The 221,809-nt window shown below is 48.4% G+C and overlaps 21 protein-coding genes across 23 annotated transcripts; 18 read left to right on the top strand and 3 right to left on the bottom strand.

The window, feature by feature from the left end:
* Window positions 1–3,890: 3,890 nt before the first annotated feature.
* Window positions 3,891–10,598, top strand: HAP1 (huntingtin associated protein 1). Its single transcript, XM_066336669.1, has 15 exons — window positions 3,891–4,033; window positions 5,818–5,894; window positions 6,006–6,122; window positions 6,227–6,327; window positions 6,572–6,680; window positions 6,816–6,894; window positions 6,997–7,127; window positions 7,203–7,277; window positions 7,374–7,511; window positions 7,588–7,655; window positions 7,733–7,900; window positions 8,062–8,375; window positions 8,462–8,680; window positions 9,122–9,224; window positions 9,963–10,598. Exons 1-15 carry the CDS (start codon window positions 3,937–3,939, stop codon window positions 10,330–10,332), a joined length of 2,166 nt encoding a protein of 721 aa, XP_066192766.1. The 5' UTR covers window positions 3,891–3,936; the 3' UTR covers window positions 10,333–10,598.
* A 507-nt stretch (window positions 10,599–11,105) lies between these two features.
* LOC136372186 (gastrin/cholecystokinin-like peptide) lies at window positions 11,106–12,644 on the bottom strand. Its single transcript, XM_066336668.1, has 2 exons — window positions 11,394–12,644; window positions 11,106–11,309 (listed from the first exon to the last, which is right to left on the bottom strand). Exons 1-2 carry the CDS (start codon window positions 11,596–11,598, stop codon window positions 11,215–11,217), a joined length of 300 nt encoding a protein of 99 aa, XP_066192765.1. The 5' UTR covers window positions 11,599–12,644; the 3' UTR covers window positions 11,106–11,214.
* Window positions 12,645–15,223: 2,579 nt separating this feature from the next.
* Window positions 15,224–17,102, bottom strand: EIF1 (eukaryotic translation initiation factor 1). 2 transcript variants are annotated; one of them, XM_066336936.1, is made up of 4 exons: window positions 16,785–16,947; window positions 16,303–16,466; window positions 16,114–16,215; window positions 15,762–15,982 (listed from the first exon to the last, which is right to left on the bottom strand). In XM_066336936.1, the coding sequence occupies exons 1-4, from the start codon at window positions 16,813–16,815 to the stop codon at window positions 15,938–15,940; spliced, it is 342 nt and encodes a 113-aa protein (XP_066193033.1). In that variant the 5' UTR covers window positions 16,816–16,947; the 3' UTR covers window positions 15,762–15,937. The 2 variants fall into 2 exon arrangements, with proteins under 2 accessions (XP_066193032.1, XP_066193033.1); XM_066336935.1 differs by lacking the exon at window positions 16,303–16,466 and having other exon boundaries at window positions 15,224–15,982; window positions 16,785–17,102.
* A 17,727-nt stretch (window positions 17,103–34,829) lies between these two features.
* LOC136372240 (keratin, type I cytoskeletal 14-like) lies at window positions 34,830–39,813 on the top strand. Its single transcript, XM_066336760.1, has 8 exons — window positions 34,830–35,551; window positions 36,747–36,829; window positions 37,345–37,501; window positions 38,005–38,166; window positions 38,254–38,379; window positions 38,470–38,690; window positions 39,130–39,161; window positions 39,526–39,813. The coding sequence occupies exons 1-8, from the start codon at window positions 34,889–34,891 to the stop codon at window positions 39,621–39,623; spliced, it is 1,542 nt and encodes a 513-aa protein (XP_066192857.1). The 5' UTR covers window positions 34,830–34,888; the 3' UTR covers window positions 39,624–39,813.
* A 2,990-nt stretch (window positions 39,814–42,803) lies between these two features.
* Window positions 42,804–48,629, top strand: LOC136372239 (keratin, type I cytoskeletal 14-like). Its single transcript, XM_066336759.1, is given in 9 exon segments — window positions 42,804–44,277; window positions 44,280–44,714; window positions 46,323–46,405; window positions 46,674–46,830; window positions 47,082–47,243; window positions 47,330–47,455; window positions 47,547–47,767; window positions 48,119–48,168; window positions 48,357–48,629. Coding segments are annotated over 9 exon segments (1,560 nt in total). The 5' UTR covers window positions 42,804–44,049; the 3' UTR covers window positions 48,455–48,629.
* Window positions 48,630–54,568: 5,939 nt separating this feature from the next.
* Window positions 54,569–57,960, top strand: LOC136372237 (keratin, type I cytoskeletal 19-like). The gene is made up of 7 exons (XM_066336757.1): window positions 54,569–55,099; window positions 55,458–55,540; window positions 55,782–55,938; window positions 56,038–56,199; window positions 56,505–56,630; window positions 56,726–56,952; window positions 57,873–57,960. Exons 1-7 carry the CDS (start codon window positions 54,569–54,571, stop codon window positions 57,958–57,960), a joined length of 1,374 nt encoding a protein of 457 aa, XP_066192854.1.
* A 6,790-nt stretch (window positions 57,961–64,750) lies between these two features.
* On the top strand, window positions 64,751–69,660 carry LOC136372071 (keratin, type I cytoskeletal 19-like). The gene is made up of 8 exons (XM_066336534.1): window positions 64,751–65,308; window positions 66,227–66,309; window positions 66,665–66,821; window positions 67,046–67,207; window positions 67,633–67,758; window positions 67,863–68,089; window positions 68,404–68,549; window positions 69,333–69,660. Exons 1-8 carry the CDS (start codon window positions 64,751–64,753, stop codon window positions 69,356–69,358), a joined length of 1,485 nt encoding a protein of 494 aa, XP_066192631.1. The 3' UTR covers window positions 69,359–69,660.
* Window positions 69,661–74,218: 4,558 nt separating this feature from the next.
* Window positions 74,219–79,313, top strand: LOC136372088 (keratin, type I cytoskeletal 13-like). Its single transcript, XM_066336553.1, has 8 exons — window positions 74,219–74,742; window positions 75,648–75,730; window positions 76,249–76,405; window positions 76,819–76,980; window positions 77,439–77,564; window positions 77,722–77,948; window positions 78,412–78,530; window positions 79,063–79,313. The coding sequence occupies exons 1-8, from the start codon at window positions 74,254–74,256 to the stop codon at window positions 79,086–79,088; spliced, it is 1,389 nt and encodes a 462-aa protein (XP_066192650.1). The 5' UTR covers window positions 74,219–74,253; the 3' UTR covers window positions 79,089–79,313.
* A 7,057-nt stretch (window positions 79,314–86,370) lies between these two features.
* On the top strand, window positions 86,371–91,440 carry LOC136372225 (keratin, type I cytoskeletal 15-like). The gene is made up of 9 exons (XM_066336739.1): window positions 86,371–86,991; window positions 87,081–87,163; window positions 87,794–87,950; window positions 88,249–88,410; window positions 88,681–88,810; window positions 89,006–89,228; window positions 89,516–89,826; window positions 90,279–90,380; window positions 91,238–91,440. Exons 1-9 carry the CDS (start codon window positions 86,371–86,373, stop codon window positions 91,261–91,263), a joined length of 1,815 nt encoding a protein of 604 aa, XP_066192836.1. The 3' UTR covers window positions 91,264–91,440.
* Window positions 91,441–98,282: 6,842 nt separating this feature from the next.
* On the top strand, window positions 98,283–104,042 carry LOC136372205 (keratin, type I cytoskeletal 10-like). The gene is made up of 8 exons (XM_066336705.1): window positions 98,283–99,009; window positions 99,785–99,867; window positions 100,307–100,463; window positions 101,069–101,230; window positions 101,582–101,707; window positions 101,923–102,149; window positions 102,886–103,253; window positions 103,720–104,042. The coding sequence occupies exons 1-8, from the start codon at window positions 98,332–98,334 to the stop codon at window positions 103,743–103,745; spliced, it is 1,827 nt and encodes a 608-aa protein (XP_066192802.1). The 5' UTR covers window positions 98,283–98,331; the 3' UTR covers window positions 103,746–104,042.
* A 2,712-nt stretch (window positions 104,043–106,754) lies between these two features.
* Window positions 106,755–110,579, top strand: LOC136372206 (keratin, type I cytoskeletal 14-like). The gene is made up of 8 exons (XM_066336706.1): window positions 106,755–107,417; window positions 108,254–108,336; window positions 108,520–108,676; window positions 108,869–109,030; window positions 109,193–109,318; window positions 109,411–109,637; window positions 109,799–109,887; window positions 110,307–110,579. The coding sequence occupies exons 1-8, from the start codon at window positions 107,004–107,006 to the stop codon at window positions 110,324–110,326; spliced, it is 1,278 nt and encodes a 425-aa protein (XP_066192803.1). The 5' UTR covers window positions 106,755–107,003; the 3' UTR covers window positions 110,327–110,579.
* A 4,966-nt stretch (window positions 110,580–115,545) lies between these two features.
* Window positions 115,546–118,267, top strand: LOC136372207 (keratin, type I cytoskeletal 15-like). Its single transcript, XM_066336707.1, has 6 exons — window positions 115,546–116,081; window positions 116,909–116,991; window positions 117,145–117,301; window positions 117,501–117,662; window positions 117,819–117,944; window positions 118,037–118,267. The coding sequence occupies exons 1-6, from the start codon at window positions 115,668–115,670 to the stop codon at window positions 118,265–118,267; spliced, it is 1,173 nt and encodes a 390-aa protein (XP_066192804.1). The 5' UTR covers window positions 115,546–115,667.
* Window positions 118,268–127,597: 9,330 nt separating this feature from the next.
* Window positions 127,598–132,601, top strand: LOC136372379 (keratin, type I cytoskeletal 19). Its single transcript, XM_066336976.1, has 8 exons — window positions 127,598–128,157; window positions 129,515–129,597; window positions 129,929–130,085; window positions 130,340–130,501; window positions 130,634–130,759; window positions 130,874–131,094; window positions 131,813–131,841; window positions 132,334–132,601. The coding sequence occupies exons 1-8, from the start codon at window positions 127,717–127,719 to the stop codon at window positions 132,351–132,353; spliced, it is 1,239 nt and encodes a 412-aa protein (XP_066193073.1). The 5' UTR covers window positions 127,598–127,716; the 3' UTR covers window positions 132,354–132,601.
* Window positions 132,602–136,691: 4,090 nt separating this feature from the next.
* LOC136372344 (keratin, type I cytoskeletal 15-like) lies at window positions 136,692–141,506 on the top strand. The gene is made up of 8 exons (XM_066336943.1): window positions 136,692–137,281; window positions 137,777–137,859; window positions 138,675–138,831; window positions 139,086–139,247; window positions 139,385–139,510; window positions 139,648–139,868; window positions 140,681–140,706; window positions 141,195–141,506. The coding sequence occupies exons 1-8, from the start codon at window positions 136,736–136,738 to the stop codon at window positions 141,272–141,274; spliced, it is 1,401 nt and encodes a 466-aa protein (XP_066193040.1). The 5' UTR covers window positions 136,692–136,735; the 3' UTR covers window positions 141,275–141,506.
* A 3,291-nt stretch (window positions 141,507–144,797) lies between these two features.
* On the top strand, window positions 144,798–155,214 carry LOC136372343 (keratin, type I cytoskeletal 23-like). Its single transcript, XM_066336941.1, is given in 8 exon segments — window positions 144,798–145,427; window positions 148,904–148,986; window positions 150,333–150,489; window positions 151,942–152,103; window positions 152,196–152,321; window positions 153,064–153,284; window positions 153,966–153,991; window positions 154,643–155,214. Coding segments are annotated over 8 exon segments (1,509 nt in total). The 3' UTR covers window positions 154,747–155,214.
* Window positions 155,215–164,847: 9,633 nt separating this feature from the next.
* Window positions 164,848–169,389, top strand: LOC136372109 (keratin, type I cytoskeletal 20-like). The gene is made up of 8 exons (XM_066336579.1): window positions 164,848–165,301; window positions 166,067–166,149; window positions 166,355–166,511; window positions 167,023–167,184; window positions 167,266–167,391; window positions 167,536–167,756; window positions 168,341–168,375; window positions 169,019–169,389. The coding sequence occupies exons 1-8, from the start codon at window positions 164,879–164,881 to the stop codon at window positions 169,114–169,116; spliced, it is 1,305 nt and encodes a 434-aa protein (XP_066192676.1). The 5' UTR covers window positions 164,848–164,878; the 3' UTR covers window positions 169,117–169,389.
* A 1,626-nt stretch (window positions 169,390–171,015) lies between these two features.
* LOC136372089 (keratin, type I cytoskeletal 12-like) lies at window positions 171,016–174,732 on the top strand. Its single transcript, XM_066336554.1, has 8 exons — window positions 171,016–171,660; window positions 172,013–172,095; window positions 172,325–172,481; window positions 172,761–172,922; window positions 173,021–173,146; window positions 173,509–173,726; window positions 173,991–174,073; window positions 174,276–174,732. Exons 1-8 carry the CDS (start codon window positions 171,016–171,018, stop codon window positions 174,371–174,373), a joined length of 1,572 nt encoding a protein of 523 aa, XP_066192651.1. The 3' UTR covers window positions 174,374–174,732.
* Window positions 174,733–176,380: 1,648 nt separating this feature from the next.
* On the top strand, window positions 176,381–183,253 carry KRT222 (keratin 222). Its single transcript, XM_066336981.1, has 6 exons — window positions 176,381–176,476; window positions 178,085–178,213; window positions 178,927–179,147; window positions 179,671–179,747; window positions 179,921–180,026; window positions 181,359–183,253. Exons 1-6 carry the CDS (start codon window positions 176,381–176,383, stop codon window positions 181,570–181,572), a joined length of 843 nt encoding a protein of 280 aa, XP_066193078.1. The 3' UTR covers window positions 181,573–183,253.
* Window positions 183,254–186,265: 3,012 nt separating this feature from the next.
* On the bottom strand, window positions 186,266–187,223 carry LOC136372108 (uncharacterized). The gene is made up of 3 exons (XM_066336578.1): window positions 187,203–187,223; window positions 186,893–187,070; window positions 186,266–186,828 (listed from the first exon to the last, which is right to left on the bottom strand). The coding sequence occupies exons 1-3, from the start codon at window positions 187,221–187,223 to the stop codon at window positions 186,266–186,268; spliced, it is 762 nt and encodes a 253-aa protein (XP_066192675.1).
* SMARCE1 (SWI/SNF related, matrix associated, actin dependent regulator of chromatin, subfamily e, member 1) lies at window positions 186,270–202,372 on the top strand. 2 transcript variants are annotated; one of them, XM_066336717.1, is made up of 11 exons: window positions 186,270–186,374; window positions 187,561–187,611; window positions 188,129–188,172; window positions 191,046–191,150; window positions 193,433–193,513; window positions 194,625–194,756; window positions 196,273–196,444; window positions 198,071–198,243; window positions 199,262–199,363; window positions 199,891–200,101; window positions 200,833–202,372. In XM_066336717.1, exons 2-11 carry the CDS (start codon window positions 187,605–187,607, stop codon window positions 201,039–201,041), a joined length of 1,236 nt encoding a protein of 411 aa, XP_066192814.1. In that variant the 5' UTR covers window positions 186,270–186,374; window positions 187,561–187,604; the 3' UTR covers window positions 201,042–202,372. The 2 variants fall into 2 exon arrangements, with proteins under 2 accessions (XP_066192814.1, XP_066192813.1); XM_066336716.1 differs by having other exon boundaries at window positions 186,274–186,374; window positions 200,830–202,372.
* A 7,873-nt stretch (window positions 202,373–210,245) lies between these two features.
* CCR7 (C-C motif chemokine receptor 7) lies at window positions 210,246–219,882 on the top strand. Its single transcript, XM_066336639.1, has 3 exons — window positions 210,246–210,305; window positions 215,190–215,239; window positions 216,553–219,882. Exons 1-3 carry the CDS (start codon window positions 210,296–210,298, stop codon window positions 217,615–217,617), a joined length of 1,125 nt encoding a protein of 374 aa, XP_066192736.1. The 5' UTR covers window positions 210,246–210,295; the 3' UTR covers window positions 217,618–219,882.
* The last annotated feature ends 1,927 nt before the right edge of the window (window positions 219,883–221,809 follow it).

The raw sequence follows: 221,809 nt of genomic DNA, 5'->3' as shown, positions 1-221,809 counted from the left end.
TCTCATGATGTGTTTATGGTTCAGACGGGGCAGCCGCAGATGCTGCCCAGCCCAGCAGAGCCCAGCCCAGCCCTGCCCTGCCCTGCACAGCAGGTCTCTGCTCTGCATCCTGGTGCTCACAGGGTGGAGGCTCACAGATGAACTTTGCTCTTTGAGGTGGAGCTCCTCGGGACTCTCCCTGGCACCGCTGCCATGTCTGCCCACTGCCCGGCAGCTCGACAGCTCCTTCGCTGTTCACTCCACAGGCAGTGACCCAGCAGGGACCCTGTGAGGGGACAGGGTCCTGTCCTGTCCGGTCCTGTCTGGCCCTGGCGCTGCTTTGGTGCTGAGCCCCCCGCGTCACGTAGCAGCCACCGCAGAGCAGGTACGCTGACCCCTTGCCTCTGCCAAACCTGCCCCCCATTCAGGGGTGGAACTGAGCTGGAGTCTGTTCCCACAGCTCTCCTGTACCATCGGCAGGGAGCAGGGACACCTGAGCCCTGGCTATGCCCTCTGGTCATGGGGCTGGCAGGTGCTGCCTCCAGGAAGGTGTTTGTCCTTACGGCAGGATGCTGGGGGGATATGGGGGTTCAGGATGTGTCCTTGGTCCCTAGAACATCACCTGAACAGCTCCTTCTCCCCAGGCAGGGGCCGGAGAAGGGACTCTGCTGCCCACCAGCGCTGCTCCAGGGAGCCAGGGAGGACGGTGCCTCTCCCCATGGCAGCCAGGCCCCCATGTAACGCCAGCCAAACTGGACACTCCGGTCCCACGAGAGACCCTCCCCAGCCAGAGCCCACCCGTCTGCCACCTCCAGCCCAGCCCGGCCTCCCCTGTCCCTGCCAGTCCCCTCACCAACCCAGCGTCCCACTGGTCAGACACGGGCACACACCGCGATGCCGCGACCATCACTGGTGGGTAGAGCTGAGGGTGCCAGTGGGTCCCCTGGGGCAACTGGGGTGAGGAGCTGGGTCTACTTCGGGCTGTTCCTTCATCCTGTCCCCATTCTGTGGCCGGAGATGAATCAATAGCATCCTTCACTGTCCGCCTCATCCCACCCCCGCTGTCCCCAGCGCCGCTCGGCCGGGCAGAGCGTGGCCAGGAGATGGCAGCAGGACCCTGCCCGCAGACAGCGGGGCCATGAGGGGGGAGCACTCCAGAGCCGGGGAGGGGTCCCTGAGTGCCACCCTGCGGGGAACGCCCCAACCCCTACACTAGTGGCTCTGGGGACAGTCCCAGCTGGTGGCACCAGCCCCAGGTCCCTAGGGGACAGAGTCGGCGGAGGGGTGGAGGCGGTACTCACCCGCCACAGCCCCCTGTGCAGCCCCCTAGCCCCATATGCCCCCCACCTTGGGCTGACACCGCGTCTCTCTGTCCCCAGAGCTGTGCACTGAAGATGTCCCCGAGGTGGAGCTCATCAGCCTGCTGGGCGAGCAGCTGCCCCGCTACACGCTGCGGGCTGACACCGTGTTTGGCTATGACCACGGCGACTGGCTGCGAGCCTCCCCCGGCCCCCCGCAGCCCGTAGCCCCCCTCACCCCCCAGCAGATAGAGGAGACCCTGAAGTATTTCCGTGAGTGCCCCTGGGTGGCGGGGCTGGCGGGCACGGGCCCGGTGTCTGCGCGGGGTGGTGACAGCGAGGACAGCCCGAGAGCTAATCACTGCTAATGGGATTGGCGGGCTGGATTTCCTCACCCAGAACATCCCGGGCTAATTCTGAGAGCAGCTTCTGCTCAGCCAAGCCGGATGCTGGGAGAGAGCCCCCATCATTTCCCGGAGCCCCCTGCACATCCCTGCTCCCCTGTGCTGTGCCTGGCTCACAGGGGTGGGACACTGATGGGCTTGGCAGAAGGTGTGCCAGTGAATCCCAGGGCTGCTGCTCCCCCAAACGTGACAGCCTGGAGTGGGCTTCAGGGCCCTGCTGCCAGTGAATCCCCCAGAGCTGTGGGGATCCCAGGGGAAGATCCCTGCAGCCCCCATGGGCAGGCAGGGGCAATGCCCATGGCACTGTGACGTGCCCATTCCTGGCGTGAGGTCAGGGTTCAGCGGGGGGCACAGACGGATTATCTCTGCTTTGTTTCTGCCTCTGGCCTGCGTGTGGCGGGGACAGGATTAGAGCAAGGGGCTGGGGGATGGATGTGGGGCAGTGGGAGACAGATGGGGCTGAGGCTTCCACCCACCTGCTCCCACCAGACTGGGCTGGGGCTAAACCCTCACCATGCCTTGCCTGTGCTTGCAGCCTTCCCCTTCTGGCTGCTCCCCTCTCTGTTCAGCAGGTGGTGGGGTGCACCCCTCACCATCAGCACTGCCCCCTGCAGTGACAGCACAAGGGATTGAGCCCCAAACCCTGCCTCTGTGCCATGGGGTAGGGAGCCTGCAGCACCACCTCACCCCAGCCCTGCTCCATGGGCCAGTGGTTCTCAGTCCCAGACTCTCAGTCCCAGGTCAGATATCCAGGCCTCCAGTGCTGCTGGCACGTGCTGCTGTGGAGGGGGGCCCATGGCGTCATTCCTTTACTCAAACCTTTAAGCTGCCGTCAGAAATAGCCCCCTGTAATCTGCTTGCACAGGCACAGGGAACCTGCCCAGAGGAGCAAATCCTGGGGCAGGGGATTAGGGAGAAGCAGCTCCTGCCTGTCCATGCTGAGACGTGTGTTTGAGTCCTTGGGGTCCCTGGAGGGTGGGTGCCCAGTTGGTGGTGCTGGCTGTGTCCCAGGCCTTACCAAGGGAAAGAGCAGTGCCAGGAGGAGGGAGAGGCTGGGACAGAGGGCACCTACTCCAGTCCTCACTCCAGAGGGAGCTGGTGGTTACAGCAGGATGTACTTGGGGTCAGGATCCCGATGGGCAAGAGTCAAGCAGACAAAAGTGTGCGATGGTGGGGGGCAGCTTCAGCTGCATCCATTCCCTGCTTGTTTGGGTGCTGCCAAGGAAGGGCATTGGGGCAGGTGACGAGGACAGAGCACGTTGGCATTTCTAGCCTCACACCCACGCGGCCTGTGCTACGTGCCTGCCAGCTCCTCCATAATTCAGCACACCATGATTTATTCAGTTTTCCTGCTTCTGTGCTGTTTCTGCACCAGTGTGGTTGTGGGGATGGGAGGGTGCCAGCCAGGGAGTGTGGGACATCCTGGGTGGGGCATGGAGGGGACTAGCCTCATGCCAGGCCATGCTTGGAGCCAGGGGTGGTGAATGAGGAGGTTGGAGTGGGATGGAAAAGCCACTTTCCAGATCAGGGACCTGGCAGGTCCCAGGACTGCAGTGGGCACTGAAGATGCAGAGTTTGTGATGTGGGTGATGATGGGGGATCCAGCCCTGGGGTGGCAGAGCAGGGCTGGCCAGAAAAATGTACCCTAACCCTTCTGGGGACCCCATGCATGGTCATGGCTTTGTGTGTAGGGCCCAAAACCTCTCCCTGTCCGTCCTGAGGGGCAGAAGCTGCTGTCTGTGCATGACCCATAGTGTCAACACTGCCGAGTTGCTGCTCAGGGACCCCCAGTGTCCCCTCAGCCGTCATCACCACCCGTGGGGGCCTGTGTGCCCTGACTCCCCAGGCTATGAATTGGGACAAGAGATGGGACACCTGCACCAGCCCCCAGGGCTGAGCAGGACTGTCCTGGTGAGTTCTCCAGCAAGGAGCCTGGTCCTAGGCTGCCTTATGGGGATAATATCCCCGGGGCGGCCCGATAAAACGGGGGGAATGGGCACTCCCGGGCAGCCTCCGGCACCCCCCGACCCCCGCATCGCCCCCGGTCTGCTCCGGTCCGGCCCCGCCCCCGGCCCGGCCCCGGCCCCGGCCCCGCCGCGGGGGGATGCGCCGGGCAGGTGCGCGGGGAACGGGGCGATCCTATAAATAGGGGCGGGAGCGGCTTTAGCGGCTCCGCTCAGCGCGGCGGGGCTGGGCACGGCAGGGTGGGCACGGCGGGGTGGGCACGGCGGGGTGGGCACGGCGGGCTCGGCACCATGGAGATCTGGAGCAGCCCCACCGCCTACGATGAGCTGAACGGGAACGCGGAGCGCGGCGGCGGCGCCGACCCCATCGCTCGGGAGCTGGAGGAAGGTGAGGGCGGCCCGGGTGGTCCCGGCCCGGGGATGGGGATGCGGCTGCAGCACGGCTGGGCTCCCCGGGGCCGGGGCTGGTCCGGAGCGGTCAGGGCCGGGGTCTTCCCTCGGGAGGTGCCGTCTGCTCCCCACCTGTGCGTTCCCTCAATCCCGGTGTCCCTCACCACCCTCTAGCCCGGGGTTGCCGCCGCGCGGTCCCTTGGGGACCCCCAGGGTCACCCCGACCCTAAGGAGAGCTGTTCCCCAGGCCGGGGGTGCGGGGAGAGGGGTCCTGCAGGTCTGCGTGTGCCCGTGGGGAAGGGCGTCCCTCCTCCCGTGGGAATGGGGTCCTCCCCTCCCGCATCCCGCCGATCGGGCCCGGGGATGGATGTTGACGTGTTTGCCGGCGCTGCAGCCCCCGTCTCCCAGGGCCAGCCGCTCGCTCCAACCGTAACGATGCTCATGCTCTAATTATTTCCAATTAATGGCTCAGAGGCCTGACGAGGTGCAGTTGGGGACCCCCGCGGGGAGCGGGTCCTGTCGGGGTGCAGAGAGGGGGGGTCAGGCTGGGCCTGGGGTTGGCCCTTCTTCCCACGGACGTGTTTGGGGTACGTGCCCTCCGGGGCGTGGGGCAGCGCCCGGGGCAGTGAGGACTGGACGGGACCGGGGTGGCGAGTGGGGGCATTGCCATGACAACACACTCACCATTACACAAGCCCAGCTGGGGAGGCCTAATGGGATTTGTGTGGCTGAGCTTCCCCGTTAACCCACTTCGTCTGCACGGCTGGGGGGTGGCTGTGCCTGGGGACGCGGGTGGGGGCCCTGAGTGCGCCCAGCGCTGCTCTCTCAGGGGAAACTGAGGCACGCACCCTCGGGACAGCGGAGCATCAGAAAAGCCATCGGGAGAGGTGTGTGCTGTGGGCAGGGCGCGGAGTACAGGCAGGTCCCGGGCTGTAAGCGGGGTCTGGGGTGCGGGCAGGGCTCGGGGCTTTGCGCCTGCTCCCGGCTCCCTCCGGCCGCACGGCTCCAGCGCCGCCGCCTGGGAGCGTGCCCGGAGCTGCCCGGCAGCGCCTGCGGCCGCAGTTGGCAGGAGCTGTACCGGGGGGACCGACGTCTCCATGTTTGCACCTCCTCTCCGTGCCAGAGACCCAGAGAGCAGCGGCGGGGGCAGAGCTGTAGCTGGGGCCCGGCTGATGCTGCCCGTTCCCGCAGCGTCCTGTCCGCAGCTGCCTCTGTTGCTGTGGGGGTTGTTGTGTTGTGCAGCTGGAGGGACATCGGGTGGGTGCGGGCTGCAGCATCCCCTCCCCCAGAGAGAAACTAGGGCATGGGGGGATCTGGGGGAGGGGGCTGGGGACAGATTGGAGGGGACGCTGCCTGTGAGCCCGGGTCGGCACGGTGCCACCCACAGCTATTTATACTGGAACTCCAGCCTGCTTTCTGCTGGAGATGTCACCTCCGATCCTGTCTCCACTGCTGCCCTTCCCCGTCCCCCCTCTCTGTCTGTGAGTCCTGCAGTGGGGCTGGCACTATGCCTGTGCTGAGGTCGTGGGGTCACCGAGGGGGCCCAGCATTTTTTTTGCCACCCCAAGGTGCAGGCAGGGTTGGGGGCAGGTGTGAGCCCCCTGTTTCCCATGATGCTGTCACGGCTGTGGGGATCCCTGCCTGGCACTGCATGAGGTGCCACCCAGCAGACAAAAGGTGCTTTTTGGAGACCAGCCTGGGGCAGCCTTGGCGGGACAGTGCTGAGCCTCCGGGTCAGTGCTCCCACAGTGTGGGGGTTCACCTTCTGGCCCTCTCCCCCAGTCCTGTGTGCTGAACGGGTGGTCAGGATCACGAAGACCTACCATGATATTGACGCCGTCACCAACCTGCTGGATGAGGTACGTTGGAGGTCCCACCTGTGGGAGGGCTGGTGGCACCCTGGGGACACAGGTGTAGGTGAGGACTGGGGAAGGGATGAGTCCCAGCTGAGGCAGCCCTGCCCCTTGCAGAAAGAGCGGGACCTGGAGTTAGCAGCACGCATTGGGCAGTCCCTGCTGAAGCAGAACCGGAGCCTGACTGAGCGCAATGAGCTCCTGGAGGAGCAGCTGGAATTGGCCAAAGAGGAGGTAATGGCTCCTGGGCACAGGTCTGGGGCTTGGTCCTCAGCTGTGGGCCCCTGGGGGCAGCTGTGGGCTCCTCAGCCATGTCCTGAAGCTCTTGGTCTCTCCAGATTGCACAGCTGCGCCATGAGGTCTCCATGCGGGATGACCTTCTCCACTTCTACACCACCACAACGGAGGAGAGCGAGCCCACCACCACCACCTCCACACCGTGAGTGGGAGTCCCTGTCCTGCCACTCACCTGGGGCAGAACTGCCCCTGTGGGTTGGGTAGGAGCCATCACCATCCCTAGGGTAGCACTGGCCACATTCTCTTCCATCCCTTGGTGGCTGTGGGTCCGACCCCACAGGGTTTGGTCGCTGCAGATGCCTGGGGGCTGGGGGAGTGGGCAGGGTCCGAGGGGGCAGCCCCATCCTGCCCACACTGTGTGCTCAGGCCATCCCTGCTGTCCCCAGGCTGCGCAGGCACGAGTCCTCGCTGTCCTTGCAGCAGTACTTCCAGTACGACACCTTGCAGCAGAAACTCAAGTGCCTGGAGGAGGAGAACCAGAAGCTCCGTATGGAGGTGAGCAGAGCCAGCTGGAGGATGCCCCTCAGTGCCCACCTATGCCCTGCTGTCTATGGGGGGACCCTAGGTGCCCCCTCAGGGAGAGAGGCGGTCCTGCCTGTCATGCTCAGTCCCTCCAACCCTGTCCCCCAGGCCACCACCATCGCCACTGAGACCTGTCAGTATGAGGACCAGGAGCAGCAGCTGATGTTTGACTGCGTGGAACAGTTTTGTACGTAGCTCTTGGGGATCTGCAGGCACTGCCCGGCTGCGTGGGATGGGGCTGGGGTTGGGGACCGTGCTCCGGCGGTGACGGACCCTGTCCCTCCCGCAGCCGAAGCGAGCCAGCAGGTCGTTCACCTGTCGGAGGAGCTGGCGCACAAGGCGGAGAACGAGGCCCGGCAGCAGGAGGAGATCACGCAGCTCCTGGCGCAGGTCGCGGACCTGCAGCAGAAGTGTCGCACGGTGAGGGTCCCCTGCCCGTGCCGGGGGAAGGGGGGTGCGGGCCCAGCGCCCTGACCCGGCCGCTCCCGCCCGCAGCTCGGCTCCGAGGTGGAGGAGCTCCAGCAGCACCTGACCGCGGCCAAGGACGTGCAGCAGCAGCTCCGGATGGAGGTGAGCCCAGGGGGAAGCCGTGAATTCCCGTCCTGGTGGGGGATCCTGCCCCGCTGCCCCCGGCGCCGTGCTCGAGCTGTGCCCGTGTCCTCGCAGCTGCGGGATCTGCAGGAGAAGTACGCGGAGTGCGGCGGGATGCTGCAGGAGGCTCAGGAGGAGGTGAAGAGCCTGCGGAGCCGCAGCCTGCCCAACAGCACCGTCAGCCGCTACAGCGCGGCCAGTCTCCTGCCCGTGGTGAGCGCGGGGCCCGGGCGGCACGGTGGGGGTCTCTGTTCTTTCCTCTCCTGACACTCAGTGTCCCCGTCCCCAGGACTCGCTGGCCGCCGAGATCAAGGGCATGATGAGGAAGAGGACGGACAGCAACTCCTCAGACTACAAGTGAGCGCTGCCCTCGGTGGCTCGGGCCGTGCCGTGCGGCTCGCTCCGGCTGCCCCTGACCTGCCTCCCGCCCGCAGGAGCTACCAGCGCGTCTTCGAGACCGTGAAGGCCGTGAACCAGGCGGCCAAAGCCAGGTCTTGCTCGGAGTCTCCCCACCATGTTCCAGGCTCCAAGCAGTTGTCTGCTGCCCACTCTGGGGGGCCCAGCACCCCGCACACCGGCTGCTGCGGCTCGGAGGACGCCCGGTGAGTGCCGGGGGAGATGGGGCCGGTGGGACGGCGGCTGCTCGGGTACAGGAGTTGGGCTGCTGGGGACCTGCTGGTGACAGGAACCAGCCTGGGGCAGGGTCCGGAGGGGCGGTGTGGGACTGCAGCTCCGGCCACCCTAACGCTGTGGCCGCCAGCAGGGCCGAGGGCTCCGGCGAGGACTCGCGGGCAGCCCCGGGCCAGCGGGACCTGGAGGCGGCGGTGCAGCGGCTGTCGGTGCGGCAGCAGGGCCACGTCTCCGAGGAGCGCTCCTTCTTCGAGGCCGAACGGGAACGCAAACTCTGGCGGCTGAGGGATGGAGCCAGCTCCAGTGGCTTCCTCACCCCCGAGGGCAGCATCGTCTCCACTGGGACCAGCTACTCGGGGAGCTCGGAGCTCACTGCTGCCTCCAGCTTCTCCCTCGGCTCCCTCACTTACTTGCCCGACAAACTGCAGATTGTGAAGCCACTGGAAGGTGAGGGGCAGAGAGGATGCAGAGCCGCAGGTGCTCTGCGGGTCCAACAGCCCCGGCTGAGCTCCCCCCGTCTGTGTCCCCCCCAGGCTCTGTGACACTCCACCACTGGCAGCAGCTGGCACAGCCCAACCTGGGCGGGATCCTGGTGCCCCGTCCCGGGGTGCTCACCAAAGACTTCAAGCAGCTGGACATAGACTTGGAGGAGGTGTACAGTCTCAATGACCTGGAGGAGGATGATGTGGACACCAGCTCCTTCCAGCTGCTCCCTACCTCAACACCCGCCAAAGCCAAGGAGCGCCCCAGGGGTGAGCGTGGGGTGAGGGGGTGCAGCCCCCGGGATGCCCCTGTCCTGTCTAGGCTGCTCCTGGCCTCCCCCCGTGCTCTCCCCTCTTGCAGCAGCCTGTCCCTGCCACCCACCTGTCCCCACGGGGATGCTCCGCCTGCAGCCGCTCACGGGCCGTTCTGGGCCAGCGCCCTCGGCGGGATGAGCCCTCGCCATCACCCCGGCGAGCCCCTGCTGCCCCCCGGCTGCCTGGAAGGGGCCGGTCTGGGACAGACGGCATCTCCTGGTCCCAGCTGTGCTGGCTGCCCCCTCTGAGCTGGCACCAGACACAGCAGCTGCTGGAGCTGTGCCCCGTGCACGGAGCTTCCAGCCCAGCTTTGGCTGTCCTACCTGCTCTCTGCCGAGCCCTCTACCTGTGTCCTGTCCCCCTCCCCATTGACCCCTTGTCTCCTGTCCCTTCCAGTGTTCCTCTCTGTTAACAACCTCCCCCAGACCCCGTCTACCTTCACCATCACCACCTGCCACATCCTCCACCCCACCACTGCGATCACCACGGTGACTCCCAGGTAAGGCAGGTGACAGCCCGGCCACCTGCGCTGCCTGCACCGGTCCCTGGCCCCGCTGTGCCCCCCGAGCTCTCTCCTCCTCCCCCATGCCTGGCTCCCTGCAGCTCCAGGAAATGGCAGGCTGGGGGCCACCCGCAGTCCCAGGTGCTCTGAGATGCCAGCACTAGAAATATCCCCAAATCTGGCTGCTGGGGTGTCTGTGTGCCCGGGGCTGTCACCCCGCTGGGGGCTGAGACCAGCCTCTCCCTCATCTGCACTGCAGCCCCCCGATGGATGGAGGAGCAACACCCCGGGCAAGGAGCAGCCAGTGCTCCTGGCACTCCGGGAAACGCCACAGCTTTCCTCCCTCCACACTTGGGCAACAGCCAAGAACTTTTCCCAGCTGGGTGCTGGGGTTGTCCCTTCCTTAATGAGCACCAGTAATTAGCCTTAATGAGCCCCCAGAAGGCTCGTTGGGGGTTGGTTCAAGCTGGAGTTTACTGTTAGACAAAACCCTGGTGACTGGGAATTGTTTGTGGAGCAGTGACTGTGTCCCAGTCTCTCCTGGCTGCTGAGGAGCAGCCCCCAGCACTCCTCTGTGAGCAGTTTGCAGCACGGGGGTCTCCTACAGCCCAAGGCTATTTAGGTGAAGGAGGACAGGGTCCTGCTCTGCCCACAGCCCTGCCAGGCCCCTTCAGCAGCATCCCCCAGGACAGGGCTCCCAGCTGATCCCCACTTCTGCTCTCTCTTCCTCTCCAGTCTGTATCATGCCGTCGTGCCTTCTTGTGGGCCCTTTGAGGGGCTGAGCCTCAGCTGCCCCTCACCAGAACAGACTCCCCCCACACTGACACTTGGCCCTGGACCCCCGAGCACTCCCATGGGACTCTTCAGGCTCTCGCTGGGGCGAGATTTCCACTTGGCACCAGGGACTGGATCATGGTGGGCCCCCTCACTCCACTCCCAGGGCCCTCAGCATTCTGGGCCACGGCCCTCCCCTGTGCTCAGGGGTCAGGATGGACCCAGGAGCAGCATCTTCAGCTGGAACCTGGTGGAGAAGTTGCAGCGCCTGGGGCTGGACAAGGTGGTGGCCAGAGGGGAGACGTCCTGGGCCTGGGGCACCCAGAAGTGACACTGCTGCAGAGCCCCTAGGCTCGAGGTGAGACACATCCTCTTCCTCACCCATCCATGGGGAAACGGAGACAGGACAAGGTTCAGCCTCAGCTCCCGGTGCTGCCCCAGGTCCATCAGCACTCCTGGCACCAGCATGAGGGGCTTTGCCCTGGCTGCAAGGACAGAACCCAGCACTGCTCCCCATGTGTGGGGGGTACAGGGGCTGCTGCCTGACCCTGTCCATGTTGGGGAGTATGGACCCTTCACAGGAGCCAGTTCCTGGCACAGAAAACTGTTCCTGCTTCTGCTGAGCCTGTCTGTGGAGCGAGGGGCAGCCTGGCCCATTTGGGGCTGTCCAGATGCTGCAGTGAAGGGTGATGCTCAGTCTGGGCCCGGGTGTGTCCTGGGGCAACCCGCTGGGGCCAGGGGGAGACTCCTGCACCCTGGGCTGGGGCCCTGGCCAGCACCTGGGCTGGACTGGCTTTTAAAGGGAATGGTAGTTTAACTCTTTCCTGCTCACTGAATAGCAATAGTAGCAGCACTCACAGCTTGGGATGTTTCTGGGGGTGTATGTGTTGCTCCCCCCAGCTGTGTCTCTCCCTCCAAGCTGTGCCCCATCCCCTGGCAAATAAATGTGAACTCACAGAGCAGCTCGTGTGTGCTGTGTCTGCTGCCATGTTCTGTTTGCTGCTGTGTGCAGTTCGGTCTCTGCACCATGTCCCCTCTGGGGCTGGGGGCAAATCTCTGCCCGCTCTCCCAGGCTCTCCCTAGCACAGCCAGGACAGCAGAGGCTGTAGTGCCAGAGTTTTATTGTGGGAAAGGACATGCACTGAGCGTGTCAGTGCTCTGCAGGGCCAGTCCAGCCCAGCAGCTTGGCAGCACCAGCCTCATCCTCAGCACTTCAGCGGCCGAAGTCCATCCAGTCGGGGTAGTAGTGGTCATGCAAAGCCTCCATCCCCTCGTCCTCGTGCACAAAGGCCTTGTGCTTGTTCAGCTCTGCCAGGGCAAAGGCAGCAGTCAGAGCTGGCACAGAGGCCAGGCTGTGCCCCCTGAGGGCTGCCCACCCTGAGCTCCCGGTACCTGTGAGGATGTGGGGCAGGAACTGGGCCAAGCGGTTCTGCTGCTCCTGGGACAGGTACTCGGGCCAGTCCCGCCGGACCAGGCTGGGGGGATGCTGGTGGGGGTCCCCCAAGGCACCTGGTGCCTCTGCTGCTGGCTGGGGAAGGCACAGGCAGGCGGGCACTGCCAGGGCGAGGACCAGACCGAGGCACAGCGGCACCTTCATGGCTGTGGAGAGACGGAGCAGGGGTGGGGAAGGGGGGGAGCTGTGCCCCCAAACTGGGACATGTTCAGCCTGTGCTGAGGGTGACCTGGGCACTCAGCCTCAGGCCATGGCCAGTTCAGTCTCCTCTGTACCCTCCTTTGGATCCCCAAGTCCCCTCTATCGGTCCCACCTTTTCCCTAAGTTTTCTCCACCCTTGTCTCCTGGCTGGCCCTCAATTCCCCCAGAATCAGAATCAAGGCAGAGTGATCCACAAGGATCAAGTCCCACTCCTTGCTCCTTGCAAGGATACTGAAAACTAAAGCACATGGCTGAGAGCATCATCCAGCTCCTCCTTGAACTCAAACAGTTGGGGAGTTGGGTTCTCATCCCCAGAGCGAGGCCAGGCCCCGGGTCCCCTCTGTTCCTCCTAGTGGGTCTCTGAGTTGCTTTGTCCCTCCCATCCACTCCTCAGGTTTCTTTCTCTCCCAGCCAGTCCTCGTCACCTGCAGACAGTGCCAGAGCCCTGTGAGACTCACCTGTGGGTTCTGAGGCTCAGCAGGGTGTCCTGGTGGGTCTCAGTGGGTTTCTCTCTCCGAGATTGCCCCAGCTCAGTCCCGCTTTTTAAATGCGCTGCCGGGGCTGCCACACCCCAGGGCGGCTCCACACACATCCACCCACCCCCGGGGGGGCCCTCGGGCACCTGCGTGTGCTCACGGACACACAGTGACACACAGTGACACACAGAGACACACAGAGACACAGAGACATAGACACACACAGACACACAGACACACAACTGTACAGCCATAGCCATAAACACACAACCACAGGCACATGTGTCCATACACATTCCTAGCCACACGTGCACACAGGTATGTGTCATGGCTGGCTGTATATGGACACACGTGAACACAAATCCAGCTGCAGCCACCAGGGCACTGTGCCTTGGCTGCACATTTGTGCAGAGCAGTAGAGCTCTGTGTGCAGCTGAACATGCGCATGCATTATTATGTAACAGCAACCATACAGTATAATACACTGCAATGGTGTGTATATATGTATCAATACATATATATAAATAATGTATAAGAATTTATACAGTATTTATATATATATATATATATATATATATATATAATGTGTACATTTCTAATAGATAACATAGTTTATGCATCTGTGTCATCTATGTTAATGCATCCAGATATCCATATGTACACACAGGCACAGACTAACAGCTACAGGCATGGACACACGTGTGCACACGTGTGTGTGTTTATAGGGACGATGACTACATGAGGTAATTGTATGTCATGGAGTGATGGAGGGTGTGTGCAGTGGGATGCATGCATAAGGAACACCATGACATATCTCTCTATATGTGTATCCACACATATATGCACATATGTGTATACATATGTATGTATAGAAACACAGATATACATATAATATATATGAATGCTGACATAAATATAAATATATATATATATGTTATATGTACATGTCTATATATGTGTGTATATACACATACACGTGTCTTGGGTTTGTAAAGACAGGTATCTGCCAGGGAAAGTACATACATATATATATATATACACGTGTATACACACACGCACATATATACATATTCATATATATGTACTCACACACATGTTGGACTCCATGATTTTTGGAGGTCTTCCCTAGCCTAAATGATTCTGGGATTCTGTATATATATTTGTACACATATATCTCAATACACATTTCTATGTATATGCATATACATCCATCCATATCTCTGTTTATAAATAGCAATACATATGCATATATCTGTATAAATGCACATGCACATGTATATACGTGTATACAGAAGTATGTGTGTGTGTACGTACAGGTTTTCTTACATGTGTCTGTACACACATGGATGTACCCACACCCTGACACCCACGTGTGTGCACACGTTTGTGACGTGTTGTGCCAGGCCTCTCAGGAGCTCTGTGCCCAAGGTGTTGGGGGCTGTGCAGACCTGGAGGACTGTGTTTGTGTGAGTGTGAAGCCACTCACGAGGACACAGACCCCAGAGCAGCTCATTCTGCAGCTCTGGATCTCTCCCTGATCCCCGAGAAGCTTTGGGGTGTTGTGGAAGGAGTGGGCACTCCTTGCAGTCAGAGCCCCCTGAGGATCCTCGTCTGCCCCCGTTGGATATTGATGGTTCCTGCTGCCTGTATTGACCCCCCCCCCCATCAGTGTATTTGTAGAGATCATTTGTCTCCCTCCTTCAATAAACCCCGTGAACGACATCCTGGGCTGGGGCACGTCACTGTCCCGTGTCCCCTCGTGTCCCCAGTGAGCCGTGTCGGGGCTCCTCAAACAGCCCTGAAACAAATGGCCTTTGGATGGCCGGGAGCAGCAGCACCCAGCACCCCGCGGCATCGATCGCTCGCTCCACCGAGCACGTCACACAAGGAACAAACAAATTGTTTTCCAATTTCTGGCTTTTAATGGCTCAATCTGGACCAAATGAGCCGCCAGGGTGATGGGGCCACGGCGGCAGCTCCCTCCAGAGCCACGGGCTGGGCATCACCTTGACGCAGGTTTGTTATCGGGCCTGTGGGCCTTCGGGCTGGACCCTTCTCCAGGCCGAGCTGGAGGATGGACCAAGCACCTCTCTCCCCTGCCTGGCTGGGGCTGGCTGTCCTGGCAGTACCCAAATCTGTGGGCAGCCTGGCAAGTCCTGCAGGGAGAAATCCAGGCTGGACACGCTCTGACACACAAGGGGCACAGGAATCCTTGATGCACCTGCTCCCCAAGATACAGGCAGGGCTGGAGGTCACTCAGAGGGATGGGCAGGGCTGGAGGTCACCTGCCTCCTCTGAGCACTCGCACGCTTTGTGTAATTGCAGCAATTTGGTTTCCAAGAGCAAAGTCTCCAGGAAAGTGCCAGTGAACTCAGTGCTCCTGAGCAGCATGTGGGACATGAGGGTCACTGTGACAGTTGATTAATAACTGGGACCTGCTCTGGGGGGCTGCCTGGAGCACGAGCAGGTGACCAGGGTGAGAGCAACCTCTCAGAACACCCCAGCCCTCCCTGCTGCAGGACAGATGGGCAGGGGGCATTGGGAGGATTCCGTGGGCAGTATTCAGCATTTCAGTGCATTTCACACTGCTCTTGTGCTGGAGGCACCTGCCAGCCCTCAGCACCACCGCTGCCCTCAATCAGTGCACTTTACTGAGATGTCGTTCTTGCTTGTTGAGCCCAAGCCCAGAAAAGAGAGAGAGCACTCAGCCCTGACCTGTGGCACAGGCCGACTGGGCGGCAGCGCCTCTCCCTCCTCCCCTTAGCAGTTTTCGGGAAGCAGAAGTGCTGACCCTGCCCTGGGATTTAGAGGAACACAAGAAGCCGGTTCAAGGGTTATGGAGCCCTGGCACGGAATGACTCAGCACCCACCCACTCCTCGGCTTTCCCTCAGCTCCCGGTAGGAGCAGCAGAGACAGCACAAAGGGAACTTCCTCTTCCTGCGGTGGGCCAGAGTCAGGGCCAACCCCCAGGCAGCCAAGGAGCCCCCAGGGCAAAGAATCCCCCCAGGCCCCTGAGCACTGAGCCTGTACCACAGCTGGCAAGAGAATGTGCTTTGGCCCCTGGGAGTGATGGAACCCACCACGCACAGGCTTTTGAAAACCGGTTTTATTTAAATAACTTTAAATACATGACAACAAAACATTAGAAATAAAACCAAAGCCATGTTACTGCACAGGGTGCGAGGCAGCAGCGCTGTCCCCACGAGGCTCAGCAGCTCCAGCTACAGGGATGCTCCTTACGTTAGTCCAACATCAAGCCCTTGACACAAGTTTAACCCATGGGACATTTCCACGTGCCTGGTGCCTCAGGGCTCACAGGTACTGGCACCTGAACTGCTGCCATCTGGCCTCCGGGTCACTCTTCTGTCACTCCTTCCAAGCCAGGCTTCCCCAAATTCCTCTGCCTCCAGGAGCCAGCACTGCCCAGAGGGACGGTGCCATGTCCTGGGGCCTCACACCAGGCAGGACACGATTCCCCTCTGTCAGGATGGAAGCACAGCTGGACTGAGGAACCACCAGGACAGGCCAAGTCCCTGGGCATAGCTGGGAACAGCTGGAACTTTTGGCTTCAGGCTGGATGGTGCCACCGCCCGCGTTACCTCTGGGAAATGAGGGACAGCCAGACGAGATAGCATGGGCTCGTGTCAGTTTATTACATCACCAATTACAACAGTCCAGACTCAACAGTGGACCCAAGATCGTTACATTACACAAACCGGCTGGTTTTAAACTTATGACAAGGGACAGGTGGGAATTTCATGGTAAGGATATCTTCTTGCATAAAGCTCCAGTGGGCCACAGGCACTTAAAACCCGTGGACTTTCAGCTGGTCGTCTTTAGCCAGTCCAATCTGCAAGACAGAAAATGCATTCACGGCATGGGTTGATGCCTCTGCGCATCCAAACGCTGCTCAAACCCAGGGACCTGTGTGTTCTTAACAAATCATGTATTTTAGCAAGCAGCAAGCTGAAGGTGTCCTACCTCCACAAGGAACTGGCAGATGTTCTTGCGCTGGTCACCCTGCAACTGAATCACTTCTCCATACTCGGGGTGCTCAATTACAGTACCATTGCAGGCAAATTTCTGCAGCAAAGACACAAAAACTTCCTTAGCACCACACAAACATCCCTGCTGGGAGTGGCTGCTGCCCCCCGAGCCCCGAAGCCCCACCTTCTTGAAGGCCTTCACCAGTTTCTTTTTATCGTAGTCATCCGCGATGCCCTGGACTGTGGTGAGGGTCTTCCTGCCGTTGCGCTGCTGGATCCTTATATGGATGTAGTCCTCAGTGCCGGCCGGGAGCAGGTCATCACCCTTACTTGCATCCGCAAAGGGGTCTGTGGGGAGCGCAGTCAGGCCCCGCCGCAACGCCACCCCATTGGCCGCCCCATCCGCCCATCACGCGTAGGACACGCCCCATTGGCCGCCGCGCCCGCCCGTCACACTCCGGACCCGCCCCCATGAGCCTGCCAGTCACGCGCAGATCCCGCCCCTGCCTCCACCCTATTGGTCGTCCTGCCCGCCCGTCAGGCTTGGGCTCCGCCCCCACCCCCCCGTGGCTGACGCAACCGGGCCCGGAATAGCAACTGCGCCACGGGGCGGGGCCAGGGCGGGGCCCGCGCGCTCCCCCGGTCCCACCGCACAAAGGGCCTCACCGAAGGGCTGGAGGTTCTGGATAGCGGACATACGATACGCTTCCCTTCCCTCGGCGGAGGCGGCGGCGGCTGCAACGGGGGCGGCTGTGGCGGCGGGAGCGGCTCTGGGCGGAGGATGCTCTCGCGGCGGCGGCTCGAGGCGCTGTCAGGGGGGCGGGACCGCCGCCGACGGCTTATATACCGCCCCTGTGTGGCGTCATCACGCACGGCGAACGAGCGCGATGATTGGCCGCCGCGCGGGGCGTCAGGACGCATCGGGCGAACGCGGCCGCGCCCCGGCTGCGCGGGGGGAGCGGGGCGCATGCGCGGGAGGGGGGCCCGGCAGCGCGCGGGGTGGCGCGTGCGCAGTGCGGCGCCTGGGCCGCGGCCGAGACCCCCCGGGACCCCCGTTCCCATTCGGGGTCGCCTCCACCGCCCTCGAGATCCCCCTGCACCCCAAAATCCTCCCGGGACCCACAAAATCCCCCTGGGACGCCCACCCTCATCCCCGAGACCTTCAAAATACCCCCATGAACCGCAGAATGTTCCCCGGGACCGCTCAAACACCTCCAGATCCCCTTGGGACTCCCCTCCAAAGAACACGGTGCGCCCCAAAACCCTCACGGAGGCTCCAAGTCTCCTCCAGACCTCGCATATTTTCTTGAGATCCTCCAACCGTCTGCAAAACACTCTTGTTGTCCCCTCCAAAACCTCTCTGGGACTCAGGAGCTTCCCTGGGATTCCCCAAACCTCCCAACCCCTCCTCCACATTCCTGAAATCTCCCTGGGACCCTCTAACCCCTTATCCCCTTGGGACCCTCGAAAGACTGTTCCCCTTCCCTGCTGGCCCCTCACCGGCCCCTCACTAGCCACATCCTGTCCAGCCGTGGTGGCTGCAGGAGCCGGGGGCAGCCAAAACCAGTTTGCCCATTCCCAACCCTGCGTCCGTCACATCCATCCAGCAGGACAGCCCAGGGCTGACCGGAGCCGTCTGGGGCTCCTGTGGGCACTCCAGGTGTTCCTCCAGCCACCCGTGGGTATGGAGAGGCCCCGGCTCCTGCCTGTCCAGTGCTTCATCTCCCGGTGTCAGGAACACGCAGCAATCCTGCTCACCAGCCTGGGGTGACACTGCTGTGCCCGGCCCAGGGTGGCCGTGCCAGTCCCCTCACTGAGCCTGGCACAGTTTGGTCACCACCCTGCAACTGCTCCGGGCATGGAGTGATCTTGGGCCCAGTCCTGCTGGAGCTGCAGCCTGGGAACGCTCGGAGCTCACCTGCGGATGTGGGTTTGGTACCGGGGTTTGTCACTGGTTGTCCCCACAGTGACACCACACCTGCAGCACGCAGGGAGCCGTGTGCTGGCAGAGAGGAGGGTGCTGTTCCCAGGCTGCTGGCAGGGAGATGCTCAGAGGACACACAGTTCTGGGGCTCTGCTGCTGAAGGGGAGCGCTGAAGGTGTCACCAGAATCTGACAGGAAAGGAAGGGTTTTCTCTTTAAACAAGTGAAATGAATCCCTTGGCACTTACTGCACCTCAGCTCAGTCTCGCAGGCCTTGGCAAACCTCAGCTTGTGCAGGGTGAGCTCAGTTCCTTTTGCTGTCTGTCCTGAGTGCTCCTGGGGGGTCCCAAAGGCCTGGCTGGGTCAGCACATCTCAGTAACCCCAGTCATGGTGCTTGGGAAGGGGCAGTTCCTGTCCTTTTGTAATGAGAGACAAAGGTGTTCTTGGGAGTCAGCTCAGGAGGGCAGTGAGCCCAAAGGGGCCCAAACCAGGGGCAGTGGAAATTGATGATCTCAGGTTTAATCCTGTTCCTGAGTCCTAATTTTAGGGCCTGGAGCCTGGCTCACAGTGTTAGGACTGAGCTGCTAAACACAGATATTCCATGGCTTTCCTAGTGCTGCCGTGGATAAACCCCCCAAACTGGTGGGTTTGGGCTGTGGCTCAGCCAGGACGGGGACTGCTGGCACAGGAACATCACATCCTGCTTGGAGACACGGTACAGGTGCTAAAAATACCCTGAGACTCCAGATATGAAGAACAGTAAATCTCTGACAATTAATGGGGTCAAAAGCCACATAGATCTAGACAGAGCATGAGCTCTTCTCTGGGAGCGGGTTAGAGCTGCACATGGAGTGGGAACATGTCCCTGGGGAGGCCTGGGCCTGCTGGGCTGAGGATCCTCAGGAGCTCCTCAGCTCTGTTTGGATCCCCTGCAGCCGCAGCTCCCTGTGTAGGTGTTCCTGCCCTGCTTCGGAGCCATCTCTGAAGCACGACGTGGGTTTGACAGGTTATTGGCAGCTGGGTGTGCTGCCATCTGTGGCTCTGGCAGACGCCTCATGGGTCGGATGTTGCATCATTCTTGGGGGTTTTATTTAAGATAAAGGCAAATGATTTCTCTTGCACCGGGCAGAGGGAATTGTTTGCGTTGCTGTATTTGTGTCTCTCTGGTGTTTCTGAAGCATCTGTCTCTTCTGTGGGACAGATCAGCTGGAGAACTGATTTTCATTAGAATATGAATTTGCTCCACGACCACCGTGAACAAGCAGATGGTTCTTCTCTCTCCTCATTTTCTGATCAGATTTTCCTTCTCTCCCAGAGAAGGAGCTGTCTCTAGCAGCCGCATGGTGGAGTAGCCAGACAAGAGAAGCAATTAGAGGTTTGCACTCCATCTTTCTGCTGGAGGCATTTCCAGGTCCCTCACTGCAGCTGAGGGGCTGCTCTTCATATTCAACACCAAACACTCAAGCAGAGCCATTGGTACCTTCAGTCTAATGTCAGCTCTGGGCTGGCCCCGCTGCTGAGCCAGGATACCCCAGAGAGTCGATTTATCAGTGTCACTTCTGATTTGCACAGTCACACAACACATCCTGATTGTGTCCTCACCGCTGGGTCCCCAGAGCCTTTGGTCCAACTCCAGAAGAGATGAGTGTGTGTCAGACACCAGAGTTGAACTGATCCCTGGTGAGGGCTGAGAGCTCTCAGGGAAGTGTTAACATCTGATTTTGCTATGAGCAGGGTTCAGAGCCGGCACCTGCACTCATGAGTGGCTTCGGCTGGGCCCCACGGCTGAGCCCCTGCACCCTCCTCCCCTCTGCCCATCTCTAGGTGCTGCTCCCGACCAGTCCTGCCCGAGGAGGTGCCTCTCCCGGCTCCCCACGAGGTGGCAATGCCGGTCTCCTGCAGGAGCAGCTCGGCAGGCAGCTCCACTCGTACCCGGCGCCTGGCAGACAATCCAGTCTGTGCCCCCGGGCTGTGCGGGGGCTCCGTGCACCGCAGCCCCGGTGCGTGGGCCCGTGGCCGTGCCGGGGGAGCTGGCAGAGGCTGTTCAGGGGCAGCAGGAGGAGCAGAGGGAGCCCAGAGCCGCCTGTGTCGCCTGTGCTGTCACTGCTCACTGCGAGGCATCATAGTCACATCTGGGGGTGCTCCTGGGGACCATTGTGCTCCTTGGCAGCGAGGGGCACTAGCAGCCCTGTGACAAGGAAACGTACTGGTGGTGACGGGGTCTGCCCAGCAGTGGTGCCACTGCCAGTCCTGGGGATCTCACGGGGAAACGCTCCCGTGTACCCCTGCATGTGACACCAGACCCAGAGACCCCAGTGTGATGTAGCTCAGGACTGTGTGGGAGTCCTGCAGCAGCGGCCCTGGGGCTCCTGGGGGCTCTGGTGGGTGACCAGCCCAGTCAGTGCAGTGCTTACTGCAGCTCTTTCCTTACTGGGTCCTGCAAGCCCATTTCGGAGATACAGTACGGGTGCTAAAAATACTCTGAGACTCCAGATGTGAAGAACAGTAAATCTCTGACAATTAATGGGGTCAAAAGCCACATAGATCTAGACAAAGCATGAGCTGTTCTCTGGGAGTGGGTAAGAGCTGCACTGTGCTCTGATGTTGGGGGGGTCTTGGTGCCACCCCCAGCCCACCTGGGAAGTGCAGCAGAATGGAAGGAATCATCCCAGCATTCAGCTTTACTGCTTCTCCCGCAGCTCAGCAATGCCCTCCGGGTTGGGACATTCCTAGAAACCAGCTTTTCTCCTCCAACATCCTTCCTGCAGCCTTTGTGTGACTGCACAGACGGGGATTCAGGATGAGCTGGATGTTTGATGGATATTTGATCCCATTAATCAGTGCGGGCAACACTGACAGGCGTCAGCCCTGGTGATTAACCTGCTCCTGGAAAGAGCAGCAGGGTGAGCCCGGCTGTCACGGGGCCAGAGGCAGTGCAGGGATTCCCTGATCAAGTCCTACGTTCCCTTTCTTTACACATCTGTTTCTGGCATTCACATCCCAAATTTGCAGACCCCGGGGTGTTGCATGAACTGGCCGCTGCCCACCCACAGCCCTGCGCGATGCTCGCTGTGGCCCCAGCTGTCGGACACTCGGGATGGAGGCACTGTGCACGGTGTGACATTCGGAGGGTTTCACACTCTGCGGGACAGCAAGGGCCGGCCGTGGGCACATCCTGATTCCTGTCAACCCAGTGACCTCCAGGCACCGATACGGTATAACCCGGGTGTGTTACAGTCACCCGGTTTAAGGGTGTTTATTCAGCCTCCCTCGCACTGCTCAGCTCCCGCTTCCGCTGGCAGGGTCCCCACCCTGGCTCCCTCCTGTGACACTGCTGCTCTCCGCGAGGTGCCAGGAGAGCTCCAGGCACAGGCTGAGCCCGCCCGTGCTGCTGGGAGAGGTGAGCAGGAGCAGGGAGCTGGCTCAGCCCGCACAGCCGCTCCGTGCCGGTACCTGTGCACGAGCGATGGAGCGGCTCAGCTCTGGGGAATTCTCTCAGGGAGGGTTCTCCAGGATCTTGGAGATGCCATGGCTTTCCTGCAGACAAGGGGTGTTTTGCCCCTCGCTGCAGCCCCAGCCAATCCCTTCGTCATTCCCATGGGCTTTCTCCTGCACCCGCGGGGATTCCCTTGGCCAAGGTGGATGCCCTGTGCAGACATCACTGTGCTCACATCGCAGGGGATGCATCGAAAAAACATCCACCTTGGGGGGGGGGGGGGGTGTCACTGGGGCATTGCCATCAGCCTGGAGCAAATCTGACATGGGAACAGGGATCACAAAGACCAGGAAGGGTGGGAGCAGCTCAGGGCAGTGCCTGTGCTCTCTGTCAGACATCCTCAGAAGCGCTGGGAGCCCCGGGAAGTGCTGGCTGCTGCCTAGGGACAGGCAGCCGGTCCAGAGGGTTTTCCGCAGTGGAAAGGCCCAGACCAGGCATCGAGAGCAGCTTGAGCAGCTGGGAGAGGGACAGGCACAGCCACGATACGGTTTTCATTCTGTCTCTGATGGATTCAGGAGCTGTCGGCACCAGGCGCAGGCAGCGCGGGGCTGACTCAGAGCCTCGGCATGGGGCTGTGCCCGGAGCAGGGATGGTCCCCGCACGGCGGCTCTGCCTCTCAGCCCCACACAGCCTGTTCGCTATCGCCAGTGGAGCTGCTCCGGCCAGACACCTCCTGCTTTGCTGGAGTTTGTCACAGCAAAGGCCAAGGGACACAGAACTGCTCCAGTGCCACAGAAAGGGGCAAAGGTACCAGGCTCAGCTCCACAGCTCCCTCGCTGCAGCACGGCTGGGCTGGCCAGCACAGCCAAGGAGCAGCCTGGGACACGGAGTCCAGCTGGAGACAGCTCATCTCCCACTGCTGCCTGGCATGGCTCCAGCCCTGCTGCACCCAGTCTCAGTGCCCCATCCCTGGAAGTGTTCAAGGCCAGGTTGAATGGGGCTTACAGCAACCTCATCCAGTGGAAGGTGTCCCTGCCCATAGCAGGGGGTGGAACTGGATGAGCTTCAAGGTCCCTTCCAACCAAAATCCTTCTGGGATTCCATGATTCTCTGATCCATCTGGGCAGGGCAAGGCAGCTGTCCTGCCCTGCAGCCCCCTGCTTTCATCTTGCCCTTCCACTCTGCCTGAGCCAGGCACCTCCCCTCCATTCTGGAGGGAATTCCCTGCTCCATGCCAGGGAGAGAACTGGGGCCATGGAGAGACCCTGGGATGAACCTTTGCTAGAATCTTGTGTACCACGCAGGGCCCTTCTGAGCTGGGCACCTGGCATGTGCCAGCTCATCACCAGCACCATCCCCAGCATTGGCAATGTCTTTGGACAGGTCTTTGGACCCACAGGATGGGTGCATCTGGGCCCTTTCCTGCCATGGTGGGTGCCCAGCAATGGGAATAACTTGAATGCACTGGGAAGCACAGTGAAACCCTCCTCCCAGGTGCCCTGACACCTGCCCCGTGCTGCTGCTGCACAACGTGGGTCACAGCAGAGTCCCCTGTCCTGGCACAGCAAGGGCAGAGGGGACAAGCCTTTCTGAGCAGATTTTCATGGCCAGGGGCTCCAAGGCCCATGAGAGGAGCAGCCCCAGCCCAAGGGAAGAGCAGCCCCTGCCCTCCCTGGAGAATCAGTGGCCACTGTGCACTGGCCCTGTGCCCCTTAGCTCCAGCCTGGCTGCCAGACAGCTCAGGCATTTGATCCTGCCCTGGTGTGACAGGGGATGGACACCAGCTGAATCCACGTCCTGCTGATCTGGGGCTAAGGGCCACAAGATTTTTGGGGTAACAGCCGCAGAAATGGTGAGCACAGGGCAGAGCTGTCCCCACTCTGCTGACTCGAGCAGAGAGAGAGGCAGGTCAGGCCAAACACCTTGGTCAGCATCTTGCCTCACTCCAGTTCGTATTTCACTTACGAGGCAAAACCTGTGCGGGGTGTGAGCACATCCCCACGCAGCTCCAGCCGCAGCCCGGCCCCTTCCCTGCCCCGCAGCCAGGCACACTCATCCCTGCCTACACCAACTCCCCGAGGGCCAAACACTGGCTGTGGGCCAGCGATCCTTCCCCATGCCAGCCCCAGCCCAGCCCCAGCTGCCCGTCCCAGCATGATGCTGGCACGGCAGGGATTTGCCTCTTGCAAAACACTTGGCCATGGCACTTCCTTGCCAGGTCGGGAGCTGGAGCTGGGAGTGGGGGGCTGGGACGGCCACACTCTGGGGTCTCAGTGCCCCGTTCCCAAAGCCCAGACAGGCACTGGGACAGGCTGGCCCTGGAAGGGCACAGGTTGAAATAGCAGAGGACACTCGAGGGGACATTGACCCCTGGAGTGCTCAAGGTCCTTCAGAGCCGCAGCTCCTGTTTGCTGCCGTGCTGTGCAGCTGCCTGGTCCCCTGGGCCTCTTCACTCTCCTGGGGCTCCCCTGGCACCCTGAAGGTGCAGGAGCAGTGTGTTTGTCCCAGAGCTGCCTGGACACATCTCAGTAACCAGCAAAAGCCAGCCTAGCAGGGAAACCTCAGCAGGCACTGCCTTGGGGCTGCAGCTGTAAAACTGCTCAGTGACAGCCCCTTCTTTTGGTTATGAGCTGTCTTGGACCCCTAAGCAGAGGCATTTCCATGTAAGAGCACTGCTCAGCAGCTGTGTTCATGGTCTTCCCAGCAGCCACTGCACTCAGCCCCTGGCATGGAGCTTCCCGGGAAAACCAGGTCAAGATGGAGCCTTTCAGCCTGCTGCAGATTCTGCTGTGCTTGTGCCACAGGCTCAGTCCTGCACTTGCCAGAGGCAGAGCCACAGTGGCTGAACCGGCATGGGGCAGGAAGGGCTGGCAGAGCAAGTGGATTTTGGGGGCACAGGGAAGCCCAGGGTTGGGGTGCCAGGGCTAATATTGGCCCTGAACCTCCCAACCCTACAGGAGGTTCTCGCCAGGCTGGGCCAGGTGCTCAAACCCTGAACACTGAGATCAGAAGTGGGCACTGCCTGGCTCTCCAACTATCCCCCTGCTCCAGGGCAGACTCTGGTTGCATTTCTCTTTTTTCCTTCACTCCTGAACTTAGGAACAGGCATCAAACTCCCCACAGCCTCCCCTGCTCAGAGGCTCTTTCTGAGCCTGTCAGCCTCGCTGGAAGCAAACATGACACAGGTTCAGAGGCTGCCCAGCGGCTCCAACACGCAGCCCCTGGGCAGGAGACCCCCGGGCTGGGGGTGCTGGGCTGAGCTGCAGGCGTGTCCCCGGCGTTGTTTTGGCTGCCGGGGCCGCGTCCCTGCCGCGGCTTGTCCCCACGCCCGGCGCTGGGCTGTGATTAGCGAGGCGGATCCTGCCCGCGTTCCCATCTCCGCGTCAGCGCCGCCGCCCTCGCGGCCGCTGCCAGGCGGTGCCCGCAGCCAGGTGTGCCCCAGCCAGGTGTGCCCCAGCCAGGTGTGCCCCAGCCAGGTGTGCCGCCCCGCCGCCGCGCTGCCAAAGAAGGAAATCGCCCGCGCCCTTCTGCTTGCAAAACACTTTGGACTTGGTGCTCTGCTGACGCTGCCTGTTCCCAGCGGCTCCTGGGATGTGCTGGAGGCTGAAGTAGCCCCTCTTCCCCTTGCTGGGCTGCAGCCGAGAGCCCCGGGACCCTGCAAAGACAACGCTCTGAACTCTCACGGGGCTGCTGTCCCAGTGCCCCGTCAGCAGTGCAAGGGACACGGAGAGGGGACACAGACACGGACCGACTGTGTGAATGTGGGGCAGCCCTGGCCATGGGACTCACACCCCGTGCATGGAGCTTGACTCCCAGGCCCAGGACATGAAGCAGCTGCTGGCTGGCTGGCAGTGCTGGTGCTGTGCCATGTGTCACACTGGCCTGGCTGGGGTCACCCGTGGCTCTGGTGCTGCCAATGAGCCACAGAGCAGCACCAGGCACTGACCTGCGCTGTGGTCAAGGCTCACATCCCTGCCACAGCCGCTGCCGTGCAGCTGCAGCACAGCTGGGCCAGGGCCAGCAGCAGGACAGCAGCTCCAGCCTCCCAGTGATCCCACAGTGGGGTCACCGGCACAGGGTGGGGAACAGGGGAGGCTGGAGGAAGAGGGGCAGGAGGTTTGGGCAAACCTGGTTCAGGAACTGGCTGCCTGTCTCTCCATGGGTGACAAGGAGAAGCTCAGGACCAGGGGGAGCTCAGCTCTTTCCCTACTGGTTAAGCATCTGGGATGAACAGAATATGTCCAAGGGGTTCAGCAGATCCAGCCATGTCTGTGATTTGGGAGGGCTGTGTGCCAGCTGAGAGTGACAGAAATGCCCTGAGCAGATATGGCCCCTCACCCAGTGAGTCTCATGTGTCCCCCAGTTCCTCACAATGCCCTGGGTCAAAGCCCCGGGTCCCAGGCAGTCACTGGGGAGGTGGCCCAGCCAAAGCAAAGGTGAAGGGCCTGACAAGGCTCCAGTTGAAGGGTCTGACTGGCCACCCATGTGGCTCCAGTCTCTTGGGGACACCGGTGCTATCCCCCCGACCATCTGCTTCCAGTCACCACAACCACCCACTCTGATCCCTAGGGATGGTTGGTCAGACCCTGGCAATGCTGAGCACTGAGCTGCACCGACCTTACACAGGGAAAGAAGGCACCAGCACCCGGGCCTACAGGAACTTTGGGGACAGCAGGAGAGGGTTTGGGGCTGTCTGCAGAGAGACAAAGCCAAAATGGGACTGTCAGGAGCCCCCCAGTCCCACTGGGCTCCCTGGGCAGGGCTGTGGCTGGACCACGCAGGTGGAAACTTATTTCTCAGGAACTGGCTGATGGTGAAAGTTCTTTCCCAGGTGTGGCCCAAAAGGAATGTAAATCCTCTGAAGTCCTCATCTCCCTTGTAATTACTGTCAGACAAGTTTCAGCTTGGAGCTGGGCCGCCCCGGCCCCGGGCGTGGGAGCGAGGGGATGACGCGCCGGCCTGTCCCTGCAGCGCACATGTCCCCTCCTGCCCCAGGAATGCGTCCCGTGACTCACGGGGACCGCGGGGGCAGCGAGGTGGACGGTGTGGAGGGCAGCACTCGCAGTCAGGGTGCTGGGTGGGTGCACACCACTGGGCTCACGCAGGTGTGGGGCCCTGTGTTCTCCAGCCTGGACATCCCATGGGATGTCTGAGCAGGCAGACACTGCTCTCCCCCAGGGGACACAGCCTTGCCTGTGCTGGCATCCCAGCAGTGTCCCAGTCTCAGGGTCTAAGCAGACCCAGAAAAAAGGTGCCTCCCTGGCTCTGTGAGGGGTCTGACCATGCAGGGCACTGCTGGTCTGATCTGTGCCCCCGGTGTCCCTCACCCTGACCAATTTGACAGGCATCATCGTGGGACATCATCACTGGGCTGGTGGACATATTCCTGACAGCTGTGGGCCAGCAGATTCCAAAGGGTCTTGGGGCTCATGGGGCTATCAAAACTGAGGGCCATTGCACAGGATTAACAGGCCCAACACATCTCAGGGGTGCCTGTGCAGCTGGAGCAGGAGCTGGAGCAGGAGCTGGAGCAGGAGCTGGAGCAGTGCTCAGTGGCGCCTCAGGGCCAGGGGCTCGAGGTGAGCCTGCTGGGGGCATTCCCAGGGGGAATCACTCGGGAAGGAGCCCTGCATAGTTCCCGCGGGCGGGCTCTCACACTTGTGCTGTGCAGTCACAGACACGGGGCTGGAGCAGAGCAGAGTCCACACGGCCGAGGCCCGTGTCCCCGGCAGTGCCCGGTGCCAGAGGGGCTCTCCCCGCAGTCTGTGTGTGCGGAGCAGCCTCGGGTGCGCGTCAGAACTGCGCACGCCAAGGCGAGCACACGAGTGGGGTCACCTTACACAGCTGCTCACGCTTTTCTCCCCCCTCTCCGCCCGGCTCAGCACCCGCCCCGGCCATGCGGGGGCTCTGCGGCACCGGCACCGGCGGCTGCCCGCCCGGCTGCGGGGCTGAGGGCAGCGGGGAGCAGCGGCGGCAGGATGCAGGCAGGGATCGGCTGCCCACAGGGCATCTGTGCACACCCCTGCACACCCCAGTATCCCCTGCACACCCCCGCACACCCCAGTATCCCCAGCGCACCCCAGTATCCCCTGCACACCCCCGCACACCCCAGTATCCCCTGCACACCCCAGTATCCCCCGCACACCCCAGTATCCCCCGCACACCCCCGCACACCCCAGTATCCCCGCACACCCCAGTATCCCCCGCACACCCCCGCACACCCCAGTATCCCCGCACACCCCAGTATCCCCGCACACCCCAGTATCCCCCGCACACCCCCGCACACCCCAGTATCCCCCGCACTCCCCAGTATCCCCTGCACACCCCAGTATCCCCTGCACGCCCCAGTATCCCCCGCACACCCCAGCACAGCCGCACGCTCCGCCCCGTCCCCGCCGCGCCTGCCGCTGCCAGCAGGGGGCGCCCGTGCGCAGCGATCGCTCCCGCGGGCACCGCCCGGTGTCACCGGCGCGTCCCGACCGCTCCCACCGGGACCCCTGGACCACACCCGGCCCCACCGGTGCCCCCTGGACCCTCAGCCCCTCCCGCTCCCACCGAGACCCCCGGATCCCACCCGGCTCCACCGGGTGCTTCCGGGACCCCCGGCTCCTCCCGCTCCCACCGGGAGTACACCGGCTCCACGGGGTACAGCCCAATCCTCCCGCCCCCTATCCCAGCCGGTTCCACTGGGTACCTCCGGGACCCTTAGATCCCCCTGCTCCCCAGGGGTCCCTGTGCACTGGGGCACAGCCCAGAGCGGGATCACAGCACCGTTCCCCAGGGCAGGTCCCAGCCCAGATGCCCGACTGCAGTCCGATCACACCCGGGGCTCCCGCGGGGCGGGGACACCGGCAACACTGAGGCATTTGGACCACCAGCCCCACCAGGACACCCGGACTACTGAGTCACCCGGGCAAGGGAACCATTGGGACCACCGGGACCATCAGGACCACCAGGACACTGGGGCATGGGAGCTTCTGGGACCATCGGCACCACCGGGACCAGTGGGACACTGGGGCATAAGGGCCACCAGGATCATTGGCACCACCGGGGCTCCCACCATTCAGTTCTGCCTGAGAGCCTCAGCCCAGCTCCAGCAGTGCAGAACTGCATTCACACACTGAGCATGGGACCAAGCACCCGCTGGTCCTGCAGCACCGGGCTGAGCCAGAAGTTCGGATTAACAGAATAATAACAGAGGTGAAGCTGTTTACAGAGCTGCAGCGTGTAATTACTGTTACTGTTACGTATCGGAGAATCCACCGCGCTCCGGGCGAGAGCGGGACCAGCGTGTGCCAGGCCCGGGCAAGCCACTGCCTCCTGCCAGACACGGCTGATGGGCCTTGGCTCTGCACTCGTGTTCAGAAAATCATTAGTGTCATTAGAGCTGCAGGGTGGGGCAGTGGCCCTCGGCCAGGAGTGCCGTGGGCATGCTGAGGGAGCTGGAGAGGGAATGGGGTCCCCACAGGGGTTTAGCAGGGTGGGGGCTCAGGTCCTTGGGGGGAGCCAGGGAAGGAGGGGGCAGTTTATTGCCAGGGGCCTCTGGTAGGCACCGACTGTTTCAGTGTTGTTAATGACTTCATAAATCTCCCTGCCAAGTACAGATTAATGAACAGCGAAGTCATTACCATCATGTGGGAAGTGACGGTGCAGCCCGGTTACAGGGACTGCTCTGGGGTACATCTCCCGAGCACAAGGGCTGGGCAGCCCCTTCCTCTCCCAGCAGCTGTGGTGGCCTTCTTGGAGCATGGTCCCCTTGTCCCCTCAAGTGCACAAGGTGACAAGGCTCTGCTGCACCGAGGCCATGGTGCAGCCTCACAGGCAACACCTGCCACAACCATCAGCCCTCGAGGAGCAAGAGAGAGGGCGGGGAGGAGGGATCCAGGACACACGGCACATCCTACCTGAGGGGCCAGACCACAGCCCCCTTCCAGAGGGGACTGAGAGCAGAGCTGGGGTTCCCACCAAGAAGAGGGGCTTCCCTGGGGGCAGCTGGAAAACACAGTCTGTGGGGCTGTTCCCATTGCTCCTGCCCATCCTCCTGGTCATCAGGGCTGTGCTGCTGTGGAGAGTCTGCAGGGGCCAGGACAAGGTCTTGATGCAGGAAGGCACTTAATGCCAGCAGGGACTCCTGTGGAGGAGTCACAGGGCTGGTGGAGTCCCTGTCACAACCAGCAGGTTTGTCACATCCCCCTGGGGTCCTTTGGCGTGACTGGCCTTACTCCAGAGCAGGGATTAAATGGTGATTCCCTTCTGTGAGCACAACCATCTCCAGGCCAATGCTGGTACCTGCCTCTCCCCACCACCAACGTCACGGGTGTCCCAAGCCGGGATTCCCATCCGGCTGAAGACCTTGCCCCGGGCTGCAGCGGGTGTGGGAGCAGGATGAATGTGGGAGCCGCTGCTCATTGCTCACAGTCAGCACAATGTTCGTGCCGGCTCTGCCATGTTCAGTGAGGGGAGAGGAATGAGCAGACAGGGTGTGATCGTATTGCCACACCGAAGAACAAGACATGAGAAAATGCAAGAGCTGCTGCTGCCTGGAAGACAGATGCTGAAAAACTAATGTGGGAAACCCCAAAGGTTGGAGTTTGCCACAGAGATAAAGCTCAAGAAATTCCCGGTGGCTTGGGATTTTGGCTGTGCTCAGACATAAAAATATTCTTCTGAGTAAAACAAGCCCTGAGGTGTGTCCATCTGTCTTCTGCCCGCCAGAGTGAGTCTGGTCACACCTCTGACTGCAGCTCAGGGAGATTCACAGGGAGAGCCTTGATCCCACACAGCATTGGAGCAGCTTGTCCCTTGGGCTCTGGACAAGGGAGTCCCCATATGTGGTCTGTGGTTGCACACACTGTCACTTACCTGGGCCCAGTCTGGAGTTATGAGTTAGGATGTCACTGGAGACAGCCCGCAGGGAGCCAAACTGTGCAGTGCTGAGCTTGCTCGAGTGAGTCCCTCATCCCCAGGCAGAGGCAGGAGGGCTGAGCCAGCCCCTGGAGACAGGACTGGTGTGATCACCCTTTGTTCAGTACCTTCCTTGCTGAAATGTGGCAGCAGAGAGGCTGTGCTCAGCCTGGGGTGGGCTGGCAGTGCACGGGGCTGTCACAGTGCCTGGGTGGCCACGAGGATGAACAACTGCAGTGGGACTGGGGGGAAGAGCTTCAGCAGTTGTGGAAAGACCATCTCATGCCAGATGGGCCCACGATCTCTGAATGCAGCAGAGAGAACCCCATTGCCCTGCACTGACTGGCCACTTGGACGAGCAGAGAAGCCATGGACTGGCTGTGTCAGCAGTGCTGATTCCTGGGGAATCACTCCGTGAGAGGATCTCCTTGGCACATGCTGTGTCAAAACAGGCAGAGTGGGTCTCTGCTGGGGAGAAGGTCTGTGCCTCAGCACAGCCCTTGCTGGTGGAGGTGGCTCATGAGGCATCCATGACACAGGGCTGGGACCTGAGGCTTTGCCAGGACCTGGGCCAGATGGAGGAACATCACCCTGTTCCATATTGAGGGGAAGAGAGGAGAGGAGAGGAGAGGAGAGGAGAGGAGAGGAGAGGAGAGGAGAGGAGAGGAGAGGAGAGGAGAGGAGAGGAGAGGAGAGGAGAGGAGAGGAGAGGAGAGGAGAGGAGAGGAGAGGAGAGGAGAGGAGAGGAGAGGAGAGGAGAGGAGAGGAGAGGAGAGGAGAGGAGAGGAGAGGAGAGGAGAGGAGAGGAGAGGAGAGGAGAGGAGAGGAGAGGAGAGGAGAGGAGAGGAGAGGAGAGGAGAGGAGAGGAGAGGAGAGGAGAGGAGAGGAGAGGAGAGGAGTAGTCAGTAGCCCAAAGTGGCTCTGATATGGGGCCACCAATGGAGCAGCTGGAGGGTCCCAGTGGCACAGCAATGTCTGGCTTCACTGCTCCAGTTTGGAGCCTGGAGAGGGACAATACAGAGTCACTCCCCTTGTCCTTCCCTTTGTCTGGCTGCATCCGTTGCTGCCTCCTCCCCTCTGCAGCGGCTGGGCTGGGCTGTGCTGTCCATCTCTCAGTCTCTCGATGTGGGCAGGAGGGGATTAAATGGGGTGGCATCACCCCCACCCTGCAGCTCAGGCAGCAGAGGCTCGGCTCGCTGGCTGATGGCAATGTGCCCCGGGCTGCCCAGAGGGAGTTTCCATTTCACACACAACCACTGTTTCCTTTCATGGTAATAGGATCTGGGATGGCTTTTTCCAGATAATGTGGGGGGGCCGTCGGGACACGTCCTGGCAGATGGTAAAGAATCGACAGCTGAGATAGAAACAAAGACATCATATGTCACTCCACACCTTGATATATTTGTTGCCTATTTTGTGTTGTTCAGACTTTCGGGTAGAGCCTGTGCCTGCCATTCCTCGCACTCAGGAGACACCTTTCCCAGGCCTGCAACCCTCAGTGAGTTCCCGCGGAGCTGGGAATTGCTGTGGAAGGCATTCGGGAGAAGCTGGCCCACAGGGGAAATGCAATGGCTCCTAATTACCTGTAATTCATGCCATTAAAAGCATAATTAGGTGTTATTGTTTGAGGCAAATGCAACACACTGACCATGGCCATTTCGCACTAGCCCTGGCCACTCTGGACACTGTGTGTGCTGCGTGGTCACCCCAGCAGAATAATGTCACCTCCCCTCCTAAGCAAACCAAGGGGTTCAGTTGTTTTCTCCCTGCTGCAGCACACAAGGCAGAGATAGCATCTCTGGCGTGCTTCTTGCTGGAACAGACTCTGATACCATCTCCCGAGCATTATGATGTGTTCTTTTTTTCTTTTATCTCAAGGGAATTTGTTGTGGGTGAGTGCTTCAGAAAAGCCTGGGAGATTGAATTCTTTTGGTAACATGAAATAGCTGAAGCAGTTAATGCTCCTCTGTATCCTGATGTCCCATCAACAGCCAGTGCAGGGGAGCTCTGTGCTGAGGGTTCCTGGTGTCAGAGTGAGGCTGATGTGGGATTGTTGTTCAGGAGCTCAGTCAGGGGCCAGGGCAGCAGCTGACCCACAAGAGCATCGGTCAGAAAAGACCAGGGAAAAGCTGATATTGCAGGACAATCTCCAGACTGTCTGACATCTGCCACACCTGGTAAAAGAACTGAGACCTGGGCTGAGGTTGTGATAACACAGAAAGAAAAGCTGTAAGGCCAGGTGTTCCTTACCTGTGGGCTGTGGAAGGGCTTTGCCTCCTGTTAGGGTAGCTGGCACCTTCAGGCTGCCTTGTAACTTGGCCTAAAAAAAAAAAAAAAAAATGTGAGGGTGACCTGAGAGGGGTCAGACCTCACGGCACAGGTTTTAGCCCATGTGGGAGGCTCAGGGCCAACGTGGGAACTGCCTGGAGCAGGAGGGTGTTTGCTGGAGCAAACATGAGCAAAGTGAGTGTGTTTGGAAGAACTGGGAGCAGGGGTGGCCCAGGGTGGCTCTGGAGCACAGCTCTCACACGACGGCTGTTGGGTAATCCTGTACCCCCCACTGCAGAGGGAAATGGGCCAGGAACATCTGATCTTTGCCCTGCCAGGTTGCTGCAGGATGGTGTCAGAAGCTGAGCACTGTCCTCTGCTCACTCTGGCCTTTGCCAGTGTTGGGTTGTGCCCAGGTCTCTTCCTTCCCCAGCTCTCTGAGAGATGGGGAACACGTGCATTCCAAATTCTCAGTTTTTGCAGCTTGCGTAGTCAAAATTCCAAATCTGAAGCCCATGGATGTGAAGCAGTGGTGCCCAGAGAGCAGAGCCCTCGAATGAGAGGATCCAGAGTCTCTCTCTTGTTGAGCTGTTTCCTTGGTGGCTGCCCAGAAAGTCACCCCACGCTCCTGGAGCTGCTAAAGGGAGCATGACTGCTGTGAAGTGCTGAGATCTAACAGGAGGCAGATAAAGCCTTGTTGTTATTGTGTCCTTCGGGGAACATGAAAGAAAGGAGGCACCATGAATTACTGAGGGTGAGGCTCTGAGAACATCTGAGCACCTCCAAAATCAGTTAGTGCATTATAATGCGAAAACAGCCGGAGGGAGCTGGGAAGGAAGGAGATCACAACGTGAGGGAAAGCACAAAAGGGTTCCTAATCCCTATAACTCCTTCACTACCTCACAGGCACCTCTCTGAAAAGCAAAAAAAACTACTTTTATTTGAGAATGCCATGGCTGGAGCCAGGCAGGCCGGGCTGGGTGTGCGATTTTCCACTGCACACAACAAGAGCTGGCATCACATCAGTGAAGGGCTTTTTTTCCCAAGTAAGAATAAAACAGTGCCACATTTCCTGCTTCTTTGCTGCTTTTTCACGCTAATACCTGTCGAGCTGTGTAATCATTCTGCTCAGCCTTTCAGTAGCCCAGGACAGGTGTGGCCAGCACTGTCCCTCTCCTCTGTGCTGGCACCTCAGTGTTTTTTTTCAGTGTCCTCACCCCCAGTGTTGGTTGTGTTGGGCTTTGCCCAGCAGCACTTTTGATAGAGGTGATGCTGCTCCTGCTAAGTTACCACGGGCATTGCTGTCCTCAGCTGCAAATCTGTAGGAAAAAGCCTACAGCACAACCACTGATAAGGATTGATCGTACTCTTCCTACTGATAAGGATTTATCCTACTCTTCCCCTCGATAAAGACTGATCATGCTCTTCCCATTGATAGGGATTGATCCTTCTCCTCTGATCAGGGATTGCAAGTAATGTGCCCTGGCTGTGGGTGGCTGATAGAGTTTCAGTTCCTCTCCTCTGGTTTAGGATGTTTAAGCATTAAACCCTACCTCAGTGTTGAGAGAGGAGAAATTGTGGCACAGGACTTTTTTAGCTTCTACACATGTTTTAGAAGTCACAGGCAGTTTTTGTGGGATTTGGGAAAGGTGGTGGAGCACAGCAGGTACTGCTGGGAAACATTACTCATCTGCTGTTTAATCTGACTGAAACCCCACCACTGCAGGGACTTTCCAGTCTCCGTGGGGAGATTCAGCACAGGCTGGTACATAAGCAGAAACTGATGGAGTTTATTCTCCTTTGAGCTACAAGATTTCTACCGAATCCTGTATCAGTACACAAATCCTGCCAGGTCTGTGCTTGTCCTGTGATGAAGGTCCTGATGGGAAAGTTTCCATCTGGCTTTGGCTTGGCCCACGTAAAGATTATGGATGCGTTGAGCTCTTAAGTCAGCAGCTTTCCTTGGCTTTAGACTCTTAAAAAAAGCAAATAAATAGATTTGTAGATTTTTACAATGATACTTGCAGGTGACTTGGAGGATGACAGAGGATTCACTTGTGTTATTTCATGAGGGAGCAGCGGGTGGAGCTGGAATGGACACTGGGAATGCCAAAACATAGCCCTGAGCAGGGACCTGGATCGCGACAGATGCTGGGAATGGAGGAGGAAGAAGGTCCCATGTGAGCCGTAGCGTTGCTGGTGGGATGTGACAAAAGATGTGAAATCAAGGAGAGGAAAATGATGATGCTGGAATTTGGCTTTGGCTGTCAGGGGTGTCGAAAGGCGCCGGCAACGCCTCCTGGCCGGGCTATAAAGGGCCCCGAGGCAGGGGAGCGAACACTCGCTGCTGCCGCTGCCGCTGCGCTGCCCGAGCCGCGTCTCTCTGCACCTCCAGCCTCCAGCATGAGCACCACTGTCAGGCAATACTCCTCCTCCACCTCGCTCAAGGGCTTCGGGAGCCTGGGGGGAGGCTCCAGCAGGCTCTCCTCCGTGCGTGTCGGGGGAGGAGGCTACAGGGCCCCCAGCGTGCACGGGGGCTCGGGCAGCTACTCCGTCTCGTCCCGCGTGGTCTCGGGGCTCGGCAGTGGCTTTGGGGGCAGCTACTGCAGCAGCGCAGGCGGGGGCTTTGGGGGCAGCTATGGGGCCGGCTTCGGGGCCGGCTTCGGAGGAGGCTTCGGAGGAGGCTTCGGAGGCGGCGACGGCATCCTGCCGGCGGGGGAGAAGGAGACCATGCAGAACCTCAACGACCGCCTGGCCACCTACCTGGACAAGGTGCGAGCCCTGGAGGAGGCCAACACCGACCTGGAGGTGAAGATCAGGGAGTGGTACAAGAAGCAGGGACCTGGTCCTGACCGTGACTACAGCCCCTACTACAGGACCATCGAGGAGCTCAGGAACAAGGTAGGATGCTGCGATTAACACAGCGGGATGTTGTGTGTCAGAGTGGAAGCAGAAACAATGACTGTTACCTCTGTAATTAGTCAGCGCTAATTACGTCGTAAAAAGTGTCCCAGTGGTATGTGTGGAGTGCCCAGCTGGAAATTAGAGATGTCTCAATGTCAGCTTTTGGTTACATCCTTGTGAGTGGGACAAGCAGCGGCTTTTACTGGCAGGAACAGATCTGAGAGGACGTAACACAAAAATGAAGAAAACAGACAGGTCTGCACTGATCATGTGTGATCTTGGGAGTTTAAAATTAAGGTGCAGGAAAATTTACTGCTGTGGGCAAACTGTGAAACACTGATGTCATATTTGGAAACACTCAGGGAAAGAATTTGCAAACTTGTTTCAGCTCCTTCTGTTGAGGAGATTTAGATGATAAAGACAAAATGATGGAACTGACCAATAAGGAGATTTTTACCTCTTTTGGCAAGTGCTGCTCCAGGGCTGGAATTGGTGCAAAGCCTCCAGCCCAGCAGCTCAGGGGGGATTCCTCTCCATTTGATTTGAGTCCCAGCATACCATTTTGGAGGAAATGCTGGAGTTTGCATTCATGGAGTTAAGTCCCATGTATGAATTGCCCCCAGCAATTCTGGAAGCTGTGGAAAGCTGGAGTTGCAGGAGTGCTGGCAAAGGATGCAGGGAGCTTGGTTTTTCCCTCTCTCCCCAACAGAGTTCTCCTGAACTTTGACTTGAATCTCCTCCCAGTGTGGGTTATTTGCTTCTGCTTTGGTAATATGAAAATCAGAATCTGTAGGCACCTGCTCACTGCCTTTTGCTCCATTTCTGCTGCAAACAAATTAAATCCATCCCAGAGCAAGGTATGCCAAACATAGACACCCCACTGGTCCCTTTGACCTTTCCACAACCAACACCTGCCCTGAAGGATAGGAACAAAGGCCACCATCAGATCTCAAACATCTTATGTTCTCTATCTCATCTATCTCACTGTGCCTTTTGAAACACTGACAGATTTTTGGAAAGGGAGGTCATGGAGTAACCAGCCCTTCCTGCAGTCAGTCTCAGCTGCATCTCACTTGTTCTGATTCCAGACACACTTCTGCTAAGGAAATGCCAAACTTCCCCAAAAGTATTGTTCCTGTCCCAACACTCAGCCAGGAGGAATTCCTGACATTCTTTATCTTTCACTGCCCAGGTGTTGGTGGCCACAGTCGACAATTCCAACCTCCTGCTGCAGATTGACAATGCCAGGCTGACAGCAGATGACTTCAGGACCAAGTAAGACACATTTCCTGGAAAAAAATGGAGGAAAGTGTGCAGGGAAGTTTGAGGAAATAAGGAAAAACATCCCATCCAAACATCAGAAATGCAATGTGGAAGCAAAACCTTCAAAAGGAGGGTGCAACTTCTAAAGCAGATGGTTATCTCAGTCTTACAGGCACCCAGAGATTGTGTTGCCTCCATCCAAAACCACTATTTCATTCCTGTTGCTTGTCTATCTCTGGCACAGCCTCTCCCTGGCAGAGACCTTGCCCTGTGCCCTCAGCTGTGTGTGTGCAGCCCCACAGAGCCCAGGGCCAGTACCAAGGCCTGGTGGTGTCAGGAGCAGGGTGATGTTATGGACTCAGTTGGACACGTTTAATCACTTTCCTCAGCATTTCCCCCTAGGAAAGTTGTCAATGGGGCCACGTAGTGCCACAATGCCAGCAGCAGTGTGGAGGCAGCAAACCTAGGTGCTGTGTGCCCAGCTGGCAGGAGCTGGTGCAGCTTTGTGACTGTGTGTGTGTCCCCAGGTTTGAGTCGGAGCAGGCTCTGCGCATGAGCGTGGAGGCTGATATCAACGGCCTGCGCCGGGTGCTGGATGAGCTGACCCTGTCCAGAGCCGACCTGGAGATGCAGATTGAGAACCTGAAGGAGGAGCTGGCTTATCTGAAGAAGAACCATGAGGAGGTGAGCACAGAGTTGGGCTCTAAAAAGGCCACCTTGGGCCCTGAAATTTGAGCTCTGGTCCAGCCTTTAAGGAGACACTGAGTTCTGAACTGCTGGGCAGGAGGTGAGAGGTGCTGGGGAGGCAGCAGAGGGGATACACTCTGGACAGCAGCACATCCACCCTGGAGCCTGTGGAACTCCCATTCACTCCCATTACCACGTCACTAATACCCACTGTGGCTGTTAGAGGTTTATTAACAATCCTCGCAGCTTCTGGCTGGGAAGGCCTGTTCCCTGAGGAATGAACCAGCTACAGGCCCTCTTTATTCTCTGGAGAATTAACTCCAGTGGGGGTTTCTCAAGAATTTAAATTATTTTACTTGTGGTCATGGAGCAAATACCCCAATTTGCTCCCTTTTGATCAGCTCCCAAATGCTGGCGTTCCTGAAGAACTCTGTCTCAAGAGGAATATTTTATATGCTGGTTCTTGGATTGCATGAAGATGTGTTTCTCTCTTGTGTCAGGAAATGACTGCCCTGCGCGGGCAGGTGGGTGGAGAGATCAGCGTGGAGATGGACGCTGCTCCTGGCATCGACCTCACCAAGATCCTGGCGGAGATGCGGGAGCAGTACGAGAGCCTGGCCGAGAAGAACCGCAGGGACGCCGAGCAGTGGTTCTTCACCAAGGTGAGGAGCTGGCAGCGAGCAGCGGGCACGGGGCCGGGGCTGTGGCCGCTGCTGAGGCTCTGAGGGCACGGCTTTGCCTCTCTGCAGACGGAAGAGCTGAACCGGGAGGTGGCCATCAACACGGAGCAGCTGCAGAGCGGCAAGACGGAGATCACGGAGCTGCGGCGCACGATCCAGAGCCTGGAGATCGACCTGCAGTCGCAGCTCAGCACGGTACGAGGGTGGGCTGCGGGCAGGGAGAGGGATGCAGGGCTGTGCCCACCCCGGCCGCCCCCTGAGCCCGGCCCCGTGCCCGTCCCACAGAAAGCGGCCCTGGAGGGCACCCTGGCCGACACCGAGGCACGCTACGGCACCCAGCTGGCCCAGCTGCAGATGCTGATCACCGGCGTGGAGGAGCAGCTGGCCGAGCTGCGCTGCGACATGGAGCGCCAGAACCACGAGTACAGGGTCCTGCTGGACGTCAAGTGCCGCCTGGAGCAGGAGATCGCCACGTACCGCCGGCTGCTGGAGGGCGAGGACGCCCAGTGCGTGAGGGGCTTCGCTGGAGGGCGGGTGGGAGGAGATGGGTCATAGCAAAGGAAAGAGAACATGAACCACCTGCATCCCCTGGCGGGTTCTCTCAGCCCATTTCCTGACCATTCCATGCAACAAGGCCTCTGTTTTCAGCCCCACCAGTCCACAAGAGCCCAGTGACTGCAGCAGCCCTGCAGCATCCCTGGGTTCCAACTCCCATCCTCCCATGTCTGTGTGATCCTGGGCTGGGAGCAGGTGCTGCTGCACTGGTGTTTGACAACCCTGTGTTACACATCCATCCTTACCAGTTTCTTCCTTCAGCTGGGACACTGGCAGTTTCCAGAAGCATTTTAATAACATATTAGTACAAGAAAGAAAGGCAGGGTTTAAATAATGATTACTCACTTTTTTCCTGTTTCTCACTACCTTTTCCTTGTTCTCCTCCCATAGCATGTCTTCCCACTACGCCTCTGTGAAAGAAGGTAAGAACAGATCCTGGCTGAAGCTCTCATCATACACAACTCTCATACCCTCACCCACCTTCTAAGCACAGACTCCTTTTACTTTTCTACTAAAGTTACTGTTCTATGATATTTCCAAAATTTGAACTGATATACAAAATTTTACAATTTAACATTTTTTAATATAACAAATATTATGATATATCGAAACACCTGTTAGAAATTATCTGAACAGACTGAATATGTACAATTCAGCAGTAGGAATGTGGTGCTAGATTGGGTCTCTGATGTGATGATTGTAGTAACAAATCTGTAAGACAAAGATCTTTAAGACCCTTCCTCCTTGCTGCCGTGGAAATAATGGTTCCTTCTTTCCCCATTGCAGGACCAGTAACCACCCGTCAGATCCGCACCATCTTCGAGGAAGTCCAGGATGGGAAGGTGATCTCCTCCCGGGAGCAGATCACCCAGGCTGCCCACTGAGGCACTGCCTGTTTTGCTGCAAACCTCACCCAGCACAGCAAAGCAGATCCCAGCTGATATGTTCTTGCCATATGGATCATCAAAAGCACCTTCTCCCACTATCACACCCCTCCTTACCCTCTGTCACCCTTCTCTCACCTCCATGCCACACACAGAAATCAAATAAAGCTTCTCTTTGCAGTCCTGCAAACCGAGGTCTGGTCTTGATGCTCTTGGGCTGTCCCACCCCTGCAGCTGTGGCACAAAGCTCTTGCCTGGAAGGAGCAACATTCTCCATCCTTGGTACCCTGATGGTGGGGCCTTCACACCCACACCTCTGTAACTCCTGAGACCTGGTGGCTTTAGGGGAGAGGGTGTGGAGGGGGAGTTTAGAAAGGAGCTGATCCCACCGGTGGTGGGAGGTGCAGCCCGGGAGAATCCCTGCCTTTCACAGATTGGACAATGCACAGCAGCAGCACTGCTGAAGCCTTAACCCAGTGAGGCCAAGCAAGTTAACAAAGCCCAAGTGATGCAGACAGGACCCTGTAAATGCCACACCTCAGCTCTGCCCCAGCAGCTGCTCCCCATTCTGGATCCCCAAGCTTTGGGGTAAAACAATCTGAAGCTGCAGGCAGGACAGGGATCCACTGGCTGCTGTCCCTCCAGACAGGCAAACCCAGCTCAGTTTGGTTCCTGCTTCCAAAGGCGCCACTGAAGGGTGAGGAAAACAGTGATGGGAAGAGGAGGGTATGGTCTGTGCAAGCAAAAGGATTAAAATTCTTCTGGGAGTTCTTGTGGCACTCCCCGGCTGCCGGTGGCTGCTCCTGACACAGCAGTTCCCACTGCCGTCAGCTGGCCCAGCGTTCCTGGAAAGCCAGTTCAGACACATTCTTGGCTGCATTCTGACACATTTATTACTCTGTAAATCCAACTTCTAACTCAATGAAATGAATCAGAGCAACGAGACTAAGTGAGAATGAGAGCAGAGCTGGCCACACCGCTTTATGACCCTCCTCCAGAGATCTGTCTGGAATTTAGGAGGAGATAAGAGAGAATTCTTCATTTTCCCCTAAACATTGGAATGATGTCTGCAGCGCATCATCTGCCCTGCAGCCAGGTTGGCAGGGCTCCACAGTTTTGAGGCCCCCCATGCCCCAGCCCTGCAGCTCTGCCCAGTGCCATGGGCTGTGCCCCCCTGCCCCCTCAGAGCAGACCCCTGTGACCCTCACGGGGCACTGGCTGCCCCAAGCACCCCCAGCATCCACTGAGAGGAGGAGACACGGTTGTGGTTTGAAGTTTAATGCCAATGATCAGTGAGCTCATCAGTAGGGTCAGGAGAAAGGCCACTGCTCATCCTCACGGAGCATCCTGGATGATCCATGGGCCAGTAGCAGCACAATTCCAGACCCTCGCACCCCGAAGCACTTCCAGCCCCATCACCTCCACTGGGGTTGCAGACTGTGCTCCCTCCACTCCCACAGCCTTGAGGAGGGAGCCCAGAGCAACCCAGGGACTCTCCCTGGGGGGGAATTCATGTCCCAGGGCTGGATAAAGACAGGGTGGAATCACTCAAGATCAGATCCTTGAGAAGGGTCGGGACAGACACGGCATGGCCACACCCCATTCCAGGTCACCTCTTAGGGACCCTGTTGTCCCCATGGGTGCTGCAGGGACCACCAACACCTCCTGCAGCTCCTCGAGGCCCCTGCCATGCCTGTGCCCCTCTGGCTGTTGCCCTTGCAACACCCAGTGCAGGGATACCGAGGTGCTTCCTGGAATTCACCCTTGCTTTATATTTTCCTCCTGTAAAAGTCTGGGCACATCTGTGTTCCTATAGAAACAACAAATAACACTTTGCTAATGAAACCTCCTGCTTTAATTACTCCTGCTACTGCACAGTGTGAGGGAGGTGTGGAAAACAGATTCTTTTGCCTTGAGCATTAATAATTAGCCCTGACCTTAGGAAACCCCACCAAAGAGGGAGCTGCAGGGTTGGCTCACGCTAACAGGCAGCAGCAGCTTGAGGCAGGTATTGGAAAGTGGGAATTTAGTCCAGAAAGATGGTTTGACTTCTCAGGCAACACTCAATTCCTTTGACAGAAAAGATCACTTTAGAAACAGACATTAATGAGTGGTTTTCGGCTCATTTTAGGGAATTTTCTATGGTAATTTGATTCCAGGGCAAACTTTATAAACATATAAAAGGAGGGAAGTGGTTTTATCCAGGTGACATCTGCATCTGCTGATATGTAATTTTGGAGCCAGAACTTCACCTCCATTTTCCCCCAAAGTAAGACCCAATTGTATGTTTAAACACCATTTTGCTACCATGAAGCTGCCGTTATGCCGTAGAACTGGAATTCTGATTTTGAAATATATTAAAAATGGGCTCAGTGTGCACGTGCTCAAGAAGAGAGGCACGATCTGGTTTAATACTCAGCCTTTTACTTCAAAGGGTGTGATAGAAACAACATGCAGTCCTTGTGGTTGTGTTCAATGGGAGGTCATGGAAATAACATCCTTAGGTGGTTAATGTAGTTTTAAGTCTTAATTAATGCTCATGATTTTAATTGCTGCCCTGTGGCATTACCAAATTATCAGAGATATTCTGGGCAATGTGTGTTTTTATGACATAGCAGTTCAATGGCAAACAAAGATGAAAGAAAAGGCAATTCCCCATCCAGGAGGAGCCGTGAATCACCTGTGTGACACATGAGGTGATGCGGTGACTGTGTGATACCTGCACCACTCTGAGGGGCTTTGCTCAGGGCAACGTTTGCACTCACACAAGGGCTCTGTACCGGTTTTGTGTCTGACATTCCCCTTTCCCCACATCCCCGCTGCAATCAGAGAGGACAAACCACAGCATTGCCCGGGCGAAGGTGAGGAAATGAAGATGGGGACGAAGCACATTCCTGGGAGGGACACGTCCCGGCCGCCCCCGCGCCGCTGCAGCTTTTCCATCTGCACCTGGGGAGGACGAGCAGCGAGTGGGTGTCCCCTGGCCCCGTGCCTGGCACTCACACGACACCAACACGCTGACTCCAAGGGACAGAAATGCCCAGAGCCAGCATGGCAGAGACTCCAGTCCTCCAGCTCTCCAAGTTGCACAGACTTGTCTCCATTCACCGGTGGCAAATGGGAAGATAGGGAACCACTTCTCCATAGCAGCCAGCTCCTGATATTCCAAAGATACATCCCACTCCTGTACTGTCTCCAGCTTTCGGCAGATGGAGGGGAGGGAGTTGTACCCTTTGAGCTCCTCAGCAATGTACCTTTGTTCTTCCTTCCATACCCTTTCTCCCCTCCTTTGGCAAATGATCTAAGGAAGAACTTGGCTGTTGGGAAGGGGCTGTTGGGGCCTGTCTGCGGAGACAGCCCAACAATCCACCGTGTGCACACATGAGCAATCCCTTCCCCTCCACGCCCCGCACGATGAGCCAGGGGCACTCGGATGGGTGCGTTCTGCCCGTGCTCTGGGTCAGCACAGAGGCAACAGCAGGGCCTGACCACCAACCAACCACACCACCGAGCTCACTTCTGGAGCCTTTTTGATTGCCAGACACAATTGCTGTCTCTCCTGAAGTTCTGTTTATGTGGGAGCCGTGAACTCCAAACTCACACTGAAGCTGTCCTGCCTGGTCACAGCTGACAGAATTGTCCATCACAGAAGATATCACTGGCATTAGCTGCTGAGCTGTGCTCCTGGCAGCTTCGTGCTCCTGTTTCACAGGGCTTACACACACCAGGAGCTTTTTCCTTATGTCCTTTATCTACTTCATACTATCCCACATTTTTCCTGGAGCTCTCATCATTTGTAGCTAGCCACCATACCCTGTCCTTTCAGGATGGTTTGCCAGTGCTCGTTCACAAAGAACACAAACCATCCTACAACCTCTCCACAGACAGCCCCCTCTTGGGTGGTCTCTCAAGTGAAGACTCCAGTGAGCCCTGGAGCACAAATTCCCTTTTCATTGCTTTTTCACTACTGATCATCCCTCTCCCTGCGGGTAAATGAGCCGACTTGTATTTCCAGGATTGGGAGCCAAATTCCTTCCAGCACCATTGTACTCACGGGGCTTTGGAGGTACATTCAGGGCCTCACAACACGGCTGCTGTCCGTGCAGGTGTGTGCAGCCCAAGCACGGACAGGAAACTGCGGCTGGGACAAAAAGCCACAGTAAAAGAGATGCTGAACTACTCCCTCAAATGCTGCCTGTACCGCTCTGTTTCAAAGCTCACAGCGCAGAGGGAATTAAATCATAGCCCTGAGCAAGGAGCCTCCTCCTTTTAATCACACCTGACAATTTACTTGGAAACGGAAGAAGCTCGTTGTAAAGAGAAAAAGCTTCTAGTGGAATATGACAAAAAGCATGAATAGAACAAAGGCAAAAATGACGATTCTGGAAGTTGGCTCAGGTTTGATGAGTGATGAAAATCGTCGGGAATGCAAAAAAAAAAAAAAAAAAAAAAAAAAAAAAAAAAAAAAAAAAAAGGTGTGGCAACGCCTCCTGGCCGGGCTATAAAGGGCCCCGAGGCAGGGGAGCGAACACTCGCTGCTGCCGCTGCCGCTGCGCTGCCCGAGCCGCGTCTCTCTCCACCTCCAGCCTCCAGCATGAGCACCACTGTCAGGCAATACTCCTCCTCCACCTCGCTCAAGGGCTTCGGGAGCCTGGGGGAGGCTCCAGCAGGCTCTCCTCCGTGCGTGTCGGGGGAGGAGGCTACAGGGCCCCCAGCGTGCACGGGGGCTCGGGCAGCTACTCCGTCTCGTCCCGCGTGGTCTCGGGGCTCGGCAGTGGCTTTGGGGGCAGCTACTGCAGCAGCGCAGGCGGGGGCTTTGGGGGCAGCTATGGGGCCGGCTTCGGGGCCGGCTTCGGAGGAGGCTTCGGAGGAGGCTTCGGAGGCGGCGACGGCATCCTGCCGGCGGGGGAGAAGGAGACCATGCAGAACCTCAACGACCGCCTGGCCACCTACCTGGACAAGGTGCGAGCCCTGGAGGAGGCCAACACCGACCTGGAGGTGAAGATCAGGGAGTGGTACAAGAAGCAGGGACCTGGTCCTGACCGTGACTACAGCCCCTACTACAGGACCATCGAGGAGCTCAGGAACAAGGTAGGATGCGAATAACACAGTGACATCTTCATCAAAGTTACTTGTAAAGAGATGATCTTGTTCCTAGCAGCTGGAGGGAAGAGGCTTATCAAGTAGCAGGTAATGAGTCTGAAATGAAAACCAGAGCTTTGGAAAACAGTCACAATGAACAGCAGATCACCAGGCACTAGAGTGGGGTTTCTGTTGACTCTTCCAGTGTAGGGAGATAAATAGGGCAGGAAAAGATTCAGATGGTAATTCAGGTTACCTGATGCTACTTGCTGCCACACTGTCACCTCCTGCCTTCTTTCTTGCTGCTTGTGCCCCATAGTTGCTCCCTGTTAGGCTCCTAATGGAGCTCTCAGCAGGCAGAGACTTGTTATCTCCTGGCCCTGTTCACTGCTGAGTGATATGCAGATGGAGATGAATAGTCATTCTCACAAATACCCTACAAATCAGATTTTTCCCCCTGCCCTTGGAGGAGGCTAAAGGTAGAGGTTAAAATAGAAAGAAACTGTCTTGTGGGATGGTTGTTCTTTGGGAGTTACATAGTGCCCAGTCCAGGGTTGGAACACACTGGGCTGTGGTAGGTGCTGAAATCAGGTGTGTGCCCTGCTCTAAAATGCAGCAGGTGAAATCATGGCCAAGGTAATTTCTTTATTCTTAGCAGCTCCCTGGATGATTTTAAACAGAAGTTCTTCAGCCAAAACCCCAGAATCTGCCCACCCCTCCCTGTCCTGCCATTGCTTTCACCCCCTCAGCCCTTATCACTCATCCTGAGTGAGCTCAGGTTCACTGAGGGAATGAGGTGTGGGCGGTTGGGCAATGACATTCCTGGTCTCTGAGAGTAAATTTCTGGGAAATGGGGCAGGGTCAGCCCCTGGGGGGAACTCACATTCCTAAAATTTTTTGAGCTTCACCCAGGGGAAAGGGCTTGCCTTGATGCAAGAAGCTCCTCTGCAGATTCCAGCATGTCAATGTGCTCTGATGAAGCACAGAAACATCTAGAGGCAGGAGCTGTCTCTGGATTTGAGTGATGAAATGCTGGGTCTCACAGGAACCTTCTGCTCCTGGTCCAGTGGAAGGCAGATCCTTCCCTTCCTTTCCATCCTCAACTGGGAAATGACCACATCAATATTCCTGGACTATTCTTTGGCTGGCCCCTGAAGCAGGAGAACTCAGAGCTCTTCATTAGCTCATGGCTACAGAAATTCCTGCTCACTAAATGGCCAATCATTTTCATAATCGCAGAGCAAATACTTGCACCTCAGGTGTAATTATGAAAGCCAAATGAGGCAGGCACAAGGCACTCCTTCCTTCCTCAACCCTTTTTTCCTTCTTAGCTGGGCTGCTCCCATTCCCAAAGCCTGGAGTGCTGCCAGAGCTCAGCATGGTGTGAGCACCTGTAGGTGCCACCTGGGCAGGGCCACATGCCCGTGGCAGTGTTCCCAGGGAACCGGGTCTGTGCTGATGGGAGATGGAAATGAGCACCCTGTCTCCCTCTATACAGAGCCCACATGGAAGTCCAGCCCCATGGGCAGGAGACCCAATGCTGCTCCAGTCCTTCCCCGGATGGGATCACTCAGTGTATGAAATTACTTTTTAACTCTTTCACTTATCCCCCATCAGATTCTTTCTGCAACTGTTGAAAATGCCAACATCGTCCTGCAGATTGACAATGCCAGGCTGGCAGCAGACGACTTCCGAACCAAGTGAGTCCAACGCCTCCCAGAGCTTTTGTGAAAAAAGGGGGAAAAGTTCAAGGTGCTTTTTTTCTGCACCTGGGGTTGCTCCACTGAACTGGGACATTTGGGAATAGTTCATCTTTTCCTGGGCACAGCATTTATACTTCTGCACTGTGAGGGCTGTGCACACACATTGAATTAAGGATTGTTGGCTAAAACACACTGAGCTGGGGAAGGAAAAGACAAGAAAGATGCTGTTTTGGGTGGGTGTATTGATCTGTGTGTGTGTCCCCAGGTTTGAGTCGGAGCAGGCTCTGCGCATGAGCGTGGAGGCTGATATCAACGGCCTGCGCCGGGTGCTGGATGAGCTGACCCTGTCCAGAGCCGACCTGGAGATGCAGATTGAGAACCTGAAGGAGGAGCTGGCTTATCTGAAGAAGAACCATGAGGAGGTGAGCACAGAGTTGGGCTCAAACTGGAACCTACAAACATTCCTTGTGCACCAGGGAAACAGTCAGGCCAAACACACAGGAGTCTCTGCAGTTAGGGCTGTCAGGAGACACTTGAGCAGGAAGGGGCAGGACCTTCAGGCAAGACCTCCAGGGGGTCTGTGGGCTTCCTGTGCTGGTGGCAAATAAGAAATTCTCATGATGGGAAGATGCCATGTCACTCTGACGTGTGTTGTGTCTCTTTTTTGTGCCAGGAAATGACTGCCCTGCGCGGGCAGGTGGGTGGAGAGATCAGCGTGGAGATGGACGCTGCTCCTGGCATCGACCTCACCAAGATCCTGGCGGAGATGCGGGAGCAGTACGAGAGCCTGGCCGAGAAGAACCGCAGGGACGCCGAGCAGTGGTTCTTCACCAAGGTGAGGAGCTGGCAGCTGCAGCGGGCACGGGGCCGGGGCTGTGGCCGCTGCCGGGGCTCTGAGGGCACGGCTTTGCCTCTCTGCAGACGGAAGAGCTGAACCGGGAGGTGGCCATCAACACGGAGCAGCTGCAGAGCGGCAAGACGGAGATCACGGAGCTGCGGCGCACGATCCAGAGCCTGGAGATCGACCTGCAGTCGCAGCTCAGCACGGTACGAGGGTGGGCTGCGGGCAGGGAGAGGGATGCAGGGCTGTGCCCACCCCGGCCGCCCCCCTGAGCCCGGCCCCGTGCCCGTCCCACAGAAAGCAGCGCTGGAGGGCACCCTGGCCGACACCGAGGCGCGCTACGGCACCCAGCTGGCCCAGCTGCAGATGCTGATCACCGGCGTGGAGGAGCAGCTGGCCGAGCTGCGCTGCGACATGGAGCGCCAGAACCACGAGTACAGGGTCCTGCTGGACGTCAAGTGCCGCCTGGAGCAGGAGATCGCCACGTACCGCCGGCTGCTGGAGGGCGAGGACGCCCAGTGCGTGAGGGGCTTCGCTGGAGGGCGGATGGGAGGAGATGGGTCATAGACATGAAATGCCTTGGGCTTCAGCCCAGTCACAGCTTTCAGGGCTGGTTTCTCTGGTCACACCAGCTGTGGATACCCAGTGCTCTGCCCCAGAGTCTGGCTGTAGTGGGATTCTGTAGTGGGGTCCCTTTCCTTGCTGGGAAGGGCTGTGTCTCCTCCGTCCCTCAGGAGAGGCCAAGTGGAGCAGCAGTTTTATCTCCGTGAGCCTTCTCTGTTTTTCTCCTGCCTGAACGCCACGCCTGTGTAGCAGCAGCAACCAGTGTTTGTCCCTAACATCTCTTTGGTTTTGTGATTCTCTTGTAGCATCTCCTCCCAGTACTCCTCGGCCATGTCCTCACACTCTGGCAGAGATGGTAAGAACCCACCTTTCCCCTCAGCCTGGGTCTTTCCCCTTCCCAGTCAAAGCAGGGTTATTTAAAGCAGCATTTTCCACTCCCTTGTGGAATTTGCCCCAGCTCTTGAAGAATGTGCAATATCTGATAACGTTTTAAGAAATTTCTCTCCTTCCTGCCGTGAATAATTGTCCCCCTTTCCTTTGCAGTCACGACATCATCCCGCCAGGTGCGCACGATCGTCGAGGAGGTGCAGGATGGGAAGGTGGTCTCCTCTCGGGAGCAGGTCGCACTCACCACTCGCTAGGACAGCCACTGGCTGCTCAGGAGAGCAGCAAACTGAGCCAAGAAGTGCCTGAGGCCAGGCATGGTCGGGTTGTGTCCCAGAGTGCTCCCTTCACCTGCTCTCCTGCCTGTGTTGCTCTCATTCCATCCAGGTGTCCCTGGACACACTTAATAAAGCTTTTTCTCCTCGCTTGCAACTGCAGACTTGTCTGTCACTGACACATGATCCCTCCAGGCTCTGTGTTCATGCCAGGGAAAGTCCTAAGAAACCACAAGAAGCCAGTGAGGGGGGGAATGGAGGGACATGGGTTCCACCTGGAGGGACAGGGTTGGAGACAGATCTTTCTAGTGAACTCTGTGCTTGTAAATACTTGGGACTGGCTAGGACATAAACTGTGTAAGTGACACAAAATGAAGGTAATTATGGAACAATGAGGTTTGAGGTCAATGAGCCATGCAACTGATCATTAAAGCCAACAAAATAAAGCTCAGTTCTCTAAGTCTTGGGATCATAAAAAGTCCATTTCTCCTGTAAGCTGAACTTAGATGGCTTCAGCAGGAGTGCTGCTGTCAGGTGTTCTCTCTGAGACATGACCCCAGCGTCCACCCAGTTGGCAAACCTCATCCCTACAAGCCTGCTGTCTCTTTTGGCTGTCTTTAAATCACACTGTCAGGCACAAAAAACTTACAGGGCTATTCATGCTGCCCCAGGGCTGCACTTAAGAGGAACTAAAGTAACCATTGCTTAATCTGCTACTCATCTGGGATGAGTAGCAATAATTTTTATCACTGTCGTGTGTAGCAGATCATTGCTAAAACCCCTTCCTGAACCATGCGAGGTAGAAATGACGCCTGAGGCTGAGCTGCCACTCAGGATTAGTGACACAGTTGGACAGCAGCAGGCTCTGGCTCTGCCTGTGCCCACTCGCCTGCTGGAGAGCGACCGAGGGAGGGCCAGAAAGGAGAGGAAATTGTTTCAGAACCAAAAGCTTAATGAAATCACTTTGATGCAACTTTATGCTTTCTAGTCCATGGTAGCTGGGAGCCCAGTGCATTGGCTTATGTTCATCCCACACCTCAAGGATACAGATTGGGGCTCAGACCAAAGGGAGAGGGAACTGTCTGCATTAAATCACCTTCCCCTATAACAGTGGACAAGAGGCTCCCGCTGCTGAGGCTCAGCTCGCTCATCCTTCGGGTGAGCAGTGGTCCATTCATTCTCCCTCAGTGTCCCCATGGCATTACAGTCCCCCTGAGCACTCCCCAGGGTGCTCCCTGGCCCCAGCAGGTTTGGAAAGAGCTGATGATGTCACGCTGGGCATGACAGGACAGGCACAGGAGAGGAAAGGAAATTGAAGAAGTGGGGAACCTGCCAGGTCTCTCCGGAGAAGGGAGTGTGAGATATGATCATTCTGTGTCATCATTCAGCTATTACAGAAAAGGGCAGGAAACAAGACACAGCAGAGTGCAGAGTTCATGGCCTGTATTGTGCTTCTCCCTTTGCTGGGATGACAGACCTTCCTTGAGAAAGTCTTCCAGGCCAAGCAAACCAGAGCTATATCAAAAATGAAAACCAGATCAAGGAAGAATGTGCCTGAGCCTCAAGCTGCCTCAGACTCTCTGGCAGCAGGCAAAGCTGCAGGCTGGAAATCCTGAGCAAACTGCTCATGTATGTTCTTCTTTCTTTCTTTCTTTCTTTTTTCTTTTTCCTTTTTACTTTTTCTTTTTTTCCTCTTTTTTTTTTTTTTTTTTTTTTTTTTTTTTTTTTTTTTTAATCAGAAGAGAGTTGTTATACTTCTGTTTCAAATGGCTCTTAAAGTCTTGAACCATCTGCAGACTGCCCCAAGTGTATCAATACAGAAAAGCTTTCTGCAAACCACAAATGCAACTGATTAAATAAAAGTAGGAGGCTAAAATAAGACATCAGTCCAAGAGTAATTGACTCTGCTGGCAACACAGAGAGACATGGCTCCTTCTGCAGCCAAAAGGGCACAGGGGAGAGATTGATCCAGCAGAACACTCAGTCATCTCTGGTATTTGTCACCATTTACATCTGTCAGTAGGAGCAGCCTGAGATGAAATCCTGAGGAGAGCTGGGAGAACAGCTGGCAGAGCTGAAGGAAGAGCCTGGCTTGTAATCAGTGGATTCAGTTCCCCTGGGAGGATCTTATCAGAGGATATTCATCAACATACATTTGCATCAGTGAAAAATGCTTTAATTCTGCATAGAGCTCAGTGTAACCCTGTTATCACAGGCAAGAGCAAAGTCCAAGCTCAGCACAATGATCTCTGTGTGATATTACAGTGCTCTGAAGAAGGAAGATACCACAGAGCTGTAAGGTAATATATTGCTTGTTATTTATTCTTTGCTACACACATCTGTCTGTGAAACATGGACAAATTGTCTCTCCAAGAGCTGGACAAACGCTGGTTTTGGAGAGTATTTTTCAGATCTCCTGCAAGCTGCAAGCACAAGAAGAAAAGCCTTATTAGGATGCAGCTAGGAATTACAGAGGCAAGTCTTCAGTGAATGATGGTGAAACTTTATGGACAACAAGACAAAAAATGTAAACTATGAATGTCCTTGAAAGATATTTCATGATGGAGACACAGAGAAATCTATGGGATGTGCCTGTGTCAAGAGTAATATGAAATAGCAAGAACACTGACAATTAATAATACTGAATTAAATATCACCTTTCCATTTTCTAAAGCCCCATGTGCTCCTCAGACAGTTGTTTTACAATGCCCTCGAGGAGGAGGATAGTTGTTACTGTTGTTTCCATCCTCCAAAGCATGAAATTAAGACTTGGAGGAGCTGAACGATTTGCCTGGAGCGACTTGCAAAGCTGGGATCAGACCCTGGAGCACCTGGTGTCGCCAGCAAGATGAAGATCAGCATCAGTACAGCCAATAACAGGCTGACAGAAAGTGGCGTGACAGGTACATCACCAGCCAGATAAGCAAATACTTTGTAAATGCTCTGTAAATTGAGAACACCAGGATTTTCCATAGGTGTAACATGGAAATTCAGCTGACAGTGAGCAGAGGGGAGCTTGGGCTGCTCCTAGATGAGCCTCTCCCTGGTCAGACTGGGGAGTGCTGGCAGTGCCTGGCTCCAGCTCCTCTCCTGGCCCTCCTGTGCCTGGGCACCAGCAGGGACTTGGGTTTGGTGCCGTGTCTGAGTCACTGAGTCCCCAAGGAAATCCTCTTGGATGTGAAAACAGCAGGTGATTCAGGGAGTATTTGTAGTAACGTGTAATGCTGGATCCCCTTCTTGGGGGCACATTAAATTTCATCTGCATTAACCTGAAAAATAGTCTTAAGCCTTAAAAAATATCCTGAAACTCCTAAAGGATTTCCCTCCAGGGAAATCTAATCTTTCTCATTTCCATTGCCCAGTTGAGTCTGTCAGACTGTTGAGTCTGATAATTCTGCTGTAGAGCACTCTTGGGAATAACTCCAGTACATCCATTCTCTGCCTCCACCCCACTTTCTGTCACACAGCCCAGGACGCCGACGGAAATCTGAAATATGATCCATTCCTTTCTATTTTTTACAAAGCTCATTTGCGTGGGAGCAACACCTTTGCCTGGGGGCGGCTCTTCTGCTCATTTGTTACTCGAAGTAGTAATTTTTCCTGGTCAGACCTGTGCTGCTGTTCCTGAAATGCCCGCGGGGGAGCCTCATGTGCCGTCATTCCTCTGCTCCCCTGTCATTCCTCTGCTCCTCTTCCTCCCTTGGGGCGCAGCATTGCCTGTAAGGGGCTCCCAAGTCAGCCAAGGACAGCTCATCAGAGCATTGCCCCTGGCTGCCTGCAAGGATGTGGGGAGCAAATTTCCGTCTGTAGACTCCAGCCAGGAAGTCAATCAAAGTTAATTCTGGAAAGAACCTTCCATTAGGCATGGAGATCCCGTCATTAGCAGATCTCCTCATCACAAAGTGAAAATCGCTTCAATAAAATGAGGGCTGTGACTGCTGGCAGGGCTTCAGGTTTGTTCTCATGTAAAAGAAAGAGATAGTTTATAAAAATTTCTGAATTTTGGAAAAGAAAAATGCTGCCATGAAGAATTCTAGGAAAATAATGACTGAAATTACTGTTCTCCTTTGCAAAAGCTATAGAAATTCTAATCACCTTTGGTAAAGTCTGAAATTCTGAAAGAGAAGAGAAGAGAAGAGAAGAGAAGAGAAGAGAAGAGAAGAGAAGAGAAGAGAAAGAGAAGAGAAGAGAAGAGAAGAGAAGAGAAGAGAGAGAAGAAAGAAAGAAAGAAAGAAAGAAAGAAAGAAAGAAAGAAAGAAAGAAGAAAGAAAGAAAGAAAGAAAGAAAGAAAGAAGAAAGAAAGAAAGAAAGAAAGAAAGAAAGAAAGAAAGAAAGAAAGAAAGAAAGAAAGAAAGAAAGAAAGAGAAAAAAGAAAGAAACATGGACATCTCTGCTTAGTTTGCAGTAATTGAAAAAAATCCTCTACTCATTGTGGGTGTTTTCCTGATTGAAAAAATCACACAGTCACGGGATGGTTTGGATTGGGAGGGACCTTAAAGACATCTCATTCTACCTCCCTGCCATGGGCAGGGACACCTCCCACTAGACCAGGTTGCTCCGAGCCCTGTCCAACCTGGCCTTGAAAAATGAAGGACCATATAAATCTTGATAAAATGTAATTTTATATTTCTTTGGTAGAAAAAAGACCAGCTGTGACCAGGCTGCAGGTGGGCTCCAGGCAGCCCTGTCTGACCCAGATCCCTGGCTCCAGGCAGGGCCTGGCCACCACAGTGGCACCAGAGAACCCTGGCTTCGCTTCCTGATGACGGCTCTAACTAAGGATGGGCACCCACAGAACCACCCCACAGTTCAGGCGTACTGGATTTGCAGTGCCAAGATAAAATCCAACTTAATGAACTTGCCCAAATGGCAGAGGCAATATTTGTGAGCCAGGCTGTACCTGACACATTCCTTATGCCACGTGTCCAGGTGACCTGGATGCCAAACCCAAAGCTGAACCACACAGGGGTGAGAGCCAGCCAATATTAGCATTGCTATATTAATGTTATTAATAAAATGAAGGATTCGGATGACGAAACATTTTAATTATTTCCCTTCTTCCTCAATTCAGCATTCCAGAACTAAAACATTAGTTTAATAAACTTTTAAAAAGATCTTTTCTATTGTCCTTTCTAAATTTAACACCTTGATTGTATTGGAGAGTCTTTGTGGTGCTGGTTGGAACTGGATCAGACCTCTGTAGGGTCATGTATCTCCTGAAATTCTCTACATTACTGTTTCAGAAATCTCATGAAACATCCTGTGTGGCAGTGAATATTCAGTGAACTTTATATTTGGTGTCTAGGAAATATCCTTTCATATTTTTGATAAATATTTGACTATTTCGTCTACCCTTGAAAGCAGCAAAACAACCCACACCTCTGCAAGGGGATGTTTTGATGGAATAGAGAGAATGGATAAACCAGCCCTGGTACATTCCAGTGCAATATTCCTCTGTGCTCTCCTACAGCATTTGAGGTCTAAAGACCCAGACCAGGGGCTCACTCCACTAATGGCCATGTGGAATGGAACAGACCCTTGCTGCACGGCCCAGGGTGGTCTCCTGGCCCTGGTCTCAGGGACTGAGGCCAGCTGAGTGAGGGGACACCCTCGCTTCTGGTCACAAAGGGGTCAAACAGGCTCTGTCAGATAGGATGCCTTTCCCACAGCTTTCACTTTCCGTGTAGACTCGCCCACGCCAGGGATGGATAATTGCTGTGGTGTTTCATTCCCCGGGCACTCTTGGGTATCGTCGGGTTTTTGTGTCACTGTTGTTGGGTTGTCATCACAAGTCAGACCTGATGATTCAGGAAGTAACATTTTTGATGTAGTTTTGAAACACGCTTCTGTTAACCAAAGCATCTTTCTGTTGTGGGATTTCTGGAGACAAACGCCTTTGGGGAATTATTTCCGGCTGAAAAAAAAGAAAACACCTCCTAGCCAGGTCACAAGGAGGAAGAATAAACAGCCCTTCTCCCAGTGGCACGATCCACAGGGACTGGTATAAATAGAGGACCACGGGACAGAGGGATCAGAGTTGGATCCTGCAGCAGCCTGAACACTTGCCTTGGGCTCTGTTGGCTCTGCACCCACACCATGAGCTGTGCTGTCAGGCAGGTTGTCACCACCTGCACCCAGAGCAGGGGCAGCACGGGCAGCAATGCAGCTGGCACTGGCAGGAGGGTCTCCTCTGCCTCCTCGGGGAGACACGCTGCCTATGACTTGGGTGCTGTGGTTGGCAGCTGCTCCGGTGGAAGTGTAAGTGAAGGATTACTCGGGAAGCAGCTGAGCGCCGGCAGTGCGGCTGGTGGGAGCTTCGGAGCCACCCAGAGGGCTTGTTCTGTCCTGGGATTCAGCGGTGGAGGCATCTGCACTCGAGGCACTGGTGGCTTCCCCAGGGCTGGCGCTGGCTGTGGGGATGGGATCCTGTTTGCTAACAACGAGAAGGCGACGATGCAGAACCTCAACGACCGCTTGGCCTCGTACCTGGACAAGGTGCGGCTCCTGGAGGGAGACAATGCCGACCTGGAGTGCAAGATCAGGGAGTGGTATGCCAAGGTAGGGCCCAGCTGTGAGCCACGGGACTACAGCTGCTACCACAAGGAAATCGAGGACCTTCAGAACCAGGTAACCCCTTGTTTGTCAAGAAAATCCTAATGTTTCTTTGAGCTTTGCTTTTCTATGTGCACAGAGCCCCGTCAAAGGGCAGAGGCAATGGCTTTGGAGGGGCAGCTGAGGCAATGGTTTATATGAAATGATGGGTTGTAGGAGGGGGATTCTGCATTTATTGAGCACTGATGTTTCAGTAAGGCCGGGTCCACCCAGCTGGCATATGCATTTCCCTGCTGTGATGCCACATAACAGATTAATAACTCAATATATGGAAAAAATTAAAATACTCCAGGTAGGTGTTTCCTCCTGGAAAATCTTCTGGAGGCAGAGGAAGCTGCAAGCCCACATATTCTTCTTACAATTTTTTTTCCAGATCCTGTGTGCAGCCATGGAGACTAACAAAATCCTTCTGAACATTGATAACAACAGGATGACTGCTGATGACTTCAGAGTGAAGTGAGTGTAGTCCACTGCTGGCCCATGGAAGGGCAGGTGAAGGCTGGTGATTGGGAGATCCCAACCCTCTGCCTGTCACACTGTGTGGTAAAACAGATCTCTGATACCACTGGCGATGTTCATAGCACTGCATATCTGAAGCAAAAGAACTTGATCCTAAATTGTTTTCCCCCAACCTCAACTGCAGGCCTTGCCCTGCTTTGCTGACATGCTGACCTTTGTTTGCTGCCTGTGGTTTAAGGTATGAGACTGAGTGTGGTCTCCGGCAGAATGTGGATGCTGACATTTGCAACCTCCGGCCCGTCCTGGACCAGCTGGCCAGCTGCAAGACCGACCTGCAGCTGCAGTGTGAGGCTCTGACAGAGGAGATGTGCTGCCTAAAGACCAACCATGAGGAGGTCAGCTCAGCCCTCTCAGGGAATTAAGAAGAAGAAGAAGAAGGAAAGTCCCCCCAAGGGCGGATGGATATTACTGATCAAGTCGCGTATTTCCTGCAGGAAATGAGCTGTCTGAGGAAACAGGCAACTGGGGATGTGAGTGTGGAGGTCAATGCCTGCCCTGGCCCAGACCTGAGGAAGATCCTGGAGGATCTGCGGTGCCAGTACGAGACGCTGATGGAGCGCAACCGCAAAGAGACGGAGCAGTGGTACGCCTGCAAGGTACCATGTCCCACAGAGCTTCACCCAGCTCTGCCCCCAGGGGGAAAGGGAAAAATGAGGGATTAGGAGGTGTCCTAATAACTAATAAAGTGTGTCACTGGTGTGCTCAGATCTAACTGTACTGCCCAATTTCCGTGTTCTGTCCATGGTGGAGGGGCCACCACATGGTGTCACAGAGTCAGAATGGAATAAACAGGATGTGAGCCTTGGACATGCTCAGGGCACTGTGAGGTGTGGGGAGGTCCTGGACACCATGAGATGCAGTGGGGAAGTGAGGAAAGTGCTGTTCTTTTCTGATCTTGCAGGTGGAGGAGGTGAATCTGGAGGTTGTCACAAGCAGCCAGGAGATCGAGTCAAGCAACAAGCAGGTCACTGAGCTGAGACGTCAGCTGCAGGCCCTGGAAATCAATGTACAAGCCCAGCTCACTATGGTAGGTGATGCCACAAGGATTCACAGCTCCGGCTCTCGAGTCCGGGGTTGTACCTGTGTCAGACCCAGGTACATGTGTGTTTGTTCTATTATCAGAAAGAAAACCTGGAATCCTCTTTGACGGAGACCGAATGTCGCTACAACAAATACCTGGCTGAGCTGCAGAACCAGATCTCCTGCGTGGAGCAGCGGCTGGCTGAGATCCGAGCGGAAATGGAGTGCCAGAACCAGGAATACAAGACCCTCCTGGACGTCAAGTGTCGCTTGGAGCAGGAGATCCAGACCTACCACTGCCTGCTGGAGGGCGGCCAACACGACATCATGTACGCAAACAAGGCTGAGTACCCTAAAATCCCTGTGCTTTGCTTTACAGGGATATGAAAATTCATCATCCTGGTAAGAAAAACAACAGTGTGGTGAGGAGCCAGTACTGACCTGTTACCAGACGGGGCTGATTAGAAAACCATGAAGCATCTGAGGATTTGGCTCTGATAAATGTCCAGGGAGCACACCAAAGATCATTCTTGGGCAAGGGAACAGGCTGGGAGAGTCCCCAGAGCTGTCCCAGCACCTGGCACAGTTCAGCAACTCTTTAAGGGCAACTTCACCAGGAGCTGGGCAAACAGTCATGTAACTGAGTTTTATTGGTTTGCCAGAGTGAGACAGGATTAGGGACTAGCAGTTAAATTAACTGAAACAATGAATTATCTAAACATTTTCAGTTTCACACAACAATTTTAATTAAAGTTTTGGAAAATTTAATTTGTATGCAAAGCAGTTGGCTCTGCCCTGCCTTCCATTGACTGAGGTTTTGAAAGAGGCAGGCTGTTAATTCCAGACGTGGCTGCACACACACAAAACTGCCCTGAGCACCCACTTACTCCTTTTGTTTTGTTGGAAGACGAGGCTTTGGAATGGTGGTGCCCTGACGTGGGCTCCCCTGGCCTCTCCAATCCTAAATTATTTACATGAAAAATAAGTTTTTGTTCCAAAATGCTTATTGCAAGGGCTGAAGTGGCACTGTTAGTGCTTGCCCGGGGTAATCCTGAGTGCCAGATGGAAAAGCATCATCTGCCAAAGGCCAGGCGGGACAGAGGTGGATGGTGGCTGCAGCTGACCCTCAGGGCTGGGAGAGAGAACAGCGGCTGAAGAGCCAGAGCTAAAGCCAGTGCAAAGGGCAGGGGGAGATCCCCAGGGTGGCAGTGCCGGGGGTCCGTGTGTCCAGAGCTGTCTTTTTCCACAGAGGGTCGGCGGGGAGAGGAGTCGGTGCCACATCAGCTGGGAGAAGTGCGGGGCTGAAATCCAGCCTGTGCCAGCCCTGCCTGCCCTGAGCCCCGCACGGGCCGGGGTCTCAGGTGAGGGCACCTCCAGGGAAGTGGTGCCATGAAATGCTTCTTTACTGCTGGGTACCCGCGGAACAGGAGAATGAGAGGGCTCCAGGATTTTCTGGGTGATGAAGAGAGGCTGGAGGGGCTTTTTCCTGGACAGAGGCTGGGCTGGAGTCAGACACTCAGGGTCACAGCTGTGTTGGTGGTAGGGCACCGGGATTAACTGGGCTGTGGTGGGAAGCAGTGATAAGGGATGCAGCTATGGGATATTTATTTATAAACCTCTGCACAGAAATTATGTTTGACGCTGGGGGGTGCCCAGCAGTAAACGTGTGTTTAAACAAGACTTTCAGCAGAGAATGGGAACGAAGAACTGGCAGAGGAATCAGTCAGTCTTTCAACAAGGATAAAATTTAGCAAAGCTGGGGAGAAGAGGGGAAAAAGAAAGTTCAGTACAAAAACAAAGAGGTGTAAGGGAAAGGCACAGGATGCAGATCCCCCTGAGAAAAACAATTGTTCCCACTCTCCTTCAGGTCACTGCAGACCAGAGAGTCCCTGCCAGCCTCGCTGCACATCCCCTGAAGAGCTCTCTGAAGAAAAAATCTTCTGGAAAAACAAGGCAAAAATAACCTGGGAGTTCTCAGTTGTGCTCCAGCAGCAGTCAGAGGGACTCTGCAGGACAGCACCTCTGATCCCACCACTGCCCCTCACTCAGGCTCCCCTGGGTTGTGGCCATTCTCTAACAGTGACCAAGGCTTGTCTCCAATAAAACTTTGCTCCTGCTGACACAGCCTTGTCATAAGAAATAATTTCTGCCAGTAAATCAATATACAAGTGTTAAAAAAAATATTTTATGAATCCACCTTCAGTCTCTATCCACAGAGCAATCACTACAGGGAAAAAGGAAAACAAGTCATGCTCCCATCAGTGCTCCAGCTGAACTCAGAAGCTGAGGATGGGATGGAGGGTGGAGGAGAAGGACCAGCCAATGTTGTGGAAAGGGATATTTGCTACCAGAGGAGGAAGCATGAGCCAAGACATGAAGCAGAAGGTAGTGAGGAGAGAAACACCCAGGGAGGTTGGGCAGAGGGCAGGGAAGGAGTCACAGGGCTGTCTGACTGACAGTCTGCTACCGAGAGAGACCCTGGAAAGAAAAGTGAGTCTTCACTAAAGCAGGCGTATGCTAACATAATACAATATAATATAATACAGTATAATATAATACAATATAATATAATATATCACATAGTATAATGTAATACATAACATTTGTGAGTTATTACAGATGCACACTAACAGGATAAAATCAAGAAGAGCAAGTTTTCTTAAATAATACCAAAGCAGGAATTTTGAAAGCCAGGCTCTGCTGGACTCTCCACACCCTTCTGGTGGAGCAAAACAATTCCCAGAGAAAACACTAAATAAATGGATTTGTAAAAAAGGCAAACAGGAAGAACCAGCTGGCAACATGTGGGAAGATAAAAGGGTGAGACAAATTAATATGTGGGAGAGAATTTTTTTAAAAGTGAGACACAATAAACAGACAGAAAAAAAAAAAGCTGCTGGTGTTTTATTAGCCCAGAGAAATGAATGACAAATGCATTTAGGAACACGACTGCATTTTGCTGTGTGTGCAAGCCAAGGCTCAGGATCCAGCCTGTCCCTCCTCTCTGGCAGCAGCACCCGAGTGATGGGTCGGATGGGCTGGGAGTGGTGGCACAACCCTTGCTCTTTGTTGTGGGGCTCTGGCAGCCTTTCTCTCATGGAATATTGGATGGGGTTTGATGAGTGACCTTAGAGAGAGGCCTGACATGAAGGCTTCTAGCAATAAGGCTTTGGCAGATACGGTGAGTCTGGATTAGTGCCTGTTTCTAAAGAGAGAAACAACTCAGATGGTTCTGGAATGGCCTCTTCCTGGGCTCTGTCCAGGACACTTGTTAGCTCTGTGAAGTAATTGCTCTAATGAGCTCCTGGACAAGCTCTGTGTTACTTTCCCTGCTCAGTTCTGCATCTCCCATTCCTGCAACACTAATTACACTGAGCATTTTGGGGTGATTTAACCCACCTCGGTGCTGACACGGCACCTTTAAGGTCACTGCATTTCATCTGTGCAGAAACACAACACTGCCTTCCCTGCCCAGTGTTTGTAACCTGGACAGCGATGGGAACTGGTGACAGCTATAGAGACAGCACAGGGAGAGACAGGGAAGAGAAGATAAATGAAATGAGGAGGACACGGTGCATGGAACAACTCAACAGGAGTGACCTGGGACCTGGACTGCACAGCAGCTCATGGGTTGTGCAGCTCATAGGAGCTTGTGCTGTCCTCTTGTAACATGCAAATCTTGTAAAGCAAGAACAAATGAGTATCTCCAAGACAGAGAGACTTGGGCTGAAGGTAGAGGATGGAGATAGGAACCCAAGGATACAAAGAGCAAGGGTGGATGCCCCCAAGAGAGGCAGGGGTGATAGCAGCACTCAGGCTGGTAAGCAGACAGTGAAATGCACTGTGACAGCTCCAGCTGATGTGCTTTTGTTATAAGAGAGCAGGAACATGGGAATTACACCACCATCAGGAAAAATCCCTGAGGAATTAACACACCAGCAGTTTAAGGGATCAGTGAAGAAATAGGAAGAAAACAACTAGTTTTGTAAATTACCAATGCTGGAAATCAGCCATGAGTTCCAGACTGCACAGCACAGGCAATTATCTCTGATTACAGGCAAGGTGCATTTGGAAAAGCAGGCCATATTCTGGTGTGATGCATAAACTGTAATTCCTCCTCAAAAGTCTGTTTTATACAGTATACAGACAGGTACAGTCTAACACCCACAGTAACTATTTGTGGGGTTTAGATTTTTGTTTGTTGGCTTGTGTAACATTTGTAAAGAATTAGAAGAGATGAGCAAACTGCTGCTGTAACCCAATAGGAGATTTCTCAGCTCAGTACACTGAATAATATAAAATAAACTGCCTGTATGAGCCACATATTGAAAATGTGTTGAAATAAAGAGACTTTTTAGTACAAGTATGATATGAAGATGAAAGAAGGCACTCTGGGGAATTCTGGCTGCCCCACACCTTTGCCTGCCTGGATCTGTTGCACCACTGGATGGTTGCTGAGTACAAGAAGCACCTGAACACTCCAGGTTGTCAGGCTGTGACCTGATCCTGTGGCTCTGCAGCAGACACCACAGGCTGAAGCCTTGGTTCCCCTCCCATCCTGCTCTGTGCTCAGCTCTCTGTGCAGAGTGGAATTGCTGCATCATCCATCACTATTCCCATCTGTCCTAAGAAATTCTCCAGGACTCTCCTCTGCTGTGATAACCTGCAGTGCCACCAGAGATGCACATGCTGGAGGCCTGACTGCACTGTCAGCACCTGGCAGGTCCTGGAAGAATCTCACACTGTTCAACAAGTGAATCAGGGGACACTGAACTTCGGTAGGAAGAAACCTGGTTGTGTCCACCTCGACATTCTGCTAAACTTCTACAGCACTGCAAATGCTCAGAGTCTGCAGATGTGAACACTCAGCAAGAAAGGGCTGGAGCAGAGTCATTCGCTCAGTTTCCAAGGTGTATTTAAGCCTGTGCTGTTACCAAACCCACTGTGGTAATTATTTCAGTTGCCTTACAGGATTTGGCTAAACATGGTGGTATAAACCAATGAGTCACTAGCCAGGAAAAAGTCGTGGTCTGCATTTGAAAGATGGGAGTATGGGGCCTGGAGCCGAGTCAGTATCACATCAAAGGACTGTTTAATAAGTGATGCCTAATGGCCATTATGCAAATTATTAATGGTAATTACAAGTGACAAGATAAAATCATATTCCAGTGTGGTTGCACAAACATCACTGAAGCAATGCTTATGAAAGCAAAGTTCTGTGGAACCAGACACACCTTTCTTGTAGTTAACACAAGAAAACATTATCAGCTTTGATAAGCAAAGTGAGGTGAGCCTGTGGAGCCAGGCTGGGCACAGCGACAGCCACAGCTCCCACAGGACCAGACTGTCCTGCCCACAGCACCCCTTGGGATTGTGGCATCCTCCTGCCTCCTCCATCCCTGTGCGCCAATATTCACCCTTATCCCCTCTTCCTCCCCTTTCACTCTCTTCTCACCCATCAAGCCCACAAGACTCAGCAGCACTGGCACTGATGTTGTGTGCGACCACTGCTGGTTGTCCTGGCCAAGGGCCTGTTGTGGCTTCCTGCACGCAAAACCAATTGTTTCTTCCAGTTCTACACTGAGGCTGTAAATCCTTTTGGGACACGTTTATGTCTTAGACTTGCACAGTCCTTTCCCTGTGTTCTGTCCCAAGGCTGTGTCCCAAGGCTACAGGAATACAATAATAACAAAAGTGGAGGTAAAGAAATCAGTTTAGTGGGGGAGAAACCCAGTACTGAGGGAACACAGTCTGTGCCTGTCTCGGTGCCGAGCCCTGCAGCCCCGACGTGGCCATGAGGAGAGAGACAACACCACAGTTTGTTTCTAAGATACAGCCAGGTTAGCCAGTGACCGGCTTCTGGGTGCATTTGCTGTATCAAACACATGTTCCATGTCCCAGTGAAATTGGCAGGAGCTTGGAAAAACTCCAAAGAATGGAACTGCATCCCAAATATGAGTTCTTTGGAAGAATTGTATGGTCATACCTAATCTTCACTGGTAACATGGGATTTGAGAGTCTACGCACCATTATTCCACCAGGACATGAGTGAAAGGTTGTACAGTGCTGCTGCTGTTTGTCTTGTGGGGCAAGACCTGCTCCTTCTTCCCATCAGAGAAGGAAGCAGGGGTGGGTGGTCCATGCCCACCAGTAGAGAAATGCCCAACATCAGCAATGTCTCCTCCTAAACCCAGCATTCTGCAAGGGAAAGAAGGGCACCCCCAGCCCCATCTCTGCAGGTTGCTCTTGGGTAACTCCAGAAAACCTCTCCAGCAGAAGCGAAGCTCCAAGCATTAAATTATATTAATTTCTGTTGGCTCCAACAGCCACACCCTGTCTTCAATTATATTCCTCAAAATGACGGATGAAAGCCAGATTTGTTCCCTCTCCTCCTTTTTGCTCATGATTTTCCCGACTGTGAGTCTAGGCTGTGTGAGGAGCACAGGGGCTGTGTCTTGGGGGAAGATGGACTTGTATTTCAGGCACTGCAGTCTCAGCAAGGAATCCAAGCTCCGACAGACTTCAGCTCTGTCCTTAAGCAAGTTATTTCCCTGCACCATATGAATAATAAATATTCCTGGATGCTGCCAGCCTTGGGTAGGCGGCTTTTTATCGTTTTTGATCTAAGTAAAGAAATAAATTATCCCACTGGAGAGTAGAAAGCTTTAACTCATCCTGGTGTGAAGACAATCCTATCTAAACATGCTTGGGGACACTCTCCTACTATAGTGACAGCAGTCACCAACTTCCCATCAATAAAAGTGGCTGAGGGTATGAGTGTTGGTGTTCTCTCTTCCTCCCAGAGGTGATGCTGCTCTCAGAGCTCCTTCAGTGCCACCCTCACTGCCAACAGGGATCTATCACAACTGCTCCTGTACATTTGGACGTCCTTGAGTCAAAGGCTGCTTTGTGAGTAAGAGCTGCATGGAAATTCCACGCTGTAGGGAACAGAAGCCGTCGTCCCCCGGAGAGCAGAATATCCTCTCATTACAGAGTCGGCTGGAGAAGGACACTGGCACTGGTGGAGCCAGTTCTCTGAATTCTCCCTTGGCTATTGCCTACCTGGTTGGGAGGTTGTGCTCCTCTGACCAGCCAGGCTGTGCTGATGCCTGCTACTGCTCTGACAAACTGCATAAGAAATGCAGAAAGCTTTTCTCCTTCTTATTCAGTGTGCAGCACAATCTTCATAATGGCAAAGACTAAGTGGCATGGCTGCATCTGGGTCCAGGGATCTTGATATATTGCCTGTGGATACTCCCTTTCTTGTCATCTCTGTCTTCATCTATCATCACCACAAACTGAGAAAGCATGGACAGCAATTAAAGCAATTGAAAAATAACTTCAGCAAGGTCCTTCATACACTGCAGTTGACATCAATCCGTGTGTCACCCACGCACAGGGGACAGGCCTGAGCTTCACAGTGTGAGCAACTTGACTTCTTGTGTTTTCATGACTAAAGAAATTTAAGCCAAAAATAGGGAACTAAATCGATGGGGGATTTACCTCAGTGATTTTATAAATCTCACAGTAAAGCAGGTATTAGAGCTGCCTGGTGACCAACATCCACACCACAGTGTCCCTGCTCTGTTCTCTACTACAGTCACAATTGTTCATACTTTCCAGAAGTGAGAAATTCTATTAGTTTTCCATTTTTTGTTTCACAAGGTCTACCATAGCATGTGCTATGAAAGTGATTATTGGACTAAGAATAAAATAAATTCAAATTAATAAAAGATAAAAGGCACTTTGATGTTATAAATACCAATGTTTCTTCTTTGTACATAATCTAGGGCAACTTTTTCTCTTGACTTGTTGCAAAGTTTGCATCATACAAAAAGCTGATGACTCATAAAACACTATTTTACTTTTTGGAATAAGCTGCTGACATGTAAAGTATCTTCCTTGTGAACTGGGATTTCTAGAGGGAAACTGCCTATGGGCTATTTAATCTTGGCATAAACAGCCAGACTAGCCAGCCCCGTGGGAAGAAGAAACACCCCACAGGTGACACCCCCTTTGGAAGGTATAAATGAAGACCTGCAGCAGCCGCCAGCCTGCAGTCGGACTCAGTATCACGCTCTGCATCTTGCTTTGGGCTGTGGGTTGGTGCTGCAGCTGGGCCTCGCCATGAGCTGTAGTATTAAGCAGACAACTGGCTCTCTCAGGGGCAGGACCAGCGGTGGCAGCTGTGTGATTGGTGGTGGTGGTGGTGGCGGAGCACGGATCTCCTCGGTCTCCTCTGGAAGATACACGACCTGCGGGATTGGCGGTAGCCGAGGGTTTTCTGGGAGAAGCTACTGTGGTGGTGTGAATTACGGAGGAGGACTGAGCACTGGCAGCTTGGTCGGTGGAAACTATGGAGGTGGCTTAGGAGCCACTGTCCTCGGAGGATGTCCAGGCATGGGGTTCAGTGGTGGCAGCGCTCGCTTTGGCGGTGGCATGGGTATGGGTCTTGGTGGAGGTGGTTTTGCTGGTGATGGCATTCTTCTTTCTGGTGATGAGAAGGTCACCATGCAAAACCTGAATGACCGCCTGGCTTCTTACCTGGACAAGGTGAGATGCCTGGAACAAGAGAATGCTGACCTGGAGTGCAGGATCAGGGAGTGGTATGCCAAGCAGGGCCCTTTTTGTGAGCCACGGGACTACAGCTGCTATTACAAAGAAATAGAAGATCTTCAGAACCAGGTAACATCCTCTCTTAGCTGCTTTCTCCCTTGCAAGTCTCTGTCTGGTGCTGGTTCATAACTTGGTCCATTATCAGGAGTAACAAATTGTTGTAAAATGCTTTTTGCAAACAGCTATTACAACATGTGCCTGTGGAAAGCCCAGAGCTCAGAGGTAAAACTGGAGGGTTTGAGCTCTTTCTGTTGCTGTTATTCATCAGACATACTGAAAGGGAAAATGATATTTCATGGAATGCGTGTAGATGGGCTCTGCAGTCTTTTTGAATTTAGTTTGTGCCAAAGTGGTGAAATAAATATATGGCCAGAAAAGAACTAAAAGATAAATAATTAATTTGCCTGAATTTTTATATTATTGTCATCAGTCCTGCAGAATTCCAGTTAAACTTTATTTCTTTTTTCTTACTAGTTTATTCTTTCATGTAGAATTGGGAAATACAGGACATCTAATTAAAACTAAGAAAAAAGAGAACATTGCCATAACACATTTAGAATGGGCAATTTAAAATTCAAAACAATTGCAAAGTGTTTGGCAAAAATTTAGGATGTCAATGCACAAAGAATAAAGAGAAAAGAATCCAGGAAAAGGTCTGAGTAAGATAGGCTCATCATTAACTCTTGAAATAAAACTTTAAATCTCATAAGCTTTAGATTTAAGAGGCTGAGGTGGATTGTAGCAGGTGCTGGAAAGTAATTACACCTCCCAGACTCTCTGCACTTGAACCATTAATTTTATCACTTTAATGTCTTCACTGCCCTTCCCTGAGCATCCTGTGAGTGCTGCACCCCTCTGGTCCCCATCCCTTAATACCCAGGATTTTAAAAAAAGAGAGGGAGAAAGAGGGTCTGGTTACACCAGGCAAGGGGTGCCTTGAGCTCAAGGACATGGAGCAGAGACCAGGAACAAATGCTCTTTTTCCAGATTGTCTGTGCAACCATAGACAACAACAAGATCATTCTGAACATCGATAACAGCAGGATGACAGCCGACGATTTCCGAGTGAAGTGAGTACCCGGGGCTGTCCCCTCCTCTGTCACTGCCCTCAGGGCTCTCAGCCGATCTCCTGTGACCCACGATGGGCTGGAGGCTGTGCAGAATTCTCTCATCCGTTGTCTCTAGAGCTGCCCTAATTAGGGGCAGTTCCAGGAGGGGAAGTTTGGGATGCCAAGCTGGTTTTGAGTAGCGATTAAAGGAAGCAGAAGGATCTGCAGTCTGGGAGCAGTGAGGGTTCAGCTGAGCTGCTGCTCCAGCATATGCTGTCTTTCAGAGGGGAAGGTTTTGATTTTTCCTATCGGAGCTCAGAAACGCTGCTGGTGTCAGACACTGACTGCTCTTTCTTGCTTGCTTCCTCCCTGGCAGGTACGAGACGGAGCTGGCCCTGCGCCAGAGCGTGGAGGCCGACATCAACGGGCTGCGCCAGGTGCTGGACCAGCTGACGCTGTGCAGGTCTGACCTGGAGGCACAGCTGGAGTCGCTGCGGGAGGAGCTCTGCTGCCTGAAGAAGAACCATGAGGAGGTAGGTCTTGCCCTCTCCTGTACAAAGCATTCACTCCTGTGGGATCCATCACCCCGGGGTGCTGCTGCGGAGGGCAGTGGTTGGTGGAGACCACCGTGTGACCCAGGAGCTGTGAAGGTCCATCAGAGAGGGGCTCTGCAGGGCTCTGCTCCCTGTGGGGGCACTTGGCTCCCTCGGTTCTTTCCTTCATTTTAAACCTGACCTGACCTGGATGGTGTTTCCAGGAAATGTGCTGTCTGAGGAAGCAATCGACTGGAGATGTGAGCGTGGAGGTCAATGCCTGCCCTGGCCCAGACCTGAGGAAGATCCTGGAGGAGATGAGGTGCCAGTATGAGACGCTGATTGAACGCAATCGCAAAGAAGTTGAGGATTGGTACGAGTGCAAGGTGAGAGCCCCACAGCTCTGACTTTCCCTGGCTAACACCCAGGCAATTATCCCGCAGGGATTTGATGCATGTAAAAACCACACAAAAGACTGTGAGAGCATTTAGCATTGGTTTACACTGACCAAGTGACACAAGGGAGGGACACTGCCACCCTGTGCCCTTGTCATGTGCTGAAGGAAGTGCGGCTTGTTGGTGGGACTTGAGGTTTGAATTCTTTACAAACCAGTAAGTGGTGAGAAGAACTGGAAGCAGCACTATTAGAAGAGCAAAAGGAATGATCAGCCAGGTTTACACTACCATTAGGATGAGTTTTCCCCCAAACATTTCTCATTTCATGTCTTTACTTCTTTGCTCTTTCCTTAATACTTGATCCAACTTATACTGCACATTCCCTGAAGCTCTTTATCCTGGATTGGTGATTTCAGATTGAGGAGGTGAATCGGGAGGTTATTACAAGTGGTCAGGAGGTGGAGACGTGCAACAACCAGGTGACTGAACTGAGACGCCAATTGCAAGCCCTGGAAATCGATCTCCAAGCTCAGCTCAGCCAGGTGGGTGATGAGCTGGTGCAAACCTCATCCATCTCACAGAGGTCATAGCTAAATGCAGTGTTTCTCCTGCCTGTATTTGTCTTATGTCTCATGTCACTCCTCAGAGGGACAATCTGGAGTCCTCGCTGGCGGAGACAGAGTGTCGCTACAACAACCACCTTGCCGAGCTGCAGAGCCAGATCACCTGCGTGGAGCAGCAGCTGGCTGACCTGCGGGCAGAGATGGAGTGCCAGAACCAAGAGTACAAGATCCTGCTGGACGTTAAGTGCCGCCTGGAGCAGGAGATCCACACGTACCGCTGCCTGCTGGAGGGCGGCCAGCAGGACCTTATGTAAGTGGGCTTGAGACACACCAGAAAAACCCCATAAAATACCCCTGTGCTGGTCATTTCAACATAAGAGCAAAGTGAAAGATCTGCCGAGCTCCTTCTCCTTTACTGACCTATTTGGCCTGCCTGGTGTCATGGTGGTGACCTGCTTCCTCCCCTGTGCCAATTACTGCCACAAGGAGAACGGTCACTGCAACAATTTGCCAATTTTCTGCCAAAAAAGGAAGCAGACTGAGAGCAGCAGGGACACTGAAAATCTGTAATTCTAGTTTATCTGTCATTTCCCTCACTAAAATGTTGTTTTCCTGTCTCCTCAGTCAGCAAGGAGGAATTGGTCAGTCTTCAGGTTTAGGAGGAGGAGTTGCAAGAAGCAGTGGGATAGGAGGAGGAGGCATCATTAGGACAAGCCACACTTACACTTCGTCTGCCCAGATCCCATCCTGTGCAGCTGCGGAGATCCAAGGTGAGAACTGTTCCACTCTAAACATTTCCAGTCTTCTCTGCTCTAATGCAACTCTGATGGGCTGGAAGAAAGATCTTTGCCACATAGTTTACAGGTGCTACTTGAAAGTTTTATTGTGAGGCCCCTGGGAAATACAGGACAGGAGCCACAGAGGAGTGGCTGAGAGGAGAGTTTTGGGAGCTGGGGCTGTGCTGGGACACATTAGAATTGCCAAAGGGAAAAGGGATGGAAGGGAGAGGAGCAGAGCCAGCAGGCAGGCAAGCCATGGAGACCACGGAGAAAGGACTGATGTGAAATGTGGGACAAAGGAAAGTGCAGGAGAAAGAAAAGTACTCAGAAATCAGCTGGAAGGAAAAAAAAAAAAAAAAAAAAAGCAGGAATCATGGGAATACTGGCAGATAACTACTAGTCCTAATTCAAGGAGAACCTTCCAGCCAAACTGAAAAGGAAAGAAGGAAATACAGTGACAGTTGGTCCAGGAGAACGACCTGAGCAGGGGCTTTGATCTGGCATGGACCTCAATGCCATTCCCTCGTCCAGATTGCTGCTGGAGCAATGTCTGCAGCTTTCACCTTCTGGCATTTTGATGCAGCCTGTGCTGCAGACAGTGACAGATCCATCTGCCAGGCTGGCAGGAGCCATCAGATCTTCCCAGGAAGGGGCAGTATTTATCTGAAATTCTAATTGAATTGGCTTGTGAAATGATCACGTGTAGGGAATGACAGTGTGGGAAAGAATCTATTTTTGCTATAAACACGGTAATGTTTCCTTTGATCTCTCCAGTGCCTTGCCGAAGGATTTGTGATTAAACAGAGAAATAAGAATATTCAATAAGAGAAGCCTGAAGCAGAGCTACGGATGAAGAGAGAGAATATTTACTGCATGTGTCTGCAGAGAGCACAGGGCGTGCTCATCTGTGTTGCTCAGCTGTGCTAAGCAATGTGTCAGAGGGATGAGCAGAGCATTGGGCCACATTCTGCTTTATTTTGCTATTTGCTTTTCAGTCTGTGTTGCTGTGTGTGGCCCAGCACCACGACTATTGCTGTAATCAGCCAGGGCTATGATCACTTAGGTACCTGCTGGTGAAAAATGTCTCTAATAAAACTTTGCTTCTGCCTGATGCAATCAAGAACCTGTGTCTGAGTTTCTTTTCAACACGAGGTGCTGATCCATGAACAAGGGTCACCTAAACTGGTCAGGATCATTCTGCACTGGGAACAAAGCCGTTTCGCCAGTGGGAGCCAGAGAGTGCCCTTGCTGACCTGGCAGGTCTTGTCCAGCTCCTCCCTGTTGTCACAGCCTGAGGGAGATGTTGCCCATTCCTGTGTGACAACTGCCCTGACCCACATGGACAGGCAGGTCAGGCAGAGGCCTGTGTCCTCCCCACAAGCATTGGGCTGAAACACAATTTTAGAAGAATTTTGAAAGTTAGTGATGGAACATCTGGAGACAGTTTGCCTTGGTCCCAGTCTAGTGCTGACACATCTGGGCCGAGCCCTCTCATGCTCCATCCCCCAGCCTGGAAAATATTGAGGGTGAAATCTGGGTCTCCACAACTGATTCAATTTCTGCTGACATGGCTTCTATACAAACCTATCTCATTCATTTTATGGGAATCTTCACACTGGGAAAAGGACTGGAGGCAAAAGGTTTATCTCCTCTTTTCACACAGTCAGTGAGTCATTTACGGGTCACCCTCTGATTACCAAGAGTTTCAACCTGAACATCAAGAGTGGTGGAAAGATCATCTTTGCATTAAACACACCTTGTCTGGGGAACTGCAGAGGGCAGGGTGGGAACTGGGAAAGTGCAGCTTAAGAGAGAATAAAATGTAGAAAAAAGCCAGGTAGGGCCTTTGGACACCCAGAGCCACCCAACTGTCACACACAAGGCAGGTCAGTCCATCCTTGGCCTTGACCAGCAGCCGTGTAGCTGGTTCTGAGCTGGTTTTGTCCTGGTGCTGACCTGCCAGAGCAGCTGTGGGCCATGGTGAGCTGTCAGAGTCACTCTGGGTTTGGAGAACTGGCAGTTCAAAGTATTATGAGGGTGTTTTGAGGATTAAATTGTTGGTCCAGAAAGCCAAGCAGTGGTGGTTTTGACAATGATGTGGCTCTTACAGTCACATTCACCTGTGGGATGACCCAGTAAAGCAAAACTCCTGGTTATTCCTTTTCCGTCAAAGGCTGGAGGTTATGGAACAGCCAGACTCAGGGCACAAGGAGAACAGGTACAAAGGCAAAACCACTTCAGGACATACAGTATAGTGTGTCTTTTCTATTGCCAGTTCTTTTATAGAGACACCAATTTCTCTGATGATACAGAAATAGACTTAACATGGCAGCAAGTGCCCAAAGAAGTTCAACCACTGATGTCTCAGGGAGCATTTGTGAGAGGCCATAGAGAGAAGATGTCTCAGTGAGATTTCTTTATTTCATCTACCAGACACTAAGTTTAATAATATCCATGAGCAAGACAAGATAATGCAGCACAGGAACACCTGCAATGACTCAGAGGAGTGGCCAAAGGTAGACTTCTTAAACCAAGACTAAATTAAGCCTTATTTAAAGTTCAGTTCCAGTCCTACAGGAAGCTCCACACTTGATGCAGAATTCCTTCAGCAGACATGTGCCAGTGCTTCACAAGAGATCAAAAGAGATACAAATTGTGGCTATAATGGCAAATCCAGTGGATATCCCAGTTGTTCTCAGTGCTCTGGCTGAGAAGTTGAAAAGCAAATCTTTCCCTTTCCATTCCCATTGTCTCCTCCTGCCGTTTATCAGTGCAAAGACTGTGTGATAACCCACTGCTGCCCTTTCTGGCCTCAATTCTTTCCAATCTATGAGTCCTCACACTCTTGTTTCTAAAAAAACCAAAGACACTGCACTGAGACTCTTCCAGTTTCCAGTGTTCTGGAAACTCTTGGCTACCTATGCTATGTAAAATCTTCCCAGTCTCTCCTGACAGCCCCAGCTGATTCCCACCAGCTGTGGGCTGGTTCCTCCTCTTGTGAACTGCTACTGACATCTAGCTGCTCCTCCAGATTCCCTGGGCTCATATCAAAGACCTCCCCACCCTTCCCACCACGTCCAGCAGGTCCAAAGCGTGCACTTTCACAAAGGAGCTGTCCTGAATTCCTGAGAGGTGAAAGAGGCCTAATGACATGGCCAGAAAGACTCTAATGATCCAGAAATTATGAATATGCCTCTGGAAAGCCCCTGGGGGGTACAGCCTCAGCTGCTGGGACGCTGTGATGTTGTTTGTGGACCTACAAGTTGGGATGAGTCTGGAAGGCAACTCAGGAGAGGCAGATTGTGATTAACAGTTCCCCAGAAGAAAACACCCTGGAAACACTTCATTTATTAAACAGCTGCAAATTATGGAGCTGCAGACATTGGAAACTACATTTCCATAACATTTCCCTATTTCTTTGTACTGATCAGACAGACCCAGGAAGCTTATGAGTTCAAGTAACTGAATGAAAACATGAGGGCAAGCTTAATTTAATTTTTTAAGGTCTCGGAACAATTACTTAGTTCTGTCTTAATTTATCTAGTGCCCTCATTTCCTAGAGACAAACAGGAAAAATAACACGACAGAGGGAAGTGTGTGCAGGGTGAAGCTCGTGGGCATGGGTGGCTGCTGCAGGCACACAGAGATGTGAGGGGCAGAGGGGACTGAGGTGTCTCAGAGGAGCAGGAGTGTCCCCAGCGTGCAGACACCCTCCACTCCCACGGAGTACAAGTCATCCCGTGTTTCTGCCTGCGCTACACTGATGTGCTGCGTGATAACTGTGGGGCTGGGGAAGGAATGTGTGCTCACTCAGGAGAGATGCTTGCTGAACACAGCTGTTGGGAAACTCCTGAGGAATCATCCACAGACCAGGAGAAGCTTCCAGCGATGCAGCTTACAGCAGTTTCGGTTCGCTCCTGCCACCACACCCTGACTCCCAATTATGTTCTTCAGTCCTAGGAATGAAATCTGGTGATTCCTTCCTATACACAATAACTTTATTAGAGCTTTTACCTATTCTGAGCTTTGTTTCTGTGTGGTTTGGGGCAGAGGGAGGCCCAGTGTGTCAGGCAGGGCAGGCTGACTCGCAGGTACCGTGGCTGGGTCCAGCTGCAGCTCAGCTGGCGGTGCTTTGTCTTGGAGTAAATCACTCAGGGAAACCTCTCCACACCCATCTCCAGCCTGCTGGAGAGATCACTGGAGTGCTTCTGCCTTTCATGGCATGGATAAAGAACATCCAAGGAGGAAAATAAAAGGGGAGACATCTTTTCAACAGAGTAATAAAATGATGAGTAAATCCATGAATACTGGGATAAGTAATTCGTTAAGTAAATGGGATCATTTACCCGCCATAACAATAGCTATTCCAATCCACAGCCCTGACACTGAGTGAGGATTTCAGTGAGAGTTTGAACTCACTCTTCCCTGCTGAAGGAGATTTGGAGAATTTCTTACAAGGAACAGTTGGGTTCAGAAAACCATGGAATGCCTGTCCCTGGCTCCACGGCCACTGGAAAGGGGCTCCATAGGGAGAAGGCTTTGGAGCCTCAGCAAAGTATCTCATGAAAAGAAGCTCAGCATGAATTTTGATTACAAAAGTGTGAAAGGATTCTTACTTTTTATTTTCCTTGCTGAGTTAAGGTTTGGAAACATTACTGATAGAGAACCTCTAGTTTGAACCAAATCCAACTTCTCCAGCCAAGATGGAACTGCACAGGGCAGTGACTGCTCTGCAGCTCTATCAGCAGCTCTGTCTTTATATGTCCCAGGACAGCAATCCCAAAGCTCTGATTAAAATGCATGTATTGAGAGAGAAATTGGCCATAGATGTTTCCACTCCCATCCACTGTTTCAAAACCACCCTTTCCCAGCAACAATTACAATCCATAATGAGAAGAAGTGCAGAAATTATCTTTCACTAGACAACAGGAAATATTTAAACCTTCGTTTTACCTTCCTTTACACTCTCCACATAATGAAACAAATCTTTTGTGAATTACTGGAGAGCCACAATCATGTATGAAGAACCTTTCATCCGTGTCCATTAAGACATCCCTCCTTGGTCTCACTTGTCTTGCAGCAGAGTGTTTCAGATTTGTCATTTTGCCAGTGGAGAGATTGAAAGGTTAATCTCTGTGTCTCTGATCTTTCCAGAGTTCTTACATCATTCTTCATACATCATTCGAAAAGCAAACTTAGTATTTCTTCTTTCTTTTTCATCTTACATATTCCAACCTCAGCACCTTGCATGAAAACTGCTTATTCAACTCAAAATAAAATGAAAATAAATTAATGAGAGATAAAGAGCTCTTTGATGCAATAACCTTTAATGATTTCTTCCTGGTATGTAATTTAGGACAGTGTTTTTCCTGGCTTAATGCTGTAAGTTTGCATCATAAACAAAAAGCTGATGATTCATAAAACATTATTGCTAATGTATTTTTGAAATTAGCAAGAGACATGTAAAGTATCTTCCTTGTCTACCAGGCTTCTTGAAAGGAAACTTCCCTTTGAGAAATTATTCTTGGCACCAATGGCTGGAGTAGCCAGCCTTATGGGAAGAAGAAGCAGTGGTGACACCCACTGTGGAAGGTATAAATAGGGATTGGCGGCCAGGGCCAGCTTGCAGTCTGATTTCGTATCAAGCTGTGCATCTTGCTTTGGGCTTCTGCTTGCGTTTCCAACCCCTGTCGCCATGAGTTGCAACATTAAGGAGACTATTACTGTATCTAGCAAAGGCAGGAGCAGCGGTGGCAGCTGTATCATTGGTGGTGGTGGTGGAGCACGGATTTCTTCCTTTGGCATAGGCAGTGGCAGAGGTTTTTCTGGAAGGAGTTACTGCGGTGGAGTGAATTATGGAGGGGGACTGAGTGTTGGTAGCTTGGCTGGTGGGAGCTATGGAGGTGGCAACTGCTATGGCAATGGCCTTGGGTTTGGCATCGGAGGTGGTGTGGTTGTTGGGGGTCTTGGTAGCGACTGCTTGCTTTCATCCTGCGATGAGAAGGTCACCATGCAAAACCTCAATGACCGCCTGGCCTCCTACCTGGACAAGGTGAAGTGCTTGGAGAAGGAGAACGCTGAGCTGGAGTGCAGGATCAGAGAGTGGTATGCAACACAGGGCCTCTCCTGTGAGCCCCGCGACTACAGCTGCTACTACAAAGAGATTGAAGATCTTCAGAACCAGGTAATCCTCCCCTGTTCCTCCCCTTTAGGAAGCTTACTGCTGAATTTCTGGGTTGTTCCTCCCCTTTTGAAAGCTTATTCCTGAATTTGTGTTTAGAACCTACTGCAGTTGTTGGAGGGAAATTTGGTGCTTGTGAATGTCTTTGCAAACAGAAATTTTGGCAAATTCCCCCATGACATTGCTGAGTGTGGGGGCGCATCAAGGATGGGTGCTGAAAGGTGGAATGGGTGGGAGAACACTCTGAAGGAGGATAAGGATGCTTGGGTTCATTGTGTATGACTATACAATTGTAAATGTAATATTACCAATGAACTCTCAGGAACTGTAGTGGTGTCAGCCCCACAGGAAGAGCAAAGCAAACTATGGGACAATCAAAGACATATACTTTGGATGGTTTATGAAATGAAACGTTATAAATCTCTAGGTGAGAAAAACTGAGAATTGAAACTGATTGTCACAGTGACACAAACAGCCTGAAATAATAAGTCCACAAGGGAAGTTATGGCTGATCCTAAGGCTTAAAGACACCTTTCCACCATGTTCCCTGAAGGTCCTTAACTGAAGCCCAGAACATACCAGCTTAAATGTCAGTTGAGATTTGGTATCTTAAGGAAGGTTCTTTATTTTTTGAAGCATCTTTGGAACTTGCCTTTAGATCTTGAAACAGAGAAGTCCTATGCCACAACTCTTTAATTCCCAGCTCTATGTGGTAGGTCTCCTTTCTTCTGTGAGTAAAGGAGGCAAAGCCATTTCCTTCGGCTTCTCTGCGGAAGGGACAAGGTTACTTATGTGAGAAGGTAATAGAAAAAGGGAAATGTGAAGAGTTACTACCTGACTGAAGGCAGAAAGATCTACAGAGTAGAACAGGAGAGAGGAGACATCTCTCATGGTTTGTTGTTTTCCAGATTGTCTGCGCAACCATTGATAACAACAAGATCATCCTGGACATTGATAACAGCAGGATGGCTGCTGATGACTTCCGTGTGAAGTGAGTGCCCCTCTATGAACCTGCTGCCTCCCCCCTGCTCCTTTCCACCTCCCTGGGAGGCTCAGGGCACTAATTACAGAGGCTCCAGACACGTCTCCCCACACCACTGCGGTAGGGCAGGATGATGAAAGGCATTTTGCTCCTGGTCACCAGCCCTCCCTTAATTAATGTTCTTGGGTAAAACATTTAGCAACGGCGTTTGTGGTGAGGCTGGGGACGGGCACCTCAGGGAGTGGCCCATTTTCACCCCAGACCAGCACAGATGGGATCAACAAAGCAGAAATACAGCTGAATAAGTGATACCAAATATACAGTGAGCAGGAGCAGGGAAAAAAACATAAGGAAGAAAAGCTTTCACATAACAGACACGAAGTGGTGCAGAAATCCAAGGCAATGTGCATTCACCTTGGACAGTAAAATGCAGGTGAATGCATGGAGCTGGGGAAGGAGATCCTGGCACAAACAGAACCCATGTGGCACCTCCCCATCCTGAATCTGTGCTTTCTGACACAACGCAGGTACGAGACGGAGCTGGCCCTGCGCCAGAGCGTGGAGGCCGACATCAACGGGCTGCGCCAGGTGCTGGACCAGCTGACGCTGTGCAGGTCTGACCTGGAGGCACAGCTGGAGTCGCTGCGGGAGGAGCTCTGCTGCCTGAAGAAGAACCATGAGGAGGTAGGTCCTGCCCAGACCTTACGATCATCACGGCCCTGGCAGAAAACATTGCCACTGTGCTCGGAATTTAAAAGATTGTCCACTTTCAGGCCACAGCTTTCCCACCAAACTTTCCAGAGCTCAGACCACTCTGCCTCAGAAGGGAGGGGAGCTCTGGCGGGGGCAGTGCTGCTCCTGGGGCTATGTCCACACTGGGAGTGCCAGAGGGGGAAAGCTGCTGCTGACTGCAGTGGATGAAGAAAGAAATTAGCCAACAGATTCCTTGGGAAAACATTTGCACCATCCTCTAGTGCCTTGCACAGCCACAATAGGGAGGAAAATCTCACAAGGAGGGCAGTTCTTGGCCGCTGACTTTTGCTCTTCTTTGCTGCCTTCCAAAAGCCAGTATGATCTGATCTGGGATTTATTTCCAGGAGATGAGTTGCCTGAGGAAACAATCAACTGGAGACGTGAGTGTGGAGGTCAATGCCTGCCCAGGACCAGATCTCAGGCAAATCTTAGAGGATTTGAGATGCCAGTATGAAACACTGATAGCGCGCAACCGCAAGGAAGTCGAGGATTGGTACGAGTGCAAGGTAAGTGATACACCTGTGCTGCAAACCAGACTGACACACACAACCCCGAGCCCAGGAGCCTTTCAGAGACCAGACATGGAGACAATAAGCAGTTCTTCCTTCCCAGTGAAGCCCGAGAGCAGCACTCATTATGCCCTGTGTTACAGGAGCCACAGGCCTGTCTGACCAGTTTGTTATGTCCCACCTGGAACAGCAGCATTTGCCACAAGGCCTTGTGGTGTGTTGTTGGAACACAGATATTCCACATTTGGATTAAAGAGATTTAATAGCCACGAGGTTAATGGGATTTGTAAAACGAATGAGCAGAGGAGCTGGTGGAGAACACCCTGTGCACAGAGAACCTGCCCTGTTCCCTGTTTCCTTTTGCTGAACACTCATCGTGTTCTGCTCCTATAAAAGCAAGTCCAGCATACCCAGATGTCCCCATGAAGCTCTTTATCTTGCATTGGTGATTTCAGATTGAGGAGGTGAATCGGGAGGTTATTACAAGTGGTCAGGAGGTGGAGACGTGCAACAACCAGGTGACTGAACTGAGACGCCAATTGCAAACCCTGGAAATCGATCTCCAAGCTCAGCTCAGCCAGGTAGGTGATGAGCTGACAGCTCCAGCTGGTCACTGCTGGGTTTCTTAGCACGAACAGCAAAACCCACCAGCCAGCGCAATGGTGGTGAGTGGCTCGTTCATTTTTGGATTGGAGGGTGACACTTAAATGATTGTTGTTTTTTTCCTTATCTTATCAGAGAAATAACTTGGAATCATCTCTGGCTGAAACTGAGTGCCAGTACAACACCCTCCTCGGTGAGTTACAGAACCAGATCACGTGCGTGGAGCAGCAGTTGGCTGAAATAAGAGCAGAAATAGAGTGCCAGAACCAAGAGTACAAGACCTTACTGGACGTCAAGTGCCGCCTGGAGCAGGAGATCCAGACCTACCGGTGCTTGTTGGAAGGAGGGCAGCAGGACCTCATGTAAGTACCTCTCTAGATCCACTAGAGAGTAAATGAAAATGTCAAGGATCTGTATTACAGATTGGGTATCCAACCTGATCTTCAGTCCTGCTTAAGGCTTTCTCTGAGATGAAAAATTGCCTCATGAACAACTTCCTTGTGATGAACATTCCAATCAGAACTAAATGTCAGTCCTCAGAATCTGCAAGGCAGAACACCAAAGCTGTTAACTGCTGGTGACAACATTGTCACTCCTGGCACTGTTGCATTGGTGACAGTCTCTTTTATAGTGAGATGAGTGAGAACTGTCCATGCCAAGGGGGAGTACAAATGCAAAGCAACTCTCAAAGTGAAAGAAAAAGTAATGTAAATACTGTAGTGCCTATAAAGGACATAGTTGAAGACTTTGTGTCATGTAGTCAGTCAGCAGTGACATGGAAAGTTCTAAAATTTCCTATTTCTCTCCCCAAATTTATCCCACTAGTCACGGAGGAGGAATGGGAACTGGTGGAGGGGTCATTAGGACAAGCCACACCTACACAACAACTTCAGCTGCCCACTGCCAGCCCCAGGTCCCACCCTGCAAGACCGGAGACATACAAGGTAAGGACTGTGTTTTCACAAAGGGAAAACTGGCTTTGTTCATTTCCTTGTGCTCTAAGGCCAGGAGACAGCACATTCCTGGGAATGTCATAGATGTCATCTCAGGGTCACTGTGCTAAAGGAGGGATCTGTTACAGTGGTGATGTCACTGAGAAATGGGTTTAAAGAGAGCTTGGACTGAACATGGGGTGCAGGAAGCAAATGGGAGACAAAAAGGAGCAGTTGAATGCAGAGAAGGCCAGGGAAATAAAGCATGATGGGAAGATCTGGAAGAAGTGAAGAAGACAACAGCCAAAGCTTACCGAAAGAGTCTGGAAAGAGTGAAAAGACGAGTAAAGCTATAACTTTACAAGTGAAAAATCCCATTAAAGCAAATTATTTAGGGAATTTCTGGAGCTTCCTAGGTTGCTGCCAGCTGCACCAGCTTAGCAGTGCATTCCAGAAATAAGGGCACTACCAAGATCTGATTTCTATTATATGAAGGATTTTACTTGTGTTCCAATTGAATAACATTGCTGTGTTTTTTCTCCAGTGACCTGCAGGAGAATTTGTGATTAAGAAGAAACGGACTGGAAGGTGACAGGGAAACCCACAGACAACCCGAGAAGAGTCCGTGTTCACTGCACCCTCTGTGCAGAGAAAGTAGAAGTAACTCAGCGACGCTTGGCCACGTAGCTAAAGGGGGTGTCAGAAGCCACCTCCTCTGTTCTGCTCTTCTGTTCTGCAATGCTGTAACCTCTAGAAGTTACCTGAGTTAGTCAGGTCACTTAGGTACCTGCTGGTGAAAAATGTCTCTAATAAAACTTTGCTTCTGCCTGCAATCAAGAATCTGTGTCTGAAACTGAGTTCCTTTCAAACACCAAGTGCTGATCCATGAACAAGGGTCACCTAAACCAGTCAGGATCATCCTGCACTGGGAACAAAGCTGCTTTGCCAGCAGGAGAGAGTGCTCTTGCTGACCTGGCAGGTCTTGTCCAGCTCCTCCCTGTTGTCACAGCCTGAGGCAGATGTTGGCCATTCCTGTGTGGCACGGGAGTAGTCAGACAAGCCAGCAGAGCTGGAACTCGTCAGCCAAAGAACAGTGACAGAAATTTCCGAGGCTCAGGCAGGTGTGTATCCACACACAGGTACCACCTGAGCAGTCATCTCTGGTGCTTATCTCCAGCTGCTCTCCAGATGTGTCAGGTGTTAAACGGGGAGATTTGCTAGTGCTGGGGAGATGTCAGCAGGTATCTCCTGGCCCTGCCTGTCTCCGGGACTCGTGCAGTGTGAGTGGGGTGCTGTCCCTGGGCAGAGCAGACCCACGCTGTGTCAAACCACTGCTCGGGGAGGGGCACCCTGCGAGGACAGTGCCTCCTCTCCTGGGTGCCTGTCAGCAGAGCAGCAGGAGCTGAGATGGCAGACGTTCTCAGCAACCTCCTCTGCTCATCAGACAGCCAAGGGGTGGTTGGACATCCACAGCTGTGCAGAGACACCCACAGGACAGAAAGAGCTGATGGCCCGGAAGCCGGTTTTGTACCTTATGTGACACGGTACAAAAATTTCTCACACTTAAACACGTGTCGAGCAATTAAAAAACATTTGAAACATAAAGGCAAATTTATTTCCCCAAGTCCCGCTCCTGACTGTGCCACACGCGTACAATAGAGCATTTCTGCGTCTGCTGTGGCCGGTTCCTGCGCTGCCATAAGCCAGGAGCTGGGAAGGAGCAAAGGGAGTTCGGAATTTTGGTTGTGAGGAAGCGGAGAAGGGACAAGAGTGATCCCTGGCGGCCGGGAGGCGGCGGGGACGGGCGCTGCCGGGAGCAGAGATGCTCATCCCGACAGAGGAGAGGAACCAGGGGACCCTGCCGGCAGCACTGCACCTTCCTGCAGCCGGGCTGGGGTCTCCTCCTGCTCTTCCCAGACTCGAATTTCTCCCTGCAGCTGCCCAAATCCCTGAACAAAGCCCCGGAGCTGCTGCTCGCTCCTCCCGGCAGAAGGCGTGAATCAGATCCTCCGTGAGGGAGAGGCAGATGCTCACCGAAACTAAAATCCTGGGAATTTGGCTTCTGACTTTTCACCTTCTGCTCCATCGGCACTGCCCCTCTTGTACCACAGAATGAAACAGCGACCTAAAGTACCTGTGAAAATATTTACACTGGGTTGGGTTTGGTTGTTTTTCCCAGAGGAAAGAGAAATTTAAAATACCTATACTGGGTTGGTTTTGTTTTATTTTATTTTGTTTTCCACAGAAGACAGAGACATTGAACATGCCGGAGAATGCAGGGCAAAACTGGCCAATCCAAAACCTGTCCAGTTTAAACAGAGTCTGAAGCAGAGGTTTGCCATTAGCGCTGTATTTCTGTATTTAAAGTCACACAAAAACTTAAGAGCAGCTGGAATAATAAGTAATCTTGACTGACGTGCAGTTCTTGTGCTGAAGAACAAGGAAATGGAGAAAGTGCCTGGGAAATCCTGGCACTTCCCAGCTCTCCCCATCAGGGGTCAGCTGTTCCCAGCGGGCAGATCCAAAGGAAACGCTGACCTGTCAGTGTCCTGGTCCCGAGCGCGGGCTGTCCGGTCCCTGCTCTGCCCCGGGTGTGCAAACTGCGTTACCTGAGACCAATGAGGTCTGAGACTGCTTAAAATGGAGCTTACATTTTCCTAAGAGCCCCAGAGACGCTAAATTAGTGGCGAGCTAATCCTGGCTGTGGCTATGTGGGAGTAGGTGCTGTTAGCCTATCCAACAAGAAGTACAATGATACGTGATTAAAATGATACAAAAATGCACTGATCCATAATCTACAGCAATTTCAGCCCTGTCCAGCCCCCCTGCCCTTTAGTGGGGTGAACAACACTCCCTCTGTGCCATCGAGCCTTGTGCCCACCATGCCGAGGCATCCCGACCACATTCCACGTTTCACCACACGGTTTATTTGGAGACTATTTGCAGATGCAGGATGAATGATCCTGAGCTGCAGGTGCTCTCTAGAGGGCACTCGGCTCCCACCGAGCTGCCGAAGGGCTCCTGCGGCAGAGGCAGCGCCGGGGGCTCGGCTGTGTCCCAGCAGAGGCAGCGGGGTGCAGCGGGTCTGCGGGACGGGCTGGGGACATCCCAGCGCCGCGGAACACGTCCCCAGCCCTTGGCATCCCGCTCCAACCCCGCCGGTATTTCACGGTCACACTCCGTGATGCTGATGTGACCCTGTGACTTCAGGGATGGTGCAGGTGTCCCCTCGCCTCCTCCCGCAGATCCCAGGTGTTCTCCCGCGTGGGACGGGCGCCAGACTGAAACTCACCCACCGGTTTGCTAATACCTGTTTGTTTTCCAAACCGTGCTGGAGTGTTTTGCATTGTGTTGTTAGGTGGGAGCACAGCGAAAAAAAGCACCGTTGTAAACGTGCTGTAATGACCCTTTGCTAATGAGGGTCTTGTCCATGGAGCAGCAGCTGAGACCCCAGAGGGACAGATGGGCCAGGGGCTGTTTAGAATCACAATGAAGCAACTCCAAACCAAAGGGTTTGTGCTCTGAAGATCTTTTATGGCTCTGAGTCACCTAATTACTGCTCCTATCACAACCACCATCGCTCTGTTGGGCGGTGGAGCTTTTGAAGGTGCTCTTTAATGTTTCATCACTACTCGGCTCTGCAATAGCAAATGAGTAACAGATCAGGTAGAATGTAGGCAGGAATTATGCTTTTCCTAAAGGAGGGATGTTTGCTGGACTGGACACTCCTGACTGTCCTTCCCTGGATGGCAGCAGTCACCTGTCCATGCCATGTCCAGCTTTAACCGACCAGTGGGTGAACTGGACCAGTGGACACAGCAGGGACAGATTCCAGGGATATTCCCTGTGACCACACACCTTGGGGTGTGGGTGGACACCAAGATTACACCCTGTCTTGCAGAATAGCTCAGGAGAGGCGGGGACTTTCTCACTTCAAAACAGATATTTTAAAACGCTTCACTTAAAAAAAGCACTCTAAATAGCTTTTGGAATAAGGAAATCACAGAATCATTTAGGTTGGAAAATCCCTCTAAGATCCTCAAGTCCAACCCTTCACCCAGTGCTGCCAAGGCAAACACTCACAGATGATTTTTCACAGAATATCACTGAGATCTAAAACAATACCGTGTGGTTTGGGTTGTGGGAACGAACCCAAGCACACTGGTTTGGAGCCCCATGCCTGGAGAAGAATGAGGCACCATCTTTGACAGAATTATTTCTAATCACAAAATGCATTCATAGAAAATCACACTTTTCGCTGGAAATTGCTGGAACTGACAGCATTTCCAACCTCAAATATTTCTGGATGGAACTGCTGCCAGGCACCCACAGCTGTGTTAGTGGGGGAGTCAGAAGATTCCAAATACATTATGCCCTCACTACAAAGTGAACAATTATGAATTGTTGGGTAGGAATTACTTTTTGTCTAGAACTCTCAGTTAATCCACTGTTAAAACAATAAACATCATTGACCTCTAATATATTACAACTGATCTAAATCAGGTTTTTCCATTTTCCAACATCTAGCTTTTTATTGGATAAGAAGAAGATCCTCATAATTTAAATTTTAATGGAAAAGAGAACAGCTTCATGCTAAGTGTCAGGCAGCTGAAGCTCACTGGAATGAAGAGCAGAGTTCAAACAAGAATGATGTTCACTCTCCAACAGAGTCACACTGCCTGGCTTTCTCTTCTACTATGGAGAAATCCTATGGGATTATCTGGTGTTAATAAAACTGCCTGATGATCATATAATGGGAGTTATTTTATAACATACAATTATGAGAATGAGTCATATTCCCAAGGTAAATATTTCATAGTTTTTCTCTGTGTAGCAACATACAAGGGTTGAGTTTTCCAACAAGACCTGACCAGAAGCAGGAAGGATGGAAAACGATCCCAGTGAAGCACCAAAAAGGGGAACAAGAGTCCAGTGACCCCACAAATCTGCTCAGCAGCCTCGGAGGTTTCTCCCAAACACAACAGTGTGGGGAGGGTGTGGATGTGGAGCTGGGAAAGGTGGTCCTGGGGGCTGAGAGGAGCTGGTGTGTGCTCACCCACACCTCCAGGCTGAGCTATGCCCCAGCCCCTCCCTGCTGCCACACTCCTAAAGGAAAAGGGCTTCATTCTCCCACAGCCTCTGCTTCAGCCAACACACATCTGGGCTGTGCAGAGCACACGGGAACCCTGCCATTGAAATGCTGAGTGAATTCCTGCCCATCCTGGGAGAATTCCTGTCAGTGCTGGGTGAGTCCTTCAGGCTTAAATAGTCCATCCTCCTCTTTGGGCAGGAGCTCATAACAGTTTCATCACAGGAAAAGGGAGAGGCCTCATTGCTAACAACTGTGGAGCCACCTGCCTCCTCCTCCTTCTCCTCCTCCACATCCCCAAACCCCCCATGGCAGTTTGGCTCTGCCCAGTTTTTGGCTCTGCTGCAGTGAGCAGCACCAGCCCCAGATTCCGTAACATTTCACTGTCCCGTTTCTCAGGTACTGCTGGGGATCCTTCCAGTTCCTGAAGTTTATTGCAATCACTTTTATGTGAAGGTTTCCCAGCCCTCCAGCTGCACTTCAGGAGCATCTCTGGATTTTGCTGGAAACATTATCTAAGATCACCCAGGAAGTTCAGTGTGTTGCAAGGGCCTGGACAGTACTATGAGACAGAACTGCAGAGAAAATTACTACCCATAAACCAGCTTCCACCTTACAGCAGCTCTGAAATAAAACGTTCCTTTCAGGAACCATTTGTTCTGTAACATCTATCTCTGATCCTGGCCAGGATTTCCAGACATGATGAATCCATCAGGTTTCTTCAGTTTTAAGGAGCTTAGTTTCACTCTTGAAGTACATTGCCTGCACAAGTTCTAGGGGGGAAAATGGCATTAAATCTTCCTTCCATATATTAAAAATGAAGCTATGAAATTGCACACAAGCATCCTCACTGATATTCAAACCATCCAAAAATGTTCTCTTGTTAAGGGAAGAGAGGAAGATTGGTCTTCTTAAAAGGAATGACTGGTACAGAAGATGTAATAAGCATCTTTCCAGAAGAAAAAAAAAAAAAACCCACCAAAAACCCAACAAAATCTTTCTGCAGAATTACACAGAACAACATCGATTTGTTCCCTTGTCTCTGTATCAGGGGTGTCAAAGCAAGAGTTAAATGGGACATAACCCAGCTGCTTCTTGAGCCAAAGTAGTTGAAAGTATAGAAGAGAATTTCATTCACTTTGGGAGAAGAGGATTTCTCACGGGAGAAAATGATCCCCCAGACTCTACCGAGTGTTGTGGAGAACCATCTAAATTCCTGCAGAGCAGGGGAGGCCCTGCTCCCTCGGATGTTTCCGAGATGAAGTGGAGCAGCAGGTGGAACGTGAGGCATGTCCTCTGCGTGGGCCAGGGTGTGCTGGGAGGGGCCTCTACCAAAAGCTGTTTCCATAAACAGTTGCTGTAACAAACAAAACTTAATTAGCAACAACCACCACCACAAAGGCTGAGTGAGAAAACAGTAATATCCCAAATCAATAGAGGAAATTAGGTATCACACGAGTTCCACCTACAAGGTGTGACAGGTAACAGGCTGAGATTTGCTAAGGATCATGTACCTGGGCAGGAGGGAAGGGGTGAGAGGTACCCAACAGAGAATGTTGGTCTGGGGCTCAGGGTGCTGTGAGGGCTCACAGGGCAGATGTGCAGCTGAACTATCCACTGCATTGGGCAAAGATACAATCTTGAAGACAATGGAAGATAGCAAATATTTCCTACTTTTGGTCATGATGTGTCTGTGAATGGAGAACCAATCTGAAGGAAAAATGCTGTTTGGTGTAGTTTATTGGCTTCATCCCCAAACCAGGAACTTTACCTTTCTCCTCCAAGTACTGTATTTGTGCTACATAGGGAAAACATCCTGATAAAATTCTGAAACCTCTTCAGGAACATGACCAATGACACTCCCAGCCATGTCAGGAGAGACCAGCCCCAAGCCTCAAAGCTTTCCCAGACCTCTCAACCATCCTGTACCTGCATTTGGTCCAAGCACGTGTAGGGATTTTCCCTGCAACAACCTACTACACTTCCTTCCCTTAGCCTGACACAGAGCAGTTCTGCAGTTGTTGTGATACCTTTTTCCATAATTAATTTGTTATTTATAATACAATATAACACAATTATAGAGGTATGATTGAAATAATTGCTGATAATTGCTGTGATATTTGCCATTATTCACTGAGTTTTTATGAGATATTACAAAGAAGTCAGAGTGGTTCTGTGTACCTACAACAGGTATCCTGCACTACGCTTTCCAAAGGCATAAAGCAATAAAGGATTACAAATAAGAAGCATACAGCATAGGATAATGATAAACCTATGAAAACATCAGTTAGCTATTAAAAAATCAGCCAGAATTCCTTGACAAATATCTTAGCATTAGGAGACAGATAGGAACATCCATTGCTGTCCTGTACCATGGCAGTGTGTTGTTGTGTTGGGAGGGCTGTGACCAGGACGAGGTGAGTGGGATGAGTTTGTTTCGGATGACTGTAGGCCAGTGCACTAGATCTCAACAGTGATCTCCCTAATTCAGAGCCACCCAACAGAAATTACATGTTTTGTGTTAATAAACAAATGGTCACAAACATTGAGAGGAAGGGTTAAGCTTCCTGCCACTGCTAAGCATCTCCCTATGGCAAATTAGGGCTTGCAACCACACATGGAAAGCGGGTACTCCCTTCCACGGTGACACCCACTGTCTCAGGTATAAATGCAGAGGAGGTTGGCTGGGACTTGGAGCTATGATTCCAGAACAACTGTAAGACCAGCTTTGACTTTTCACCTGAGTTATTTGCCGCTGCCACTATGAGCTGTGGCTCCAAGCAGCCCCTGAAGAGCTGCCTTCGGGGGAGCAGCAGTGGAGGGGGTGGAGGGGGCAGCTCACGTTCCTCGGCCTCCTCGATGACAGTCACCTCCAGGACAAGTGGTGGTGGCAGGTCTTCTGGCAGCAGCTGTGGAGGAGGAAGCTCCCGGAGCAGCTATGGTGGAGGAGGTGGTGGTTCTGGCAGGTGCAGTAGCTATGGAGGAGGAATGAGCAGCAGCAGCTGTGGAGGAAGACTGGGTGGTGGATGTTATGGAGGGGGAATGGGCCACAGCAGCATGGGAACGGGCTTCAGGTCAGGTGGGAGTGGGTTTGGGGGCGGTTATGGAGGAGGCTTTGGTGGAGGTGGTGCTGGTTTCTGTGGTGGCAGCTTTGGCAGTGGTGGCTTTTATGGAGGGAATGTGGGAATTCTCTCCAACGATGAGAAGCTGACCATGCAGAGCCTTAATGAACGCCTGGCTTCCTACATGGAGACAGTCAGGAATTTAGAAAAGGAAAATGCTCAGCTTGAACAGTTAATCAGGGAGTGGTACCAGAAGCAAGGTCCTATTGGCCCAAAGGACTACAGCCACTATTATGAAAAAATTGAAGAACTTCAAAAACAGGTAGGATGTTCTTTGTCAGAGAAATTTGAGCACTGACAGACTGAGAGATTCACAGGGAATATTTTCTCAATATATTGTTTCTCTTCTAGATTGTGGCTGCAGCTGTGGACACCCACAAGGTACTTTTGGACCTGGATAATACAAGGATGACTGCAGAAGACTTTAGAATAAAGTAAATACATATTGCTCTTTTACAGGCACTGACTTCCTTCCTCCTGCTTTCCTGAACATAGTTTCATAGATTCATTCCATAAACAAATACCAATCCACAGGGACTTGGCTTCCTCCTGCTTCCATGGCAGTGCAACTGAAATGATTTGTGAAACTTCAAAATTTTCAGTATTCCTAGTGTGATCTTTGATAGGAATGCTGCCTATGGCTGCAGAGCCAGAGCTTACAAAAAGTTTTATTTTTAAGAAAATAAAAATTGGGGTTTTCTGTCACTGAAAGTCAGGTTAAGCAGATAGATGGAACATGGACAAAGTTTCAGTAAGAAGAGATGATGAAAGAGACCACAGAACACATTCTAACATTGAAGTTTAATATTAATACTAAACTTTAAATTTATTTACTATAAAGAACAATACCTTTATGTTATTAAGTAATATTATCAATTAAATGGTAAGTACTGGCTGATGATTTCCTAATTCTGATGGCTGAGAAATGCCACATGCTCCAAAATACAGACACAAAACCAGACACTGATACTGGGACAGGTGAATTTTCCATAAATACCATCAGTTAGGAGGAGGGCTGAGGTGCCAGGAGCAGGACTGACCTCTCTGCACTGTCCCTGGCACAGGTACGAGATGGAGAGCGGGCTCCGGCAGAACGTGGAGGGAGACCTCAACAGCCTGCGGCCCTTGCTGGACAACCTGACCCTGACCAGGTCCGACCTGGAGATGCAGTTTGAGTCTCTGAAGGAGGAGATCATCGACCTCAAGAAGAACCACGAGGAGGTAAGAGCCAGCTCCTTGAAATGCACACTGGAGATGTGGGAAGCTGATATCCCGTGCTCAAAACACTGACCAAGGGGCAGGGCCAGGCTGCTCCAGGGTGCCCCTGAGCTCAGCCCCCAAAACAAGCAATGACTGGAAAGTCAAGTATAAATAAGTGCAACACAGACCCCCCAAATACATACATACACACACATAAACATACATACATATATACACACATGCATACATATATATATAGATATGTTGTTGAAAGGCTCCAATTTTGTTCATTGCCCTTGGGCCTGGATTTTCCCTGCAGGAAATGAAACAGCTGCAATCCCAGTCCAATGGGGATGTGAATGTTGAGATAAACACTGCTCCAGGAGAGGATCTGCTGAAAAAACTGAATGAGATGAGGCAAGAATACGAAGCTATTATTCAGAAAAACCGTGCAGAGGTTGAGAAGTGGTATGAAAGCAAGGTAAATGGTGACAACTCCTGGTAAGAACTTCCTGTAGAGGAATGACACGCATCCATTACTTTACAAAATAACAGTAAAGTCCCTTTGGTCAAAATGAAGTAAATCACAAGTGGGCTTGAATTGCTGTGGCAAAGTCATACAAGTTTAACAGCCCCATCCTACCAGTGGCCCTCCTGCGAATTGTTGTGTTCCTATGGCCCCATGATAAACTGCCATGTTGGCACTGTAGGTAACACTCTGAAACCCCAATTCCCTACATTAATTTTTCAGATGGAGGAAGTGAGTCAACAAGTCCACTCAAGTACCCAGGAAATAGAATCAAGCAACCACCAGATCTCTGTGCTGAGACGTGAATTTCAGAGCCTGGAAATTGAGCTGCAGTCACAGATCAGTCAGGTAGGTAACAACTGCTCCTCATCCCCTGACATGCAAAGAACTCTGAGCTGCTGGAATATCAGGGTGCCAGCTGTGACAGCCAGTGAGGATCCTTGGCACATACAGCACCATGTGGGACTTTTCTCATGTTGGGCATAAGAAGGATCTAATCCTGCCACATTCCCACGAACACTGCATTTTGTTTTCCCTTTGCAGATAGACTCTCTGCAATCCAACCTGGAAGACACGGAACGTCGCTATAACATGCAGCTGCAGCAGATCCAGGGCATGATCGGGCCCCTGGAGGAGGAGCTGGCCAGCATCCGCTGTGAGATGGAGAGCCAGAACGAGGAGTACAAGATGCTCCTGGGCATCAAGACCCGCCTGGAGCAGGAGATCCAGCAGTACCGGTCACTGCTGCAGGAGGGGGCCCAGGATATTAGGTACAGGCATCACTTCATTAGCTTTCTATTCATTCAATAAGGAAAGAGGACAGAAGCGATATTTGTATTAGGAATTGGTGCAAGGGATTAATCATCAGCATATTTACTACAAGCACAAGAATTCATGTGGAATCTAAATCTTAGCTGGCAGCATGCAAAGCTGTACTTATACCAAAAGTCTTTGTAGTTGCAATTTGCCTTTTCTTCCCCTAAGTACCATCAGAAAGTGCCATTATTTGGGATAATGAAAAGTGAGAAAGAAGTAACACACCCCTTCCTCCTTACAGCACTTCACAGGGAGGAGCTGGTGGTGGATCTTCAGGAGGAGGAGGTCATGGAGGAAGTAGTGGAAGTCATGGAGGAAGAGGAAGCTGTTGGTCCTCAGGTGGAGGAAGCAGCGGAGGAAAATCTGGAGGATCCTATGGAAGATCTTCCTCTTCTGAAAGTGGAGGAGGAGGGAGTGGAGGGAAAACAGGAGGTGGAACCTGTGGTAAAACATCAGGTGGAGGAGGTGGCAGTGGTGGAGGAGGGGGTAAATCCTGCCTCTCCCTCTCTTCATCTTCCCAGTCCCAGCATGGCGAGTCTAGTGAAAGCCCAGGTAAAAATGGAATTAAAAAATACATCCTGCAATTCACAATTCTCTCCAATTAGCAGGAAAGGATACAACAACTTGCTTCCTGCAAATATTTTTGCTGTTTTTTCCCAATCCTGTTTTAAGGCCACTCTGATGTTTGTTCTTAGACAGTGACAAATCTACATGAGCAGCATGAAGGATGGCATGAAGACTTGTGTCAGAGGATGGGTGAAAAGAGGAAATGGAGGGGAAGAAAGAAAAAAAAGCCAAATCCAAAGTATGCAGGGAACTAGGAAAGTCAGAAGTTAGAAATGTGACTGGCATTAAGCAGGGGTTGGTTAAAGCAGAGTAGAACAGTTGGAACACTTGAGACATTTAATATATATGAGGCATTGGCTGCAAAATACTGAAGCAGCAAAAGATGGAGAGTGACCAAAGGGTCTGATCCATATGTGATTTCCTGGCTCTGGTTCCAGGAAGTGCTGAAAACATGAAGCTCTGCCTGGAAGGAAACAAAACATTGGAGAGAGGAGCAACCATGGAGGAAGTGTCTGAAGCCATAAAAAAGATAAGACAGGGTAAGGGTCCAGGTCCTGGCTGTACCTTAGACAAATGCCTGAAAATGGTGAAAATGAGCAGGAACATGTAATTTTTTAGAAAGATTCAATTCTACTTTTGATTTTTTAAATGAAAAGATGGAAAATGGTCCTGCTTTGAGGTTTCCATTTACTCCCTATAATGACCAGGTTCAGTCAGGCTCTGTCCCAAACACAGTTTCTGTTGCAGACTGTCAGTCAGTCATGACATGAGAGCTGGCTCTCGCCCAAAGGGCCTGAAGCCATCAGTGCAAACAGTAGGAGCATTGCACAGACATTCCTGATGTTGAAAACAAGGCAGTGAATTCAGGAGGATTTTGTCATGAAGGAGATTATTTGGTAAAATTTGGTGTAGATGAGCTCTAGTTTTCAAAAAATTCTTACATAGGCTTTGCAAACTCCTCCACAAAAATATTTTCCTCTGATCAAACATCTCCTCTGCCCTGCAACACTCCAACATATATTAATGCTTGATAGGCAAGATTAAATCATATTATGTGCCATCTCTCTTTAATTTATAAAAACCTACTGTAAATATCCGTACACACACTAATGCAGATTCTAAGTTCATCTGTATTTGGGTTGTACTGCTGCAGCCACTCTAAACTTAAAGTGATTTGCACTTCCATGGCTGAGAGAAGAAGCAGATACATGTAGTTAACTGCTAAACCTGCACACACACTGTACAAACTCAGGTCTGACATTGTCTGGACCTTTCCAGAAGGTTGGGAACAACCCTGGTGCACTGAGAACTGCACAGGTGATACTTAGGAAGTAACATAAGGTTAAAAAAGCTGAATTGTTTGAAGAAATTCTTGCTTTCCTCCATCTTTCAACAGGGAGTTTCAGAAAGGTTGAGGAGTGATCAGCGAGACCAGCATCTTCCACTGCACGACCTCCCAGTGAGGCCTTTGGACCAAGCAAGACTCTACTGAGCAAGGCTGAACATCCCCTGCCACGAGCAGGAGCGAACACTTGTCCAACTTATTCAACACTGCTCACTCCAGGGGCTCGTCAGAGATCCCTGCATGTCCTGTCTGCTTCTTCCATCTGTGCTTCTGTTCCAAATCACTGTTACCTGAGTTAATCTCTACTGTGATTGGTGTTCATGTGGAATAAATGAAAATAAATCTTTGCTTCTCTCTGATGCAACCAGAAAGCTGTGTCTGGTCCACATTCCTTTAGCAGAGATTTTTATTTGAATCAGTAACAAATATCAAGCCCTACTTGTGGAATACACAATTATGTATCAGATTATCCATAAGACTCAAAGTTTTCATATTCACCACTTCAGACTCACTGGGCAAAACTTTGCAGTCTGCACTGCCAGGAACAATGCTCTATTGCTCCCTGCAACGGGAAAACTCAGTCAAAACCCTTCTGCTATTGACTTCCATTAGGGACAAGAGAGGAACTGACTATTTAAGGAACTGACTATTCCCTATAAAACCTCTTTAAATTATAAGCTCTGTTGGGAATTTCACTTGAAAATAACCCAGAGGGTTTCTCACTCAACACCTGCTCACAGATACATCCTTTCTCCTGTGCACATCTCCCCTCACCTGCTTAAGCCCAAACACAACGATCACTCTGTGAGTCCTTCTCTCTCAGTTTTACAACGACAAGGTTTGTTTTTTTCCCTCTGAGGAAGGCATCACCCATGGGAGAATGTTGGGAAACACAGACTGAGTGGGAGACCGTGGGAATGGGAATCCTAAACCCTGAGCTCCAGGCAGATCCGTGCCAGTGATTCACAGTGTTGCCTTATGCCGGGCTCTCAGCCATGAATTACTATTGGAAAACAAAACAAAAAAAATGTCTTTTTTTCCTTGACCAGTATCTCTCTAGGGGCTGGAGGAACCAGGTCACCTGTATGAGGGGCTCCTGTACACAGAAGGACGTGCTGATGTGCCTGGTCTGACACCACAGCGATGGTGGGGATTGTTTGCCAGGATACCCTTAATTCCCACCTGTTGCAAAATCACCTTCTTCATTTTTAACTCCTTGCAGCTTCACATCACACTTGTCTCTGTTTTGCTACCTGTCCCCTGAGCCTGCTTTCTCCAATTCCTCTGCTCGTTTTCCACCTCTAGCAGGTGGTGACAGCTATCTCTCAGACCTGCCTGTTGAGGCTACTCAACTAGCATCCCAAATTAAGGAATACTCCCAATCCAGAAGCCCTGCTTCTCATATCTCCTCTAGGAGCCTGACAAGTTAACCTCAAAAATGTTCCTGCTCAGTGCCTGCTTCCTGAGTGTCCCAGGGTGATTTTCAAGCCATCACCTGGCCTCTGGCCTCACAGTGACACCCAGGAGGCTGTTGGGGTGGTTGGATATGATTTACTCAGAGCAGCCTGTCCATGCTGGAGTTCACTGCTCTCTGCCACTGTGGTACCACTGACACCTTTTGCTCCTGTCCTTTCCAAAAATATAACTTACTTTTAGTATTTTACTGCCAGTTATCTAATTCTCAGGCACTTCTGCATTTAACCTTGCAGAAGAGAGTCTCCTGAATTGATCCCTGAGGGAGCAAAGCAGAAAACTGGAATTTGGAGCATGGGAAGGGCAGTGAGGCAGTTCAGGGGCTGAGAAGCCACGACGAGGGTGCAGCATGTTGCAATACTCAGTGCAGTTCTGCTGTTTATTTAAATGCTTATTTTGATATGTTATAATAAGTAACAATTTCTGAGCTATAAGGATAAATAATATACTACTACTACTACTACTACTACTACTTTTGCTAATTAGCATTGATTGTGCTGTCTTTTCCTTATATAAAATCTGTGGCTTTCCTAACAAGATATTTTTATAATGTTTATATATTTAATGAGTCTGCATCTACAATATAAGCTGTACATCAGCTTCATAATAGGGTTTATTGCATGCTATGTTATGTGACAAAATAAATACAAACTGCCAATAAACTCAAAAAACCCCTACTTAATCGTGGCATTAGCACTCATTATAGACAAAAAATAGACTAAAACGAGATGGTTTCTTACCAGACCCCAGAAGGAAAAGCCAGTTTTAAGGATTCTTTCCTTTTTACATTTTGTATTACAATATCTCCACCTGTTATCACTGGCACTTGCTTACTGAGAAAACAGGCTTATATGGAGGAACAGAGGTGGAAAACTCAAACCATTGCAAAGCAGGAGTAAAAAGTACAAACAATGTAGTGTCAGATGTCAAAGCTTAAGGCAGGCTCAAAGTGGGGCAGCAGCAATACTGAGGAGCGAGGAGAACTGCACTTTTTATTTGCATGCATCTCATTAGTCATTAATCAGCATAATAAGCTTTAATTTTATGAGCACAAAGTGTTGCAATTCGGATACTTATCTAGTGTTCCTATTAGTGCTCTGAGAAGGTAATTGTGGTACGTGTTGGAACAAGTTCTTCGGAGCAACCTTAGGCAAAAAGCAATGTGCCCACACTCCTGCGTGCTTGGCTTCAGAGCTCCCAAGCAATCCATGTGTCCATTTGAAGGCACAGATGTAATTTCCAAATTGCCTGCGTGTATATTGTGCTGATGTCTCTTTTGTTGAGCGCTCATTGTCAGCCCTGTTAATTGCCAAATGCTACCCAGACCATCCTCATGGGCTGCAGAATGAGTACAGCAAGTACGTCATGTCATTGTGCTGGGGGGAAGCAGAGCCCACCTGGGCTGCCCCTGAGTGTGTAAATCCTCTGCAGAGCTCAGCTCAGCTGTACCTTCCTCCCTGGGCTACATCTCAAGGAGAGCAGATGCCATGGATGTCCTCCTTCCCCACCCCAAATGAGGTGCAGCAGCAGAACGTGTCACACCAGTGTCTGCACAGGCAGGCTGGGATCCCACTCTCCATGTGCCATCCCACAGGACAAGGCACTGACCAGAGCCATCCACGTGTGGGTGCCCACAGCTCCAAGGGGCTCTGAAGGCTGCACAGCCCAAATGGACTGAGGTATCTGAACCTCAGAGAGAGGCAGGAACCTTCACAGGTATTCTGACCATGCTCTCCAGCTGTTCTGTTTTGGTACCAACAAAATTAATTATTCCAATTGAATTGCCTTCACCTTGTAGGAGACTGGGGAAATGACAGTGGGACCACTCTGATTGTGGCTCAGAAACTGCTAGAAAGGCTGACAGCTGACAGGAGGGAACTAGCAGCCTGCAATGTCCCCAGCTGTGGGGCACACACACCCCACAGCTCTCACAGCTACCTGGCAAAGCCCATGTGTGCATTTTTATCATCTGAGGATCAGCTGTTCTTGCCATCAGCCTCTTGGCACGGAAGGTCCAGGTTATCCTGCACAAAAGGTTGTGCTGGGAAAGTGCTGGAGGTATGAACCTTCACAGGCAAGCCCACTGCTGCCTTAGGGGTCCTTGCTTGTTTTGCTGGGTCTAATCTAAATTTCTCCAGAAATGACAGTGATTTCATTATAACATTCTGAGCTGAAGTAGGAATGAGTAGTGAGTGCTGTCTCTGAGGTGAAAACAAATTCTCTCTTATAAAAATTTAAGTGCAAAAAAGTAAGAGTGTAAAAAGTAAGAGTGATGGGAAGAGGTCATTAAATAGATGAAAAGAAACTCTAGTAGTTGCCTGAGGCAGCAGAATGACACTGAGTTAATGGGAAAAGTTTCAGTATTCCAGCACACAGGCACAAAAGGGAGAACACATTTTCTCCAGGTCTGTTTGGAATGCAGCAGCTCCAGCCTGTTGGAAAAGTCTCCCGGTTCTGCAGCATGGGCTGCTCCCAGGGTTTATCATCACTCTGGTGAATGGGAGTCACTTCTTTGATATGGATCACCGAGGCCTGATTAAAAGGAGTACAATAACAGAGCGAGAGTGAAGGAACGTCGGCTATGCTGAATGTGGCATGTGCTGAGCAGGAGCAGAAGCTGAGCACAGCTGGAACATTCCGGCACTCTGCAGGCTGGGCACTGCTGGTGGCTGGAGCAATATAGGTCCTTACCCTGCTCCCATTGGGAAACAGCAACGTTATACAAGGATCCTTCATGGATCCTGCATCAACACAGAAACATTAATGGTTCAACTGTGCATCACATGTGGGAAAGAAATGAGAGATTTCCTAAAACTGATGGTTCCTTTTTAGGTAATTCCATAAATTTACATCATCCATATAATATATTAGCAAAAAGCATCAGAGAAAAACAATCTTTAAAGGCTCTTTTAATGAATTCAGAAATGAAAACTTCATTCTGTCCACAGAACAGATCTTCTCTGGTTTACAAGTATTGGCACATTTAAATATTTAACAATCAAAAACTGTTTAAAAATCAGCCAGGAAGGAATTCAGTGTGTGCAACTGCACAGCAGGATGAAATATTCATAGTTCACTTGCATTTTTCAGCCGTTTCAGCGTCCTGCTCCAAAGAGACACACAGTGACTGTGACAGAAACCAAATATCCCAAGGGCAGTTCTCAGCTCCAGGAATACACAGGAATATGGGCCAGCCTCATGGCCAGCAGGGCTCCTATAAAACCAAGGTGTTCCACACCAAAGTGGAACTACCAACAAAAATGAAATAGCAGCAATGCTAGAGACAAAACAGGAACATTCTACGAGCATGTCACCTAAAAGTTACCTTAGATCTATAGGCAAAATCTGTGATTTATGATCCTCCTTCATTAACAAAGAGAGGTAACAATACAAAGCTAAAATGAAATGTCAAGGTGAGTGAAAGTTCTCCCCCCTTAGTGGTTTTGAATCTTTTATTCCTTTCATTGTTATTTTTAAAGCACTTTCCTTGCCTGCAATAAGGCTTGCCCTTATCAGAAGAAATCTCCCTATGGAAAAATCCCTGCTATGGATAGTCACATATGGAAAAAGATACCAGTAAATAAAATTGGAAATAATGTTGGTTGTCAGAAGATAAATAATTAAGATATTATTTTGGCAAATTTTTTGCTCTTTCTTTAATCATTCCAGGGAATTTTGCATTTACTATCACTAACAAACCCACAGATCTTCTATCTTGGCTGTGAAAAGCATGTCTAAGGAATATCCCTGGAATCACTGATGGGAATTTGAACATGATAATCAATTTTACTCACCACAGCAGAGTTTGTGACAAAGGGTCCCACTGACCAAAGCAGCATTACCCAGACCCAGAGGAAAAACAGCACGAAAAAAGAAAAAACATTTTGCCTATAGCAAACCCCCTCTTTCTGCACCAATAACAGACTGTGCTGAAGCCCAGAAACTGTTTATGCTGCTGAGAAGTCACTACCAGCCTCCAGCTGAGAATCAGGAGAAATTATTCCATCACCAAACTGCTCAGAATCTTTCATCATCTCTCAGCCATTGGGAGATCAAATAGCAAGATAAAATCGGGAGGTTTTGAAAGCAATTGCATAAGCAGCAATAGAGCAATGCTGGTGCAGACATGGCACAAAGGCCAGGACAAAACATGCGGTCAGGAAATGCTAAATAATCCTGAATTTACAATCAACATACCACCAAGGCAGCCTTTGGAAGGCAAAAGACAAGAGTGCTGCGTTGTCAAGTCCAAGAGGTCTTGGCTGGGAGGACAGCAGAGCACAAATGGCAGTTCCTCAGACAAGACCTCTGCTCCTGCACCTGAGGTTCAGGGGAGATTGCTACACTTCATAACTACCTACGGTCATTAAAGGCTCCATAACCCCACAGAGAGGAGGGCAGGTGATGAAGACATTTCAGACAGAACACAACTGTCACTGGGAAACTGTGCGCGTTCTCCTGGGCAAACTGGGACAGTTTGGGTCCATCTAAAGCAAGACACAAATGCTGATGTTGTGCTGTTATTTGCACATCTGCCTTCAGACACTCGGCTTTGGCATCCAACCTACCTTAATTTAGTTAATTCATAATTTAGTTATTCTTTCCGTGAGGATGGAAACCCTTCCATCTGGGGTCAGCTTCTGGGGATCAGGGCAACACTGAAGTGTGAGGTCATTTCTTTTGTGATCTGAACAGTCTGATTTCTCCTGATTTGTGTAAAAAGTCTTTCAGCTTTTCTCTAAGGATGCTATTTTAATCTCAAAGATCTTTGCTTTAAGAACAGTAGATCTAATTACTTTATCATCTACAATATATGACACATTAACAATGGAGAGAGTGAGCTGCTTTATATTAAATGATAAAAAGTCTTCCCACACACTAGTTTTTAAATCATTGTCTGCAATAAAACAACTTCTAATTTGGATACAATTGACTTTATAATACAATTAACACATCCTTGATCTTCCTTCTATTTTAGATCAACCGTGCTTTGGTAGAAAAAGTCCAATATTATTTTTCTTTTTGAATTCTAGGACTTGGCTGGTTTTGTGCTGCCCTAGCACTTTCTTCACAAAGAAGGGATTTTGATTTTTAAACAAGAATCCCTCTGCATTGCATGAAATAGCCTGTTCATATTAAATAAGATGTTCTCTAAGTGCTGGCAGGGATACACAAGTTGGACAATCTTTACAGGCAAGTCACACAATCCTATTAATAAAACTCTTGCACTAGCGCGTATGGTGAGAAAAGGAACATAAGCTGTGTAGAAAATCTGAAGTGCACAAAGTTGGAAAGATCAAAAGAGAACAAACAACAGTCTTTAGCAATAGCAGCTACAAAACCTTAGCAAAGGAAATATCTATTCCAGAAACCACTAAATGAAAAGAATGCTGCCAAGAAGAAGAGAGATGTTCAACCTTAACCAAGCCTCAGAAGTCCAGCTGTGGGCTGGATTGCCTGAGATAGCTGCACAAAAATACTGTTCAGCAAATTATTCTTGGCACAAACAAGAAGTTTGGTAAATGCCCTGGGAGAAGGAAACACCCTGATGGTGACACCCAGTGTCAAGTGCATAAATAGAGAGGGCTGGGGATGAAAATTTGCAGTCCTGAAGCTTATCAGGCTGTGCAGCTAAATTTGGGGTTGCGGTTTGTCTCTTGCCTGCTGTCACCATGAGCTGTGGCACCAAATCTTCGAGCAGCACCATTAGAATTAGCAGTGGAGGGGGAGGAGGTGGTGGTGGTGGAAGATGCAGTGGTGGAGGTGGTGGAGGGGGTAGGTCTGGTGGATACTCCTCAGTGTCCTCGAGAAAATACACCTCCTCTGGAGGCGGCGGGGGCTTTTCTGGGAGAAGCTTTGGTGGAGGAGGCTCCAGGAGCAGCTATGGGGGAGGCTTCAGCAGCGGCAGCTGTGGCAGGATCAGCCGCAGTAGCTATGGGGGGAGAATGAGTGGTGGCAGTTATGGAGGAGGAATGAGCTGTGGAAGTATGGGAGGAGGATTTGGATCAGGAGGCGGTGGATTCGGGGGAATGGGAGGTGGTGGATACGGTGGAGGTGGATTTAGTGGCTTTGGGGGTAGTGGTGGCTTTGGTGGTGGTGGCAGCTATGGCGGGGGCAGTTTTGGTGGGATGGGCTTTGGGGACGATTCTGGCTTGCTCTCCACAAATGAGAAGTTGACCATGCAGAACCTCAATGATCGCCTGGCATCGTACATGGATAAAGTGCGACGCTTGGAGGAAGAAAATTCCCAACTTGAGCAGCTGATCAGGGAGTGGTACAAAAACCAAGCTCCCTCTCAGAGCAAGGATTACAGCCAATATTACAGGACAATTGAAGAGCTGCAAAACCAGGTATGATACATTTTTACTAACTTGGAACAGGTTCTTATTGGAAGGGCACTTTCCTCATGCAGCACAAGGCCCCCATGGGGGTGATATTCCCCTTCCTGTGCTTTAGTCAGGAAGCAGAGTGGTGTGGGGACCAACTCCTGTCCGTATGTTCTGCCACACGTGTATTTGGTGCAGGAAGCATTGCTGGGTGCAGTGGCAGATCAGCACCAGTGCCCCATCACAGGGCCTGTGCTATGCTCCCTTCAATGCTGGGCTGCTGCTCTCTTGTTCTCCACTCTTGAAAAGCAGGTTTGGTCCTCGCTTTTGTCGTGCTATTATTGCCATCTTACTTGGATGTTTTTGTGAATATACAGGATGAGCCAGGATGTGCAGTTAGTCTCATTCCAGCCCTCAGCCATTGAATAGTCATGTATCTCTTGTTAACAGGGCTGTTCTCAAAAGTAATGGAAATTCTGCTTCCCAACGTTTTTTGTTGGTTGGGTTGGGGTTTTTTGTTTGTTTTCTTTTTCTTTTTAAAATATGAGGAGTTAATTTAGTTATTCTTTTCAACAAGTTGTTTTTAATGGGTATTTGTAAACCAAAATTAACAGTAAAGGCAATTTCTTTTATCTGGAAGCAATAAGCTCCTCTCTCTCAATAGCTCCTGCAGCTCTAGTCAGGCTTGAAGGCTTGACATTGCCATAAACTCCTTCTGCAAGGTGTTTGTGCAGAAGTATTTCTTGTCTCTCTTGTCAACTGACAACTGACTTAATAACACCTGCCCCCTCCCTTTCAGATTGTTGGTGCAAATGTGGACCTTAACAGGATGCTTCTTGACATGGACAACACCAGAATGACTGTGGATGACTTCAGACTGAAGTGAGTCACTCCCTTCTTGGCTCCATCCACTTTGCCTCCCTTTATCCCCACAAGTTTTCATTGCCAAATACTCTTTGTAGAAGCTGGAGACTTTTGCTACAATTACAGAATAGAGAATTGTTGGGAAAAGCATTCTGAGAAGAATTGTTTTGGGTTTTCATTATTATTTTTCTCCAGACAAGTTCTTGAAGAGACACAATTAAGGGATTGCGTTCTGTTTCCCCTTCCTTGCATGTACATTTATAAGCACAATCCTCGTAATATAAATTTCACAGTGAGAAACTGTAATGAAATCAAACACAGCTCTTGGAGACAGAAAGACAGTGGGGTCCTTTTTTCTAAGAATTGATCAGAGATGTAAGATGGGAACTGTCCATAACTGAGATACTAAAAAAGAGGTCTGGCAGCACTTTTATTCTCTTTCCTATCTGTCATTCAGGTATGAGACTGAATATACTCTCCACCAGAGTGTGGCAAGTGATATCAATGGATTACGCCCACTTTTGGATCAACTGACTCTGTCCAGATCTGACTTGGAGACACAGTTTGAGTCCCTGAAAGAGGAACTGATCTTCCTGAAGAAGAACCACGAAGAGGTAAGTTTCTTCACACTTCAGTAATTAAAGGCAACACAACACTCGAAGAATTTCCCATCATTTTTTCCACCAGCAGTAACCAGATTTTGGCCACTGGTTTTGGTCATCCAACTTGACATAAGCCGGGTTTGATATTGAGGAGTGTGTAGAGGGCATAGCTGCCCACAGCTGGTGTCATGAGACACCAGGTCAACACATGAGACCAAGGGGATGAATGGCTTTCAGTACAAACTACAGTTTGCTTGCTGAACTCATGGAAGGAAAATTGGACAGACTATATGGAAGAGTCAAAAGAAAGCATTTTTACTCTCTTCAGTGAGATTTCCCACTGAGAAGAAAAGATTCCCACAAAGAGTACACTGCATAGAATTCCTTACAGCCCTGTGGAGGCAGGGTCACTGTGCATGCAGTGCCTGGCTGTGAGCACTGGAGCCTCAGGAATGGCAGAATTGCTCCATGGCAAGGGTAGGCAAGGCCCTTTTACTGCAGTCACGGGCTGTGTGAGGATCTATGTCCTTTGCCTTCCCTTTATTTGAACTGATGCCATTCCTCCTTATCTTCACCCTTTGAGAACCTCACGGGGATTTTGTGATTTTTTTTTTCAGGAGATGAGAGGACTGCAAGGCCAGTCTGGTGGCGATGTCAATGTGGAGGTCAATGCTACTCCTGGCATCAACTTAATGGAAAAATTAAATGAAATGCGCAGCGAGTACGAGAGGCTCATTGAGAACAACCGGAAGGAGGTGGAAAGCTGGTATGAAACCAAGGTAAAGCACAGGCGGGCTTTGGTAATTAAATCTTCACAAAGTATTGGACCTATTTACAGCTGGTGAAAGGCAACTTATCATGTGTTATTTAAGGGACAATAACTCTAAATTACTTTAGGTGGTTTCCTACAACAGGTGAGTCCTGGAATATCAGTTATGTGGTAAAACAGGTAGAGCCTCTGTGTTCCAGCAGCCAGTGAATTACCAGGGTGTTTGCAGAGTGGCTTGTGGGAAATAAACAGTCTGCATGGCATCTTTATTCTTATTAATTGATTCTTGATGCTTTTATGATAACCCCACAATGTTTTCTAATTATCAAAAATGCCTCAATTTTGGATGTTAATTTTTCAGATGGAAGAAGTTACTCAACAAGTCCACTCAAGTGGCCAGGAGATACAGTCAAGCAACCAGCAGATCTCTGAGCTGAGGCGTGAATATCAGAGTCTGGAAATTGAGCTGCAGTCACAGATCAGTATGGTAAGGAAAAGCATTTGCTTCACCCATGGCACAGTCTGTATGTGAGAAGATTTACATCCAGCAAGTAATCCATCCAAGGAGAACGGGATAGTGGATTACTTATCTACAGTGATACACTTTTTTCTGAGGATTTGTGAAGATCTCCTGTTTTCCCACAAAAATAAGTTAAAGTCACCACATTCCCACGAACACTGCATTTTGTTTTCCCTTTGCAGGTAGACTCTCTGCAATCCAACCTGGAAGACACGGAACGTCGCTATAACATGCAGCTGCAGCAGATCCAGGGCATGATCGGGCCCCTGGAGGAGGAGCTGGCCAGCATCCGCTGTGAGATGGAGAGCCAGAACGAGGAGTACAAGATGCTCCTGGGCATCAAGACCCGCCTGGAGCAGGAGATCCAGCAGTACCGGTCACTGCTGCAGGAGGGGTCGCAGGACCTTGTGTACGTACTGACAGGACACAGCACTGTGTGACACCCAACTGCTGGTCAGTCACCAGCAGGAAATGTAACAGCAGGGATGTGCAAAACAGGTTTTGTACTGAAATGAGGCTGATGCAGCCATCTTGGCCAATTGCCTCCCAGGTGTGAGATATTTCATTCTGTTCAGAATATAACTCAGGTGAAGAAAAATTAATGCAGAAATTCTAACTGCAGAACTACAAGTTAGGGGCTGGACAAGGAGACCCATGTAAGAGAGCCTGGGTCTAGGAAAGCCAGGAACTGAAAAGGCAGGAAAAGATTGTAAGCAAAAAAAATCACCAAAAAATCAACCAAAGTTTTCCAAATCTTTATAAAAGTTTCTGAAAGTTCAAGCTACTTCAGCCTCCCTTATGCAGTGTGCCAACTTCTTCTTGGAAATGGTGCCTGAAACAACAGCTAAAGTTTCATTCTCTTCTTTCTGATATTGAGTCATACACTGATGTGTGTGCCAAATATTGCAAGGAATCCTCAGGCAGAATGTGGGAAAAGCAAAAGCTCTTGCATTCAAGTTGAAGTTGAAAGGGAGAATAATTTTTGGCACTGCCTCAGCTGTTTTGCTATGCAGTGCTAGGTTCTAACCAGCACTACAGCCCAGAGAGGTGTTGTCTCCTGGGCAACAGCTGTAGCTTAATGACCTTCAAATGGTAAAGTGGTATTTTATTAACCTTTTTTTCCCCTTCTTTCTCTCTCTTTGCAGAATCCCATCAGGAGGAATGGGAGGAGGCATGGGAGGAGGCATGGGTGGTGGTAGAATTGGAGGTGGTGGCTATTCTGGAGGAGGAAGAGGAGGAGGTGGTAGCATGAGTGGCGGATATGGAGGTGGTGGCAGCGGAATGGGAGGAGGAATGGGAGGAGGAAGTTGTGGAGGAGGAATAGGAGGAGGAAGTGGTGGAGGTGGAATGGGAGGAGGCAGTGGAGGAATGGGAGGAGGAAGTGGAGGAATGGGAGGGGGAAGCAGTGGTGGATGCATCGGAGGAGGAGGAGGAAGAACCTCAGGAGGCATCAGCAGTTCCCACTCCTACTCTTCATCTTCCCAGTCCTGCAGGACTGGTGGTGAAAGCCAAGGTGAGAACCATGGTATGGGCATAGTGTCCTCTCAGTCACATCCTGACTAATTTATACATACTTTCATACATTTATACATACAACATACTCTTCCAGATGAAAACAGTACTGAGGATAAATTAAAATTTCTGGAAATAATTAGATTTACTGTTACTAACAATTCTTTCCTCTTTGTGTGCAAAGGATCAACTCCACTTCCAGAGCACACTGGCCATTTCTATTCCATTTTGTGGATGATATCGGCTGATCCTGTAGTTTACCTCAGCTTTTTTTTTTTTTTTCATCTGTCCCATTCTTTGCAGAACCTCATAAATCCCACAGCCTTTGTCCCATGCTGGAGTTTTCCTTTTTGCTTTTGGAATGCTTATGGCCACTCCCACATAATCCTAATGTCTGAGGGATAGTGGTATCTTGGACATTCAGTGCCAGGACTGATGAAGTTCATGCTTGTTTCGTCTCTAAACAGGATACGGAAGAAAATCTTTTGACTAAGAATATACATCAAGGATCCTCCAGTGCAAGACCTTCCAAAAAGAAACTGGCCCAAATCCACTGCATTCTCCACACTCCCGAGGAAAGATGATGTTCTGAACAGTTCCTGGGAGTTGCAGATGCCACCTCTCCCTCTGCCCTGCATGCTCTGTGCTTCTTCTGCCCACAAAGCTCTGCAGCTTTGGTCACTGGCACTCAAACTGCTGCTTTACCGATCCAACCTGTTTGGTACTCAGGTTGCTCTGAATCAGGAAAATGTCTCTAATAAAATTTAATTTCTGTCTAATGCAACCAGAATCCTGTGTGGGGTTTTTCTTTCCTTCTGTAGGTATAACCACTTAGAAAACACAAAGCCATGCCAAGACACACCTTCAAGTAGAGAGGCTGATGATACACTCCAATAGTTGATAACAAAATTCGGAGTTAAAACACAATTTCTGAGCAGTCAGGGAAGATCAGAATCTTCTTGGGCTGTGCCTTTGTTTTTTAATAATGTGTCAGATATTCTTGTGAGCCGAGCTCTGAGACTCAACAGATGAATATCAGCCTTGAAGGGACAGCAGAACCTCAGTGCTCAATGATCCTAATGATGTTGGCAGGACATGAGTGCCCACAAAGGAACACTAAAGATTACAGAGCGGTGGTTGTAAAATTAAACTAACGTTTCAATTCTCAAAACCTTGATGGGTACTCATTGGTTTAACCTGGAAATGCACAGATAAGGGATCTTGTTTTGAAATGATAAGAAGTGAAAGGGAAATATAATTTACAGGAACTTTACAAAGTTCATTTCCATAAAATGTTAATATTTACAGCAATTGCCTTCGACCTCTGAGAAATTAAGTACATGTAAAAGGGCTTGGAATCTTCACTTCTGGATATAGCTACCAGTATATCCCAGCAACTGGGGCCAAAATTCCAGTGAGGCAGCCCAAGGGGAGGGTACATCTCACTGGCACACAACCTTGCAGGCTGAGCTGCTGCAGGGCTGCACATGAGGGAGGGACCTCAGGGTTGAGTTGAGAGGGAAAGAAAATGTGAGTTGCTCAGAAGAGGAGCAGCACTGCTGAGTAACACAACAGATGCACATAAGTACGGATTGAGCAAAGAGATACAAAACTGATTTCCAGAAATACACGTCACACTGCCGTGCAAACTTTCTCAACACTTGGAAACCATTCAGGGAAACAGAAACACTTGACTTGCACCAAGCCGAAGTGTGCTGGCATTATACTGGCATGAACGAATCTTTGCAGGCTTGTTAAACAGAGTTTGTGCTGCATAAATGCTGCCAAGGACATGGAACAGGAACAGTGAGATTCAAGTAACGCTCATTTCTCCTTCTTTGGCTTAGAAACTTGGACTACACACACCATCCAGAAAGAGCTATGGTGTTCATGATAAATGGTCTGAAGATTAAGAATTGTCTGTATTCCAGAGCCCTCCAAGGGACGGAATTGAATTGTCACCTCCTACAGGTGCAGGGACAGGGACAGGGATCTCCACTGATGTCAGTCCATGCTTTAAACTAACCTTGGAAGAGTATTTATTTCCCTGACTCCTAATTATTTGCTGCCCAACAGGCACTAAGTGCTACACACCACACAGTGAAGTTCAGAAGGGTTAAAACAGAATGAAGACAGCAGCTACTGAGAGACTCAGGTGGAGGAAAGGAAGGATTTCCAAGATCACTTTACATCTGTGAGGCACAGTATTGGGTTTGTGTGGCAAGGTTTGGGTAGAGGAGATTCAGGGGGATTTCTGTGAGAAGTTGCCAGAAGCTTCCCCCATGTCCAATGAATCCAGTGCCAGCCCAGGACAGCCCCACTGCCCCTCAGCCATGGTGGCAGCACCTCGGGGGTAACAGTTACCATGGGTCAACAAATCTGCACAACTGCAGCCAGAGAGAGGACTGGGCTTATTTCTTCTTCTGTAAAAAGGAACCTCTTCCTTAAACACCCCTAAGTTGAATCCATCTTCACTCTCTGTGGATAAGCTGATTTTGAGATGGCAATTCACAGCAGGTCCCATCAGCTCCTTTGCTTCCTTTGCGCAGCCCATTGACTCTTCCATAGGAGCAGCAGTGGTGATATTTAATCCACTTTGAAATCCAAAAATTTGTCTTTGTTAAAGGTTTTTCTCAGTTTCACAGAGCTTGATTAGTAAAGGTGGAAAAAGCAGCTCACTGCCGTTCCTTATTGCATGAGCAGTGGAAAAAAGTACACAAGTATTTCTGACTCTCTGTTGGGTGGTGCAAGGTGTTCTGTCATGGTTGCAAAACACTTTTCGCTGTAATGAGCTAAGGCAATGATGATATTTTTTCAGATCTAATCTTTGCCTCTTTAAATCAAACTTATTTTTTCATTGTAATATATAATTCAAGGACATATTCTGAGAAATTACTATTTAAATACGGTTATGAAAATATGGAAAGTAAAATACTTCTCTCGATTTCCTCTGAGTCCATTTAAAACCATTAAAATAAATTAGGAGCTCTATGATAGGAAAAGATTTAATATGTTTTCCCTTGCAAAATATGACTTTTGTGGCTGTTATGCAGAGTTTTCTTCAAGAAGAAAAAACACCATGAGCCACGTGCAGCATGTTCAGACAAAGCTGAATGCCAGCAGGGCCTTATTCAATACAGAGTGAAAACGACAGAGTCAAGCTTTCTATTGTAACAGACATGGGAATGCAGTCTTAAAAAAAATTATTTCAGTGCATTAGATTTCCATAAAGATGATGTAAATTGCAAATAAATCAATGTATGAAGAGACCATTGGAGGCTGATGGTGTTACGAATCATGTCTGCGATCTCAGGTGGAAGACCAAAGCTGAGTTCCAAAACATAAAAAATGATGGACACAGACAATAAAGCAGTGACTTCATTAGTTCCCGTTACTAGCGAGATACTGCCAGATTAACAGAAACTGAGAGATACTACATTGTTCAACAAAATATCCAACAAGGAGCCACCCACATAAAATTATAGTGCAGGCTTGGTGTGAATCAACTAAGACATATTTGCACTGAATAGTAATGCCTTTTACTTACCTCAGACAAAATTCCTCTTAGCACATCATTTTTGGCATGATCACTATGGCTGGCAAACCCCATGGGAAGCTGGACTGCCTGGCAGGTGACACCCACCAGGCAGGTATAAATAGCCACCAGCAAGGACGGCCCGCTGCACTTTGATTTCCTGTATCTCGCTGTGCACAGCTTTGCATCTGGGGCCGCACATCCGATCCCTTCACCATGAGCTGCAGCATCAAGAGAACATCCAGCACCTCGTACAGGAGCGGAGGAGGAGGTGGAGGCGCCTGCGGCGGCAGCGGCCGCAGCTCCTCCGTGTCCTGCCGGCGCTACGCCTCCTCCGTCATCGGTGGGGGCAGCTACGGCGGGGCAGCCTGCGGGGGCTTCGGGGGCGGCCTGAGCATGGGCGGCCTCGGCGGGGGCTTCGGCGGGGACCTGCTGCTGAACAGCAATGAGAAGGTCACCATGCAGAACCTCAACGACCGCCTGGCCTCTTACCTGGAGAAGGTGCGAAGGCTGGAGGAAGAGAACGCTCAGCTTGAGCACAACATCCGCGAGTGGTACAGGAAGCAAGCTCCCAGCGTTTCCAAGGACTACAGCTCCTACTACCAGGCCATTGAACAACTCCAGAATCAGGTAGGACCATCCCGGCACACGTGCCTCCATCTCCCACATGCTCCTCTCTCTTGTAAGGCTCCTGTAAGGCTCCTGTAAGGCTCCTGTAAGGCTCCATCCTCTTTGCTCCTTCCTCTTTGCTCCTTCCTCCTCCCTCCATCCCAGCGCTGGGCTCTACAGCCTGCGGGACGGCCGTGCTGGTGGTACCACAGGCACAAACCTGCTGAGCTGCACCTCCCAGCCCCTGGGTGAACAAACCCCCACAGCAGCCCACAGGCAACGGGGCACAGCCCGAGGCACCAGGAGCTCCACCAGCCACAGACACGCCGGCTCATGCAATATACATCCCACGTTGTGCAGATGGCTCCAAACCAGCCATGTGTGGTTTGCAGTGCTTCCCCCTGCTCCCACCAGACCAGCTGGATGGAATGCAAAGCCAAAGCACCTGGATGGCAGGATCTGAGCTCTCTTTGTCCCTGCACACTCCTACAGACATCAGCTGCATGGACTGAGGTCTTCCATTACAATCAGGTCACACAGTTCCCAAAAAAACAGAGTAAGCAGAAACCACAAAGAAGTACATTATGTGGAAAGGGTTGCAAACACTCTTCGAGATACATGGTGGCTGGCCCTAACTTGAGAAAAGGAAGAATATAGATTTGGCAAGATGATCTGTGATAGCAAAAGCTTCCCTGAAAGTAAATCTGGATCGTTACCCTTCTATATGGCCCCTGCACTACTGCAAGAAACTATTCTAAGACCCTTAATAACTCTCTACCAAAGCTTTGTGTCTTCTTTCTGCTTGTCCTGGAAATCTAGAACACAGAAATACTCCTGTCCACCTTCCCCTTTTGTAGATTATTTCAGCCACTGTGGACAACAACAGAATGCTTCTGGACATTGATAACAGCAAGATGACTGCCGATGACTTCCGAATGAAGTGAGTACCTCCCTGTGAATTTTGCATGTCTCCAAATCCCTCTCATCATCTCAAGGGAGGTCTGCCCTGGGTGGTATTAATGAGTCAACCAGTTTTACTGGCATACTGATCTTAAAAAGATGTGTGCTATTAACTGTCAGCATCTCATTTCCCCATTTCTCTGTCTCTGTATATGTGACATAGGTATGAGAATGAGCTGGTCATTCGTCAGACTGTGGAGGCGGACATCAATGGCCTGAGAAATCTCATGGATGACCTGACTCTGGTTAGATCTTCACTGGAATCTGAGCTGGAGTCCTTGAAGGATGAGCTGATTGCTCTGAAGAGAAACCATGAGGAGGTACGATCCAACATAAGCATAACACAGCCAAAGACATAATTCATTGATTCTTCACAGCTCCCACCATCACATATCAAGTCCATTTCACCTTATGCCATGCAACTGTCATTCTTTTGGACCTTCCTACTGCTTTGCGCCAGCACAACAAATGACCTGTGTGTTCTCTTGTCTGTCTCTCTGTACTCCCTGCAGGAAATAAGGCAGCTCCAGTCCCAAACTGGTGGTGATGTGAGCGTGGAGGTCAATGCGGCCCCTGGAGAAGACTTGACAAAGATCCTGAATGACCTGAGAAATGAATATGAGCAGATCATTGAGAAGAACCGCAGGGAGGTGGAGCAGTGGTATGAGGTCAAGGTACGTAGCAATGCCCAGAGTGGAGTCTCCTTTGGTGGGACAGCCCAGACACCCCGGTACCAGGACTGGTGAAAGGGAGAGTCTCCCTGGAAATGTGAGTGAGCACTCAGTAAATCTGCTCCCTTGTGGCTCAGAAAGTATCTCTGGGGTTTGACTCTGCAGATCCAAGAAGTCAATCAGCAGGTCACTTCCAGCAGCCAGGACATCCAGACAAGCAGCCACCAGCTCACCGAGCTGAAGCGTGAGATGCAGAACCTGGAGATTGAACTGCAGGCACAGCTCAGCACGGTATGTGGGCAGGATCTGCAGGCCCTTCCCTCCTTGGCACGGGCAGGGAGCCATAGAACTCTGCTCCTCAACTCCTGTGTTTGTCTTTCCAGAAAAGCTCTCTGGAAAACTCCCTGGCAGAAACCGAGTCTCGCTACAGCTTCCTGCTGCAACAAATCCAGGCACAGGTCAATTCTGTTGAGGAAGAGCTGGCCAGCATCCGCTGTGAGATGGAGGGTCAGAGCCAGGAGTACAAGATGCTCCTGGGTATAAAAACCCGCCTGGAGCAGGAGATCCAGCAGTACCGGTCACTGCTGCAGGAGGGCACACAGGATTTTGTGTACGTATTTCATATTATAGCAAGGAAGCACCAAGAAATCCTCATGTACTTATTTACTAATAGAGACTTTTTGTCCCTGAAGCTACATCAACATATCTTTCAATTCAACATCCAATGTTAGTACTTGTTGATGAATTCTTTTTTTTTTTTTTTTTTTACAGTACCTCCCAAGGAAATTTCCAAGGTGGCGGAAAATCCTCCCAGTCATATTCTGCTTCCTACTCTCATTCCCAGTGTGGGGAGATGTCAGGTAAGTCAACACTTTGTAAGCATGTGATTATTAGAGGGTTACATCTGCCCCAAAGGCTGCAATATGTTTGGTCAGAAAACAGTTTTGTAGTTTGGGTTGGGAAAGATTCTGAGGTCCATTAGCCCAGGAGTGAGAAACCTCATTACTCTGTTGCAGTGGAATCAGGGGTCAAAATACATCAAGTGTTGCTCTTCTCTCTGCTTAAATGTAAAATACAGTTTATAAACTTTATCGCATGGGAAATACTTTTTGCTTACTGGAATAATAAAAAAATGCAGTTCTGAGAAAGCGCCCAAGGTGCTGCTGGGCATGGAGCCTCTGTGCCTCCACTGCTGACACACGGTCAGGTGTAAGAATTGCACTCAGCAGGAATGCTTAGACTTCCCCTCAAGGCAGTGATTTGCTCTTTGTTCACACAGGGCAGTCAAGAGTGTGCTAGAGCAGCAGCAGCGACCCTGGCACCGTCCAGCTGAGATGGGCTGACCATGGGCAGCAAAAGACACCCGAGAGTTTCTGCAGCACAGCCGAGGCGGCGGGAAGGGTTTGGAAGATGAGCCTGGCCACCTGCCCCAGCACCCCTTCCTCCGCCCTGCAATGCTTGGCTTGCTCAACTTGTCTTTGGCAACTCATTCTTTGTTAAAAGGCTCACACTCTACTAGTAACTCTGCTCTAATAAACCTTTACGTCTGAAATGCAAATCACAACATGTCTGAGAAAATAAATTTTACCAACCTCGTGCGGGTACTTATCCAGATCATCCAGCAAACATGGGCTGTGGGGTTGTACGGGGTACGTGGTCTCAGGACAGACCATTTTGCATGAGGAAAATGGACACAGTGCTGGGAAAGAACCACTGAGTGAAAGGAAATATCAGGAAATGTGACCATGACTGTGTGAGATGAGACAACAGCCAGCCTCTGCCTAGGGGACCTGCTGGGTGAGACTGGCAGAACTCTCTCTTCACAAGCAGGAGGTATAAGGTTCAAAATAGAAATCTTGTCAGTTCTTGACACAATTTCTTCTCCTTCCTGAGATGTTAAAAACATTTACCACTTTGTTTTTTAATGGTCACTAAGGGATTGCTTTCTGGTCCCTTACCTTGCCACTTGGACTAAAGAGAATGAAATACATGAGTGAAAGAAAATACAAATGATTGGTAACTCTCAGGAGATCAACTGTTAATTGACTAAACTGTGCCCAGTGGTACTACTGTGACTTATCTGAGTCCATTAATCTCATCATAGCTGGAGCCCTGTGGGAAGGAAGGTGTGACTCAGGAGAGGTTGTTTCCAGCATGAGGGGCTTCCTCACAAGTATCTCTACACCATTTGTTGCACAGAGAATTACGTACTGATGGCTTAGGAAAAACAGACAGCAAAACAATAAGTCTGTTTCCTTCAGCGTCATGCACCAAAAACATTCCAATGCTTTATGATGGAAATTTCAATTTAAATACTAGAATATATACTATAAGATATATATAACACCAAGAACTCAATTTCTGTTAGTATATGCAGCTGGCTGATGATACTCTGCCTTAAGAGAAATTAGAGACACATTCCTTTCACTGAAGGTATTTTCTATATTTTACTGCCTAAGAATATAAAATATGCAACAAAATTAGAGATGAGAGAGCAATACTAAATTAGGGCAGTGCCTTTAGATGTATTTTGCTTTCTGAAGATCACAGCGAAGCCCCTTTTCAGTCTCTGAGTGTTGTGCACCAGATACACAAAATCAGCTTACAGGTTCATCCCTTCCGCGCTGATTAAACCTGGTTTCTAGTATTTCCCATTTCATTTCAGACTGATCTGCTAGGGTAATGAAATTAAACACTTTCTCATCACAACTAACTTATAAGAGTTTGCTTTTGGTTAGGTCTTTTCTCAGTAACCACATGCCTTGGCTCTGCCAGCACAGCACCCTGACTGCAGCCTGCAGTGGGTGTCCACAAAGAATACACTTTCTACTCCTGTTGAAAACCTGACTTTTATCAGTCCAGTATCAGGAATTTGTGTGAATAAAAGCCTGTCTACAATGAATAAAAATCTCATTTCAGGTTTTAACACTATAGAAAGTGATGTAAAGCAAATGCAAACATGACTTTTGTCTCCAGAAGCTGCCAGAACTTACTCAGGTCTCAGCTGTATTTACTGTAGCCAAAGCAGCTGAAGGCGACATCTCTTTTGAGACCAGATTATGGAACCTTAAACTACAGTTAATATATATGGCTAAAGAACTGAAAGGTTACTTTGCTTCCTTCTAATGTTCCAGAAGCACAGAGAAGCATCAGAATGATCAAAAGTACAGTCCTCACCCAGAAAACTCCCAGGAACTCCAGAGCTGCAGTGTCTATCCCCATTTCTGAGCTGATTTGGGAGTGTGAGGTCTTGGTGCAGTAGGTGGCACTGGGGAGAGTCCTCAGGAGTCTCTATGGCAGGATCAGCTCCCTGTGGAGTCCTGCTGTTGACAGCACAATGCCCTCCACACATTCCTGCTGATCCACGGGGCACTGACCCCCACCTAGGGATGCGCCAAGGCCTGTCCTAGGGACAACACACACCACAGGTGTGCCAAAGGCACAGCAAGACCCACAGCTGCTGTCTAAGGCTGGCAGGTGCTCCAGAAACCTTGTGCTATTTCTGTGATCAGGTATCCTGACACCACTGACTGCTCCTGGTGCTCACTTCACTCATCTATGTTCTCAGAAAAAGCCATACACTTGCTTAGTGTTCTGAAAGGATTTACAGGATAGGAAAAAAAGGCTTTGGCAGGGAGGAATTTAGAATTCAATTAATCACCATCATTGATAACAGGAGCACATGGAAGCAGGTAGACAAAAAGAGAACAGGAAAGGATCTCTCTGCTGGAAAAGCTTAATTTCCCTTGGGAAGTATCTCTAAATTTGTCCTTTTCACTGGTAGGAATGACTATGAGTAATGATTTAGATCAACTACAGAATTAAAATAGCTCACATTTAATAGGATTTTCTGTAGGTCTATACACGTGCAAGTTTATGAGCCCACCCCAGGGAGTGACATGAGAGAAAGATGAGCTCAGAATGGGGGGTTGTGGAAATCCTACAGCTCTGAATGAACTGAATAAATGCACAGGTTGAGCGCTGCTGCAGGACAATGGATGACAGATGAGGAATGCACAAATGGAGTCCCTGACGAAACTCTTGGGAGTAGCGCTCTTCTTACCAAGACCACATTTGACTCATTTACTGTAGAACAATTAACTACCAGTAATTGTATTTAGGATTGTCCTCTCCCTCTTGTGTGACTGAAGACATACACCCAGTAATGCCATCACAGCCTCTGTGGAAACCACAGGCTGCTTTTGGTTCTTCTGCCAATTTGAAGTATCTGTTTGTGGCACAGCATGCAGCTTCACCTGTGAGTAAACAGCACTGGGAAAAGATTCACAGCACTCATACTTCAAACAAGCTTCTGACTTGCAGAGGTCCATGGGGTGCACTGCGAGCAGAAGGTCTGCCAGTGGAAGATGTGATTTCAAAGCTCTTAGAGCACCTTTGAATGGCTGAGCCTCAACATCTTCTACAGCAGAACATGTCTGACCTCCTTCTGTCATCGCAAGGACTGTGAAAGGTAATGGCTCCTGAACAGTCCTGGCTCTTCTGGCTTGTGAAGTAAATCAGCAGGTCAAAACTCACTCACAACAGCCAACTCAGGCCAAGAGCCATGTACGCAGGACAGTGGTCAGAAATGCACATGGAGACAAGGAAATACCGCCGAGTTACAGAACAGAAAGTCTAGAGATTAAATGTTTGGGATGCAGTTATGGCAGTGAGGATGGTTAGATCACTTGTTCAAAAAAATAAGAGAGGAACAGAGAGACAGAGAAAAGGCACCAGGTGACAGTATGAAATTACAGCATTGGGAAATGTCAGAAATTGTTGGGTCGGGTGTTGTGATGCAACGATGCCGAGAAGGAGATATAAAATCAACACCTCTGGCACTAATGCCAATCAGCAATAAACATCTCATAGAGGAGAATAAAAGTGCATTTCAACAATATAATGAGGAAAATATGACTAAGGAATCACACCCTGTGAGAAAATAATTTTTATTTTTTAATAATGATGACTCAGTCTCAATAACATATGCAAAGCACCTGGTTCTGACGTGTGGAGAATTAGAGAGCTACCAATAAAACAACAATCATGCTGCATAATTATGCAGATCAAAGGATTACATTATCTGTGATACGGGGGTGGTGGTGTGTCAAGAAAGAGGGTGAATGGTTTTCCATGATTCTTCAGTCAGCCATAACACACATTAGTGACTTTTATGGATCTCATAAGCATTGTGGCTAAGGAAAAAAATCCTGTTTGAGCCACAACTGCAGGGTGTGTGTAAGTAACAGCATAAATGGAGAAACCAACAACGAAAGGAATGGGCAAATTACAACTTCCAAGTTGAGATGGATTCCCATCAAAGTTCACCTCTCACATAATGAGGCCCGTTGTCTTTCAGGCTTAAAATACACATTTTCCAGAAGTTATTTAAAGGCAAAATTTCTTTTGCAAAGAAGGGCTTGTCACAATCCGCCCCCTTACAGAAATGGTGCAGTCATTCAGCAGCGAGAGACAAAAGCCCAAAGGTAAGGGGGATCTAGAGGGTCATCACAGCCATCTCTGTTATACAAGCATAAAATCCCCAACATCAATTGATTGAGATCAGACTTGAAAGTCTCTCTTCCATCCACAGCTTCTGCAATGGAAATTCTTCCATACCCTTCTGCCTCCCGTAGATAAAAATTTCCCCTTAGTTTCCAGCCCAAACACACTCAAATCCAGACTGTGTCCTTTCCTACATGGACAGCAGGATCATTCTGTATTTCAAACAGCCCTGGTACCTCCTTCCTCAACAGCCAGCTGATAACAGTGCCAGCTTCCATCTGGCCAAGCCAAATCCTTTCTTTCCTCTCCAGGATACAGCCAATGCAGCCATATAGGTTCCACGTACATATTTCAGTTTAAGATAACCTTTGAATGATTGGAAATTTTCACAAAAATGTTTTAAAACTTAGAGTTTTAAAATGGCATCACTGCAGGCCAATGAGACAGGAGGATCTCCTGGAAGTGATACCACCAGAGTCTGGTGAGAACAAAAATAATACTGCTGCTGTTAAGCTCACTCCACTGAGATTTTTACCACTTAGTACCACTAAGTACTCTGAGAGACAGTGCCCACACTGACATTTCTTTTCTAGAGAAGTGCCTAAATTCTTAGAGATACTGTTTCCAGAAGTGGCAGTTCCGACAGCTAATTCGAATCAGCCTAATGCAAAGGGTGCCTGAGTTCATACTTCTCCAACTCTGAAATTAAAGCAGAGAGATTAGGTGGTGCTTTCACCACCTGTTTTAAGGACAAAAAAAATTACTCTAAAGAACAAAGAACACTCATTAAAATGAGTCTCACTCACTAAGTAGCCAGCAACAAACTATCTCCAACAAAATCTAACTCACAGCCACCCACCCGAAATTGCAGTGCAGGCTTGGTGTGAATCAGCATGCAAACCCAGTACCTGGAGGGAGGGTTGTCCCAAGCCCCAAAAGAAATTCCCCTTAGCACATCACTTTCGGCATGATCACTATGGCTGGCAAAGCCCATGGGAAGCTGGACTGCCTGGCAGGTGACACCCACCAGGCAGGTATAAATAGCCACCAGCAAGGACGGCCCGCTGCACTTTGATTTCCTGTATCTCGCTGTGCACAGCTTTGCATCTGGGGCCGCACATCCGATCCCTTCACCATGAGCTGCAGCATCAAGAGAACATCCAGCACCTCGTACAGGAGCGGAGGAGGAGGTGGAGGCGCCTGCGGCGGCAGCGGCCGCAGCTCCTCCGTGTCCTGCCGGCGCTACGCCTCCTCCGTCATCGGCGGGGGCAGCTACGGCGGGGCAGCCTGCGGGGGCTTCGGGGGCGGCCTGAGCATGGGCGGCCTCGGCGGGGGCTTCGGCGGGGACCTGCTGCTGAACAGCAATGAGAAGGTCACCATGCAGAACCTCAACGACCGCCTGGCCTCTTACCTGGAGAAGGTGCGAAGGCTGGAGGAAGAGAACGCTCAGCTTGAGCACAACATCCGCGAGTGGTACAGGAAACAAGCTCCCAATGTTTCCAAGGACTACAGCTCCTACTACCAGGCCATTGAACAACTCCAGAATCAGGTAGGACCATCCTGGCACATGTGCCTCCATCTCCCACATGCTCCTCTATCCTCTAAGGCTCCTTCATCTTTGCTCCTTCCTCTTTGCTCCTTCCTCCTTCCTCCATCCCAGCGCTGGGCTCTACAGCCTGCGGGACGGCCGTGCTGGTGGTACCACAGGCACAAACCTGCTGAGCTGCACCTCCCATTCCCTGGGTGAACAAACCCCCACAGCAGCCCACAGGCAACGGGGCACAGCCCAAGGCACCAGGAGCTCCACCAGCCACAGACACGCCAGCTCATGCAATATACATCCCACATTGTGCAGGTGGCTCCAAACCAGCCATGTGTGGTTTGCAGTGCTTCCCGCTGCTCCCACCAGACCAGCTGGATGGAGTGCAAAGCCAAAGCACCTGGATGGCAGGATCTGAGCTCCTTTTGTCCCTGCACACTCCTACAGACACCAGCTGCATGGACTGAGGTCGTCCATTAGAATCCACTTTTTTTGTAATGGGATGATTTATAGCATTGGGGCAAAGCCTACACTGCCTCCTACACCCAGACTGCAGCACCCATGGAGGTTGGCCATTTCCCAACATAAATGTTCTCCTGTTCTTTCCTTCTTCTCTTTCATCAAAATCTTTACTCTTTCATCAAAATCTTCGGAAAGCCAAAATCTTGCAGACATCAGTCCCTGTGGCATGACAATTCAGGAACTTTCTGTGGCCCATGCACTACTCCATAATTCCAAGACCAGCAGCAACACTCTACCAAAGCTTTGTGTCCTTCTGCTTGTCCTGGAAATTTAGAAAATACAGAAATACACCTGTCCACCTTCCCCTTTTACAGATTATTTCTGCCACTGTGGACAACAACAGAATGCTTCTGGACATTGATAACAGCAAGATGACTGCCGATGACTTCCGAATGAAGTGAGTACCTCCCTGTGAACCTTTCTTCTTTTGTGTCACAAATTTTATGAGACTCATGAATGCAGGTGAATGAAACCCTGTCTAAAGTGGTATGATTAAGCCTACATATTGTAACGAAATGAATGTGCAATGTTTTGCTTTCCTCTACTACAGGTATGAGAATGAGCTGGTCATTCGTCAGACCGTGGAGGCTGACATCAATGGCCTGAGAAACCTCCTGGATGGTCTCACTACCACTCGGTCTTCACTGGAATCTGAGCTGGAGTCCTTGAGGGATGAGCTGATGGCTCTGAAGAGAAACCATGAGGAGGTACAATCCAGTGATAGATAGCACAGCCAAAGACATAATCCACTGATTCTTCACAGCTCCCACCATCACATATCAAGTCCATTTCACCTTATGCCATGCAACTGTCATTCTTTTGTACCTTCCTAATGCTTTACCCAAAATCACCAGCACAACAAATGATCTGTGTGTTCTCTTGTCTCTCTCTCTGCACTCCCTGCAGGAAATGAGGCAGCTCCAGTCCCAGACTGGTGGTGATGTGAGCGTGGAGGTCAATGCTGCCCCTGGAGAAGACTTGACAAAGATCCTGAATGACCTGAGAGATGAATATGAGCAGATCATTGCAAAGAACCGTAAGGAGGTGGAGCAGTGGTATGAGGTCAAGGTACGTAGCAATGCCCAGAGTGGAGTCTCCTTTGGTGGGACAGCCCAGACACCCCGGTACCAGGACTGGTGAAAGGCTCCCTGGAAATATGAGTGAGCACTCAGTAAATCTGCTCCCTTGTGGCTCAGAAAGTATCTCTGGGGTTTGACTCTGCAGATCCAAGAAGTCAATCAGCAGGTCACTTCCAGCAGCCAGGACATCCAGACAAGCAGCCACCAGCTCACCGAGCTGAAGCGTGAGATGCAGAACCTGGAGATTGAACTGCAGGCACAGCTCAGCACGGTACGTGGGCAGGATCTGCAGGCCCTTCCCTCCTTGGCATGGGCAGGGAGCCATAGAACTCTGCTCCTCAACTCCTGTGTTTGCCTTTCCAGAAAAGCTCTCTGGAAAACTCCCTGGCAGAAACCGAGTCTCGCTATGGCCGCATGCTCCAACAAATCCAGGCGCAGATCAACTCCGTTGAGGAGGAGCTCGGCAGCATCCGCTGTGAGATGGAGGGTCAGAGCCAGGAGTACAAGATGCTCCTGGGCATCAAGATGCGCCTGGAGCAGGAGATCCAGCAGTACCGGTCGCTGCTGCAGGAGGGGAATCAGGATCTTGTGTAAGTTCTCTGTTTGCAAATAAAGGCACGAATTTTATCACAAGCTCTTCTCTCGGCACTCACGGATGATAGAGCAGAATATTTTACTTGTCTGTAGCTGAAATCTAAGTTCAGCATCTGCATTGAAATGTGCCTATCAAAAATTTCATAAGCACATCAAATGCCAAGGAAAACACAGAGCAGATTGTTACTGACAGGTTTTGAGTTAATCAGTTCCTCTTGACCTGTTTGTGCGGAGTGAATTCCATGAGGGGAATCACTGTGCCAAACCAAACTGTAATGAAATTCCTTCTGTCAGTAGACAAACAAGCACAGCTGGACTGTGAGAGTACAAGAATCATACTGCAACAGTCTCTTGTTGTCTCCACTTTTACAATTTTCTAGGAAAATACAGGTGAAGAGAATGAAATGGAAAAAAATATATAAAAATATATTAATAAGATTCAGGAAAAGCTGAGCTGTTGCATTCACTGCACATGATGTCAGTGTATTTATTGTTCCCTTCATTAAAACTCCTTTCCTTTTACAGGTCATCTCAAGGAGCTCTCCAAGGAGGAGGTATGTCCTCTCATTCCTCTAGTTCCTATTGTCATAGTCAATCTAGTGACAAGGCAGATAAGAAACATCTTCCAAAGAGCATCCAAACTTAAGACTTTCACGTTTTGTGCTCCATCCCTTTTCCTGTTAATACCAACTTTTTGCTATGGCTTGCATTTCTGCAATTGCAGCGGGGATTAAACCATTCACAATCAAAGCTCTTCATTTCAAAGTGGTTTGGTTTTAATTCCAGAGACAGGTTAAGCTCCTTTCCCATGCTTTTGCTAACAAATGGATATTTAAATAGTGGATGAGTCTGCAATGTCAGTGCTGCAAAGAGACTTTTGGTTTCCCTATCAGAGCAATGGTTTCTTTTTTCTTTCCACAGGGCAGTCAAGAGTGTGTTAAGATACCACCGACACGTTGGGCTTCCCTGATCCAGTCAGTGCCGTGGGAGAAGCCCAGCCCACAGCCCACACACACTGTGACCCACCCCACGCACAGATTACTCTCCAAATGCTAATCATGAAGTCATAATTAATACTTACTAGGTTTTCCCTAAAACTATCTACTCCTCTCTTTTCATATTGATCACTGTGATCACTGTGCTCACACACAGATCTGTGCAGTGCATTTCGTTCTGCACTGAACAACAATCCCTCGAATAAAGCTTTACCTTTCTGCAATGCAAAGAAAACTCTGTGTCCAGCAGTCTATTTGGTATATTAACATTCTATTTACACTTAGGTGTATCAAGTCACATACACAAAGGCATTAAGATTGTGTGAATTATGTAATATGGCTCCAAAGAAATACGTGAATCCTAAATAATATGGTGACTGGATAAAATCCTGAAGATGAATAAATACATCTACATTAAACTCAAGGGTGACACCTATGGGGAAGAGAAATGGATGGGAGAACCCCTTTTTCATGGCATATGTTGCAAGAGGTGTGCAAGTAGTTGATTTGCCAATTCAGCAGCTGAAGTGAAGAATCAGGATTAATTAAACTCAAAAATTTCATGAAAATTTTGTCAAATCAAAACCACTTTCCTTAGAGTCCCTGAGCAAGAAATCAATCCTATCCAGGCAGGTTTTTCCCAGCTTCTGGGTGAGAGCTCTGTTTAATCTTGTTCAATTAAAGCAAAGGGTTAGATCAGGAAATGAGTGAGGAATAAGGAAGATCTATTAACCCAACATTCAGTTGCTGGGATTATTCCTCCTGCCATGTTGGAAAATCTGAGCTCAGGTCTTTTATCTGAAAGTTCCACAAGGAGGAGTGTGTTCCCTTATTCCATAGGGTCATTCCCAGCTCCATCCTGTGTGAAGCTCTGAGTGGAGAATGTCACGGTGCAGGCAAGGTCCAAGCTTTGTTACTAAACCTGCCCCACTTCGTGTACCACACTCAGCCTTTTTGGGTTCAACAGCGGAAGAAAACGGGTGAAAGATCTCAGTCATTCCAAACTTAGAAATTTGCATTTCAGTGTTTAGTTTGCAGGGCTGAGGAAGCTGCTGAACAGGGTCAGCCACATAGCAGGGGAGTGACTCCACTGCCGCCCTGTCCCAGACCCGGGGTGGGTCTCAGAGGATTCATTGTTCCCTGAACACCTCCTAAATCACCGACATTTCTTATCCTGTCACACAGCTTTACACTTACACTTTGGTTTGCAAAGACAGTCAGGACAGGTAAAACATCATCGTTTTGGATAACAAGGTATTATTTTAAAATACATCCAACTACTCCATCTATTTCATGTTACAATCCAAGATGAATTCTCAGCGCAGCAGGAAAGGGATGAGTCAGAGAAACTATTTCCATGGGAAACAAAGGTTTGTAAAATCAAAGCAGATCTGCCTCTCCTTGGAGTCACAACAGGACTCTTCTGCTCCGTGCAAGTAACAGAGACTCTTGTGTCTCTCTTATCAACCAGATAGTCTTCTTTGTACTGCTGACTTTCCCAAAACCCCTCAGCACTAGTCAGCTATAATGGACTTTGGGATCAAATACCTTCTTTAGGCACAGTTTAACTAAGGAAGAATGTCTATAATCCCAGAGAGGAGCCATTTGTGCTCTAGGCTGTCTGCTGGGAACATTTCCGAGTCTCCTGCTTCCCTTCCTCTCTCTTTTAGGTGGGACACGTCTGCAGTGGCAGCATGAGGGAATGTTGTGGTTAAGCCTTATCCTGATTCAGTGGTTTGTCCCACAGCTCCGTACCAGGGACAGGATTTAGCTGTGGGTGACAGTGTGTCCGTCCGTTCGGGTCGGCTCCCCGGCATCCTCTGATGGCAATTAAGGAAATGACAAGTCAGATTTGTGACACAAACTGCTCAAAACACTCTCAAAATTAAATTAAAGCCTCAGGCCAGAGACACAGTTAGTACAAGGAAAGAACGGATTCATTAATACCAAAATCGGCACGTTTTTATTTTTGTTTCACACCTCGGATTCAATGGCTGTGCTTAACAGCCGGACCTGCAGGGGGCGCTCTGTGCCGCTCCCCGAGGCCCCAAATCCCGGGGTTTGTGCTCAATTCTGGAAATTAATCATCTCCAGAGGAATAATACAACATTTTCAGGAGGTTTGATGAAGATAAGAGGGCGAAATGTCTGTATAAAGAGACATTCAAGATAAGAATCAAAATTCAGTGGACTTGAGTTCTCCAAGGGGCTTCACTCTGGATCAGGATTCCGAGACACCTGCAGGGTTTAGACTCACAGCAGTGTTTCCATTTGCAAGGGCAGCTGTCAGCTGTGGACAGGTACAGCAGCCCACTGATACCCCGGTGCCTTTGTGCACAGTCCTGCCAGGCTCTGGCACTCCTGGCTAAAGGAAATGGAACCACGGAGGTGACAAGGCAGATTTCTCTCTCAGCCCACCACTGACTCAAGGAAGGAGAAGAGAAAGTCTGACTCACTGTGCCTGTAACAAAAAGTTAGAGGAAAAGAAGCTGCTCCTGTGATATTTCTGACATTTACTAGCCTAGCATAACCATGAAAACTAGCAGCAGCCAAGTTAACTAAGTATGACAATTCATGCAGGAAAATCCTTTCTCTCTGTAACAATTTCTGTTAGATTTCACACCAAATATAACATTTCGGAGTGCTAATCCTAACAAACCTCGGGATTTCTTTAAGTGTTTCCACACCGTGGCTGCCATATCCCTGGCAGTGTTCATGGCCTGGCTGGAGAGGCTTGGATAAACCTGTTCTAGTGGAAGGTGTCCCTGCCTGTGGCAGAGGGTGGAACTGGATGAGCTATGAGGGCCCTTCCCACCCAAAGCATTCCACGATTCCAAGATAAAGGACAAGTGACAGTGCACACGTAGTCTCAGGCGCACTGGAGCTGACTCTCAGAGCTGTTTTAGTACTGCCTAAAGAGAGGTTTCTGCACGCTGCAATTACTCCTAATAGCGCAGTTTGGGAGCCCACGCTCCCGCTGCTCCGCCAAGCCTGGCTCCAGGGAACACCTTTCCCTGGCACACACCTGTACTCCCAGCCCTGCCAACCCGCTCAGGGCTGCCATCAAAGGCACCCACAGCCTCAGTAATCAACGTTTTCTGACAACATTCCCAATCTCAGTTCAGTTCTTTCCCACAACCTGATGGCAGGCTATTGAAAATCACAGCCGTACCCAAAAGTTCACAGCGCTCACCCAGAAAGATTTTAAACAAATTCCAACAGCTCCTTTCTGTCTTAAATGCTGTTAGAAATCATGTCACCAGATTTTATCAGTTATTAAAGCTGAATCCATTAGGAAAGCATGAAAAGGCACTCAGAAAGCACTTGAGTCATTTGCTTTGCTGGCAGTGGGCTGCCCAAAACACAGACAGTTGGCACAAACCTCAGTTTTTAATAAAAGGAAGATTTAAAGCTGAATATGGGTGTCAGAGTCTGGTGGAAAACCACAGCTCTTAATTAAGGTAACAGCCAGGACTGCCTGGGAAGGGATTTGCCTGGTAGAAACAAACACAGGTAGCACAGTCCTTTTTGAAAGTGGCACAAACTGTCAGAAGTAGTCAGAAATCCCCTTTTGTTCCCTTAAAGTTGTGTGACCAGCTAGGGCAGCCAGAACCAGGGCTGCAAAGGGGTTTCCATGGGCTGAGAGTTGCCATGAGAACCAAGTGTTAAAAATGCCTCCCTGGCAGCAGCTCCACAAACCAGAGGCTGCAGGGCTTGCCTTCACAGAGCAACAGTTGGATTTTCTCACTGAGCTCAACCAGAAATCTTCAGACTCCGAGAATTCCTGTCAAGAAAATCTGAGTACGAAACCACCAGCAGGATCAGGAAAGCCCAAACATAAGGATCCACCAGGAGGGTACTAAGAGAGCTCCCTGTTTTCTAATTGGATCCAGAACTAATGTTTAAACTAATATTGAAGGCTTGCACAATCAAATCTCTGCCCTTACTGGAAGCTGTGACTTGCCTCTATGATCAGAACACATTCTTACAAAATTAGCAAGAGAAATAATAACCTATAAGTCTAAAAATACAAGTTTGTGCACATAAATATATAAGCACATAGATATAAATAATAGATATACAAATGTTTTACAGATGGGAACAGAACAAAACAGCTCAGCTTTATGCTATAAGCCCCATCTACTCTGCATCCCTCCCAAGTCTAGGATTTATTTTTGAGCAGGAATTTTCCATGTGGTGCATGGGAAGATCCCTGCGGATAGCCCCAGGCCTCCTCCCTCAGTGAGGATCCCAGCAGCATGCAGAGGCCATGGCAAGTGTCCAACAGCCACCACTCCCCTGAGCCCAGGACAGGTCCAGTCCCTTGGGCTTTGGCAGAGGCCCCTGCGCTGCCTCTGCTGCTGCCTGCAGAAACCTGACTTTTGGAACACATCCTCCTGTCAGTTGGATGTTTGGCTCTCAAATAATAGTTTCCAGCCCAATCATACCTTGCTGAGATTTACCAGCCAGATAACAGGTTAAAGGAAGTGTAAAAGTACATCCAGTGAGTTGACTTGCATTCCCTAGGGCTTGGTGCCTCAACTGAGCTTTCCTTCCCACACAATCTTTAATCACACAATAAGAAAATCTGGTTTATTTTCCTGTCTCAGGTACTTTACTCCCCAATTTGCTGTATCATTAGAGTGCTGGCGTGATGGAGGAGTCAGAAGTTTAAAACTAGTTATGTTTCTAGGGAAACAGGGACAATAACGAAGCATTTCCACACCACAGCCAGTTTCAAGGATTTGCAAAGTATTTGCACTGCTCCCAGTTATTTAAGTGCTTGAGCTGTTCATGAGGATCTTTTATGTATTTTCCTCATACCAATCTGTTCAAATGTTCTATAAATGGCAATCATTGAAAAAATTAAATTCTGTGCCCCAATAGCACTGCAGCAGCTTGGGCAGGAATCATTCCAGTTCAGCCCAAATCACTGATGCATCATTTCTGTCCTGCCACGAACAAACCAGAGCTCTGGACAGAAATGTCTTAATCTGTCTCTTACTCTGACAATTTCTGTTAACACAGAAGCCTGACACGACCTTATTTCTCACCTCTTTCAGTGCAGAAACTATGCATTCTCTTCACCATAATCCCTCTACTTTGCAAAAATAGCCATTTTGAGCAAATTCCTTGTGTTGCTCTGCTCTTCCCAACCCTCTTCTCCAGCCACTCACAGCTGTGTGTGCATGTGCTGGGACCTGCCTCTTCAGCACAGCAACATTCTTGTCTCACAATCTGTTGGCACATTCAGTGAATATATGGCAATGCCAGGTTTGTGAGGATTAAAAAAAAAAAAAGATTTATGATGGGCTGTGAAAGCCAGACAGCCGAGAATTGTATCTTGGGCAAACAACTGCAGTTATCTTGCTACCAGCTGCAGATCAGAGCTTGTTGTCACTGGCTCTTCCCAGAAGGAAGTTTAAAAGTAAAAAATAGAAAATTTTGTGCTTGAATTAAAAAACTGTCTCTGATCTTCAAAAGGGGAGAAAAACATCCCAAGCTGTGGTCTTAAGAAGGCCTGTGACATGATCAGGTGGGGGGGTGAACAAAGTTCATAGGAGCAAAAGAAGAGATGGAGATTAAAAATATGCACGTGAAAAGGCAGCACAATTTCATTGATGGAAGCAAAGACAGAAAGGAAGAGTTACCAGAAGGACAAACAGTTAAAAATTGAAAAGGTTAATCCAGAATAATAAGCTGGCTTTGCTCATTCATCCATAGATGCATCTGTGGAACTGCAGGCACCAACAAAGTTGATTAAAATGTTCAGCAAGTTCATTAAAGTGTAATTGCATTAGCTATCCCTGGAAGCAAATTCAGCAGTATGTGAAAAGAGAGAAGGATATACAGTGTCCTCAAAGGCAAGAAAAAAAGGGTTTACAGGACAATTAATAAAGCTACCCTGAAACAAATGAATGATTTTATATAGCAGCAGTGACTAGCAAGGCAGAGAAAATAAAGGTAAAGCAGAACCAGGTCTCAGCCAGGAGCTTGGGTGTGACTGGATGACTTTGCCTGAAAAAATGTGTCTCCCTTCCTCTCTGATAAAGTGCAGATAAGGGAAATTCCCTGTGCTGACCATTCCTTATTGGGGAAAAGCTGACCCTACCATAAATTAGGTATATAGTGCTGGGAGAAAAAGAGAATTCTAGCTACACTGAATCCTAAAAGCACCTTCTTCAGCTTGCCATACTGAAGGCTTTTACAAGGATTTAAGTACATTTCTCACCTTAAAGGAGTCCCCACAAAAACAAGCACATGCAATCATTAAGGTAAGACAGAAACAGAAAGTTAAATTATATAGAATTAAGTTTTAGCAAAAATGCTGTGTGAGGGATTGATTTGTTATTAGAGGCTTCTGCTGTATTTGGTGTTATAAATCAGATTAATCCATTTGACTGTGTGTCCCAAGCCTTTCTTTTGACACTTCCAGCTGTACTTGCAAAGTGCCACTAAGAATTGCAGTTCCTCCTTTGGGAGATTCTTCCCTGTAAGCTCATGCAAACCCAACCTGCCTGTAGTACCTGATCAATATTCTGACAGTGCAATAGATGGTGATTGTTGCTTTTACTCAGGATATTGCAGAGGTAACAGATAGGCAGATATCCAGAAACCTTCCAGATCCAAATTTTCATGAGCTATGCAGCATCATAGATGCTTTTGCAAAAACCAAAAATACACTGTGTTGAGGTCCTGATATGGGAGTCCAGGGAATGCTGAAGGAGTTTCTGGAGGGACAAATGTTCATCTCTCCTTGCACCAGGAGACAGATCTCAAAAAGAACGCACTGGAATTTATTCTCCTTTCAGCTTCTTGCTTTTCTGTTCAGTGAAGAAAATGACATGCATTGATGCTTTTTATGCTCTATGGACTTCATTATTTGGCAAAAAAAAATAACTGTTCTCCAGTTGCTTTCTCTCAGCACCTCCTGACACCACTATTTCATCTGTTCACAGCCCTTGGAGCAGTTACTGGCTGGGCAGGTTTGTCCCACCCAGGGCTGAACAGGACATTCAGGTCTCCAGAAGGAACTGGTGTGTCTCTGGCAGCAGGAGTGTCCCTGGGCCTGAGGAAAGGCTGCACAGAGTTACAGTGCAGGAGGGAGAGCTGCGGAAGGCAGAAAGCAGTGCAGAGGAGAAAGAGCTCTGCTGTGCTGTCCCAGGGCTGAAGTGTGGTACATATCCTGTGTGTACCCAGTGATATATTCCACACCTGAGTCACTGCAGAATTCCTCCTGATACGGCCTCCTCGTTCCCTGGTGATACAGGTGCCTTGGCTGGCCTCCCATTTGCTGTTTGCTCTTTCCCTCCCTGATTTTGCCCTGCAGTTTGACACCTCTGTACACAGGGAGTGCAGCTCTATTCTGTAGCCTGAAACACCTGGAGCATTTTTCATGTGTATAGAGAGGCCTGGCTGCTCCCAAAAGCTGCAAGTGCTGCCAGGCCAGAAGTTCCTCTTTCTCCAAAACACTTGTTCCACAGAATTTGGAGGGAATGAGAAAGAAAGAAAATGGAATGAAAGATCTGAGTATCCCTTTGTGTGTTAGGGATGCTCAGGGAGGAGCTCACAGTAACAAAAGCTTTTGAAAATCCATCTTGGATAACAGAGGACCTGAAAATTTTAGAAATTACATTTTCATGACTCTCAAAGACCAGATGACTAAGTGGTTCTGTTTCTTCTCTTTGCTTGTCTTTTCTGTAGCAATCAAAGGACTTAATGTGTAATCAGACACTTTTTTCTCCTCATTCCACAGGTACTCAGGGATGTCACTGCTTCTCTCTGCTGCAGACACAGCCACGGCTGCTTCAGAAAGATTCCTGTGTCTGTAGAAAACCAGACTCTCAGACACAGCACATTCTCTAGTAGCCCAAACGAACCGAGAGTAAAGACAGAGCTAAAACTTCCTTTCTGAAAGAAGAACTTTTCTCAAGGGGAATGAGGGAAATAGAGGGAGGGAACGTGAAGGTCCACACACATCGTTCACCATTTGGGCTCCTTACGAGCTCTGTTATCAGGCTGAATCACTCCGAAAACAAGGCTTTGTGTGACTCCGCTCTGGCCGCGGCGTTGGCCGCAGTGGGTGCGCTCCTAATCCCTTTGTTTCCATGTAGGTAAACTCTGGCCAGGTTTAGGAACGCTCCCCTCGGTAGGGAGACGCCTCCTCCAAATCCCACCTTTCGCTCCAAGCGGCGGCGGTCCGGGGGAGGGGATGTGGAGGTACTGGGGAAGAAACAGCCCACTCCACAGCCACTGACCAATAAGGGGAACTGCCGTGTTGGCAGAAGGCTTAGGGCTGATAAATTCCATGGGTCTCAGATAACACATTCTGGAGACAACTCCCATTGTCACCGGCATAAAAGCGGTGCGGTGGGGGAGCAGGGCACTCTCCTGCCTCGGGATCGCGACGAGCCGCTGAGGTGCAGCTTAGGTTGGGTCCTTGCTCTTCCTCCCCATGGCCAGTTACAGCTTCAGGCAGACCAGCTCCTCCGTGGCTGGGGGCCCCGGCGCCTCCTCCCTGCGGTTCGGTGGCAGCTTCAGGGCCCCCAGCATCCACGGGGGATCTGGTGGCAGAGGTGTGTCCGTGTCCTCTGCCAGGTTTGTCTCCTCTGGCCTGGGAAGCGGCCTGGGAGGGGGCTATGGTGGAGGCAGCTTCAGCAGCAGCTTTAGCTACGGGGGTGGCCTGGGCGGCGATGGGCTCCTCTCGGGAAATGAAAAGGCGACCATGCAAAGCCTGAACGACCGCCTGGCCTCCTACCTGGAGAAAGTGCGTGCGCTCGAAGAGGCAAACACTGACCTTGAAACCAAAATCCGAAACTGGTACCAAAAACAAGGACCAAGTCCAGCTCGGGACTACAGTCCTTATTTCAAGACTATTGAGGACCTTCGAGACAAGGTAGGTGTTAATATTTATCAAAAATCAACTTAGATTTCCACTTAAAAAGGAAACATGAAAACTCACAAAGTTCCTTAGGAAGCCCCTAGAAAGCATTGCAGGTCATGGGAAGGAGAGGGAGATGAGATAGTGGGGGTATCAAGTCAGTATCAATATGGAATTACCTACTTTTTTAAATGCTAGCCAAGAGGAGGTACAAACCAGTCAGTGGGGGATGCCCAAGTACTGAAGTCTGATAATGTTTGCCTTTAGCAAAGCATCTGTTTATAGACACACATCTACACATGCTGGTCATGTGCACACATATGACCAGTTGATGTCTGCATGACCATATATAAACTGGTATGTAATGAGAGCCAAACAGTGATAGCAACCTGCCTGTCTTTGCAACTTCTCACCTGCCACAGAGCTTGAAAACCCTCAGAGGCCCAGACACACTACTTTAACAATGAAAATAAAAATGGGTTTAGAGTAATTTCTTTTTCACATTTCCCATGCTTAACCTTGGAATTAAGTGAACTGAAATATTTGGCATAGGGAAAAAGGAAACAGCAGACATGAAGTAATCAATCCCATATATAAATGCAGGATTTTCCCCAAGAGCCCATGGGTACCTGATAACAGATTGCTGAGGTGATACACACCCTGCATAACACAGGGAGTAGCTGATTAACTATGTAAATAAATGAAAGAAAACTTGAGGTTTAGTTTACAGAGTTCAGCCTGGAGTTCATGACCGCTCCCATGCGGGTTGCTTCTCCTTGCTGCAACCCATCCCCATTTGCTCCTGATTTAAAATCCGAGCTCTGATGATGGCAGAACTGGCAATGTTCCTTCTGCTAGTATTCTTTCCCCTCCTTTCTTTTCCTCCCCTTAGTTAGAGGTGGGAAATCATAGCTGGTTTGTGGATGACCATCTGAGTTTTAGAAGTGGCAGGCATAGAAGAAGACATGCTTTCCAGGTAACAGTGAATTGAGATTCCTTCTAAATAAAGTTTCCTTCAGAGGCTTTCATGATGCATTAAAAGAATCAAGAAACACTATCCTGGGTATTCTAGGAAATAAAAATGTGATCAGAGATGGTCTCTTTAAAGGCCTCTCCCTCTCAACCAGCATGTAGTTTTGTCTCACGGTGGAACTTCTACCTAAAGCCACTTCATACACCAGACACAAGGATGTGTCCAAAACAGAATCCTGGCAGAAGTATGTGATAAATCTGGGACGTGCTGGCTGTAGATCCTTCCCTATACTTCTGTTTGCTGTAGCTACAGGTGAAATAGACTCTCCAGTCTTATCTGCAAGCAGGGAAGCTGATAACAGTTGTTTCAGCCTCAGTAATGAGCTCTCATTGTTTGCAGATCCTTGATGCCACCATTGATAACGCCAGGATCGTGCTGCAGATTGACAATGCCAGGCTGGCTGCTGACGACTTCAAAACTAAGTGAGTAATTTCTGAGAGGGAAAAGATCTCATGAGTAGGCAAAAATCCTTGCTGAGCCAAAGGGCAGTAAAACAGGAATGGAATGACCCTAAACCCCCTGTATGAATATTAGCCTGATGCTGGACATGCACTTCAACCCTCCATGTCTTTGCTAAGAGTACCATCTGCACCACTGAAAATTTTGCATAATGTGGAATATGTGGAGAACAGTTTAATGCTTGACGACATTTGCTCCACCATAAATCCTACAAACCCAGATACATTCATGCTGTGTTTCTTGTGGGCTGGGTAATCAGTGAACCTGAATTTGGGTTCGTTTTGCTTTTTTAAGGTTTGAGACCGAGCAAGGTCTGCGCATGGGCGTTGAGGCTGACATCAACGGCCTGCGCCGGGTCCTGGATGAGCTGACCCTGTCCAGAGCTGACCTGGAGCTGCAGATTGAAGGATTAAAGGAGGAACTGGCCTACCTAAAGAAAAACCATGAGGAGGTAAACGCCAAGGGACATGTTTGAAAGTGGCACTAGAAAAACAGTCTGTGGAGATGTGGAGTCCCTCAGGATTGCCCTGGGCTCTCCAACAGTGAGGAAAAGATTTCTGTGTACACTGGGATCCCTCCTGCGAGTATCTTGGGGGAATCAGTCAGACTTAGCCCTTGAAGGAAGGACAGGAGGTTCATAATGTTTTCAGTTTACATTTTTAATGTTTCAGTTTCCTCTTTTGTCTCCTCTGCAATTCCCCACAGGAGCTGAGTGCCCTGAGAGGGCAAGTAGCTGGTCAAGTCAGCGTTGAACTGGACTCTGCTCCAGGCATTGACCTGTCCAAGATCCTGGCAGATATGAGGGACCAGTATGAACACATGGCTGAGAAGAACAGGAAGGATGCTGAGGCCTGGTTCCACAGCAAGGTAAAACCCCTCCATACTGTACAAACACTAACCAAAAAATCCATGAAAGAAACAACTATTAAAACACACAGAAAAATGCTGTGACAGCCTTACCTCCCCCCCATTCCTCATGTAGTGTTTTCCCTGTCTCAGACTGAAGAGCTGAACCGTGAGGTCGCAGTGAACACCGAACAACTGCAGAGCAGCAAGTCCGAGGTCACTGACCTGAGACGCACCCTGCAAGGGCTGGAGATCGAGCTGCAGTCCCAGCTCAGCATGGTATGTCAGAATTTGCAGTGCCTACAACCCCTCACTGACAGGGGCCCGTATTTCCCTCCCTACAGAGAGCCCTGCACTGGCAGCAACCTTTCCTGTGTGTGGTTTCCCTGGCAGAAAGCGGCGCTGGAAGGCACCCTGGCCGACACGGAAGCGCGTTATGGGGCGCAGCTGGCGCAGATCCAGGGGCTGGTTGGCAGCATCGAGGCGCAGCTGGCTGAGCTCCGAGCTGACATGGAGCGCCAGAACACCGAGTACAAGATCCTCATGGATATCAAGACTCGGCTGGAGCAGGAGATCGCTACGTACCGACAGCTCCTGGAAGGCCAAGAGTCCCAGTAAGAACCTTTTGCTGGGCCTCCTAAGTCTGACCAGGTCATGGTGCTCGTTTACCGCAGCACCTTGGTAAACACAATTAAATATTCCTGGAGTTCTACAGTTTTAACAAACTAATTTTTCTGGACCGTGGTGGAGCTAGAAATGTTACGGTTGCCATTTACATGAAGGGAGACCTCAAAGAGTTTCCAAACAGGAAGGGAACTGACAAGCAGCACAGTAGATTGATTGCAACTAACAGTTGAAGTGATCAGCTGCATCACAGTCAGGAGAAGTGCAGTTAATAATCTTTTACAGGATATGAAAATTATTACCAGATTTCCATAAACTCCCTGTTACCAGGCACTTTTACCCAACAGGAATCAGGGTGGGAGGAAATACTGGGAAGAGAAGTGAAGGCAGTCACTGAATGACTCCCACATGGGAGAGCACAGCTCAATCTCATCTCACACAGCCTCAGGGAGGAAAAAATGAGGCAGGGATTGAAAGGTTTTAATTTCTTCTGTTACTTCTTTTCTATAATGTCTTTTCCCAATGCAGTTTAAAAATATATTTCCTACAACAACTCTCTGTCCTTTGCTGAGAAGGAGTGAAGGAAGATGGGCATCTCTTCCCTGACTGCACACAGTGCACCTAATTGATTAACACTTTGCTTTCATCCATCCTCATCTCATGCAGCATTTCATGTATTAACTCTCAATTCTTCTCTTTGTTCCACAGGATGTTTGGCTCACTTTCAGGAACTCTCGGTAAGAATTTTTTGTTTTTCCAGAGAAGTTTTATTTTCTAAAATACACATAACTGGTAGTTGTGTCTGTTCTAGAGACTGAGGTCTGCATAATTTATCACAGAAAAAAATAGTAAGTAATAAATGATGTCTCTGGTTAGAATGGAACAAATTTCAGTGATTAAAAGATGTCAGATATCTGAAGAACATCTCAGAGTCTGCTACAATAAAGGCTAAGTAAAGCACAAAACACTTAATTGTTTCCCCACATGAAAGGACATGGGAATCGAAGCCAGCTCAGGGGAATTGCAGGAACATGCCAGTAAAACCTGCCTTGAGCTGTTAGAGGTCAGCGGTGTCATAAAAGGGATGAGTCAAATCCAGGTGATGGAGAGGAAAAGTTCTGAGAAAAGGGAATGAGGGATGAGGCCCAAGCCAAGCTCAGTGCCCATCACAGTGGTCTGTGTGAGCTGGACTTAAATAATTGCTGTTCCTTCTCTCCATGCTACTGCAGACAAAAGAGACAAGCACTGAAGATCCTTCAAAGGTCATCTGCAAACTGAGAAAAAGGAGACAACACATGTGGATTGAGAGGGAGAAATCACTCTGAACTGCTGGAGATGACTGTTGAAGCACAGAAGGTTCTTGGCCAAAGTTTAGGCAGATTCATTCACTTAGAGATGATTAAAGTGTGAATTGGGTCAGCTTTGCAATTATTTCTAGGTTTTGCATGTACTGAATTGCTGCATCTGCTCAAATAAAGATTATATTCTTGCAATCTTTGCTTCTTTGGAGTTACTGTGATATTTCACTGAAGTTTGGCTTTACTCAGGCAGGAATTAGCCAGGCAGCCTCCCCGAGAGTGCTCACAGTGTGGGGAGCTTGCTCTCCATTCTGATTCTTGCTGGGTCCTTTTGCTGGCAGGAGCTTGGAATACAGAGGCAGCAGCATCCCCAGCCCCTCAGTGGGGGACACAGGAGTGACCTGGGTTTCTCACTACAATCCTGTGCACTCTGCAGAGCAGGGGCACTGGGATGGGAAGAGGTTCTGGAGAGCAGCAGGAGCTGGGAGATGTTTCATAGGGTAAAATACAAAGTAAAATACTGGCTCATAGATAATTCCTGCAGGAGCACACAGGGGTCAGCCGCAGTTGGGAGAATTCTTCACTTCCATTCCCCATTTACACAGAGCTTACAAACCTTTAGTACCAATTTCAGCCCCCTTACCTCTCATGGCAGTGCAAGGACATTATCCTAGCTGAAATTCCAAGAGGAATCACTTTTCATTCCAACACTCAGGAATCACTGGTTTTATTTCCTACCATCTCTCCCCAAACTGACAGCCAAGAAAACTTTTCAGGATTGTGCTAAAAGCAAACCACAGCTCCAGCCTAATCAGCCCTTCCCAGCTCCTGCTGTTACCAGAGGCACAGTTTGCTCCACAGCCGAGGGGAACGAAAACAGGGATATGCCCAGACTGAAAGTATCCCAACACTGCTCTCTCCCAGAGTGGATCAGTTTGCAGTCTGTGTTTCAGGGAGACATCATAAAATCCTTCAGCACTTCTCTCCTTGGGCCTGGGGAATGTCCATGGTCTCTTGTTGCACAACTAGATGTTCACAGGAGATTAATGGAGTGTTCTTGTGGCTTGGAACACCCAAAGGCTCTGGATCTCCTCTCTCAAGGTGGGGCAATCCTCTTCAATCCAAAGGTGCTGGTGCTTAGGTTTGGTTCAGCAATGACTCAGGTGACCTCTAAACATCAGCTGTCACTCCTGACACCAACAATCCCGGCTCAGCCTCTGGAATGAAGCCTGGTGGCATTAAGCAGTGGCTTTGCTCTGACAGGGGAAAACTGACAGGAGAGAAGAACAGTCAAAAAGACACAGAGAAAGAGACAAGATGGGGAGAACGGGGGGAAAGATGGGCAGAATCAAAAGGAATAGTGGCCCAAGAGGCACACAGGGTGCAGGGGATCCTTCAGGAGCTCACCCATTTCTGTGGGATTCACTTCTGGAAGAGCCAGAGAAGAAGATCTTGTGCATTAAGTACAGGCAGTTGCTGAGTGTAGACACATCAGCATATGCTTTGTACCAAACTTATTCCCTACAACACCAAGACCTGGAAAGATCTGTACATGAAAGAATAAACAGCTCCAGGTTTGTTTACTAATCTTAACAAATCCCATTCCCTGAGTGCAATTTCTTGTGACATAACCAGTCAGGGTAGAAGCTTACTGTTGCAGACTTCTGGTATTGTACAAGCTGCAAATGTACAAGTCTGACAATAAATTCTCATGCTCCAAGAATGCATGCTATAAAAATCCTGAATTCTTATTTTTATAACTTACTTTTAATTTTATTTAAAATTTTATAATTTTATTGATTTTTGTCCTGTATCTGTAAGGCAATGAAGGATTTCTGGTGAAATGTTGGATATAAATCACTCAGACACTGTAATTTTAGAGTCTGGTTCAGGAAAAAAAGTGTTTTCTAAAGGTATGTCATGTTTCCTCTGAGTGATGGTTTTATCATTCATAGAGTGATCACTGAGATGACAAACAAGCTGCTGCTTGACTGGAACTTGCTGTCCTGAGAGGAGGGGCTGGAGTGTGTCAACTCCATTAATCCCACTGCAGAGGTAACAAAAGAGTTTGTGCAGCACAGACATGTCAGGGAATGTCTTCCAGAAAAGCACCGTGGAAGATGACTATTCCACAGATGACAAACCAAGGAGCTCAGCTACCACAGGTACCTGTGCAAAGAACGAATCAGTGTGTCAAGACATTGGATAAGGAATCTCTGAGCAAAGGTAGTGAGACCAGAATAAAGGCATAAGCTTGAAAGAGCCTCTTTATCTTTTTCTTTACTTCTGCAGATAATTGGCTTTTATTTCCTTGTACAGCCTGTAAGGACAAAATGCTGTAGAAATCATTGTCTAAATTATGTTATGGGATATGATCTGTATTGGCTGTTTGATTTATTTTATTTCCCAATGGTAAATTTCAACAGAAAGAAACAGCTTTTACTTGCTACCTTTTTGTAATTGTTCATCTGATACTGATCCAGCATGACGCCTGGGGCATGTTAGAAAGCAGCAAAGTGTGTTTCACCATTGACCTTCCAAAGGAGTTATCACACCTGAGTGAAAGAAGACTCAATGAAAACTCCCCAAAGTTTCCTACTAAATTTTGTGGTGTTTTGTTGCTGAGGTTTTTTAATGGAATATGAATTGCTTATTGTGGGCTCTCTTGGTTGAACAGCCCCTGGCAGTACACACACTTCAGGGCATTGATATTACAGGGGTCTTTAAGACTATTTTGTATTTTCAGGAGGATTTGTCTGAACTTGTTTCCTGAGCCACCAACCCTTGGAGACACAGTGATCTGGCAAGGTACACAGACCATTATAATCTGCCCAGCAGCACAACTGAAGGGCTGCGGCAAAGGGCCAGGTTCAGTTTGAAACATGTTTCCAGAGCGGTGAACACCCACCCGTGTGCTCTGCTCAGCCTGGAGTGAGTGGCCGTGCCCAGAGCCAGCCTGTGAGGGCACATCACAGCTGGACTTTGCCTTTTCTTCCCTCCCAAGTGCACATCTCCAATGTGCATTACCTGTACCTGCATTAACTCAGCCTTTGTTTGTTCCAACAACTCCTGTGAGCCTTGGGTTATCCAAAATCCCCCTCCTGAGTTCTAAGTTCGGTTTCTGTACTGTCAAAGATGGTGCTAAAAACGATGCTCTTACGATGTTTTTAGCAAACATGTCAGTTTTCTTCTTTAAGCTTTGAGGTCCCTGTGTTGCCCAGAGAACAGGGCACTCTGCAGACTCCACACTCCACACACACTCCGTTCCCCTCCAGGGCACAGGGGCAGCTCATTCTTCCTCACACACCTCCCACATCTGCCTTCCCGGGCTGTGCAGGGCTGGATGCTGAATTCATGGAGTTCGTGGGCAATTTATTAGCTCTGTAATGTATTTGTGTTTCAGACTCCTGCTTCAAATGGAGGATTAAGGTGACTCCTCTGAGTGTTTCTCAAGCCTTATTTTCAAATACTACTCCATTTCCTGGTGCACATTGGCATTAAACACATGTATTGCAATCAGAACTGTGTTATCTTAAACCCACTTTCTTTACATTTTCCAACGTAACAGGATCTTAGTCCTCCTACATTTACTCTTTTAACTGAGTTGTTTCAATCTATGTTACCTTTCTGGACTATTTAATAACAATTAATAAATTTACTGTTCTCACTCTCTCTTGCACGCTGATGGATGCTGATTGTTCCTCACACAATGCCATAAATAGATGCTTTTTGTACTAAAAATTCAGACTCCAAAATTTAAATACTAGTTCCAAGAAAAAAAATTAAGAATAAGAACATTTCTAGTTCAATTCCAGAATTTTAAAGGGAAAAAAATGCAGATAGAAAAGAGGGAATAATAGTGAGATGAAAAGATGATTGTACATTTTTCAATGAAAGGAGAATTTTACTTATGCCTCGTTTTTAGAAAAAGTTGATTTTCTGAAGGTAGCCATGGTGAGCATTGTAAATAGCGAAGTGGGTGGGGCTGGACTCACTTTGTTTTTCCATTCTCAAATGTCAGAGAAGTAAACTCCAAGTTTCAGAACTATAGCCTGAAGAAAAAACATCATCTGATTCATGCCTTTTGTTTAATTAAAAAAGAAACCCCAAGCCCAAGCCCCTGCGATGTGCTGCCAGCACTGCTTGTCAGGAATGTCATCATAGTTGGCCTCACCTCTAGGGAGGAGGAATTTTGGAGGGAGGGCTGCAGTGGGGTTTGTCTCCCAACACCCGACCATGAGGATATAAAAGGGGCACCAGAGCAGTGAAGGCACATGCTGTCCTCTCTTGCCGGGCTGCATAACTGACCTTTGCTCCTTCTTGTGCTTCAGCCATGGCCACTTCCTTCATGAGCTCTTCCTCCACCTACGGGGGTGGCTTTGGGGGCGCTGGGGGCGGCAGCTGCCGCCTGTCCTCGGTGCGTGCCGGGGGCAGCTACCGGGCCCCGAGCATCCACGGCGGCTCCGGCGGCCGCGGCGTCTCCGTCTCCTCGGCCAGGTACGTCTCCTCTGCAGGAGGAGGCTACGGCTTTGGGGGGAGCTATGGAGGAGGCTTTGGAGGGGGAGCAGCCTGCGGCTTTGGAGGGGGCTCTGGCTTTGGAGGGGGCTCTGGCTTTGGAGGCGGTGCTGGCTTCGGTGGAGGATTTGACCTTGGTGGCGGCTTTGGGGGCGGCGATGGCCTCCTCTCTGGCAATGAGAAGATAACCATGCAGAACCTGAACGACCGGCTGGCTTCGTACCTGGACAAGGTGCGAGCCCTGGAAGAGGCCAATTCAGATTTAGAAGTGAAAATCCGAGACTGGTACCAGAAACAAGCTCCCACCAGCCCCGCCCGTGACTACAGCAATTATTACAAGATAATTGAAGATCTCCGAGACAAGGTATGACATTCATATGTAGAGGAGTTATAAGAAGGCAAGACAATTATGGAACTGCATGTTCCATGTCTTCAAAATAAGACTGAATAATTATGAAAGAAGTAGTGAATTCCTCATCCCAAATACATGGAGGTACTGAGCATTCTAGCAGAAAAGAGTAGCCTCTTCTCAATTTAAACACCAAATATCTTATTCTGACAATGTGATGTTTGCTGAAATTAAAATGATTGCAGTAAAAGTTAGCAAAATGTGTTTAGAATTATCAATATATTTATTCAGGAATCAACTAGTAAAGAATGTGACAGATAGGCCTCAAAGGCTGGAAAGATAATTCTCCTGGCTACAGATAAGATTAGGTATTGTACAAACTTATTTCCCTCTTATGTCTCTAATCTGTGTTGCACAGAGTATCGCAGCCCTCTGGTTTGCTCATGGAATGTGGATCAGAGATTTTACCATTATTCATGGGAACCTTTCTCCATGTTTCTTAATTGCCAGATTCTTGCTGCTACCATTGACAATTCCCGGGTCATTCTGGAGATTGACAATGCCAGGCTGGCTGCTGACGACTTTAGACTGAAGTAAGTTCACCTGGAGCACATTTGTCTTCACGCTGCTTGTCTTTGCTCTCTCAAAACACCCTGTAATTTTTCTTCAGTAATTTCAGATACCAAAACACTCTGGCAAGCAGAATTTATTGATGAAGGACCAATTCAGAGCATAAACCTGACAGAACACAGCATTCAAATTACTGAGCTGTTTGCATGATCAGTTATAGCCCATTTCTTCATTTTTCTGTGATGCTCAAATATTTTTACCAGCCTGAATCACAGAGGAAACAAGGCAGGAATAGGTGGGATTTTCACTTAGAATGAAGTGAGTGATAGGAAGAGGTTGCTGTGGGCCTGCAGCAGTTCTCTGGTGAAGTCTGAAATTTAGAGTAAAGTGGGTCTTTGTGAGCTCCCAGACTCAGCAATACATCAGATGATCAAGATCCATGTGCAGCTGCCTTCCCTGCAGCAATGCACCTGCAGGTTTCTATTTTTCCTCCTGTGTCCCAGGCAGCCCTGGTCCACCTGTGCTTTCCTACACCAAATCTGGGCAGACACTGCAAAACCCCTGTCCTGTGTGACAACATTTCTATTGATGCTGATAGTCATTATTAGGTTCAGCAAGGTGAAATATCATGTCCTCCTCAGGAAAAAAAATCGTACAGCATTGTCTGTGCTTCCTTATGCCATAGCTGGACATTGGAAAAAAACCATTTTTATCGCTTTTAGACTTCTAAATCTGTTTTCATCTTCAGTCCACTGTTCCTCCTATATGTGGTCATTTTATAGCTCTACCCAATACAAACTCGGACATGCTCAATGCGTGTTTCTTTTTTGAACTGCAGGTATGAGAACGAGCTGTACCTGCGCCAGAGTGTGGAGTCCGACATCAACGGCCTGCGCCGGGTCCTGGATGAGCTGACCCTGTCCAGAGCTGACCTGGAGATGCAGATTGAGACACTGAAAGAGGAGCTGGCTTACATGAAGAAGAACCATGAAGAGGTGAGTCCTGACAGTGCAGGGAGGAGATAACTCCCTTTTGGAATTCATCTCTTGTAAATGAAACACACATGTTTCATGTGTGTCTTGTGTGAGTACACAGAGAGTAGGGAAGCTGGTGCAACGAGAAAGAAAATGTGATAAATGTTTTATGTGTGTTCTATCTGTGATACTTGACAGCACAGGTAGTGTGTACCAGAGCAGTGTGAGAGGAGAGAGTCTGATCTTTCTGTGTCCTCTGCATTCTGCCCTTGCAGGAAATGAAAGAATACTCAAACCAACTGAGTGGAACAGTCAATGTGGAAATGGATGCAGCCCCTGGCATCGACCTGACCAGAGTTCTCGCTGAGATGAGGGAACAGTATGAAGCTCTGGCTGAGAAGAACCGTAAGGATGCTGAGGCATGGTTCTTCACTCAGGTACGGTCACACCAGTGAGCAGCACAGCAATGCCCTGCCTCAGCATTACCGCCCTGGCAGGTGCCTACCTCCCTTTCTCAAAATGATTGATTTTTTTATACATTTGTATGTGATTTTACTGTTGTTTTTCCTTTCAGACTGATGAGCTGAACCGTGAAGTTGCCACCCACACCCAGCAGATACAGACCAGCAAGTCAGAGATCACGGAACTGCGCCGCACCCTGCAGAGCCTGGAGATCGAGCTCCAGTCACAGCTCAGCATGGTACGGAGCTGCCCCGAGCACACCACAAGGCACTGCCCCGCACTGTCCCCTTCCTCCCTTGCTGTCTCACCTCTTCTCCACTCCTCTTCCGTGGGACAAACTTCATTCTAACCTGTTGTGACATTATTGCTCTTTAGAAAGCCGGGCTGGAGGCCAACCTGCGGGACACGGAGGGCCGATACTGCGCACAGCTGGCTCAGATCCAGGCCCTCATCACCAGCGTGGAGGAGCAGCTGAGCGAGCTCCGCTGTGACATGGAGCGCCAGAACCAGGAGTACAAGATGCTCATGGACATCAAGAGTCGCCTGGAGCAGGAAATCGCCACCTACCGCCAGCTGCTGGAGGGCCAGGACTCACAGTATGTCGCTCTGTCCCAGTCCTGATAAGCAAAAAAGGGTAACAACACACTCTGGAGTGGGAGCTGTGGTTGCCAGGCTGACCCCAGAGTGCTCAGTCACAACCTTTGGAGCACTGGCAGAGCAGGTGCCTGGCAAGGTCCCTGGTGCTGCCATAACTCAAGCTAAATCTGCACACCAGGGATGTGGAGGATTTGAAAATATAAATGCCACCATTTTGACCATGATTAATTACAAAAGGCACCAGGCCCCATGTATATGTCTCACTTAATCCTCTGGTTGCACTGGAATTAGAGCCTTCAGCCTGAGACAACCTATAAAAAACTGTTTCCAGTATTTGTTTAGCTCCTGATTTTCTCTATTTGTGCATAGAGGTGAAAATACGCATTCTCACACACCAGTACCCCCAGCTGGAAAAGAGCCTGGAACAGACTCCAGCTTACTTCAGTAAAATTTACATTTCCATTCCCATTTCTCATATCTGATCTATACATGGAATTACTTTTGATTTCTGAGGTGGGATCAGCTCCTTATACAGTTTCTAGACGGGGCATTCTGAGGAGAGGAGCATTATAAGGAGACACCTTAGGACAAGGAACTGGTCTGACCACTGTTCCCATTCCCTCTCAAGTACACGGGTGGATTTCAAAGCTGAAAGCATCTTAACACCACCTCTAGTAACAACACACCTCAGAACCAGCCCCTGAGAGCAGCCTCGTGCAATCCTGACTGTCCACACAAATATTTAAACAGTTCAATGATTTCAGGGGACAGGGACAGGAATGGTCATTAATCAAATATTTCTTTTCTACAGGTTGTCAGGACTGAACCCCAAGGATGGTAAGAAACTTTTTTATTTAATGAGGGGCTAAAATGAACAGACAAAATAGGATTAAATAAACCTTTTAGCCTTGGATTTCCTCTTATTACTACAGATTCCATTCGCCCCACAATGAGCATGTTCTGTATCATGTAGAGACAAAAATATAATACTCTATTTTATGTGTATTTTTGAAACTAGTAGATTTTCAAAATGATTGCATGAACTGCTTATGGGATTCTAAAATAACCAAATCTCCCAAAGATTTTTAAATTCCTCTACTGATTCACATAACATACAAGATACTTCCAAATCCATACCCTAAGGTTTTCTGGATGAGGACCAGGAGGGAAAGTGGATAAGATGTAAAGGCATTTCTGCCTTTGATATGTGAAAGATCTTGTGAGAAAACAAACAAACAGAACCTCATCATTCAGCTCCCCAGGGTCTTGGCAGGGCCTTATTATTTTTTTGTTACTTATTTATTTTTTTGTTCCCCTTACAACAGTATATGGGAGCGGTGGAAGAATTCGTTCTGCCATTGAAGAGGATGGAAAATCTGGTTCTACCCGTGACAGGAGATTCTAATAAAGAAATACTGAATCCCCTGTGGACCCAGTGCAGCCTCCACACTGGCTAATGCTGAGAGAAGGAGCCCTTCACTTCCCCAAATCACCAGAATGTATCCAAGTCTTTCCTTAGATTTGCTCTGCCCTTGTACATGAGCATTGGTTCCTGGGTCGGACATGCCAAGCCTGTTTTCTGCTGGTGCTCTATTGTGTCCCAACAATAAAGTTTCTGTTCTGCTTCTGCAAATAAATCCAGTCTAATGGTGGTTTTTTGAGCTATTGTGGCACTGCTACACACAGCCCATGGGCCCTCCCAACATGGGCTGCTGAAACCCAGCCAGGGGATACTCTGGGAACAGCAATAACAATAATAACTTTAAAAATAGTAATAAAGATGGTGATGAATGGACAGATAAAATACCATTAGATTCTGCCAGCCATCTGGAGCTGGTATGAGTTAAAACCAGAGAAGATAACATTAAAAAATCCTTGTTCTCAATTCCAAGGGCACAACGGGGCTGCAATTCATGCACAAATAAAACGGGTCTCTGAAAAAAAGCATGTATTTGTGTTCCTGCACTGCCTGCAGCATCAAGGCAAATTTCCTCAGCTCCTAAGGAGGCAGCAGGCACAGTCCAGACGAAAGGAATTGCTCAGCATTTGCTGCAACTGGTTTGGTTTTCATCTATCAGGAAGAACATCTCCAGCCCATGTCACTGCCGTGCCTGCTGCTTTAGCCACATCACCTTCTCCCAGCTACAAATCCCCACCCAGCGAACTGAAGAGATGCTGATAAACCTTTAAGAGCCTGGTGAGGCACACAAAGGTTTAAGGCACACAAAGCACTTACCTAAGTGCTGTACTTTGCTCACATAACATGTTTGGAAAAGGATTCTTAGCCCCATCACTGAACATGCAATCCATATTATAGAATCTGCAAAAATTATATCATTTCTAGAATTACAAATTTTATTTTCCTTACAAGCTCCTTAGAGACACAATTTTTGTGTCTTCTATTTTCTGACACTTAAGAAAAAGAAATATACACTGCTGGCATCACCAGTTTGGCCATGAGATCACTGGTGCTGCTGGTAAGAAATGCACATCCTGCTGACTGGAAGGAGTTTGGAAGAAGTTCTGGCAAACTGCAGCAAAGCAACATCCCAATACACTAGAGAGAAAAACCGAATAGTATAAATGATATTTTTTTCTGATCCAAAACCTAGGTGACTATTGCTTGTATCACTCAAACAGTAGAGAGGGAATTCCTACAGCCACAGGCAGCTGTCCCTCCATTTGTATTCCAGAATGAGTTGAATTAATCAGTGTTTGTTGCAGGACATGGGCCTATACCATGTAGTTGTCAAACTATTCTGCCTTTATTTGAACTGCAGGTAGAAATTCAGCTCAGTTTGCTTCCTATGTTCCAATTCAGTAAAACAAGCATGATTCCCAGATGAAGCAAGCTGGGACTGAGGAGCGGCACCCGTCTCCCAGGGAGCAGAGCAGTCCCCATCCAAGGGTGCCATCTGCTGACAACAGTTTATTTCCTCACTTCGAGTGTCACTTCCATTCTCTGTTCTGGATTAAAGAGGTAACTAAACCCAAATTCAGCATTGCAGCCTGATGAAGAGTTGTGTCAGATTTTGAAGTCAATTGTTTGGTCTTTTTCATCGATTCTCAACATGAGTGGATCATCTTTTCCAGTTTGGAAAGGCTGAGCTTCAGGACAAGCACTTCCCATGTCCCAGATCGCCTGTACTTTGGATTAATTGCAAGAGAAAATACAATTCTGGTTTTCATGAGGTGGTAATTCCATTGTATTCTCAGGACTGAGGCTCTGTGGTCTGTCACATTGCCAGACTCATGGCCAGGTAGGATGGGAATGCCATGGAGTAATTTCAGGTGAAACAGAGGCTTCATTTTATTTCACATTCTGTTCTGTACATCCATGTGTAGTTCCATCTTGGTGTAATAGTTCATAGACACCAGCCTGCTAAACGGAAAATTCAATCTGAAATTGATCTCTGGTGAGATCTGCAGGATGTCATCAGTTCTATTATAATTTGAAGTTTTTTCAAGTTAGGGCCTCAGTTTTTGTCTGATGCTTCAAGCTCATCCCCCCCCTCAGCAGCAGGGCTGACCCCAGACTGCAGCTGTGGATAGTGGCTGTAACCAGAATATTTGGGGAGTGCCAAACCTTGTACTTATGGGAAAACCCTATTTTCAGTGATTTCTTTCCCCAAATAGCTAGAAATTACAGGATTTCTACAGAAGGAAGGGTCTGAGGGAGAAACATGAGCATGTGTTTAGTGTAAAGGGAGCTGAGGAACAAGAAAGGAGCAGGTGCTGAGCAGAGCCGAGCCTGAGCCACAAGGAGGAGCCCGAATCCTGCTCTGTCAGGAATGCGGCCGGGAGGTACAAGGGAAGCTGGAGTGCAACAATTCCTTATTGCTGCAGCATTCCAAGTGAAACAAACTGGGAAAAACACGTTCCTTCCCGTTTCTCCCAGGACTGTAACTCTGCTCCACGCGATCTCCCTCACCAGTCAGGGCAGACCCTGGGGAAGGGCTTTAGCCTTCACCTAGCTAAGGAAACCAGCTGCAGCATTTCTGGGAGAGCCTGTTGCCCACACAGCTTCCTGCCTCTTCCCAAATCTTCCTTCTCTGTCTCATCCCTCAGTCATGGACTAGAACAGGACAAGGCAAATTCACCAAACCCAGCAGTAGCCACGGGACCACTCCCCAGCCTACGTCCCTTACCACATGAGGAATAGGACAATCTCCAACAGCAACACTGCACCTTTCCCTGTTGCATAGATACAGCTTGACAGAAAGTTACAGAAATTTTTGAGAAATATTATTCCTGCATGATTGCCAGGTCAATTTTTAGGGCTGGTAGCTTTAAATAATCACTTGAATCTTTTGAGTGCTGTTACAAACTCTTAGTGTAAATATTTTCTATAGCTAGGATATATCTTAGTAGTATTGATGTTGGGGAGCAGCAAGAAATCTTTGCATTGCTGCCTATTGAGACAAGACCACTGGAACAGGACTGCACCTCAAATCATGAGAAAATCAGTGTAAAAGTATCTAATTCTCATGTATTTCCTCTGGAAATGGGCAGCTGAAGGGAACAGCTGGGCATTGCTGACTCTGGACTGGAGTTTTTTTAGTTTAGAAGCTGGATGACTTCATGAAAGCCTCACATCTCCCACCGGCTGAAGCTGTTTGGTAGCAAAGCTGTTTGACAGATGACAGAATATTCTGCATTTGAGAATCCACAGGTTTGAGGATCCATGGGCTGCTGTAATTCTATAGCCTGAGAATTACCACAGAAAGTATCTACATCCCTGCCCCAGCTTCCCATTTATTCCCTGCATGAGCAGGAAAACATAACATACTAACTACAGGGTTAGAGAGAAGTCTGAGGCAGAGCTGGTCCTGCTCCACACCTACGGATTTTGGCCACACCTCACTATTATCATATGAAAAGAAAAAGAAAAAAAAAAACCCAAACAAGCGAAAGGAAAGCAGCCCGGTATGTAGCTGATTCCAAACAACAACAGCGTGCAGGCTCATAAATGCTTCAGAATTGACCAAGAGGAAGCACGTTTCGTGATGACACAATCTTGTTGCTGTAGTCATTCATCGAAGGGAAACTCCCACAGGAAAAGGCATAAAGCTGCTCAGGGAAGGCGAAGAGGCTGCTCAGTGCTAGGCAGCCAAACCTGGGGTTCGATTCACACAGAGCTAAGCATGAGCACCAGCCAAGGCCCTTTCCAGTTTTTTTCTGGGTCCCTCAGGGGTAGTTCAGGGTGTGGTTTGGCCCAGCAAGGAACTTCTTACAGAGCGTCAAGTGCAGATGGTGGTGCCAGCAGCACACATGCCTCCTTCTCCTCTGCCAGACCCTTCTGGCTGGCTGCAGGAGGGGCACCCTGGGGAGGCTTCGGCGAGCACTATGGGGAAAGCATCTTCCTGGGTGGGAATGAGAAACAGACTATGCAGAACCTGAATGAGCGCTTGGCTGCCTACCTGGACAAGGTCCGTGCCTTAGAAGCAGCCAACGCTCAGCTGGAGAACTGCATCCTAGAGTGGCACAGGACAAAGTCTCATGGAAAGAGGCATGACTTCAACCAGTACGAGCAAAACGTCACTGACATGCAAAGACAGGTAAGTCAGAGCTTGGACTGTGTCATTCTGTGCTCTTCTAAGGAATTTGGGGTCTCCTTCATGCTGATGGCTTTCCTTTAAAGAAGTTAAATAAAGCCTTTGAAATGTTAGAAATCTTCAGGAAGGTAGTTCCAGGACCTGGACATAAACATTCTTTGTGCTCACAAGGAGGAGACCGGGCACAAGAAAGGCTGGAATGGGGCAAGGGGGATTCTGCAGAGACTGGCAGAATAAAGGGATTCATGTGCTGCCAAGTGTTCCTTTCTGTACTGAAACTGGGGTTTGAGTAACTGCGGCTGGGAGAACTTGGTCTTTTTGACTGCACAGGTTTTGAGCAAATTACAAAGCAGGAGGAGTGCAGAGCCTGCCCCTCTCCTGCCGCTGTCTCCAGACAGACTGGGGCATTCCAGCTCTTTGATTCCTGCGGTAGCAGACAATGAAACTACAGGAGTTTTGGGACCAATGAGCTTATGTAATCAGATGGAAAAATACTTCATTGTAATTAAGAAAATAGCAATGACAAATTCCTTGTGGATGTTTTCACTATAATTAAAAGGAGAATTTCTGGTTCCTGCCAGTAGTTAATATTAATGTTCAACAGTAACTCTTTCAATCTCCCAAACTCACGTGTCTTCAAATTTAAGCATAATATTAATCTGTATTCATAATGAACATCCTTAGCACTGTAACCATCTGTGTGACTAATCAGTGTAATTAACTTTACATACCCATATGGGGCAAAACCCAAAGCTCTTCCAAAAGCAATGTTGTCATTTGCCCTCCGCTTTTTAAAATACAATTACTTGGCATTCTCAAGGTCCTGAGAAATTCTTTCAAAAAAAGCTTAGAAATGATATTAATACACATCTTTGCTGATTGGAGCCAAGGACTTATCAAACTCCATGCTCACAGCTAAAAGTGTTGCCTCCAGGCAGTAGCTGAGGTGCTCGGACCACAGAGGCAGAACTGTCATCACTCATTTCTGTTTTAAGGATAAAGATAGGTCACCTTCCCCAGATCTGGCACTTGGGCACTTTCATTCTTAACAGAAAGAGAAATAAAAGCTTATTCATCAGGAACATGTATGTGTTCAGGTTGATCTGGAGTTAGTAAATCAGAAAGACTTAGGAAGACAGTAAGCATAAAACCATGATGCTGACTGGAGTAAAACCCTCACTTTTGATCAGGTTGTACCCAAACCACTTATTTTTAACACTCAGTCCTTAAACATCTGTCCCTGGCCACAGACACCTGGAGTCTGGTGGCTATCCTGGATGTGGAAGGAAAGGCCAGAAAAGGATCATTTAGGGGTGACAATTCAGTGATTGAACCAAGAATTTTTACTTTCTCTATAAAATATTGCCATTAGCAGCATGTCTGCCAGTAAAATGAGTGAAAATATAGCATCTAATTATTAACCATAATTATATTAATTAAATGTTAATTTAAAAGGTGAAACTAATTTAGCACCTAAAATAAAATTTAGACTAAATTTAGGGTCCTATATCCAATAATCCAGAATGTCTATGATATGCTGCCTGTCTGAACTTGGAGGCAAATAATCATTTGGGTCCTACATTTTTAACCACGCTCTCCTGGATACCTGAATTCAGGATGAATGCCTGATGGAGCAACAAGTTTTGGGAAGAGCCTTGCTCCAGCCTGACTCCATCCTAACCTAGATACACAACGAAATAGCACCTGTTCTTCAGGTAACTGTCTCATTCAAACACCTTGTGCCATTAAAGCAAAGTAATCTACAGAGCATTCCAGAACACGGCACAAAGGACATGAGACATGAGAGGTAAAGCCAGGGCAGGAAGCCTTCTTGGAAAATCCCTGTTCTGAGAAGGAATTGGAGTCTATTTCCTATACAATAATGCGTGAGTTCTTAATGAAGCTGACAGTTTGCAGACTGGTACTAGAGACATAGCCACGTTCATGATGGATGCAGTAAGGAATTCCATGGGACTGTTAAGAGCTAACTGGCACGTGTGAGATCCCCTCCTGGCTGCAGGGGATCCCTAACTGGGGCCACACAGCAGTGGGCAAAGCACTGACCAGTGCTCGGATCACACAGAGTCACACAGCAATTCTGTACAGGGCACAAAGCTGAAGAACTCAAGTTATTTTCTCATTACTTTGTACATTCTACAAGGCTGGATTCAAGAATTGCCTCTTCTCTGTCACCAAATTCCAGGCAGCCACACATTCAGGGTATTGTTATAGTTCTTGAGCTGGCCTTGATTGTGTCCCAGGGCAGTATCCGAGGTGCGCTGCTAATTGCCCAGGAATGCACAGTCTGTTAGCAGATTAGTTAAGCATTCCACAGCACCTTCTTCTTCACTACAGAGGTGAACCTTTGACACTTCAGGAGAATTTTGTCATTTCCTTGTTTCTTTGTGATTCATTGAGGTGTGGGAAATTTACTCCAAGGTGTTGTGAGCTCTGTAAATGACTTCAGTACAGCCACAGTGCCCCTTGGTTTGCTCTGTGGATGCTGAGGGAAGGTTGCTGGTGGGATGGCAACCACACTTCTCTTTCCTCTGTGTTAGAAAAGGACATGGTGCCCTGCATTTATATTTCCTGATAATTGTGTATGAGTTTCTGCTGGAGTTCTTTCAAAGATTTGGCACAGAATACTGAACTTTTCGCATTCAGATCTACAGTTAAAAGCTATTCCATGTTATCAGGGACACATGAGCCTTTCCAGTGTGTGCTGAGTGCACCAAAGGAATGAGACTGTGCTTCTTCCTGCAGCTTTTAGAGCAATTTTCAAATTCCAAAGCAAAATCAAACACCTGAATCAATCACTCCATGCTGCTGGTTGATTCAGAGCTGCTATTGGTGCATAACTGAATGGACCACAACAACCAGATGCCAGTGGTACTGTGCATGTAACTCCAGGCTGAAGCCTGTGGTGGGTTGAGGGTCCTGCCAGTGAGTGAGTGGTTGCCACCATCACTGCTGTGCATCACCAGCTCAGCAGAGTGCTCCTGCACAGGCTAATTTTTAGCATAATATTAACTCCAGTATTTTGATTGTACTCAGACACACCTTAATGGTTCCTACTGAAATTTGCCCTAAAGATGCCCAAGGCAGCTTTGTCAGCAATGCTGAAGAGGATCAGAATCCGGTCTCAAAACCAGAGGAAGGCAGTGACTGTTACTCTGTAAGAGACTATGAAGTTTGTGTAATGAAATTCATATCCTCTGCCTGGCCAGGAATGAGATGATGCTTTCTGGTTCATACCCTCAAAAAAAGTAAGAAAAGAAGTAAAGTTAGATTATTAACAAAAATTGCAAAACACCTAGGTGAATCAGGAAACTGAACTGCTTTTATTCTGACGGTCTCCTTAGCATGGGAATTCCACTATATAGATGCTTCCTATGAGTAGGAAAGAGGCTAAACCAGCACAGATTATTTGCTGTTGCCCCACGGAAACACCAACTCTCCTGCTGAATTCTGTTTTCCAGATTGAGGATAGCAAGATCACCAATGCCAGCATCCTTTTACAAATCGATAATGCTAACATGGCAACTGAAGACTTCAGGCTCAAGTAAGCTATTCTTTGGTTTCCTCATTAGATTTGAAAGAGAATTAAATTAAACATTACTTTTTCTTGCTAATCTAATAGGGAAGTGATTTTACTGAGGTTTTCTGTGATACTGGATGAATAAAAACAGTGTAGAACAAGGGGAAAAAAACCCAAAAGGATGTAAAACCACAAATGATTGCTGAAGAACCTTGAGTCACCCTGTTTATGATACTTAGTGCAGGTCCTGATGAGCAGGTTTGACAGCAGACACTTGATACTTGTGACAAAAGGCACTTAAAACTGTCATCTGGGATTACAAATTATCCCTTCTAAGCACCGCACTTCCTAGACCAGCCCAAATCTATTTCCTGGACTTATCACCTCTTCTGTCCAGCTCTGCAGGGAACACCTGTCCTGGTGTGGCTTCTGCTTTGGAGTCCCATAGGCTGTGCACAGTAACTGAGGCAGTGCATCACTGCCTCCCAGCACAGTCTGATTTTCAGTACATTGAAAGAGAGTTCTCAGATCAACTAAAAAGACAAAATGTTTGTACAGAACACTTTCAGGCAGGTCTTTCCAAAGGAAAGGATTTGACACTTCAGGTAAGTAAGACTTCTTAGGAATCAGGAAGATTTGTATTATTTCCAGCAGTTGGTGATCAGCTATAAAAAATGTCTCAGCTTTTGGTAATATTGTGACAAGCTTGGAAACCCTGAGCACTGCCAGCCTTTCATTATCAGTCAGTAGTGTCACAAAAGGAACCAGTGGAACTACTTTAAGGGATGGAACTCAGACTGAGTTCATTGGGTGAATAGAGAAGCACCAATAGAGCCCACAAAACACGGGGTAAAGGGAGAGATGCTGAGGAGCAAAAGTGCTTCCCATGCCCAAAGGAATCACAGCAGCATCTCCATGTCTTTGGCTCACTACAGTCACTGCAAGAGGTTGGAGAGGAATGTTAGTAACTGGCTTCCATCACATTTTTTCCTGTTTTTCTGAAGGACTCAAAAGTGACCATTTTGGAAAAATTACAGCAATCCGTGCTTGCTGATATTGTTTTCAGAGAATTGTATTCTCAAAGCTTTCACAACCTGGTGAATGTTACCATGCAAAAAGGGAAGTGAAAAAAAAAATATTTCCTACCATAATGGGAGAAACTGAAATACAAAACTAATAAAATTCATTTTATTGTTCAGACTATATTCAAAAATATTTAAATCACCTATGTTAGAAACGGAATTGGTTTCTTTGGTTGTTTGTTCTCTCTAGTTCCCTACACAGACTAAGCAAGTCTCCTTCTCCTCATACAAGAGCCTGAATTGGGCAGTTCTCAACATGCACATTGTGTCTCCTCTTTCCTCATAAAGATACGAAGCCGAGAAGTGTCGCAGGCAGGGAGTGCAGCTGGATGTGGAGAACCTGCGGAAGGAGCTCGACGGGATGACCATTATTACCACAGATCTGGAAATGGAAATTGAAGGTTTGAGAGAAGAGCACATCCTCAGGAGGAAAGACCATGAGGAGGTAGAAAAAGTTCCACTTGGTAAAATCCTATCGCACTAATCTTTACTACCATGTAATTAACTGAGTAAGACCCACAATCTGTAAGTGGGATTGATGATTCAGGACCTAATCCTGTTTCTGAGGCAGCCAATGAGAGTCAGGTGAGGCAAAAAGTCTGTGTCTGCTTTACCAATTACACTGGGGTTTCAGAGAGAACAGATTGCTGGAGTCTCTCCCACCCATCTGTCACACACAGCTAATAATAACTGACATATTGGACAGAAATGTGCTCAGAAAGACTTAGATCTAAATACACAGAGTGCTGCCGGGTTTTAGTCATCACAGACTTTTTTTTGAATATATAATTTCCCATACTCACAGAAGCATGGAGAGAGTGAGAGTTGGAAAGGATCTCTTTAGGCCCCCTTGCCCACCTCCCCTAAACTAAAACAGGGCCACTCAGAACAGGCTGACCTGAGCAAAACAGTTTGCAAATTGTTGAAGGATCAAAATTAAAAAGAATGGTTGGTGAAATCAGGCAAAATTACTCGTTATTGCAAAATCCTATGCACAGTAATTAGATAATTCTCAAAAGCCACACTACTCTGAAATCACCAGAGCTATACTCAGTACTCTCTGTTATTCCCACATTTATAATTCCACTGCTTAAAACATGCTGGTTTCGCTTGATCTGGAGTTGTTTGCAGTTATTACCTAACACCGGACCAAACGTCCTGCCTGGTGTCTGTGGGTTATTAAAGCAGGGAATAAAACACAGGGGTTGCACAGTTGTAGGTGCAGCTGCCTTTGACTGACTCCCTTCCAGCCCAGGAGAGTTCTTGGACACAGGGGACCAGCGGAGCCATCCCTGTGTCCAGCTGATCTGCATTCCGTGATGTCATACCCCGAAAGGCTCCTTTGCCTGGGTGCTTTGAAAATGGTACCAGGCACAGAAGGTTGTGCTACACTGAAAGGAATGTTACCCTACCTGCCTGGCTGGTCCTGTAATTATGTTGTTTACACAGTAATTATATGCTTTAATCCAATTATTCCTTTAACAATTACATAGAAGTTTTACATTACTCTCCTGTAAACTTAGTTATAGTTCCATAAATATTAACATAAAGGGTAAGAAAGATGAAATTACTGTTAGATTTTCATCGAGGTTTTGGGTTTCTAATAGATAAATAAATAAAAAATGTCAGTGCTTCTTCACTGAGTCCATTTCTTCCAGAAATATTCTATGAAAAGATCTTCTCGCATGTTTTTTATTGAGTTGTGCCACAGAAGCAACTATGTCACTGGTTTAAGTCACATCAAAGTATTATTAATATAGAAATCTTTCATTTAATGGTAACCTAATGCATATATAACAATTACCCCCCCAAAACCTCTCTGGGATTCTGTGGCTCTCTGAAAACTTTCTACATCCATAAATGGGTTTTCTTGTTCCCTCTGCTGACACATGAACAGGACATGGAAGCCAATCGCTCCTCACAAGACTTCAAAGTCAATGTAAAAGTAAATGCAGCCCCTCCTGCAGACTTAGGCAAGATTCTGGCAGAAATCAGAGAAGATTATGAAGCCATAATTGAAAAGAATCGTCAAAGCCTGGACAACTGGTACAAAGAACAGGTAACAGCTATTCCCTGCTCATTTCCAAGCCCCCTGTGGCTGGACCTGCCTGACCAGAGTCTGTGAGCTTTTGTCTTGCTTCTGCTCCACAGAGTGCAGCAATGTCCCTGGCAGCAAGCCCTAATCCTGAGCAGATCCAGCGCAACGAGAACGAGATCAAGGAGCTCAGGAGAACTTTACAGTCCCTGGACATTGAGCTGCAAGCACAGATTAGTAAGGTATCTGCTGCAGACATCTTGGGCTGCTCACTTACTCCATATATTCTCAGAAGTTGTCATGGACCAATTCTCCATTTAAATCCACAGCCTAGCATAACTTTATTGCAGTTGTTAAAGTATGAGGGAAAGTGGGATTCAGATCATGCTCAACTTTGCCAAAATATGCAAAATAGATTCAGCAACCATCACCAGGAAGTGAAAAATTTATGTCTCTTCTTACAACAAAATATGAGAAGGAAAGAAGGGATAGCTGACTCCAGGTCTAGAAAGAAAATGTGTCCAGAAGACAGACAGTAACACAAAGAATGCAATGTTCATATTTACAGGCCCTGTTATCAGGCATGAAATACATGAACTGTGAAAAATATTGGTGGAGAACTTTCACAAATATTACATAAATCTTACACAGGGTTAAAGCTCACATCTCAGAGACATGGAGACTTTGGAGCAATTCTGGACAGTTCATGTGGAACGGACAGGACAGACATCAGTTTCAGGAGCAGGCTTTGAGCAGAACGGATATGGCAGGGATAAATGACTCAGTTCTGCCTCTCATGCACACACGGCACAGCTTTGTGGTTCTGCTGCCTTCACAAGAATAGTTATGCAAATGCATAAGTGTTTAAATTACCACAGCCTTAATTTTGCAATCTTCTAGCTAGAGACCAAATTTGCTCATATTTCTGTGTTCTATCTACCACATAAATAATAATCATGGTCTTGGTATTATCTGCCCCATCAGAAACACATGCTGGAAGACACCTTGGCTGACACTCGGAATTACTACGCTGCTGCACTTCAAAACATGCAGCAGATCATCACCAGGTGTGAGGAAGAGCTGAGCCAGGTTCGTCATGACATGAAGCAGCAAAATAACCAATATAAGGTTCTTCTTGGGATCAAAACGCGCCTGGAAAAGGAAATTTCCACATACCGCCTGCTGCTGGAAGGGAATGCTGACGGGTAAGGCAGAGCTGCCCTGACTGGAACAGATGAGAGTCCTCATATTTGGATTATTTATTTGTTTGTTTGTTTATGCTTAATCAAAGCTTGTGAGTCCCATACTACATCAAGGGTTGGGATTTTAATGTGACGGATCATAATAAAAAGCCGGAGCCACTTTGAGTACAGAGACACTGGTATTCATGTAATTTGGATTACCTAAATTAATATAAGTTTTTATTAAAAAAAGAATAAAATTCTCCACTCCCACAGCATGGCCATCTCAGCATAGGAGAATGCTGGCCTCATTTTTATTCTCTCATCTGATTTGTATAAAGTCAAAAAGGAAGATCAGCAGCCTTTAGAACTGCAACTCTCAGGCAGGCAGGACAGAGTGGCCCCAAGTGTGAGGGTATTTGTGAGAAGCCAAATTGGGACCAACCTGAGCAACTCCAAATACACAGGAATCAATGCACCTGTCCCTGGAAGCAGCAGTGAATGTGCCCAGGGATGGCTTCTAGTGAGAGTATCTACCAAAGGGAAAGCTCACATGGTGTAAAAAGCATCATTCTTTTTCCTTCTTTTTTTTTTAAATTTTATCTCATAGTGGGATGAGGCGTCCTTAGAAACAGGAAGAAGGGGATGAATAACTTCTTGAAATCAGTGTAACATTATTTTCTCTCTCTTTCATTATCTTCACAGGACAGCAAGAAAATCTGAAACTAAAGGTAAGAGTTCCTTACTTTGTTCTCTGTAGTGACTCTTAATTACTGTCATTTCCAATGAAGTTGTAGTCAGGGCAGTTTTAACCTCAGCTGAGTGAACTGTGGACGGTGTGCATGGCAGCCTCACTCAGGCCTTTGAGAAGCATTTCAGCAGTTCCTGGCTGCTGTGGAGGGCTCACTGCAGAGCCCACGGGGCTGTGCCTGCCCATGGGCTGCCTGAGCCCCAGCCCTGTCAGTCACACACATGGCCACAGCTCAGGCTCCAGACTAAAGCTTTCCTGGGATTTGAAGAGGCAAGGAGACTCCACTGGGTGACTAAAACAGCGTTAGGGCTTGAGAGCAAACCGAAAATCTGCATGTCTGGAAACTCATATTCTGGCATGGGCATGACCTGCAGACATCCAGGATAATCTGCTGGATTTGCATTGGCTGGGTTGTCCCTGTGTTATTCATTTGCCCTGACCTGGACCAGACCCAGGGTGACTTTCTGGCAGCACATTTCACACAGAGCAATAACAAATATTGACTTGAAGGAAAACATGCAGAGAAAACTTTGTTGAGGAGGCAGCAGGCAAATGACTGTAAATGAGGCATTCCCTGCATCACCTTGTCTCAGCATTGCTCCTTGGCTAATTAAACTCTCTTTTCTTTCAGAACACTCTGGGCTGAGCAACCGAAAGCTCAAAGCGATTGTCCATGACAGTGTGAATGGGGAGGTGGTGTCCTCCACCGTCAACGAGCTCCCCCCACAAGCCTGAAGGAAAGCTCTGCCAACCAGCAGCTTTCCCAGCAGCAGCTCCCACGGCCCCTCTGGGAACAGTGCCGTGGGCTGGCTCCCCGTGTGTCAAACAGGGATCCTGTAGCCAACGCGCTTCTCAAATGATCTGCAGCCTAACACTGCAAAGTGCCACACAGAGCTGGGTATAGCTGACATTGGTAGATAAAGGAGCTTTTAGTCACCAAAATACCGAAGAAAAGCTGTTGAATTAAAGTGACTGGCTGAGCTAGTGACAGATGTATTGTGCACATCTCCCCAGGGCAGGAATATCCATCTGGGATTCAGTTATCGCTCTGCAAATTAGCTATAATTTAAGGGGAATAATCTCTCAACTTTTTTCCTGGTCTTATGCCTCTCATCATATACCTCACTGCAGCCAATAAATTTTTATCCATTATTTGTTCTGGTCCTTGGATATCTGATTTTGCCTTCCCTTACATATGCCCAGTCCTCTGTGGCAGTGCCACTGGCATGGCTCAGGACAGCCAAAGCCTTATTGTTTCAGGAGGGACAATACTGGAAGAACACAAAAAAGGTAAGAGGAGACACAAGTTACAGGTGACATTTATGTGAGCAAAACTATTCAGCTTCCCTATATAAAACTTATCGATGTCACCATTTAAAACAGTATTATGAGTAGGAGAGTTGCAAAGTCACTTTACTAAAAATAGTTCCCCAGAAACATTTCTTTATTTTTCAGTTTGAGAGAAATTTTCTAGCACTGTCTTTACACACTTTCCCTCAGAGCCTGTAAGTACTTTTCCAGACACTCATTCTTTCTTGATGACCCAGGTAATTCAAAAAACCATCTCAGTTATCTGGTCTCAAATTAATGCTCACTGTCTCTGTCGAAGGGTTCTGCAGTCAGGCCAGACTGGTGTTTACAGTGCATGCTAACATCAGGGAGAGCTGTCAGCCTTCAGCAAACTCAGGCTTCCTCCCTTTCTCAGCTCAGCCCAATGCCCAAGTCAGCAGCAGACCGACAGCAATAGGGCTATGCAAAGATAAAATCTGGGCAAGGAAAAGAGAAGTACCATTAGGATGTTTAGATGAGGAAGAGTGTAAGGCAGAAGGAAGAGAGTCCAAATGGAACATAATGAGTGTGTCAGGGATTTGCATTCCAAAGTCACCGTCTGCCTGTCCAGGGCAGTCTCACATTCATGAGCGACATTGTCATCATGTCCCGTCATCCCCACACGCATGGACTCTCACAAAAGGCCTCTTGTTACCTGCCTTGCTTTGAAACACGGCTCACAAAGAGGAAACCTCAAAGGAAGTGCAGATGTAACTGAACAAAGTCCACTTCTGTGATACAATGTTCTGCTACTGGCGTGTTCCAACCAGTTCCTGATCCCCCTTTGCCCCCTGCATCCCAACTCTCCACCCTTGCTGCACAAAGAGATCTCAAAAGCATTGGATAGATTACCTAATGGTTTCTTTAAACTGGGTAAAACTTGTAATACAGGATTAGTAACTCCTGGCTAATTAAGAGTGTCCTTCCTTATGGTTTACCAGATTTAACAAGGCAGACCTGGTGTTTGCAGCATCTGGACAAAATGTGCCCAGGTCTTCTTCAACAATTTCCTGTGTTATTTAAAGATATGTTCATTTATCAGATTTACATAGCAGAGCCACATCGCTGTGACACAAATAATTATAAAAACTCCTAAATAGTCCCTTATTTCTACATCAAAGGAAAGTATGTCCTTTGTGCAGGGTTATTGTGCTGAACTACAAGAAAGAAAGAAAGAAAGAAGGAAAAGCAAATAGTTGAAGTGCCTTATGGAACACACCTGTCCTTATTTCACATTCCTGAGCAATGCTCTGGCTTTGCTCTGCCCTGGTGTCCCCTCATGCAGAGTTAGATGCACTCCCTGTGCCTTGTGTCACAGACAGCTGTGGTCCAAGGGGTGCTGGATAAGAGGCAGCAGAATTCCTGTTCTCTCCTGCTAAAAGACAGCAGAATTCCCACTCCACTCTGATGATTTTAACCTTCTCTTACACCTGTGCTGCTGCAGTCTGTACAGGTCAGACCAGTACAGCTCACAGCACCATCCTCACAGCTCACTCCGTCATTGACATCATCTTGCACTGACGACTCCAACAGAGCCAATCAAGTGTATTTTATTAAGTGGAGTAAACTAATTAATCCTTAAACATACTAATAGGTGTTACACCATATTCTGCTTTTTCTGGAAAAAATTTGCTTATTTCTGGAGAATCTTTCACAGCTTCGGAATGCTCTGCACAACTGCAGATCTCCTTTGTGTTGAACAGCTCGTGACACTGTGTCACCAGCCATGTGTGCCCTGTATCTGGTGGTTACTCATTACCTCTGAATTTGTGCTCTGGTAGATAAGCTATGCATTCCTAAATGTATTTAGGGTGGGTCTGCACCCTAAATAATAAATAATGATGCTAATATTTACCACTTGCATGCACTGTTAACATCACATTCGCACACCACGTTGAGAGATGAAGTCAGGGAGATAATGAATGGGGGCAGTATTATCATTCCCATTTTATTGCCTGAGAAATTGGAAAAAGAGATGACACAAGTTGCTCAAGGCTGCAAAGAAAGTCACTGAGAGCCACTAAATTAGAATCCATCACTTCACAGCTTCTACTTAGCACAGCTATTAGATAATACAACTTCCTGAAGAGCCATTCCCCACTCACAGCAATCCTGTCAGTGTCTGATGGCTCGGAAGAGATAATGCCCTTGATTCATTCCAAGTGTTTATGGCTGGTCAGGACCCTGCACATACTCTGGTGATGTTCTTCAATGTACCTGTGCCAACAGCCCAACTGAAATGAGTCCTGTGCAGAACCTGTGCTGGTGGCTCCAGCAGCTTTGTAGTATTTGGGAGACTTTAAGAGCACAAGTGGTGCTGCTTCTGATTGCAGAGCTTGAAGGGAAGGAAACATTCAGGTCTGTGATGATGTATGGCTGGAAAACTGACTCTGTTAGTTCATTGTATTGAAACTGATTGAACTCTGCCAGCTCATATTTGTTCTCCTTCAGTATTCCATACACACAGAAGTGCCATTTCAACACCAAGAAAGTGATGGACCCAGGTGCAAAGAAAGCGCAATTTGAAAAATAGGAAGTATTAAAAACAACACCCTCCAAGTGAATAAATTCTATTTCCCATAAATGGAAAAGGATAGCAAAGAAACATGAGCAGGAGAGAACAGCATTTCTCAGTCTAAGTGAATGATGCAACAATACTTCTGCAAACCAACAAGATACAGGAACTCAGCCTATAAAAGGAGGCTGAAACCATGAGCATTCACAACTGGCTCATCGCAGTTTCACCTGCCATTTAAGGCAGTCCTGCATGGAATAATCCTCAGCATGATTTCCAAGAGCCTTGACTGCACTCCAGCCTGGGCATGAGTCACAGCTCATTTCACTTGTAGAAATGTTAAAACTTATTAAGGTGTATTACAATAGGCAGCTTTGGTAAGTGAAGTGTTGATCCCCTGGAAGAAGTGTGCGATGAGGTAATGCAGTCATGGTTTGTGCTATTAATCACACATTCTTCTGGGGAGCTGGCCCCACACTGCTGGGGTTCAGCCTTATTTATCAACAGCCACATCTGTAGAATGAGAATTTTTGCTTTCTGCCTTCCTGGTTAATGCGGATGCAAAATGAACAAAGTCATTTCAGAAAGAAAAGAAAAGAAATCTCACCTTTATAGCACTGCTAAACCCACAGGTTCTATGGATTATTGAAGCAGAGAGAATAGGTAGAAGAGCCGGTAAAACATTTCACAATGTCCACACCCTGACCTATAAAGGTTTCTAAAGTTTTGCTAGGAGATGCCTGTTCCTGTGTATGAATCATTTAGAAAAAGGACGAATCTATAAACACGGAAGCAAGGAAAGAATAATGCTGGAGAGGCTGCAACCCCTGTCCCCCCATGTCCTGCATTATACCACAAAGGCGTCTTAATTATTGACTCTACCTGGATGTTTGGCTTGGTGAAATACCAACTAAAGTTTTACCATGTGTTGTTTCCTCATCATTCCTCCCTCTGTAAAATTTTTGATTCTTTTCAAGCTGTGTTTTTATGATATCCTTAATTGTGTGACTATACTGAGATTACCTGTTTGAGTCCCTAACCTAGGACTGGCACAAACCAATTGTCTGCAAAAAGAGTCCATGAAACAGAAGCATCAATGTTGGACAGTTTGGAGTGTCCCTATGGCAGGAGCTCCCAGAGTGAGACATGACCTAATGGTGAGGCAGGTGCAGGGCTGCTTCTTCTGGACGTGTTAATTTGCTTTTTGAATGTCTGAATATGCATCAGAACCTTAAAGGCATAAAATCATAACACCAGCTGTGGTAAAGGCACTTTCAATAACTATATAGACTTTGGGGGTAAATTTTTTTGGCTTTCCAATGTCCTAAGGACAAGTCCAAAGGAGTCGATGTGTCGGGCTGTAATTAGGCTCTATAGAAAGCAACAAAAATGAGGAATATAATTTGGAAAAATGTGTTTCAATTAAGAGGCATAATTAGCTGGAGCAGGCAGGGAAATGGAGAAACAAACAGGCTGAAGTAGCTACAAACTATAGTTCTTCCTTAGAAGAGAAGTTAAAGGCATGCTGACTTTAGAGAATTATCAGCTTTGGCTCAGCTCTGCACCCTCAAACCAACATATGAGAAAATAAAACATCAAATGCATCAAACAAAAAACTGGGAGTGACTCTTGCCAGAACAATTTCAAAGCAGAAAATCTGTAACATTGCTGCAAGGGGACAGAAATTGTGATCGTAAAGTTACCTGTGCAGGAAAGAAAACACATTCTTATGTCTCATTAGCGAGAAAAATGACTGATTTTTAAAGCCGTTCCAGCACTCGGGCTCTGCTTCCACATTAATCTCACAAGAGACAGTCTCAAGACATTCTGAGAATGTATCCTCTGCTGCTGTACAGAGCAAAAACCTTAAAAACTAAAAACACAACCAAAGAAATCTTTTCTTTAATGTCTACAGCCTATCACTGCCTAAAAATTGAGATACTCAAGCATCAGTCATATAAAAGGGTGTAATTCAAAAAGATAATAAACACTCCCTGTCCTGAAAGACTCAGATGTCAGAATTCAGAAAGACAGCCCGTTCTTCTTGCCATTGCTTCCAAACCCACTCCATACGCTGCACTGAACTCCTTAATTATGGCCGGTGGCTCTGAAGAGAAATATTTCTCTAAACGTTTGGCCACAAGAGCGATGCAACCAAATTTCCTGTGGATATTGGGCCAGGAAAGTGGATGATATGAGAAATTTTGTTATGTAAGCCGTAAGTTTTATTCCGTCGTTCTAGTTCCGCACGGATTCTCCGGCGGCGCTCAGCACGGGGAGGGCCGGCGGCAGCTCCGTTCCGAAGGCCGGTGGTGGCCTCTAGTGACAACCAGGTAGATCCGCACGGAGGGCAGCGCCTGTCCCTGCTCCTGCCGCTCCTCCCGGGCTCCTGCGGCGGGGGAACAACTTCTGACTGGAAATTTCTGCTGCAGTATTTGTGCAATGAACGTTACTAATGAACGTTGCTACAGTGCCAGACTTTCCTCCAGGGGAGTAGAAAGGAGGATTTTCGACCTGTTTCTTTTATTTTGCTTTTCCGGTATCGGCTTTGCTGACACAGATGTCGACGCTGGGAGGGTATTTTGGGTTCCGAGCAGCTCTTATCTTGGTCCTGGTTGTACAAAGCCCGGCAGTGGGGATGCCGTGGGATCTCTGGGATGCACTGAAAGGATGATACTTCAGAGCAGTCCCGAAACATGAAGCTGCAGCTGTGCCTCTGCGCAGACACCTCCTGGCATTATGAGTGCAATTTTACCCTGGGGAAAAAATTGAGTTTTTCTTCTGATTTGGGGGCTCTAAGTGCAACACAAGTGAGATCCCTGGAACCACAAGAACTTTTTTTTAAAGCTAGCAAAAAAGTCTATGCAGATACAAACGTGCAATACAGTGTGTTTGTAGGTATCTTTTACGGTGTATGATCAGTGTGTACCTATATTTGCATAGCGCCATGAAAATTGTATTTGCCTCCTGAATCACAGAAATATGCAACATTTTTCATGGATACTGAACTACTCCAGCATTATGGAACTGAGAGAATCGGCTGAAATTCTCTCCATTCACTGGTTTTCTCATTCCCCTGACGCTTCAGTGGCACAGGGTTTTTCCAACAGAGAGAGATCTGCCAGCAGTCCTGTGTTAGAGCTGATCTTAATGGCACTTTTGGGGAAGAAAAAAGAGAAGGTTCGTTTGTGTGGCCTGGAGCTGTTTTTGTTGGCACTGAGATCTGATTCTGTTTGAGGAGAGCAGCTGAGACAGGAAAGGCAGCTCCTGACTTTCATTTTCCACCTGTGGCTGGGGAGGGATGGAACCCACACACTGCCTCACGCACCACTCCAGGAGCTGGAACACCTCTCTAAGTACCATAAATATGCAAAGTAATGTTTTAACTCACCCCTCTGGTCAAAAGCTCCAAGCAGAAAGAAATAAGGTGCAGTGGTTTGATGACTGAGATATTTTCATTGGACAAAAGATAAAAAGGAGAGGGAAATGAGGGGAAAAAATATGAGGCAGACAGTGTAAGATCTTGAGCTGCAAATGTTCAGGGCTTAGGTGAATCCAGCTGAGTTGGTGACATCATCCAGAACTTTCTCTCCCCTGATCCCATTTAGCAAAACACAGAACACCTTGCTTTGCTCTTTGGAGAGAGCAGGCTTCATGGGCATCGGCATTAACAGGAGGTGCAAAGGTAGTTAAGAAAAGGAGGGGAAAATCTCAGATGCAGAAATATTGAATACTGGAATAAGGCTGGAACACTGAACATGGAATGCAGTTTGCACAGTGATGTCCTTTCAGGACTGTAGTGTAGATCTTTCAGAATCAAACTCTTATTTTGCTAAACCCAAACACAGGGACCAACAAAAGGGTGTTGGATTTCACTCCTAGAATGGATCATCTCTACAGACTGAACTAAAAGACTTTGCTTTATTTCAGTCTCTATGTCAGAAAAGAAAAGCATCTGTTTCACCTAAAGGCAGCAAAAACGCAGACCCACAGCTGGGTGTGTCTTTTTTCCTTGAACTTTCCAGACAGGTTGCCCATGGCTGGTTAGCACAGGTGAGTCAGTTGGAATGGCATCCACATTATCAGAACCCTGCAGAACTTATCTCCACGGCCCTCTAATGCACATTAAACTTCTGTCACATAGGTAGCATTTCTTCATGAAATCAAACAATTCATTAGTGTTGCTATAAATGTTTTATTATGTCTAGAGACAATCCACTCTGACCAAGCACATCCCTGAAGGGAAGTGCTACCCATGGACCCACAGACTGTCCTCTGCAGCTCCCACAACCGAGTCTGGAGCTGAAACTGCTCTGCTGAGCTAAAGCACCAGCAAACTGTTACAGCATTTCTTCAATGCTGACCAAAACTGCAGTACTGGACAATAGATTTTCAGGTTGCCCAACATCTATTTAGATAATTAACTCCTACAAGCAATAAAATAAAAATAAATAAATAAAAATGAGGCAGCCCATGGTTCTTGCAGATAATTCCTGGGCATAGTCCAGGGGTGGAGGATGCCAAGGCCGCTCCCAACTGACGCCTTGAGGAGCCCCTCACCCTCCAACCCAGCTGGGGCCTCACCCTCCCCTCACTGCCATGGCTGCAGCTTCAGGGCTCCCTCTGAAGTTTCCTGTGATTGATACAATCAGTCAAGATACATTTCATGGAAAAAAATGTACTGAACCAAAACCCCACCTCTGATGTGAATCTATCCTGATCCTAGCAAGTATTCTTGCAAATATTCTGGCTTTCTGGAGAGGATAGAAGCATCTATAAAATGATAAGACCAGAGAAATTCTCAGTAAACGAGGGATGAGAATAAAAAGAACACTAAGAAAATTCAGCCTTGTACACATTGGGTTTGCACAATGCCACTGCTCCTTGCTTCCTCTTGCATACATCTTGGATGCTTCTGCTGAATAGTCTAGAGGAAAATAATTGCTGGAGCTTTGGCTTGAACAAAAGCAGCAGAGCCATAACATAAGGCAAATGTCTGACCTAAGCCTGATGCTCACCTTAATTCAGATCACTGACTTCTTTTTTCATTTGCTCACTAAATGAAAAAATAGAGCCTCCAAAAGATGTTTAGAAAAAATATCACCAAGGTAACATGGGAACTAATTTTAATACTGAGAAGACAAAGCATAATGCTTGCTCTTAAATAGAATGCCACACAATCCTGCAGAGATCTAGGCAGTGAGACACAGAGCCAAGGGATGTAAGAATAACAGGATCTCTTCTGTACTCCTCTTACAATCTAAAGGTGTAGACTCGGCTCTACTAAAATGAGGAATTCTTTCTCAGCCTGAATAATTTCAATGAATGAAAGACAAGTTACTCTGAGTCTCTGTAATGACACACCAAATGTCATGGCCAGTGTACTTTGGTTTCACATCTCATAAAGGTTTTTTATTACAAGTTACACCCAAAGAAGTTCAAGGTCCAAAGACACTCCACAGCATCCTCCTAGAAAAAAAAAATCCTGCCCTGCACAGATTGCTTTGGTTTGGAAGCTGTTTCCAGAACAGCCAAGTACAACAGTTTAACTCTTTGCCTTGAGCCAGGACCAGTTAGACTAATCTCTAGCACAGCAACTTAAAAACTTGCCAGTACCAATTCCCTAATATATTGGATATTCCCTAAACCCCAACTCTTCCGTGTTGGGTGCTCTCAGAAAGCTGAAGGGGCCTCCAGTACAGTTCAATGCCTCCAAAGCTCTGTGTCTCACCAATTTCCTTGCCCCAAGGTGGGAGATCAGTACATAGGGCAGCTGCTCTCACTAACACAAGCCATGTGTGTCCATTGTTCTACCTGACATCAGAAACACACATAAGCACTGTCAGTGCAATGCCCCAGGAGCTGCACCTCCACACTGTCCCAACACACACCTGCTGCCCCTCTCCTGCAGCAGTAACAATCCCTCAGCAATCAGGTTCTTCCTTTGCTTTACAAATTCTCCATGCACTTTCTGTATCAAGTGTACAGCACAGTCAGCCCAGGAGTCCCCTCCACACAATCAGCAGAAGGACTGTTGAGTCTCCTCATACCATGGAAAGGCAGCTGGTCTCCTGTTAATGACCACAGCCCCTGGGTTGGGGAAAGATCCCTCAGCATAGCACTTGTTACCTGGTGGTCTCTGATGAGGCAGGAGGGAAACTTGTTTTACTTCAACTTCAGCCACACAGGAGGGCTGGAGGCTCATTCTGCTGGAAGCTGGGACTCAACACATCCTGTAACTCTATGGACCTCAGCATCTCACATGTGAAACACAGTGGGCTGTGAAGGTTTCCAATATTCTCATTCCTCCTGCCTCACTTAAAGACAAAGAAATACCCTCTCCACTCAATCTCAGCTGTACTGAATGCTCAAATTCCACGTGCAAGGGTTTTCTAATACCAGACGAATGCATATTCAATCCAAGCTGATGGTAACAGCCTCCGCTCTTCACTGGCAGTGCAGATGTTGGTTTGTGCTTACTATGCATTGAATTCACATGGTAGCACAGCTGCCTCCTTTCTAATAATTTATACACTGTTCTACACTGTCCTGAGGCCCAAGTTATTGCTTACTCAACAGAAATATAAATATTTTAAGTCTCTTGTCCCATACAGGCAACTCTCATTATAAATTCATGCACTGCACAGTGGGCTAAGAACCTACTCATTTGTTCCAAAAGGTTACAAAGACAATTGGCTGCAGGTACATGGTTGTAAATGATTCAAGAGATCGTTTTTCGTTTATCTGTTATACAAAATAACAAAGCAATCAAACTACCCAGGGAGTGTTCCTCAAACACAGATGAACAGACGAGAACCCCTTCTAATTATGGGGAGAGGGAGCAATATCCTGTGTGCTCTTTGTGCTGATACCAGTGACACTCTGCGTCAACATAGGTGGGGTTTCTAGCCACCGTGCTTCCTCTTGGACCTGTATAAAGGTGCACAGTGCACACTCAGTTCCTCACTTCCATCTCTGTCTGTGCTGATTTACCTGCTTCTGTCCAGAAGACAAAGAGCACAAATGGCATTCTCCACCCGCAGCATCCAGTGGAGTACGAGCAGCCGTGTGCAGCCCTCTGCACCCAGCGTCAGCGGTCTGACCTCCAGGAAAATGTCCATCCAGAAGATCCAGGCACCCAGTGTCTATGGGGGAGCTGGGGGCTATGGCACCCGCATATCGACCAGCACCAGCTCTGGCCAAGGCCTGGGAGGGAGCCTCCAGCTCAGCATCACTGGGAACGATGTGCTGCTGGCTGGCAACGAGAAATCAACCATGCAAAACCTGAACGATCGCCTGGCTGCGTACCTGGAGAGGGTGCGCTCCCTGGAGAAGTCAAACTCCCTGCTTGAGAGGCAGATCAGGGAATGGTATGAAAAGAACACCACAAGCGTAGGGCAGGACTACAGCTCCTACTTCCAAACCATTGAAGAACTCCGAAATAAGGTAAGAGATCATAGAGCCTTCCATATGTATAGGAATTGCAATTATCAGTGAGACAGAGAATAATCTGTTGTAGAAAATGTACTTTTCCTAATTGTAATTGGCCTAGCTGGGAAGAAAAAGTTTATTTTTTTTGATCAGCTACAAATCAGAGACAGATTTTAGGTCATTTGTAATACCAGATGTATGCCCACAGTTGTGACTAATCTCATACCTAAAAAATCCGTGACTCAAAATTAACTAGTTCTATATTTGCTTTAGGTGGCTTTAATTAGAGAAAGTACTAATATCAACATATTGAAATATAGCTTAGCAACAGTCTATTTCAAAGTGTTTTTTTAGAAAAGAAGAGCAAATAGTCAGAAAAAAATTAAAGACCACTACTTTAAATACTAAATTACCACTGGAAACAATGAAATATTCCCAACAATCAACTGACAATTTTGTCAAATCATGTTTCCAGAACTTCCTTCAGTCTTTTCCTTTTTATTTTTTATTAGTTTTACTTCCCAACATTTTAAAGCAGATCCCTTCAGAGAGCAGTTCATCCCAACTATTCGCTTCACTTATTTTATGGCAGGACAATTTGTCTTCTGGATATTCCTAATTCCTTTCATTCACTTCAGATGGAACTTAGCCTAAAGCCAGCTGACCAACAGACAGCTGAAGTGAAGGAGGATGAAGCCCACTGACAGCATTCATTCCCAGGAAAGGATCAAGTGTGAATTTCTGTGCAAAGTTTCATTGCTTGTCCACCATTCCCTTTAGATTTCTGCTGCCCAGATGGAAAATTCCAGGCTTGTCCTGCAGATCGACAATGCCAAGCTGGCTGCTGATGACTTTAGGCTGAAGTAAGTTCCATTATTTTATATCAATTCTCTTTCATGCTCCTCTTACTTAGGAAAGCTTCAGTTTACTGGAATCAGTGCCAAGAAGTGAACATTTTCCAACTTGAAGTTTAATGAAAATTTCACAATGACTGTGGTAGTTACTGATTCTAACATTTACTCCAAACTGTTGCATTTCAACGATGACAAAAGGCACTGTATTGTACAGGTTTGAGAACGAACACCTGCTCAGGCAGAGTGTGGAGAGCGACATCACCGGCCTGCTGCGTGTCCGTGACGACCTGACTCTGACAAAGGCTGACCTGGAGTCCCAGATTGAGAATATAACTGAGGAACTCATTTTCCTCAAGAAGAACCACGAGGAGGTGAGAGCAGCTGACCATTGCCAGGGAGAGGGATTTTGAGTGGCAAACACAAACAAGCTCACTAGAAAGTATTTCTGTCCTTCCTGGAAGCAGTATAACCATATGTGGCCCTAAGGGACATTCAAGCTGTCAGGGATCAAAGGCTGAACACTGAGTGAAGGGTTTTTTTCTAAGAAAAATTTACAGTTCAGCTACACCCCAAAAAGTACACAAATGGGAGCTATGACTTCTGCCCTCATGCCTCAGGTCTTGTTCTGAGGAAATAATTTTTATGGTACATTTATCTATGATATAACATTTATTGCTATAAAGTAAATAAACTTTTACTTACTTTATAGCAATTCTGTTCTAAGACGAGATGCACTAAACAGTATTCACAAGGTGATTAAGCTGTCTAGCCCCAAGTTCCTATTAAGGATTAGTCCTATGTGTGTAGATGTTGAGTTTGTGTCCAGTGCCCAGGGGTGACAGCTCCATGCAGCTGGTGCTAACACAGTCCCCTCTGCTGCAGGACTGTGCCAGGCTGCGCAACGAGGTGAGCGGCTCTGTGAACGTGGCGCTGGATGCTGCTCCTGGCATTGATCTCGCAGCTATCATGGAAAACATGAGAAAGCAATATGAAGAAATGGCAGAGAAGAACCGCCAAGAAGCCAAAGAACATTTTGAAAAGCAGGTAAAGTCAACTTCTTAAACAGGAGCAAGAACCTCGGTCATCCCTGGCTGCAGTTCACAGTCCCTCCATTCCTCATTCCAGACAATAGAACTGAACCAGGAAGTTGCCCTCAATGTTGAACAGCTTCAGGTCCAAAGGAAAGAGATCACGGAACGGAGACAGGTCTTCCAGAGCCTGGAGCTGGAATTACAGTCCCTGCTGAGCATGGTAAATAACAAAAAGCAAAATAAAGACTCTGGATAGCAGAGTTACACAGCTAAATAGAGAAATTAGGGGGTTTACAATCAAAATGTTGTTTTAACAGAAAAATGTATCTGAATAATATGCCACTGTTCTTCCCATGGATTATAGAAACAGACTCTGGAAGCCTCTGTGGCTGAAACAGAAGCACGGTACAGTCTACAGCTTGACCAGATACAGGGAGTAATTTCCAGTCTGGAAGCTCAGCTGAGGGGGCTCCGAGCTGACATAGAGGCTCAGAGCAGTGAGTACAGCATCCTGCTGGATGCCAAGACTCGCTTGGAGATGGAGATCGCCACGTACCGCAGGCTGCTGGAGGGAGAGGAAAGCGGGTGAGTGCTCACAGGGCTTTGTGTGCTGGTTTGGGTTTTGTGTCAAACCTGCCTCTCTCCAACTGCTTTGGGGCAGGGAAGCCCATTGCCTGGTTCTCAGCCACAGAATCAGAGCAGGCTGTTGTTCAGGCTGGGCTGCTGAAGGTGCTGTAGAACGTTGAGATGGGGTCTCCCAGCCTACAGACTGTGTGAGCTCCCTCTGTGAGCTGGGGAGTTGGATAGATGTTCACATGCCAGGGACACCAGTAATGCAGTTTCCAATCAATCTGCCCATGTGTATTAAGCAGAGAGTGGAACTTCCCCCCAGATTCTACCTGTTCAGTTGTTCTGGTTCAGGAACTAGATGCGTGAGCTGAAGTCCTGGCATTGCAGAGAGGAGTCTGCATATTAACTGCACCTACAGCTTATGCCTATCAAGTTTCACTTTAACTGAGAGAACTCATTTTACTGCGTTATCTCCTGATTAAATGTCTTGATGAAAGGGGATTAGCTGTCCTGATCAAATACATAGGAAATGTACAAAGATGTTACTTCCATCCATGAGTTGCCATATATTTACATTTTCTAATTTATAATTTGAACAGGCAAATAGAAACGACGATAACAGAGGCTGAAAAAGGTATGTCCCACCAACTTCTTTTTGTTTTGATGGCTGTCTATTGAAATACTATGGAATAAAGTAGCCTGATATAAAATAACAGCTTCAGAGCAAATAATCAGCCAGTGGAATCTCACATCAGGAAAGCAATGAACTGTATCATTACCCTGTGAGGACTGTACAAACCTAGATTTATATACACAATTCAGATGTCCAGTGTAAAATCTCAGACTCACCTTACCCATTTTGTGAGTCCTCAGAGAGCCAAGAGAACAACAGAGAGTTACTGAATTCCCCTCTGGAGAACTGCAGAAGCATCTGCTTCTCCCTGCTGGTTGCACAGGGACACTGAGGCTCCCCAGTAACATACCCAGTTTTATACCAAAAATTTCCACGGTTTTAGGTATAAGGTCTGTCCTAAACTGAAGCAAAACTATCAAGAGCACTAGAAAGTTATTGAACCCAGTGTCCACTACAGTCTATGGGCAATATACTCAATATCCAAAAGAGGAGAAGCCACACCCTGCACACAGCAAAAGCCTACTTCAAGGACCTGTGGACTGAAGATGCTTTTTAATATTTCCTCATCGACTGCTACTACTGCAGCATTATTCTATCAGTGTACATTGCAGTAAATTACTTCTCTTTTCAATTTCCTTAACAGAATCAAGTAAATTCAAGAAGATCAAGACAATAGTTGAGGAGGTGGTTGATGGCAAGATTGTCTCCTCTGAGGTCAGAGAGGTTGAAGAGAAGATGTAAACAGCACCAGCAGAAAAGATGCCTCTGAGTTCCCTGGAACTGATGCCAAAACTGAAAGATTTATAAAGAATCTGATCTACGTCACCCTAAACCTCTGAAGGATTAAAAATGCCAAAATATCAAATTTCTTGTCGTTGTTGTTGTTTCCATGGGGGAGTGTTAATAAAGATCTGTAAGTCACAACACAGAAGACTTTGGGTTTACTTACATAGTGACTAAGTACCTTGATGAAAAAAAATCAAATCAGCCTCGTATGAATGTATAATTGCTTCCAACACAGATAAAAATGGAAGTATTAGGTTTTTAAAATGCATTAAGACATCAGTTCAGCAGACCTTTTCTAAATGCGAATTCCCACTAAAACATAAAGTAGCTTCAATTCATTAAAACCTGATTTTCAAATAAATAAGAAGCGTCAATTTGCTTTTCATAATATATCAACATGAAAAAATAAATTGAAGAAGCCTATTTGATATTTTTCACATTCTTTGAATGTTCATGTGACCAGAGACTACAGCAAGTCAAGATATTTTATCAAGAAGAATATCTCCCTCTCTCTCAAACCTTTCTGTGCCAATAATGTTCCCTGTCCCATAGGGAGGCCCCTGTGCCACACCTGGATTCTCAGTTCCAGGAGTTTACATTTTCCTCTTGAGAACATAAACACACAAAGCTCTTCCCTATGAAACCTCACCTGTCCAGAGCTATGTACTGCACATAAACAGCTGCCAAAGAATTAATCCTCTGCTTTCACTGCCCCAAGTCACTGAGACCAGGATATCTGTGCATTTCCACAGAAATGCTCTACTTACACCTTTGATCTTCCGCTCATTTCTGCCCCAAAAGCACCCCATGCTCCTGGGTGTGGATAAATCAAAAATTAACAACAATTTCAGTTGACAAATCCAATGATATAATTAAGCCAGGACAAAGGAAAAACAATTTTCCATTTATCAAAATAACTTCAAAAGAAAAATATACTGGCCTGGGAGGGTTCCCATGCCCAAACCTGCACTCAGAAGCGGTACATTTGGTCTTTAGAATTGTATTGTAAAACGCACCAAATACAGAAATCAGACTTCTTATTTTGAGATAACAGCAAACTATTTAGCAGACATAATGGTGAGATCCCAGCTCCAAAGCAAAATTCTTATATGCTATAGACTACATGCTACAGACTAGATGCTATAGACTATAAGCATATCATTCTGAGGTATTTCAATGATGAAAGGGTTAGGGCATAAACCCAATTTCAAATCCTATTTGGTCTAAGTATATTTATATTTTCATATCAAGGATCACCCTGCAGCTCACTGAACATTCATGTGCCCTTGGACACTTGGTCACTTTTCTTACTTCCTATCAAGCATCCAGGAGCACTAATCCAGCAGAGGCTCCTGCCAGAAGAGCCTTATGAAAAGACATTCCTGCCACACAGGCTGAGAAGCAGGGATCAAAGGGATCACTCTGCTGACTTAGCAAACTCCTGTAAGAACAGCTCCAAATGCAGGAAGCACTGAATCTGCAACGACAAAACAATTATTTAGGAGGGATTTAAATGCGAAAAGAACTTTTTGTGCTCCATTGCACATGGCAGAACACAATCGTGATGTCTCAGCTCCACTCCACCCATTTCCCCTCATACAAATACCTGGAGGGCACCAGATTTCCACTCCCATTGGCAATTTCTGTTGGCACATATCATTTCTGTTGGTCAGAACACACTAAACTGACATCCCCTCCAAACAGGAAGGAGAGAGAGAGTGAAAGCTCTCCCCGGGAGGTGGGGACTCCTCCTGAAACACCCACTGCTGTCCCTCTATAAAGCTGACCCTGCTCCCGCTCTGCCCTGAGCTCTGTAGTACCCTCCACGGGGCAGATCCGAGCACCTCGAGCACCATGGCCCTTTCCATGCGCACAAGTGGCGGCTCCCGGCCTTTCTCCTCTCGGAGCGGATTTGGAGGGGGATCTCTGAGGATGACCAGTTCCAGTGGTGGAGGAGGCTTTGGTGGCAGTGGGCTGGGGTTTGGTGGGGGGTCTGGGGGAGGGTTTGGTGCAGCTTCTCTGATGGGTTCAAGCTCTGGCTTTGGTGGGGGCTTTGGGGGCAGCTCAGGTGTAGGATTTGGGAGCAGCTTAAGCAGTGGCTTTGGTGGAAGCTTTGGAGGTGGTTTGGGTGGTAGTTATGGAAGTGGCTTAGGCAGTGGGTTTGGGGGAGGTTTGGGAAGTGGTTTTGGCAGCAGTTCAGGTGCTGGTTTTGGAAGTGGCTTTGGTGGTGGCTCAGGGACTGGTTTTGGAGGTGGGTTTGGCCCTGCTTGTGCTGGCGATGGTGGCATTCTTTCTGGCTCAAAAAAAGAGACAATGCAGAACCTCAATGACCGTCTGGCTGCGTATCTGGACAAAGTGAGATCTCTGGAGGATGCCAACACTGAGCTGGAGCGCAAAATCCGTGAGTGGTATGAGAAGAGTGGCCCTGGCACTGCCACCCCTGGATCTGGGAATGACTACAGTAAATTCTACCCCCTCATTGAAGATCTTCGAAACAAGGTAGCAAAGCAATGTGTTTAATATATCTTTATATTTCTAACTCACTTAATAGTATGAAATGAAATGAAAATAACAAATTTCTTTCAGAAACCAAGAGCACATTTATCCTCTGGCACTGATACTTGCAGTGACCTCTGTCACCTTGCATTGGTCATATGTGCTGAATTTTCCCTGTACATTAAAGCAGCTCTGTAGCTGTGCCACACAGTGATTTGTCTAATCTGAATAAAGGAGAAGGTAGTGATGGAATGCAGTTCTACAAACCCTTGAAAAACACAAAGTTTAAAGCCATTACAAAGCCATGAAGCCTTTGGGCTGTAACATCATTCTCCAAACACTGTTTGTACTCTAGATCATCAATGCAACCATCGACAACGCAAGGATCATTCTGCAGGTCGATAACGCCAGACTGGCTGCTGATGACTTCAGACTGAAGTAAGGATATCTTAATGCTACAAAAGCTCCTACTAATATCGTAAGGAAATAGTTCTTTTGTATTAAAAATATTTTTCCTTGTAGAATACTTGTAATATAATTATTAAACAATATTATAAGAATTATGCCTATTCAGTTTTCATATTAAAGCTAAAATGAAACACATTAATGGTTTGCATTTGACCTCACTGGCCATGTAAAAAATAATATTTAATCCCTTTCTGCATAGATATGAGAATGAAGTGGCTCTTCGGCAGAGTGTGGAAGCTGACATCAATGGTCTGCGCAGAGTCCTGGATGAGCTGACCATGACCAGGGCAGATCTGGAGATGCAGATTGAAAGCCTGAATGAAGAACTGGCTTATCTCAAGAAGAATCATGAAGAGGTTATTTTTTTCCTTTGTGAATTCATAACAAGACACATGAAATTGTGAAACATCAAATGGTATTTAAGCTCCCACTTATTTAAGACAGTGGGAATTCCTGGGTTTCATTATAGGTTCTGTTTGCTGTTATTTTTTGAGTTTGCTAAGTGAAAGAGTGTGAGAAACAAGCTACAGATCCTTGTTGAAACAAAGTTTACATCACATATATTTCTTTATACTTTGGTAGAACTAGTTAGTCTTTTATTAACAGAACCTTTTCTTTATTTCCAATCTCTCCAGGAGCTTCAGGGCATCCAAAGCAGTGAATTTGGCCAAGTCAGTGTGGAAATGGATGCTGCTCCAGGGACTGACCTGACCAAGCTTCTGAATGATATGAGGGGACAGTATGAAGTCATCGCCGACCAAAACCGTAAAGAGGCCGAGGCGTGGTTCAATGAAAAAGTAACAACCAGAGAGAGCAAACTTAGCAAATTGCATGCAAAAATTAGTTCAGTACTTGGACCAGTAAAATTGCACCTCATTCTTCTTTGTCATTTCAGAGCGGGGAGCTGAAAAGGGAAATCTCCACCAATACTGAGCAGCTCCAGTCAGGCAAGAGTGAGATCACAGATTTAAAACGGACTCTCCAGAGCTTGGAAATAGAGCTGCAGTCTCAGCTCGCCATGGTATGTTCTAGGAAGCTGCTGACTGCTCAGAGCCAATTTGGCAACTTCAAAAGTCTTTTTAGACCTAATCCTATTCCACAGAATTGAGGATTTGCATTTATTTCTGATTAAATCCCATATTCTTTTAGTTCCTAAATGGCAGTAATATATCTAAGTGGATTGCAAAGAGCATGTCACAAAGCAGATGAGTTTTTACATCACATTTAGGGAAGCGACAACGGACAGTTTTCAAACTGCTGTTTTCAAAAAGAAAATAAAACCTAAGTAATGCAGCTATGTTCACTCCCTTAAACTACTTCAGTTGGTTTTGTAAATAGATTTTTTTTTTCCTTAACCAGAGATTATTTAATATCCTTACACAGAAAAAATCCCTGGAAGACACTTTAGCAGAAACGGAAAGCGGTTACTGCGCGCAGCTGTCACAAATCCAAATGCAGATCGGGAACCTGGAGTCCCAGCTTTTCCAGGTCAGGGCTGACATGGAGCGCCAGAACGCAGAGTACCAACAGCTCCTAGACATCAAGACTCGTCTGGAAATGGAGATTGAAACCTACCGGCGCCTGCTGGATGGCGAGTTTGTGTAAGGAACTGATTGACACAAAATATCTCCTTGGGTTTATTTTCTGTAGCAAAATCCTTTCCAGGAAAAATAGAGGTAAAATTAGTGGAACATTCTCCAAGCGACAGTAAGGCACATACAGTGATCTGAAATATCACTGTGACTGAGGAGAATGAGCCCTTCTGCTCACTACTGAAATACTCTATCAAAGTCACCATGAAAAGGGAATTTATCCTGACCCCATTGAACATCCTGCAATAGTACATGTCTCTGATTCCCTTTTAGGGGTGCTGGACAGGCAGTTACATTTGAAAGCTCATCCCTGACAGGGTCCAAATCGCAAACACAATCACTGGACTCTTCTCAAGGTAAGGTAGAACTTGATTGAATGAAATTTTGTTTTTAAAGTCATTGTTATAAATCAAATAATCTGCATTATCCTGTTTAACTACACCACAAAGTTCATTAAAATCAGAAGTAAAGGAAAAGGGGGTACCTGGTCATGTGCTGCTTTGGTTTATCATTTTTAACACGTTGATAAATATGTTTTGTTTTGTTCCTGATGTTTAGATCCAACCAAAACTAGAAAGATCAAGACAATTGTTGAAGAAGTGGTAGATGGAAAAGTTGTTGCATCCCATGTTAAGGAAGTTGAAGAGAAGATATGAAGCACAATCTGATGTGGCAAAGAATCCATTTGCTCCAAGCCAAAATGGATAAATAATTTTATTATTTTGTATGAAGTGATAAAGCATTTGGCATTGTGCTAAGAATCTTTTAGATAAGACAAAGTCAGCACTTTCATTCCTTGCAGATATGCAATGTATTTCCTGCTTCACTCTATCAGCATTACCTGTATGATTTCCACAGTATTCTTTAAAAAAATCATCAAATCTCTGTTCAATAACCAGAAATATGAAACACACATTTAATCAGATTTGCCTTTTTATGATCTTTAGCAAGCAATAGATAAAATAATTTTGCTGCTCTAACCTCATTTTCCAGTTTTCATCCCTAATAAAAAGAACTCAACAATCTTTAAGGTATTAATGTCCCTTTATTCTTCATGACTCACTCTAGCTGTGTGGTGAGCCAGCGATCAAATATGAACATTGAAAGTAGCTAGAACTCAAAGTTAAATAAATCCAAGGAAAGATGCAATTGCTTACACCTACCTACTTTTAGACTTAGGAATTTCACAGCCCCATGTTCTCTTTACACCTGAAAAAAAGATAGAAAAATAAAGCATTAGTTTATAGCATCCTAAGTGCAGTATCTTGAGTTTGTCTGATGGATTCCTAATGGTTTTGTTATGTAACTGTGCTCATCCCATCAATGACAAACACTGACAGTATTTTGGGTTTAGAACTACACAGGACAAGGATAATTGAGACACTTGTAGAAAAGAGTGGACAACAAAACCTTTCCATCTCTGTCCTGGTTAACTGGAAGACAGTCAGCTAAGAAAAATAAAATCCAAACACAGGATCCTTTCACATGCGCCAACAGACACAGCCAAGAACAGGGAAGCCTTTTTACACCAGGAGACTTTTAAGTGGTACAATACTTTGACTTCTAAAAAGATGTGTGTCTTGTGAAAGTTCACTGCCTGTTTCATAATTTCATTGAGGTATATTCTCATTTAGAGCCCAAAATGCATTTCTCTCTTTGCTAAATTTTAAATTTCTGTTGAAATCTGAAAATTTTTACTGCACATCTGATATTGTGCACAACTGAAAAAAAAATAAGCAAGAGGTAAAATTAAATAGGTAAGAGCCATTCTTAGCAGACAAGATCATTGGGATCACACAGTGCTCCAGTGAGCAGGAAATGAAGAAGCACAGCACACCAGACAACCTGTGCTGGACCTGCTGGGAGCTGTCAGGAAAGGGGTAAGAACCCCACATACACTGCACGTTGTGTGTACTGAGCACACCAACACCTGGCACAGGAACAGAAACACCGGCAGAGACAACCCAGACCCTTTTCCTGACAGCAGCTATGTGTCTGAAGGGTACATTCACCAGAACTTTGCCCTCTGCAGAAGAGGAGCCAAAGCCCTTACCACAAGTTGCACCAGCACTGCTCACCACCAGTGTGCTGGTTCCTCTCCCTCCTTGTGTGTTTCTGTCCATAAAAGAGGCTGCTCATGAGCCCAGCTCGTTTCTGAAACGGGACAGCCCTCAACAGTGGGTCAGGTTAGACATCTCACTGAGGCTTCATCGCACTGAACCTCAAATACCTTCAGGGATGGAAATTCTGTGCCATGCCCAACAATGGTGGAGGCACTGCCAGCGGCACTCCAGTCACGCAGCTATGCTGCTGGGAGGCTCTGTCCTTCCATGTCCTCTTACCAGAGCACTTCATGCCGGGCACCTGCAACTTTATCCTTTTTTCCTCTCTCCTATCCTCATATTTGTGAGGTTATAAAACCCCACAGCTACAGTGTAACAAACACATTAAGACACTGATTTATTCATTTCGGCACATAATTTAGGAATAGTTACTTTAGGGCTATCCTTTGCTGCATTAACCTGCTGCCAGGACGGCCGGACGGGCTCCGAGCCCTCCGCGCTCCCCGAAATGGGCCGCTGCCGCTTTAACGGCCCCGCGGCCGCAGCCCCGCGCCGCCGGCAGCGGAGCCGGGAGCCGGGGAGGATGGGAGGAGGAGGAGGATGGAGCCGGCTCGGCTCCGCCGAGAGATCAGGGCAAAGTATGAATCGCTCATCACCCGAAATCAGATAAAGGCCGTCAGCTCAGCAAGGACGCAGGTAATGCCTCCTCACAGCCACACACCTTGCAGAGTACGGAGCCATTCCCTGGCCGTACAGTTCCTCCCGCAGCCTCTATGAGGTACAGTAATTCCTTTCAATGCAGCAGATTTTCGGGGAAGGGATGTGGATTTTACCGCAGTAAGATGTGAACTAGAAGAATCGGAAATAGATTTTGTTAAGGGTATGGATTCACGCTGAACGAATGCTGTGTAATTCATCAGGATGCTTTTCTGTACCTGCAGCCGGGCTATTGCTGGGATTTAAGAGATGATGACATAGGCTGTACGAGGGCAACCTCTAGCTCCATGTAGTTATCTCGGAGGAAAAAAAAATCCTGAAGAGAATCCTTTTATATACAGCAATCTTTGCTATTTTTAGCCCTCTAGTAAAGTACACCGTACCTTTGCAGGAACTATTTTCTATTGCTCACAGTAAAAACTGTTTTGCTCTTCAACAAATATCAGTTGTTCTCTCATACAGCTTGATTAAATGTTACCAACACACAACGCTGCTGTTAGGGATTTACATACAAACAGCTCTAAACTCAACTGAAACCAAATGGCAAAATAATTTTGAACTATCAAATATTAAGAAAATCGGGGGGGATCAGGAGTTCTGTCACCTTGTACTCAGGTATTGCAGGAAGCACAGAGGTTTGTTTTAAGGACAGGCCAGACACTGCTGCAGCCTGGCTGATCCACCAGCAGTGCCAGACACACAGCAGCTGCACACCCGACAGGGAAGCCAAGTTTATCTTTGTGTTGGCACAAAGCAGCCAATGCACATTGGTTTGATCCTGTCACGCAAATTCTGCAGTACTCAGGCAAGAAAGGGGAAGCAAACAACATTGGGGGTTCACTCGTGGATGAGAAGGAGCTAGATTTTTCACAAAAATGATCATCTGGTAAGGTTGCAATAGGTCAGAATGTACAGGGAACCAAAACTTTTATTTTCCTTAGTTCATAAGACCTGAATTAAAGAGATTCTTTTCTTAGAGTCAATGTCATCATAGAAACCTGCATAAAGCAGCAAAATATGCAAAAGAGCAAGTGCTCTTTCAAGGGCTCACAACACCTTCACCACTTGCAGGGAAACTCAGAATCAAAAAAATAAAAATAACTTCAGTAAGCCAAACAATCCTTCTGGAAGTTGCATGCAGAAACATACTATTGAAATCAAAGATAAGTCTAAATCTAAAATGACCCCACACATGATCAGGAGTGGTTTTGGATAAAAGGGAAAAAAACCCCAAACCCTGAAATCAAAAATGCATTAAATTCAAAGCACTTTATTCAAACTGGGAAGCTTGAACCATCTGCACCTCCTCTAAGCCCCTTTACTCCAGAAGTGAATAAGGTCTCAATACAACTGGGTAATTTATATGAGAATTCCTCTAGGACAAAGGTGCCAGGGATAGAGATGTAGTCAAGCACAGTGGGATAAGGGCTTTCCCTCTACACAATACAGAAAACACTAACTGCTCACTCTGAGCTTTCACACATTTATACAATTCAAACAAAAATTCCAACCAGACATTTTTATGTGCCAAATATTATCATTATGTGAATCTTTTTAATATTGTTGTCTTTTGTATGTCCCCTGTAGTCAGAAGAAGGTACAAGTAAAAGAATGGACAAGGATGCAGAAGCACTAAAGGCAGCCAGAGCAGAACTGTGTGAAGCCCGACGGCAGTGGCACCACATGCAGATTGAAATCGAGTCTCTCCACGCCGTGGTAAGAGTCAGAAATGAAACTTGAAATCTCACAGAAAAAAGAAGTCTTGTCTTTGATGTCAACTATCACACAGCCAGTTTCTGTGGCAGCCACCACACAGCAGAAATCCATCACTGGAATGCTCAGCTTTGGGGGGCTCCAGCTCCTCCCAGAGCCCTTGCTCACACACACTGACCCAGCACATGTTCTGGAGCAGGATCTGCCACTCCAGACACACGTGGTGTCCTGTTTTCAAACCTCCCAAGCACATACTTGCATGATACTCCCCCACCAAGTTCCTGGTCATTCTGCCTCACCAATTCACAGCATGTTTATGACCGTTTTTTAATATGTGGACCAGATTTATCAATTCATTCATGATAAAATGTCAGCCATTTGCTCAATTCAGCAGTGCAGAAAGGCTCCAAGAACACACAGACACTCCAAACAGCACTGAGCTGGACATTGTTTAACAGTAAAATCAGAGATCTGTAAACTCAAAGCAGTGGATTACTGTGCAAGATGTGGCTACACCTTCATCTGATCTTAAATTACCACAGATTTTACTGGAAAATTTCTTGGCCAAAGTATTACCTTGAAAGCTTTACTCCTGTTCTTAAAGAATAATCTTCCAAGCAGTGGTGTAAATGGAGTTTGTTAATGAAACCACGTATGTGTGTAACATCTTTACACATAAACTTTCCAAATCTTAAAATATGACTTAAAATTCACAGGAAAAGGGTTTGGAACGTTCACTGCGGGCCACAGAGCAGCAGTACCACATGCAGCTACAGAATTTGGAAGGTGAGATTGAATGCTTGGAGAAAGAGTTGTTGGAAGTGAGAAGGGGAATTGAGAAACAGCTTCGAGAGCACGAAATTCTCCTGAACACGAGGATGAAGCTGGAGGAGGAGATAGCGACATATCGCAGCCTGCTGGAGCAAGAAGAGAGCAGGTTAGAGAAAAAGATCTCAAGTTTGTCTTCCATTTCTGAAGGTCTCAAATAATCAGAATTGTAAATACACGAACTAAACATTCAAAAATTACAGTATAAAATCTTAGAACGGGTTTCATTGTAAGGTAACGTCACTGACTGCGGCGTTTCTGGCGCTCAGTGTCTCACACACATTGCTGAGAGCAGCTCAGTCACTGCAGCCCCTCTCGAGGCACTGTGGCCTCTCAGGTCTCAGAGCCTACGGGGCCAGTCCACACCCGTGAAGTGCTGGGCAGGGAGTCAACGGCCAGCACAGGCCCCTGCAGGAAAGGGCACAGGTATTGTCAGAACCTCCTCCAGTCCCGGGCTCAGAATGAGAGATCTCAACAAATAGTTACCACGATCAAACAGAACTTCTCGTGATTCTCACATTTTTAAATTCCTCACAGCTGTCCGTATGACAACTTAGGAATTACAGTAATTCAATACTATTAGATGCCTGTAACCTTTTTGTTTGTTTTGGGGTTTGTTTGTTTTTTTGCAGGTTCCGTTGCTCAACACCTGCCCAAAAGGATGACAAAAAGCCCAGCACTAGCAAGATCACCTTTATGCTGCCTTCAGGTGAGTTTCAGACATCTCCTTAAGGGATTTTGGCCCTAACAGTTCACAAGTACTGACAAATTCCTGAATATTAATAAAAGGACCTTTTCCAATGTGTGGGAAATACCTCCAGGTTCTGGGTACTGCCCTTGCCCTTCTGCATGCTCACTGTATACCTGCATATTCTTTTACAGAGGATGTAAAGAAGCACAAACCAAAGAAGGTGGAACTGATGACAAAACAAGCAATCCTAGATGGAAATATCATGAAGGAAAGTGCTGAAGCTCATGGCACTGTACAGTAAGATAAACAGGAGTTTCACAAAGTAACAATTGGAAGCAAAGGGTGGAGGTTATGTTTCAGTAGCTTTGAATTTTTCCCTTATTTGGTATCTGTTATATCATGCCCATGTAGCCCAGGAGCCTCAGAAGCACAGTGAGAGCTCCTGAAGGTGCACTGAATGGCATTGTTTAACAATACATTACATTTAAAAGTTCTTTTTATTAGCATTGGCTTCATAAGCAAACAATACCATGCTGGTGCTTCTGATTTGTAATTTCTATTTCTGTGAAGAATGAAACTATGCATAATTCATCTTGCTAAGGCTGAAAGCAAAGAGCCCAGACCACATTTGGGAAGTCCCTCTGGGGCATATTTATGCACATAAATTCAGGCTCAGCTGCTCCAACTTGCTCCTTGGAAACTCCTACGTCTCCCCAAACAGGGGAGGGAGAGCCTGGCTCCCAACTAGGCATGTGAAAGTCTGTTAGGATGTGTTATTTACCTGAAATTATTTTAATAGTATTGGATTGCCTCATTTTATTTTTTTCCTGCTGCTCTTTAAGCTTTTTTTGTAGACTAATTTAATGTTACCTTTAAACACACTGTAGTGGGTCATTCCAAACACTGAACCACAATCAGCTGCTGGAAAAATTAATGCCATCATAAAGGCCCACCAGACACACCCCACAGGTGACAGTTATTTCTGTGCACAAGCTTCGTTCATCACACACTCAGATCTGCAGGGAGCTACTCTGCTGTGTGCAGGGTGCTCAGCTGGGTGAGGCCCCAGAGCCTGACTTTCAGATCTGAATTCTGGCACACACCCAGAGAATTGAATCAACAGGATTTGGGTGCCTCAATATTCCTGCATCAGCTGGCTTTTCAATTCTCTCTATTTTACTTCTGGCCTTTTTTCTCTTTAATGTAATACAGCTCCACATTCTGAGGTTTGAGTCTAAACTAGATTTTCTCCTCCCTATTCTGAAGGTTTTCAGACGCAGGAATTCTGTCCTGCCCACTACAGTACTGAGGTTTCTTGCAAAATTTTTGAGCTTGGATTCCAAACTTTCTCCTTGGAAACAAACTGCCTAATGTATTTGGAGCAGTGGTTTTTGTAGCCATGTCTACCCAAAAGTACAAAAACAAGAACATAATGAACCCTCACCCTTTATTTAGCTTCTCTGGAGCATGAACCTGTAAAAAAAAAAGACACCTCTGGTATCGCAGTCCCATATAAAATAAGTCAACTTTTATGATGCCATTTCTCTCTCTGTTTTAAAAGCAGTTATGAATATAGATAACTACTATAGCCTAAAAAGAACCATAAATACATTTTCTTTATTGTTTCAGGACAGAAAAAGTGGATGAAGTCATTAAGGAATGGGAAGGTTCTTTCTTTAAGGACAACCCTCGCTTAAGGAAAAAGTCCGTTTCCTTGCGTTTTGATCTCCACCTGGCAGCCACAGAGGAAGGCTGTTTGCACACGCAAAAGAAAACCCTCCCCGACATTGAAGTCAGGCTGGTGATGAGGAGATCCTGCAGCATCCCATCCATCAAACCTTAACCTCAGCCAATTCCCTCAAAGTGCATCCACAACAGGCTCCGGAAATGAACTGTAGCTGGACTCCCACAGCTGCTGTCTGCTACCACCACAACATCTTACCACGCACTTGGATCAATACCATCAAACCATCCAAGGCCTTTAAAAGGAAGGGTGAAGAGCAAGGGGCTTCTGATTCCAAGAAACCCAGCTTTTACTGGTTTTATACTCTGGGTGCAGCCCTTTCATTTTCTCATTGTTGGTTGTTTTGTAGAATTTCACCAAATATTACAAAAATTAAACTAGAACTTTATAGTTTGACATATTCTGCCTTTGTAAAAGAGAACTTGTTTTCTCTTTCCAAAAATGAGAAATGCCTATTTGCTTCTCTTAATTATTCAGTATTCCATTCATATAATGACTGGTGAATCCTTGCAATAATTTATATCACAGCTGTCATACTTCTAGAAATATATTTTAAAACAATACTTTTTAACAGCAAAAATTACATACAAAAATACTCTTAAAATACATGAACTATTAACAAAGAGTTTTCTTTTAAAAGTGGCTAGTATTTTTAAATTCCTTTTTTTCAGGCAACAAGTGAGAAAAAATGTCTTTCCTCTACATTCTGATACATCCATTTTAAAAGTGTTGTTACAATCCAGTAAAATTTTAACCATATTGTTCAACTGATTTTGAAGCAGTAACTTCCCCTGATTGAAAAATCAATCATTTTCTTGTGTGACCATGCACACCTCTACTACGATTCTCTTAGCCAAGGCAAATGAAATTATTCTCTAACTGTTCAAATGGGAGGAGTCAAACAACCATTTGAATGCTGGTATTCCATTAATTTTGTTTATTATAACAACCTGCATTAAAATATCTTCAACAAATTCCTCTTCTGTCAAACACTACAGGTAAGTGATGCTGTTGATCTAGTCCACGCGACACGTCACTGTTACACCAGGGTACAACTGTTACTACTTCAAATTAACTGGGCAAAATAAGGGCTACAAAATTCAAAGTACAATTCAACCAGACCCCTGAAGTACCCCCCACTCCTACCCAAAGTAGCTGTGGGCAAAACCAAACCCCAGCAGAAACTCTGCACTGGTACAGGGAGGAGCAGCCATCCTTCTTTAAAACCTTACGGGATAAATTTCAAACAAAGACTCAGACAAGAGTGTGTGAAGACAAGAATGATTGTTTGTGAGGATTCTGAAGGGGATGGATGTCACAGCTCCCACTGGGATTGCTGGGGCTCAGAGTCTGGAAAAACCCACACACAGGATTTGCTGGATTACAGCAGCATGTAAGGATTGATTTCAGCATCAGTATCTGCCTTATTACTTATGGCATGTGTACAAAAGTGATACTGCAGATTCTTTCAGAGTTAATTTATGCTTCTATCCTTTGTTCATGGTAAGAACAATGTATCAATATTGCCCTATCCTGTCTGTACTGTATCAAACTTGCTAATTATCCTTAACCTGAATCATGAGCTGATGTTGTTACCACTTGAGTACTTGGCATCCTGAATGTATCAGCCTGCTCCAGTATTTTCACTATGCAGCTTTTTTTTTTGTGCTTAGACTCTGTACATTTTTCAATACTTGAATTTAGACTAAGTTTTAACGGCTTTAAGGCACTTTAAACAGGGATATGAATTTACCAAAGTAAATGATAGTACTACAATAAAAAAAAAGTATCAAAATGGGAGTTTGTCCATGCATATTCTGTGTGTGTCCATGTGTTCTCCTTAAGTAGAAAGGAGTAAAAGAGAAATGCAAAATAAAAGTTACAGATAGGAAAATCTGTGGCACTTTAACAAGATCCAAATTCCAAAGACACAAATTTCCTCAGAATCTTTACCATAACCTGTGAGTGTCCTCCTGCTACAAAATGTCTTTTTTCCTGGTAAATCCAGTCACTCTGCCTATTTTCTTCACATGTGACTTCCTGATACTGACTTCAGTAGCTTCTGTTAGTCTAGGCCTGGTTCAAGTGGGCATTCTGGTTTTAACTAAGTTTTCACCCCTTTCAGTAACTCTCTTTTGATTATTCACAAATTCCATCTCTTCAAATGCAAAGAACTCTCTTTTGTTCAGTAGTGAACTTCCACAAGTGTCAGTGTGAACTCCACATGGGTATCAAAATAATAACATCTCACCCTCGTTTTTAGATCCCTTTAAAGCAGAATTTTAAAAATGAACACTAAAGCTTAATATTACGGCAGAGAATTTTTCATTTCTGTGGTTCTAATTAAATCCAGAGCAACTGAGCCTCTGCCAACCAGCACCTGCAAACGGCTGATGTAAAAACGAGTTTCATTGTCTCAACCTACTTCCCAGGAAATGTCTGTCCTCGTTCCAGAGCTTATGAAACTGCTGGTAATTAAAACAGTTGGGTAAGAATTAGTTTTTACATCCCCCCAGTGAGCATGATGCAGTATAAACAATTCTATTAAATCAGTAAAACTACTGATACATTGCACAGGATATTAAAAAGTGTACACTGGCAAAACCTTTCACTATCACGAGATGGAACTGAGGGAAAGAGCAGAGGCAGGAAAAAAAGGGGGAATAAAACAAACTAGGAAATACACTGGTGGCTTTGAGAACCTATAATAATTCAGAACTATTAGTATGGAATTTGAGTTTCCATAAACATACTGGACCACCATAATAAACAATTCCATTTTAAAAAGAAATACATTTAAAGTAATTCAAATTTAAAAATTAAAGTTAAATTTTAAAATAATTAATAAATATTTCAAAATTAAAACGTTTAATTTAACAATAAATGCAATTTACACTATCAACATAACCAGGTCATTAATAAACTAGAAGTGAATGTATGAAACTAGGGGGAAACCTGGTCAAAAGCAGCGGGGAAAACAGGTTATTTTTCACCTCTTACAAGTATTTTCTCACCTTTTCTTGACCTTTTCCTGCCCCAGTGAAGCTGGTGAACATATTATGAAGGTAGTGTGATGTATTTTGCTGGCTGAGGAATCTTTACAACGCTGCTTTAAAATCACGTTGAAGTCACAGATTATTCTGCTGCATGTCAACAAATGTCCATTGTGGCTACAGTCAGCAGAGTCTAAGCACATGAGGGCAGGGCTCTTGTCTCTTTATCTGTTCATAAATTTATTTAAGCATGAAAACAAACTGAGCCAGGGGAACTGTCAGCATCAAGAAAAATGGACCCAACTTGCAGCAACCCATGTTAGGTTAGTTTTTCTTGTTTTCACCTTCTTCCATCCTTTTGGGTTAGGCAGGTACCATCCCCCTTGGCTTTCCTCCATATCCACCCAACTTCTCCCTCATGAAAGTCTAGAAATATATCTTATTGGCCGTGTGACAGCATTTCAATGCCAAACTGTTTTTTGGGTGGTTGTTGTTGTTGTTGTTGTTTTGGGTTTTTTTTTTTTCTTTTTGTCACTTTGATAATTTTCAGTGTAAAAGGCTTTTAAAGCTGAATGCTGAGGTCTCAAACTCTTCATCCTCCTCACACCCTCAGAGCCACATGCTTCACCTTGTTTGAGATTTGTGAGGGTTTTACCTATGCATGGTAACTTTGCCGATTTCTGAAAGGAATTGTGGACAACTCCACTGCTGCCGGGCTACTGAGTAATTTGTGATTTTCAGCAGCAGTGTTCTGACTTGATCAGGCTGATTTAGTTGACAATTACCACATGTTATGGTATTTATTACCCGATGTCCATCTCGCTGCCTTCCAAGCCGTCCCTAACGCCATCCCCTCCCTCTGCCATTCCCCAAACTCCGGCACCTGCCCTCAGAGCTCGTCCTGCTCCACTCCACCGCCTCTGGAAGCGCTGCCATCCCAAAGAGCCCTTTCGGCACCACACTGTGCACAGACCAGCACTGACGGGCGGTTCAGCTGACTCCATCGCTGCTTTTATGGGATATTATTTGGGTTCGAACACGATCCCGGCAGCGTTATCCCGCGGCCTCACGGCAGCCCGGGCCCTTCAGGGACCGCCCGTGAGGGGAAAAGGCGCCCAAATCCCCTCAAGGCCCGCCAAACTTCTCAATAAAGAATGATATTAATTTAAACGATTCATATCACGTTATTATTGTGTTTCCCATACGGGAAGGTGAGGCAACTCCGTAATTATTGTTCTGGGAAGTTACTAAACTTCCCAGAGGGGAAAGTTGCCCGTGAGGGGGAAAAGCCGCTAAAATCGCCTCAGGAGCCGCCCGCTGCCCGTGAAGGGAAAAGGCGCCAAAATCCCCTCAGGAGCCGCCCGCTGCCCGTGAGGGGAAAAGGCGCCAAAATCCCCTCAGGAGCCGCCCGCTGCCCGTGAGGGGAAAAGGCGCTAAAGCTCAGCGGGCACCATGAGGCCGCAGGGCCGCCCTGAGCGCCCGTTCTGAGCCGCAGATTCGCCACGGACAGCCACCACTCGGCGCACCATGACCGGAGTACCCGGCGCGGGGGAAAGGGACAAGTGTGTCACTGCGCACTGCGAGTCTGAGCCACCTCGGGAGCCCCTGTGACGCCCCGTGAGGCAGCGCCTCCTCACAGCTAATGGCGGGCGGCGCCGCCCCTCGCACGGCGTTAGCCTTGCATCCCGCAGATTCGCCACGGCCCCTGAAGTCGCCGCCATCCCGGAGGTTTCGGGGACGGCCCTGGCCCCTCGGTGAGGCGCGGAGCATCCGAACAGATCTCCATAGTGAATAAGGAATCACCGGCGGGTTGGGGCCGGCGTGTCGAAAGTGCGGAGCCGAGTGCGCAGGCGCTGTCGCCGCCGCCCCGGCCCGTGGGAACAAAGGGAGCGCGGCCGCAGCGAGCGGGTGAGTGCGGGGGGCTGAACGGAGGGCTCGGTGGGGCTGAGTGCGGGGCCCGGCGGGGCTGAGCGCGGGGGGCTGAACGGAGGGCCCGGCGGGGCTGAGTGCGGGGGGCTGAGTGCAGGGCCCGGCGGGGCTGAGCAGGGGGCCGAGCGGGGGGCCTGGCGGGGCTGAGCGGGGGGCTGAACGGAGGGCCCGGCGGGACTGACCGAGGGGCTCGGCGGGGCTGAGTGCGGGGCCCGGCGGGGCTGAGTGCGGGACTGACCGAGGGGCCCGGCGGGACTGACCGAGGGGCCCGGCGGGGCTGAGTGCGGGGCCTGGCGGGGCTGAGTGCGGGACTGACCGAGGGGCCCGGCGGGGCTGAGCGCGGGGCCCGGCGGGGCTGAGCGCGGGGCCCGGCGGGGCTGAGTGCGGGGCCCGGCGGGGCTGAGTGCGGGACTGACCGAGGGGCCCGGCGGGGCTGAGTGCGGGGCCTGGCGGGGCTGAGCGGGGGGCTCAGGGCGGCCCCGGCTCCCCTCCGGCACCCCTGCGGGGCTCGGGAAGGCCCCTGGGCTCGGAGAGGGAGCGGTGGGGCCGAGGGACCTTCCCGGTGGCGGCCTTGGGCCCGCCCAGGCTCCGCTCGATCTCCCCGAGCCAGCGCCGTGTGCCAGACCGGAGCACGTCCTTAGGAGGGATTTTGAAGGAGCTTGCAGCCGCCTTGGCCTTATTTGAAGAGAAAGGCCGAGAAAGGACTTTGTTATAGCGCTATTTGATGCACTCCCGGGTTCGGCGCTAAAAGGTTTAAGCGTTGCCTGTCAGAGCGCAGCTGCCGGGCTCGGTGGTTGTTGTTTGTACCTTGTAAAGGAAACATATCATTTGGTCGTTTATGTATTAATACCAGATTTCTGAAACAGTGAGCGTAAAATAATGGCGTATCTTCTTTTTATTCCTTAAGAGGCAAAATATATGTATTTAGACTCTTTAAAATGAAGGTGACCTGAACCTGTGTGCACAGCTGTTTAAGGCCAGATTCCTTGGAAAGTCCATTAATTTTTCAAAGAGATAACAGCTTGGTCTCTGAAAATTCTTTTGTCTTTATTCCAAAATTGACAAACTTTGATAATCATTGGTGTCGATAACAATCAAAGCTTCAAAGATCTGGTGGGGGGGAAAGGCACAACACTTACTAGCGTGATCTTCTTTTGTCTTGCAGAAGTACAAATATAATGTCAGGTGGCTGAAAATTTGACTATCAAAATGTCAAGTAAGTTTTTTATTTTTAAGATTTTTCTTTCTTTAACTTGATGTTTTAAAGATCTGGTTCCACAGAACCTGTTTGTGAGATGGTGCCATTACTCCTGGCATTAAAAGAAATTAGCAAGTGTAGTGACTAAACTCTTGGCCTTAAATCCTGCTGTGGCTGAGTCCTGGCATATTGTTTTCATAGGAAATCCAAATATCACAGCTTCTAAATCCTGTTGGACTGCATTTTTGCTTTCCCTCCATGTAATTGGTGTGCATATAAATGAATTTCATATTCCTCCGTCTTGAGCTTTAATAAAAGACTGGGTCTAGAGCAATGAGGGAGGGTTCAGTTTTTCTTTCTGTTCTTTTTCTTATGTTGCTTTTTGCTTTTCAGTGGCAAAACACAAAGTCATTCAGAGTAAAATTTGATTGTTTTTGTAAATTCATTTTAAAATGTTGGTCACAGCAGATGCCTTAAGAATTCATTCAGATTTTCAAGAAAAAAAAAAAATGTGCTTACATTTCTATCTTAACAGAAAGGCCATCCTATGCCCCACCTCCCACCCCAGCTCCTGCAACCGTAAGTATAGTGATTTTTCTCATTAACACAGAGCCTTTAGTAACTTCCCAGAACAATAATTACGGAGTTGCATCACCTTCCTGTATGGGAAACACAATAATAACGTGATATGAATTATTTAAATTAATATCATTCTTTGTTGAGAAGTTTGGGAAAGAGAAGCCGAATAAATTTGTTTCACCTTTAAGGCTGGATCTCGCAGACACTGAATTTTCTGTGAGCACTCACTTGTCTCAAATGACTCACAGTGGGTTGCAGCAGTAACTGGAATAGTTAAGAATCAACTGAAATATTTGACTGTAAAATGTCCTGCTCAGCCTGTGCCCAGATCATGGGCAGACAGTGCTTTTATCCATGTTTCAGTTGTACTGAGCTGCTTTTCAGTGGAATGTAGGATTATGAAACATCCTGTTATGTTGTGTCAGAATAATGAAATGCTCCTAATGCCAGTCTTGCATTCCTTGAAATCACTGGTATTTTGGAATCAAGGGCATGGGAAATATTTCACTTTCTAGTAAAATGGTGTGGCCTGACACTGAGGAAAACATGAACAGGAGCTTTAAATCCCATCCAGTGATGTTCCTGGATATACAAAGGTGCTGCAGTACCAGTGTGCTGTGGGCAGGAACTGTTTGGAAGTAAATGCACATCTGTGGTCACATTTGTGAATAGTTTGGGTTTTAGGACAAATCCTTCATATAAAACATTGAGCAAAGATGCTATAGTGATCTTTTTTTTACCAAAGTGAATTGGAAAACTGTTACCCAGTAGTGGGTCCTTGATCTCTGCAGGATGGGAGCTAGAAGAAATGTGATCCTTCAAATTTATTGTGCCATACATTACAGGAAGAGGCTTGAAAATTACATAATGCATAAATGCAAGTTATGTTTTTATAAGTTTACATAAATAAAACTTGATTTGCATAGTTTTTTCAGAGTTTTCATTTTGCACACAGCGAAATAGATCTGTGGGAGTGTTAGGAGGAACATGATGGAGCCACTCTGACCACTGGATTCCTGCATCAAGAGCTGTGCAAACACTTGATTCTTTTGGGATGTAGCATGGATACAGATGTTTAATGGTTCATGCTGATGTGGCACAATCCTTCAGAAGGATACATGAAGCACATGTCAAAACTGCAGCCGGTGACATACACTGCCTGCCTTACAAGCATCTTTTATTTTGTATTATATTTTATATAATCCTTCACGTGATGGTCTGTGCTCTGTTAATGCAAGTCATAAAGCAGCCAAATAACCTTGCTTGTTCTTCCACAGCCAGTTCCAGGTGCTGCAGTCAACAAAATCCCAGTAATTCTCAAAACTGCAGTACTGTACCTGAAATAAAAATTCTGCATGTGATGCAAGGTAGTTCCTGGTAACATTTAAATCCTGTCTTGCAGAAATAAAGAATTAAGCAGATGGAGTTAACAATTGTCACCTGGTTTTATTGAAGAGATGTAGTTCAACATATTCAAAACCTGTTGTTATGGTAATACAAAAAACTGTAGTAGAACAGTCATGAAGTAGTGAATGTGTATGTTATGAGCCCAGGCATACAGATGAGCACATCAGCTGCTGTGACTGAGTTAAAAAGCTTGGCAATAAAATCTCTGTTGAAGACTCACTGTTAAAGGATGATTTTCCTCTGCACTTGTGTGTTTAGAAATAAACTCCTGCAGTGTGTCTGCACTGACCTGAAACCTTCCTAGTTACTGTAGTCAGCTCCTAGAAAACTTCTGTTCAGTGTTTGTATGTGTCATACTTTGGTTCTTAGAGTTCTCAACCTATCTGTCAAATTTTTATAACTGTAATCTGGAACAGCTCCAGTAAGCAAATCCCTGTGAAAGACTTCTTGGAATGTTTATTAGGGCTGCTGGAGAGTGGGACACTGGGAATGACACTTAGATATACAGAAACACTCCAGGCTCTGCATCGTAATGCAATCATAGAACCACCACAGTTAGAACTTAATCACAGTTACCATTAAATACTTCATCTATTTTTCCAAAACAATCTCACTGGAAAGGGGGGATAATGGAAAAAGAATAAATTTATTTGAGGAGGGAAATACAAGGAACCTGGTGAACTTGAGTGTCCGTTGGGGGAATGTAAAGAAACAAGATACTTTTTTCTGTGTGACTGAGGTGAGAACAAATCAATCCACTTTCACGAATGAATGAAGATGTATTGATTAACTTCTGAATTGTCTTGGATTTGGTGTTGTGTTCAAACCAGTTTAAAGTTTTTAACTTACAGATCTTACTGCAGGTGTAGAGTTCCTCAGCTCTGTCAGTCTACAGCCTGCCTTATAACGGAGGGATGTCTCTGGGAGTTGACTTCAACCACTGGCAGTGGAGCACAAATGGTGCTTTGAGAGATTTCCTCCCCTACTCCATTTGTTGGGAGGGCAGAATTCTGAGAAAAAAAGCAGGCAGGGATTTTCACTGGTGTAATAAATGTGGGTGTTTAGGATTTCTGCCCCATCACTGGGTGCTGTGTTGCCCTGTAACTTTCACCCTTGGGAGACAAAAGTCTTCTGAATTCCTTGGTGGCTTATGTTGAAAAACTTTATTAGCCATGATCTGAATTTACAGAATACTTTTTTTAAATTAATTACACAGTTAATGGAAATAAAATTGCCAATTCCAGACAGAAATTTGTAGTAACACATTTGCCTAAAAGTCCTGTTTCCTTAGCAGGTTTATACTGGAGTGAGTCGTATGTGTTGAGAAGACACCAACTGCTACACCTCATTGCTTGTTTGAATTCTGGTTGCTTTTGCATGCCATATTGCAGTTCATTTTCATTTCTGTGTTTTCCTCGTTTGAGCTCATTTCTCATTCGTGTTTTTGTCTCATTTGTTTCCATCAGCAAATGCCCAGCACCCCAGGGTTTGTGGGATACAATCCATACAGCCATCTGGCCTACAACAACTACAGGCTGGGAGGGAACCCGGGCACCAACAGCCGGGTCACGGTAGGAGAATCAACTATTACATCCTCCAGCAAACACCAGGAGCTGACCAGAAATGGCTTTAGGGTTAGGTTCTTCAGAGTCTTGGCTGCTGCCACTTCTTTATTAAAAACAAAACAAAAACAACTTCTGATTCTTATTCCTCACCTTCCCCCCCCTTCCCCTTTACTCTGAAACCTTTTGCAGGAAAATGGGATTTTACTCAGCAGGGAAAACTGGTAATGGTATATTATGCAGACATCCAAAAAGACAGACTTTGTGGTCTTCAGTGACCACTCCATGCATAGGACAAGGTTCTGTAGCTGGGTGTGAATTTTTGGAGGGAGGGAACTGCTGTTTTTGCTGAGGTTCGTTGGTACAAAAATACGGAAGAACATTTTGCAAACTGAAGATCGTTGATAGTCGTTGCATCATCCTGTTGAGCCATGCGAGAGGTACAGGCCTTTATTTTTCTTTCTAGTCTTAGTCTGATAATAACTGCACAGTCCCAAGTTCAGTCATTATTTTTTCAACGAAAGTGTGATGTTGATAATAAAGTAGAATCTTTTCAGCTCGTATATGTGTCAGTGTGTGGGAAATGGATGTTACATTCATTTTTCGTAGTGTAAACAAAGTGAGGTGGAGACAAGTGATGAGGGAGGTGACAGCTTCTTTCAAACGTGAATCAAGTCCTAGCATTGTATGCAGTTAGGAAACCAAAATAGACAGTGGAAATGTGAGACTTTTACAACACAACAGAAACAGAGTAAATCCCTGATATTTTCTTAAATAGCTCAGAACTTTAAAGTTTTTCCATGCAGAGCTTTGTACCTCAAAACTTCTGATCGTTTTGGAAGGTGATACAAAGATTTCTCAAGGACCAAATACATGGTGCTTTTAAAGAAGAGTACTCTTTTTATGCCTTTCATAGAAACTTTCTTTCAAGCTTCATATATGAAGTTCATCCAATTTGTTAAAGCATTTACAGAAAGGACCTTCCCCTACAAGCTGGAATGTACAGTCCAAATGGATACTTTCCTTACACAAGACTAAGTCAGGTTTTGTCTGAAAACTTCCATTGTTTCTGTATGTCACAAGCATACACAGCCTGCTCTGCCATGCATATCCCAGTATATGGATGGTGTCTTTAAACACCTCTTAATTTAAAAGCATTAAACAGTTTCCGTTAATGTTTTTCCAACCCATCTGTATGTGTATCTATGTATACATTTTGGTGATGCATATACCTCATGCACATTATTTATGCACAGTTCTGTATGCATTGTTCATAGAGCTCCATAAATTCAGGGGAAAAATATTTTTTTAAAAAAAATCTGTCAGGAGGAAAACAGAGTATTGAACATGAGCCTTCTGGGCTACACCCAAATATTGATCTACAGGCCACAGCCCTGAAAGGTCTTGAACCTGCTTTATATTTTAATGTAAATACTCCCACTTAATAGAAACTCCTGGCCTGTGGAAGTGCTGGAAGAGTGGAGGATTTCAGACCCTGCAGTTGCCAGGGGCTGTGATGCCATGGCACTGATTTAGGAGCAAGCCCTGTGAGGTGTTCTGTGGGTTGAGGGGATGGAAGGGCACCCAGCAGCTTTCCAGCAGCAGCATTAAAGCTCAGTGGCCCTTTGTGTGGTGCCAGCACTGTGTCTGGCAGCATAAAGCTAAAGGAAGAAGAGCACAAGGGGCATGTTCCTGGCTAATTGGGACAATTCATTACAGCTTGACTACAAGTAAAGCACATATTTATTTTCTAGCTGCATAGAGTTGTTTTCTTTTCATAAAGAGTCTTTTAATTGACTCCAAATTGCCACTGACAAATTTTGCAGAAAAATAATTGCTAAAATTATTTGATAATGTCTCTAACTTAGTGTTTTTAAACTTTGTTCATATCTTTTTTTACCTGTACAGTAGCCACATTAAATTTGTCAAAACAGATAAATTAGTCATCAGAAGTGAGAAAAAACAATGTGCTGGGATTAGTGTTTCCATGTCAGTTCTTAAGCTGTGTAGTTCAGTTTTAAGGACATGGAGCCCTTTTGAGGATTTATCTAGTTACTGCTCTGTAAACTTACAGAGAAAAGGACAAACTTAGATTGGGAGTTACTCATGTGAGGACCAGCTCTAGCCTAGTGCTTGTTCACTTACAGACTGGGTAATTTTTTTGGTGATATTGCTTGCTTCTCTTGGTGGGGGTGTGTGAATGCACAAGAGTGAGTGTTTTCCAAAACTAGTGCGTGTAGAAACTGTTCAGCGATCCCATTAACGAATGGATTTATCCGGTTCTTTTATAGGCTTCCTCTGGTATTACCATTCCAAAGCCCCCCAAACCCCCAGACAAGCCCCTGATGCCCTACATGAGGTACAGCCGGAAGGTGGGTATTGCACTGTCCATCAGTAATAAAGTCAGTGTTCGTTTGTGCTAACAATTAATCGCTATGATCTTAGTTTCAGCTTCTAAACGTTGACTCCTAACAGCCTGCGCTCTCTTAAGGGGATGTAAAGTACAAAGTCTGCCCTGCAGAACAAAGGCAGCAGTAGTCTGGTCACACAGTTGCCAATTTCTGGGGGGAAAATTGCTAAAATGCTAATTCCTACCACTGTCTGCTGACAAGGATCTACCCCGCCACATTCAGAAGTTCCTGTGACTTACTGACAGAACTTTTTTATATAAAGGAAGTATTCCTTGCGTTTTCTGGGCTTGGTGCAGTGCTGTAGCTGGACTGAAGAGTAGCAATGAGTGGACTTTGCATGTTCTCCTTCACCACCCTAGCCCGTGGCAACGTTTGCTTCGCTATTCTGTGAACTGTTTGACAGAAAGTAGGAGAGAGACTCTTGTGGAGTCTGGAATCTGATGGGGCATGGGGAGGGCATGGCAGCCTGGCTGAACTGGGTGAGCCAGAAGGAATTTCTTCCACTTCTGGTAAAGTATCTTTACCAGCATGTCTGTCTTAGGCCAAAAAACATCAACATACACAAAAAAAAAAAAAAAAAAAATGTCAAGTGGCGCAGCAAGAAATTACACTGGCAGCTCTCCTTTTTTTTTTTCCCTATAAAGTTAGAAACCTTTTTGGTGGAGTCAGAACTTGTTGGAACTCAGATTGATCAGCAAGACTGAAATATTGTGAAATGTTACATTCTGATCTGAAAAGCTCAGTCTCTTTGTCATAATCTACTGCTGGATGTGTTTACTCGGTAGCATTTTTTTCCCCGAGATGCAGCGATGTTCATTTAAGAAGAGAATTGAGAGGGTTAAAGGCAATATTCCCATGAGACCAAAGCCACTCAGCAATTGCCTGGTTCAGTAGCTGGCTTCCTACTGACTTCCTACCCCAGAAAATAATCCAGATAGTTTAGCCAGACTCATTCCTAACTTTATCCTGTTTTTCATGGTGATTCCAGAAAGAACACTGAGATGACAATATAAAATGTATAATTTGGAAGTATTTAGATATCATTAGTAAAGCTCCAGCTGTTTCTGTTAAGGTCTGGGACCAAGTGAAGGCGTCCAATCCTGATTTGAAGTTATGGGAAATTGGCAAGATTATTGGAGGAATGTGGCGAGATCTCACTGATGAAGAGAAGCAAGAGTATTTGAATGAATATGAAGCTGAAAAGGTAAATGGAAGAAATCTGGGATATTTATTACAGCTGATTCTTCTAGGAACTGGTCTGAGAAGAAAAATTCATCTTCCCCGTTCAGGGGTGTTTGAGGCATTCACGAGAGCTCTGTATGTAACTTAAATGGAAGTTTGTCCTGACACGTCTCTTAGATTTTTTAAATAACTGTGCATCAACTGTGACTGGTCAGTTTTTAGACCTAATTCAAAATGAAGTATTTATAATTGAGTGTCGATTTTAACTGTTTAATGAGTGGATTTGATTGTACAACATCAGTATTGAAAAGATTGTCTCAACACCAAAATCCTCTTTCAAAACTGGTGCTCTGCAACTACTGCTGTTGTCATGAACATGTTCCTAAGAGACTTCCAGTCATGTGGGGTTGGTTTTCCTGGTGGAACTCCACGCTGTGGCATTAGTGTTTTGTTTCTTAATAGAAAATGCTACCACTTGTAGGGTTTTCTTGTGCTTTTGTTTTGGTTTTATTGATCTAAATGACAAGAGATGACAGCTGCCTCGTGTCTAGGTTGGTAAGTGTTGAGCACCTGTACGAGACTGTTCTTGTGATTCCCAGGTACAAAGGGAGAATTGTCCAGCTGATGTGTTGTGCTTACACCTGGCAGGCACCTGAGGCTCTCTGGTCAAATCTCAGCTGGTTTTATTCCAAGGCAATAGAGAAGTACTGCAAAGCTTGGTGCTCTTAGCTGAGAAAAAAGCATCCAGGAATTCTATTTTTAACTTGGTAATGATGTTTAGATTGTAAGCTCCTTGGGGCAGGGGCCAGCTGGTTTCTGTTTGTGCAGTGTCAAGGCAGAAGGATTCTGATCCTGATTATAAAGAATTTTAGGTACTTTTAACGATATTATAGATTATATCCATTTTTTCATTGGAAGTACCTCAAATCACTGTACAGAATCTTAAAAATGAGATTAAAGAAAGCAGTTCGAAGGGACAAGGTATTTCAAAGAATGTGAAAATAGTGCTGCTGTCTTGCTGCCAGGAGGAGACATGAGTCTGGCTGCAGCTTTCTGGGCCATCCCAGAGCAGAATGGACAAGTCTTTAAGTGATTTTGAAAAGTGGTTCATGACATACTGGCATAATGAAAGAGAAGAAATCAGAATCACAGATGTAGTTAGAACTCCAGAGAATTACTGAGAATATTTTGTGTTTGCTAATTTCATCTTACCAGAACTTGATCATAAACGTTCCGAGGCGTTTGAATTTGAAACCTCGGAAAACAAAGCTATCAAACAAAGCATAAGCGTAAGACTTCCAGTTAGTAAAACTGAAAAGGACCTGAAAACCAGCTGTGTTTTTAAAACACAAACAACTATAGAAGAAGTTCTAATTTGTAAAAAAGAAAGACTGAGAGAATCTGGTCATTCGTATCTCAGCCAGACGATTCAGGTTCAGCTTTGTCTGTGAACCGCGCTGTGAGTTACACAGAGCGCAGTTGTGGCGAGGTGGGAATCACCCAGTGGTGCAATCAAACCGTGTTGGTCACCCTTTCAGATTGAGTACAACGAGTCCATGAAGGCCTACCACAACTCCCCTGCCTACCTGGCCTACATCAACGCCAAGAGCCGCGCCGAGGCGGCGCTGGAAGAGGAGAGCCGGCAGCGGCAGTCGCGCATGGAGAAGGGGGAGCCCTACATGAGCATCCAGCCCGCCGAGGATCCCGATGGTAAGGAGCTTGTGTGCACTCCAGATGGGACACTCTCATGGCAGGACAAGGCCGTGGAGATACAGAAAACCACCCGTGTGCACCTGCTGCAGCGCTTCTCGTGGCTTCGTTTCTGCTTTGGTGCTTTAATGCCGATTTTCATTGCCACGTTTTATTCCGTACAGCTGATTTTGTTCCCAAAAGTAAGGTTGGCACCCGTGGCAAAAGTTATTCCAACCCTTCTTAATTAAGTGTGAAGTAATGCTTAATAGTTCAGACCAAATCAGTCTGCTCACAGCACCGTAATGGCTTTAGCACATGCTTTAGAAAAGGCTTAGATGCCTGATTTAATCCGGCTTGGATGGAATGTGGTGCTTTATTACCAGAAACACATAAATCTGACAGGCAGAGTTCTGGTGTGATTAAGAGCACCTGAACTTTGAATGTGTTCAACAACTGTCATTTGAGATTGTTTGGGGAGTGAGGTGCCCTTGCCACTGACAAGTTGATGAGAAAATTCTGAAAGTTTATTTGACTGCAAGGAAATGCACCCCACCCAGTGGGAAAAGTCAGCCTCACACACCTCATGTCTGCTTTTAAATTCATCACCAAATACTTGTTGAAACCTGAGGGTGAAAAATGTACTCAGTTACACCCTTTTTTTTCCTTCCCCCTTGTAAAAGCACACCCCTGAGATGAAGCTCATGGCAAACAGCATTTTCCTCTGTGTGAGGTAATTGCAACATTTATGTAAATACATTTCATGCCTGAATAGCTGGAACCTGGGGACTTGAGATTCTGTTCTGTGCTATCTGAGTAAAGTAGACTCAGGCAGAACCAACCCTTAGCTCCTTTTTGCTCTGTTTAATCGGATACCTCAATGAGATACAATATAACACTGTGAAATAAAGAAACTTTCATATAACTAGTTGGCTTCTTTGGTAGTAGCTTCTGGCATGGTGTTAAGCTTCTTAAGATTTCTGTGAATAGTTGGAATAGTCATCTCCAGTAGGAATACTTATGTAAAACAAATTAGACTTCTGGACTTTTCTACATGGCATTGTTCTGGGAGATAATTCATACTTGTTTAATTGATTTCTCTAGAGAAATGCACTTACTAATAAACAATTGGATACTCTTAATACATGACTGAATTTTCGGTGATGAGTAAATGTGTCTTGCTTCTGCATGCTTTCAGTCCTCAGTGTTTAAAAAAAAAATAAGTGTTTTTGATCTGTGCTACAAAGGTTATTTATAGAGGAATCACTATCTTGCTGGCATTTTGTTCTGGAAACATGATTAATCAGGAATGGGTCTTTTATTTGGTGTATTAATAGTCCCTCTTACTGTGGAAATGTGGAAAGCAACAGAGTGAATAACTAGGTCAGTCCCAATTTCAGCTGTGGGAAATGCGTGTGAAGTCAGCCGTTAGAGCGGTGCCAGGTAAATGCTGCCCTGGCCACACTGTCTCCTTTTGTGATTCCCTGATGCTCTGTGTGTGTTACTGTGCACTTTGTGAGATGACAACTGCTGGTGTTAGGGCTCATATTTTGTTGTTTCGTGGGTGGCCGTGCCGGTACAGTGTCATTAGACTCAGCTCTCCTTTTGTGGGATCAAAGCAGTTACCCCCTGGACCTCCTGTTCCAGATTACGACGACGGGTTCTCCATGAAGCACACGGCCACGGCGCGGTTCCAGAGGAACCACCGGCTCATCAGCGAGATCCTGAGCGAGAGCGTGGTGCCCGACGTCCGCTCCGTGGTCACCACAGCCAGAATGCAAGTCCTGAAACGCCAGGTTCAGTCTTTAATGGTTCATCAGGTAAAGAGAAAGGACGCGGGTGCAGCTAAAACGCGGTGGGGTTGGGCTGTGCTCCAAGGCTTGGATCGTTCGATCACCTACATGACTGTTCTTGCTGGCTGTCAATGTTCTGTGTGCTCCAGGAGCTAATCCCTGGGATTTCTTGGGAACTGCAGAACGTGAGACTTCACCTCCTGTGCTGTTTTGTTCCGGAGGATCATGTTAAAATGTATTTTATTCTTTGAGATACCCTAAGTCTTAGTTCCGTAGCTCATTACGACACACAGCCTTCTGTATGCAGTGTAAAAGTGTGGTGTTTAATAAGTGCTGGTAGGGTTGTGATTTTGGATACCTGACAACTCATCTTGTTTGCAATTTTTTTTTTTTTGGCAGTAAATTGTCCCTATTCTAACGTTTTTCATTGAAAATTAAATTTATACAAAATACATGGTGAAATCACACCTGCATGTTTCGCCGAGCTTTGGGCACATGCCTGTGTTGTCCAAACACTCAGGTTACCAAAAGAACCCTTTCAGCATGGTCAGGGTGTGTGTGGGTGAAGTGAGACCAGAATTAGGCAGAGATTTGTTGGGGTTTTTTTCTAATTACAGAAGATTTGGAGGGTGGAGGGGGTGGTTGTCCTTCTTTCTTGTGAATTGTGGCCTCTCTATGTTGGAGAATATGATTGATGTGGAGGGTATATCTATACCTGTGAGCTGTATATATATACAGACCTGTGGGATACACATACACAGACCTGGGGGTGCAGAATAGGAAAGAAAATGTGCAGATTTGATGCTGGAAGCTTCACCTCAGGTACACAGTGTTTCATTTACAATATGCTTGAACATCTGCAGAGACCCATGTAATGTTCCTACTTTTCAGTATGAACTGAGCAAGTGGGTATCAGAGGCAGGCAGAAGGCTGTTTACATACTGGACTGATATTTAAAAATAAACCATATGAAAATTTGTATGCGTAGCTGTACAGTTTTTAGGTGACTGCACAGTGATGTTCTTGCTGTTTGTTTCGCTTCCAGCGTAAGCTCGAAGCTGAGCTGCTGCAAATTGAGGAGCGTCACCAGGAAAAGAAGAGGAAGTTTTTGGAAAGCACAGAATCTTTCAACAATGAGCTTAAAAGGGTACAACTCCTTTTTCTCACTTACTCTGAGGAAGCCACTGGTTCCACAGTGGTTCAAGTGCTTCAGTTCTCTGTTCAGTTCTGAGCAGTTGCCCAGCTGCTGGGACAGTGGCCTGGTGTGGGTGGAACAAAGCACAAGATGATTTCCTGCTCCTTCAGTGTCCTTTAAGGGGACATTAGGCCAGTAAAATTTAGAAGTGGTGCCTCCAGGCTGGGCTGGGTGAATTCACTCAGAGCATCTAGAGGAAGGTGGCCTGAAGCCACTGTGGAGGGGACACTGCTCTCCTTTGCTGCATTCAAATAACAAGTTTTAGGTTGTTTATTTATTCCCTCTTCTCCTTTTCTTCTTAATATGCCTGTATCTCCCTCCCTAGTTACTTTTAATATAAACTTTGTAAAATGAAAAGGACCATGCTGCGTGTGGAAATAATGAACTCATCGTTGGGGTTTAAGATGATTTATTTCTCAGGGCAACTGAGGTAGTAAAAGAACTAAAGAGTTTTCCTTTGTTTTGTCTTTAATTACTAGTTATGCAGTTTGAAGGTGGAAGTGGATATGGAAAAAATTGCAGCTGAAATTGCTCAAGCTGAGGAGCAGGCTCGCAAGAGACAGGAGGAAAGGGAAAAGGAAGCAGCTGAGCAAGCTGAACGCAGTCAGAACAGCCTGGCAGCCGAGGAGGAGCAGGCAGCCAGCAAGGGGGAGGAGAAGAAGGAAGAGGAGAGCACTCCAATGGAGACAGGTAACTGCATCTGAGCATCTGCTGCAGAATCCTCCAAGGATCAGCGTTAAAGGGTCTCTGAGGAGAGCAGTTCACTGTGTCTTGGTAAACACAGGCATTTGCTTGCTTCTCATTAAATTACTCATCTTTAAAAGAGGAGAGGATAAGATCCCACAGAGCCCCATGTCATTCTTTGTATGTGATGTACCCAGGGGAAAAAAATATTAAACCTGAAGTTATACTTTGGTTAACTGGGAACAACTGGGAGCGTTTCCTTGTCCCAGTGTCAGTGTCCAGCCAGGATGATGCAACAGCAATGCTTCTTAAGCAGCTCTCAGGCAAATTTTCCAGCTGCTTTGTGCTCTGGACAGTGGCAGTAAGAAATGCTGCTGGATTGAGGAGTGCCAGTGACTTGTACATCAGTGAGTCACTGCTGGAACTGCAGGAGCATAAGGAAATTGAATTTGAATTCCAGTTGCTTCTGCTTTAACAAGGAGCATGGCTTTCTTATGGCTGGAATTCTGAGGTTAGGCAGCTGTGGCTGACATCAGGATGGTGCAGCAGGAGCACATGTGTCCTCAGCACTGAGAGATCCCTGAGGTGTGCCTGTCACTGCATGTTCTAAGTGACAGAAGTGACTGCTATGGAAAACTCATATTTATTATAGCTTCTGTTTCTTCCTAAATCCTAATTGCACAATCTAAGTAAATACTGGCACGTAAATGACACCGAGAAATCTGTTTTTCCAGAAGAGCCTCACCCAGAAGAGAGCACAGAGAACCAGCAGAATGGTGAAGAAGGAACCTCCACCCCAGAGGACAAGGAGAGTGGGCAGGAAGGGGTGGACAGCACAGCTGAGGAGGGAACCAGCGACAGCAACACGGGCTCAGAGAGCAACAGCGCGACTGTGGAGGAGCCGCCCGCAGACCCCATCGCCGAGGAGGGCGAGAAGAAAGAATAATCACTGACTCAGTTCCTGTGTCTCTGTAATGAAGTACTGTTTGATTTCAGAGCGTGCTCTGCGGCTGTTGTACCTTCCCTGCCTCTGTCACTTGTCTCCAAAGGATGCCGGGGCTTAGCGACAATGTCAGGTTATCAGCATAGCAATGTGAAGGGGCCTGTAGAGGCACAAGGCGTCCTGCAGCAGGCAGAAAAGGAACCTCATGTGTCTAAACACAGCCATTACAGTGTGGAGAGGTGCTGGTATCACTTGTAGTTCTTCCCTAGAAAGACACCGCTGGTTTTGGTTTCCATATGAGAAATCCCTTTCTTCTGATGCCATGGACACAGTGGCACTTTGCCCCAAAGGCCCTTCCTGCCCCTTTGTGGCAGCAGTGAGGTGCAGGTGTCTGACTGTGCTGCAGGCCTAGTGTGACTGCACGAGGGACCTGCTCCTGGCAGTGGCACTGGCTTTCTGGAGAGGCTGGAATGTGGCTGAAGCATTCAGACCAATTCTTACTATGGAGCAAAGACCTGATGCCTGCCCAAGATGTCACCTGGAGCTTCTCCTTACCTCACAGCCCCAAAAGTCCCCTGTGTCCCACAGCTATTGTGCTGCATGTCAGCAAGGGCAGTTTCTGCTGCAGCTGCACCAGTTCATGCTTTTAAAGAAAGCCCTCAGTCCTCAGCAGCAGCCCCAGAGTGAGGCTGAAAGTCTGGGGTTTAGGGGGTTTTGGTGTAACTTGTTTTTCTAGAGTAGCTGCTCTGCAGTGGTGGAAACTTGCTCATGGTCTGTGTGTGGCATGTCAGGAGATCCAGTTCCAAAGGGCTCAGTGTAGTCTTGCAGGAAATGACACATCATGAGGGATTTTTTTTTTTTCTGGTGCAGGATTCTTTTCAACAAGCCTTTGCTTTTCTTTCCCAATTAACTCCTTTATTTGCTACCAAGAGACCCTGGTGTGGCCTCAGCCAGAGACCTGGCACAGAACAGAGCAGGAGAGTGTTTAGACACGCACATGTTCTCTGAGCAGACAGTCACTGATATGGCACAAATGGTAAAAAATAGTAGTTTCGCTTGTCCTGAGCTTTCAGAACCTCCGGAGACTCTACAAATATACTGAAAAGGCCATAATTTGCCCTATATAAGCAAAAGCCCACAAATAAATACACTGAATTGCAGCAACAGCCATAGGCCACTTGACTTGACAACTGAGGGAACACATAATGTTGCAATGAACCGATGTGTATTTGCAGAGCAGTGGGTCTATCAGATGGTGTTTTTTAAATCCTTTTTTTTTTTTTTTATGGTCTAAAAAGAATAAAATCCAACAAGTTTGTTTTTTTTTAAACTCACAGTGGTCTGTTCTTGTCTTTTAAGGTAGTGCCAGTGTTTGGTTTAGAGCTTTCATCAGCTGTTCTCCATCTCAAGCCAGAGGAAAATAAGCACACGGGATTTTATTTCTTACATAGCACCAGCTGCTGGCTGGACTGGAGCCCCCCTCCCTCCCCCGAGCCCGTGGGGCCCAGGTGGGGTTCCACACCTGAGGTGCTGCAAACCCTTGTTGTGCAACAGCTTTTATCTGCAGCAGCCCTGCGTTCTGTAGGCCGGGGGTGCTTTTCATCTGCTCCAAATTCTCAAGGTGTATGTAAATAACTTACTATTGGCAAAGACGGGTGTGTGCAGCTCAGGGTGTGTACATGAAGGAGTGGGTGTCGTCTCCACGAGTGAAATAACTTGTCCAAGCACATGAGAACGTGAAGGAATGCCCATTGGCAGCGTTGGAGCACTGACCAGCCCCATGGTGCCTGGCAGAGGTGCCTACAAGTGACAGGAGCATCAGGGACCCAGCACAGGAGAGGGACAGACCTCAGGAGAAACCTGGTTCCTGCAGCAGCCCTTCCTCAGAGCAACCTGGAGCTGGTGGGTCCTGGGTACTCCTACAGGTCCTCAGTGCGATGTTCTTGATGGAGCCTGTGGCCACCTGCAGGTCCCCAGCAGGGCAAGGAACCCTTCCTCCCATGAGGAAGAGCCCTCGTGCTTTGCTGCTGGTCCCTCTGGAGCTGCTCTGCTCCCTGGGTGCCCTGTCTGGCAGGTGGTGGGTGCAGGCTGGAGATCTGGGCTGCAGCCATCCCCCATGGGGTGCTGAGAGCTGGTGAGTCCCTCACGCCCTCGGGGGACCAAAGCGAAGAGACAAATCCAAGCCTTGCATCGTGCGAGGGAGTTGTTTTCTTTGGTTTGCTTTTCTCTTCAAGAAAACCAGGGGGTTTTGAGTCTGACTCAGCCGTTGTGACCTCTGACATCACCATGGTGCTGCTGCTGGTTTGCTCTGCAGGCAAAGGTTGTCGTCTGTTTTTGGTCGTTGTCAAAAATATGCTTTTATCTCACCACAAAAACACACTCAGTAAAAGTTATTAAGGAGCCTGGGTTAAAAAAAGAACTGATCTCAAAGTTTTTTCTTGGTTTACGGGTTTGTTGGGGTTTGGGGGTTTTTTTGCGTTTAGGCAATTACTAGATTTTATCACTCCAAAAATCTTCTAACCTACAAAGCTGGTACAGAGTAACGGGTACATAGCACAAAGCAGGCCCAAAGGGTAAGTTTTGAAAGGGATTTAGATGCTAAAATATGAAGCAGGCACTTTGTGAGGTTGTTCAGAAATGATTCACCAGGTAAAGTGAACCCAGAGCCCAGGTCTCTGAGAGCTTCGTGCACCCAAATCCCTTGCAAACCCCTCACCTACATACAGGACTGAGCTTGGCTTCCCAGAAAGACAAAAGCCTCATATTTGTGCTGCAGCTGAACTTTCAGAGAAGAAAAAAAGGCTTCTAGAGAAATAAACAAAGTTGGGGATTTGATTTTTTTTTTTTTAATTGTAAGAAATCACCTGTGTATCACCTGGACAAGTCTTGCCAAGTTGCTCTGCCTGGAGCCAAACGAGCTGCAGACGCTGCTCACAAGAGAGGATTATGCTGGTGACAGAAAGAAATAAAACAGATTAAAGGAGCTTTACAGGAATAAAATATCAAAGCAAATCCGAACACTGGGTGCAAAGGGGGTGGCTGGGGCAGCTCGTGGGTGTCAGGGAGCCAGAGCCTGCTCAGAGCCCTGTGCTGCAGCAATGCAGGGCAGGAGCAGAGACCCTGAACCCTGCCCTCGGGAGGCCTGGGGGAGCAGGTCCAGAGCCCCTGGTGGGGGAGCCCACATCCACACCCGTGTGGTGATAAACTGGGGCTGAGGAGGGTCCTGAGAAGGGGAGGTGTGGGTGGGCAGCACAGGGAGCAGGGGCAGAGCCTCGCCCTGCTCAGGCTCTTGCCGAGGTCCCTCCTCTATCCCAGGATGTGCTTTTCCATTTCCCACCTGCTCCAAGTGCAGCCTCTGTGCCTGCCCTGTCCCAAGGAGTCAGGGATGGTTTATTTCTCCTTTTCTTTCAGGTTTTGCCCTGAACCTCCAGCCAGGGGGCCTTTGCTGTTCAGGTTTTTTTTTAAAAGCTATTTTGGATTTTTTTTTCCCCTCAATTTATCAAAAGCTACTCAAAGCATGTTTGATCATCCACCAACCCAAACACTTCCCCTACCATGCTGCCACTGCCACCAAAACGGCAGTGTGGTGTCCTTGCCCCTGTGTGACCTCCCTTCATCCCCTTAACTGACAAGTGTTCCCCGCAGTCCCAAGCGCTGGAATACTGGAGGAAAACACCCCTCATGGCAGACTGGAGATGGAATTGGTGCAGGTGATGTGCTGGCAGAGGTGTGTGAGCTGCAGCAGGCGCTGCCACCAGGAGTCCCCATCCACCTGCCTGAAGGACACGCAGCCCTGCCCTTGGCTGTAAACGTGAGCAAACGTGACTGTAAAGTGCTTTTCTTGTACAGGATCGGCGGTGGCAGCCAGCAGCAGCAGCAGTTGTGGCCAGCTCATGCTCTGTGTGACTGCTCAGGGCTTTACACAGACTCAACTCCCAGCTGGAGTTCAGCTCCCCTCACCCTGAGAGCTGCTCGTTGTACCAGCTCACTGTGAGATGCAGTTGTACCAACTCACACCGTGAGGCATTTGTACCCATCTGCCAAATCAGGTGAGGTGCTCACAGGTTGCTCATGTGCAGCTTTGAGCTCTCCAGGTGCCTGGGTATGGACTGTGGGTGCTGCACTGCAGAAGTGGGGCTCACTCACGTCAGGTAGTCAGAGAGGCTGGAATTCCACGTGTTCTCCCAGGCAGGCACCCAGCAAGTTCCAGTTTCATCCTCGACTGTTCCAGCCAAGGCTGTTCATGCTTTCAAGGAGTTGCAACACCTGCTCAAGACTTTGAATCCAGGGCTTGGATCTCTGCTTTTGAAATCCCCTGTGTATGGCAGAGTGTTACTGACAGTGACTGGCAATCCTCTCCCAGCAGGATCTGATGACCAAGTGGGATCAGGCACTGGAATCTGAAAGCCCAGATCCTGCTTCAGGTCTGTCTTGCTGTTTGTGCTCTCAGTTCCCTTCTTTCACTTTGACGTTTCTTTTTCCACAGTCTTCGAGGGGTTTTTTGAAGTGGTTTTACATGTATCAGGCCGGTGTCTTGTTTTGTTCAAAATCGTCACGTAAATCTTCACTTGTGACTCCAGAAGTCACTAATTTCTGTCAACAACCAGTTTCAATTTGCTTTCATCACCCGATTCTGTTAAAAAAGGCAAGAAAAAGGCATTTTAGTTCTGGCACCAGTTTCAGGGTGGGGAAAGCCAAACCAGAAAGAGTGACAGTAACAAAACCAGAAACTGAGTGAAAAATCACATTATCATGGGCTTATTACAATTTTTTAATCCCGGGGATGAGAAATGCCAAATCTATAACAGAGAGGGCTGGATGAGCTGTTCTTGGAGCAAACACTGATGGGATTATTTCCACTTTCTAGATCCAGTTTTCATCCAAAGGCAGCAGCAGATCAGTGTGAAACCTTCTGCCTTTTGAACAAGGGAAGACAGCTCGCAGGAGTGATGTTTGCTGGATGATCAGGGACACTTCAACTCTCAATTATTTTTAAGGGTCATAACGCTTTATGTCTTTAATCAATATCCTTTTATCTTCCTAAGCCATATCTTATTATGTCTCTAATGAGTCACTGCTCATTAGTGATTGATATCCTGTGGGAATTGCCTGGAATTTTCCCATCTGGGTGAGAAGGCTCAAAACATCTCGAAACACAGCTGGTGCTCCTATGCCCCTCCTGACACAGTTTCCATAACATCCCAGGAGCTGATCTTCAACCACCTCTCCTTTCCCACCCATCATTTTGAGGTGACCACTGTCTCCTTCATGTTCAGGCCAGAAAGGATGTGTTTGTTCATCACAGCCCCTCTGCATACAGCCGGGCAGTGTGGGCAGACACGAGGCAGCAGATGTCATGGGAAGCTGCCCAGCCCAGCCCTGAGGGACAGAGGGACCAGCAGTGCATATGACCTGGATTGCCCTTCTCACCCTGGGGTTGGAAAGGGGAGTGTCGCTGTCCCTGCCTGTCTGACCCCTCCCCACTGACATCTCCAGGTCTGTTTCCCTCCTCACGTCTCAATTCCTGGGCTCCAGGATGAGGGAAGTTGCTTTCATGGAATAGAATCATAGAGTCACTTCAGTTGGAAAAGACCTCCAAGGTCACCAAATCCAACCTGCGACCAATCCTCACGTTACCAAACCAGAGCAGAGCACTGAGTGCCACATCCAGTCATTCCCTGAACACATCCAGGGATGGGAACTCCACCACCTCCCTGGGCAGCCCCTTCCAATACCTGACCACCCTGCCTATGAAGAAATTCTTGCTGATGTCCAACATCTTAGTGAGGGCAGATGCCACTTTGTTTTGTTTTTTTTTTCCTCACAAAAGGAACTGGAGAGCCAGGCCATCACCTAGGACAGGATCTGGGCACAAAGCAGATGAATTCCCAGACAAATTCCCAGTGACACTGGGTGTGCCTTTCTGCGCTGTGGCTGACCACCACGGGCAGCTGTGCATCCCAGTCAGAGGCTGGCGCTGCACAGATTGCTTCCTCCCTGCAGAGGATAAAGATCTGTTAATAACCTGGTGGTGAGATCACAATCACAAGATCTTTCTGAGGGCATCCCCTGCACCCGCTCGAAATACTCTGCTGAGTGAAGAATCCCAGCTTGGTACCACTCTTAAGGTCAGGAATTTACTCATGATTTCACTTCTGCTATTTTATATTTGCCTGAGGAACAACAACGTCAACACCTCCCTGGAGTGACCCTGCTGACTTCCACCACAAACCCCCCTGGATGTCCCCAGACGTCAGAGGAGGGGTCTGGGCAAGAGCAAGGCCAGAGCTGGGAGCACCAGGCACCTGGGGTTGGCTTTGGGAGCAGCAGGACAGATGTCAGGGTCCCTCCTTGACGTCAGTGCAAGGAGGTGACCGGGAAGTACAGCTGGGAAAGGTCCACCCTGAGCTCACCAACACTTCTATCTGGGCACTCCTGGCTTCCTCCAGCCACGGGGACAAACCTTCCCATGGTTCATGTCAGCCAAAGGGCAGAACAGGGGGATGGAGCCGGAGTTTCCATCTCAAATCACCTAAAGCAAAACTGCTGGGAAATACCAAAAAGTTTTGAACTCACTGTGTAAGAATATCCTGTGTTGTGTTTCTCACAGACTGAATTCTACCTCCTTAGGCAAAACCCTGAGGTCTGATTTCCAAGGTCCCCCTGCCTGCATGTGGTGCCTGGGAACCCTCTCCTGGAGCTCTGGGATCTTTCCCACCTCAGGGTGACTGTGAGACTGAGCTGGGACATCCCACAGGAATTTCAGTTTTACGTACAGGCCAGGGATGTGAAGCACAGAGCTAAACTTCCTTGTGATGTTCCACTGCTGAGTGAGTTGCAATTTAATGTCAGGACAATTCAAGATTACACACTTCCATTCAGTTCAACCCAATATTTCAGTTCAAGTGGGACCAATGAGAACTAAACTGAAATCTGAGCAACTTCCTGTGGAATTTATCAGGAGCTGCATTTTCATTGAGAGGTTTATGGATGAAAGCTGCCAGCCAGCTCCGGCTGCAGCCTGGGCAGCAGGTTTAAATCACTGACTTCCACTCTCCTGGAGTGGAGTGCAGGAGGAGAGCAGAGGTGCCCAGAGACTGGAATAACTGGTAATTTGATTTTTTTTTCTATAGTTAATTAACTTTGGAATAACAAATAGGTTCTAGTAGCACAGTGCAATGGTTTTCATTGGGCACAGCTCAGGTCTGGCACTGAGTTTGGTCTGTCTGCTCACACAGGATCACAGTTGTGTGAAAAGCAGCTCATGGGATGCCCAGGTTCAGGTAATGTCTCAAAGAGATGGAACCGCCCAGGTGTGAAATAGGCTGCAAATATACACAATCAAATTAAGCAAAGATTTAATAAATGTTCTGAGAACTCCCTGGGTATAAAACGTGACTGTACAGGAAATTCAGTGTCATACACAGAGAGCAAATTATTTCTTCTAAATATTCCCGTTATTTTTAAGAACAAACATTTGCTTGAATGGGCTCTAACAACACAGAATCTGGCATGTACCAAAACTTTGAAGTTGAATCTTGAGACCACGGGCAGAAAACAAGCTGCAAACCACCTGCCTGCCTCCCCTCTCTCACCTTTGGCTTCAGCCAGCGTGGACATAGGGATGGATCCACCAGAACTGTGCCTGCTGCCTCTCCCCAGGGCAGGGTGAGCTCAGAGCACCCAGAGGGGCCCATGCCCCCTCTGCACACCCACGGCTCCCCAGGCAGGGCTGTGACCCTGTATACGGTCTCCACAGAGCTGTTACACCCCTTGATTCCGGGTATTGTGCCGGTACCCAAGAGAAGTCTTTCATCTCAGGTCCTCCTTGGAGGAAGTGGTTAGGAGATAAAGCTCTCGAGGCAGTGTACCTGCCTGGGTACCTGATGAGCAAAGGCAAAGAGAGCAATAAATAGCTGCAGAGACGTGAAGAGCACTCTGCTGACTGAGATAAGTGCCAGGCGAGGTGCGGAGGAGTCAGCGCCGCGCACTCCGAGGGCACCAAGGCGAGTGAAGGTCACCTTGTGTGAGCAGAGAAAAAGCCTCACAGTTCTCCTGCCTCAGCACACTGCCCCCAAAACCCCCAAATCCTGACCCTGAGAACCCCCAAATCCTGTTCCCTGAGTACCCCAGAACGGGCTCAGAACCACACCACCACTGAGAGGGAGGCACTGGGAAGGATTTTGAGTTGGGCTGGGACCATGTCAAAGGAGGGTCTGAAACTGGATCTGAGTCTTCATAAAGGACCTAAGCCAATCCACAGGAGCCTCAAAACTACCCTCAGCTTCAGATATATTAAATTTGGGCTGAGATTCCGTCCTGTGATGGCAATTTTTGGAAATTTTGGAAATTTTGATGGAAATTATTTTTCCACCTGGCTGCAATAACAGCACTGACATAGCATAAAAAGACAGAGAGGACAAGATGCAAAAGGCATAATTTCTAGGTGAGCCTGGTTTAGGAAGAAAGCGAATTTGTGAGGAGCTGGAGATGTTTCTGACTGAGAAACAACCCCTCTAACTGGGGGGTCTGTTCCAAGAGCAGAGTCCTAAATGAAAGGCACTGGTTTGCCCTGGGGGAAGGCATGACATTGACAAAGTGCAGAGCCTCTTGGGGAAGACAAAAATACCCAGAAAGAGAGAGGAGAGAAGTCACTGAGCCACTGACAGTGGAGAGAGGGAGAAGGACAAAGGGCTGTTGGTCATGGAAGGTCCTGTGCACTGAGACTTTTCATCCTGAACACCCTTCCCAAAACAGGCCTGGGGGATGGGATGGGATGGGATGGGATGGGATGGGATGGGATGGGATGGGATGGGATGGGATGGGATGGGATGGGATGCTCTGTTTCCTCCAGCACTGAGAGCTCCACAGATGAAGCATGATTTGCTGGAGAGGGAAGGTAAGAAAGAACCTCCTTCCCATTTCCTTCACCACAGACCATTCCTCATGTGTGAGTCCAAAAGCAGAGCCCACTTCACTTCCCTGAGTGTCAGTAACAGCTCTGGGTGTGTAGAACACGTCAAGGCAGCACCTGAGCACCCCAAGAGCTCAGCACGGCTCTGAACACATGAGAAGCAGGAGGAGGAGGGTCTACTAAATGTCAGTGACATCAGGGTGCCCGTGAGCTGCTCACAGGGGTGCAGGAAGTATAAAAGCAGAGTTCCCCAAGGAGGGTCCCTGGCAGGAGCTAGGGAGGCAGCGCTGGAGTGGGTGATGCTCTCACTACCCCTGTGACTGGATCCTGCTGGAACCACACCATGGATGGGGGTGAGTACCTGGGCTGCAGCCTCGGGCTGTGTCTTCGGCTTTATTAATGATGTCCAGTCCCTGTCCTGTGACACAGGAGTGGAGCACTTTATCAGGGTATTTAAACAGTCTAAAAAGACTTTCATCTTCCTCATTTTTACTATTAAAAATAAATGCACAGTTCTCTTTTAGAAACTCAAAAACCTCAAATCACTTCAGAAGCAAACATAAAAAAAGCGGTTGGGAGGCAATTTTAAGGGGCCCTTTTGTTCCAAAGCAAATGGAATCTTGCATAAATCACACCTTTTCTTCTGTGTTCTTATTTTTTTAAAAAAAGAGAAAGAGAGCGAGAACACTCTCCCTGGCAACATTTTAATTCAGTGAATGAAGGAATTTGGGAGCAAGAGGAGCTGAGTTCATTCGCTGAGTCCATCCAGTGTTTTGCAAATTATTTCTGTTAAAAAATATCTGCAGTAACAGTGGGGGAAGCAGGATGCATTGGTGATGCAGGAGGCACTGGGGACGGGCAGGGGGATGGATGAAGGAAGTTCTGGGGAATAAAGGAAATTTTGGAGATGCTCCAGGGATGCAGGAAGCTCTGGAGGATGCAGGGAAAAGAGGAGGCAGGTGCCACAGAACCCTCCAGGCAGGAGCAGGGAAATGGACCAAATCTTCTTTCTCCTGGACGTCTCCTCAGAGCCCCTGGAAATCAATGGATTTCCAGAAATTCCTGGATTTTGGAATCCCTGCATCCAAACAAACGCCCAGCTGGACCTGTCCACCATACATCATTCTTCTCGTTTAAACTTTTGGCCTCTGCATCATCCTGTGGGCACTTTGTGGGCTGCTTGTTCCAAGGGGTTCGGTGTCCAGGGGCAGCTGAACTTAGCTCTTGGGAAAGGTTAATCGTGACAGGGAAAAGAAAGAATTCGTGAGAACCTGACCAGATTATGATAAAGTTCCTGCTTTGGGTTTTTTTATTTTACTATTGCATTTCAGAGTATTTCATTTCCCTGGAAGGCGCATCACCATGGTGCTTTCCTTAAAACACAACTGGCTCACTTCAGCAGGAAATTTTTTACTTGCTTTTCTCTTCTTATCTTGCCTTTTGATTCACAGTTTCCTGAAAGGAGTGGAGGTAGATAATTAAAAACTTTCTTCTGTGATAGATCAGTGAACACATGAACTAAGAGCATGACTGGGTTTCACTGGGTCCACTCACTCCTGAGATGAGTGTCCTTCCTCTGCCTGTTGCAAGGAGCGCAAGGGAGAAGAACAGGCTGTTAACTGCCAATAGTCATTAGATCACTTAAGCAAGATTAACTTTTCTCAGAAATACCTGGTTCTTCCTCCCAAAGCCTCCTGTACTGCTGGAGAAGGGGCACCAGAAACTGGTACATGTATAAAATACAGAGAGCAGGTTAATCACTGCCTACACGTGTGGCTGAGGCCAGAATTCTTGTTTTGCAATCCTGGATGGCCAAAAAAACCTTCTTTCACCACGAGGGTTTGGTCAGAGCAGGTTTGCTCAGCTTTGCCAATGCTCCTTAAAGCATTCCCAGCTCCTGCTTTGTTCTCTGGCTGTAGCAGCAGCCAGACCCTCATGAAGAGCCCTGGTCATTTGTGTGAACTGATTAACCACGCTCAGGCCTGTGTCTCCCTCCTCTTCCAGGCAGATGTCCTGATACCAAGTATTTCCACTGTCAGAGACCTTTCTGGGTGCCCCTGATGGGATTCACTGCTCCTGCAGCTGCTTTTACCTTGCTTACAATTAGTAGCTGGTGCTGAGGGAGATCCAGATAAACTGGGAGGGATCTACCTGTCTAAACTCACCCACCCTTCTGCCACAGCATGGCCTGAACTGTGCCCCAGGTGCCCACCCCAGGGCACCTGAACTGGGGCTTAAAAACACCTGGTCCCTTCCTTTTGCTATTGAGGGAGCCTGAACAGCTCAACGGCTGTCAGGGATGATTTACCTCTCCTTGGGCTTAATCTGTGGAGGAAGATTGTAAAACTGAGAAGTTCCCATCCCCTGCAATGAGCAGACCCCTTCCTTCCTCCAGTCCCCTTCAATTCCCCTTTCCACCTGTTTCCTTGAGGACCAGGATGGCCTCAAACCAGCACCTCCCAGGCTGAGAGACATGGGGGCTGCCACGGGGCTTCAGGGCCAGGCTGACTCATTTGTCCTGGTGGGGTTTTGGTGTATTTTTACAAATGAGGTTTCTAGCGCAACTTGGTTGCAGGGACTTTTGAGAGGGTTTTTTTTTTTTTTTTTTTCCTTAGTATTTTGAGGAACAAAACTTTAAAAACTTTTAAGAAAATACCCACAGCAGCCAACTGCCAGGAGATGTAAAATAGAAAGAAAAACTAAAGGAATCTACCTAAACTGCCTGATAAACTGCAAGGCAAGACTCGTGTCACGGAAATTGTTTCTGCCCATGGCCCCAGACCACAAGACAGGTTGGGGAGATGCAAAGTCCTGTCCAGTCTGACTGAACCCAGTGACACAAATGTGCTCAAACTGGTGCAGAGGGAGCGGGAGGCAGCAGGGCCTCTCTGGTTGTGCTTTTGCAAATGTGTAATCTGAGGTGGGGGCACAGAAGAGGGGCAGAAACAGCACAGGCTTCGTTCATATTGAAAAGTCATTTGACATTTAAGACACTTGAAACAGCAACTGAGAAGGGGAGAGAGAAAAGAAACCTCTGATGATCTTCAAAGGAATGTTATCGGCTGAACTGTTTCAGGAGTTGGTTGAGTCACGTTCTCAGTCCTGTTTTTCTAGACCTTCGCAGGCTGATCAGAAAACAGAACAGAGCAAAGGAGCCCTCAGCAGGGCTGGGGCTGGGGCTGGTCAGGTTAAGCCAGGGCTGGACCTTTGCAAACCAAGCCACAGAGAGCTGGGGGAGTCTGGTTTAGGTGGGTGCATTCCCTCCATGGAATGAGGGTGGTTCTTTTCTCTGCATCTTATCCAGCCGCCACAGGGGTAATTTCCTGCTGAGGCTGAGCTACAGCACATCATCACCCATCCACAGGCAGCCAGGAGCACCAGCTCCAGGAGTCCCAGGGAAAACAGTCCATTTAGAAGGTGCAACAGGAAACTAAAGGCTGCTGTGGTGCTGGCAGAGCCAGGGCCCCCCTGTGCCTGTATCCCAGGCAGGAAGGGCACAAGTCTGTGCTTGTTAAACCCACCGAGTGGGTCGCAGTCCCTGGGGGTTTCAGTGTATTTACTGTATCTTATGCAAAAGCCTGGGCAGCGGTTTGAAGAGGAGACAACCACAGCAGACACCAGCCTCTTCCTGCAGCCTAAGTAACACTGAAAGCCAGTGGCTGGACAGAACAGCCAGAAGCTTCACTTCATCCTCAGTCCTGCCTTGCACTGCTCCTCTCCTTAGTCACCTGCACTAAAGGTTCTCCTGGGAACCCCTCAGATACCCCAGGAGGGTTTGGAGAAGGTGAGGGGACGACGAACACAACTGAGCACACAGCTGCATGAGCATAAAAGATGAAAATAAGGGGGAAGGTGAGATAGAGCCTCTAGGAGACCTCAGGGGAGGTGCTCCCACAGGCTTGGCGATGAGCAGTACAAGTTTTCACACGTGGTTGAGGATCTCTCACTTACACATCAGCCTCACCAATTAAAAACATCCCCTCTCACAGGTAACTGTTACTTGTGAAGCTGTTGCATGTGACTGAACATGGGGACTTGGTGCAGTGGGTGCAGTTACCTGTAGTGGAAATTCGTCATCCTGGTCCACTGCAACAACAGCAGGCTCCAAACTGAAAGCAAGCAGAGCTGAGCCCAGCAGACACTCAGCAGAGGAATCAGTCACATTCATGAACAACCAGGCCATGAGGAGCCAGGCAGAGTTCTAGGAGGAAAAGGCAGCTGAAAGCCAAAGGTATCTCCTTGCTCAGCGCCCCCAGAGCAGAAATCCCACAGGGAATGAGGGGCTGCAGGGACCAGGCAGAGCCTGGAGGGACATCCTGGGCCAAGGCACCCCTCAGGGAGGGACACATCTCCTCCTCACACCAGAGTGGAGCCTGGGGCTTTCTCACGGCCACCTTCCAGCTGAGCAACTTTCAGTGGCAAGTGCCTGAGGTAGATGCTGGTATGATCAGTAAAACCAGCAAGGAGAAAGCTTTCCCTGGCCCCTGCCCTGCTAACCACAGCAGGAAGAGCTGCTGGGCTGAGATTGCTCTCTGCACCATCACACCTGGCTCTGAATTCAGTTTTCCCTCCCAGCTGTCAGCATTCTGTCTTTTCACATCCCAAGGCAGCAGAAGCCAACTCCTGGCATTTAGAGACAAGCAATAAATTTCAGCTAGTTCCAGTTCTATCTGTCCCATGGGAGTTGAGCTCTCCTCTCCACAGCCCGGGCACCACAAGGGCACAGCTGGGCTGGATTTACGGCCCTCACAGCTGGATATTTCCACATGGATGAAGCTGCACCCTTACTGCTCAGACACAAGGGAACAGGCTGCTGCCTGCCTGCAGGGAAAAGTGATGGATAAAATCAAAATGGGTGCACTGTGCCCGAGTTAAGGGTTCCAAGCTCAGAGCCTTCACTGCACAGAGCCCTGGGACAACCTGGTCTAGTGGAAGACATCCGTGCTCACTGCAGGGGGTTGGACTGAATGACCTTTAGAGGCCACTTCCAACCCAGACTGTTCTGTGATTCCGTGAAGCCAGAGGGGCCAGACTCCTGAGACTCCACCAGTGCTCTGACAGTAACACACATGACCCTGGGTTATCGTGCTGGCATCTTCCCCAGCTTTTGGTTTCCTCCGTGGTGAGGGCTCAGCAGGGTTCACCGCGCCATGGACAACATGACCCACTGCTTTTTCAAAGTGAGAACCATGTGGAAACCCCCACAGAGCCACTAACAGCATCTCCTTCTTCCCTAGGCAAGCAGCTAAAGGTCACCCTTGTTTTCAGCCTGCCGCTCGTTTTTCAGGTAAGATGTTTTCAACAACATTGTTGATATCCAGCTGCTTTGTGTTGTGGGTAAAGGGACATCTCAAAAACTCAGAGCAGCCACCCACAGTCCCAGAAATGTGTGGGGACACAGCTGCTCACCCCAGGATCCAGTGTGGGAGGTGGGAGGTGAGAGCAGAGACCAGCTAGAGAAAAACAAAAGAAAGAAACAAAACAAAGGAGAGAAAAATGGTGACAAACACAGTGATTTTTAGATGGCCTGGGCTGTGTGAGTCCCCTTTTAGCCCCAAAATGAGCATTTCCAGGACAGACAGGAGTGCATGACATTGATTTCAGGGAGCAGATTGTTCCTGCTCCTTGCAAATTCCTGGTCCAAGCACAGAGCTGGAGAGGGATGTGCCCGAGGAGGAAGAGTTCCACATCTTCCCCTGCCTGTTCTTGCTCAGAGTCCCCTGGCCCAGCAAGGAGGACCCCGAGCACAGAGCTGTGCCACAACCAGCTCCCAAATCTGGGGCTGGGTCCTGGTGCCCACAGTCCCTCGGCAGCAGTGGCCACCCCCCAGCCCGTGGGACTCCTGGGGGCTCAGTGAAAAGCACGAGCCCCTGCTTTTCCCTTTCACTGCTGCCAGCCTGGCAGGATGTGGTGAAAGCCAAACCTGCTGAGATGGAGAGCACCGAGATGCTCTCCGATAAAGGGTGGGGGTATCCAGGGGAAACCTTTCATGTCTGTGTGATGGGGAGAAGCTTCTGGAGACTAATAAGTCACAAAAAGCAGGGCACAGATACCGCAGGCTCTGTCTGCCCCGCAGGTTATGGCAGTGTAGGAAGATGAAACAAGAGTAATCAGAACTGAAATCAGGGGCCTGAATGAGATGCCGGCCCCGCGTCCGCGCCGACACGGAAACAGCTTCCTGCTGCACTCACTGCGCTTCCTCACGGCCTCACCAGCACCTTCGCTGGGTTTTAATTCAGCTGAAGGGTGGCTTATTTCTCACGTTTTATCTGACAGCTGGCCCTGCACACACAGCTGGAGGCAGGTCCTGGAACTCTCTGGAAAGCTGCCACACATCTGAGGGCTTGCAGGTGTTACTTTGGCTGAGCACAAAACATTTCTGGTGGAATTCCCACTTGGAGCCCCCCAAAAAACCCCAAACCTCACATATTTATGGGAAGTACTTTGAGCCACGAGGTTGTGTCAGCCCTGTTTGTGATGTTGGCATGAGATAGCACTTAGGAACTCCCTGGGACTTCTCTCCAGGGTCCTTTCCTAGAATAGCCACACAGCCAACACAGTCCTTGTCCTAACATACTCTTCTTCTCTTTCCTCTTCTAGCTCTGTGCTGGGGACAATGTCACTGATTACTACGACTCCAACAGCACCATTGACTACGGCATGTTTGAGTCTGTGTGTGAGAAGGAGGAGGTCCGTAACTTCCGTGCCGCCTTCCTCCCGGCCATGTACAGCCTCATCTGCTTCATGGGGCTGCTGGGGAATGGGCTGGTGATGCTCACCTACATCTACTTCAAGAGGCTGAAGACCATGACAGACATCTACTTGCTGAACCTGGCTCTGGCAGACATCCTCTTCCTGCTGACCCTTCCCTTCTGGGCCACAAGTGCGGCCAAGCACTGGCTTTTTGGGAGCTTTGCCTGCAAAGCTGTCTACTGCATCTGCAAAATGAGTTTCTTCAGTGGGATGCTGCTCCTCCTGTCCATTAGCATTGACAGGTACTTTGCCATTGTCCAGGCTGCCTCGGCCCATCGCCTGCGTCCCCGGATGATTTTCATCAGCAAGGTGACGTGCATCCTCATCTGGGTCCTGGCCTTCATCCTCTCCATCCCTGAGCTGGTTCACAGTGGGGTGAACTACTCAGAGGGCAATCCCCGTTGTTCCATCATTGCTAATGACTTGCAGACCTTCAACACCGGCATCAAAGTGTCCCAAATGGTGTTTGGCTTCTTAATTCCCCTCCTGGTCATGTCTTTCTGCTACCTCATCATCATCAAAACGTTACTCCAAGCCCGCAACTTTGAGAAGAACAAAGCCATCAAGGTCATCATTGCCGTGGTCATCGTCTTCGTTGTCTTCCAGCTGCCCTACAACAGTGTCATGCTGGCCAAGACCATCTCAGCCTTCAACCAGACCAGCTCCTGCGAGGAGAGCAAGAAGCTGGACGTGGCAGATGACGTGACCTACACCCTGGCCTGCTTCCGATGCTGCCTCAACCCGTTCCTCTACGCCTTCATCGGCGTCAAATTCCGCACTGACCTCTTCAAGCTGCTGAAGGAGCTGGGCTGCCTGAGCCAGGAGCGCCTCTGGCAGCTCACCTCCTGCCGTGACAACAAGAGGTCCTCCTTTGCCATGGAGACAGAGACAACCACCACCTTCTCCCCGTGAGCCGAGCTCCAGGCACGCTTTGGTCGAGCTGGAATGGTTTTGGACATTTTCTCTAGTCTGAACTCCTGGCAGAGTCCTGCCACACTGCAGAGAAGTAGAGGGGAAAATCCAGAATCCTCCCCCTAATTCAAGCAGTGAGGATTGCTGGTCATTATCCCACGGGTGGAGAGACTTTACAACGGAGTTGTCACTAATAGCAAAGCAAGGGAGAGGTGATGAGTCTACAATTTCTTCCGTCATTTCACCTTCAGCTTCGTTGTTCCCTGTCAAAATAAGAAATGCTCAAAATAGAACATTTACCCTAAAAGCGACAAGTGCCGAGAGAAAACAGAGCAGCAGAGCTGTCGTTTGGAGCTGAGCTGCCGGGAGCATCACCCTTGCTTTGATGTTGCTTTTAACGAGACAACAGCTCTGCAATCCCACAGAAATGCCCTTGCACTGAGTCAGTCCAAGGCCAACCCACACCCGCAGCCTTGGGCTGGATCCAGCACACAATCCCAGCTGTGGAGTATCTGAGCACACGAATGCTCTGCCTTCCCCCGTGAAAAGTGAGAGATGACCACAGCTAATGAGAAACCCATACAAACTCTAGCCATAATTTCAATTATTTTGTATAATATTGTAGCCACTCGTAGCTCTGTCAGGTAAAGTACAAATTCCACTTTACTTCTGCCTGTATCCTGTTTCTGGGCTATCACCTGCTGACCTTGAGATAAATATGAATGTGGGTTTTCTCCTCCCTTCCCAGTCCTTCTAGCAGGACTTCAGCTGCCTTTGAAGTCAGATTTGTATTTCACTCATAAGCTACTGGGGCGTGCTTAGCATCAGCGCTGTCGGCACCAACAAAGACTCTGCTCTCTGAGGTCTGCTCTGAACACTGCCAGGGCCACGGCAGCTGAGCAGCAGATGATTGTCGTGGAAAGTCAGACCTTGGAGGAGCCCAGACTGTAATTCCAGTTGGTGCTTTTACGGGAAGAGCGAAGATTCCTGATGACAGATGAACGCTCTGGGAACTGCTGTGGTGGGACAGCTGAACGTCGGCGGGGAGGAGCTGCTGCACTCTCTGTGCAGCTGCCCCTGTCCTTGTCCTGTGTGATCCCACAGCTCTCCCAGAGCCATCGCCACTGGAGAGAGGTCTCAGCCTGGAGCTGCTCCCAGGGCTGACAGGGGAAACTTGTCCATGTTCCCCTGAACACACAGAGCCATGAGCAGCAAAACACTCACTAAACAGACATTTATCCTTTGTCTCCACACGTGGATCCGTCAGGAGTGACACAGAGAACTCTCTGGTTCCTGGGTTGGAGAGCATTGCTTTAGAGAACTGAGGATTAAAATCAGCCTGCCAAGAAAGAGCTCACTGGCTCCATCTGAGACAGCACTGCCAGTTATTCACCTGGCTGCCACCAAATCTAAATAAATTCTCCATAAACCATTTACCTGTGGCGTATGGGATTTCTGTCAAGGGCTGGGATTTGGGAAGAGAGGACATTCTGCTCTGTGTCACCTATCTGTGCTCAGCTGTTGAACTCATTTTCGTTTACAATGCCCAGGTAACTGTACAGAAGTGCTGCTTCTCTGTCACATGAAACACAGGGTGACAACTGACACTGAACAGCTCTTTGCCCTTGGTTTCCTTCTCATCCTTATTTGGGCAAGACACAGCTATCATGATCTTGGCCAGAGCCAGGAACACCCCCAGCAGGGGACATTTGCAGTTTTCCTCATCAGTAACAATACCTTGTTAATGTATATTCAATATGTAAAGCTGCCTTACACAAAGTTCAATCTGTTCATGAATGTACCCCAAGAACACTCTGCTTCCATGGAACCTTTTTTTATGCAGAATCCATTCACCTTATTCCAGCAGCCAGGAAACTGCTCCACCAGCACATGGAGCTGTACTTGTGTCCTGTAGAAAAAAAGCCATTCCCCTCCTGGAAATGAAGAGGTCTTCAGGTCCTTACAGACCAGATGAATTCCAAATAGGAATAGGAAATATCCAAATAGGATAACACAGAGCTGCTTCCATAAATGAGATGCAGAGGCACCCTCTAGGACAGCTGAGCTGCCTCAGTGAGGCAGTGGTGATGTCAGAGTGCCTGGCTTTAACTGGTTAAATTTAACGGACAGAACAAATTTGCATCTAATTTAGATGAGTCATGTTAACGTTGGCCTAAGATCCCAACCCGAGGTTCCCCACTAATGTCTGAAAACTGACTGTATTTTGCTACCTGAGAAAAATAAATTATAGCGATTTCAACAAAATGCTTCTGGTTTTCCATTGTACTTTCTCCATCCTTGTACAGTTCTTGTCAATCCTTCTATCAGGAGCTGTTTGGTCAACTCAACTTCATACCAGTGCTGCCCTGCAGGAAAGAAAGCATGGAAAATAAACTAAATAGAGAAATGTTGGTTTACTTCATCTGCTGATGGATTATAAAAGAAACAAGTCAGCAGCAAGTTAAGAAGTTTTTATTTTAACTATTAATCCACCTGTCTTGATGCTGCGCCACAGCTGGATGTACCTAATGGCTACTCCTCAACTTTTAAGTGAATCCTTTGAGCTGTAGCATTTTACTGTTCATATTTAATTAAAATTCAGTAATAAACACCAGGTTACTGAGAGAATTGCTCACAGAGAGAGCTATAACCACCACCCACATCCAGGGTGAGAGTAGGAACTGCACCTAAAACAATGAACACAATGCTCCTGCCCAACCTCCCAGTTAATTCGTGCCTCAAAGCACACAGAGGGGAGCGAGAGGGGGCCCATATCCTTCACCAAAAGTGCCTTGTAACTGTGACCACAGAATCAAAGAGGAAGAAACTCAAAGAACACGAGCAGACAGAAGCCTGACACCCGAGTTCCAGACCTAAGGCCCATTTCTGCTTTCACTGAGCAATGAAAGTCTCACGTTTTCTCCCAGAAGAGAAAGGACAAGGTGAGTTTCAGCATCTGGCCCAGAGACTCAAGAAGCATCTCCAGACTGCAGCACAACAAAACTGAAGATGCAGAACCCCAAACCCAAGGATCCTTAAATAAATATCTGGGTCTCACCACAGCGAGGTTCTCACCTGCCCCAAGAGCTCGATTGTGCACAAGGTGCAGTTGGTTGAGCACAGCTTGGAGCTGAACTTGCAGAGAGCCACAGCACTTTTAACCATTCCCCCTGGCTCTTCTGAGGTGACTGTGAGCCAAACTCTTGATATTCAGGAATTTTCTTGGTTAAGAAAACAGACTCCACCTTAAAGCCCTAACTTAAGCCAGTAAAACTTACCCACCAAGCAACCACACAGAATCACAACTTGGGACACAAATATTGCAGCCAAGTCACACAGAACTTATTACAAAAACCAGAATGTATTTCTCAGATGGATTTAACTTATTTTAGGACCTTTCACCAACCAGAGCTGCCTATTTCCTTTTTAAAGTTCCAAATCTTCTTTAAAAAGCCAGTAAAAATCCTGGCCTCCATTAGAGAAAGGGAACATAGGTTTGCTTTACATTACATAACCAGTCCCAGTGTGGAGTCTGGGTAGTTCCTGCAATCCCTGTTCCACGTTATTGTGGGGAATCCTGCATCACTCAGAAGCCCTGGACTTTTCATTGCTGATCATTTCTCCTTCCCTGACACTCCTTTCTCTCTGTGCACGTGTATTTTTAAGTTATGGTTTGAAAGCCCTTCGTGCCAAATGGATCTGGGCTGGGTGGGAGCCCAAGTGGAATGAGGAGCAAGTAAATTGGCACTGGGGGAGGTGGCAGCTGCTCCCAGCTATCTCAGAGCATGGCACTGGTGTGTCACCTCCCTCTCTGTGCTGTCCCCCATCACTTGCTGTAAATCACTTGATGGGAAGGGGAAAATTCTCCAGGCAGGGGCTGTGGTTTCTCTCGTGCCACCTGGGCAGCTGCGTGAGGGAAGTCCTTGTCACCCGAAAAAAGAATGAGCTGGAACGGAGTGAGGTAAACAAACCCTAAAAATACTGCCCGTGGGTGATGGGGAAGGGTGGGGGCACATTGCATCAGTCAGAATAGCTGAGAGCAGCCCATGGCTTCCTCCTGACGGCTTCTTTAGTGCAGAAAAAAACCCCAAATTCCTGTTCAGGAAGTGGAGGTGTCACATCTCAGGGGAAAACTTGTACAGCCAACTGCCCTTGTTGGCAAAGCTGCCAACACTGGGGCTCTGTCCATCCC

This window comes from Sylvia atricapilla, chromosome 27 (genome assembly GCF_009819655.1).
Source record: "Sylvia atricapilla isolate bSylAtr1 chromosome 27, bSylAtr1.pri, whole genome shotgun sequence".
Taxonomy (NCBI): domain Eukaryota; kingdom Metazoa; phylum Chordata; class Aves; order Passeriformes; family Sylviidae; genus Sylvia; species Sylvia atricapilla.
This window is presented reverse-complemented; position numbering and strand designations above follow the sequence as displayed.

Coding starts and splice junctions, on each gene's coding strand:
- HAP1 (XM_066336669.1), top strand. CDS start 3,937: ATGGAGATCTGGAGCAGCCCCACCGCCTACGATGAGCTGAACGGGAAC. Junction 7,901..8,061: donor TGCGGCTCGGAGGACGCCCG/GTGAGTGCCGGG, acceptor GGCCGCCAGCAG/GGCCGAGGGCTCCGGCGAGG. Junction 9,225..9,962: donor ATCACCACGGTGACTCCCAG/GTAAGGCAGGTG, acceptor CTTCCTCTCCAG/TCTGTATCATGCCGTCGTGC.
- LOC136372186 (XM_066336668.1), bottom strand. CDS start 11,598: ATGAAGGTGCCGCTGTGCCTCGGTCTGGTCCTCGCCCTGGCAGTGCCC. Junction 11,310..11,393: donor CCTGCCCCACATCCTCACAG/GTACCGGGAGCT, acceptor TTGCCCTGGCAG/AGCTGAACAAGCACAAGGCC.
- EIF1 (XM_066336935.1), bottom strand. CDS start 17,087: ATGCGCCCCGCTCCCCCCGCGCAGCCGGGGCGCGGCCGCGTTCGCCCG. Junction 16,216..16,784: donor CCAGAACCTCCAGCCCTTCG/GTGAGGCCCTTT, acceptor TCTTTGCTGCAG/AAATTTGCCTGCAATGGTAC. Junction 15,983..16,113: donor TCTGCCAGTTCCTTGTGGAG/GTAGGACACCTT, acceptor TCTGTCTTGCAG/ATTGGACTGGCTAAAGACGA.
- LOC136372240 (XM_066336760.1), top strand. CDS start 34,889: ATGATGATGCTGGAATTTGGCTTTGGCTGTCAGGGGTGTCGAAAGGCG. Junction 37,502..38,004: donor TGAAGAAGAACCATGAGGAG/GTGAGCACAGAG, acceptor CTCTTGTGTCAG/GAAATGACTGCCCTGCGCGG. Junction 38,691..39,129: donor CTGGAGGGCGAGGACGCCCA/GTGCGTGAGGGG, acceptor CTCCTCCCATAG/CATGTCTTCCCACTACGCCT.
- LOC136372237 (XM_066336757.1), top strand. CDS start 54,569: ATGAGCTGTGCTGTCAGGCAGGTTGTCACCACCTGCACCCAGAGCAGG. Junction 55,939..56,037: donor TAAAGACCAACCATGAGGAG/GTCAGCTCAGCC, acceptor TATTTCCTGCAG/GAAATGAGCTGTCTGAGGAA. Junction 56,631..56,725: donor TACAAGCCCAGCTCACTATG/GTAGGTGATGCC, acceptor TTCTATTATCAG/AAAGAAAACCTGGAATCCTC.
- LOC136372071 (XM_066336534.1), top strand. CDS start 64,751: ATGAGCTGTAGTATTAAGCAGACAACTGGCTCTCTCAGGGGCAGGACC. Junction 66,310..66,664: donor GCCGACGATTTCCGAGTGAA/GTGAGTACCCGG, acceptor CCTCCCTGGCAG/GTACGAGACGGAGCTGGCCC. Junction 66,822..67,045: donor TGAAGAAGAACCATGAGGAG/GTAGGTCTTGCC, acceptor TGGTGTTTCCAG/GAAATGTGCTGTCTGAGGAA.
- LOC136372088 (XM_066336553.1), top strand. CDS start 74,254: ATGAGTTGCAACATTAAGGAGACTATTACTGTATCTAGCAAAGGCAGG. Junction 75,731..76,248: donor GCTGATGACTTCCGTGTGAA/GTGAGTGCCCCT, acceptor GACACAACGCAG/GTACGAGACGGAGCTGGCCC. Junction 77,949..78,411: donor GGAGGGCAGCAGGACCTCAT/GTAAGTACCTCT, acceptor TTATCCCACTAG/TCACGGAGGAGGAATGGGAA.
- LOC136372225 (XM_066336739.1), top strand. CDS start 86,371: ATGAGCTGTGGCTCCAAGCAGCCCCTGAAGAGCTGCCTTCGGGGGAGC. Junction 87,951..88,248: donor TCAAGAAGAACCACGAGGAG/GTAAGAGCCAGC, acceptor TTTTCCCTGCAG/GAAATGAAACAGCTGCAATC. Junction 89,229..89,515: donor GAGGGGGCCCAGGATATTAG/GTACAGGCATCA, acceptor TCCTCCTTACAG/CACTTCACAGGGAGGAGCTG.
- LOC136372205 (XM_066336705.1), top strand. CDS start 98,332: ATGAGCTGTGGCACCAAATCTTCGAGCAGCACCATTAGAATTAGCAGT. Junction 99,010..99,784: donor TTGAAGAGCTGCAAAACCAG/GTATGATACATT, acceptor CCTCCCTTTCAG/ATTGTTGGTGCAAATGTGGA. Junction 100,464..101,068: donor TGAAGAAGAACCACGAAGAG/GTAAGTTTCTTC, acceptor TTTTTTTTTCAG/GAGATGAGAGGACTGCAAGG.
- LOC136372206 (XM_066336706.1), top strand. CDS start 107,004: ATGAGCTGCAGCATCAAGAGAACATCCAGCACCTCGTACAGGAGCGGA. Junction 108,677..108,868: donor TGAAGAGAAACCATGAGGAG/GTACGATCCAAC, acceptor TACTCCCTGCAG/GAAATAAGGCAGCTCCAGTC. Junction 109,031..109,192: donor AGCAGTGGTATGAGGTCAAG/GTACGTAGCAAT, acceptor TTGACTCTGCAG/ATCCAAGAAGTCAATCAGCA.
- LOC136372207 (XM_066336707.1), top strand. CDS start 115,668: ATGAGCTGCAGCATCAAGAGAACATCCAGCACCTCGTACAGGAGCGGA. Junction 116,082..116,908: donor TTGAACAACTCCAGAATCAG/GTAGGACCATCC, acceptor CCCCTTTTACAG/ATTATTTCTGCCACTGTGGA. Junction 117,663..117,818: donor AGCAGTGGTATGAGGTCAAG/GTACGTAGCAAT, acceptor TTGACTCTGCAG/ATCCAAGAAGTCAATCAGCA.
- LOC136372379 (XM_066336976.1), top strand. CDS start 127,717: ATGGCCAGTTACAGCTTCAGGCAGACCAGCTCCTCCGTGGCTGGGGGC. Junction 130,502..130,633: donor AGGCCTGGTTCCACAGCAAG/GTAAAACCCCTC, acceptor TCCCTGTCTCAG/ACTGAAGAGCTGAACCGTGA. Junction 130,760..130,873: donor TGCAGTCCCAGCTCAGCATG/GTATGTCAGAAT, acceptor TTTCCCTGGCAG/AAAGCGGCGCTGGAAGGCAC.
- LOC136372344 (XM_066336943.1), top strand. CDS start 136,736: ATGGCCACTTCCTTCATGAGCTCTTCCTCCACCTACGGGGGTGGCTTT. Junction 137,282..137,776: donor TTGAAGATCTCCGAGACAAG/GTATGACATTCA, acceptor CTTAATTGCCAG/ATTCTTGCTGCTACCATTGA. Junction 139,869..140,680: donor CTGGAGGGCCAGGACTCACA/GTATGTCGCTCT, acceptor TCTTTTCTACAG/GTTGTCAGGACTGAACCCCA.
- LOC136372109 (XM_066336579.1), top strand. CDS start 164,879: ATGGCATTCTCCACCCGCAGCATCCAGTGGAGTACGAGCAGCCGTGTG. Junction 165,302..166,066: donor TTGAAGAACTCCGAAATAAG/GTAAGAGATCAT, acceptor CATTCCCTTTAG/ATTTCTGCTGCCCAGATGGA. Junction 167,757..168,340: donor CTGGAGGGAGAGGAAAGCGG/GTGAGTGCTCAC, acceptor TAATTTGAACAG/GCAAATAGAAACGACGATAA.
- LOC136372089 (XM_066336554.1), top strand. CDS start 171,016: ATGGCCCTTTCCATGCGCACAAGTGGCGGCTCCCGGCCTTTCTCCTCT. Junction 171,661..172,012: donor TTGAAGATCTTCGAAACAAG/GTAGCAAAGCAA, acceptor TTTGTACTCTAG/ATCATCAATGCAACCATCGA. Junction 174,074..174,275: donor ATCACTGGACTCTTCTCAAG/GTAAGGTAGAAC, acceptor CCTGATGTTTAG/ATCCAACCAAAACTAGAAAG.
- KRT222 (XM_066336981.1), top strand. CDS start 176,381: ATGGAGCCGGCTCGGCTCCGCCGAGAGATCAGGGCAAAGTATGAATCG. Junction 176,477..178,084: donor TCAGCTCAGCAAGGACGCAG/GTAATGCCTCCT, acceptor TGTCCCCTGTAG/TCAGAAGAAGGTACAAGTAA. Junction 179,748..179,920: donor CACCTTTATGCTGCCTTCAG/GTGAGTTTCAGA, acceptor ATTCTTTTACAG/AGGATGTAAAGAAGCACAAA.
- LOC136372108 (XM_066336578.1), bottom strand. CDS start 187,223: ATGATATGTTTCCTTTACAAG. Junction 187,071..187,202: donor TGATATGTTTCCTTTACAAG/GTACAAACAACA, acceptor TCTTCAAATAAG/GCCAAGGCGGCTGCAAGCTC. Junction 186,829..186,892: donor CCTTCCCGAGCCCCGCAGGG/GTGCCGGAGGGG, acceptor CCCCGCACTCAG/CCCCGCCGGGCCCCTCGGTC.
- SMARCE1 (XM_066336716.1), top strand. Junction 188,173..191,045: donor CCACCCCAGCTCCTGCAACC/GTAAGTATAGTG, acceptor TGTTTCCATCAG/CAAATGCCCAGCACCCCAGG. Junction 196,445..198,070: donor GCCCGCCGAGGATCCCGATG/GTAAGGAGCTTG, acceptor CTCCTGTTCCAG/ATTACGACGACGGGTTCTCC.
- CCR7 (XM_066336639.1), top strand. Junction 215,240..216,552: donor GCCTGCCGCTCGTTTTTCAG/GTAAGATGTTTT, acceptor TTCCTCTTCTAG/CTCTGTGCTGGGGACAATGT.